A 238,200-nucleotide genomic window follows, 5' to 3' on the forward strand; every position below is an offset into this window, starting at 1 on the left:
CAGACTTCAAAGCTATTACCACAAACAGGAAAAGCCTTCCTCGCAACTTTCCTCTACCCACCACAAAACAAGAACTCCTCTCCTTTTTTGGATTAGCCGGACACCTCAGAGCATTGATTCCTCTTTTCAACTTTTCTCTCCTAGCTGCTCCTTTATATAATACTACTTGAAGTGACCCTCCTAAGCCTCTCCTAACCTCCATTTCCACTTATTTTAAATCTCTACAGCATGCTTTATTAGAAACCCAGCCCTCCACCTTCCTGATCTTTCTCACCACTTCCTCTTATATGTTATAGAAAACCATGGGTTTACTCTCGTTGTACTTGGACGTCAGCTAGGCCCCACAATTGCTCCAGTTTCCTATCTCTCAAAACAATTAGATCACACTGTTCAAGGTTGGGCCCCAGATACAGCTCCCAACATAGAACAAAAGAAACTGTTCTTCGTGAATGGTCTACACTCTACTCCAGGCCACAAGACTTTCCTGAACACCACTTCTACATGTAAATACATGAATACATCTTTCAGCCACAGCTACTCTAATACAAGAATTGAAGAAACTCACTTTCAGTTACCCTACTACTCTCCTGTCCTCTCATTCTCTATCTAATCTTTTAACATACAAAAATCTTCAAACCCTGCCACCATTCTTAACCTTCAAAGCTCTCTCTTGTCTGACCCATCATTATCTTTTAACACATGTCCCACACCAAATCCTGCATCCCTCTTGCCTACTCCCTCTGACTTGTCACCCACTCACAATTGCCTTCAAACACTAAACACTCTTCTCCCTTGCCTCTCCAACATACAAGAAGGACCTTTTCCTGAAACTAATCTCCTCTGATTTTCAAATGGCAGTTCCTTTATATATAAGAAACCTTGTAGAGCAGGCTATGTAATTATGTCCTCCAATGAAGTCATCAAGGCACACTCTCTTCCCTCTTCTACCACTAACCAACAAGCAGAACTAATAGCACTAACCAGAGCCTTCACCCTAGCACAAGTTAAGTCTCTCACTATCTATACTGATTCTAAGTACGCATTCCATATATTATTATCCCATACAGCTATATGGAAAAAATGAGACATATGTAACAACAAAAGTAACCCTATTCTTAACTCTCACTTTATTATCAAACTACTAGAAGCTTCTAATTACCTAAGGCTATAGGCATTGTCCATTGCTGTTCACATCAATCTAACCACTCGCCTATATCAAAGGGTAACAACCCAGCCGACAGTGCAGCATGTACAACACTCATCTCCTGACACCTCCTCTCACCTCCTGCTTGTTAGTAAAGGAAAAAAATCACCCTCCCACTCGCGATCTCCTCATCTATCTCCACAAGTTGTTTCACCCCAACTTTCAGTCTTTACTACAATTTCTCAAAGCTTTCTCTTCTCTCTCACAGATAGATTCAGAATTTCTAAACCAATTTACATCATCCTGTGAAATCTGCCAGTGCTCCAACCCACAAACAAAGTCTCGCCTCCCACACTTTCCAACTCACCAGGCTAGGGGACTTCTTCCTGGAACAGACTAGCAACTTAATTTGACACACACGCCTAAGATCAAACGTTATAAATACCTCTTATATTTCTCAGGTTGGATTATAACCTTTCCTACTACAAATAAGAGGACTACCACTGTTGCCTCTATCATACTCAAAAACATTATTCCCCACTTTGGAATCCCCTATTCTTTACAGTCCAACAATAGATCCGAATTCACCTCCACCATTTCTCAAACCTTAACCAAAGCCTTAGGTATCCCATGGCACTTCCATATTCCTTTCCATCCTCAATCTTCAGGAAAAATTAAAAGGTCTCTTACATACTAAACTTCAGGCCACCCCAATCATAATTCCTAACATTTTATCTTTCAACCTTTCAGACCCTACATTTAACAACTTGCACGCGTGAAACTAAACCTTTTTTGCCCTCAATCAAGTCATCCAGTCATACCCTCTTTACTTCAACTTTACCGACACCACTCCCCTATCAGATCTAAACCCATCAAAGTGCCCAAAATAGTCACTTTCCCTTCCAAACCAAAAAATAAATTACACATAAAACACTATCCTTCCTTCCAGTTTCTCTGTGAAAGAAAATTATACGGAATTCCCCCATCCACATTCAGAGTCTCTGTTCCATAGTTGTGTTTCTACCTAATTTTAAAATTATTGCAGGAAATGAACCTGTTCCAGTACCTCCTCTTTCTATCCAACAACCCGTATGAAACAGACCGCCCAAGCTGCCATACTTCCCTTACTGTCAGCGGTGAGAATTGTGGCTGGCATAGGTGAAGGAACAGCTGGCATTTCTTACTCAGTAACTCATTTTATTCAAACTCAACTCTCAAAGTTATCTCAACAGGTAACTACTCACTTGGTGGTCCAAACCTACACCCCAGATACAGCTCCCAAAATACAACATAAGAAAATGTTCTTCGTGAATGGACCATACTCTACTCCAAGCCACAAGACTTTCCTGAACACCACTTCTAAACAGCAACCGCTAAAAGGGCAGTCTGAAAGCAAAAACTTATATCCTCCCAGAGAAAAAGATCATAATCATCCTCTAGTTGGCAAATTGAAACTATACGCCCCTCTCAACAGGAAGAAGCTACAGAAGAGAGAACTGGATGTCTCCTATCCCAAGGCCAACCCCTATTTTTAACATATCAAGAAGGGAGGAATGTTAGGTAATTGCCCCAGAAAAGCCCCTTCCCCAGAAATCCCCTTCCTGTTTTCAACAGACCAAGACTAGCTGTCTTACTCTTAAAGTTACAGCTACCCGCTAAAAATTTCAAACTTATGGCCTGCCCCTAACGGCTCTTCCCACCAGAGCAGTAACTCCTTATTGGCTATTCTACCATCCCGTCACCATTTTAAGACTTCCCCTAACTGAACTTATATAAGAGTGCACTTTTCTTTTGGGCTCTCTCTTGCTCTCTCTCTTTCCCCCCTCTCTCTTTCTTCCCTCTCTCTCACTCTCTTTTCTCTCCTCATTGGTGCTGCTCTGCAGCATCCCTCACCAATAAAGACCTTTTGTGCAAGCCTTGGTGGTCTGTGAAATCTCTGCCAGTTGAGTACTGCCCTTTCACCAAGGACCTACTGAAGGAAAAAATTCTGGTATCACTGACCCTCCTATTTTTAATTACACGCAGCCTTGTCTCCTAAGTGCTTTACTCAATTTATTTTTCTTCTTGGAACTTACCACCATCTGACACACACACACACACACACACCTCTTTATTTATTCTAGTCCATCACCTCTCCCTACAAGAAAGTCTACATAAGAGCAGCCACTCTGTCTTTCTTTGCCACTGCTTTGTCTATTTTGTCCACTGCTGGATCTTCAATGCCCAAAATAGCACATTGAATAAATGAATACACGTTCATCATTCATATAGAGTTCATGGAATTTTGCCAGGCAGCTAAAGGTCAAGCCCAGTCTCTCTTTTATTTTGCCTCCCTTAGCAACACAAAGGCCCAGTTTCTGTGTCCTCATTCCTCAGGGGGAGCTGAGCAGACAGGGTGTGTCCTGTCCTACCCTAGACAACTCATCAGAGCATTTCTTCTAACCCCAAGTCTACTATCCCTTATAGCTGTTCTAGCAAGTACAGTATTCTACATCTTGTTACTTTTTCAGTGATATCTGATGTCCTTACAACATGTGCTCAAGGAAAATGGCAGGGTGCCCAGCCCCTCCCCCATTCTCCAACGGCCCGAAGCCCCAGGAGGTGGAGGGCAGGAGGGCCAGCAAGCACAGGCAACTTCTAATTTTACACTTTGAAAAAAAATTTACACAAATTGCAGGAAGTTGAAATGAGCAAAACAATCTTCTAGATGGAGAAGAAACACAGAAACAGGAGGGAGTTTACATTTGTTGAAAAGTAACAGAAACATAATTTGCATACCAATAAATAGTGAACTCCTGCAAAGTTCCACATTACCCCATTAAGGAGGGAACCAGTAGGGTGGCAAAGCTGTTTCTAGGAAGAATGCAGGCAAGTGACATATATATGGCCAGTGGAAAAGGGGGAGAGGTGAGGACAACTGGTTATGCTTCTAAACCTAGCGGCTCATTGGCATTTTTACAGGACATCACTTACATTGTCGTTGGAAAAAAATTTTGCTCTTGTTAGGCCTAGGCTAAAGTAGAAAAATACCAGTTAACTCCTGGCAAATTTCTGGGCTGTAAGCTCTCAACAAAATGAGTAAGTCTGGTTCACTCCCAAGATAGATGGGAAAGTACTCACTAACTTCTTGCTTGACTAACTCCCCTGAGAAACGGACTGGGAAGTACCAACTATCCCCGGACTGACCTTAAACAAAGAGCTATGATGCATGACTAACCGCAACATTCTGCTTCTGTACAATGCTTGCTTGCTACCCTACCCGGATGCACCTGGACAGCCTGTGTGCCAAGCAGGATGCAGACTAAGGCTTAAAAACCCAACTCCTTAAGCACTCAGGGATGCTCTCAGAAACCCCATGTTGGGACACAGAGGCAGTTGCCAGCTGGCTCTTCAATAAAAGGAGTCTGCTGTAAATTTGGCTTATTTGGCAGTGTGGTCTTTGTGGAACTTCTGGGCACAACACTCTCTCTCTAGGTGTCTCAAGCTTTCAACTTAGTTGTTCTAAAAGTTAACTTTTTAAAAAAAAGATTTGTAAAATACTTTCCTTCTTTTATTTTTTTTGAGACAGAGCCTCAAGCTGTTGCCCTTGTAGAGTGCTGTAGCATCACAGCTCACAGCAACTTCCAACCCCTGGGCTCAAGCAATTCTCTTGCCTCAGCCTCCCAAGTAGCTGGGACTACAGGCACCCGCCAAAACACCCGACTATTTTTGGTTGCAGTTGTCATTATTGTTTGGCAGGCCGGAGTTCCATTAGAACCACCAGCTCTGGTGTATGTGGCTGGTGCCTTAGCCGCTTGAGATATAGGTGCCGAGCCTGTACAATCCTTAGGTTTGTCAGGCGTGTCAGCGGGTTCCCTAGCATGACACTGAAGGTCACTGGCATCCTTTCTGGCTTGCCTGGCAAGCTCTAGTTCTAACAGGTATGGTCTGGTGGTGCATGTTCTTTAGTCACCAAATGAGTATGTGCTTTGAAGGCTGGGAAAGTGACCTTGCCTCAGGAGACATCTATTTCCCTGATCCACTTCCGGTTAAGGTAGTCAATATCCTTTATGCTCATCCATTATCCTCACACACCCTGGTCTCCATACTCCATCCTCTGCAGTATAATTATTTAAATGACTCTCTCTCCCCTAGGCTCTGGGCTCAGTTTTCCCCTCCACCTATACATACTTGGCCCCCAGCTTGGGGTCCACCCCATCTTATAAGTTCAACAAATGCTTGTTGAAAACCCTTATGAATGGGGTGGGATCTGAACAGTGTTGTGAAAAATTAGCGACTTAAAGGAAGTGGGTGGTCAGCAGAGGTGAAGGACACAGTACACTGAACAAGCAGTTCTCTGCCTGGCAGGAGGGTGAATTTCAAGGGGCAGGGCAATTGCAGTGAAGTCCAAGTAGTGCAGGGCAGGAAATGCTGGCATAAAAATACAGACACTTAAGTGGGAGGTTAAGGTGTAGGAAGCCTTCTAGCATACTTAGGTATGCCTTCCTGCCCTCTGGCTGTCCTCCTGTTACCAGTCCAAGAGGGTCAGGCCGCCTGCCTGTTACTGTCAGCCAATATACAGAGATAGGGATAGGTCCACCAAACTTTGTCAGAAGGCTAGCGGTTCTGGACAACGGTGAGAATATCCTAAGACTGTTCTGTTCTTCCATCAAACAAATTAGTTTCAAACATAATAGTTCACAATAAAGACTACAATAACCCTTCTCTTAAATAATTATCAGCACAACACAGTGACAATCTATTACAACATTTCTAATCAAAAGTTAATTCCTAAACTATTCAACATGGGCATCTATAGGGGCGGGAGTTAAATTTACAAAACAGTAAGAATGAGACACTGGGGGTGGCGCCTGTGGCTCAGTGGGTAGGGCGACAGCCCCATATACCGAGGGTGGCGGGTTCGAACCCGGCCCCGACCAAACTGCAACAAAAAATAGCCCGGCGTCGTGGCGGGCGCCTGTGGTCCCAGCTACTCGGGAGGCTGAGGGAAGAAAATTGCCTAAGCCCAGGAGTTGGAGGTTGCTGTGAGCTGAGTGACGCCACGGCACTCTACCGAGGGCGATAAAGTGAGACGCTGTTTCTACGAAAAAAAAAAAAAAAAGGAATGGGACTCCGAAGGTGGAGACCAGCTGTGTCAAGTCCGCCCCAGCCTGGCAGACTCTTTCTTATTCTTACTACCTGTGCTTTCAGTTCTCATCGCACACCTGGGCAGGCTGCGCAGCCCCGGAGGTGAGCGGGAACCCAAGTGCCGGCCACCAGAGTCAGAACAAGCCTCAGCACCGGGGACCGCGCGCTTTTGAAACCCGGTCTCCCTCAGAGGCGGGGGCGCCTGACAGCTGCTCCCAGCCTCGCGCCCCGCCCTCGGAGCGCGCCCCCAGCGCCCGTCCCTGGCGCGCGAACCCGGCCCCATAGCTGCGCAGCCGCGCAGCCGCGCCTCGGGCGCTCCCGGAGCCCCTGGCGCGCGCCGGGCGGGGCGTGTCGGATGCGCGCCCGGCGGGGGCGGAGCGTGGCCACTGTGCGCGGTGCGTCCCTGATCTCTGCTCTCTCGCCTCCGCCCCCAGAGCTCGTCTGCCTCAGACGGAGGTAGTCTGCGACCCGCGCCCAGCGCGACCTGGAGACGACGCGGACGAGCCATGAGTGGCCAGCCTGGGAGGGCGGCGGCGCTGCTGCTCGGGCTGCTCCTGGAGGTAGGGGCTGGGCCGCGCCGCTCGAGGCGCCCCTGGGGGGGCGCGGTTCCGAAGCGTCCCCGAGGCTCTTCTGGGAGAGCCCGCCTTGTAGAGTGGTCGGGACCGCAGGCCGGCGGATCTGCGCGCGTCCTGGGCTGGGCGGTGTGGGAACACCAGTGCGGGAGGCCCCCGCGGTCCCTCCTGGTTCTAGTCCGTGTTGCCTTCTGTCCTCGCAGCTCTCCCCCAGAGGGCTCGTTTCTCGCTCCTACTCCTGCTTGAAGCATCGGGGAGTGACCTTTGCGCGCGGTGCACCGCCCGCAGGCTGGGGCTCGGTGCGGGGGGAGGGCCCCGGGGCGCGGCGCAGGCGCGGAGGGTCCCTGGCGTCCGAGGTCAGGGTCGCCACGCGCGATTTGGGGAAGCTTTGGGAAATACCGTGGGAATGCCCGCGGGACAGCGGCAGGAGGAAATAACCTAGCTTGTTAAAATGACTGCCACTCTGATGAGTACCGCCGCCGCCCTGGCCGGAAAGGGACTTCTTGTGATAGGGGCCGCCCGCGTCTGCCTCAGGCAGCTTCTCCAAAATGGGGGTAGTAGAATTCTGGGGTGTAGGGTCTGAATTAGGGTTTGGGCAACTGCCTTCTCAAGAGTTTCTTTATTTTGAAGGAGGTTTGCATTAAATTAATAGAGTCAAAGCCAGTGGGTGAGGACTAACTTAGGTCTCCTGGGCCCACTCGTTTTAGAAAGTTATAAACTCTTTCTCTTAATAGTTGAAGATGAAGGCTGGCAATGATGACCTGGACGTCATTTTCTCATTTATTGTAAAGTAATTGTTGCAAAATGTTGGAGGAAAAGGTTCAGTTTTCCTGAGAAGGTTGATGGAAAATTTCTTCTTGCTCCCGACTCCGTCACAGTCAAGACTTCCTGTTTTTCTCACTATCCCCCCTCCGTTGGTATTTAATGTTTTTGTGACTGCCTCTCCTCCACTGCATTCTTTCCATTTATTTAGAATCTTAAGACCTTAGGAATCACATCCTCTCAGTGACTCACCTTAGAGAACAAAGGAGATGGAAATCAGAGACTACTATTTACATGACAAGTGTGTGTGTACCTGAGTCTGTCTTCTAATCCTTTCTTTAAAAAATAAAAATAAAAAGAAATCCCCACAATGCTTGATGAAATTACCAAGCCCTGGTCCCTTTCGTTCTAGTCTGTGCCACCCATGTCTCTGTGTGGAGACTCTACTCTGTGTAGAACTGTGCCCTGTGTGTAGCCTAAAAGGCCTCCAGACTAATTTCTTTCCAAAATAGCTAATTTGTTGCATAGTAACTTATCATCTTAACAGGAGTTCAGATTACGTCTGACAAGTTGGAATGACCTTACAGGCAGGAGTTTGATAAACTAAAACCTCAGGGACTAAGATGATGCTTTCACAAAGTGGGATATCTGGATAATTGGTAATTTTGGTTTTCAAGGGGATAGTGTGGTGTTAGTCACTTTTACAGTGTGACTCGTTAAGCTCTTACTTTTATCTGTGGATGAGCAATGTCTCTCCGAAGAATTAAGGAGTTTTTCTTTCTTTCTTTTTTTTTTAGACAGAGCCTCAAGCTGTCACCCTGGGTAGAGTCCTGTGACATCACAGCTCACAGCAACCTCCAACTCCTGGGGTCAAGCAATTCTCTTGCCTCCACCTCCCAAGTAGCTGGGACTACAGGTGCCCGCAATAACGCCCGGCTATTTTTTGGTTGTAGCCATCATTGTGGAATTTTATTTTATTTTTTAAATTTTTAAATTTTTATTTATTTATTTTGAGACAGAGTCTCAAGTTGTCTCCCTAGGTAGAGTGTGTGGCGTCATAGCTCACAGCAACCTTCAACTCTTGGGCTCAAGCGATCCTCTTGCCTCAGTTTTTCTATTTTTAGTAGAGACAGGGTCTCACTTTTGCTCAAGGCAGGTCTCGAACTGGTGAGCTCAAGCAGTCCACCCACCTTAACGTCCCAAAGTGCTAGAATTACAGGTGTGAGCCACCAAGCCAGGCCTAACATGTGGAATTTCATACATGAGATTTATATCTGACATTTTACATCTTGAATTGGTTGCCCTGATATAGTTTATCAGAATATCTCTGATGCTTTTGAAGTCCTGAATGGCACACACAGCCTGTGAGGAGGCCCAAGGTGTCTGTAAGTTGAGTGCATAAAAACAATGTGGGGGCTGTTGGGTGACTCTAGCTTCTGCCTGCTGGCTGCAACCTGGGACATTTTCTTTTGTGTCTTTGTTGTGCATCAGCTGGTTTCAAAGTATAAATTTGCTGTGTAGTTCATCATTAAAGCACCTGTGGCAGTGGCTATCCATCCCTCCCATAGCACACTGTCCCTAGCCTCCCCACCACCACCACCACCACCAGGATCATGCCTGGAGGTTTGCATGTTCGGTGAGAGATTTGGTCAGGAGGGAGTCTAAGCCCTGCTGTGAGACAGACTTTCCTTCCCTGCCTCTCCATCCCTTTCTAGAATTAACTTTTCTGTCAGACACGAAACTGCATGTTTAGTTTTGCATAGCAGATATTCACAGAGAGCTTACCCTGTGGCAGGCAGTGGCACACTTTATAAATATTAATTGATTGGGCAGCGCCTGGGGCTCAGTGAGTAGGGCTCCGGCCCCATATACTGAGGGTGGTGGGTTTGAACTTGGCCCCGGACAAACTGCAAGAAAAAATAGCCAGGCGTCAGTCCCACCTACTTGAGAGGCTGAGGCAAGAGAATCGCCTAAGCCCAAGAGCTGGAGATTGCTGTGAGCTGTGACACCACAGCATTCTACTGAGGGTGACAGAGTGAGACTCTGTCTCAAAAATAAATAAATATTAATTGATTAGTCTTCCTTTAGCAACTACTTTGATCTTCATTTTTTATTTCAAATGGGAGCTGTTTAATAAGGTGTCCCAAGTTTAACACCTGACTTGTGAGGGCTGAGGTGTAAGCCCAGGCAGTCTGGCTCCAGCATGAACACGGGCATGTAGGGAGTGTGTACGTTTTGTGTGTCCCCAGGGGCAATGGTGTCCTTGGAGAAAAGTGTCTAGTTACATAGATAATCCAGCAAACACTCTCCAGAAGCTCAGTCACCTTTTCTAGAGGGACTATGTTAGTCAGCACACACGCAGTTGACAGTTTGGAGAGTGAAGCTGCTCCTTACCACAGGATTCAGCAGGGCTGCAGCAAACCTGGTTGTTTGCTCAGCCTCAGGCAGGGCTTAAGGAGGAACAGCCGCCCACAGTGCCATCCTGCCCCAGCTCACCTCAGTACACTTTATTTTCTGTTAACTTCAGTGAGGGCCTTGCATTTATTCCCTGCCCCCAGTCACTTTGTGGCTGTTGGTGAAGTCCCAGGGACAGGGTCATGAGTGTGGCAGATCCTCAGAGGGGGCCAGAGGCCTAGATTCCCAAGGTTGGTAGAACCTCGAAGCCCTTTTTGGTTCACAAAATCCTAAGGTTCTATGCTCTGTTTTGCCATCTTGTCCTAAAAACAGCCCTGCTAGGAAAAGGGAAGGTTCTTGGCTCGGTGCAGCTGGGGTGCCGGGCACATACACTGGAGCTGGCAGATTCAAATCCAGTCCAGGCCTGCTCAACAACAATGACAACTACAACCAAAAAATAGCCGGGCTTTGTGGTGGGCGCCTGTGGTTCCAGCTGCTTGGGAGGCTGAGGCAAGAGAATCGCTTAAGCCCAGGAGTTTGAGGTTGCTGTAAGCTATGATAGCACAGCACTCTACTGAGGGCAACATGGTGGGACTCTGTCTCAAAAAAGAAAAAAGGGAAGGTCCTGAGCTGCCTCACTTGGCTGTTGCCACACTTTAGAAGCCAAAAAAGGTTTTAAAATCTGATTGCACTTTAGCTGGGGGCCGGGGTGTAATTAGGCCCTGGGCATATGCCCCTCCCCGGGGCTTTTCATCAGAGTGTATTGTTTTCCAGATGTTGTTACTGCAGTCTCTTCAGAGCTTTGGGCCTTGGCACCTTTGAAATACAATCTTTGTTGGAAGAGCTCTGCCCTTTCTGATATGGGCCCATGAGTTTGCAGCGTCTGATTTAGTCTAAAATTCACAGTGCCAGTGCTGTAGGTCCCTGAGGATAGTTACTTTGTTGAGGGGACCAGCCCCATTGTCTTTCTGAGCCTTCTGAGGAACTGAAAACTGGGACCTCTTAAGACAGGTTGTCTTTTGCTTTAGTGTTTGACAACAGAATAGTCCTTCATAGACTAGAAAAAGGAGAGATTATCCCTGAGAGAGATGGTTGGAAAGTGAATATTATCTTTGAAACAGAGGAAAATAAGAAGATTGCTGAATGTTTTTCTGAAGTCCTGTATGTTTTGACACCCAAGAGTCTTGAAAGTAGAACCAAGTTATCTTTGAGTGTTCTTTGTCTTTTTAAAAATTTTTATTTATTTATTTATTATTTATTGTTTGGAATTCACTGAGGGCACAAAGAATTAGGTTACACTGAATGCATTTGTTAGATAAAATCCCTCTTATAATCGTGTCCCACCCCCAAGGGGGAGGCCATACACTGGGACCTCCCCCCTTCCCCTCTCCCCACTTGTTCATTCCCCTGTCCTCCTTGTATTAGCTCATCTGCTGCCTTCACATTGAATAGCATACATTGGATTCTTGCTTCTCCATTCTTGTGATGCTTTACTAAGAAGAATGTGTTCCACTTCCATCCAGGTTAATACAAAAGATGTAAACTCTCCATCTTTTTTAGTGGCTGAATAGTATTCCATGGTATACACATACCCCAGCTTATTAATCCATTCCTGGGTTGGTGGGCACTTAAGCTGTTTGTACATTTTGGCAATTGTAAATTGAGCTGCGATAAACAGTCCAGTGCAAATGTCCTTATGATAAAAGGATTTTTTTTTTTAACTTCTGGATAGATGCCTAGTTATAGTATTGCAGGATCAAATGGGAGGTCTAGTTTGAGTTCTTTCAGGATTCTCCATACTTCCTTCCAAAAAGGTTGTATTAGTTTGCAGTCCCACCAGCAGTGTAAAAATGTTCTCTCCACATTCATGCCAGCCAGCATCTAGTTTTGGGATTTTCTTTTGTGATTTTGTGATTTTGGGCTAATCTTACTGGAATTAGATGATACCTCAAGGTGGTTTTGATCTGGATTTCTCTGATGATTAGGGACAATGAGCATTTTTTCATATGTTTGTTAGCCATTCGTCAGTCTTCCTTAGATAAGTTTTTATTCATGTCTATTGCCCAGTGATATATGGGATTGTTGGGCCTTTTTTTTGTTGATTAATTTTTAGATCCTAGTTATAAAGTTATTGTCCAATTCATAGTATGCAAATAGTTTTTCCTATTCTGAAGGTTGTCTGTTTTGGTTGTCGTTTCCTTAGCCTTTCAGTTTAATTAAGTCTCATTTGTTTATTTTGTTGTTGTAATTGCCACGGAAGTCTTCTTCATAAAATCTTTCCCAAGGCCAATGGCTTCAAGTGTTTTCTCAACACATTCTTCAAGGATTTTTATTGTTCCATGCCTTAGGTTTAAATCTTTTATCCATGTTTACTCAATTTCTGTAAGTGGTGAGAGGTGTGGGTCCAGTTTCAGTCTTTTACATGTGGTTATCCAGTTCTTCCAGCAACATTTATTGAATAGGGATTCTTTCCCCCAGTGTATGTTCTTGTTTGGTTTATCAAAGATCAGGTGGCTGTAATATGTTAGTTTCATTTCATGTTTCCAGATGTCAATTTCTCTGTTTTTGTGCCAATACCATGCTGTTTTGATCACTATGGCCTTATAGCTGAAAGCCTGGAAGGATGATATGCCTGGCATTGTTTTTATTACTAAGAATTGCCTTGGCTATGTGGGCTTTTTTCTGGTTCCATACAAAATGAAGAATTATTGTTTCCAAATCTTGAACATATGATGATGGTATTTTAATGGGGGTTGCATTGAATGTACGTTTTCACAATGTTGATTCTTCCCAGTCATAAGCATAGTATGTTCTTCCATTTGTTAATATCTTCTGTTATTTCTTTTCTTAGGGTTTCTGTGAATTTCTTTGTAGAAGTCCTTCACATCTTTTGTTATGTATATTCCTATGTATTTCATTTTGTGAAACTACTGTGAAGGGAATTGTGTCCTTGATTAGCTTCTCATCTTGGCTGTTATTGGCATATACAAAGGCTACTGACTTGTAGCCATTGATTTTATATCTTGAGACATTACTATTTTTTGATCACTTCCAGGAGTCTTGTGGTTGAGTCCTTGGGGTTCTGTAAGTATAAGATCATATTGTTAGCAAGGAGTCAGAGGTTGACCTCCTGTGGCCCCATTTGGATGCCCTTTATTTTCTTCTCTTGCCTGATTGTATCGGCTAGAACTTCCAGCACTATGTTGAATAGTAGTGGTGATAGAGGACAACCTTGTCTGGTTCCAGTTCTAAGTGGAAAAGTTTTCAGTTTTACTCAGAATGGTATATTGGCTATGGGTTTGTCTTAGATGATGGCTTTGATCAGGTTAAGAAATGTGCCACCTATGCCTAAATTCTTAAGTGTTCTCATTAGAAAAGGATGCTGAATTTTATCAAATGCTTTTTCTGCATCTATTGAGAGGATCATATGGTCTTTGTTTTTGCTTCTGTTAATATGGTGAATTACATTTATGGACTTGCCTATGTTAAAGCAGCCTTGCATCCCTGGGATGAAACTTACTTCATTGTGATGAATGATTTTTTTTTTTTATGTGTAGCTGTAATCTATTGCCTGGAATTTTATTAAGGATTTTTGCGTTTATATTCATTAGTGAAATTGATCTGAAATTCTTCTTTTTAGTTGGGTCTTTTCCTGGTTTTGGTATCAGGGTGATGTTTGCTTTATAGAATGTGTTGGGGAAGATTCCTTCCTTCTCAAATTTTGGCATAATTTCTGCAGCATGGATATAAGCTCTTCTTTGAAGGTTCGATTGAATTCTGGTGTAAAGCCATCTGGACCAGGGGATTTTTTTTGCTGGAAGTTTTTTTTTGTTTGTTTGTTTTTTGTTTTTGTAGACACAGAGTCTCATTTTACTGCCCTCGGTAGAGTGCCATGGCGTCACATAGCTCACAGCAACCTCCAACTCCTTTGCTTAGGTAATTTTCTTCCCTCAGCCTCCAGAGTAGCTGGGACCACAGGCACTCACCACAATGCCCAGCTGTTTTTTTGTTGCAGTTTGGCCACTGCTGGGTTTGAACCTGCCACTCTCGGTATATGGGGCTGGCGCCCTACCCACTGAGCCACAGGCATCGTGTGAGGGAGATTTTTTTTTTTTATTGTTTCTTTGATCTTAGTTCCTGAAATAGGTCTGTTGAAGAGATCTATTTCTTCTTGATTAAGTCTAGGGAGAGGGTGTGATTTCAGGTATTGATCCATTTCCTCCACATTGTCAAACCTCTAGGTATAGAGTTTCTCGTAGTACTCAGAGATGATCTCTTGTATCTCTGTGGCATCTGTTGTTATTTCCCCTTTTCATTTCTGATTGAGGTTATTAGAGATTTTACTTTTGTTTCTAGTTAATCTGACCAAATGTTTATTGATTTAATTTATTTTTTCAAGAAACTAACTTTTCATTTTGTTAATTTTCTGAATGATTCTTTTGTTTTCAATTTCATTAATCTCCGATTTAATTTTGGTTATTTCTTTTCTTCTGTTGGGTTTAGATTAGATTGTTCTTCTTTTTCCAATTCTATAATATGATTCATGAGTTTGTTGATGCTCTCTCTTTCTGTGTTTCAAATGTAGGCATCTAATGTGATGAATTTCCCTCTTAGAACTACTTTTGCTGTATCCCACAGGTTTTGGTAACTCATATCTTTATTGTTGCTATGTTTGAGAAATTTAACAATTTCCTCTTTTATCTCTTCCTGGACCCAACTATCATTTCAACATAAGGTTATTTAATTTCCAAGTCTTTGTGTGGGGATGAACGTTTTTGTTGGAGTTGAGTTCCACCTTTATTGCCTTGTGATCTGAGAAGATAAAAGGTATAATTTAAAATTTCTTTTAATTGGTCTATTTTGGAGTATGTGCCATGGGTTGATGAGAAAAATGGTATGGTGTGTTCTGCATATGTGTATTAATCTCATTTGTCCTAGGATCACAGTTAAGTCCTTTGTTTAGTTTCTGTTTAGAGGATCTGTCCAGTTTTTTCAGAGGGCTGTTAAAGTCCTCACCTATTATGGTGTTAAGGGATATCATATTACTCAGACCCATCAAGGTGTTTTCTATAAATCTGGGAGCATTTAAGTTGGATGCATCCATATTTAAAATTGAAATGTCTTTGTGTTGTGTTGTTCCTTTTACCAGTATAAAGTGTCCATCTTTGTCTGTCTTTCTTTTTTTTTTTTTGAGATAGAGCGTCAAGCTGTCGCCCTAGGTAGAGCGCTGTGGCATCACAGCTCACAGCAACCTCCAACTCCTGGGCTCAAGCGATTCTCCTGCCTCCGCCTCCCAAGTAGGTGGGACTATTGGTGCCCGCCACAACACCCGGCTATTTTTTGGTTGCAGCCATCATTGTTGTTTGGCGAGCCTGGGCTGGATTTGAACCCGCCAGCTCAGATGTATGTGCCTGGCGCCTTAGCCACTTGAGCCACAGGCACCAAGCCATCTTTGTCTTTCTTAACTTTATTTGCTTTAAGTCTGCTTGTATCTGAAAATAAGATTGTAATCCTTCCTGTCTCCTGATTTCCATTTGCTTGAAATACTGTTTTCCATCCCGTAACCCTGAGTCTTGATTTGTCCTTCAAGGCTAGGTGTGTCTCCTGGAGATAGCATATGGATGGTTTGTGCTTTTTTAATCTAATCAACCAGCTTGTGCCTCTTCTTCTTTTTGGAGACAGAGTCTCACTATATTGCTCTTGGTAGAGTGCTGTGACATCACAGCTCACGGCAATCTCAAACTCTTGGGCGTAAGCGATTCTCTTGCCTTAGCCTCCCAAGTAGCTGGGACTACTGGTGTCTGCCATAACCCCAGGCTGTTTTTTTCTTGTTGTTGTTGTTTTTGTTTAGTTGTGCTGGGCCAGGTTCGAGCCCAACAGCCCCTGTGCATGTGGCCAGCACCCTAACCACTGAGCTATGAGTGCCAAGCCTTTTCTTTTTGAGACAGAGTCTCACTATGTGACTATTGGTAGAGGTGTTTGTCATCATAGCTTGCAGCAGCCTCAAACTCTTGGGCTTAAGTGATTCTCTTGCCTCAGCATTCCATGTAGCTGAGAGTACAGGCACCTGTCACAATGCCTGGCTATTTTTTTGTTGTAGTTGTCACTGTTGTTTGGCAGGCCCAGGCCCGGTTCAAACCTGCCAGCCCTAGGGTATATGGCTGACACCCTAGCCGCTGAGCTACAGGTGCCAAGCAAGCCTAGCCTGTGCCTCTTGAGTGGTGAATTCAGTCCATTGATATTTATTGAGGTATGTGTGGTGGAGTTCTGTTCATCTTATTTTCTTTCTTTTTTTTTTTTTGAGACAAAGCCTCAAGCTGTCACCCTGGGTAGTAGAGTGCCATGGTGTCACAGTTCACAGCAACCTTTAACTCCTGGGCTCAAGTGATTCTTCTCCTCCGCCTCCCAAGTAGCTGGGACTACAGGCGCCTGCCACAGTGCCCGGCTATTTTTTGGTTGCAGCCATCATTGTTGTTTGGCGAGCCCGAGCTGGATTTGAACCTGCCAGCTCAGGTGTATGTGGCTGGCACCTTAGCCGCTTGAGCCACAGGCGCTGAGCCCATCTTATTTTCTGAAAGTCTGTTGTATAGTTTTATCCTTTGCACCGTTGTTGGAAGCTAAGTTTTGACCATTAGCTTCTGTGTGTTTACTTTGCTTGTGGTCCATTGAGATGGTCAGTGTTGGGAATAGGTCTAAGTATTTCCTATAAAGCTGGTTTTGTTGTGGCAAATTTCCTCAGTGCTTGTATATCTGCAGAAGATTTGATTTCTCCATCAATTTTGAAGCTTAGTTTAACAGGGTACAGAATTCTGGGCTCAAAATTATTTTGTTTAGGAATGTTGAAGGTGGATGACCATGCTCTTCTGGCTTGGGAGGTTTCAGTTTAAGAGTCTGCTGTCATCCTAATGGCTCTGCGTCTTTATGTCAGTTAGTGCTTACTCCTGGGTGATTGCAGAATTTTTTCTTTAATTTTGACTTTGGACAGGGTTATTACAATGTGTCTTGGAGAGGTTCTGTGTTGAAATGATCTGGGGTTTGATATCCATCTGAAAGGAGTGTGTCAGGGTCTTTAGTAAAACTTGGAACGTTTTCATTTATGATAAGTCTCCAGTAGGGCTTCCTTTCCTTTGTCACAATGCCTGGCTATTTTGAGACAATCTTCCTACCCTTCAGGAATCCCTAGTATGTTTGAATGCTTCATGGACTTGCATAGTTCTCTGAACATCTGTTCTGCTTTCTCTCTCTTCTTTTCTGCCTCTTTAACTGCATGGATTAACTCAAAAACTTTATCCTCTAGCTCTGAGGTTCTTTCTTCTCCATGGTTCATTCTTCTTCATTTCCTTGAGCTCTGCCATATTTTTTTATAGTCTACATATCTCTCATCCAACTTTTGGTTCTGTCTTTCCATTTTCTTGTCTATTCCTTTTATTATCTTTTTCATCCACATTTTAAATTTCTTTCCTGTCAAATCCATTAATTCTTTATATGTGGCATCTTCTGCAGTAGTATGGTCCCTTAGGGGAGTTCCTCTGTTTTGATTTTTCATGTTGCCTGAATTTTTCTGCTGGTTTCTCCTCGTGTGTTCTTTCTTCTTGTTCACTTCCTTGTCCTCCTTTTTCTTTCTCCTACTTCCTTTGTTTTAAACAGAAGTCCTTGCTCTTGGCTGTGTGCTCATAGCTCAGTGGTTAGGGCGCCGATCACATACACTGACACAGGCTGGTTTGAATCCAGCCCAGGCCTGCTAAACAACAAGGACAACTGCAACAACAACAACAACAACAAAAAATAGCCAAGCGTTGTCATGGGCACCTGTAGTCCCAGCTACTTGGGGGTCTTAGGCAAGAGAATCACTTAAGCCCAAGAGTTTGAGGTTGCTGTGAGCTGCGACACCATGGCACTCTACCAGGGACAACATAGTCAGACTCTGTCTCAAAAAAAAGAAGTCCTTGCTCTTGATGACAATATGTTGCCCCAACACCAGGTGGTGTGTGGTATTTTTAGGAGACAGAGAGCACAGCCAGCAACCTCTATGGTCCTTACTCCAAACTTAGTTGCCTTCAGTGATCGCTTGATTGTTTACTCAGCATTCTGACCCTGCCGGGTTGGGATTTTAAAGCTCACAATAATCCTTCTGGGGCAGGTTTCACAGTGGCCTCTGTCCAGTTCCTGTGGGGTGTGGGAGTCCCTTAGCATGTCCCAAGAGTGGAGTTCTGATCCCTTCAGGCAGAATTAAGACAGCCATGCTTTAGGCCCCTGCTAAGACCCTTTCATGACCTTCCCACAGCGATAGCCCCCTGGCCCACCAGACCTTCTCAGGATGGCTGCCTTGCCAGCCACTACACCTATGGCAAATCCACTCCAACTGGCATTCAAATCTGGTTGCTGTGTACTGTTCAAGTCCTCCCACTCTTCCAGGCTTTCCACTCCATGCACAGCTTATCTCAACAACTGAAACTCCAGAAAGACTTCTTCCTATCCTGGACCTCTATGGGGTGGCCAGCCAGTTTCAGCCAGTTACAATCACTTGTCTAATTCATCAGATTTCCACCATTCTGGATCATATTCTGTATCCAGCTCACCACCTCCTCACTGTGCTTCCTGAGCTACGACTGTGGGTAAGGTCCCTGCATCAGGTGTGGCTGGGTTCTCTCATTTTCCCAGATCTTTCTAGGAGAGCTCTGCTGAACGATCCTCTGGTCTCACATCTTGCTCCGCCCCCATGTTGTTTTTTTTTTGTTTGTTTGTTTGTTTTGAGAGAGAGTCTCTCTTTGTTGCCCCCAGTAGAGTGCTATTGCGTCACAGCTCACAGCAACATCCAACTCTTGGGCTTTGGTGATCCTCTTGCCTCAGCCTCAAGAGTAACTGGAACTACAGACACCCGCCACAATCCCCAGCTATTTTTGTTGCAGTTTGGCCGAGGCTGTGTGTGAACCCACCACCCTCGATATATGTGGCCGGCGCTCTACCCACTGAGCCACAGGCGCCGCCATGTTTTTTGTTTTTACCAAATATTTTTTCTTACTCTGGAATTCCAACAAATCTGGCAGTTCTGTCTGCTCATTTTCTGAAATAAATCTTCTGCAACCATCCCACTCTTTAGAGTTTTTAGAATCTGAGCAACATGCAGTTTAAATGAACTAGAGGCCTGTCAGGAGTCTGCCTCTGGAAGCTCCATGGGAGGCTGGGATCCCTGGGTGAGAAGTGGCATTGGTTATGCGTGTAGCTGGTGGCCTTTGTTTTCTTTCTGTTCTTGCACAGCTGTAAAGTCTGACTGCTGGGGAAGTGACTTTTTTTTTTTTTTTTTTTGGCCGGGGCTGGGTTTGAACCTGCCACCTCCAGCACATGGGACCGGCGCCCTACTCCTTGAGCCACAGGCGCCACCCGGAAGTGACTTCTAAAACACTGCAGGGGTAGGGTCAGACTAGTGGCCACTTGGTTAGGCCCCCAATGCAAATCATTTTCCTAGAACTCACTTAATCCTGCCCTTTTGATGAAGCACCTTAAATGTCGCCCTCTCAGTGAGGCCTGTCTTGACCACCCTGTTTAAAATTCCATCCCAATTCCCTTTCTAGTCTACCTTACTTCGACCAGTGCCCTCCTTTCCCTCTGTGGATTACCTTCAGAAGATGATGGAATTTACTATCCACCTTGCAGGGACTTTAGGGGCAATGATTCTGGTCTACTTTCTTAACTAAAAGATTCTCAGCTCCTAGAACAGTGCCTGGCCTTGAGTGGAAAGTAGACCAGTGAGTGATGGCCAGGGAAGGGGCTGAGCAGGCTTGCAGTAAGAGAGGGTATAAGGCAAGTGATTAGCTGGGGGCTCTGAAGGGAGGGTACCTGTGCTAGGTATTCCTGGACTTAGAGCTAATCAGTATTTGAACACCTGTGTGTCAAGACAAAGCATCAATGTTTAGGGCAACTTTAGGTGTTAGTTTTTTAAATTAAAATTGAATATTAAGGCTCTCCCCCAGTGGCTAACTAGAATCCCTCTTGGTCTGGGGGTTTGGCCTAGTCATGAGAAGGGAGCTCAGTCAGGCCTCATCGTGTCCCTTTCCCTTCTTGGAGAGGTCATTTGTGACTCATTTATAGGCCTAAAGTTATGCAGGACCTACCTACAGGTTAATATATACAACAAACCGCTTGGGTCTGAGTTTACATCCTATAGTGTATCTCTGATTAACAGACCCTTATCTCAACTCAGCATTCCTTCTTTTCTCTTTTTTCTTCAGACAAGAGTCTCACTCTGTAGGTCTGGGTAGAGTGCCATGGTGTCATTGAAGCTCACAGTAACCTCAGACTCTTGGTCTCTAGCAATCCCCCTGCCTCGGTCTCCCAAGTAGCTGGGAGCCTAGCTGGGACTACAGCTAGGTTTTTTCACCACACCCAGCTGATTTTTCTATTCTTACTAGAGACAGGATCTCGTTCTTGCTTGGGCTGGTCTCCTGAGGTCAAACGATCCACCTGTCTTGCAGAGCAAACTTCTGGGGGTGGGGCTAGATGGATGCTTTGTCTTTGTTTTAGGAGAAGGTGGAGGAGGCTTCTGTTCATGTCTTTTGCCCACTTTTTGATGGAGTTGTTGGATCTTTTTGTTGCTGATTTGCTTGAGTTCTTTGTAGATTCTGGTTATTACTACATAGCCCTTTGTTAGATAAATACTTTCTCTTATTCTGTAGGTTATCTGTTTGCTCTTTGTAGATTCTGGTTATTACTACATAGCCCTTTATTAGACAGTTTGCAAATACTTTCTCTTATTCTCTAGGTTATCTGTTTGCTCTGTTGATATGTATACCGTGAAATGCCTTTTACAACAATCTGGATGGAACTGGAGACCATTATCCTAAGTGAAGTATCTAAAAAATGGAAAAACAAATACCGCATGTACTAACTTTTAAATTAGAATTAACTGATGAGTGCACATGTGCACAGAAGGAAGTAAAACTCAACAGAAATCAAGCAGAGTAGGGGGTGGAGGGAAACCTACCTAATGGGTGCAGTGAACACCATCTGGGTGATGGGCACACTTAGATCCCTGTCTCAACCATTGTAAAAGCGATTCATGTAACCAAAATTATTTGTATCCCACAATACTTTGAAATAAAGAAAAAACACACAGTAACAGTATGTGGTGGTTTTATTATTAGTTGGTCACTCTGCCGGAAGCTGAGTTTCTTGTCTGACTGAATTCATCTCCGTGGTACTGGTGGGCAAATTGCAGTTAAGGAAGAGGCTTCCTTGCCTAGGGCCTTGAGCAGGTTGAAACCAAGTAACCTGATGCTTTTATCATTTCCTGGTAGAAAAGAAATTTGTCTTCAAAATCATGGCTTCTCAGCTCTGGTCAGCTGAGCCAGCTATGGGAGTCCACCGATGGTGTCAGGTCATCAGTCTCCCAAGGGCATGGCCAACACTGGGGGCAGCGGCTGCTGGTGGGCATGCTCATGGGCAGACACCATGCCAATCCCTGAGACAGGCAGGGGAAGCTCATTAGTTAGGAGTCAGGATGGCCAGGTGATGGTTGTCACCACTAGAACCAGCACCCTTTCTGCTCCCTCCTTTGATCAGAATTCGCTTGTGTGTACAGTTCTTCTGGCACATGGCTTGGGGGGCTCATTGAAACCGTTGTCCCAGAATATGAGGGGCCCAGATTAAAAGAAACCTTTGCTGTCCATGGGGCAATTGTTGTGCTGGCTAAGTTGTTTACAAAGTTTGAGCACAAATAAAATTAATACAGTGTGTCTTAGTAAGGAAACCCGAGGTAGAATTAAACTTCCCAGTGAGCGTGGCTTGTTTCTAGCCTTGAACATGGAACTGTGCCTTTGTTTTTTCCTTTGGTTTTTTAGCAAGTCTGCATTAGCTGAAAAGATCTCACAACACTAATACAGCTCTTCCTTTGTCAACCAGCTTTACTGACAGTGCCACAGTTTGGTGTTGCCCTATAGGCATGGGCTGTCATCTGAAGTCCTTACTCTGGCTCATGGGAGGCCATGGAGCTGGTTGGAATCGGTGTTAGCGGAACCTTTCTCGGCTAGCAGGGTTCTCGCTGGTAAAGTGGTATGTAGGTACATATAAGCAAGTTACCAGGTCTGAAATATACATTATTTGTATACATTTCCATTTGGTTGTCTGGAAGAAGTTTAAAGTAAACATCAAACTATTGAAGGTATTTTTTTTTTTCAAAATCAGCATTCTAATTTAATTTTTTGACATATAATAAGCCGTACATAATTACTGTATACAATTTGATGAGTTTGGAGATAACTGTGTATCCGTGAAGCCTTCTCCACTGTCTATGCCATAAATCTAATCTATTGTTCCCAAAGGTTTTCCCTGCCCTCTTACTGTTATTATACATGTGATAAGAGCTCTGTAACCCGTGATCTGCTCTCTCAGCAGAGCTGTCAGTACACACTGCCGTTCTGTCAGTTACGGGTACTGTGCTGCACAATGGGTCTCTAGGACTTGCTCACCTTGCACAGCTGAAACTGCGTGTTTTCACTGACACCTCCCTGTTTTCCCCTCCACTGACCCCTGGCAGTCATCACTGCACTCTCCTAAGGTCCTGCTTATAATACTTGACAGGGGACTTGTCAGGCTGTGTGCTGATCAGAATGCTGTGTGGCCTTTTAGTAACAGGAAGCCAGGTGGAAAGGTGCAGACTTTGTCATTGCCTGGCACAGCGCGGAGTCCCAGCACTGGAGTTGCCTGGGCCTGGTTCATGTGCAGGCTTGCTGCCATCCTCAGGATCCTTCCACCTCTATCCTGCTGTTGTCTGGAGCTGGTCCTGTCTTTGCAGTGTGCTGTATCAGCTTCTCATGAAATGTAAACAGCACTACTCAGAGCATCTGGTAGGGCCTGTGTGCATGCTGCATTTTGGGCATCTCCACAGTTTGGGTGGAGATGGTGTTAGATGGATCCTTAAAAATCTGTATTTTTTATTTATTTATTTATTTATTTTTTTGAGACAGAGCCTCAAGCTGTCGCCCTGGGTAGAGTGCCGTGGCATCACAGCTCATAGCAACCTCCAATTCCTGGGCTCAAGCGATTCTCCTGCCTCTGCTTCCCAGGTAGCTGGGACTACAGGCACCCTCTACAATGCCTGGCTAGTTTTCGGTTGTACTTGTAATTGTTTGGTGGGCCCAGGCTGGATTCGAACCCGCCAGCTCAGGTGTATGTGGCTGGCACCTTAGCAACTTGAGCCATAGGCGCCTAGCCTAAAAATCGGTATATTTAAACTCAGGCTAAAGCCAGTGAGTGATTCAAGATATAAGAAGATATAGACGCCTTCTTGCTAGCATATGTAGTATTTTTCATACAGTTGAGTATTTTTTAAGACTCTCCAACATTATTTTGTTTCTCCAAATGATGATGGCAACATACTGGGGCTTCCTGTGTGGCAAGTGTTTTAAACACTTGGCATTTCCTCCCTGCAGCCCCTTCCTACCTAAGCTTGGTACTACCCGAGGTCCATTTTGCAGACCTGCACTGCGAGGTGTGGGGATGGGGAGCTTGCTCATTTTGAGTGCAGAGTGTGAGGATAGCCTACCTGGAACACCAGCTTCCAAGAAACAGAATCCCTGGTCCAAGTATGGAAGTTAGGGCTTCTTCCATATGGGCAGAGGCAGAGGAGCTTTTAGCAGGACTACAACGTCATTCATACCAGGTCTGCACATAGTTACAGCAATGTTTCTCTTGGGGAAGGGTGTATTTAACATTTTTTTTACAGAGGGAGTAGTAAACAGGTTTTTTGTCCTGGGGTCTAAACAAAGCAGGACAACCAAGGGGGAGTTAATCTACAACAAGGGCCACTAGTTAAGAGGTTCAGTCTCTGACTTCATTTAATTCTCTGTAGTCATTATACAGAACAGAAAACTATAAGAAAGGGACCGAGTCTATAATCTGAGAACAGAAGTTGTAGCCATATATGACTGGATCACAGTTACATCTCTCAAAGCTTAAAGTGTTTTGGGAAGTTCCAACAGCTTTTAAATTGTATTCATTTTCACAGACTTCACAGTTGTTCCTCAGCATGTGCAGTGTATGTGATCACAGCGCTTGGTCTGTGAGGTCCCATGGCAGCTGTCCTGGCAGGATCCTTGGGGGCGATTCACACTTTAGGTGTTTTGGTAGTTTACGAGATGTTCAGTCTTGTTATATAAGTGAGGTGTCTTTACTGTAAATAGGATATGGAGATGGAAGATGGGAGTTTTGGCTCATGGATGCAGAGGTGGATGGGCAGATATGTGGACTGGAGGGAGCTGAGCAGCCAGGGAGGCGCACTGCAGCTTTGTAGCCATAGTGCACGTCACCTTAGCTACCCAGTGCTTTGTCTTGGGCTGGGGGCGGGGTGGGGGGACGGGTGTGTGCAGGGGACTAGGCAGGACGCCTGGGCCAAGAGTACTCCAGAACCACTCTGCAGAGGCTCTGGGCAAGGGCAGCACTTTCCATGTCATAGTGTTGAGTTGAGTGCTGGGTCCCCGGCATTGGTGGGTGAGCCAGAGGGGCTCCCAGGACATAAACCCGAGTTCCCATTACCATGTATACATAGGAAATACTGGGGAGGAGACTTCTACTGGGAAATATCTCAGAATGTATAGAAAACACACACGTGAGTTTTGGTGTGTGGGCTGTTAGGGTTACTCATTATTTATATTTATCTTTTCTGTTTTATGTCCATTAGCAGAGCATGTTGAAGGGAATCCGGTTCAAGCAGTCTTTGTAATACTGATATTATAGTCTGTGAAAGGCCTTTGTAAGTAGAAATTATGTGTGTGAAATTTGGTTTACTGTTTCTAACTTATCACAAAGAGTTAGGTTCCAGCAAAGAGCATGCTGCTTATATAAAAAGTAACTATGACTCTGTTTAATAATAAGGAAGTGCAGAGAGCCCAGACCTGAGGAGCTTTGTGTGCCCAAGTTTAGGAAAAGGGCCATTGGGAGCCACACTAGGACCAGCGTGGCACCACAACTGTATGTGCTGGATCCCACCCAGCACTTGAGACATTTTGGGCACTGTCCTCATGGTGACAGGAAAGATTGTCACTCATTTTTTAGATGTGCAAACTGCTGATGAGAAGTGATTTAACATAGGTTATCGGTGCAGTAAAGTGGTGGGAGTTGTTCTTACCAGTGTTTGTGTACAGAAACAGAGTCAGTGTCCTACAGTATGCAGCACCTCCGTGGATTCGAGTGGGGAGTGGGGCAGGGAGGGAAGGTGCTGGTGCTGGCCTGGGGGTTCCACATGGAGCTCTTCCTTGCCCATACCTGTCCCCACCTCTGCCTTTCCCCCCACCCCCGCCTTCATTCCCAGCTCTGGTTTGCTTCTCCAAGTCTGCAGGCAGATTGATAATTTATTTTAAGGCTGGTTCTTTTTTAAATGTATATTTATCTGTGCAACTTAAGTTTCAGATGGATTTTATTTTGACCCAGAGACATGTTTCAGGGTCATGGTTTTTATTTGGAAACAGCCTCTTTTTGAGAGAACCCTTTGCCTGACTGTCTCCTTCATGAGAGGCTCTTCCTTCTCCCTTCCCTCTCCCCCGTTTGAGCCTCAGTTGCTGACTGATGTCTCCTAGGCCTGCTTGAGAGTTCCTTCCTCTCCTCATTCTATGAGAGAAACCAAGTCTTTAATGACAGTAAATTTTGAGCAGGTAGCAGCTAAGCGTGAGAAGATGAATGGATCTGGGTCATACTATCACAAGGTAGGCTTTGTAAATGGCATTCCCTGACTTATGCAGTGCACAACCTGTGAGGCAGAATAGGACAGATCTGAGTAGCCCTGCTGTGAGGCTTCAGGGTCTGGAAGGAAACAAAGCCTGGTCATTGGGCCTAGAAAAAGTGTGGTGAGGAGGGAAAGAGAGGGAGAGAATAAGAATGGAGGGGAGGAACAAGAGCTGTGAGATTGAGGACAGGGAATGGAGGTTTACAGAGAGGTGGGGAGAGGGTCTACTTTTGACCCCAGTTTCTTTAAGGGGAATATTTAAACCAAAGCCAAAATCTTTAGGTCTACATTTATAATCTAAATATTATTTGTTTTGTAGTAAATGACTTGGAGTTTACAGAAAACCTTATAGCCCTTGGGTCTGTGTCACAGAAAAACACCCCACAGTGCCCCAGTCTGCTCTTTATCTTCCTCACTTGGGGACCAGACCCCTAGCACTGCACATGTAGGAATGAAAATGCATCCCTGATGAAAGTCGCCGATTAGGTACTGCATTGAAAATTTCCCCGCCAAACTCCTCCTTTTTAAAAAAAATTTAGGAATCCAATGTTGAAAAATAGCCTGTAGAGCAGATGTAAACTGCACTCCTTTCTCCTGCTGGGGTAACACATGTATTGAGAATGAGATTATAAGATATAATTAACTCACCAGCCTATACTGTTATTCTCTCAATGTTTCCAGGTTTGATATATTTTAGGAAGATGGACAGCTGCAGTTGCGTTGTCAAGCATTTGTCATTTTGCTGTAGCAGTAACACTGAAACCCAGACAAAAGCTCCAACCTGACTTTGATTACAACAGTGCATATATTTTCCTGAAGTGCTTGAGTATTTTTAGCAATGTGCAGCCAGCAGCGTTCATGAGTTTTCTTTGGTTTCAAGGGTAGTCTAGGAGATACTGTCTTGTTTCCATAGTGCTGTCACCTCTGGGCTTGGAATGGCTGAGCTTGACTCAGCCCTGGGAGTCTGGGGAGCACAGGGCTCCCCTTGCCTCTGCCTGCCCCCTCTTCAGGGAAGTTGCCTGGCAGCATGGATGTTCAGTGCCTCTGACTTTGACCGTGTGGCAGCGCCCTGGCCCCTCACTCTGGGAGCAGCCAGGCTATTGGTGTGGGTGGCCAGCAAGTGTTCTGGCAAGTGTTCCGGTGGTTGAGGCAGGCAATCTCCCCTCAGGAGCGAGTCTTTCACCAAACAAAGTTTGGGGACACCATTCTTTTCTTCAGGAGGGAAGAGAGTGCAGGGGCTTTCTTAAAAGGGGGATTTTCTCTCTCTCTCTCTCTCTCTTTTTTTTTTTTTTTTGTCAGAGCAGCTTAGATCTATAAAAGAGGGATTTCTTACAGAATATTCCTGTCCTCTCTCTCCTTTCTGGTGGTCATGGTTATGGACTCTGTTTCCCAGGTTCTGTGTGTGGTCTCGTCTGAGAGGAGTGTGGTAAGCTGCAGCATGCTAATTGGGTAAAAATGACGAAAGCCTGCCAGAGAGTGTGAAAGAGTGTCAGTAAAAGAGTGTCACCGTCACAAGAGCTGGTGTATCACCCACATGCTGTGCGTCCTTGGCCAGCCTTGTGGGAGGAGTGACTGTCAGACTTGCTCCCGTGGAGCTTATGCAGACCCTGTGAGGGATGACAGGTGCACACCTTAGCTGTGATGTGTGAAGAAGATGCCCTGAAGACAAGTTGGCAAGCTGCCGATCTTCTCACACTGGGGTCACTGTGGTGTGTGGGAAGGATGGAAACTGGGTAAAAATTTGGCATCTCTTCTTGGAGCTTCCATTTACCTTGAAAGTTTTAATGGGGCCGGCAGTACATGGTCTTTTAATTGATAAGTAATTGAAAACATATATAAAATTTATTGCACATATATCATGGAGTAGAATATAACCAGTGTGAATAGAATGCAATAGATGTGAACTTTTAAGATAAAGCTTGAGATGTCGAGGAAGTTTGTGTTCCACTGACCTCATCGCCATGCTCCCTGCTCCTGTTCTCAGAATCTACTTGGGCTGTCAGGGGCATTCTGGTGGAAAAGTCTGAGAAGCCTTGATGAGGGACTATAGCAGGTGACCACGGTTCTGGGTATGCTTTTCAGAGAAGTTGAAAGAAGAGAGACCCATATGCAGAAGGGCAGTGCTCCTGCCCAGAGGGCTGGTTGTGTGTGTAGAAACACAGCTCCCCTGCGGGGCCTATTGGGGAGTGATGGGCATGACACGAGAAGTCCTCACTGAGGAAGTGGGATGGGGAAGTGCCAGGCACCTTTCAGGTCTAAAGGATTGTTTGTTAATCTTGATTTTTCAGGAAAAATTGGACATCTAGATTTTTGTGTAAAGTTTCCTTATCTTAAAACAAAACCTACCTGTGCTGGGCTGGTGGCGGGTGCTCATTTCTGACTCAGTTTCTAGGAAGGCCTGTTGGTCCCCTGAGGGGATAGAAGATTAGCATACTTAGTTCCCAGGGCACAGAGCTCTGGATAAAGGTAGTTTGGGGCTGTTTGTTGAGTTTCTGTTAACAAGATTCTGTTAACAAGAAGTTGGCAAGATTTCTTGGAACCAAAAGGCTTAGGTTTAAATTATAGACTGCTATCTATCCCTGAATGTCTGGGAAGGACAGGATTTCCCTATGTATTAGCCCCCTGCCCCTGCTAGCCTCAGAATCTGTGTAATTATGCATCCTGCCCCGTAGGAGGGAAGCACCTTAGGGTCACTCTCTCCTCCCTCCCGCAGGAGCCAGTGCCGGTCTGGACCTCCTTGGGCATGAGGTGAGAACCCTGCACCGGCAGGCTGCTGGCCACTGCTTCCAGGAGCTGTAGGGGCTGCTCACTAGTCCTTGCACCACTGGAGCTGCTGAAATCTGGGTTAGAGGGATTACACGTTGCCTGGCCTTGTGCCAAACGGGGCAGTTGGCAAAATGTAGGTCAGCTAGTGTGTGCTGAGTAATCTCTGCTCCTGCTGGCTCATTCTGCGAAAGGTGCTGTCTTTCCTTGCACCTCAGGGAAAATGCCTGGAGCTTCCATTTATGGAGGCACTTGACCCCAGTTTTAGGATAAAGACTTAATCTTCACAGAGTGGGCTCCTAGGCCCTGTGTGACCTGAATCTGGATGCTTCCTCTTCTCCATCACGCCCACATTTGCCCTCTGTGTTTCCAAACCAGGTGTTCTTAATTCAGGTGTTTTGTTGCTGTTACTGTTTGGGTTTTGGTGGTGGTGGTGGTGGTGGGGGCATAGTATCTTGCTGGGTTTTTTTAAATCAACTTTTCATTTTGGAATAATTTTAGATTTATGGAAAAGTTACAGAGGTGTTCTGTGCATTGCTTACCGAGTTTCCACTAATTAACATCTTACATTGCTGTGCTACATTTGTCCAAAAAGGAAACTAACATGGGTGTGTAGCTATAAATTACACTCCACGCCTTACTTGGATTCCACCAGTTTTCCCATTAATGTCCATTCTTACCAAAGTCCAGTCCAGAATGCCGTATTGAATTAGGTTTAATTCCAATTCTGACAGAATTTCTTACTTCCTACCACCTTATGATCTATAGGATCATACAATTTTACCTTTCCCTTTTCTTAAGAATCTTTTTTGTACGGCTATTCCAAACTTGGTGACTCGAATTAGACCTTTGCTTGTGTGCCAGATTTCCCCTGTGTGTCTGTCCTCAATGCTCTTCTCACGTGTCTCAGCTTCTGCTGCAGCCAGAGCTGTGCACACACAGTGCACGTCCGAGCCGAGTGAGCAGCCAGCTCAGAAAAACCTCCCTTCATCAAGGTAGGAACCTCACCTCCCTGGCATGGTAGCTCTGTTAGTTTACATGGGGCTTGTCAGGCCAGGAGCCCTGGACACCAAGCAGGTGCAGGACTGAGCCCTGCTGATCCCCAAGCTCTGCCAGATGAGGATGAGACGTGTGCCAGAGTGACCCTGGAGCTGCGACTTCAGCTGCAGTCAGCTGGTTCCAGAGTCCTGGTGGGGTGAGACCACACCTGTGTTTACCTTAAGGTGAATTCAGCTTTGCCTTTTGGGCCAGCAATGGGGAGCAGAGAGGTGTGTGTGTGTATTTTGGGGTGCTAGAATGTTGATGTTACTAGAGGCCTCCCAGCACAGGGACTGGCCAAATTGGGAACAGCATACTTAACTACTTTTGAAGCACAGTGTCCAGCTGGATGACAGTCCGGATGAAAGAGTATTTTTTCTCCTAGTCTGGTTTCACCTGTTTCTGTCAAAGAAATGGGGTCACAGGTAACCCTGATCATAAATGACTTACCTTTGCTGAATGCAACAAATCAATTTCTTTTTCCTCCCCTTCTCTCCCTTCCTTTTCCCTCCTCAACAGAGTTTCATTCTGTTGCTCTGGGTAGAGTATTGTGGCATCATAGTTCAGAGCAATGTCAAACTCGTGGGCTCACGTGATCCTCTTGCCTCAGCCTCCTGAGTAGCTGGCTCTGCAGGTGCCTAACACAATGGTCAGCTAGTTTTTCTGTTTTTAGTAGAGATAGGGTCACGCTCTTTCTCAGGCTGGTCTTGAATTCCTGAGCTCAAGCAGTCCACCTGCCTTGGCCTCCCAGAGTGCTAGGATTATAGGCATGAGCCACTGCACCCAACCTTAATTTCATTTTTTAAAAATTATTTTAATTTAATTAACTTATTTATTTATTTTAGAGGCAGAGTCTCACTTTGTTGCCCTCGGTAGAGTGCCGTTGCATCACAGCTCACAGCAACCTCTAACTCCTGGGCTTAGGTGATTCTTTTGCCTCAGCCTCCCGAGTAGCTGGGACTACAGGTGCCTGCCACAATGCCTGGCTATTTTTTGTTGCAGTTTGGCCTGGGCCAGGTTCGAACCCGCCACCCTCAATATATGGGGCCGGTGTCCTACCCATTAAGCCACAGGTGCTGCCCAGTTTTTTTTTTTTTTTTTTTAAAGACAGAGTTTCACTCCGTTAGCCTCTGTAGAGTGCTGTTGTATCACAGCTCACAGCAACCTCTAGCTCTTGGGCTTAGGCGATTCTCTTGCCTCAACCTCCCAGTAGCTGGGACTACAGGCCCCTGCAACAACACCTGGCTATTTTTTGTTGTAGTTTGGCCGGGGCCAGCGCCCTACTCACTGAGCCACAGGCACCGCCCAACTGCCCAGTTATTTTTATTTTTAAATATTAGATTATTAAATATGAAAGTTCAGTTTCCTTAAGTACTAAGTTTGACAGTTGATATCGTTGACATTTCACTTTGACACTGCTCATTTTTATTGAGAAGATACATCCTCAGTCTTTCAAACCCACATTTTGGCTTGTGACTATCTTTCATTTTTTTCTCTCTTTTTATTTATTTTTTTCAGAATATTGAGGTAAACTTTTTTTTACATAATTTGTTTTTGTACACCTTGAGTTAAAGTTACACGTGTATCAAAATTTTTAGAGCAATTTTTGTGAAACCAAAGGATACCTACTTAGCAAAGGAAACAAAGTAAAGACACAGCCTACAAAATGGGAGATAATGTTTGTACACTATCTGATAATATTTAATAACCAGAGTATATAAGGAACTCAACTGTGCAGCAAAATAAAAATCTGTCTAAAATTTGACAAATGATCTGAATAGGTGATTTTTAAAATAAGACATACACATGTCCACCAGATACCTGGATGATATGCTCTATGTAACTAATCAGAGAAATGCCAGTCAAAACAATCTCACACCTATTAAGATTATCAGAAATACCTGAAAGTGAAAACAATGTAACCTAAAAATTTGTACCCTCACATTAATTTGAAATTTAAAAAAAAAGATATTCAAAAGAACAAAAAGTAAATGCTGGGGAGGATGTGGAGAAAGGGGAACCCTTGCTATTGCACTGTTGGTGGGAATGTGAAGTTAGTGTACCAGCATGGAAAGCAGTGTAGCTTCCTCAGAGAAGTAAAAGCAGAACTACCCGTGTTGATCACAGCACTATTGACAGGTGCCCATCAAAGGATGATGGGTAGTGAATTTGTGGCGTGTACATAGTTCTATAGCCATAAAAAGAATGAAATTCTGCCATTTGCAGCAATATGGATCAACATGGAGGATGTTAAGTGAAATAAGCTAGAGGCATAAAGCCAAATGTCACATGTTGGGGCTTAAAAAGATTGATTTCATGGAGACAGTGAAAAGAGTAATGGTTACTGGAGGCCGGAAAGGATGGTAGGAAGAGGGGGATTGAGAATGGTTGGTGGATGGATGCAAAAATACAGTCAGATAGACAGAGTAAGATCTAGTGTTCTACGTCACAGTAGAGCAACTATAGTATTTCAAAATAGCTAGAAGAGATTTGTAATGTTCCAACACAAGGAAATGATGTTTGAAAACGGCAATCAATATCCCTAGTACCCCAATTTGATCATTACACAATGTAAGTTTGTGTCAAAACTATTGACATAGTAAAACTATTATGTATCCATAAAAATTTAAAAGAAGAGTGCATGCTGGTTTTTCTTATATTTTTAAGAACAGTTTTATTGAGATATAATTCATATACCATTTCTTTATCCATATTCACAGGGTTATGTATCCTTCACTCAATCTAATTTTAGAATATTTGGTTCTTCCTAGAAGAAACTTTGTACCCGTTTGCAGTCACTCCATGTTCTTCTCTTCCCATGCCTAGTCCTAAGCAGTCACTCATAACTCTTCATTGTGGACATGTCATATGAACGGCATCATACAGTATTGTGGCTTGCTTTTGCTCTGTTGTAGCATGTAGTAGTACTTCATTTCTTGTTGTCAAATAATACACCTTTGTGTAGCTACACTGCATTTTGTTTTATCCTTTCATCGGTCAATGGTCATTTGGATTGTTTCGACTTTCTAGCTATTATGGCTAATGCTGCTATGAACATTTGTATACATATTTTTGTGTGTGGGCATAACGTTTTCATTTCACTTGAGTATATACTTAAAGAGGAGCTGCTCGACCTTCTGACAACTGTCTAGCCTTTGGAGGAACGGCCAGAAGACTGTCTCTCAGAGCAGCTGCCCATCCTGTAAGAGCTCCACATGCTCACAGCACCTATTGCTGTCTGTCTCGGTTTTTTTATGTTTGTTTGTTTTTGTAGAGATAGAGTCTCACTTAACTGCCCTTGGTAGAGTGCCGTGGTGTAATGCAGCTCACAGCAACCTCCAACTCCTGGACTTAGGCAATTCTCTTGCCTCAGCCTCCCAAGTAGCTGGGACTACAGCCCCCCCCCCCCCCAACACACACACAACACCTGGCTATTTTTTTTTGTTGTTATTGCAGTTTGGCTGGGGCCGGGTTTGAACCTGCCACCTCGGTATATGGGCCTGGCACCCTACCCACTGAGCCACAGGTGCTGCCTCTGTCTGTCTGTTTTTATGAGAGCCATCCAGTTGTGTGTAGTGGTATTTCATCGTGGCTTTTACTTTCAATTCCCTAATGATTAATATTGTTGAGCATCTTTTTGTTTCTTGACGGTATAGCCTCCTATGTATCTTCTGTCTATTTTTAAGATAACAAGTTTATTGAGATGTAACAAGTTTATTGAGATATAATTTACATACCTATCATGTAGTTTGCTTATTTAAAATGTACAACTCAAAAAAATAAAATAAATAAAATGTACATTTCGGTTTTTAATGTTTAGAGTTAAGCAAGTAAAGCATTACCACAGTCAAGAATATTTGCATCACCTAAAAAGGAAGCCTAAATATTTGCATCACCTAAAAAGTAACACTATCAGTGTTACTCCTCTGCCTGTTTTTTTTTTTGTAGAGACAGAGTCTTCACTGTACCGCCCTCGGGTAGAGTGCCGTGGCGTCACACGGCTCACAGAACCTCTAACTCTTGGGCTTACGCGATTGTCCTGCCTTAGCCTCCCGAGCAGCTGGGACTACAGGCGCCCGCCACAACGCCCGGCTATTTTTCTGTTGCAGTTTGACCAGGGCTGGGTTTGAACCCGCCACCCTTGGCACATGGGGCCGGCGCCCTACTCACTGAGCCACAGGCACCGCCCCTCTGCCTGTTTTTAATGACTTGTCTTTTTAATATTGAGTATAAGATTTCTTGGGCAGCGCCTGTGGCAAGGCGCCAGCCCCATATACCAAGGGTGTGGCGGGTTCAAACCCGGCCCCGGCTGAACTGCAACCAAAAAATAGCCGGGTGTTGTGGCGGGCACCTGTACTCCCAGCTACTTGGGAGGCTGAGGCGAGAGAATCGCTTAAGCCCAGGAGTTGGAGATTGCTGTGAGCTGTGTGATGCCATGGCACTCTACTGAGGGCCATAAAGTGAGACTCTGTCTCTACAAAAAAAAAAAAAAAAAAAATTTCTTTGACAAGTCCTTGTCCACTAGATGATTGGCAACTATTTTTTTTTAGAGACAGAGTCTCACTTTATCACCCTTGGTAGAGTGCTGTGGCGTCACACAGCTCACGGCAACCTCCAACTCCTGGGCTTAAGTGATTCTCTTGCCTCAGCCTCCCGAGTAGCTGGGACTACAGGCGCCCACCACAACGCCTGGCTATTTTTTTGTTGCAGTTTGGCCGGGGCTGGGTTCGAACCCGCCATCCTCGGTATATGGGGCTGGCACCCTACCCACTGAGCCACAGGCGGCGCTGGAATGTCTTAATTTCTTAATGGCATTTTTTTGTAGCCCAAATGTTTTACATTGCTATATAGTCCACTTTATGTATTTTTTCTTTTGTTATTTTTGCTTTTGGTATTATGCCTTTTCCCTTTGTATTTTAAAATGGTATTTATTCCCAAGCTTCCTCAAGACTCTTTTAGAGATGGAAATCAGATGTTAAAGTGAAACAAAGCCAATTAATGGCAGTGTGGACTCTCCCTGTGCCATCTTGGCGGTGAATTCAGTAGTGACTTGCATGGATGTCGGGTGGATGCCCCTATCGCTGAGTGGCAATGTCTGTGGTGTCCAGAGGGTTAAGTTCAGCCAGTCTGCCCTGAATATGCACATAGCCAGCCTCGGCTTTAGGCAGGGATTTGGCTTGGCAGGAGGCAGAGCCTAGAGATGGGGGGGGGCTGCCTCCCTCAGGGCAGGGTGGTCTCCCTCCCTTGCAGAGATGGGCTGAGGGAACATCACAGTCACAGGACCTCCTTAGCAAATATCCCAGGCCAAACGCAAGGACACAATGAGGGATAGTTTATTTTGTGAGCTAAACAGAAATTTATCAGCTAGCCAGGGAATTTAGCCAACATTTATACCAGGGGTCCTCAAACTTTTTAAGTAGGGGGCCAGTTCACTGTCCCTCAGACCGTTGGAGGGCCGGACTATAGTTTTTATAAAACTATAGTTTTATAGATAAAAAAAAAAAAACTATGAACAAATTCCTATGCACACTGCACATATCTTATTTTGAAGTAAAAAAACAAAACAAAACGGGAACAAATACAATATTTTAAAATGAAGAACAGGTAAAGTTAAATCGACAAACTTACCAGTATTTCAGTGGGAACTATGGGCCTGCTTTCGGCTAATGAGATGGTCAATGTCTGGTTCCATATTTGTCACTGCTAGTTGTAACAAGTGATGCAAGTGTGCATCCGTTAGTCTAGATCTGGTTGGAGATTTCAGATGTTTCATTCTGGAAAAGGTCTGTTCACAGACATAAGTGCTGCCAAAGATGGTTGCCATTTTGAGTGTATGGTTCCTGAGATTAGGATACCTCTCAGAGAGGAGAGATGCGTAGAAATTAGGAAGGCTGCTTGACTTGAATGCGTATTTCAGAGAGTCACAATTCTGTAGTTCAGCCAGTTCCATTTGGTAAATTATATCCACATTTTCAATGTCAATAGAAAATGGGTTATGGAAAAGCTGTATGTCCTGTTCATGGAGATGAAGCTCTTTAAATCTAAATTGAAACTCCTTTTGCAACTTTTCCAGTGAATCCACACATTTTATTTTGGAATGCAACCAATGGACTTTCCGCTAACAGATTTTGAGTTGTGGGGAGATGGCAGAAATTTTCCTCCTTCACTTGTTTGATGAGGAGGCCTAATTTTACTTCAAATGCTTTCACATGTGACTGCATAGCACAGATGAGCTTCCCCTTTCCTTGAAGTTGCACATTGAAACTGTTGAGTACCTCTGTCAGAAAGGCAAGGTACCATTTCCATTCTGCATCATTGAGCTCTGGCACTTCTTTGTTTTTTGAAAGCAGAAAAACTGTAATCACTGTGGAAGTGAGTCATAGAAATGTTTCAAAACTCTCCCTCAACTCAGCCAACAGACTTCTGTGTGGTACGGGACATCTTCACGGGCAACATTTAGTTCAGACAGAAATTCCTGAAGTTGTCTGTGGTTTAGTGTATTACCTCTAATGAAGTTAACACAAGATACCACAGTTTTCATAACAGAGTCCACTTCAGTGATTTACTACACAGCGCTTGTTGGTGGATGAGGCAGTGTATGGCTATTGGATGAGAACGGTTATGTTTGCCCATCTCTTGGTTAATGTGAGCAATTACTCCTTTCTTAGACCCCACCATGCTAGGAGCACCATCAGTTGTCACACTGCCTAGTTTTGCCCAGTCCAGCTCCAAACTGTTCATAGTTTGGCAAACCTTCTCATAAATACCCTCTCCTGTAGTTCTTCCTTTGATGCTTTGCAGTGCAGCAAGCTCTTCTGTGACTTTGAAATAGTCATTCGTCCCACGAATAAAAATTAGATGTTATGCAGAATCACAGACATCATTACTTTCATCGAGTGCCAAGGAAAAATAGGAAAGTTTTTTTGCGGAGTTTTGCAAATGCTGATGCAAATTGTCTCCCATTTCTTCAATCCTTCGTGTAATTGAGGGTCCTGAAAGACTCACTGTACTAAATACATCAACCTTCTCTGGACACATCTCTTTGGCAACAGAAATTAACAAATTCTTTAACAAATTCTCCCTCCACGAATGGTCTGCCAGTACACGCTATTAGCTTGGCAACTTGAAAACTTGCTTGCAGTGATGAAGTATTTTGCTGAGTTGTCGATGTATATTTCAGTTTTAATATTTTATCTTTTCTCACTTCTCTGACCAAACAATCACATTTATCTTTATGTTGAGTTTGATAGTGTCGACGCAAATTGTATTCTTTGAACACAGACACTATATTCTGGCATATCAAACACACAGCTCTTTCCTTGTACTGCATGAAAAAGTAATCATAAGTGCACTGTTCTTTGAATATCCTATACTCCGAGTCAGTTTTTCTCTTTCTTGATATCATTGTTTCCTAGGGATTCCAAATTGCTATTAGTAAAATACCTATATATATATATATATATATATAGCTCCAAAAACAATATACCAGCAATAACTTTGCCCACACAGAGACATATAGACTGTACTGCCCATCAATGCAGTCTGATCAGTGCCCATCAATGCAGTCTGATCAGTGCCCATCAATGTGGCCTTGCCAGTCCACATCATTTCAGCCTTGCCAGTGCCCATATGGTGGAACTCCGCTTTTCCCTCAGGCTCACACTGGTGCAGTACGGGAACAGGCACAATTACAGAGCCGGTTCTAACACCACCTTTCCAGTTCACACTACTCTGTGCGAACCGCACTACAATCTGTGAACTCTCACAGGAATCTGATCACATGGGTGAGAAGACTTCCTTTTTTTGGAAGAAAAAAGGCGTATGTGCCTTCCCTTTTCCTGCAGTGGAATCTGATTGCATGGGTCTTCTCACCCATCTCTGATCAGTGCAAGTATGGCCATAGCTGAACTCGCACTGCTCAGAGATCACAACAGTGTGAACTGGGGCTTACACAGCACACAACATACAACATCATACACAACTGAATAGCAATCAGAATATAAATGCACTTACTGTCAATTAAATTGGGTTTCCTACTCCTCAGCTGTCTGCAGAGCCGGATTAAGTTCCCATGGGGCCCTAGGCAGATTACCAGTTTGGGGCTCCCATGCAGTAACACTGAGCACTGACCATTTGCATTAACACTGACCGCTGACCATTTGTGATAACACTGAACACGGACCATTTGCATTAACACTGACCACTGACCATTTGTGATAACACTGACTGCTGACAATTTGCATTAATACTGAGCACTAACAATTTGCATTAACACTGAACGCTTACAATTATTACCTCTGAGCTCTGACCATTTGCATTACCTCTGAGCACTGACAATTTGCATTAGCACTGAGCATTATTTGTGTTATCACTGTGATGCAACTCCCCTAGAAACCACCCCCAACCAACTAACCAACTTAAAAAAAAAGGCTCTCCTAACTTCAAAAAAAGGCTCTTCTAACTTCAAGAAAAGGGCACCCCCTATCTGCAAAAAAAAAGACCTCCTAACTTCAGAAAAAAATGGCCCCCCTTAAAAGCAAAAAAAAAAGACCCTACTAACTGCAAAATAAAAAAACATAAATAAACCTCCTAACTTCAAAAAAAAAAAAAAAATCCTAACTTGTTCTTAGGCAGCAGCAGGCTTTGCACAGGCAACCTGGTGACTTCTCCCATTACCCCAGAGACTGAGAGGAGGAGTCAAGAGACAGAGAGTAGGAGGGGAGTCGAAGAGTGTGGGGCACATTCCACACATGTGCACTGCAGCCAAGGATGAGTGGGCTGTTAAGCAGGATGGCAAAAACACCCCATAGGGACAGACAGAGAGAAGGAGCAGAGTTGGAGAGTGTGCACATTCCACACATGTGCACTGTGGCCTGGACAAGTCGCCTGCTAAGCAGGACAGGCAGCCATGGCAAAAACACCCGGCAGGCCGATACATGTCCTCGGCGGGTCGCATGTGGCCTGCGGGCCGTAGTTTGAGGACCCCTCATCATTTCTGTGAGAAAACGAGCCCCACATTCTAAGTCATCCCTAAGTTGGGGAGTGTTCATTATTTATTGATTCGTTAGTGCCCTTTTTAGCAGTTATTCCATTACTTGGGGCTATATGCAATTTTATGTTGTGCGTGTAACAAATGCATACATACATACGTACAAGTAAGTAACACACCTGTCCATTGGGTCCATTTATGGACCATGTAGCTGGCTCGGCCACTTCCTGAGCCTGCCAGTGGCTATTGCTGACCAGTTCCATGGCTCCAGGGCCTGAGTCCTCCCTGAAGACCTCACATCTGTCAGATCAGAGCATGAAATCCATTGAATCAGGATCTGTGTCAGGCTGTCTGCAAAGCTGATTATCCAGTTCTGAATTATTCACATCCTTTGTTTCCCTTCCTCTTAGCTTCATGCTTGGCACTTCCATAACTGATTAGTTTTAAGGAGAGGCTGACAGGAATTGGGAGAAACCAAATTCAGTTTGTTTGAAGCTTTGTGGGAGAGGAACAAAGACCAGCTGAAATGCTGTTTGTGAATCATCTGAGGGGCTTTATCTATGTTTTTTTTTTCCTTTCATAAATTGATTTGATGGTTTTAATTTTTTAAACACAATAAATGCATGTACATGGCTTTAAAAAAGGCAAGACAACCTGTGGGGCACCTTATGCCCTAGTTCCCCTCAGCCCTAGACCTTCTGCAGGGTAGCTACAGTTAAGTTTTTTGCTCGGCTCTCTGAATTTTTTGTTTTATTTGTATATTTGAATATTTTCTTAAAAGCACACAGACGGGATCCTGCCATACACAGTGATTCTGCATCTTGTGGCTTATGTTCTCTGAGACGTTGCTCAGAGATGCTTCCCCCACAGCAGCGCAGACCCACCGTGTCCTCCTTGAGGTATAGAGTGCTCCTTTATAGGCAAGATCCAAAGTGCTCTCCATGGACAGTTCCTAGCTATTTTTTTTTTTTTTTTGTAGAGACAGAGTCTCACTTTATGGCCCTCGGTAGAGTGCCGTGGCCTCACACAGCTCACAGTAACCTCCAACTCATGGGCTTAAGCTATTCTCTTGCCTCAGCCTCCCAAGTAGCTGGGACTACAGGCGCCCGCCACAACGCCCGGCTATTTTCTGGTTGTTTTGCATTTTGGCCGGGGCCGGGTTTGAACCTGCCACCCTCGGTATATGGGGCCGGCGCCTTACCGACTGAGCCACAGGCGCCGCCCAGTTCCTAGCTATTTTTGCCATTACATACAATGCTTGGTGAAACTCTTGGGTAAGCATCTTTCTTATGCACTTTTGCAAGTTCCAGTGGATGGATGATTTTGTTTGTTGCTAAACTTCAAAGGGTTTCAGTGATTTCTCCAAAAACTTGAGTCTTTGGAATGTAGAGAGGTTGATTTGGGTGTAGCCTGGCAGGAAAGGCTTGCGTTCAGATTTTGAGAAGGTATTTGAGCATCAAGTTAGAAAAGGACCTACAAATGCTGTCTGTTTCCGCATTGAGTCTGAATAAGGCAACCTTTTGCAACTCTAATGCTTTGGAGGCTGGAAGGACCTCAGAGCAGGAAAGGAGGGGTAGCTCGTTTGGAGAAGAGAGTCAAGTGGAGATTGCTAGGGAGAGCAGTATTTGCAAACCCATTCTGGCTTATAGCAGAAATAGACTTTGCAATATTTCATGTGCAGAAACACTGTAGAAGTAAAAGTTCTGCACCCCTTGGGCAGGTGAAGAGAGGTGTCTAAAAGCCAGGTGGCAGCTCAGTGAGGCTTTGAGGCTTTAGAAAATCACCTATCCATTAATGAGTGGCTGCAGGGTGGGGTCAGTGGCTCCCTCCTATAATCCCAACCCTCTGGGAGGCTGAAGTGAGTGGATTCCTTTGAGCTCAGGAATTTAAGACCAGCCTGAGCAAAAGCGAGAACCTGTCTCTACTAAAAATAGAAAAATTAGCCAGGTGTTGTGGCGGGCCCCTGTAGTTCCAACTATTTGGGAGGCTGAGGCAAGAGGATCACTTGAACCCAGGAGTTTGAGGTTGCTGTGAGCAATGATGTCATAGCACTTTACCCAGGGCACAGAGTGAGACTCTGTCTCCAAAAATAAACAAACAAATAAATAAAATATAGGTGGCTGCAGTCTCAGGTGTTTGGGTTGATTTGCATGTGCAACACACTCCACAATGACTTTATTCCTGGGTGAGGGCTAAGGTCAGACCAGGTGGAGATTCAGGGTTAAACGCCCTCTTTCTAATCTCCTTGTGAGGAGTTTCCTTTGGTGGGTAGTGTGAGGTTCTTTGTGTCAGCAGCAGAGTCCTGACCTTCTGCAGAAAGCGAAACTTGGGAATTTTCAGGTGGCCTGAGATGAGGGTCAGAAAGTTCCCCGAGGTGGTATCTCCTTCTGTCTTCTGTGTGACTACAGGCAGAAGACAGCACACAGTCAGTAATCCTCTTCCCTAAGGCCGGCTCAGGATGGGGAGTCATTCCTTCTTGGTACAGGGAAATCTAAGAGAAGAGGGATCATCAGTGATGGCTCTGGAAGTCCCTAGAAGGGAGTGTCCCTAGGTGGAAGCTGCTGTGGGCAGCGTAGTAGCTGCCTCTCTTACCCACTCATGCATGGACAACCCTGGAGTGGCCAGCCTCCATCCTTCTGTGTCCCTTCACATCCGTCGTCTGGCCTGGAGACAGCTGAGTGAACGGGCTTTAGGAAGCATTTCTGTGAATGTTCAACAGAAATGATCCAGCTGATTTGGTTAAGGGCAGAGACAGAAGAGGAGTGGAAATCACCTTCCTGGCTTTTTTGCCCTCAGTCCTTGCAGTTCAGCTTGTGTTCACACGGCGCTTTCTAACACAGGGGCTGTTCTCCCCAGAGTCTGTGAGAGGGGAGGCCCTGACCATTCAAAGTAAAGTCAGTTCGTGGTAGGATATAGAAAATCTAGGCCAGGAGTCCTCAAACTACGGCCCATGAGCCACATGAGGCGGTGTGATTGTATTTGTTCCCATTTTGTTTTTTTACTTCAAAATAAGATATGTGTAGTATGCATAGGAATTTGTTCATAGTTTGTTTTTTTTTTTAAACTATAGTCTGGCCCTCCAACGGTCTGAGGGACAGTGAACTGGCCCCCTGTTTAAAAAGTTTGAGGACCCCTGGGACTCTAGGCTCAAGGAAATAGCTTTTTGACTCTAGTTTAGATAACATACGAGGCCTGACAATTAAGTTTGTGAACTCATCCTAGAAAAAGTGCTGTTTACTGAATATCACTATGGTCACCTTCAAAGTGCTCCCCTTGGGAAGCTGTGCACCCTTCAGAGCAATTTTGTAACTCTTTTTCTGGAATGGACATCGAAGCTGTTGTCGTTTACCCTTGATGTCTTGAATGTCATCAAAATGTCTCCCTTTTTTGGCAGCGCCTGTGGCTCAGTGAGTAGGGCGCCGGCCCCATATGCCGAGGGTGGCGGGTTCAAACCCAGCCCCGGCCAAACTGCAACCAAAAAATAGCCAGGCGTTGTGGCGGGCGCCTGTAGTCCCAGCTGCTCTGGAGGCTGAAGCAAGAGAATCGCGTAAGCCCAAGAGTTAACAGGTTGCTGTGAGCTGTGTGACGCCACGGCACTCTACCCGAGGGTGGTACAGTGAGACTCTGTCTCTACAAAAAAAAAAAGTCTCCCTTTCAATATTTCCTTTCTCTTTGGGTAAAGAAAAATGTCACTGGGGGCCAGATCAGGTGAGTAGGGAGGGTGTTCCAATACAGTTGTTTGTTCACTAGCTGAAAACTCCTTCCTTAGATAGTGCTGTGTAAATTGGTGCATTGTTGTGATTCAAGCCATGTTGTTGGTCAAGGTTTTCAGTTGAGATTATCTTATTTCTCTATCGATGTTTACTTGGTCTGCTACACTTCTCATTGTCTGCCAACAATTTTGATGCATAATTCAACGAACTTTTGCGATGTTTTCATCAGTTCTGCTCCTTACTGGCTGCCCTGCCTTCTGTCTTCATCAGTGGTGCTTTCTTCTCCCCTCAGAAAAACATTTAATTCATTTGTACACTGCTGTTTTCTTCACGGCGTTATCTCCACAAACTTGTACTAACATGTCACTGATTTCACTTCTACTCTTGCCAAAGTTAACAAGAAATTTACAAATGACTTGTTCTAAATCAAGCTACAACATTCTTGAGATGGCACACCAAAACACACAAGAATAATGAACAACACTGAGCAAGAAACTGCTACACATTGACACAAACACAACTGTGAGACACTGATACACGAGGGTTATGAAACCTTACTGAGTTGTTTGTGTAGTGCTGCCAGCTAAGTGCCTGGTGGCAGTTCATGAATTAATTGTCAGACCTTCTATCAGATTTAATGAGAATGTGTATTATCAAAATGGAGGTGATATGAAATTTGGTAGTGGTGAAAAAGAACGAGACACATATACCCTGGTGGTGTTCCCCAGTACCTTCCTAGGGAGAAAATGGCAGCAGGAGGTCACCAGCCCCAGGAGGTCTCATTGAGAGAGAGATGGGCTCCCTCATGGCTTTGAATCACACATTTGCTGCTTCAGGGTCTCGTCACCGGGCTGGTCCTTGTTCTGGCCTTGGGTAACTCGTGCAGTTCCTAAGCTTCTAGTTCTCTTTCACTGTGGGTCACAGGGTCCGTGTTCCACTATCCAAAGAGCATGAGAGTGGGTTATAGCAAATTTTAACTGGATCTTCAAGTTGGGTTTTGCTTAAGCATGAGTCTCAGGAATAAACCTTGTAGCAGCCTGTATGGCTAGGCTAGGAGTGAGAGTTATAAGAAATACCTGTATAGTTCAATAATGGAACACCTTGGTGAAAAGGGCATGGAGAGGGATTTAGCTCTCCTAACAAGCATGAGAGCTCGCGTGATGAGAGCATTGGTGAATTGGCAGTCTCTACACCTGTGGTGTTGAGAGGCACGAGCTCGGCCTTATATTAGGCTGGAGGAGAAGGTAGTCGTGAACGTGAGTATTCTATCGCGGATCTGCTTACTCTGACTCTGTGTCCTCTCCTGCCTGCAGAATGCCAGCATGGTGTCTGTCTGCTGAAGATTACCAAGCTCTACTTACCAAGACTAAGGTCTATCTATTATAAGACTGCTTTACTCTCTCTAAGACTCTCTCTCGCTCTTTCTCCTGCTAAAGTAGATAGCCCTCAGACACCTAAGAGAAATTGTTCCTGAGCAAGGTAGCTTGGGGGTCCACATCTGGAACCTAGTTAAGCTGGGCCCGAGACCTGGCCGTTCCCAGGCCCTGACAAGCGGTGGCAGCGGTGGGCTATGACAAAACCCACACAACACAGAATAGTTGTTGTGAGCTAGACATTTTGTGAACATTATTTCATTTCAACCTCAAGGCGGTACAGAAATACTTCTCTCCCTTCTGTAGATGAAGAACTCAAAGCTGAGAGGCGTTCAGTAACCTGGCTAAGGTCATTTCACTGCTCAGAACAGAAGCAGACATGGGCAGGTGGATGATGGGACTGTTCTTATAAAGTCACGTTATCTTTAAATGTGGGTGACACCACCATTATTCAGCCTTTTGTTATATTTTAGTCAAATCTCAGCTCTTCAGTATCTTGTGCTCTTTATGCTTAGAATCCAGACATCCAGAAATTTATGTTATCAGAAATACTTCCTTCTAAAATATAAGTCAGGCCAGGCACAATGGCTCAGACCTGTAATCCCAATGCATTGGGAGGCCAAGACTGAAGGATCACTTGAGCCCAGGAGTTGGAGGTTGCAGAGAACTGTGATCAAACCACTGCACACCAGCCTGGGTGACAGAGACCTTGTCTCTAAATAAATAAATAAATGAGAACAATGCACAGCCTAAGTAAGGAGGAAATCCTCATCCAGTTTTTGGCATTTTGCTCTTGGAGCTGCTGTACTTATTAATCTTCTTGGTAAGAAGTTGATATTTCCTGTTTCCTGGTAGTTAAGTTTTGGGTCTGCTGGCAGATGTAAGCCCAGTTGGAGAGAGTGGCTGTTAAGTGTATACTCTGTTGCCCCTTCTTGGGGGACACTGTAGTTGGAAACAACCAGCCTCTCACCATTCTGTCATTTCTCAGGATATCAAAGCAGGGTGCCCATGTTGTAGATTAGGTGGCTGCAGAGCTCATCTGTTAACTTTTTTCAATGTAGCTTTGTGCTGTATGAAGTTAAGTCAAAAAGAATGATTCTTCTAGATTAGGCCTTGAGGGGGTGTCTGAAGGTTTGGTCTCAGTTCAGTGCTGCTGCTGGAGTCAGTCCCATGACAAAGGCTGATTGTTCTCATTTGTTGCTAGCAAGTAGCAATAGCATGGTTACTTCGATCTGTTATTACTGCTTCCAGACCATTGTAATTAGATCTCTCAGTCATCAGTTTTTGAATGAATGTTTTGTGGCATTGGAAAACATTTGTGCATAAACTTTTTGGATGCAGCCCGTGTGTTCATTTTGAATTCTTCTGTCCCCTAAAGTTGCACCTCTCAGTGTTTTTAGCAGCTTAAAAACTCATTTCTGAGAGTGAAAGGAGATGGTTTTGTGGTTTTTCCCTGAATGAGATTTGGGCCCTTCCCTTGGCGTTCACTAGACTAGCTGTCCAGGTACAGAGATCACCTACTTCACAGAGCTGTTGGCTGCCTTCATGCTTTATTTTTGCTCCTGATGATTTAATAAATGATAGTTTTGAGAGTTGGGGGATGCCGAGAATGTAATTCCTAATTAAGTCATCAAACGTTGTTTTTGAGCTGGGCGCCGTAGGTAGGTGGCTTGCACCTGTAATCCTAGCACTTTGGGAAGCCCAGCTGGAAGGAATTAGAGACCAGGAGTTAGAGACCAGCCTGAGCAAGAGCAAGACCCTGTCTCTCCAAAAAATAGAAAAGATTAACTAGAAATGATGACTCATGCCTCTAGTCCCAGCCACTTGAGAGGTTGAGACAGGAGGGTCACTTGAACCCAGGAGTTTGAGGTTGCTGTGAGCTATGATGATGCCCTTGCACTCTAGCCCAGGTGAAAGAGCAAGACCCTGTATCGCCCAGAAGTTTTTTTGGGGAGACAGAGATGGGGTCTTTCATGTGGACTTATTATTATAGTTTTCTTCTATATAGTGAAATAAAACTTGTAATAAATCTCATTTCAGTTCCTGTGTGAGGCATGACAGACATTTCAAAGGATGAGATGATGGTGTTGCAGGAAATCACAGTATTTATGCCCAGCCTGAGCAAATACATGAGTGTTGGATACCAGCAGACCTTATGTCACGTTCCAGTGTTAGGCTTGCTTCCTGTGTTACCTTTGCAAGTTATTAATAATGCCCCTGTCTGAAACCTTGCTGTGCTCTTTTGTAATAATGACATCTAACTCCCAGGGTTGTTATGATGTCAAATTAGATGTCAGGGGACCACACCTGGTGGACAATAGGCATTCTACAAATGGCAGCTGCTATTTTTACCTTCTAATAGAGCTAGATTGAAAAGGTGTTCTATATCATTATTCATTAGAGAAATGCCAACTAAAACCATGGTGTGATCCCAGTGCAATGCCAGATGGCTGATGTCGAAAAGACAGGTACTGAGTTTTGGTGAGGATACAGAGCCTGGATGGAGCCTTGCACGTTGTGGGTGTGAATGTGCAGTGGTGCAGCTGCTGTAGAAAACACCTGACAGCTTCTCAGAAAATGGCAGTGGAGTCACCGTATAGCTGAGCAGTCTACCAAAGAGATGAAGGCACCTGTGCACCTGTTCGGCATTGTTCTTTATAGCCCTGTGCGGAAACGGCCCACATGTTCCCTGTGAGTGGACAGACAGGACGAGGCATATCCACACAGCGGAGGGCTACTCAGCACTGAAACTAGAGTGAACTGCTGATGCTGCAGCACTGCGCATGGATGGACTCTGGATATACGAAACTGTCAGCTTTATGGGTCATTTAATTTAACCTGTAGAGAAGAAAGAAAGTAGGTGAGTGTTAACTGGGGCTGGAGTAGGAGCTGGACTGCAGAAGTTATGAGGGAAATTCTGGGGTGATGGAAATGTTCTAAAGCTGGGTTGGGGTGATTCAAATGTAGCTGTATATATTTCCTAAAACTCACCAAACTGTTCAGTGAAGTTGAGTGATTTTAGGGTATATAAATCAGTTCTTGAGCTAGAGCTTGAAACACTTGATTGTCATGCTTTGTATTGATAACTCTGTTTTAGAAGATGGCGTGTTTTTTGGGAATGCTTGTGTATTTTGAGTCCCCTGGTGCAGCCTGTCCTTGGCACTGATGCAAGATTCTTCCGTGCCCCTCCCTTGGCACTGCAGACTCTGACTGGTGTTAAAAGAATTTAAGGCTTAAGTAGGAAGACAGTTTTAAGGTCTAAAATCACAACATCCAAAAACAGGCTTATGCTGTTATAGTCTTTCTCCTGTGAATTTGTTTTAACATTGTTGAAATGTATTGTTTCAGATTTAACTATGAAATACACCTTTTCCATGATGTTCAACTTTTTATGTGTGCAGCTTTAATTGCTGAGTGTATTAGTGTTTATTTTCACCAACTTTGTTCATCTGTTAGTTTTTATTTAATTCCCAGTTGGAGAATGTTTTCTTCTGTTCCTTGTTTTAACTATCTCTTCATTTCCGGTTTCCATTTCTTTATTGGGTACTAAGTGGTCTGCTTTTTACAGTAAAAACGAATTGAGATTTAAAAACAAATGTTAAAAGTTCCATACAGAAAACACGGAGACTGATTACCAAAATTTATAATAGAAAATAATAACCTCTAGTACCACCTAAAACAACAGTCCCCCAACCTTTTTGGCACCAAGGACCAGTTTCATGAAAGACAATTTTTCCATGTACTGTGGGAGGGCGGATGATTTTGGGATGATTTAAACGCATTCTTTCTCCAATTCTCACAAGGAGGTGCAACCTAGACCCTCACTTGTACAGCTGCAGGAGGGTTCATGCTTCTGTGAGAATCTGAGCTGGCAGGAGGTGATCTGAGTGAAGAGGAGCAGCTGTAAATACAGAAACTTCACTCCCTTGCCCACCTCCTGCTATGCAGTCTGGCTCCTCACAGGTCATGGATGGGTAGAGGTCCAGGGCCTGGGGGTTGGGAACTACGGACCTAAAAGATAATTTATTGTCAGCATTTTGGTACATATCTACTTCAATATTATTTTCTTTTTCTTATAATGTATAACAAAAACGTACAGTTGTAGATATTTTATTGGCTTTTTTCCTTAGCAAAATATCCCTATACTACCATGCATTTTTCTGCACTCTGGTAGGAAATGCCTACTAATATGCCTTTGAGAGGTCTTATAATTTTTTTACCTAAACCCTAATTTTAAATTTTTGGTTATTTCCAGTTTTTCTTTAATAATAGTTGTTCACAATTACTTATATTATTTCCTTGGGATAAGTATAATAATCCTGCTACAGTTACATACATTTTAAAGATTCTTGAATGTCTTGAGAAATTATCCTACTGAGATACTTCATTTATCTTCCTAGTAGCATTAGGACTTTTGCTCATGCCCTTATCAGCAGTGCATACTTGGGGATTTTTTATTTTTATTTTTGTCTCACTTTGTCACCCTAGTGGAGTGCCATGGCGTCACAGCTCACAGCAACTTCCACCTCCTGGGCTTAGGCGATTCTCTTGCCTCAGCCTCCTGAGTAGCTGGGACTACAGATGGCCACCATAACACCCAGCTATGTTTTTGTTGCAGTTTGGCCAGGGCTGGGTTTATTAAACCCACCCCCCTTGGCATATGCGGCTGGCGCCCTACAAGCCACAGGCGCTGCCCACTTGGGGATTTTTTTATTATCAATTTGATAAAAACCATTATAATTGACATTTATATGGTTATTAATGAATATTATCTCTTAAAATAGGTTTATTCGTCTTCTGTGTTTCCTCTTTGAAAAATTTTCATATCTATTTTATTTCTGTATTTATTTTGAGACAGAGTCTTACTATGTTGCCCTCGGTAGAGTGCTGTGGCGTCACAACTCATAGCAATCTCAAACTCTTGGGCTGAAGTGATTCTTTTGCCTTGGCCTCCGGGTAGCTGGGACTACAGGCACCTGCCACAATGTCCGGCTATTTTTAGAGAAGAGGCTCTCTCTTGCTCAGGGTGGTCTGGAACCTGTGAGCTCTGAGGCAATCTGCTGCCCACCTTGGCCTCCCAGAATGCTGGGATTACAGGTGTGAGCCATTGTGCCCAGCCTATTTTATTTCTATTGGAACTTTGTATTTTTTTCTTATTGAATTATGCAAAAAGTGTTTAAGGATAGTAACCTTTCTAAATTTGGATATTTATCTGTTCTTTGTCTTCTAATTTTGGTTATTAATTTTTATTTGCTGGAGATGAAGTTTTTACATCCTTCTATTAGGGACATTAAGGACATTTGCTCCCCTACCTTTGTTTACTTAGAAACTAATGCAGATAAAGCAAAGAAAGTTAATGCAGAGTAGTTAAGATAGTTCATAGAATTTTCTGAGGGATTTGTGGCTAGGATCAATTTATGTTTTATAGGCTGTATTTCCTCAGAATCTTCAAGGTATTATTAGTGCTACAACCCTGATCCTTGTTTGCTGGCAGTATATGAATTGCTAATGTGGTTTCTACCATAAGCTAGTGGAGGACCTTTTATTTCTATTAAGAGTTTTTCTAATTTCTTCCCTTTAATAAACGATGCTTGTGGGAAGCTTTGTACTTTTATTTTAAATCCAGGTTCTTTGGAGATGAGGTGTCCTGAGAACAGAATGTCTACAGACCCAGGGACTAAATAATTAGCCCGTAGAGAAATTCTAGCACAGGAATGGAAGGCCTGATGATTTCTCCTTAGTTGAAATGCAAAGAGAGACCTTGGGATGATTTTACCTGTCGTCCCTGCACACATTCTTGTCCTGGCTTACCAGGCTTCTCTCAGCCCTTGGGCTCTGTCCCTGGTCCTGAGCATCAAACCTGCCAGCGTCCAGAGACTCCCTTTGTCTGAATCTGTGGAGTGTAAACTGGGCCAGGCCTGGAAGCAGCTGGGATCCCACTGCCTAGTGTCAAGTTCAGCTTTTGATGAATGTGAAAGCTGCTCCCCACACTGCAGACCGTCCTTGGCCCATCCTCCCTGGGGCTATCCTGCCTTTTTGAAGCAAATCCTGGTCTTGCTGGCCCAGGACAGGCTGGTTAAAAACAATTGGTATGATAAGTAAAATGAAGATTCTCCCTTTACAGGGCTTGGTGGGACTAGTTCTAGCCCATTTGCTGATTTGTCTGCTGTTGATCTAAAGATCCTCTCTCACACTTAACAAAAGGAGAAAAGGCAAAATGTTGACAAAGTCCACCTTGGTTTCAGTCTCTTAGACCCTGCAATTCACTCCCATGAGGGCACAGAGCCAAGCGTGTGCTGCAGCTGTTCCTTTAACTTCAGGCAGAAAAGGGATGTGCCATTTTATTATTCAGGGGCACCTGGGTCCCCCGTTCACTGCACACAGATATGGAGTGATTTATGTTTGCATGAGGAATGCTGTGGGGATTAGCAGAGGTTTGTTCTTTGGGGCTTAGTTAGATCCTGACTATATTTAGGATGGCTTATCCACTTGTACGTGTACAGATACCGCTGTCCTTGAGCAGTAGACTGCTTGACTCTCCCCCGAGAGTCCCCACTCGAAATCATAGACTGGCTCCTGTGAAGGAATCATAAATTCCTCCAGCCAAGCTGCTCTGACATTGGACATTTCCTCACAACCCACACACTCTTTGTTAATACTTACAGATCATATGTCACCACTCTATGATCTGTGAACTAAAATAATCCTAAACTCACCTTCCTCCATCCCATGCTGACTGATCGGAAACCCTCTCGGCCCAGGGAACCCCCAGGGAACCCCACTCGGACTTAGGTCCGAGTTCTCAGCTGTGATGGGATAGGGGTCAAACACGCCTCATTAAACCCCACCCTTTGTCAAGCCAGCAGGCTGTTCTCCTTAAGGACTGAGTGGAAACTAACCTAATGACCTGTTCCTCCCTGTTTGTAGTTTTGGCACTACAGCTACCCAGCACTCTTCCTGGTAAGAGACTCGCTCCATGGCTTTGCCAGTCTGCTGCATATGCACAGAGAGGGCTTTCCTGCCTTTCTCCTCTGATGCTACAGACCTGCCATTGTCTGCACACAGACCCCCACAGGGGCATAAAGCTCGGTGGTGCTGTGTGTGTCCTTCCTTTCTTGCGTGCTCTTGATTCCTTAAACAGACATGCTCACCCACCCTCAGCTCATACCCTATTCCCATTGTCTCTCCCAGAAGCATGGGTTCTGTCTTCTGGCTGGGACCCTGCTTCCCAACCCGCAGGAGTGGCCACCCCTTGAAGAACTGAATCCTGTGTTATGAGCATTTCTCTGTGTAGATGACAGTTGATCACAATAAGCTAAACTGGGGAAGTCATGTGCTCCAGAGGATTAAGAAATCTTTCAGACACATAGCTAGGGACAGAGATGCTGCTATGGGACACAGGGGCCTGAGCCCTAGTCTGTTGGGGATTTTGATACATTCAGTCTCAGTTTCTTCAAATAGCAATCTTATAAATTAAGCAGGGAAAAGCATCTGTCTTACTTTAGAAATAAGGAAGCTGAGATCACAGTAACTGTGGCATGGCAGGTGAGTGGCCGCAGGATCAGAGCCTAGTTCTTGGGTCTTGGGCTTGTCCTTTTTCTGTGGGGTCCTCTTTGCCCCTTGGTCTGGTGCTGCTTCATTCTCAGTACACACTGTCTTTGCACCATCCACCTGGGAGAGCTACGAGTGCTTGAGTACCCTCTGGTGCTCTCATCCTCTCTCTCATCCCTGCACGCTCCCCAGTGCTTATAGTAGGGGAGTTTGGACTGGGGGATTGCAGTTTGTCAGAACCTGGCTTGCAACTAACACTGTGTCCAGCAGGCATCTCCTGCTACCTCCGGCCCTGTGGAACCTGACCTCCATTTCCACCATGAGGCCGTGTCCTTTGACACCCAGTATTTAGTTACCAAGCATTTACTGGAGGAAGGGCTTGGGAACAGATATTATCAGAACTTCTGATTCCTTGTTTGGTATTTTTCAGTTGATTAAAGAGGCTGTGACTTTGCGTTTTTCCTATTATCTGGCTGTCACCTGAAATAACGCTGAGTTATATGTGCTGAGTTTAGTGAGATATTATCTGTGTGTGTTAACTGTACTACTGACATTCCATAAAAGGAAGCTGGTGTGGGAGTCAGCTACCAAAAATAGTGACAAGTTTCCCAGATATTAGCAAATTTCCGGAAACTTATACTGATTTCAGTGGGGGCTTCAGGCTTGAGTTCTGGTGTTCCCTGAGCTTCTGGCTGTTTCTTGATTATGTGGAATGTGAGGGTCATATCCTGGAGAAGTTTGCCATCTGGCAGTGATGAAGAATAAAGAAGACCTGCTTAAAGTGCCATGTGGAAGACAAAATCCCAGCTTCTCAGTTTATCACAGAGGACCCCAGTGACATGAATTGTAATTTGGGGCAGAGACCTGAAATTGCTCTTCTATACAAAAATAAATGGATTTTTTCCAGCTGTCTGAACTTCATTTCTAAAACTGGAAAAGAGCTAACCTAGCCTAAATTAAACTCATCTTCCATTAATAAGATTGGATCACTGTGGGCTACCTGAGTGTGCTCTGAGTATCTTAAAGCACATTCCCAAAAGTCTGATCTTTTGTACCATTTCCACAATCCAACTCTTTTGGTTGATGTGATGTTGGAGCACGCCTCTCCCTTGGCCTGCTGGTGCAGATTTGGGTCTATTTCTAATTTATAGTTTTCAGGCAGATCGTGACAGAAAGGCATCACTGTGCACCTGCTGGGGCTGGGGAGGGGCTGGGGGCATGGGTAGGACAGTTAGCCGCTGCCTTCCCCTAAGACAGCTTTGCTTTCATTGTGACTTTGCCAGAGTTCCTGCTCCTGGTAGTTTTACAGCAATGTTTTAAAGGTGTTTTTTATATACTGGGCCAATAAACTAGATTGTGGAGGTAGGAAGCTGTGAATTAAAAAGATGATGGCACAAATGGGATAGTTTTTGAAAAGCCTTTTTCAAATGGATCAGAGGAATCTCTAAGTGACATTGGCTTACTCTCACGTTTGGTGGGTGGGAGAGCCACTAGGGTGGCGCCCAGCCCCTGATCTAGGTCTTGTGGACTCACCTGCCCTGCCCTGCTGGAGTCAGGCTTGCTTGGAAAGCCCAAGGGAGGCTCCTTTTGTCTTTCCTTGCCCCGCCCTCCTGTGTGTGAGAAGGGGAGGTAGGAGGGGGCAGCAAGTGTGTCCTGACTGACAGTTCTCCAGCTGAGTTGTGGATTGTGACTTGGAATAGTCTAGCAAAGACTTAGCAATGTTAAAACTATGGGAGATTTTTTTTTTTTTTTTTTGAGAAAGTCTTATTTTGTTGCCCTCCATAGAGTGCTGTGATGTCACAGCTCACAGCAACCTCAAACTCTTGGGCTTAAGCAATTCCCTTGCTTCAGCCTCCGAAGTAGCTGGGACTACAGGCGCCTACTACAATGTCCGGCTATTTTTTGGTTGTAGGTATAATTGTTTGGCAGGCCTGGGCTGGGTTTGAACCTGCCAGCTCTGGTGTATGTGGCTGGCGCCCTAGCCACCGAGCTACAGGCACTGAGCCAAGGGGAGATGTCTTTTTAAAACAAAAATTGGGGAAGGGACATCTTTGTAGTAAGACTTTATTTCTAGCATTCTTTTTTATTTTTATTTTTATTTTTTTTGTAGAGACAGAGTTTCACTTTATTGCCCTCGGTAGAGTGCTGTGGCGTCACACAGCTCACAGCAACCTCCAACTCCTGGGCCTAGGCGATTCTCCTGCCTCAGCCTCCCGAGTAGCTGGGATTACAGGTGCCCGCCGCAACGCCCGGCTATTTTTTGGTTGCAGTTTGGCCAGGGCCGGGTTTGAACCTGCCACCCTCGGTATATGGGACCGGCGCCCTACCAACTGAGCCACAGGCGCCGCCCTATTTCTAGCATTCTTTAGTAATCTGAAGTATCATAAATTATAAAAAATTTACCCATTTAATGAAATGGTCACACTCCATGTGTTTAAGAGATAATGAAAAGATGATGTTTTCTTAGCTTTTAGGAAATTTTAAAGAAACAGAAGGGTGTGGGGTGGCTCTCCCTCCAGCACGTCGTCTGCCCCATCTCCCAGGCTCTCACCTGCTACTTTGTGAGATTTTCGCAACGCTGCACAGATCTGTCACTGACAGACTTTCTCTTGCTTCTCTTCCCAGTGCACGGAAGCTAAAAAGCATTGCTGGTATTTTGAAGGACTCTATCCAACATATTACATGTAAGTATTTGCATTTTTCTGTTGGTTTGTCTCCAGGACTTTCTCTTTATGCTGTAGGTCTGGGCTGTGAGCGTGGCCTTGCTTCCACCCTTGGTGGCCAAAAACGGGCCACCTCAACCAGCCGCCTCGCTGACAGCATCCCATCAGCTCAGACTGTGTTCTCTGGGGATAGCATGAAATCGGTCAAAGGGGGCAAAATGTCTGAAGGAAGAAGTTTGTACGAATTTTCCTAGTCAAAGGGAGCAAGGATCATAGGACCCTGAGCAGGACAAGAAAAAGTCCTCAGGTGAGCTGCTGTGTGTGTGTGTGTCACAACTGCATGCCCCCGCCCCCTCCCACAAAGGTGCTGGCCTGGACCCTGTTCTGGGTCCTGCTCTAGGGCAGGTGCTGCTGCATTTTTTTCCCTATTGATTTTATATGTTTTAATATTTGCTGTGGTGACCATGAGCTATGTGGAGCCACCTGCCTAGGTGGCTGAATCAATCTTCAGGTTTTTTTTTTTTTTTTTTTTTTTTTCCAGTTTCTGGCCAGGGCTGGGTTTGAACCTACCACCTCTGGCATATGGGGCCGGTGCCCTACTCCTTTGAGCCACGGGCACCACCCAACTCTTCGGTTTTTTTTTTTTATATATATATATTTGTATTTTATTTTATTTTTTGCAGTTTTGGCTGGGGCCAGGCTTGAACCCGCCACTCCTGGCATATGGGGCCGGCGCCCTACTCCTTGAGCCACAGGTGCCACCCCCTCTTCGGGTTTTTAATTATTGTTTTTGTTTGTGTTTTGAAGTAACATGGATTTTAAGTGGAATGCACCAACCAAATTTTCCCAAAAGCTCTATGATTTTTACTACAAATTTTGTAAAAACGGAGGTTTTTTTTTATATTGTGTTATAGCAGAATACTATATATCTAGAACATAGGGTAATTAGACAAGAGCTATTTTATTACTTTCATTGGCCAGGATGTTCCTTTTTCTTACCTGCCGTTTTCGAGACCCATGTAGGAGGAGAAAGCCTGTCTGCCTGTGCAGGGGACCAAGCTGGGAAGCTGGCAGTGTTCCTCATCTCAGCTCTGTGCTGACTAGCCCACGCCAGGAATCCTGACAGAAGCCCTCCCACTCAGAAACGAGGCACCAGCATAGGGCATAGACTATAATTACACACTTGTCAGGTTGAAGAAAAATGGCTGTGGGGTAACAGGGAGATAAAATAGTTTGGTTCTTCTCAGTATAGTGAATTTTTGTCACTAAACTTTATTTCCTCAAATCAGCCTCTGACACAAATGTGGATAACCACCTCCTCCTGTGTGTCTTTTGTTGAAAACACGTTTCTCTAGTTGTTTAGTAGGTCAGTTTTATCAGAGATCATTGCTATTCTTATATCTGCTTGTTTGTTTGTTCCTTTGTGTTCCATTTGTCTGTCACATACTTTGGAAGTGTCTGCAGCGAGCCAGAGGTGGGGAATGCAGAGTCAAGCCCTGCCCTGTCACTCAGGCCCTTCAGGCTGCCTTCCTCATGGCCCTCTTTAGTGGAGAAGGATCCAGAGATCCTGGGTACACTCCCCTAAAAAAATGAAAGTACAGTTTCTCTATTAGAACTCTGGAACTCCACATGAAGTGAATAGGTAATCTAGGCCAGACATCTGTCCTCGGCCTCTCTCATAAATTAGCACCTGCTGAGAGCTGAGCCACACCCACTGGTCTCCAATATGCTACTGTTTTTCCTTCTGTCCCCAGTTCCCTTGCCTGAATCCAAGGCTCTTGACTCCACAGTCTGAACCACTACAGAGCCTTTCTGTGTCTCCCCCCATGTATCTCTCTTCTTTCTAAATGTTCTTGTCACTTTTCTGCTTAAAATCATCAGGAACAAAGTTCAGGTTCGGAGCCACCTTTAAACAGTAGGCTTTCAAGGTGAGTGTCCAGCTTCACCCATGACCCCGTGCCTGGGACAGGGTATGGCGTTCAACAGTGGCCTCCCCTCGTGGTTCCTGCCACAGAGTGTGCTGACCTGTGTGGGCAACTCTTCGTTTTCCTCAGCCCTGCCTAGCAGAGCCCCTTACCACCCACTGGGGATCTATTTCCCTTCCCCTCAGGCTCTGACAGGGGTCACTAGCAGCCTGTGCACTGTGGCCACATGTCCCCTGGGCACGTCCAGAACACGTCATACTACATGGGCTTACGTAGCCCAGTGCCGGCCATAGCACACACTGTACTTCCATCTTCGCAGTTTTTTTGCCGCATGCTCTGCCCTGTTTTTATTCCCACATTCTGACACCTTCTCCTTAAACACAGACTTTTAAGCGTGTAGTTTCCAGAGTTCTAAAGATTGGGGTTCAAACATTTGCTGTATTTATCTTTAATCAATATGAAATTCACAGAGCTGGCAGAACCATTTATAGTGAAGAGTGTAGTAGCCTGGAGTATCCCCCATGCCATGCACCGGTAGCTGCGCCTCAAGCTGCTGTGCTTCACTTGTCACAAACCACATTTACAAAAGCCAGCTGCTTTTGTAAGGCGTGAACTTGGATTCTGATCCTCTGGGCACACAGCTGAGGTCCTGCATGTGTCAGCACTGACATCCTGTATGACATGCATAGACCATGCTTCCTTGCCCTTCTGTTGCATATTCAGGCTGTATATTCTACCACCCTGAGCATGCAGAACAGCAGACATGGGAAGAGCACAGTCAGGCAGCCAGGACATGTGGGGTTTCTGGTCCACATCCCGTATGTTTTGGGGTGTCACAAGCTCCCTTTTTTTGAGACAGAGTCTTTATTGCCCTCGGTAAAGTGCCGTGGTGTCACAGCTCGCAACAACCTCCAGCTCTTGGGCTTAGGCAGTTCTCTTGCCTCAGCCTCCTGACTAGCTGGGACTACAGGCACCCTCCACAACACCCAACTTTTTTTGTTGCAGTTTGGCCAGGGCCGGGTTCAAACCCGCCACCCTTGGTATATGGGACTGGCACCCTACTCACTGAGCCACAGGTGCCTCCTCCTGGGTGATGAAGTTTCGTTACCCACACGGACTTGGCTCTGTTCTACTTCTGCAGGCTGGATGGCAGTCATGGAAAGTTCACAGCCCACCTGCACTGGGGTTAGCTTTGAGGGGAACATGCCTGTTGCTTATTGAAGCCGGCTACATAGTTTCTGCCGAGATGACACAGATAGCGGTATAGGAAAAGGAGACTTAGGTTCAGGCCAAGATCATCCTGCTGCTCGGGGCCAGTGGCCCTGCTGTTGGCGCTCTGCACCTGACCTGGCCTCTGGATACATGGTTAGTGTGCACATGTGGGTCTCGGGTGGAGACAGCTGCCCTGCACTCACTCAGCCGTCAGGGTCTGCTGTGTGTCTGCCCTGCACAGGGGGTGTGGAAGGAAAGCCAGGCCCTTTGCCATAGGGGAGGTGCTCATGCCTTGGCAGCTACGCTAAAAGGCTGTGGGGTTATCTGGTTATTTCTGAAGCCTTGATGATAATACATTAAGTTACTACAGCTCTCATTTGAGAAATAGATTTTAAATGTATCTTTTATTTCTCCTGGGTAAACTGCTTTATATAAGATTCTCCAAAATAGGGTAATTTCTTAAAATATGTTGACTCAAGATGACATCTTCCATTTTGTTGTAGGTCGTTTTACTTTTCCTCTGCAGAAAATGTATTTCAAACAGTGTCTCTGTTTTGTGTCTGTAATTCATTACATGCCCTTCTTTGGGGAGAGAACATCTAGGTTGCAAGGTTGTTTGTTTGTTCTATAGATTTCACTCTTACATTTCAAAATCTAATTTCATTCTGTCTCAGCAGGAATCCCGTGTGGCACCCCTTCTTCCCATGGCTCTGCGTGTCCCTGAACTTCATCCCAGTTAGGGCTTTTTAGTCATACTGAGCTACCCTCACATAAAATTGCTGTCAGTGTTCAGATTTCTTTATGCTAAATTGTCTCTTTCAACCCTATCTCTGAATCAAAGTTTTTCTTGTCATTTCTTGAATTTACTTATTTTACCACTGTTGTGCTGGGAAGCTGCATGTGTCTACACACAAACAAAATATTCTCTGTTTTTGAAGAACAAGATTTTCAGGGATCCTAACAGAAAAGCAGTGTGTACTTCAGCCTCCCCTTCTTTCCCTCCTTCCCCCAGCCCTCACTTTGCTGTCTCCCTTGATTGCAGTTCCTTCCCAGAGCTCCTAGCTAACATGTGTGTTTTATGCTGGGTTCAGGGCTTGCCAGCTGTCTCCTCTTAGCCACAGTGCAGTTTAAAAGCAGCAATGAGGCACGTGGTCTCACCAGGCCCAGCCCCTTTGCTTGTACTGTGCTTCCTCTGAGCACTGCTCTCTGAGCCCTTCCTGTCTGTGGTGGGAACTCTTGGGAGGTGGTAGCTGAGGCTGCAGGGACCCCCAGGAGCACTCTGTCCTCCCAGCCCAGAAGGTGCTGCACAAGAGGTGGCATCTACCAGATGTGGCTTCACACCCAGGAGTCTTATTTCAACATGCAGCTGCTGGACCTTCTACGCCTCACAGACTGGGCCTCTTGACCCTCAAAGACTTTGGGTGCACCTGCAAGTGCTGAGGGGAAGGCTAATGACTGCCGTCAGCAGTGAGCACCTCAGAAGGTTATGGACCCTTAGGCTTTAGTGCTCTGTATAGGGTAAATGTCATGGTGCCTGCCATACGTGCTGTGAGGTTTGACTGCTGCATGTATGCCAGAGGCAGGACAATGGGGTGGGAGAACACCTCTGACTGCCCTGCAGCTGCTCCACCCCCAGTCAGGCCTGCCTCCCCATGGGTAGACGCCCCACCCCCAGTTAGGCCTGCTTCCCCATGGGCAGACCCTCCCCCAGTCAGGTCTGCTTCCCCATGGGCAGACCCTTCTCCTCCAGTCAGGCTTGCTTCCCCATGGGCAGATCCCCCCACCCCCAGTCAGGCCTTTTCCCAGCCTATCTATAGCAGCTGCCAGAGGGCACCTGGGCTCCCTCAGTGCCTCAGTGGACATTGCCATAGGTATCGTGACCCCTTTGTGGGCATCCTCTCAAATCAGGAGCAGTGTCTCTCTTATCTAAGGAATGTCACCTGTCCTGGAAATCTGAGATTTCCAGCTTAAGTGCCACTCAGGCCTAGAAGCTCTTCTCTATCCACAAAGGACATGGGGTCTGCAAGAGCAGCATGGAAGGGGCCCAGGATTCAGGAGCAGGTGGGAAGGGGTTGTGTACCTATGTGCCAGCTTGTAGGCAGGGACTCAGGAATCTCCCACAGAGTTGACAGAGGTGGGAGAGTGTCACAAAGAGGAGCAGCAGCACTGCATGACCCAGCTGCCCCCAAGTCTGCCTTCACACATGAGAGGGCAGGGGAGGGTGCCTCAAAGGGATTCTGTGTACCTCAGTAACTGAGACGAGTGGTGCCCATAGGAGCGCTGGGGATTCCTTGGGGATGGAAAATGTTTTAGGTTCTGAAAGTCAAGAGACTCTCCAGTCCAGCTCTGCCAACAGGTTGCTGTGTGATTTTGATCAAGTCTCCTGGCCTCTCTGGACCCCAGATTCTTGAGCTAGACAAGTCTTTAAGGTCTTATCCTGCCCATTCCATAATACTGGCTGGCTGCTGCAAATACTGTATAGCCTAGAGAATAGAAGATCAATGGCAGAGCAGGTCTCTTTGTGGTAGCCAGGACGAGCAACAAATCTGAGTGAATTTTAGCTCATTAAGAGTCCAACCTGCTGTGGGGGGAAGGGGCAAGATGGCCAACTGGAGCCAGCATTTAGCAGAAGCTCCTGTCCAGAGAGAGAAATAATGGCCCAGAACCAACCCAATAAAGCTGAAGATAAGGAGCTGAGCTGAGAGAGAGGATTGATGGGTTCATGTGATTCCCTGCTGAGGCAAGTTGGGACTCCAAGGAAGCAAATTTCAGGTACAAAACCCATCCCAAAGAGGATGAGAATCTTTCCCCACCCCCACCCCCCAAGAGAGTGGCTTGCTGTGTTATCATTACAAGTGAGTAGTGAACAGAAGACCTCTTGTTTCACCACATGGGAGAGAGCAGCTGAAAGCCAGGACTCCTTCTCCAGAGAGATCCCATTGCAAGCACGGGAAGTCTCTTGCCCAGAATAAAAGTTAAACAAATATTTTCCCTGCCTTCCTGAACTCCCAGTCCACCCTTCCCTCCTTTCCTGGTGGTCTGGAAGCCTACCCCCTGCAGAATCTGGAATGTCTGGTGGATTTTTGCTAGGGCAGGGCATCTCATGGGCTGCTGCAGGACAGCTGTGGTGAAACTATAACTGTAGTAGAAAGAGAGAGTCACAAGGGGAGGGGGATTTGTCTGGTGCTGTGAAAGTGCGTAGCAGCGCAGGACCTATGCACCAAGTGGGGACAGTGGTGACACCACCCACCAGCACCTGCTGGCTCCTCCAACCCCCGGGTGCAGGGGCAGCACCGACCCTTGGCAGCCACCCACTCCTCCAACCCATAGCAGTGGCACCACCCATTGGCAGCCGTCTGCTCTTCTGACCCATCCCACAGGGGCGCACCCAACCCACAGCTCCACCCCTGACTGTGGTGGCAGCTCCACGGATCCTCCTCCTGGGGTCAAATTTGGGACAGACACCTCCCCAATTCTGTGGAACATGGAAGGAGCCTGACCTCACCCTGCAGGGTTCCAGAGGAGGAGTGTGGCCAAGGACAGAGATGTGGTCTCTGAGGGAGAGAACCACATTTTGTGACGGTAACCCCTGGCTGGGTATAGACGCAGGTGGAACACTCCCCAGTTTCCAGTGAACACCAGAGGGAATCAGGCCTGAACTACTCCTGCCTGCAGGTCACACAGTGAGATGGCCCAGTCATGGACTCATTGGACTCCCCTTTGACTCAGGCACAAATTCCTGGTGTTCTTGAGTATTGGAGAGAACTGGGCCACAGCCCTTCAGGGTTACCAGTGACTGGGTATGATGGAGGTGCAAGGTGGTTAAGGAGGCACTGGCCTCCCTGGACTAACTCTTGCTGGGTGGGCCTTTCTAATTCCATGGAGCATCGAGGCGACTCACACTTGAGCTGCCAGTGGACCTCTGCAGTCCAGTCGCTGGAGACTTTTTGAACTCTCTCACTTGGTCTGTGTTTGTGCTGACCAGGACAATTGGTTTGGAACTCTTGATCTGTGCCAATCACCCAGGACCCTCCAAGGTTGTACCCTGGTTGTGTTGTAGTGGGAGGGTTTGATTCCTCTCTTCCATCTGTTGTCTGTGGGGAGTGGGGTGTCTTAGTTGCTTCTATTTCTCCACAGCTGAGATTTCAACCCAAAGTCACTGATTCGCTAGGATTGGACAGAGTCTAGCTGAATACAAGACAGAGCCACCTAGCCCCATCACAACAAGTGAGTCCCCAGAATCTCAGACTGTAGTACTGAATGGGACCTTTGTAAAGCTGTAGGGGAAGTATTGCAGTCACCAGTCCCAGCACTTTGGTAAGGGGTGGTTAATTACAACCCAGGAGTGCTCAATTTAATTTCACCTTACCAGCTTCTCTAGCCAAATGGTGAAAAATAATCATGGAGCAGAATCAGCAGAAAATTCAGGCAACATGAATAATTAGAGTAGATCAACTCCCCCAAGGCACAACAAAGGAGATGCAAGAGACAATCCCATTCCTAAACAAATGGCTGAGATGTCAGAAACCAAGTTCAGAATGTGGATGGAAAATAAGATTAGCAGAAGTGTAGTTGGAATTAGAAGTTCAAGGAGTAGTTCAAAAGTTGTCTCAAGAATTCAAGACAAAATCACCAAAGATTTTGACAAATTGAGGCAAGAATTTGCATCCCTCAAAGATGTGGGAAATGCAGTAGAATTCCTTAGTAATAGAATGGAGCAGGCAGAAGAAAGGATCTCTTAACGTTGAAGGCAAAGCCTCTGAATGCTCCCAAATGCTCAAAGAGGAAAAGAAATGGAGAGCAAAAACAGATCATTCCCTGAGAGAGTTGTGGGACCACTCTAAAAGAGCAAATATTTGCCTTATAGGAATTCCTAAAAGAGAAGAGGATGTTCCGAAAGCACAGGTGCTCTACTCCAAGAGATAACTGAGGAGAACTTCCCAAGCATGGCAAGAAATACTGAAATTCAGATAGCAGACAGATTCAGAACTCCAGCACAACTCAATCCAAATAAAGCATCTCCTAGACATATTGTAATTAACTTTGCCAAAGTTAATATAAAGGAGAAAATCCTGCAAGTAGCCAGACATAAGAAAATCATAACCTACAAGGGGAAGAATATTAGATGGCTGCAGATCTCTCTGCTGAACCTTTTCAAGCCAGAAGAGGATGATCATCAACCTTCAATCTCCTAAAACAAAACAACTTTCAGCCCAAGATCCTGTATCCAGCTAAACTGAGTTTCATTTATGATGGAGAAGTCAAATGCACTAATGACATGTTGAAGAAATTTGCCATATCTAAACCAGCTTTTCAAGATATTCTCAGACATATCCTCCATAATGACGAGCACAATGCTCTACCACGAAAGTAAACGCACTAAGAAATTTTTTTTAATTTTTTCTTTTTTTTTTTTTTTTTTTTTTTATTTTTTATTTTTAAATCATAGCTGTGTATGTTAGTGCAATTAAGGGGTACAATGTGCTGGTTTCATATGCAATCTGAAATATTCTCATCAAACTGTTCAAGGTAGCCTTCATGGCATTTTCTTAGTTATCGTATGTACACATTTGTATTCTGCCTTTAGTAAGTTTCGTCTGTACCCATTCTAAGATGCACTGTAGGTGTGACCCCACCCATTACCCTCCCTCCACCCTAACCTCCCCCCTCCCTTCCCCTTCCTTGCCCCTTTCCTCATAGACTTGTGCGATAGTTGGGTTATCAAAACCCAACTTTGACAGTGGCGAAAGGATTAAAAACGTCCACGGGTCTTTTGAAAAACTTGACACCCAAAATGCTACCAGGCTTATCAATACTCTCGATTAATGTGAATGGCTTAAATTGTCCTCTAAAGAGGCACAGGTTGGCTGACTGGATATAAAAACTCAGACCAGATAATCTGCTGCATACAAGAATCTCATCTTACCTTAAAGGATAAATATAGACTCAGGGTGAAGAGATGGACATCTATAATCCAGGCAATGGAAATCGGGAAAAAGCAGGGGTTGCAATTTTATTTGCAGGTACATGAGGCTTTAAACCAAAAAAAGTAAGGAAAGACGGTCACTTCATATTTGTTAGGGGAAAACCTCAACATGATGATGCATCAATTATTAACATTCATGCACCCAACAAAAACGCTCCTCAGTTTATAAGGGAGATCCTAACAGACATGAACAATTTTAGATCTTCCAGCACCACAGTAGTAGGAGATTTTAACACCCCTTTGCAGTGTTGGATAGATCCTCCAATAAGAAACTAAGCAAAGAAATTTTGGGCTTAAACTTCACCATACAATAATTGAATTTAACAGACATCTACAGAACATTTCATCCTAACAAAACTGAATACACATTCTTCTCCTCAACCCATGGAACATCTTCCAAAATTGATCACATCTTAGGTCACAAGGCTAACCTCAGCAAATTTTAAAAAATAGAGTTCATTCCTTATATTTTCTTGGATCATCACAGAATAAAAGTTGAACTCACCGATAACAGGTATCTGCATACTCATATGAAGACATGGAAACTAACCTTATGCTGAATGATAGCTGGGTCATAGATGACATTAAGAAGGAAATTACCAAATTTTTGGAACAAAATGATGATGACACAAATTATCAGAACCTATGGGATACTACAAAGGCAGTCATAAGAGGGAAATTTATAGCATTGCAAGCCTTCCTCAAGAGAATGGAAAGAGAGGAAGTCAACAACTTGATGGGACATCTCAAGCAACTGGAAAAGGAAGAACACTCCAACCCCAAACCTAGGAGAAGAAAAGAACCAAAATTAGAGCAGAAGTAAATGAAATTGAAAACAAAACAATTATTCTAAAGATCAATGGATCAAAAAGTTGGTTTTTTAAAAAGTTTAACAAAATTGATAAACTTTTGGCTAACCTAACCAGAAATAGAAAATCAAAATTCCTAGTATCAATCAGAAATGACAAAGGTGAAATAAGACACTTAAGAAATTTGAAAAAATCTTTAGTACTACAAAAAACTCGAAACTCAGAAATATGAAAATCTGAAGGAAATTGACCGATACTTAGAAGCACACCACATTCCTAGACTTAAGCTAGAAAGAATTGGAAATGTTGAACAGACCTACATCAAGTACTAAAATAGCATCAACTATATAAAATCTCCTAAAAAAGAAGAGCCTGGGACCAGAAAGCTTCACATCAGAATTCTACCAAACCTTTAAATAGGAACTAGTGTCCATATTACTTAACCTTTTCCAAAACATAGAAAAAGAAGGAATACTTCCCAACACATTCTATGAAGCAAATGTCACCCTGATCCCCAAACCAGGAAAAGACTAACAAGAAAAGAACATTATAGACCAATATCTTTAATGAATATAGATGCAAAAAAATATTCAGTAAGATCCTAGCAAACAGAATTCAGCAACACATCAAGCAAATTATAAACCATGACCAAGTTGGTTTTATCCCAGGGTTCAATATATGTAAATCTATAATACATCACATAAAAAAATAAAAAACAAAGACCATATGATTCTCTAATCGATCCAGAAAAAGCTTTTGATAATATCCAGCATCCTTTTATGATCAGAACAGTTAAGAAAACAGGTATAGAAGGGACATTTCTTAAACTGATAGAGGCCATCTACAGCAAACCCACAGCCAATATTGTATTGAATGGAGTAAAATTGAAAACATTTCCACTCAGATCAGGAACCAGGCAAGGTTGCCCATTGTCTCCATGCTTTTTAACATTGTGTTGGAAGTCTTAGCCATCTCAATCAGGCAAGAGAAGGTGATCAAGGGTATCCAAATAGGATCAGAGAGGATCAAACTCTCACTCTTCACTGAGGATAATGATTCTGTACCTGAAAAACTCCAGAGACTCAACTACAAAACTCTTAGAAGTGATCAAGGAATACAGTAGTGTCTCAGGATACAAAATCAATACTCACAAATCAGTAGCTTTTATGTATACCAATAACTGTCAAGCTGAAAAAAACAGTCAAGGACTCTATTCCTTTTACAGTAGTGCCAAAGAAGATGAAATATTTGGGAGTTTATGTAACAAAGGATGTGAAAGATCTCTATAAAGAGAACTATGAAACTGAGAAAAGAAATAGCTAAAGATGTTAACAAATGGAAAAACATACTGTGCTCATGGCTGGGAAGAATCAACATTGTTAAAATATCCATACTACCCAAAGCAATCTACAGATTTAATGCAATCTCTATTAAAGCACCAATGTCATACTTTAAGGAACTTGAAATAATAGTACTTTGTTTTATATGGAATCAGGAAAAACCTCAAATAGCAAATACATTACTCAGAAATAAGAACAAGTCAGGAGGTATCACATTATCAGACTTCATCAAGACAGTATGGCACTGACGCAAAAAATAGGTAGATGTATGGAACAGAATAGAGAACCAAGAGATGAACCTAGACACTTACCAGCATTTGATCTTTGACAAGCCTATCAAAAATATAAATTGGAGGAAAGATTCGCTATTTAACAAATGGTGCTGGGTGAATTGGCTGGCAACTTGTAGAAGACTGAAACTGGATCCACACCTTTCACCATTAACAAAAATTGACTCTCACTGGATAAAAGATTTAAACTTAAGACATGAAACTATAAAGATTTTTGGAGAGAGTGCAGGGGAAACTCTTGAAGAAATTGGCCTGGGAGAATACTTTATGAGGAGGACTCCCCCAGGCAATTGAAGCAACACCAAAAATACATTACTGGGATCTGATCAAACTAAAAACTTCTGCATAGCTGAGAACATAGTAAGTAAAGCCAGCAGACAGCCCTCAGAATGGGAGAGGATATTTGCAGGTTATGTTTCTGACAAAGTTCTGATAGCCAGAATCCACAGAGAACTCAAACTTATCAATAATAAAAAAACAAGTGATTTCATTTCATTGTGGGCAAGAGACTTGAACAGAAGCTTTTCTGAAGAAGATAGGCGCATGGCCTACAGACATATGAAAAAATGCTCATCATCTTTAATCATCAGAGAAATGCAAATCAAAACCACTTTGAGATATCATTTAACTCCAGTAAGAGTAGCTCACATAACAAATTCCCAAAACTACAGGTGTTGGTGTGGATATGGAGAAAAGGGAACACTTCTGCACTGCTGGTGAGAATGCAGGTTAGTACGTTCCTTTTGGAAAGTAGTTTGTAGAACACTCAGGGGTCTAAAAGTAGACCTGCCATTTGACCTGGCAATTCGTCTCCTAAGCGTATAAAATCACATTACAGCAAAGGTATTTGCAGATTGTTCGTTGCAGCTCAACTCCTAATTGCCAAGTCACAGAAGAAGCCCAAGTGCCCATCAATACATGAATGGATTAATAAATGGTCATATATGTATACTACAGATATTATGCAACCTTAACAAAGATGGAGAGTTGGGTGGCGCCTGTGGCTCAAAGGAGTAGGGCGCTGGCCCCATATACGGGAGGTGGCAAGTTCAAACCCGGTTACGGCCAAAAACTGCAAAAAAAAAAAAGACTTCTTTTATGTTTACGTGGATGGAGCTAGAACATAATCTTCTTAGTAAAGTATCTCAAAAATGGAAGAAAAAGTATCCATTGTACTCAGTACTATTATGAAACTAATTTATAATCACTCACACTTCATAAGAAAGATAAATCACAACTATAGCCCAAGATGAAGGAGGGAGATGGGAGGGGAGGGGGGAGATTCAATGGAAGCAGGATAAACAGTGGGACCATTCCTATGGTTCATATTGCAGGGGTACATGTTAAATCTATTAAGTACGGATTTAAGTAAATGAGGTGAAGGCTGTATTAACTAGTTTGATGTAAGCATTCTTAATTGTGTATAAAATCGGCACGTTGTACCCCATAAAGACATCAATGTATATACGATCTATGTGTTTATGACTTGATAAAAAAGATTGCAACCTGCTTATGAAGGACAGAAAACCACCTAGTATTTCCTTCCAAAGCCATGTATCTTTTCTTTGGCAGCTCTCAGTACGGACATGACAGTGGGAGGTGCTGCCCACAGTCGGGCCGTGGGGGTGTCTGGGGCTAGGGCCCACTTTGTCTAGATCCCTAGGCTCCTTTACTCATCCTGGAAAGTGCTCTCTGACAGTGAAGTACAGTGGCTTTTCTTGAAATTAATTTCTTCATGTGTTTCAAAATAAGCCAGAGAAAACTGATGATTTAGATGTACAAGTTTTGGGGGGAGTTGGGGGGGGTGGTTTGGAAACAGAGGCTCCTTTTGTAGCCCTGAGTAGAGTGCTGTGATATCACAGCAACTCAAACTCCTGGGCTCAAGCAATTCTCTTGCCTTGACTTCCAGAGTAGCTGGGACTACAGGCACCTGCCATTTGCCCAGCTATTTTTAGAGACAAGGTCTCGCTCTTGCTCAGGCTGGTGTTGAACCCATGAGCTCAGTCAATCCACCCGCCTTTGCCTTCCAGAGTGCTAGGATTACAGGTGTAAGCCACTGCACCTGGGCTGATACACAGGTTTCTTGTTCTTTATTGAATTAAAATGAATCGCAGATTACCGAGGGAGGTTATAAGTGTCCAAGCCTTCTGAGTGGGTGCCAGTGACTTAAAAAGTGAGAATAACTCTGTGGTCCTCTGAAGCACTGAAGGAGGAAAGGTATGGCCCCAATGGCGGCCATGACTTAACCTCTGATCTCTTAGAGCACTGGGGACCTTGAGGCCATCCCTCCTTGGCTGCACAGAGTAACAGCTGATACCAAAGATGCCAGCCGTCCATGCTTTGCCACAGTGTGCTCAGAAGTATCTTCCTGATTGGCTGAGGCACAGCTGCAGGGCGCTTGGGTTCTGGTTGTTGTGTTTGTGCCATGTTTTTTAATTTTAGTCTTTCAGTTTTAAGTACTGTTGAGGGTAAGAATGTGTGGGAACTGCTCCAAAGTCAGCCCCACTGAGACTCAAAGGGCTCCTTGTCCTGTGAGCTCAGGGATAATGACAGCCTGTGGAAGTGACAGCGTTCTGGCGAGAACACTTGCACAAGGAGGGCAGAGCCAGTTGGGTGCACCATCAGTGCCTTTACTTGTTCCTTCTATACCAGTGCTCCAGAGAGGGGCTGTGCGCTCCCATCCCCCAGGGCTGTGTTTTCCCATCCCCCAGGGCTGTGTTTTCCCATCCCCCAGAGCTGCTCTCAAGTCCCCTGTGGAGATGCTTCCTTTCAGAGCACTCACATTCCCCTGTGTCTCTGGTTCATTTCGCTCCATGACTAACTAATGCTGAGTGTATGTGAAGTGCTGTTCACAGGTGTCACATTGAGATCTTGGAAGCTAGTTTGGGAGAGATAGCCTCATGTGGCCACTTCTCCTGCCTGCCAAAGCTGAAGGTGCCAGGATCAGTCCTGGGTCCTTGGACAGGAGGCCACCTCTGACCAGGAATAGATGTTGGTCAGCTGGATTCGCTGAGCTCTCCCTTTAGAATGTGTGGAGAGAGGTAGGGATGGTTCCTCCTTAGCTGTGCTGCTTCCACACACCCTTCCCAGACCAAGCACAGCTGGGGAGGGGCAGGGGTCTGTCATCCTGCGTTCAGAGATTCAACAACAGAATCTCCTCCCTTCAGTTCTTGTTGGGTTTACCAGTGAAGACATGTGGTGTAAGTTGGAGACATTTTCTTCTCCACAGCGGGAGAAACATTTCTACTTAAAAGCTTTAGTTTAGACCCCTAAATGTGCTCTTTCTATATATATTTTGTAACTTGTTTTTTTAATTACTATATATATAGTGAATATTCTACTAAATCAGCATTCAAAGCAACCTCAGCTTTTCAACAGTGACAGAGTGCTCCCTGGGAATGCACCATGACTCTTTCACATCTTTTATTACCTGGGACTCATCATGACTTTCACATCTTTCCTTACCTGGGACACACCGTGATTCTTTCACGTGTTTCCTTACCTGGGATGCATCATGACTCTTTCAAGTCTTTCCTTACCTGGGATGCATCATGACTCTTTCACATGTTTCCCTACCTGAGACACATCATGACTCTTTCACGCATTTCCTTACTTGGGACACATCATGACTTTTTCATGCGTTTCCTTACCTGGGACATACCATGGCTCTTTCACTTGTTTTCTTATAATTGTTGTTTCTTGAAATGCCAGTTGGGTGGGTGGAGAGGGTTGTTTTTTGCTACTGTAGCTCCACAGTTCCTTACCTAGAATTCCAAAACTTAAAGCCATGCTCATAAATATTTGATAATTTTCTTTGTAGCGAACACAGATTTGAATAGATAGGAGGCTGTTTCTATTCTCTTTAATCCCCACGTGGTGTGCTGTTCTGTGGCTTCAGTGCGGACTCTGGTGGTGTGTGGTGACGTGTATAGTATTACCTTTCTTCTCTTTCCTACCTCTGAACAGCTCTGAGCCCCAGGAGTCTAGAAGGGATGACGGTATGCCCCATTCTATGTTTTTGTGCTTTGGAACTTACTTTTGCAGTGGTATGAATCTTCAGAAACAGAGTTGCTGAATTGAAGGCTATGCTTATTTTACATGTTAGTAAATATTGCCAGATTGCTCTCTTTGAAGGTCTCATGGTGCAAATGGCTGTCACTGGGTACAAACACCTGTTTCAGGCCATCCTTGCCAGCACTGTGTGCTGCTGTTTAATGCAAGTGCCCTGAGTTCATGCTAATGTATTGCCCCACCTATGCTGAGTCACAAGACTGCAACATCCCTCCTTTTTAAGGTACTGGGAACCATGGTACTGGGTTCCATGGTAGGTACTGGGAACAAGGTACTGGGAACCATGGTAGACTCCTGGGCCATGCTTAGTGAAACAAGACAGAATTGCTCTTAAGCTCATGTCTACTGTGGAAGACAGAAGCCTTCACCAGCTAACAATAGTGCTTTCCACAGTGAGGCCTATGTAAAGGGATCACACCACAGTGCAGGTGGCGTAGGGAGAGGTCTTACAGGTCTAGTCTCTGCAGAAGGAGGCTCAGTACTCCCCAAGTGGGAATGGTGCAGGCGCACAAGTGTGGAGGTATGCTGGGAAGCCCCGAGGCTGCTGTGGAGGGCACTTGGCAGGCAGCAGGGGGCGACATGGAAGGAGGGAAGAGAAGCTTTGTGAGAAGGGTTGCATGTGGCCATCAGAGGAGCTGAGTCTCCTGCACAAGGCCAGGCAGCCTGCTGGCCTTTCTTATGGGTGTCTGGCTTCAGGGTGGTGTGTGGGAGGCAGGTCCACAGGGAGAGGAGATAATGGTCAAGGATGAGATGGGAGGGTCTGATTCAGTGGAACTGGGGTGAGGTCCAGGACAGTGGGCATGAGGAGTGCTTTACAGAGGAAGGTGGGGAGTCAGCTAACTCAGGTTTCTGGCTGTGAAGATGATAGGAAAATGACCTTTAAGAGAGCATGTTCTGGGAACAGCTTGGAAGAACAAAGGAGAATGGGGGGCGGGGTGCGTTGGGACCCTGAGGGAGTAGAACCAGGGGGAAGTCATTCTTGCAGGTCAGGAGGGAGTCTAGAAGTAACATGTAGGTTGAAGAGTTCTGGACATGTAAATAGTAGCTAACTGGCTGCCGTGGCCTGGATATGCATTTCTCCAGAGTTCTCGTGTAGAAACATGACACCCAGTGTGCTAATATTAAGAGATAGGGTTTTGGGGGGTGTGATTAATGGGATGAATATCCTTGAAAGGAGGCCCCTGCCCTCTCTGCCCTGTGAGGATGCAGCAACAAGGCCTGTGAAACAAGAGGCCCTTGCCAGGACCGGCTCTGCTAGCGCCCTGATCCTGGGTTTCCTAACCTCCAGAGCCGTGAGCAGATGTTTTTGTCATTTGCAAATTATCCAATCTGTGGTATTAGTTATAATTGCCTGAAGGACTGAGACACCAACTCAAGTAAAAAATAGAGCTGGGAAAGCAAGCGTGCTGTCAGCCTGAATGTGAGTTTCCAGGTTGTGGAGTGCTCAACCCAACCTGCCCCCAGGGTCTCGTCACCACACTCTTTGGTACTTACCATGCCTCTGTGATTTCAGTGGTGAGAAATTATCAGCAGGTTAAAATATTGTAAAATCCTAGATGGACTTCTGTTTTTTATTTTTTATATTACCTTGTTATTCTTGTTAGGATTCAGTTTTTTACTTTTTATTTTTTTATTTTATTTTTATTTTTATTTCCAACCCAAATTGGATTCAGTTTTTTAATCTCATAGTTGATCAACCAGAAACTGAAAGAATTGTTTTCCAGGTTAGAGTTGAATAGAACTGAATTTAAATGATCAGCAGTTTACGAAAGGAGAAAGGCCTCTGTCCTGGAAACATAAGGATTTCAAAACCTCTAGACTTAGCTGAGTTCTGCAGCAGTCCATCTTACTTCATTTCACTTTCCTTAACTCTTAGCACAGCTGAGCTCCCAACTCAGAAGCCAGACAGCAGCTTCTCCGGGTTAAAGCAGCAAGGAAATGAGACTTCCTCTCCATTTGTTCTGCTAGGATTGGAATAAACATTTATAATCCTTTCCGTCATGGTAGAAGTAATTGTAAACGTGCCCCAGGTAAATCTCATATGCCACCCTGAATACAAACAGTTAGAGCTTGCAGAGTTCAGAGGCATTTTTTGGTAACTAGTGTGTCTCTGGAGGATAACTGGCAGGGTTAGGGTTAGGGTTAGGGTCAGGTCTCTTCAAGCCGCTGTAGTCCCTCCTTAGAGCCTCGACATTTTCAGCTTTGCTGTGGGACGTGTTGACCAAAGCAGAATTAAAGGACCCTCAGATGTGACCATATGTCTTAATGGACAGCCACACGCCTGCCCATCAGGGAAGCCACATCAGACCAGGACGAACGATTGTGACATAAGAGTTGTCAGCTGAGGCTGACTGATGAGAAAGAGCTGCCAACTCGTCAGGTCTGTGAAGTTTTTGACATGGTAGCAAGACAAGTAAAAGGCCTAAAAGCTTATGTTTGGAGAGATAAAAGTTGTTTTTTATGTCCATTGGTTTATGCAACTTTATTGAAGAAAAATAAATCAATTACTAGCAGAGCTATTAGTTGATCACTCATCCATTGACAACTTGAATCATTTATTCAGTGCTATATTAAACAGTATATTGGAAGATAGATTTTTTTTTTTAACAAAAAGCTGTTTTCTCACAGGTATACAATATTACAACCAATAAGAATATGTCTGTTCCTTGACTGTGGTGCTAGTATCCTAGATGTTTGCGTATGTCCAAACTCTTCAACTTATATACTAAATATGTGTAGCTCTTTGTATATCACTTAAACCTCAGTAAAGCTAGGCAAACACAACTGACTGGAAAACCTAAACAGCATTCCCTGTCTACCCCACCTCACTCTGTAGACAGTCCTGGCTGTCCCCAGAAAGCAGAAATGGACACGAGGGCTCCAAAGCTAGGGCATTATTCCTCTGTCCTGGCTGTGTCAGGGTTCTTAGGGTCATCTGAGGAGTGACATCTGGCTAGCAACTCTCCTGTGAGCCAGAGCTGAGAACTACTGCTTTCCTGAGTGCTCACCCATGGGTGACTGCTTGTAGCTGCTGAGGGGCTACCTGGGGATGGAGTGGAAGATGGAAGATTTCACTGGGCTTCCCCCACCCTCTGTGAGTCTTGTCCACTTGCAAGGAGCTCTGCAAGACGGCCTGACTGCTGCCTCCTTTGATGGAGAAGACAGGACTTCCCACATCAGGCCAGGGTCCTAAAACAAACCCAGGGATGTGCCAAACTGGGTCATATCATAGTAAGGCTAGAAATAAATAACTTTGTTAAATAATGTAATAAAAATATTACTAAAGCCAGATGGAGTGACTTACACTTGTAAATCCAGCAACTTGGCAGGCTGAGGCAGAGGATCTCTTGAGCTCAGGAGTTTGAGGCTCCAGTGAGCTAGGATGTGCCACTGGTGGAAATACAAGGACCTGTAGCTGCTGTGACAACCGTACCCTGAAACTGAGTAGTGAGATTGCAACATGGAAGGGAGGTCAGTAACGGAATTTGTTGTTGGCTCCATCAACATTTCATCATTGATTTGAATGAAAATAGGAAGGTGTGCCACAGTAGTCATATTTGCAAGTTGTACAGAGAGGAGGTCTTGATCCGTCTCACTGTCTTTCCTTCCTTCCTTCCTTTCTTCACTTTGTCACCCTCGGTAGGATGCCGTGCATCACAACTCACAGCAACCTCCAGCTCTTGGGCTTAGGCGATTCTCTTGCCTCAGCTTCCTGAGTAGCTGGGACTACAGGCTCCTGCCACAACGCCCTGCTATTTTGTTGTTGTTGTTTTTGCAGTTTGGCCGGGGCTGGGTTCGAACCTGCCACCCTCGGTATAGGAGGCCGGTGCCCTACTCACTGAGCCACAGGCACTGCCCCCTTCCTTTCTTTTTTTAGATCAAGCTATAATTTACTTCCCATTCTTTTTCTAGGCAGTGAAGCCAATCTTCTGAATAGAGGATGCCAGCTGTGGGTTGCCCCTTGGGCAGGGGCCGCCACTGGCAGGGCACAAACCCTCCTTTCTGTCGAGCTTGCAGCCTCAGCGCTCGGCTGCTGGTCTACCATTTCTCTCCATACTGTTAGGCCAGCGCTGAGCTCACTATGCAGCTTTCCCTCTCTTCTTTTGGTTTTCTTATTCAGGCAGCCTGCTGGACTTTGGAAAGATCTCAGGGCTTGTAAGATCTACTTTATCTCAGGCCCCAGTCTCCTGTCTCTCTGTCTGGCTGTGGGGGCCACTGGAAGGGTCACACCCAGGTGCCTGCATTGGGGTCCTTGCAGAGAGGAGCTGAGTCAGTGGTCCAGGGTCCCAGCACAACTGACTGATTCTTATTTTTTGTTTTTGTATTTTTGAGACAGAGTCTCACTTTGTCACCCGTGGTAGAGTGTTGTGACATCATAGCTCACAGCAACCTCGGACTCTTGGGCTCAAGCGATTCTCTTGCCTCAGCCTCCCAAGTAGCTAGGACTACAGATGCCCACCACAATGCCTGGCTATTTTTATAGACAGAGTTTTGCTGTAGCTCAGGCTGATCTTGAATGTGAGCTCAGGTGAGCTCAGGTGAGCTCCCAGCACCCACCTGGGCCTCTCAGAGTGCTGGGATTACAGGTGGGAGCCACTGAGCCCAGACATAACTGATTCATTCTTTAGTGAAGGAAATCTTGAGTGAATACTGAGTGCCTCAAGAAACACAAAATAAGAGTCTGAAAGCTCTTGATGGGATAAAATACTGGGCCAGGTTTTCGTAAGTTCCAATTTTCTTACTGGATATGTTTAAGGTCCTATATTTAAGCCATACTGTTGGGGTACTTGATGGGGAGATAAAAGTTACTAAGAAGCTTGGAAGTTTCAGCTGATGCAAGTCCTGTTGGGATCCATTTGTGTCTTGGCTGCTAGAAGGTTGATGCTGGCAGAGTTCTGAGAGGGTGTGGAAGTGCAGTTCAGCTGCCCAAGATCCTACCCAAATGGGCATGGTTTCCTGTGGATAAGGGAAGGTTCAAGTGTGAGGAGAGTAAGACAGTGGGGTTGTCCCGGATTCTGCCTAAGGAGGAATGCCCATTGCCACAGAGTGTGTGGCCCAGGACACAGCAGGGAAGGGACAGCCAGTAGCTGTGTGGCTGGGGCTGGGTTTGTTGCTGCAAGGAAGGCACACAGCTCTCCAGAGTCCTGCAAGGAGGCTTTGCCAGGAGTCAGTGCATGGAGGTCAAGCCCTCCTCTCTGTTCCAGAGCATCACTTCTAGCCTGGAGGACTTTGTGCTTAGAGACCCCAGTGTCTCAAGGGTGGTTAAGTGGAGGCCTCCGTTGAGCCTGGATGGCTACCTGATTCTAATTCTGGATGCTGTGTTCTGTCATGTACCACATGCTCAGCTCATGGGAAGTGTGGGTGATGGTAGGAGGCACAGAGGGCAGGACTAGGCAGGTCCTTAGAAGTAAACATATGTTGTTGAGGCTTGCTTCTGCAAGTAGGAAAAAGGATTGGTATGTAAATGGAATGGCACTGAAAGAGTCCATTTAAAGTTCTATAAAGTTTTCTACTTACACATATTTAACAACAAAAAATTTACAACCCTCAAGAACTCTTGTCTCCAGCCCTGTACTTTCAGTTGCTCTACCAGATACTAAAGTGATTGCCTACAAATTTGTTTAAATGTGATTAATTCCCACTTAGCACCTGTTCTAAGTGGTGCTTGAGTTCAGGCTACTGTAATAGCAGTGCCAGAGCCTGGTGTCGTAAGCACAGAATGTTTACTTCTCACAGTTCTGAATGCTGGAAGTCCAAGACCAAGGTGCTGTAGAACTGGGGTGGGTGTGGGGGGGCCTGCCTCCTTGTTTGCAGAGGGCTATGCTGTTCTGTCCTCATGGGGGATCAGGGGATGCAGGCTCTCTCATGCTCCTTCTTATAAAGCCCATGTCCCATTCAGGAGTGCTATACTCTCAGGGCCTATTCACCTCCTAATGCCAGCCCATAAAAATTGGGGGAGGGTGGAGAGAGACAGGGACACAGATGTTCAGTTCATAATACTGCCTCATGAAAATGTTTACATAGAGAGCTGGACTCACACCTGTAATCCTAGCACTCTGGTAGGCTGAGACAGATGGATTGCTTGAGCTCAGGAGTTTGAGACCAGCCTGAACAAGATCGAGACCCCATCTCTACTAAGAACAGAAAAAGTAGCCAGGCCTTGTGGGGAGCACCTGTAGTCCTAGCTACTCAGGAGAATCAGGCAAGAGGATCACTCAAGCCTAGGAGTTTGAGGTTGCTGTGAGTTATGATGATACCGTGGCACTCTACCCAGGGCAGCAGAGTGAGACTCTGTCTAAAAAAAAAAAAAAAAAAAAATATTTACATAGAAAAAAACAAATTTTTTTTTTAAATAGAAACATTTCGGAACTTCATTAACATTGGGCACTCCTTGACCTATAGGTTGTCCTTTTCTACTCTTGAGATTTTTGTGACCCAAAGGCTAAGAATGAATGTGTCCAGTGGCCAGATCTGCTGTCCTGGACAGTGCCCAGCATGGCCTGTGCTGCTTGCTGCTCAGGCTCCGACAACTCCCAGAGGGCCCACCCCACTGTTCATGGTGTTTGCACTGAACTACTGCCATGGCACATTTCCAGTGGCCCATCTACTTTCAGATACACTGAGGAGTGCATCACTCATCCTTCACTGGGTAGAGAGGCCAGGTGCCCTGATATCATCTCTGTAATGCACTTAATTACAGATCAGCACCTGTAACTGTCCCGTTCTCTGACACTATCAGAACTCTATGTTTGGACTCGGATGTAATGAAGAATACTTGGCTAATAGGAAGCAATTCCAAGGACCCTTTCTGATGATTTACATGTTCTTTTTACTCTTGAAGGATCGCGTGTATTTCAGAATCTCAGGCCTATAATTAGATGTGCCAAAGAGTGGGTTTGGTTAAAAGTGATGTTTGTTCCTTTCTACTGCACGTCTGGGTTCTAAATATCTGGCGCACAGTAGGACAAGAAGAAGAGTCCTTTTCTGTGTTCTCTACCCTGATCTATTCTGCCCAGTCTTGCAGATGTCCTTTGGAAGCCCACTGCCACTTCCAGGCTCAGGGCCCTTTGAGCGTTGAGCTCGGTGTGTATGAAAAAGGGTGTGTTTGGTGTGTAGCCTACCTGGTAATGTTCACCACTCTTAGTGAACTCAGTGCTGCAGTGAACATTCTTTTTATAACAGCAGTTCTTTGGATGTCAGCAGATATGTGCCAGGGCCATGTATTAGCAGCTTCATTGGGAAAAAGTAGCATAGCAGTGTCACCCTATGAGAAATCGTGTGTCCTTTGAGTGGCTAGGACTTATTAGTGTCCACTGGGATCAGGCCTGAGCCACAGGGATGCAGAGAGTGCAGGGTCTTCAGCTGAGGGAATGATAGGGCCCCTGGGTGACCAGTTGACGTTGAGTATTTGCTGCTGTTGGATTCTGAGAAGTGAGCTGGAGAACTTAGATGTTGAATGTTACCCACAAAGAGGAATGTGAATTAGAAACTTGTTTTACTCCTAACATTCTAGGATAGATAAGTTTTCAGCCTGAGGAGTGTGGGTATAAACGTATATATCTATAAACATAATCTCCCAGAATTCCAGACAAAGGACTGTAAATATATCCAGAGCTGATAGGTCCTTCTCTGCTTCCAGCACAGGAGCAAGAACACTGCAGGGGTGGCTTTCAACACAGTGAATGCCTCCTTCTGGGCATGAGCTTTTTAGTAAACTTAGCTCGTGAAAGGTGATTTGGTTGCTAACTTTATTGCCCTGTACCTGTACCTTTCCTCTTTTATGCCAACTTCGTGGTTTCCAGCATTGGATGGGCTCTAGGACTTCAGCCTGGGGCTGCTTTTGTAAGGGTGTGATAAACCCAGAGGGAGACTCACGAGAGTGTCTGGGTAGAGCAACAGGAGGACAGTGCCCTGAGCTCAGAGAACCTTGCCTGGCTTCTCTTCAGTACCCGCAGCAAGGCTGCTCTTGACTGCCAGGCAAGCAGGTGTGTCCCATTTGAAGGGTCTTCATGAGAACTGTGTGCTTTCTAAAGTTTGGTCGTTGCAGGCCATCATATCACAGAATTAGGAACAAAAATGGCAGTAGCCATTTCACCAAAATCAGTGTCACCTGTATGACATGAACTGAGAGACCTCGGCTTAGCACTGGTGCCAGTAGGAAGTGACCTCACAGTTGGGACTTGGGCCCGACACTCCAGGAACCTGATTCTGGACACAAAAGAAACATGGGCCTGTCAGATTTTGACATTTAAAGAAATATGCTTTGTGTTGCAGCCTGGCACACACATACCTTATGTAAGTGTAACCAAATAAGTTGGGGTTTTTCCTTTCAATTACATGGTCTGATTTAATGCATTATCAAGGAGAATTAGGACAAGCGATAGGAAGTGCAGCAAACACAGGCAGGAGCCTAGGGCGGTCCCCAGGCAGCGCTGCTCCTGCTGCAGGTGGTGTTCAGAGAGGAGAGGGGCCTGTGGGCGGTTGGGTGGGCTGTACTCTGCCCAGCCAGTACCACCCAGGCACTGGAGCTTCTCTGAGAAGCATCCTCTGCCTCACTATGTGGCTTTGCATGCCAGCTTTTGTGATGCCAAGTCTGTAAGGACCTTAAGTCTCTTCCCCAGACTTCACCTATTATGGTGCATTGCCAAGGACAGAGCTGGGAGACAAACATGGCCTGGGCCTGCCTCTCCTGACCCTGCATGAATCTGAGCCCTGTCTCTGATTACTTCAGAGAAGCAGCTTGGTTGTCAGGGTTGAAGCTGTCCAGTAAGCCACACTTGATTGCACTAGCATTTTCAGAGGAGGCTTCCATGTTGATCTCTAAAGAAAAATGAGACCGTGAAAACTGTCCAACATCAGCACTGTTGGGAGACAGAGTCTTTGGGGGTCTTCCCAGACATTAGAATGAGGATGCTGTATCCAGCCAAGTCTGCCCAGGTCTGTCATTAGGCTTCAGGGGACAGCTTGGGAAGAGCAGAGGCAGCCCAGGGACATGAGGAAGGGTCAGGCTGAAGGGACAGTGGGTGGGACTGCTCCTCCACTCTGCCAGTAGGGCGGGGAGAGCATGCACATGCTCAGCCATGTCACAGTTGATGCCTTAATCTGTGGGTGACCCTGGCACCCAGCCAGGGTTGCTGCTGGTCAACAGGGATACCAGTGGTCAGCTGGGGGGGCCTCCACTGTGCTGAAGGCCCTCCTGCTCTGTGTCCTGGGGACCCTCTCCCCTTCTTTCAGGTGAAACCTTTTACCTCCTGATGGTCACAGCACGTAAGTGTATGCACAGTTCTTGTGCATTATGTCCTCTGAGGCTTTTTCAGATGATTTTCATCTTTATAAAATGCAGCCAAATAACTTGATTTCATAGTCTACCAGGGGATCTCAGCAACTGGAGCACCGTTTGGGTGAATGGTACTGTGGGAATGTCAGCCGCTCACGCCATCCGCTCACACCACACCACACCAGCACCATGCTAGCAAGTTATTAGTGTAGGATAATGCAGGCTTTTCTGGCCATCTTTCTGTTCAGTTGAAGTTGCAAGTTAAATGAACGAGGGAGCCAGGTGCTGCTGAGGAGGGGCTGCTGAGTTCTGCCTGGCTTCCATGTCAGGGGCCTTCTGCTCCTTATGCTGTCTCTGTTACCTTGTCTTTCTAATTTCCACGGCATTTTATACAAGCAGGGCCAAGGAAGAATGGGAACATCAAGTAGAGATGACAAGGTGGCCCTTGGTCATGAGAGACTCCGGGATCATAGAAGGCAGCATCTGTGTAAATGCTTTCTTTCCCGAAATGCTGGCCATGTCCATCCGTGGCTTCCACAGACAGTGTCCTGGTCAGAGAGGATGAATGGCATCCCTAATGTCTTGTTTTCTAAGTTTATTTCAAATGTGGCACTAAAAATACTTCATATATGGATGCTTTAAATATTGACCAGACATTTGCCAAGTACTCGGCTTGGCCTGCAGTGTGAGATGTGTTGGTTCTGACTCATTGTGCTGCTGTGTGATTGGAGACTGTAAATGTAGCACAGTGAAACAACACACATTTATCATGTCACAGGGCCTTAGGTGGCTGTGGGGCTATGTTCTCTCCTGTCCTCAGTGTGCTAAGGTTGCTGGTGGGACTCAGGTCCGTGTGGCTGTGAGACTGAGGCCGGCTATGAGTCCCGAACTCCTGCTGACCACACCAAGTCCTGGCCACAGGCCACCCCTGAGCATAGCAGCCACTTCTTCAAAGCCAGCAGGGGCACCTTATGGCAGAGTCTGGTGTGATGTCAGGGGTGTGACCCCGCACCCTATAGGAGGAATCATGTCAGGGCAAGGCTCTCGGCCATACTAGATTGTCACTCTCACCATGCACTCAATTCAGTTGCTGAGGACGTGTCTTTGCACATTTGTGATGGGAAATAGTCTCACCTCTCTTAGTTTAGTTGTCTGACATCCACTTAGCCTTTATTTCCCTGACTGCTGCCTTCCCTCCCCACACATGTACATACCCAGGGCTCGACCAGACAGCGGAGACCCCTGGGGAGGTGAGTGGGAGGCCCTGTAGCCACACTGTGTGCAGTGCCAGGCCCTTGATGGCCACCTTTGCCCAAGATCTAGCAGCCCCATGGGGGTGTTTCATTACCCCTCATGCCCTGTGCTCAGCAGTCTTCTCCAGTATGAGGCCGAAGGGACCAGCACTCCCCACCCCAAACATGGTGGCCCTGTCCTTGTCGAACTGGACTTCTGCCTGGTCACCTCTACAAGTCACCTAAGCACCCTGTCTGAAACTGTCTCATCTGCCACCTTCCTCCCCCTGTTGCCCACATTGGCTCCATTTTCTACTGTAGAACTTAGTATCATCTGACATCCTTCATGTTTTTCTTGTCTACTGTTTATCTTCCTCTTCTAAAAAAGAAAGCTCCTCCCCGTAGGGGTGTCCCCCCAGGACCAGCACAGGGCCGCTGGCAGCCATCCTGAGCTCATTGTTTGGATAAAGCAAGTTAAGAGGAACTTAGGCCACTAGCTGCTGGAGCACCTCCCAGAAACTCTGACAGTTCATGTGTCAGGTAGAAGTTCAGGGCATGGGCCGTGGGCCATGGACAAACAGGATGTGAGGACGTCTTACTGTCTGAGTTGTATGTGTATGCATGTGTGGTAGGTGAGTAGGGGAGGCAAGGGGTGTTTCTCAGCTCAGTTTGTCCTGGAAACAACAAAGGATTTACGACCAGTGGGTTCTGTGTGTTTCCAGAGAGGCAGAACTGGGCCCAGGAGCTTCAGCATCCTGCCAGGTTGAAGAGGGGAAAGTAGCCTCCAAAGCCTGGGCTGCCAGGTCTTGGCTGCTGCTACACCACTCTGCATCTTAGTTAATATTTTCTAGGGAGTGATCTTCTATACATATTTTTACATGAAACAAGCCTATTTGTAACTGCAGTAATAGATAAATTTGGTGCCCAAGATTGAATATGGGCAATGTGTATTTCTCCTCACTACTTTTTTTTTTTTTTTTTTTTTTAAAGGAAACCCAATTATCTGGAAGCCATAACACACAGATAGGTGATCACCTAGTGTTCTGAGAGGCAGCCCACCCACCCCAGTGCCTGGCTGTGTGGGCTCTCACTGCTCGGTGGAAGCACCTCTGAACCCCAAGCACAGAGCAGAAAGGTCATATTTTTCACAATGTCTGCCCTTTTCCAGGGAAGGCAAGGGCTACTAGGCAGAAACATCCAGGGAGCGGAGGTGCTTGTCTGAGGTTGTGTGAGGTCTAAGTGAGGAGCAGCCCTCTAAAGGTGTCGACATGTACCTATGCCCTGCCACGGACCCTGAGCCCCAGGCATGTCGGGGAAGCAAAGTGAGCACTAATCATCCCAGAGGTTGGATAATTTGCCAGAAGCTCTACAGCTAGTGAGTGGCAGGACCAAGATCAACCCCTGATTCATCTGACCCCATACCCTCTGCTCCACAGAGCTACAGGCCACTGCTGAGCTTTCTCCAGTGGCAGAGCTGGTAGGTTAAGTTCCCAGCTATGGTGGTGATGCCTCCCCAGTGGAATCGTTTAGGATTTGTCACATGGGATGTTTAGTGACTGGGGGGACTGAGTTACTGTGACCAACCCCTCATGGCACCTTGCATTTTTGGGCCACAGCTGAGCAGTCAACTCTGTTCATGGGTAAAGCACAGTGTAGGTGGTTCTGACCCTTGTGCTGTACTTTTTCCTCCTAAGAAAGGTTGTATTTGAACTTGGCCTGGACTGCATGACTGTGGAGTGACCAGCCTGTGCCCTCTCTCCACAGATGCCGCTCCTATGAAGACTGCTGCGGTTCCCGCTGCTGTGTGCGGGCCCTGTCCATACAGAGGCTATGGTACTTCTGGTAGGTCACTCTCCTCTTTGCTCCCAGATGCCTTTCCCCACTCCCCAACCCTGGAGCTCTGCCCCCACCAGCATGTCACACCCTCAGTTGTGTCACCTTTACTTTGGCTTATGGCCTTGGGGAAGCAAACAGGTGCTCAGAGGGCATTGAGTCGACCTCATGACAGGCAGTGGTGCTTACAGAGTTTGCACAGAGCTCACTTCATTTCCAGTCTACCCATGGGGGGAGAAGGCATTTAGGCTTTTGTGAAAGTGGCTGGACAGCAGCACAGCTCCTCAGCCAGCATTTGAAAAGCAGCCAAGGCTGTTGGTCTTCAAGAATTGGAGAGACTCAGCCATTCAAGACTAGGAATAGAGTTTCTGCTGCCTGAAAACCTTTCCTGCTCATCTGTGCCAGCCACAGAACCTTAAGACTTCACTCTCTTTATGACTTAAGCTTCCATAAGACTTTAAGATTCTGTCTGTATTGGCTGTTTAAGACTTTAAGACACCATTGAGCCTGATATAGCAGCCACTTGAGTATTTTGGTGAAGTTTTATCTGTCCTGTCAACAATAGGGTCTGATTATGGAAACCAGCAGGGAGGAGGGACTCTCTGCCAACCTGTTCTCTTTACAGGAGTGTCTTCTCTCATCGTCTCCTCACCTGCTGGCCAGGTCTGCCTCAAGACCAGCTCCAGCAGCCCTGCCTGGTGCAGCCCCTGAACAAGGGGGTGTTGGTCCCCAGTTTCCCCCACCTCATAGTTGCTGGTGCCTAAAACTGTATAATAGCATATTTTCTTAGTGTATGATTTTCCAAATGTAAATGCCTCTGTATCCAGCAAAGTGGAAGGAACTAGCCTCCAAGCAGGGGAGAGGAGCCTGGGGGAGGCAGCATGTGGGGTGCTGCCCAGTGTCAGGACAGGCTGTCTACACATGCCTGCCAGAGGCCAGGGGAAAGGAGGCAGAGCTGTCTGGGGCACGAAACCTGGAATCCCAAAAGGTTTGCAGGACTGTGGGTTGGTCTGAGGTGCCAGATGAGCGATGATGAATTTGTGGGAATACTCCTAAGAAATGGAAGTTGTCAAAGTTCAGGTGTCACATGACTAGAAAGAAAAAAAAAATACTTGAAAGAGTCCAGAAAAGCTATTAGGCCCGCAGCTTTTGGTTGGTTTCCCAAGACCAGCAGCCAGGGGTTCTGTGGTGTTGTCAGCCAGAGGCACCTCTGTGAGGTACACACTTGACACACAACCTTGGCAGGAGCCCACACAAATACCCATGAATCCTCTCCTTGGGGTCAGGCTCTCACACATCAGCGTGCTGGAAGATTTCATCAAATTATGAGAGCTGAGATTCTGACAGGAGGCTCCAAACGAGCTACAGCAAAGGGCCCCTTGTGCTGGAGCTGCTGCTTGCCCTGAGTGTTCCCATTCAGTGGGTCTCCTGCCTGGGCCCTGGAGAAGCCTCATGGCACTTAAGACTCCTGCAGGAGATAGGTGTCCATGCAGGTAGCTATGTATAGATAGTTTCAAGCCAGAGCAGAGAACATCTGATACCAGCAAAGATGGGGAAAACAACAAACTTTTGCATGGATCTTTTTTTTTTGTAGAGACAGAGTCTCACTGTACAGCCCTCAGGTAGAGTGCCGTGGTGTCACACGGCTCACAGCAACCTCTAACTCTTGGGCTTACGCAATTCTCTTGCCTCAGCCTCCCGAGCAGCTGGGACTACAGGCGCGCGCCACAACACCCAGCTATTTTTCTGTTGCAGTTTGGCCGGGGCTGGGTCCGAACCCGCCACCCTCGGCACATGGGGCCGGTGCCCTACTCACTGAGCCATAGGCGCCGCCCTGCGTGGATCTTAAGAGAGGGCATTCAGGATGAAGGAACAGCCTGCAAGGGCAGGAACACAGGAAGAGTGGCCTGAGAGAGTGGCAGGGGCTCATGTGATGGAGAGGGTGATGGACTGCTCTGCAGCGGGGACCGTCCCTTCCTTTTGAAGACTTCTGTCCACTGATGGGTGAAACAAAGGTTTGGGAAGAAAATGCTTTCACAGGTCCTTGCCAGCTCTAAAGTCTTACTGGACCAGTTGGTCCACCAGGTTTGAGTGGACCTCCAGGATTACGTGATGCCAGCACCCCTGTGGATAAGCTGCCGTGGTCTGCTGGGGGTGTTCTGGGCACTGGGGTCTGCACAGCAACTTCAAAGTTGACAACTGCTGCTGTCAGGCCTAGGGGAATGGGGAGGAGGAATCAAAACCAATTTGAATTAAAGAAACCAGGTTACTTCTGATGATAGAAGATGCCTAGACTTGTTCCTTTAATCCCTGGAAAGTGTCCAAAACCTGTGAGCAACCAGAGGAACATAAGGGATATCTGATGTGCTAGCAGTTCACCTGAGGTTTGCAGTGCTGGCTTCTCCAGCTGACCTGCAGCCCTTCTCCCCCTCTCCTTGTTCTCACAAGTGCATCCTCTTGCTACTATGCAGTCCCTCTCTTTCAAGGATAACACAAACCTCAGACTGACCTTCCAGGAAGGAACAAGCCAAGGGGTTCTCCATTAACCTGAGGGGCAAGAGGTCCTGCCACCTCTCTGTGTCCAGGAGAGACTGCTGTTCCCTTGAGCAGTGAAACCAACATTTTGGTTTATCTCATAGAAAAGCCAAGATTTCAGTTGGCTTCTGCAATTTTGAATCTAGGGAGCATGGCCTCCATGCTGAGCATGTGTTACTTGTGTCCTGTTCAGGCATGTGTCATGGGGCTCAGTGTTCAACATGAGCAGATTGCCAAGTCCCCCAAAGCAAACTGTCTTTGTGGTCCCAGCGTCCCTAATGCTGCAGTCACCTCACATTGCTGAGGCCTGCGTGGATCAGATCCTTCTGGCTCCCCCAGCCACATAGCCACCTGATGGGGCCATTCTCTCCCGGTGTCTCTGGCCTGTGCTGTGCACGTACAGGTGACTAGAGTGGCACACATTGTGTCACTTGTGTTTTATTCCCACCACACACTTACTCCTACATCCATCAGCTTTCTCTCCTCACACTCACGGGAGTTGTGAAGAAATGGTCACGTGTAGTCCCAGCCTGCTGCACCCCCCACTCCCACGTGAATTCAGGAACCCTCCTCACCCACCATAGTGGTCAGCTGGTGATAGGGCCGCGTGGCCTCTGCACGCCACATATAGAGATAATGGTGAATCAGAAGACACCTGAAAAGGCTTAGTGAGCCCTTGTCTTGCACCTCTGACATTTCTCCCCTACTCAGCACTCCAAGGTTGTCCAGTAACTATTTCCTGCCTGACGCTGGCCTTAGACTTCCCCTCATGTCAATACTCTCAGGGCTTTCTCACTTCCCTTTTCTTAAGGCTCCCCGAGCGTGCCTCTAACCACAAGCAGCCCCACTGTGCTCATCGGCAGTGCCTGTGTGCCCAGCAACTGTGTCCAATGGGCTTTTGGATTGGCTTCATGGGTCCCCTTGCAGTTTCAGTTCAGAGATGGGCAGAAGTCTGTTGTTTTGGGACCTTCTTAGAGTGATATCCTATTTTTCTAGTGCAAATGGGAAATCAGGAAGTCACTCATGCATTTATCCTGCACTCATGCATCAGAAGCTGGTGGAGTGACAGAGCTCCTGGAGGGACTGGTGGAAAGTCCAGTCCTTAGTGCACTCAGCTGCACCATAGGGTCAGGCCAGGGAGAACATTGAGCTGTGCAGAGCCTGGAGTTTTCTAAATCTTCAGCTTTTTTGTTGACTGTTCTCTATCCCTGTAGTACTTTGTAAGTAAGGTACCCTCTAGGAAGGAGTGCTCCTAGATAGTGGCAGGACAACTGTGACAGACGACAGACATGTACACCCTTGGTATAGAACTGGGAGAAACAGTGAGCTCAGAGTAGGGTTGGCCTCAGTGTCCAGACAGAATTTAGCCATTATCTCATGTTGACTGAAACATTGAGTTGAGGTCACAGCTGGGAAGGGGAGTGACTGCAGCACCCCTTTGAGACCACACAGGGGACATCCCAGGAGGCTGTGGCCTGGCATACCACTGGAGGAACATCTCTGGGCGAGAGGTCTGAGGAGGGCTGAGTCTGGGCACCTGGCTCTTGTGGCCTGGCCCCACCCTGCCCCCTAGTTATCTAGTTGCACATTCTGGGTCCCCAGTCCCCGGGGAGCCCCAGGGCTACATCCTTGGGGCCTCTGCCAATGCCACCCTGAGGTCTGTGCTCTCTGCAGGTTCCTCCTGATGATGGGTGTGCTCTTCTGCTGCGGAGCAGGCTTCTTCATCCGGAGGCGCATGCACCCCCCGCCGCTGATTGAGGAGCCCACCTTCAACGTGTCCTACACCCGGCAGCCCCCCACACCTGCCCCAGGTCAGCCAACCCTGTCCTACCTCTCCTCCCTTCTGTCTCTCTGTCCTCTGCAAACATTCATAGGTGCTACCTCAGAATATAGATTAATACCGCTAGAAGTGAGAACATTCAGCCCATTTTATTCATTCACATTCTGATGATCAACTTCATTGTGCATCTGTGCAGATGAAAATGTGTTTTGTACTGAAGGACATACTCATCGTCTCATATTCTCACATAATTATTGGTGCACTTTAATGCATGTTATGCAGTTTGTTTATGCTATTATATGACTTCTGCCTTTTTCCTTAAAAATCATTCCATGTGTAAATATCTATGTAGGCACAGTAATGTCCCTGCCATTTTTAATGCCACTGTACTAAATATTAATTATGTTACTGAGTGGTAATTTGCTTAGATTTATTGCTGATAATTTTTGGCCATTAATTTATTGGTTCATTCAACATGTGTATTGTGCATTTACTAGCATTCTGAGTACTTATAAATAGCTATAGATAACTTTTGTACAAGTTACATTTGACCCTATAGGGCGTATCATCCAAAGTGATGTCACAGGGTAAAAGAATTAGCTGTTCCTTAATTTTTTTTTTTTTTTCTGACAGAGTCTCGCTTTGTCACCCTTGGTAGAGTGCTTGGCATCACAGCTCACAGCAACCTCAAACTCTTGGGCTCAGCAATCTTCTTGCCTCAGCCTCCTGAATAGCTGGGACTGCAGGCGTCCACCACAATGCCCAGCTATTTTTTAGATACGCAGTATGTCTCTTGCTTAGGCTGCTCTTAAACTTGTGAACTCAAGCTATCCACCTGCCTTGGCCTCCCAGAGTATTTCTTAATTCTTATAAAATATTGCCTTCACTAAGTAGTTAAGGCACACTGTCCAGACCGTGGTGGGGAGTGTGGGCTGTTTTAGGACACAGGCTGGTGCTTTGGTTTTGACATTGTATGCGAGATGTCCTCTTGCTGGGAAGGAACCCAGGGCCACGAAGGGCTGGGCAGGCACTACTCACAAGAGCTCTGGTCTGGGCACAGGTGTCATTGGTGTCTGCACTGCTTTGTTCCTGCTGCAGTTCCCACCTGAGGGCCTGTGGCAGAAGGAACTCTGATTTCACATTGCACGTGCACAGTGCATTCCAGGAACAGTTCCTACACGGGCTTTTACAAAGTTGCAGTTGTAAGAAGTACATAAGTCCTGGAGATCCACTGCACAACATAGGACCTCGAGTTAGTGAACTGTAATATATAATTTACGATTTGCTAAGAGGGTCGGCCTTATGTTAAGTGTTCTTACCACACACACAAATAATAATAAGAGGGGCAGGCATTCTTTCTTTCTCTGGGATGAATGCCACTTGTTCCTTTTCTCTCTCCACATTTTCCCTTCTTTCACTCTCTGCTGTGTGCTCTCTTCTCTCTTTTCATCTCTTTTTCCCACTCTTTTTCCTCTCTCTAATATCAAATAAACTTGTACTTTCATAGTCTTAAAGAAAAAAAAAAAGACAGCTAGGCATGATGGCTCATGCCTGTAATCCCAGCACTCTAGGAGTCTGAGATGGGTGGATTGCTTGAGTGTAGGAGTTCAAGACCAGCCTAAGCAAGAGTGATACCCTATCTCTACTAAAAAAATAGAAAATAAAAATATTAATAAATAAGAGGGCAGAGAAAACTTTTGGAGGTGATAAGATATCTTTATGGGGCCAGGTATGGTGTCTCACTCCTGTAAATCCTAGCACTCTGGAAGGCTGAGGCAGGTGGATTGCCTGAGCTCACGAGTTCCATACTAACCTGAGCAAAAGCAAGACCCTGTCTCTACTAAAAGTAGAAAAAAAACAACTGAGGCAAGAGCATTGCTTGAGCCCCATTTGGAGGTTGGAGGTTGCTGTGAGCTATGACACCACAGCACTCTACCCAGGGCGAAAGCTTGAGACTGCCTCTAAAAAATAAAAAAAGGATGTGTTTATGCTGTAGGTTGTGTTAACATTTCATGGATATATTCTGTCTCCAAAGTCATCAAGTTGCATACGTTAAATATGCACAGCTTTTTGCATGATAGTCATGTTTCAATTACATTGTTGAAAATAAAAAAGAAGTAGATTTTTAAAAGGGAGAAAATATTCTCTCTTCTGTTTTCTTGAGGATAGGCTGTTCTCAAGATGCAAAGTGAGAACTTTTATAGTTTTCCTCCACCAGTTACCCGCAGGATTTTCCTATAAAAATATTGTATGATTACTTGCTTGGGGGGGGATTCATTGAGTGTACAAAGAATTATGTTACACTGATTGGATTTGTAGGTTTTTTTGGCCAGGGCCGGGTTGATACCCGCCACCTCCGGTATATGGGGCCAGCGCCCTACTCACTTAGCCACAGGTGCCGCCCCTTACTGATTGGATTTGTTAGATAAAGTCCCCACCCCAAAGAAGTGTGCCATACACCAGGACTCCCGTCGTCCCCCTTCCTCCTCCCCTCTCCCCACTAGCTCATTCTCCAACCCTCCCCTTGTATTAGATCATCTACTGCCTTCGTATTAGAATAGAGTACATTGGATTCTTGCTTCTCCATTCTTGTGGTGCTTTACTCAGAATAATGTGTTCCACCTCCATGCAGGTTAATGTAAAAGCTGTAAAGTCTCCATCTTTTTTAGTGGCTGAAGAGTATTCCATGGTATACATATAGCACAGCTTGTTAATCCATTCATGGGTTGATAGGCATTTAGTGTGTTTCCACATTTTGGTGATTATAACTTGAGCTGTGATAAACAGTCTAGTGCAAATGTCCTTATAATAAAAGGAATTTTTTTCTTCTGGGTAGATGCTGAATAATGGTATTGCAGGATCTAATGGGAGGTCTACTTTGAGTTCTTGGAGGATTCTCCATACTTCCTTCCGAAAAGGTTGTATTAATTTGCAGTCCCACCAGCAGTGTAAAAGTGTTCCCTTCTCTCCATATGGCATGTCAGCATCTGCAGCTTTGAGACATTCTGATGTGGGACATTCTCACTGAGGTCAGATGATATCTCAGGGTGGTTTTGATTTGCATTTCTCTGACCATTAGGGATGATGAGCATTTCTTCACATTTGTCTGTCTTCATTAGAGGAGGTTCTATTCATCTCTCTTGCCCAGTGATATATGGGATTGTTGGATCTTTTTTTGTTGATTGACTGTAGATCCTAATTACCAAGTTTTTGTCCAATTCATAATATGCAAATATCTTTTCCCATTCTGAAGCTTGTCTATTTGCTTTGGTTGTTGTTTTTCTTAGCTGTACAGAAGCTTTTCAGTTTAATTAAGTCTCATTTGTTTAATTTTCGTTGTTGTTGCAATTGCCATGGAAGTCTTCATAAAATCTTTCCCCAGGCTAATATAGTCGATTGTTTTCCCCACACTCTCTGAGGATTTTTATAGTTTCAGGCCTTAGATTTAGATCTTTCATCCATCTTGAATCAATTTCTCTAAGTGGTGAGAGGTGCGGGTCCAATTTCAGTCTTCTACATGTGATTATCCAGTTCTCCCAACACCATTTATTGAATAGGAGTTCTTTTCCCCAGTGTATGTTCTTGTTGGTTTATCAAAGATCAGGTGGCTATAAGAGGTTAGTTTCATCTCATGGGTTTTCTGTTTGGTTCCAAATGTCAGCGTCTCTTGTTTTTGTGCCAGTACCATGCTGGTTTGATCACTATGACCTTGTAGTATAGCCAAAAGTCTGGTAGGGTAATACCCCTGACTTAGTTTTTATTACTAAAATTGCCTTGGTTATACAGGCTTTTTTCTGGTTCCATACAAAGAGAAGAATTATTTTTTCTAAATCTTAAAAGTATGACGATAGGGGCGGTGCCTGTGGCTCAGTGGGTAGGGCACCAGTCCCATATGCCAGAGGTGGCGGGTTCAAACCCAGCCCTGGCACAAAAAAAACAAACAAACAAAAAAAAAAGTATGACGATGGTATTTTAATTGGGAGTGCATTGAATCTATAGATTGTTTTGGGTAGTATAGACATATTCATAATGTTGATTCTTCCCAGCCATGAGCATGGTGTGTTCTTCCATTTGTTAATATATTCTGTTATTTCTTTTCTTAGGGTTTTATAATTTTCTTTGTAGAGGTCCTTCACATCTTTTGTTATGTATGTTCCTAGGTGGTTCTTTTTTTTTTTTTTTTTGAAGCTACTATGAAGGGAATTATGTCCTTGATTAGATTCTTATCTTGGCTATTGGCATATAAAAGGCTACTGATTTGTGGGCATTGATTTTTATATCCTCAACATTGCTGTATTTTTGGATCACTTCTAAGAGTCTTGTGGTTGAGTCTTTGTGATTCTCTAAGTATAAGATCATGTTGTTGGCAAAGAGGGAGAGTTTGACTTCCTCTGCTCCCATTTGGATACCCTTTATTTCCTTCTCTTGCCTGATTGTATTGGCTGGAACTTACAGCCTTATGTTGAATATTAGTGGCAATAGAGGATAACCTTGTCTGGTTCCAGTTCTAAGTGGAAAAACTTTCAGTTTTATTCCATTCAGTATAATATTAGTTGTGGGTTTGTCCTAGATGGCTTTGATGAGATTAAGAAATGTGCCACCTATGTCTAAATTCTTAAATGTTCTCATTAGAAAAGGATGCTAAATTTTATCAAATACTTTATTCTGCATCTATTGAAAGGATCATATGGTCTTTGTTTTTGTTTCTATCGATACAGTGAATTACGTTTATGGACTTCCATATGTTAAAATAGCCTTGCATCCCTGGGATGAAACCTACTTGATCGTGATGAATGATTTTTTTAATCTGTGGCTGTAATCTATTGGCTAGGATTTTATTGAGGATTTCTGTATCTCAATTGGTTAGAAATTCTCCTTTTTAGTTGAGTCTTCTCCTGGTTTTGGTATCAGGGTGATGTTTGGTTTGTAGAATGTGTTGGGGAAGATTCCTTCCTTCTCAATTTTTTGGAATAATTTCTGCAGTATGGGTATAAGAAGTTCTTTGAAGGTTTGATGGAATTTTCATGTGAAGCCATCTGGACCAAGGCATTTTTTATTTTACTTTTTTTTTTTTTTTATTTGGGCTTGGGGCTAGGTTTGAACCTGCCACCTCTGGCATATGGGACTGGCACCCTACTCCTTGAGCCACAGGTGCCGCCCCGGGACCAAGGCATTTTTTTGTTAGGAATTTTTTTGTTTCTTTGATCTCAGTTCTTGAAGTCAGTCTGTTCAAGAGATCTATTTCTTCTGATTAAGTCTAGGGAGAGGGTGTGATTCTAGGTATTGATCCATTTCCTCCACACTGTCAAATTTCTGGGCATAGAGTTTCTTGTAGTACTCAGAGATGATCTCTTGTATCTCTGTGGCATCTGTTGTTATTTCCCCTTATTGTTTCTGATTGAGGTTATTACAGATTTTACTTTTCTGTTTCTAGTTAATCTGGTCAAAGGTTTATCGATTTCATTTATTGTTTTGAAAAACCAACTTTTTGTTAATTTTCTGAATGATTCTTTTGTTTTCAATTTCATTAATCTCTAATTTAATTTTGTTTATTTCTTTTCTTCTGTCGGGTTTAGGATTATTCTTTTTCCAATTCCATAAGATGATGAGTTTGTTGATGCTCTCTCTTTCTGTTTTTCAAATGTAGGCATCTAATGTGATAAATTTCCCTCTTAAGACTACTTTTGCTATATCCTACAGGTTTGGTAACTTGTGTCTTCATTGCTATGTTTGAGGAATTTAAGATTTCCTCTTTTATCTCTTCATGGACCCAACTATCATTCAGCATAAGGTTGTTTAATTTCCAAGTCTTTCTGTGGGGATGAACATTTTTGTTGGAGCTGAGTTCTACCTTTATCGCCTTGTGGTCTGAGAAGATAAAAGGTATAATTTCTATTCTTTTAATTTTGCTGAGCTTTCATTTGTATCCTAAGATGTGGTCTACCTTGGAGTATGTACCATGAAAAGTACTGATGTGAAAAGTGTATATTCCTTAGCTTTGTTCTGTATTTGTGTATTAATCCCATTTGTTCTAGGGTCATATTTAAGTCCTTTGTATCTTTGTTTAGCTTCTGTTTAGAGGATCTGTTCAGTTCTGTCAGGGGGTTGTTAAAGTCCCCGACTATTATGGTGATATGGGATATCATATTACTCAGAACCTTCAAGGTCTGCTTTGTAAATCTGGGACTGTTGAAGTTGGGTGTATAAATATTTAAAATTGAGATGTCTTTGTGTTGTATTGTTCCTTTTACCAGTATAAAGTGACCTTATTTGTCTTTCTTAACCTTATTTGCTTTAAATCCACTTTTATCTGTAAATAAGATTGCAACTCTTCCTTTCTCCTGATTTCCATTTTCTTGAAATACTGTTTTCCATCCCTTAACCCTGATCTTGATTTGTTATTCAATGCTAGGTGTCTCTCCTGGAGACAGTATATGGATGGCTTGTGCCTTTTTATCCAATCAGCCAGCCTGTGCCTCTTCAATGGTGAATTCAGTCCATTGACATTTATTGAGAGAGTCTATATGTGTGGAGGAGTTCTATTCAACTTATTTTCTGAAAGTCTGTTGTGTAGTTTTATCCTTTGCCCCAATTTGGAAGCTAAGTTTTGACCTCTAGCTTCTGTGTGCTTACTTTACTGGTCCATTGTGATGGTCCCTGTTAAGAATAGGTCGAAGTATTTCCTGTAGAGCTGGTCTTGTTGTAGCAAATTTCCTCAGTGCTTGTATATCTGCAAAAGATTTGATTATCTTTATCAGTTTTGAAGCTTAGTTTAAGCAGGGTACAGAATCCCAAGCTCAAAATTGTTTTGTTTTAAGAATGTTGAAGGTGATGACTATGTTCCTCTGTCTTGGAAGGTTTCGGATGAAAGGTCTGCTGTTATACTAGTGGCTCTGTCTCTGTAGGTCAGTTGGTGCTTACTCCTGGCTGCTTGCAGAATTTTTTCTTTCATCTTGACTTTGGACAAGGTCATTACGATGTGTCTTGGAGAGGCTCTGTTTGAGTTGAGATGATCCAGAGTTCGATATTCAACTGTGAAAGGAGTGTGTTGGGGGTCTTTAGTAAAACTTGGGAAGTTTTTGTTTGTGATAGTCTCCAGTAGGGTTTCTATTCCTTTGGGACAATCTTCATCTCCTTTAGGAATCCCTATTATTCGTATGTTTGAATGCTTCATGGAGTTGCATAGCTCTCTAAATACCTGTTCTTCTTTCTCTCTTCTTTTCTGCCTCTTGAACTACATGGGTTAACTCAAACTTTATCCTGTACCTCTGAGGTTCTTCTCCATGGTCTAACCTATATTTGATATACATTCTAGTGCCTCTTTACATTCCCTGATTATCTGCTTCATTTCCTAAAGCTCTGCCATGTTCTTTTTATATTGTACATACCTCTCATCCAATTTTTGATTCTGTCTTTCCATTTTCTTGTCCATTGCTTTTATTGTATTTATCATCCATGTTTTAAATTTCCATTCTGTCAAGTCCATTAATTCTTCATATGCGGAATCTTCTGCAATAGCTGCCTCATTATCTCTTGGGCGAGTTCCTCTGTTTTGGTTTTCATGTTGCCTGAATTTTTCCGTTGGTTCCTCCTGGTGTTCTTTCTTCTTGTTCACTTCCTTGTCCTCGTTTTTCCTTCTCACTGCCTCCTTTGTTTCAAACAGAAGTCATCGCTCTTGATGACAGTATATTGCAACATGTTGCTAGGACACCAGGTGGCACTGTGGCTTTTTAGGAGACAGAGAACACAGCCAACAACCTCTATGGTCCTTATTCCAAACTTAGTTGCCTTTTGTGATTGCCTGATTGTTTCCTCAGCATTCAGACCCTGCCAGGTTAGGATCTTAACACTCACAAGAATCTCTCAGTGCTCCCTGAGTCCAGTTCCTGTGGGATGTGGAAGTCTTTCAGCCAGTCCCAAGAGTGGATTTCTGATCCCAGCAAGTGGAATTAAGACAGCTGTGCTTTACGCCCCTGCTAAGACCTTATTATGGCTGCCTCCCAGCCACCAAACCTGTGGCAAGTCCACTCCAAGTGGCATTCAAATCTGGTTACTGTATACTGTTTGAGTCCGCCCACTCAATGTGCAACTTACCCCAACAACTGAAAACTCTAGAAAGGCTTCCTCCTGTCCTGGCCCTCTGTGGGGTGGCAGCCAATCCCAGCCAGTCACACTCACTTGCCTGTTTCACCAGATTTCCACTGCTATGGATCATACTCTGTATACAGCTCCCTACTTACTTGCTGTCTCTCTGGGTAAGGTCCCTGAGCCAGGTATGGCTGGGTTTTCTCTTTTTCCCCAGTCATTCTAGGAGAGCTCAGCTGAATGATTGTTCTTGTCCACCATCTTGTTCTGTCCATTCCCAAAATTGTATTTTTTAGGATGTTATTGAGAAAGCTATGAATATATATTTTCTACAGCAGTTCTGTGGGAGCCGCACCTTCAACTTCTGGGTCAGTACCATTATGTATCTTTAAATGGATTTTAGTCTTTCGTATTTGGGAACATTTTAACAGTTTTATATTTGTGCTCTGTCCTGGGATAAAGTGCAAATTTTCCATTAACAGGGACACAGAGATGAACAGATGGTGTGATGAGACCTGTGTTTCCTACCTGCACAGTTGCCCTGACTGTCCGGTAGCATCTTAGGGTTTGCAGAAGGAACTATGTTCCCATGAGCTCTGCACATAGCACACTCATGTCTGGTCGATCTCCAGCAGCCAGGTCATGAGATCCCCTAACTCCTACCCCAGCACCTTGCCTTGCACAGAGCAATGCCTGCTCAAAGTCTTCCAGCACTGGCCAACCACTCCCTCCTCCCATATTCCCTGTAGCCACCAGAGAGTTCCCAAGAACAAAGAGAAAAGCACATGGCCTGTGTTATTCTTCTGCCAGCTCTGTTATTCTTCTGCGTGTTGTTCTCACTTAAATCACTCTGTTTCTGGCCTGCTGGCCCCTCTCCAGTCCTGCTATAGCACTGGGCCTGACACTCTCTCTTGGGGAAATTGCACTTCCTGTAAGATGCTGCTCTGTGTTGCCCCCACAGTGAAATTGTCCCTGGCCATTGCCTTTCCTCCACTCTCAGCCCACGGGTGCCCTGCCAAGTGCTGTGACAGCTCTCACTGTGGTGGGCTTTGGTTCTTTCTGTCCATTATGTTCCTCCTGGGCTGTGTCCATAGGTTTGTAGCCTGGTGAGCCTGGGGCCGGGGTACTTTGCAGCCACTCCTGAAGCCTGGAGCCTGGGCCCACCTATATGGTCCTCTAAGCCAACGTTACTGCCCACCTGCTCAGGGGCCTGCAGGAGCTGGGGACTCCAGTGCATACCTGGATTCAGCCCTCACCTGCCCATTTTACACAGCTTGCACACCCTGCAGTTGGCTGAGCTTTCCACAGATGACTATTGATATATAGTTAGCATCACAAGTGATGGAGGAGGGCTCTGGGATTCTGAGAAACCGTGCAAATAGGCAACCCCAACTGTGCACAAATCCAGTAAGCACTGAAGAGAGTGTGGTGGGAGGCAGCCATGCTCTTGCCACCCTGTCAGCCCAGAAAGGCCCACAGATACGCATAAAATCTGCATGGCTGCTCTTGGCCCCACAGCCCAAACAACTAGGGTTAGGGTCTTGGATGGGGGGAGTAGTTTAAGAGCTGAGGGCAGAAGGGAACACCAAATAAAAATTACTAAGTACCTCTGAAAATGGCAGAGAAGGACCAGTGGTGTCTGCCAGTGAGAAGCCGACGAGGGTGGCACAGCCTCTTATGTGTCTTATGTCAGGGTGGGTGGAGAGTGTCACCCTGTCTCATTGTCAGTGCCAGGGAAAGGGGTGGCCAACTCCACACCGAGGTGTCCATGGAAGCATTCATCTCTGGGGCTGCCTCCTGAGACTATTCTCCTAAGCTTTTTCCCCTCTACAGACTTGACACAGCTGTTCCTGGTCCTCATGGGGCTCCTGGTACAGGAGGCCCAGGGCCCTGTAGGCGCCTGCCTCTGCAGCACCAGGTGCTTAGCCCTCTCTCTACTGCAGCTGCATCGGAAACAGGCATTTCCCTCTTCATCTGCCATTGACCTCCTCAGTTACCCCAAGTAAACTTCGTTTCCTCTAATATGTTTTCTTTTTTGAAAGACTTCCTATGACTTGGGAAAATACTTAAAGGCTGTGAAATAGTGTTGTCAGCCTGCTATTTGCTGTGTCAACATTTTAAGCCTTGATTAGCTATAAACATCCTAGCAAGTGGGAGGTGGCATCGTTGTTGTAAATAAAGATGGAAGACTTTGTACTGAGCATGTAGCCACAGAGCTGTTTTGTTAATTCTCTGTGGATTGAGGGATCATAGGCAAAAGGAAGGAGAGAGAAAAATTATAAGGTCAGAGAATCTCAGGGCTGGTCCTAAAACAAATAAACAGTTAAAAAAACTTTGTAGGGCGGCGCCTGTGGCTCAGTGAGTAGGGCGCCAGCCCCATATGCCGAGGGTGGCGAGTTCAAACCCAGCCCCGGCCAAACTGCAACAAAAAAATAGCCAGGCATTGTCGTGGGCACCTGTAGTCCCAGCTGCTCAGGAGGCTGAGGCAAGAGAATCACGTAAGCCCAAGTGTTAGAGGTTGCTGTAAGCCATGTGACATTATGTCACTCTACCTGAGGGCAGTACAGTGAGACTCTGTCTCTACCAAAAAAAAAAAAAAACACACACACAACTTTGTAACATTTTAAACTACTGTATTTCTAGTGATTATGTTTTGGTAGTAGCAGTGTTGGTTTTATTTTGGGACTACCCTAAGTTTTGTAGGCCAGTGTGAGTCTTCGTTACTGATAGTGGGAAAAAGGTGGGCTCATGTTGTATTAGTGTCTTGGGATTGACCTGACATGTCACAATAAACTCAAAAACTCAAGGGTTTAAAACAACAGAAATTTATTTTCCCATACTTCTAGAGGCCAGTGTCTCAAATCGGCAGGTTGGTTCTCTCTGGAGACTCTGGGGGAGAATTAATAATTTCTTCTCCCTTTTATTCTATTTTTGGGGGGGTGACTTCTTCTTTTCTTTCTTTACCATTTAATTTTAAGATGTCCTGTTTGAATAATATGCAGTCAAATACATGTAATCAAGTTTCTACATTAACATTTTTTCTGTATATAATATTCTAGGGAAATGTATATAGGTAACTTATGCTAATATGTTATTTTTATAAGTGTAATTTTTTTCTTTTCTTTTTTTATTATTAAATCATAGCTGTGTACATTAATGCAATCATGGGGTACCATACACTGGTTTTATAGACCGTTTGACACATTTTCATCACACTGGTTAACATAGCTTTCCTGGCATTTTCTTAGTTATTGTGTTAAGACATTTATATTCTACATTTACTAAGTTTCACATGTAGCCTTGTAAGATGCACTGTAGGTGTAATCCCACCAATCACCCTCCCTCTGCCCATCCTCCTCCCTCACTCCCCTCCCTCCCCTCTGTCTCCCCCTTCCCCAAATTCTTAGGTTATAACTGGGTTATAGCTTTCATGTGAAAGCCATAAATTAGTTTCATAGTAGGGCTGAGTACATTGGATACTTTTTCTTCCATTCTTGAGATACTTTACTAAGAATAATATGTTCCAGCTCCATCCATGTAAACATGAAAGAGGTAAAGTCTCCATCTTTCTCTAGCTGCATAATATTCCATAGTATACGTATACCACAATTTATTAATCCATTTGTGGATTGAAGGGCAGTTGGCCTTTTTCCATGACTTAGCAATTATGAATTGGGCTGCAGTAAACATTCTGGTACAGATATCTTTGTTATAATGTGATTTTTGATCTTCTGGGTATATACCTAGTAGAGGAATCATAGGATTGAATGGCAGATCTATTTTTAGCTCTCTTAAGTGTTCTCCAAACATTTTCCAAAAGGAATGTATTAATTTGCATTCCCACCAGCAGTATAGAAGTGTTCCCTTTTCTCCACATCCACACCAACATCTCTGGTCTTGGGATTTTGTGATGTGGGCTAATCTTACTGGAGTTAGATGATATCTCAAAGTAGTTTGATTTGCATTTCTCTGATGATTAAAGATAATGAGCATTTTTTTCATATGTCTGTAGACCTTGCGCCTGTCTTCTTCAGAGAAGTTTCTCTTCAAGTCCCTTGCCCAGACTGCGATGGGATCACTTGTTCTTTTCTTGCTTATACGTTTGAGTTCTCTGTGGATTCTGGTTATTAAACCTTTGTCAAAGACATAGCCTGCAAATATTTTCTCCCATTCTGAGGGCTGTCTGCTTGCTTTACTTACTGTGTTCTTGGCTGTGCAGAAGCTTTTTAGTTTGATCAGGTCCCAGTAGTTTATTTTTGAAGCTACTTCAATTTCCCTGGGGATCCTCCTCATAAAATACTTGCCCAGACCAATTTCTTCAGGGGTTTTCCCTGCACTCTCTTCTAGTACTTTTATAGTTTCATGTCTTGAGTTTAAATCTTTAACTCAGTGAGTCTATCTTAGTTAATAGTAAAAGGCGTGGGTCCAGTTTCAGTCTTCCACAGGTTGCCAGCTAGTTCACCCAGCACCATTTGTTAAATAGGGAATCTTTCCCCCACTGAATGTTTTTAATTGGCTTGTCAAAGATCAAATAACGGTAAGTAGCTAGATTCATCTCTTGGTTCTCTATTCTGTTCCAGACATCTACTTCTCTGTTTTTGTGCCAGTACCATGCTGTTTTGATCACTATTGATTTGTAGTATAGTCTGAGGTCTGGTAGCATGATTCCTCCTGCTTTGTTTTTATTTCTGAGTAATGTCTTGGCTATTCGAGGTTTTTTCTGATTCCATATAAAACGAAGTATTATTTTTTTCAAGATCTTTAGAGTATGACAGTGGAGCTTTAATAGGGATTGCATTAAAATTGTATATTGCTTTGGGTAGTGTGGACATTTTAACAATGTTGATTCTTCCCAGCCATGAGCATGGTATGTTTTTCCATTTGTTAATATTTTCAGCTATTTCTTTTCTTAGAGTTTCATAGTTCTCTTTATAGAGATCTTTCACGTCCTTTGTTAGATAAACTCCCAAATATTTCATCTTCTTTGGCACTACTGTGAATGGAATAGAGTCCTTAACTGTTTTTTCAGCTTGACTATTGTTGGTATATATAGGGGCTACCAATTTATGAATGTTGATTTTGTAACCTGAGACGCTGCTGTATTCCCTGATCACTTCTAAGAGTTTTGTAGTAGAATCCCTGGTGTTTTCCAGATATACAATCATATCATCGGTGAAGAGCAAAAGTTTGATCTCTTCTGACCCTATATGGATACCCTTGATCGCCTTTCTTCCCTAATTGCGATGGCTAAAACTTCCATTACAATGTTAAAAAGCAATGGAGACAATGGGCAGCCTTGTCTGGTTCCTCATTGAGTGGAAATGATTTCAATTTAACTCCATTCAATACGATATTGGCTGTGGGTTTGCTGTAGATGGCCTCTATTAGTTTAAGAAATGTCCCTTCTATACCAATTTTCTTAAGTGTTCTGATCATGAAGGGATGCTGGATATTATCAAAAGCTTTTTCTGCATCAATTGAGAGAATCATATGGTCTTTGTTTTTGAATTTGTTTATGTGCTGAATTATAGATTTATGTATATTGAACCAGCCTTGAGACCCTGGGATAAAACCTACTTGGTCATGATGTATAATTTGTTTGATGTGTTGCTGGATTCTGTTTGTTAGGATCTTGTTGAATATTTTTGCATCTATATTCATTAGTGGTATTGGTCTATAATTTACTTTTTTTGTTGGGTCTTTTCCTGGTTTGGGGATCAGGGTGATGTTTGCTTCATAGAACATGTTGGGTAGTCTTCCTTTTTCTTCTACATTTTGGAAGAGGTTGAGTAATATGAGTACTAGTTCCTCTTTAAAGCTTTGGTAGAATTCTGACATGAAGCCATCTGGTCCCAGACTTTTCTTTTTAGGGAGATTTTGTATGGTTGATGCTATTTCAGCACTTGATATTGGCCTGTTGAACATTTCCACTTGATTCTGGCTAAGTCTTGGAAGGTGACGTGCTTCCAAGTATAGGTCAATTTCCTTCAGATTTTCATATTTCTGAGAATAAAGTTTCTTGTAATATTCATTCAGGATTTTTTTAATTTGTTCGTCTTTGTTGTTTCTGTTTGATGAGATAAGAGATTTTACTCTTTTTTTCCTGGTTAGGTTAGCCAAAGGTTTATCTATTTTACTGACCTTTTCAAAACACCAACTTTTTGATTTATTGATCTGGTATATACTCCTTTTGTTTTCAATTTGATTTAATTCTGCTCTAATTTTGGTTATTTCTTTTCTTCTAGTGGGTTTGGGGTTGGAATGTTCTTCCTTTTCCAGTTGCTTGAGATGTCCCATTAAGTTGTTAACTGCCTCTCTTTCCGTTCTCTTAAGGAAGTCTTGCAGTGCTATAAATTTCCTTGTTAGGACTGCCTTTGCAGTATCCCAGAGGTTCTGATAACTCATGTGTTCATTGTCGTTTTGTTTCAAAAATTTGGAAATTTCCTTCTTAATCTCATCTCTGACCCACCTGTCATTCAGCATAAGCTTATTTAACTGTCATGTTTTTGTATCAGTATGCAGATTCCTGTTGTTACTGAGTTCAACTTTTATTCCACGGTGGTCCGAGAAGATGCAAAGAATAATTTCTATTCCTTTAAATTACTGAGGTTAGACTTGTGACCTAAGATGTGATCAATTTTGGAATATGTTCTGTGGGCTGATGAAAAGTGTGTGTATTCAGTTTTGTAGAGATGAAATGTTCTGTAGATGTCTGCTAAATCCAAATGTTGGATGGTTAGGTTTAAATCTAAAATTTCTTTGCTCAGCTTCTTATTGGAGGATCCATCCAACACTGCCAAAGGAGTGTTGAAATCTCCAGCTATTATGGAGCTGGAGGAAATCGAGCTGCTCATGTCTGTTAGAGTTTCTCTTATAAATTGAGGCGCATTCTGGTTGGGTGCATAAATATTAATAATTGAAATCTCATCATATTGAGTATTACCCTTAACAAATATAAATTGACCATTCTTATCCTTCCGTACTTTTGTTGGTTTAAAGCCTATTGTGTCTGCAAATAGAATTGCAACACCTGCTTTTTTCTGATTACCATTTGCCTGAAATATGGACGACCATCCTTTCACCCTGAGTCTATATTTATCTTTTAAGGTAAGATGTGACTCTTATATGCAGCAAATATCTGGCCTGAGTTTTTGTATCCAGTCAGCTAACCTGTGCCTCTTTAGAGGACAGTTTAAGCCATTCACATTAATGGAGACTATTGATAAGTCTGGTAAAATTTTGGGTATCAAGTTTTTCGAAAGTCCAGTGGACACTTAATCCTTTCGCCACTGTGGAAGTTGGAGTTTGATCTTCTGAGTGAGTTTACTTTTTTGGTTGAGGATCAGGCTGGTCGTTATGGAAAATATGTCTGAGAATATCCTTAAGAACTGGTTTGGTTATGGCAGATTTCTTCAACATGTGAATGTCATTAAAGTATTTAATTTATCCGTCATAAATGAAACTCAGTTTAGCTGGATACAGGATCCAGGGTTGAAAGTTATTTTGCTTTAGGAGATTAAAAGTTGATGACCACCCTTTTCTGGCTTGAAAAGTTTCAGCAGAGAGATGGATTTCTTACTTCTGGCTGCTTTTAGAATTTTCTCCTTCATATTAACTTTAGTGAAGTTAATTATGATATGCCTGGGGGATGTCTTATTTGGACTGAGTCGTGCTGGGGTTCTGAAACTGTCTGCTATCTGAATTTCAGAATCTCTTGTCATGTCTGAAAAATTCTCTTTTATAATTTCATGGAGAGGGGCCTCTGTGCCTTGCGAGGCCACTTCATCACTTTCAGGGATTCCAGTGAGGCAGATATTAGCCTCCTTCGAATTATCCCAGAGCTCTCTGAAAGAATGATCCATTTTTGCTCTTCATTTCTCTTCCTCTTTGAGAGTTTGGGAGCATTCGAAAGCTTTATCTTCAATGTTAGAAATCCTTTCTTCTGCTTGTTTCACTCTGTTACTGAGGGATTCTACTGTATTTTTCAGACCTTTGAGGGCTGCAAATTCTTGCTTCAGTGCATCAAAATCTTTGGTGATTTTGTCTTTAAATTCGTTAAATTCTTGAGACAACTTTTGAATTTCTCCTTGAATTTCTATTTCCGACTTTTGAGTTGCTCCTCGAATTTCTAATTCCAAATTTTCCTCCATTCTATTAATCTTGTTTGCAATCCAAATTCTGAATTCGATTTCTGACATCTCAGCCAGCTGTTTATGAATGGGATCTTCAGTTACATCTGCCATATCTTTCCTTGGGGAGGTTGATATATTCTGGTTATTCATGTTACCAGTTTTTCTGCTGATTCCGCCCCATGATTATTTTACACCGTTTGATTTTTCCCCTGGAGCTTTGTCGAGGACCCGTACAGTGCTATGGCCTGAGAAACTGGGGACCTGTTTCATGTGGTGGGGCTAAGTGGTTCTGTCTTGTTTTCTGCGGTCTCTGTCTGACCCTAGTGAAACAGTTACTCTGGGTTGAAGTCTCAGCTGTGGAGAAATACCAGCAATCAAGTCACCCCGCCCCCCACAGGCAACAAGTGGAAAAGGAAAATCAAACTTTCCTACAACCACACACCCAGGGCACCACTTGAATAGTCCTCGGGCTTTTGGCTCAGTTCAAAAGGTCAAAATCAATTATCTCAGTCAGAACCTGTCTCAGGTGGGAGAGTTTAAAAGGTCCCTGGCATCTGGATCGCAGTGGTCTGGTGACAACTCCGGTATGACTTTCTCCGGTGCTCCCTGAAGTCAGGAAGACCCACCCAGCAAATAGATTAGTCTGGGAAGGTTGATGCCTCCTTCCCCACCTTGCACCTCTGTCACACCCAGTCACTGATAGCCTCGCAGGGCTGTGACCCTGTTGCCTCCAGTGAGCAGATACTCCAGGGGTTTGCACCTCCCTGAATCACAAGGAAATCTATATCTGCTCATCCAGGCCGCTATCCAGCCTCTATGCCTCTATCCAGCAGGGGGAGGTGAGGTCTGACAACCTCGGGCACTTGATGGTGGTGGGGGGTGTTCACTCAGTTCCAACCCCACCCCTGATTGATGTTACTGACAGAACAGAACAACTTTGCGGGAATTTGTTTCTGTCCCTGCTAAATTCCCCTGCAGAAGAAAAACTGTTTTGAGTTCCCAGAATCTGCACCTCAGGCCCTGTCTTTGCTCCTGCAGGTTTGTATTCGCATCCTGGTTAGCTGTCAGTTCTAGCCTCCTGCCTTCCTTTGTCTATAGGCTGATGATCCCCTGAGGGCCTGGTGCGTCTTAGGCTCAGTGAAGTGGTCCTGTGGGTCAGCCCCGCCCTGGGAATTTCCTGGCTCTGTGCATGTATTTTCTAGTCCCCACGCCCCACCCAGGCCAGTACCACCTCAGGCATACCCTACGGTGCCTGCATTTCCGTCTCAGATCTGTTCTGGAGTGGTTGCCACCTGAGAAGATGCCCGGCCTCCTCTGGTTGCCCAGGGAGACAGGGGATGTGGCTTCAGAATATCTGGGAGTGAGCCCTATTGTTGCCAAAAACGGCTGCTGCTCTGCGCCTCGGGGCACCACCGCTCCGGTGGCGTAGTTCCTTCTCAGCCTACCGTCCTCTCCTCACTCCCATGCCTCAGAAGCAGCACTGACCAGCTGCAGTCTAGGCCCTGTCCACAGAGGGGTGACTTTTTACTCCTTTTTTTCGTAATTTTGCTACATGTTTATCTTACTAAATATCTTAAGAAAAAATATTGAGAGATAACCCCCCCCCCCCAATGCTTCTGCAATTGAAAAAGTGGGGTAGGGTGGCCTCTTAGGCTGAATTTCTACAGAAGGAAGTCTGGGACTACAGTCTGGTAGTTTCTTGGCTGTCTTTATAGTATCAACTCTTGGAATCAATACCAACATGTCCTCACTCTAAATCACTGTCAAAGATAACAATAAAAGTTTTAAAAAGGAGGGGGGAGAGGAGAAGACATAAGATGAGAAACAGCCAGAAAACATAAAAGCAAAACATGGTGGCAGAGAAGGGTGCCCTGCAGTGCACGTGGTAGTGAGGGCGCTTGTCTAGGTCTTTCCTTGAGAAGGAAGAGGCTAGCAGTCAGTAGTCCTGTGCTGCTGGGAAGGTAATGCCAAGAAGCCAGCCAAGATGCATGAGAAGGTGTTTAGCTAAGAAGTGGCATGATTAAAGGTGATTTGACATGCAAAGAGTCAGATTCTCTAAGAAAAGGAACCATGCTTTGGCCAGGGCAGGGGCAGGGAAGTGGGGCCTGGGAGTTCCATCCTGGGCTCAGTGCTCTTGGGACTTGCTGAAGGGTTAGGTGAAGGGAAGGACCCAAATCTCTTTGTGACTCAGCCTCCCGTTCCATAAAGAGGACTATGACATTGCTGTATTACAAGGAACAGACACTTGCACAGTGTCTCTTTTTACTCAAGTGTGGGCTGAGGATACACGTCACTGGGAGCATGTTAGGCATTCAGGCTTTGCCCCCACCCATCCTGCTAAATCAGACCTGTGTCTTAACACGATCCCCAGGTGTTGGTAGCAGCTGCACAGAGACAGCTCGTGCTGGGCTGCTGTGGCAGTAAGTGCAATAATGTCATCAGGGTGACCATTAAAAACTGCAAGAACCTTTGAAATCCATGGGACTGGAGTGAAAGTCAGTCATTGTCTCTGTGGGAGTAGAGTGATTGCTTTTGCCACAATCTCTGCTTTATACTCCAAGGGTGTGCTTGTTGGGACACCATGGAATTCTCTTTATTTGCACAGTTCTTTCTGCTGCTGTTTTAAAAGATCATTGGTAGTGGGCAAAACAGTTCTCTTCCCTCAATCCTGGTTATGCAACCAGGCAAGAAAAGGTGTGAATGCTTGCTGGAGAGGTTCTGTCCTTTACCCAGCTGCTGTCCCTCAGAGTCTGCCTCTGCTCTCCTTGTGCAGAGTGCCATGCACAGGCGTCACAACAGCGGTCACCATGCACTCTGCAGACTCTGATGCCAGCTTGCATGGCTGGGGACCTGACACCAACATGCCCTTTAACTCCCCTCCTCCCCAGAAAGCAGGAGAAGGTCCTTTATGGTAATGGATAACATGGGGATCTCACAAGGAAATATCCAGTGTCATCTTCCTGTGTCATTCCCGCTTACCCCCAGTTGGCAGGTTTTTCTATATATCTTTTAATAAATATTACATGGATTTATTAACGTATGTATATAAAAAGGAAATCTTATTTAATACTGATAAAAAATACCCTTGGTAAAAACATCCCATGTATTAAATAAATCTTCAAAGTATATAAAAGTAAAACTTAGGAAGAAAGAATAATGGAAACTGTAGAAATATGAATGCATTGATTAAAATATAAAAATGAATGAAATAATTAAAAGATTTTATTAAATTTTGCACTACAGAGCAAGTCTGAATATGTTTATAAAAGCAGAAATTGTATGTACTTCAGGATGTGGGCCTGCTGCTCTGGGTTCTACCTGTGTGCCTCTCTGCTTATCTTAAGAGGGTTACTCAGCCTTTTTAAGCTATGAGGCCTTGAGGCCTGTGAGGCTGAGCCCTGAGCATGCAGGAGGCCCTTTCTTACGTCAGGGCTGGGGTCACCCTGTCTTTCCTTTTCCTAAATGAGTCTTTCTGCCCTTGCCAGTCTGTCTTCTCACCATCTCTCTTCTCAGTGGGAGCCTGAGTGGTCACCATGGTCAGTGTCTTGTCAGGAGCTTGACTTTTGGCCAAATAAGCAGAAATCCAGCAGGTGTCTGGAGGGGGCATGTCCCTTGAGAGCCACATCCTCTAGTTGAGCTTGTTTGGTTCTTGCCTCACCTCAGTCTGGCTGCATAGCTGCAGCCTCTGTTCCTGTTGTCCTTTAGCCTCAACCACAGGCTTTCCAGGCATGTTCCATCCCATGGTTGCTGATTTTTTCTACCTAAGAGTTCACATCCCTGACAAGTACCACCTCTGCTCTGTTGTTTCTTTTATAGTCACAGCCTCTCCATCTCCATGTTCAAATATTTCGGTCCCAGCCTACTAATTCCTGGCAGTATCTATAAGCTTTGACTATTAACATGAAAAATCCAGTTCTGTTGGATGCAGATGTCAGTCACCAAAGTGAGGGGCCTCATAGAGGGATGTCACAAACACAGCTGAGCACCTCTCTGCTGCAAGGACCACATTCTCGCCCACCCCACCCAAGATGGGGAGCAAGGGGTTGGGTGCAGACAGCTGAATCAGCACAGCGAGCTCCTTCTGTCAGTTTAGAAGCAGGTGTGTTGCAGGAAACGGCCAAGTGTACCCAGCACAGTATAGTAGAGACAAAGTCTGGATCATTTGTAACCATGCACCATCTCATATGTATACTGACGGTCTGCCACATGCCACACATAGGCACCAAGATGAATGATGCTCTGTTCTCATGAGCAGGAAGCTCAGAAAGTCATTGTTCTGTTAGTGCAGAAGCCTGGTCTCCTGGACTTCCATTGTGTTCCGGTGGTGTGTGCTGGTTCCCGTGGGATCAGCATTCCGTGAGGGCAGAGACTGCATCACCAGGCAGTACCTGCCTAGTGCCCTGCTCTGGCTGGAACCTTTGGTCTTTAACACCTTGGTTTGAATGCTGATGGGGGCATGTCTGCCGCCCCCTCCAGCCCAGGCCTGTGCAGGGGTGATGGCAACAGGCTGTCTCATCTGTGCTCATACATGATTGTTTGTCTTTCAGGATCCCAGCAGCCAGGGCCACCATTTTACACTGACCCAGGAGGACCGGGGCTGAATCCTGTTGGGAGCACCATGGCAATGGCTTTCCAGGTCCAGCCCAGCCCAGCCCCAGGGAGTGCAGCCTACCCACCGCCACCTTCCTACTGCAGCACACCCCCGCCCCCCTATGAGCAAGTGGTGAAGGCCAAGTAAGGGGCACTGCTGTGTGGGGAGTCGGAGAGGCTGCTGTCTACCTCTCTGGTCTATCACTGCCTCCCAGGGTGACTGATGGCTACTGAGGCATATTCTTCTTCACTGTCTTCGAAGCAAACACAGCCTCTTTCAAGTTTTCTGTGGAGCACACACTGTGAAGCCACACTGTCTCCGTTCCTTCTGCTTCTGATGAATCTGTGCTCTCTGGTGGAGTGTGGTGACAGTCCCCAAGGGCTGATGTTCTTAGGGTGGCGTGACCAGACCCTCTGGAGAGAGACTCTCAGAGGAGGAGCCCAGAACTGGAAGGTTCAGGGGACATGGGAAGGAGCTGGGCCTGGGCAGTCTGGACAGGCAGGTCACCCACCATTGCAGCCAGTCCTCACATCTGTTGTTCTGTCCAGGAGCAGTCAAACATTGAGGGGAGAGCCAGCCTCCTGCTGTGTGTCCATATTCTGGAGGTGGGCTTCCCTCTCACTGCCAGGGAAGAGGGTGCCAGTCCATAGTCAGGCCTGACCTGAGCATCTGCAGTTATCACTAAGGAAAGACATTTAGATACATGGGAAATCACTTTCTGGTCCAAACTAGGACATGGTATTTTATGAGAGATTTTGGTCTGACTTGGGAAAAATGCTGCCCCCTTTTGTGGTGTGTTTGTGGATGTGTGTGGTGTCCTATCCTTTGAGACCAGTCTAGGAGTATGTTTTCTTGGTGGCCCACAGGGTGTTTGTACCCTTCCCAAGGCAGCCTCATGGCAGAGGGCCATATCTGGCTGTGAAGTCATAGCAACCCTCAGAGGGAGACACTACCACAGTGTCCCAGCAGGGCATGGCCAGCCATCCTGGGCCTGGCTTGGCATGTTTCTCGTAGGTGGGTGTGCGTTGGGCTCTGATGAGGAGGAGCTTGCTAAGGAAAAGTCAGAAAAAGCACTGACTTGCTTGCACTGACCATGTCATCAAAATTAGAATAAAGAAGCTGCAGTTGGGAATTCAAGTCCCAGGTTAAGAATCTTGTGTCAATCCAGGACCTTGAGCATGTGTAACAGGAACTCTGTCCAGCACACGGTGGTCAGGTCTGGTGTATGCGACACCTGGTGAGACCTGCTGTGTCATGTGCACTGAGCTCTGGGCTGCTCAGCCCAGTTGCCTAGAAGGCTGTGGGGGCCTTCTAGGGTGGGGTAGGGGCACTTAGGTTTCAAAGGAGCTGATCAGTGCCTATTGAATTTGTTATTCAATGAACTAGAGCACCAAGACATCGCCTCTGAGTGGATATGGGTGTTTTTATTCCCCAGATCAAGAGGCTGGACATCCATACTTTGCCTGGGTGTGAGGGGTGAGGGAGGGGCCCAAGTAGCTACTTGGATGACTTTACTGTAAGGACCTGGACTCTGAGAACCTCCCAGGGAGTCCACAGGAACAGCCCTGGAAATGCCATCTGCACACACATGCTGTTGCAGGTGGCTCTGAACATTTCATGTGACCTCTGACATCCCAGCCTGCTGCAAGACCTCCCTGAGCCTCGATTTAAACGAGACAACAAAGCACAACTTTTGCTGTTTACAACCAAGACAACTACATGGATCCCAGCGTTCCTCTTCCTCCAGGTCAATTGTTCTGTATTTTTAATCTTAGTTTCTCAAAGAAGCTCACTAAAAGCTGCTCCTGGATCCCAGCCAAGCACCTGAATATCCAGGACTAAATTTTATTTATCTTTTTGATAACTGATGAGTTCACGTGGCTGATGATGAGTAGGAATCACCAGTTTTATGTTCTCGTGTTTGTGTAAGGTCAATCGTTTCGTCCCTTGAGCCCACTTAGAATCCTGCTACAGTGAACATTACTGTGTGTGGAAGTCCTGCTTCTGGTGCCGTCTCCTTTGGTGCATCCCACCTCCCTCCCCCGTGTCCCCGCGTCCTGTGCCACGCTGGACACATTCTTCTTTACTCTCTTTTGATAGGGTCCTGTTTTCCTTCGTATGCAAAATAAAAATAAATTTGGGCCCATGTTTTGATTGTTGTGCTGGGGAAGGAGGAAGAGGGGAGAGAGAGTTTCTGGTCTGGAGGGGTGCACAGAGGTCGCTGGTTCAGCCTTGAGAGGAGGGTGACGTGCCCCATTCAGGAGAACCAGGAACTGGATGTTATCCAAGGAAATCAGGTGCTTTTGGCTCAGCGACATGTTTTAAAGGAGAAAACTGCCAAAGGTGAGGAGGAAGATGGACACCTTACCAAGGTAAGTGGATGGCTGGTGCTGATGCTGCTTAACCTGGGACCGCATCTGTCCCCTGTGGATAGAGGAGCCTTTGTGTTAAAATCTAGCTGTGCTCAGTGAGAAAAGGTACCTACCTCTCTCCAGATACTACCAAGGGTTGTGGCTGCTATAGGTAAGCTGTGTTTTAGATGAGTCACTAATTGAGATAATGTTTGTAAAGAAGTATTTTGTATTGGGCAGCGCCTGTGGCTCAAAGGAGTAGGGCACTGGTCCCATACACTGGAGGTGGCAGGTTCAAACCCAGCCCCGCAAAAAACTGCAAAAAGAAAAATATTTTATATTTTGCCTTCCTAAAACTAGGCCTACATCATAGACTCTGCCTAGAAAGTCTTCTGTGGACCCAAGTTTGAGGTATTTTAGTGTATCCATCTCAGGGAGAGGTACGTGCATACTGGTATGTTGAATAGTCTGAGAAACATCTCCACACTGTGTGATTCAGCCCTCCTCAAATTAGCAGCCTGTGAAATTCTTTTCCTTGTAGTGGTAGGCAGGGTTGGAGGTAAACACACCACTTCGGCTCAGCCTGCATTTGAGGACAGTTGCCCTGAAAGGCAGAATAAAGAGGATAGTGACCTCCCTCCTGCCCCCAGCTCTCATTCTGCACTCTGGCTGGGCCTTTAAAAAGTGCCTTTCTCAGTCTGTTGATCCATCTGAGAGACTTGTAAAACTTTCCCATTTAGTTGGGAAGGAGCTGACCTTGATCTCCTTGGTTGCTCTGCAGATTGTCTGGGCAGCCAGCTCTGCCACCCTGGGCCACTTGGAGGGAGTGTCATCTTCCTCAGGCCTGTCCCATAGGCTCCAAAGGCCCTGTACTATGTAATACCTTTCCCCAGGGCCTTTCCTTTATTTCAGAAGTGTTTTAGGAGGGCTGGGCATCCCAGCACTCTGGGCAATTGAGGCAAGAAGATCCCTTGAGCTCAGGAGTTTGAGACAAGTCTGGGCAAGAGTGAGACCCCATCTCTACTAAAAATAGAAAAACTAGCTGGACATTGTGGCAGGTACCTGTAGTCCCAGCTACTTGAGAGGCCAAGGCAGGAGGGTTGCCATAAGGTAGACTGACACCACTGCACTCTAGCCTGGGAGACAAGATACAGTGAGACATTGTCTCTAAAAAGAAAATTTTAGTCTTCAGCCTCTTCAGCAGCACTTCATTACATACTCTGAAAAAGAAAATAGCAATGTAGTTTGTCTTATGCATTAGAATACTGCCCTCAGTTTTACTCGATAGGTTATGTTATCAGGACAGGCTTGATAGATTCTAATCCCACCCAAGGCCCTGTCATGTAGACAGGAAGTCAGCCAGAAGAGGCTGAACAACTCTCCTGGCATCACAGCTATCTTAAAGGGAAAGATACCCTGCCTGGACAACTTACGCCGGTAGGACGGAAGCAGGCAGGTGTCTCAGACAAGTCAAAAGGTCATGACTTGAGATGGCAAACTGCTCACTTTCATCTGTCCTTCCCAAGTATCACTGAGCCTCAAAAAATCTATACCAGCAGTTTGTGTAAGAACAAAAATGTTGATAATTGGCTTGGAAGGCAGCAGGAGGGGACTGTTAACAGATGTCTGAACCAGCCAGTGGTCATTCTGGCTTACAGACAACTGGGCCAGAGGTCGCCAGCCTGATTCCCTTATCTGCCATCCAGTGTACAAAGAGCAGCTGGCTTCAGGAACTAATGGCCTGAACCTTACTGTCTCACAGAGGGACACTGGCAAGACTGTAGGCATGGGGTAGGTGGTCTGTATCAAATAAAATGTTCACAATTTAGAGGTCCCGTGGCCTACCCACAACCCTTGGGTGTTGGTCCATGATTGTTAAGGAGGTCTTGTGCAAAGAAACAGAGAGACTGGAGGAGGTAATGACCCAGTCCCCATCACCACAATCCCACTTCTGTCGAGATGGCTCTGCATCCTGTTCCACAGAGGGTCACAGCATGCTTTCTGAAACACTTGTTCATAAAGCCAGAGTCTTTCATCCCTCTCACTGTCACCTAGCGGGGAGCAGGGCGGGTCTTCCATTTGATTCTGACGTTTTCTTCTTTCACTACACAAGCCTTTCTACTCAGTCACCCACACATTTCTCAACCAAAATGATCTTAAATAGTTTGAATTCTTGTCTTAATTCTTTTAGATTGCTGTAACAAAATATCAGAGGCTGAGTAGCTTATGAACAACAAATTTATTTCTGTGTTAGTACATAACTAACTTACTACAGTCTTGGAGGCCCAAGATCATGGTGTCAGTAGATGCAATGTCTGGTGAAGGTCCACATCCTGATTCAAAGAGGGCTGCCTTTTTTTGTAACTTCACTTGGCAAAACCTAACCGCTGACCTAGCCTGCCTGCAACCAGTGCCTTAGTGCGTATGCCATTTGGGGACCTGATGATGGGTCCATCCAGCCTGTTGGCACCTGCATGCATCATCTGAGGGCCTGGGGATCAACCTGGCCTTTCCACCACTGCCATTATTCACGCACTCCTTTCAGGAGCCTAAGGACAAGGGGTCACTCTAGGGCGACTAACACCATTTGTGAGGGCTTCCTCTCATGACCTAACTACTTCCCAAAGGCTTCACCTTCAAACATCACATTAGGTTTAAATATACAAATTTCAGGTCAATGCAAATATGCAGTCCATAGCAGTTCTCGACTTTGCAGTTATCAACACTGCATCTACTGACACCATGATCTTGGGCTTCCCAGCCTCCAAAGTAGGACAAAGTAGATGTGAGGGCAGTCCATGTGCTCATAACTATCCATTGCTGGTGTTACGGAAAAACAATGGGTTTTGAGAGTGGACAGCCCTGCTCAAATCCTGAATCTACTCATTAGCTGTGTCTTCAGGCAAATGATTTAACCACAAGTCTCACTTTCCTCAACTATAAAATGAAGATTGTACTACCTATTTCTTATACAAAGCTTACATATAGTAGGTAATCAACAAATGTTAAAAATCTCCTTTCTCATTCTATAATTCCCTAAGCAAGAGAAATTCAAGCATAGTGAGAGAGAAAATGAACTCCTGCCCACCCCTCAACTCACTGTGAGGAGTCTAAGTCTGTGATGTAGTCAGAGGGGTGTGAGGAGGGATTTTTTTGACGTATTCATCTTTCATACTATGGTCATACAAAAAAGGAAGACAAGAGGTTTTAGGTACACCACCAACACCCACATTCCCTTCCTGTTCTCCTCTTGAAAGGTTGATGTGTGTTGCTCAGTAGTAGATGTTGATCCAATCAGAGCCAGAAAGAAAAGCCTTGCACAACTATCTTTTTATCCCCACCATTTAAATAGGATGAGATCTGTGAGCATCCTCAAACAAGCCATGAACCATAAACAATATTTTTTACATTCAAAGATAAGCTTCACAGTGGTTGATTAGAGGCACACAACACTTGTCTCCTCCACAAGGAAGGACGAAAACAGTGAGGAGATAAACACAGCAAATAGAGCTGGAATTAAGTAGGGAAGTGATGGGACTCTGAAGAATGTAAGAAGAGGGAACCAAAGCTGCCTGCCCAACTTCGGTCAGCTCAGAACCAGAGGAAACTCCATATGGGGAAAAGTAAGTGACAGATTCCTAGTAGTCCACATTCCCATCACAGACTCCTATAGCATTCTAGGGCCCTGAGACTAGAATAGGAAGTTGCCTGGAGTCCACATGACAGCACTGTTCCAAGGAGAGAGCTCACATTGGGTCCTTCTCACCCCTTGAGACCTAAGCAGCTGCAACACTATTTGGAGAGCCAAATCTCCAGACTGTGCCCTGTCCTGGGTCTCAACTGCCCCTGGACACCCTCCCCCACCCCATGTCTACCCTCAGGATGCTGACTAAACCCAGAGGTATGGCTAGGTCCCCAGTACGCTAGCCATACACTGTTCTACAACCTGGTAACCACTGGATAGCCTGATCCTGGGACAAAGAGCCACCCACCTGGGGTCACTGCTGCTGGCAGAAACCGTGCCCTGGTGCTGTCCTGGGGCCTGCAAGGGTTATTGCAATGCACACCATCCAGGCATACTTGAGGGTCACTTGGCCCCACCATCACAACTGGCATTCATTTGTATCATTTGGGAGAGCAGGCCCACTTACCCACCACCACCATCAGCTTCCAGGTGTGTTGTCCAGGAAGTCTGTGGGATTGGCCCACCACTGGTAACCACACACACACCATCTGGAGACCTGAGGACTGGTCCAGTATGCCCACCACTGCCATTGGCACCCAAGCTCATCATCTGAGAGCCTGGGGATTCATCTGTTCTGCCCACCACACCCTGCATCCCCATGCACAGAGGGCCTGAAACCAAGTGCACCTACCCAGTGCTACCCCCTGCAAGTGCCTATGCATGTTTTCTAGGGTCCTAGGGATCTGCTCTGTTTACTACTACTGGCAGGAAGCTAACAGCAGACTTAGCCTGCCTGCACCCTTGTGTGGGTGCCATTTGGGGATCTGACGATGGGTCCATCTAGCCTGCTGGTACCTAGATACATCATCTAAGGGTTTGGGGATCAACCTGGCCTGCCTACCACTGCCAGTGTTCATGCACTCCTCTCAGGAATCTGAGGACAGGCCTACTCCAGCCTATTGTCACTACTTCCACCAGCACCACCTGCATGTGCCACCTGAGGGCCTGGGATTGGCCCATCCAACCCACTGATACCATTATTGGCACCCACACATGCCACCTGGGGACCCAAAGATTGGGCCATCACCATTACTGCTATGGGTGATGACATATATGCTGCCCACCCACCTAGACCACTACTACCATTTATGGCACCTGTTCAAGCCACTTGGAGGCCCAAAGATTGGCCTACCAAGACTCACTACCACCAATGCCTGTGTGTGCCACTCAAGCCCAAGGACAGGTACATGTGGCCCACCACTGGCATCTCCATCCCCAGCAAAGCCTCACTAAAAACTGCAGCCTAAGCTGCAGCTGATTGAAAAAGTCACAGACACTACTTTATCCTGATTATAGCTGAGGAAATCCTATGGAGACTACACTACTGTACCCACTCAGAACCAAAGTAAAAGCACCATACTGTAGATAAATTAACTAACACTGTAGATAAAGCTGTAGGAAAAATGTCTTTCATATGAGAACCCATTCATACAATGGAAGAAGCAGCTGTTATGCCAGTTGCCCAGATAACAGCATAAAGAAACAAGAAACATGAAAAAGCAAAGAAACATGACACCTTCAAAGGAACACAATAATTCTGCAGCAATGGATTTTCATGAAAATCATGTAAAAGGAAAATGATATTAGAAAAGCTCAATTATATACAAAAGAACACAGGTAAACAAAGAAATCAGAAAAATAATGATTTGAATGAGAAATTCAACCAAGAGGTGAATTTTATTCTTTTATTCCTATAATATAGTCAAAGTGTATAAAAAAACTAAAACAAAATCCTGACAGCCAAGAGAACTATGCTCAAGAAACTATCCTTTGAAAATAAAGGAGAAATAAATTCTTTCCCAGACAAGTAAAAACTGAGGGAATTTATCACCACTAGACAAACACTACAGAAATGCTTAAGGGAGCTCCTACATCTGCAAGTGAAAGGATCATATGCCATAATGAAAACACAGAAGCATAAACTCACTGGTTGAGCAGCACATAAATGAGAAAGGACTCAAATGCCACCACTATAAAAAACCACAGAACAACAATGATAAATAATGAGAGAACAAAAGATACACAGACCAACCAGAAAACAATTTTTAAAATGACAGGAATAAGTCCTCACTTATCAATTATAACCCTGAATGTAAATGGATTAAATTTCCCACTTAACAGACTGGTTGAATGAATTTTTAAAATGACCTAATTGGGCTGCCAACCACAAACTAACTTCATCTTTCAAGGTACATACAGATGAGGCCAGGTGCAGTGAATCATGCCTGTAATCCTAGCACTCTGGGAGGCCAAGGCAGGTAGATTACTTGAGCTCAGGAGTTCGAGACCAGTCTGAGCAAGAGCAAGACCCTGTCTCTTAAAAAAAAAAAAAAAAAAAAAAAGCCAGGTATTGTGACAGGTGCCTGTGGTCCCAGCTATTCAGGAGGCTGAGGCAAGAGGATCACTTGAGCCCCAAAATTTGAGGTTGCTGTGAGCTATGATGCCACAGTACTCTACCAAGGGCAACAGAGAGACTCTGTCTCAAAAAAAAAAAAAAAATTGCCCACTAAAAGTGAAAGCATGAAAAAAGATATTTCATGCAAAGAGAAACAAAATATAAGCAAAATTACCTAGAACCCACATATATATATCAGATAAAACAATTTAACTCGAAAACAATAGCAATAGACAAATGAAAAAGAGGTCAATACATCAAAAGGATATAACTATTCTAAATATTTGTATGCCCAACAATGAAGCAGCCCAATATATAAAACAAATATTATTTGATCTAAAGGGAGAGAGAATTATAGCTGTGGATTTCAGTTCTTTACCTTCAGCATTGAGCAGATCATGTAAACAGAAAATCAACAAAGAAACATTGGACTTAAATTGCATTTTAGATCAAATGAGTCAAACATATTTACAGAACATTTTATCCAACAACTGTAGAATACACATTCTTTTCATTAGCACATGGAACACTCTCCAGGATAGACTATATGTTAGGCCATAAAACAAATCACAACAAATTTTAAAAAGAAAAAATCAGCTGGTCACAGAAGCTCAGGCCTATAATCCTAGCACTCTGGGAAGCCAAGGAGAGTGGTTCGCCTGAGCTCACAGGAGTTTGAGACCAGGCTAAGCAAGAGCAAGACCCCTTGTCTATACTAAAAAAAAAAAAAACAAAAAAAACTAGCCAGGCATTGTGGTAGGTGCCTGTAGTCTCAGCACTCAGGAGGCTGAGGCAGGAGGATCACTTGAGCCACGGAGTTTGTGGTTACCATGAGCTATGATGCAACAGCACTCAACCCAGGGTGGAGTGAGACTCTGTCTCAAAAGGAGACAAGAAGAGAAGAGAAAACCAATAATAAGTATCTTTTCAGATCACAATGAAATAAAAGTAGAAATCAGTAACAAAGAAACTTTTTGAAACTAAAATACATAAAAATTAAACAACATGCTTCTGAATGACTGTTGAGTCAATGAAATCAAAACACTTTCTACTTAAGCCCCAAAAGAGTTAGAGGTTGCTGTGAGCTGAGACACCATAGCACTCTACTTAGGGCGACATAGTGAGACTTTGTCTAAAAAAAAAAAAAAAAAAATCAAACAACAAAAAACCCAAAAACAAACAAATAAAACTCCACATTCTGAAGCAAATGAATATTGAAATACAACATAACAAAAGCTATGGGGTACAGCAAAAGGAGTACTAAGAGGAAAATTTAGAGGAGAAAAGTAGAAAGATTTCAAATAACCTACTGATGCACCATAAATAACTAGAAAAGCAAAAACAAACCTGGACATACACAATCTACAAATATTGAACCAGAGAGAAACAGAAAACCTGTTCAGACCAAAGTATTGTGATTGAATCAGTAATAAAGCATCTCTCAAAAAAGAAAAGCAAAGGACTGGATGGCTTTACTGCTGAATTCCACCAAATTTATAAAGGAAAAAAAACACTAATTATTCTCAAATGATTTTTAAAAATTGAAGACAAAGGAATTCTTTCCACCTCATTCTGTAAGACTAGCATTACCTTCATACCAACAGCAGACAAGGGCACAACAACAACAGAAAGTACAGGCCAATACCCCTACTGAACAGAGATGTAATGATCTTCAACAAATTTCCAGCAAACTGAATCCCACAACCCATCAAAAAGATAATACACCGTGATCAAGTGGGATTTATCTTAGGGATAAAAGAATGGTTCAATAAATGTAAATCAAGAAATGTGATACAGAAATATAGAAGGCACCTGTGAGAAATACTTTGGCAGTAAGGGATTAGGGAAGGGATTTAACATCATTGGCTCTCATTAGTGAGACACAGGAGAGCACAAAAGTATGTACATCATTGGTTAGTAGTCTGTCTCTACACCTGTGGTGTAGGCGGCCACGGGATTACTTCTATCTATAAATAACATCAGAGGGGCTCCTCCTTTGGCTCTGCTTCTTGCTTGTAGGACGCCTGATCCGCGCTCACCTACTAAGACTGCTGCTGAGCGATTGCTGCTGAGATGCTCACTCCTACTAATATTGACTCTGACTTCTAAGGTGTTTCGGCACCTGAGACCTGAATGAGACCTAACCCGAGAAAGTTGGCGCAGCTTTCTAGACAGTTGAGTGGGCGGGGACCTGAGTGAGACCTAGCATTCCGGCTCCAACAAGGCCCTGGATCTGGGTCAGAGACAGGGCGCCACGGACCCTGACACACTAAACCAACAGAATGAAGGACAAAACCCATATGATTATCTTAATAGATGCAGAAAAATCATTTGGTAAAATTGAACATTTCTTCTTGATGAAAACGCTAAGAAAATTAGGTATCAAAGGAACACACCTCCTCTAAGACCTGGAACAAGAGAAGGATGCCTTCTTTCATTCTTCTTACTCAACACAGTACTACAAATCCTGCCCAAAATAATCAACAAAAGAAAGAAATAAAAAGCATTCTAATTAGAAAAGAGAATGTCAAATTACCACTCTTTGTGGAAGACATAATCTTATATGTAGAAAAACCTAAAGACTTCACAAAAAAACTCTTAAAAGTGGCCAAGAAATTCAATAAAGTTTCAGGATGTAAAATCAGCATACAAAAACCAGCATTTCTATTCACCAATGATAAACTAGCTGAAAAAAGGAGTCAAGAAAGAAATCTCATTTACAAATAGCAACAAATAAGATACATAGGAATAAATTTTACCAAAAAGGTGAAAGACCTCTACATGGAAAACTACAAAACACTGATGAAAGAAATTGAAGAGGATACAAACAAATGATAAGACATTCAATGCTGTGGATCAGAAGAATTAACGTTGTTAAAATGATCATACTACCCAAAGCAATCTACACACTTAATGCAATTTCTATCAATATACAAATGACATTCTTCACAGAAATATAAAAAAAATCCTAAAATTTTTATTAAATCCCAATAACCAAAGCAATACTGAGCAAAAAGAACAAAGCTGGAGCCACTACACTACTTGACATCAAAAGCTGTAGTAATCAAAATCACATGGTATAAAAATGAATACATTGACCATGAAACAGAATAGAGAACCCAGCCATAAATCTACATATTTACAGCCAACTGGTTATTGACAAAAGGTTCAGGAATGTACATTGGGTAAAAGACACTCTCTTCAATCATTGGTGCCAGGAAAACCAGATATAGACACGCAGAACAATGACATGAGACCCTGTCATTCACCATACACAAAATTTTAAAAGTGAGTTAAAGACTTAAGAGTAAGACCTGAAACTATGAAACTACCAGAAAAAAAAAAAAAAAAACAGTAGAAACACTTCAGAACAAAGATTTTCTGGAGAAAACCTCAAAAGCATGGACAGTAAAAGAAAAAAAATACACAAATGGAACTATGTCAGACTTCTGCACTGCAAAAGAGATGACAGGGTAAAGAGACAGTATGCAAAATGGGAGAAAGTATCTTCTAACTAGTCATCTGACAAGGGGCTAATATCTAGAATATATAAGAAACTAAACAGCAAAATAAAAATAATCCTGTTAAAAAATGGGCAAAGGATGTCAATAGATATTTCTCAAAAGACATACAAGTGACCAATAGATAAATAAAAAGTGCTCAACGTCACAATCATTAGAGAAAAACAAAACCACAATGAGAGACCACCTCACTCCAGTTAACATGGCTATTATGAAAAAGACAAATAAATGCTGGCAAGGATATAGAGAAAAGAGAAATCTTATTGCACTCTTGGTGTGAATGTAAATCAGTACAGCCATTACGGAGATTTCTCAAAAACTAAAAATAGAACTACCGGCGGCGCCTGTGGCTCAGAGGAGTAGGGCGCTGGCCCCATATGCCAAAGGTGGCAGGTTCATACCCAGCCCTGGCCAAAAAAAACCAAAAAAACAAACAAACAAAAAAAATAGAACTACCAGCACTTTTTACAAATAGAATGTTGGTGCCAACCTTGTGTCAAGTCAGGCAGCATTTTCCCCACAGCACGTACTCACTGTGCGTCTCTGTGTCACACTGGGTCATCCTCACAATGTTTTAAACTTCTTCATTATCATTATATGATAGTGATATTTTATGTCACAATTACAATTTTGTTGGGGGAAAATAACCTATATTCATTTAAAACCAAACTTAATACATGCATGTTGTGTGCCTTCTGACTACCAGTCCCCCATTTCTATCCCTGTCCCTGGGAGCTCTCTATTTCCCAAGACCCAACGGTATTGAAATTAGGCCAATTAATAACCCTACAACTACTGCTGAAATGAAAGGAACAATTGTATATTTCTCTCTTTAAATCAATAGCTAGCAATGGTTAGCCTCAGTGAGGAAGGCGTGTCAAAAGCCATGCTAGGCTGAATGCTGGGCCCCTGTTCCAGACAGCCAAGGCATGGATGAAAGAGAATGTTTTTTAAAGAAAGTGCTACTCCAACAAGCACACAAATGATAAAAAGGCAAAACAGCCTTGGTGCTGGTATGGAGAAAGTTTTAGTGGTCTGGATAGATCAAACCAGCCACAATTTTCCCTTAAACTGAAGCCTAGTTCAGAGCAGAAACCAATTCTTCAAGTCTTCAAAGTCTGAGAAAGGTGAGGAAGCAGCAGACAAAAGGCTGGAAGCTGGGTCCATAAAAAACAAGTGCAAGTAAAGTAGCAAGTGCTGATGGAGAAGCTGAAGCAAGTTCTCTAGAAGATGAAAGTGACTACACTAAACAGATTTTCAGTATAGGAAAAACAGCCTTCTATTGAGAGAAGAAGCCATCTAGGCTTCCACAGCCAGACAGAAGAAGGTGATGTCTGGCTTCAAAGGACAGGCTGACTCTCTCGTTAGGGGCCAATGCAGCTGGTGGCTTTAAGTTGAAGCCAGTGCTCATTTGCCATTCCGAAAATCCCAGGGCCCTTAAGAATTAGGCTAAATTACCCTGCCTATGCTCTGTAAACGCACCAACAAAGCCTGGATGGTTTACAGCATGGTTTACTGGATGTTTTAAGCTCGCTGTTGAGATTTACTGCTCAGAAAAAAATTCTTTTCAAAATATTACTGCTCATTGACAATGCACCTGGTCATCCAAGATGGAGATGCACAAGGAGATTTGTGGGGTTTTATGCTCACTAACCCAACATTCATTCTGCAGCCCATGGATCAGGGAGTCATTTTGACTTCCAGCTCTTATGAACACATTTCATATGGATATAGCCACCGCAGAGAGTGATTCTTCTGATGGATCTAAGCAAAGTAAGATGAAAACTTTGTGGGAAGGATGTGCCGCTCTAGGTGCCATCATGAACATTCACAATTTGGGGAAGGAAGTCACAATATCATCATTAACAGGAGTTTTGAAGAGGCCGATTCCAATCCTCATAGATGACTGTGAGGGGTTCAAAATTTCAGGGAAGTCACTGCAGATGTAGTAAAAATAGCAAGAGCATTGTAATTAGAGTGGAGCCTGAAGATAGGGCCGAATTGTTGCAAATGCATGATAAAACTTGAATGGATGAGTTATTTCTAAGGGATGAGCAAAGAAAGTGGAGCAAAGAACCAATCCTGCTGAAAATGTTATAAACATTGTTGAAATGACTGCAAAGGATTTATAATATCACATAACCTAGTTGAAAGCAGCACTGGCTTTGAGAGGATTGACTCTAATTTTGAAAAACGTTCCACGGATAAAATGCTATTAAATAATATAACATTCTATAGAGAAATCTTTTATGAAAGGAATAGTCAGTTGATGCAGCAAACTTCATTGTTTTGTCTTATTTTAAGAAAGTGCTATATCTACCTCAACCTATAGCAGTTAACATCCTGATGAGCCAGCAGCCATCAACATCAAGACATTACCCCCTCCCCAGCAAGAAGATTACAACTCACTGGAGGCTCAGATGATCATTAGCATTTTTAGCAATAGTTTAATGTTGAGATTTGTACATTTTTTAGATGTATTGCTATTGCTTACTTAATAGACTACAGTAGAGTACAGTGTAAATGTAACTTTCATATGCACTTGGAAAGCATAAAAGCTGTGTGAATGGCTTTATCATGTTCTCTTTATTGCAGTGGTCTGGAACCAGAACTGGCCCTGCAGTATCTCTGAGGTATGCCTGTACTTCACGTGTTTCTTTTTATTACAGCGCTCCTGTCTTGAATTGGCTGGGCTGGAGCATCCCAGAAGAAACTGTTCCACTCCTGTGCTATGTGGGAGGGGCACAAAGCCTCAAGACAATACAACCCCCACGACAGGGGGTAGCATTGAGTCCTGGGGTGTCTCCTCACTAGAAGGTCTCCCCCGATGCTAGTGATGAAGATCTGGACTTTACTGTTATAGCAGGAGACTTAGGTTTTGTGCAGTTCCCAAGAGTGTGATGAAGAGCCAGGTGACTGTTTTCAGCAGTAGCAGGAATGCTGGCAGTGGCTTCCTTTGTCTTCCTCTGGGCTCTAGAAGTCATAAGTACTCCTGATGTCCTTTGCCACAATTTAGTACATAAGTAGGAGCAGAGAGGTGAGAACAAGTGTGCACTTGTGAAGATCTCCAGGACACAGTCCTTAACAAACAACAGTCACTCGTGTTTTTGTGAATGAAACACATTTTGCATCCTGCCTTGAAGTTTACAAGGAGAAATACTTTTAGATTATGTTCTAGGCAAGGGCTATCCATTAAAGACATAATATGTACCAGTACATTATTTTAAATTTAGCTACATTAAAATAGCAAAAAAAAAAGAAAATTTATTTTAATAATATTAAACCCAATATATCAAAATATTATTTCAACATGTAACAATATAAAATATATTAACAAGGAAAGCTATATTCTCTTTTTTCCATATTGTCTTCAAAATCTCATGTGTACTTCATGCTCCAAGGCACATATGCACTTGGAGCAGCCATAGTTCACATACTCAGTGGCCATATGGGCTTGTGACTGCCTTGTCGGACAGTGAGTTCTGGGGCTCGTGGGAGAGCACTCAGCTCTCTCGTTCTGACTGGTTACTTATAACAAGGTTCAGTGGGGGTAAAAACCAGGCTAATTATAAAAGGATTGAGGAAAGAACACAAGCTCCTTGGTGATAGTTTACAACTTTCAGTGAACCAACACCATTCTTTAAATTAGACACTGTGACCAATGCAGATTTTTGTAAGAAATACTCAGTCTTGGGCAGCACCTATGGCTCAGTGAATAGGGCATCGGCCCCATATACCAAGGGTGGAGGGTTCAAACCCGGCCCTGGCAAAACCACAACAAAAAAAATAGCTGGGTGTTGTGGTGGGCGCCTGTAGTCCGAGCTACTTGGGAGGCTGAGGCAAGAGAATCGCCTAACCCCAAGAGCTGGAGGTTGCTGTGAGCTGTGATGCCACGGCACTCTACCCAGGGCAACAGAGTGAGACTGTCTCAGAAGAAAAAAAAAAAAAGAAAGAAATACTCAGTCTTTAGGTTGCAAGTGACCAGTGAGGAGGTGTGGGGGGTGACTTTCCTGGTGCTCCATTGCCCTCTGCCTTTCATACCCATTTCTAAAGGTGGTGAGTGATCAGTGATGATTAAAATGGCACATAGGGGTCACTGGGGGACACTGAAGGGAGGAAACTGCCTCAAAGTGTTCCTGTTCTAGTGTGCCGGGTCTGGAAGATAGCCCTGAGGTGTCCAGCCCCAAATGTGCCCCAGAGCTCAGGGTGTCCCAGGAGGAAGTGAGTTGCTCTCAGCAAATGGAAGTAGGGGTGTGTCGGTGTCGCTCGGCCCCCGACCAGCAGGGAGGAACACACCAACGCAGTCAGCTTTCAGCAGGTTTATTATCAGGTACAAGCAGCTTGTCCGGGAAAGCAGGATGGAAAAGCCCTCTCTAACCTTGTTTACAGCACTCTGTATATATACTCTAGGACACTTCCTGTTGTCAGTTTCTTGACTTAGATATCTCTCCAATGAGCGCAAAGGGCACGGGGCGGCAAGGTTGTTGCCAGGGCGCAGCCTGCAAGCAGGTTTCCTAAAGTACGCCTCCGCCATCCTGTTTTTGTGCCTGATCGATACATTGTATAAGGGCCCTCCACAGGGTGGCAATGCATTACCCCCTTGTCTTTTTCCTTATCATGGTCACTGTCAGGAAAAACTTCCCCAGCCTGACTTGGTGTGGGTGCCCAGAGAATCATGCCACCCATCTGAACCCCATTTCCAAAGGTCTGTCTGCAGACTACCCTAGTCCTTCCCACAATTGCAAGTTTTTCCCCTCAATTGCAACAGGCCAGGTTTGCGCTCCGAGGTCTCTGGGAGCCCTGTCCCCCTTTGACAGCCCTGACTAGGCATTCAGTGTAGCACAGACGTGCATGAGGTCACTGAGAGAGACTGGAGGGCAGGCTGTGTGGGCACAGTCTGCCTCAGTGGTCAGCAGTGCCTCTGAGGGAATGCTCCTTCCCTTTGGCCAAGACAGGCTCAGGGGCCAGAAAGCACCCTTGACCCTTGCCTGTTGGGAGCCAACCTCCTGGGAGGCAAGGCTGCCCAGTTTGAGGAAATGTATTCAAGTCAAGGACCAAGTGCAAACCTGGCCTCAGTGATTTTCCTGTTATGGCTGGTTCCTGAACCAGATTAGAATGGAGCCATGCTCCTTTGGTCAGCACACTGCTGAGAATGCTATTTTTCCCCTAGGCTGTTTTTAATCAAGTTATACAATTATGACAAGATCATGCCTTTAAGCTACTGTATATACAGCTGAGATGGCTGTTCCTATTGAGGAAAGCCCTCCTGATCCTGCTGTTTTCCGTCTCTCTTTTCCATCCCGCGGCCATCTACTCCCAGGGTCTCTAATAACCTTTCCCAGGCAGGTTCCCCACAGGTGGTACCCCAAATAGGGACCTGAGGAATACTGACCCCACAGGACACCCCAAAAGAGTTGTTTTGCAGCACTGCAATTGACTCATAGGTGAGTCCCCTTAATGTGAAGTAGGTCATACACTTCTGTAAATTTAGGTGTATTAAGGGGGTGCCTTGTTTGTCAGGAGTAAAGCATGGGACAGTCTGGGTCAAAGGACCATTATTTGTATTTGCAAGTGTTAAAGTCTATGCTCACAGCTCATGGAGCCAGGTGCAGACTCATCAATAGGAGCGTTTTTTGCATCTTGTGCAGGAGGTATGGCCTTGGTTCCCTGAGGAGGGCACTGTAAATCAGGATACTTGGGCTAAAGTTGGATCCTGCTTAAGAGTTTATTATACTGCTCGAGGGGCTGATGGGGTCCTCATTGAAACTTTCACCATCTATAATTTAGTGAAGGATTGCCTCAACCCAAGACCTGAGGTTGAGTGCATGAGTCCCCTCCAGCGCACTCCCTCTGCACCCACTCTTGATGATCCGGACACCTCTGATTTTCTTTCTAAAGATGCTCTGTCTCCAGAGGAAGTGCAATGGCTTGAGGAGGAAGCCACTCTATATCATGAGGAGGAAGAGCTGCCTCCTGGGGATGAAAATTATAGTGATGATTTTGAGGGAGTGCCTATTAAAGACTTGACTAAAGCTCTCACAGCCTTACAGGCTGCCTTTAAGAAAAAGGAGTGGGATCGCTCCAAGTTCCCTTCTACAGCTCCTGTTGTTCCGTCCGCTTCCCTGGCTCCTGCAGTGCCTGTTCCCCAGCTCTTACAGTTTCTGCTCCCCTAAAACTCCCCCTGGTTTTGAGCTTTCTCCTTCAGGGCCCTGATTGTGGCTTCTCACCTGACTGAGGATCCTATTACATGGAAAATATCTGACCCAGTCTGGGTAGATCAGTGGCCTTTGACTCAAGAAAAACTCAGGCAGCAGAGACTTTGGTATAAGAACAACTGGACCTTGGTCATATTGAGCCTTCTAATAGCCCTTGGAATACTCCATTTTTGTTATTAAGAAAAAATCAGGAGGCTCGGCACCTGTGGCTCAAGTGGCTAAGGCGCCAGCCACATACACCTGAGCTGGTGGGTTCAAATCCAGCCTGGGCCCGCCAAACAACAGTGACGGCTACAACCAAAAAATAGCTGGGTGTTGTGGTGGGTGCCTGTAGTCCCAGCTACTTGGGAGGCTGAGGCAGGAGAATTGCTTGAGCCCAAGAGTTGGAGGTTGCTGTGAGCTGTGAAGCCACAGCACTCTACCCAGGGCAACAGCTTGAGGCTCTGTCTCAACAAAAAAAAAAAAAAAGAAAAGAAAAAATCAGGAAAATGGTAGTTATTACAGCACCTCCACACAATTAATGCTACTATGAAAGTTATGGAGCTTTGCAGCCTGGATTACCATCCTCTGTTGCCATCACCAATTCCTGGCCTGCTTATGTTATTGATCTTAAGGATTGTTTTTTCGCTATTCCTCTTGCGCCCAAGGATTGCCAGTGTTTTGCTATTAGCCTCCCATTTGTTAATTTTCAACAGCCTATGCATCATTTTCAGTGGTGTGTTCTGCCTCAGGAAATGGCTAACAGTCCCACTCTCTGTCAAAAATTTGTAGCTCAAATTCTCTCCCCTCTCTGGCAGCAATATCCACAGGTCTTATTGTATTCACTACATGGATGACATTCTTTTGTCTCATCCTTCCTGAGACATTTTAGATAAAAGGCTGAGTCATTTCACTCAGCATAATTTGACCGTAGCCCCTAAAAAAATTCAACAATCTTATTCCCTGGATTACTTGGGCATGAAAGTTTTCCAAAGTACTGTGCACCCTCAACGCCTTGTGTTGGATACTTCCCGTCCGCAGATGTTGAATGATTTACAAAAACACTAGGTGACATTAATTGGCTACACCCGTTGCTTCATATCACGACTCATGAGTTACTTCCCCTTTTTGACATTTTACAGGGAGATCCTTACCCCACTTCTCCCCAGTCTTTCACTCCCTTAGCTCCGTGCTGCTTTAACACTAGTGGAGCAGGCTTTAAAACAGGCTCAGGTTACTCGAATAGATTATGCTTCCCCTTTAATGTTCATAGTTTTGGATACTTCTTCATTTCCTACCGTTGTTTTTTTGCAAGTTGGTCCTATCAAATGGCTGCATTTGCTGTCTCTTGGCACCGCACACTGCCCCCTATTATGTTGGTCACCTTTGTGGTCATACTGCTCTGCCTGGGTCTTTAGCTGAAGGCAATGCCATTGCTGATTCTCTCTGTCCTGTGGGCTTGGTTATGTTGTGTATGACTGATGAGGGCCAGGCTTCTCATGCCATTCACCATTAAAATGCACATACCCTGCATCTGCAGTTTGGTATTTCACAAGAAGCAGCCCAACACATTGTGAAGCAATGGTCTTATTGCTTACCTCATGTTCCAATACCCCATTATGGGGTTAATCCTTGGGCCCTCTTGCCTGGGCAGTTGTGGCAAATGGATGTTACACATTTTTTTTCTTTTGGTAAACTTGGTTATGTGCATGTTTGTACAGATACCTATTCTGGGTTTCTTATGGCTTCTGCCCATTCTGGAGAAACTATCAAGGATATTAAAGCACACCTTTGCATTGTTTTTCTGTTCTTGGAGTTCACAAGGTTATCAAAACAGAGAATACCCCTGCCTACATGTCCAAAGCCCTTGCTTCTTTTATGGCCCAGTTTTCTATCTACCATTCTTTTGGCATTCCTTACAATCCTCAGGGCCAAGGCATTGTGGAATGGGCTCATGCACACTTGAAGCTCAGATTGGAAAAATTATAAAGGGGGAGCTGTATCCCCTGACATCTCAGAACTATCTCTCTCATGCCCTTTTTGTCTTTAATTTTCTTTCATTAGATCAGGAAGGCTAGTCAGCCGTGAACTGCTTTTGGCATTCCATCTTGGCTCTTTCCCCATGGTTAAGTGGAAGGACCCCATCACAGGACAGTGGTTTAGCCCTGACCTGGTACTCATTTTGGGACGAGGGCATGTTTGTGTTTTTCCAGAGATCACAGATGGACCCTGCTGGCTTCCAGAGAGGCTCATCAAGGCGGTGGGGGTTCCCTTACAGTGACCCCAGTCAGGTGATTCCCTCTCTCAAGAAAATGAAGCTTGAGGATCCTGCTTCCCCTCGCTGAGACCATGCAGCACAGGGGCCCTCTGGACAATCTCAGAGACTCTGTTCAACCCAGCTCCCAACTCAGGAACAAGTGAAGCAGCTGACCTCTCAGGTGGAGGCCCTACTTCGTAGGCAGGGAACAGGGCCCACACCTGATCACCTTTTTGTGGCTATGTTAGCACTGCTAACATTGCAGTTTGGCCTGGTGGGAGGGGAACCCTATTGGGCTTATTTCCCTGATCCCTCTCTACTTCACTCTGTTGCTTGGGGTGATCCTAATGTGTCAGTCTTTGTCAATAACACCCCTTTGTTTCAACCCCCTTACGGGGAGCCCACTGTCACTCAATGGACCCTCTATAATTATACCGGGTCCTCTGTGTGCATTCCTCTGTGTATGATTCATTGGGTGAATCACACAGGCTGTTTACAGCTAGTCATGGAACTGCACAAGATTTTGGGCCACCGCAATGGGCACACTCCCTGCAGCTCCAATTCAATACTTCCTTTTTCTAAGTGGAACATGATATTTTATGGGTTCCCACCGCTTCCAGCCATCACAGTGGAGGTATCTCCCCCCACCTCTTTATCTCCCTGCCCGTTACTAGGCCATGAACGTTCCTCTGATGACTTCCCCCATGGAGAGCTTGTTCTTATACCCTGGAGCTATCCACAAGATTTTTGACACCTCCTTTTCTGTGTACAACTGGTACACAGAAAAGGAGGTGTACCTCCTTTTTGGCTGTTGTGAATAAAGCTAGGTCCCCTTCTTTGTTGCTCTCAGTGGTGGGGCAACTCCTTCAATCAGGAGGGCCACCAGGGACTGGACTATGACAATTTCATCTACCCTTGGAGGTCAGTTGCAAACAAGCCTTTGGTGAGCTGCTGCTGCCACTGGCCCAATAACTTTCATACATCCTACTATGGAGGAAAAGGCTAATAAGCAAACCTTGTATCTCAAGGTGTGTGTAAAACACCCCTGTGTTTTTTATAACAGGTCCTCTAAACATTGCAATGAAGCCTCATAGTTTTCCAGAGGAAGGCTCTGTGGTACTATGAGCATGTTGTCACTTGCACTAATTGTAACTTAACTAATTGTCTTTCTAGCATCCAGCAGTACCAGGATATTGTTTTGCTGCAGCAGCCCCCTTTTGTTATGATTCCACTACATGTGAATGGCACTTGGTATGCTGATCCTGGGTATCAAGTTTTGCAGCTATTAGTTGAGCAGCTTAAACACCTCAAGCATTTTTTTTGTATATTAATTGCTGGAATTATTGCCCTTGTAACTATTGTAGCCCCAGCCACTACTGCCGCTGTAGCCCTTACTCAATCCATACAGACTGCTCATTATGTAAATACTGTTTCTAAAAATGTCTCAACTACTTTGGGCATTCAGGAAAAGATCAATCATAAAATTGAGGAAAAACTTAATGCTCTTAAGGAGACGCTCCTACTTCCAGGACAAGAAGTTGAAGCCCTTAAGGCCCATCTTCCTCTATGCTGTCACACAGAGTTTGAGTGCATCTGTGTACTGCCTATAAATATAATGCCATTGAGTGGAGGTGGGATCATGTCCAGTGCCACTTGCAGGGATTTGGACTTCTAATAATTTTTCAGTAGATATTGCTGCCTTGCATTCACATATCCAGTCCATCTTGTTGTCACCATAAGAGGTGATCACAATCATAACGCAGTTCTTTACTAACTTTATACCATCAACATCTTTCACTTATGTGATATATGCCCTTTTTGGATTGGGGATAATGGTTTTGATCTTGTTGTGTGTATTTCCTGCAGCCCTCCGGAGAGCCTTCACAGCAGTCCAAGGATTAAAGGCTACTCTTCACCACATGCGCTTAGAAAGAAAAGAGGGGGAGCTGTTGGGAGCTGACCTCCTGGGAGGCAAGGCTGTCAAGTTTGAGGAAAGGTACTGAGTCAAGAAATGAGTACAAACCTGGCCTCAGCATTTTTACTGTTATGGCTGGTTTCTGAACCAGATTAGATTGGAGCCATGCCCCTTTGGTCAGCACAGACTGCTGAGAATGCTATTTTGCCCCTAGGCTGATTTTAATCAAGTTATGCAATTTTGAAAAGACCATGCCTTTAAGCTACTGTATATAAAGCTGTGCAATAAAGCTGAGATGGCTGTTCCTATTGAGGACAGCCCTCCTGATCCCGCTGTTTTCCTTCTCTCTTTTCACATCCTGTGGCCGTCTACTCCCAGGATCTCTAATAACCTTTGCCAGGCAGGTACCTGGCAAGTGCCAGGAACCTGCCTACTCACCAGGTCCCTCCTCTGGCTGCTTGGGGAGACCAAGCCAAAACCCTTCCTGTGGGTGGCCCCTGTCCAGCCAGGGGGATGTGGGGCAGGAGTGGCTGTCTCTCTGTCTCACTGAGACAGGTACAGCTCCTGTCTGCAGTCTTAGGGTGGGGGCAGATCTGGCTGGGGGTCCAGGCAGGCCCTTCCCTTACAGGCCCCTGTGTCCTGCCCAGGGTAGCCCAGAGGCAGAGGAGGGAAGCCCTTGGAGGCCCGCTGCTGTCTGCCTGCTCTCCCCACTCTCCTCTGAGGCTGCCTGGTTGCCCTCCGGCACTAGGCACCGGTGGACATGCTCCTGACCCGACACAGTGAGGCTGTAGGCAGTCCATCAGGGCAGGGACCCAATCATCACCCCACGGATGGGGTCACAGGACTTCCTGGAGCCACTGTTTCCCCATCCAGAGAGTGGTACACAGAGGGGTGGTGAGGAGAACAGGCCAGGATGTTCCAGCAGGTGGACTTGGGAGCATGTCCCAGTCCATAAGTGGTCCACATGGTGCTCCCTCTTCCATACCTGCTGAGGGGGCACTACACTGTCTGGCAACACTGGGCAGGGCACCCACAAGTATGGGGAGGAGAACTACCTACTAAGTGCTTCAAGGGCTTTATCCAAAACCAAGCCAAACCCATCTCTTTTATTTCTTAAATCTAATTATGAAAACAATTCCTCAGAGAAAATGTAGATTACACAAAAGCACAAAGAAACAGGAGCGTGAATGTTACCTGCAGTTCCCGACCGTGACAGCTGCTGTGTCTCAGTTACTGTCTTGTTCTCTTTTGCTCTGACCACACACCCAAGATCACAGTAGGAATCTCCCATAGTGCCCTTTCCTCCAAGATTTTTCACAGCATTTAAACACCTCCTACCTCTTTGCTGCTAGTGATTAAACAGTACCGCCACCATAGGCTGCTCCCCAATATTTAATCCCCTCTTTGATCCGATTTTTAGGTTGTTCAATTTTGTTTTTCACTTTTAAGTACTAAATATTTTATATATTTAGAAGAATAAGTGTAACCTATGTGTAAGATGTGGCAGATATGGCCATATGCTCAGAATGCCAGCACCTCCTCTCTGAGTCTACCTTCCCCAGCCCCCAAAGGTGACTTGAGATTTCCAGGCCAGGCCTGGCCCTTCCCATTGCTGGGACCTAAAGGCTATACATCCCTTTCTGGAGCCTGGATACAGAAGGCCCTGAGGAGGATACCAGGCTGTGGAAGATGGCGGAGCTTAGCCTAGATGACTGTGTGGATGAGATCTGCCAACCCCCAGGATTGTGGTTCCAGTGAAACATCAGCCTTTACTATATGGGGCCCCATAGTTGTTGGCATAAGTGTGGAGGATACAGACCAAATACAGCAACATAAAACACACTGTATCCCTAAGAACTACAGCTGGGGTCCCTGTGACTCTCTTTCATTGCAACCACCATTATTTTTTTGCTTATAATTTCCTTGTTTTTCTTTATAATTTTACTATATATGTGTTTTGTTTTGTTTTGTTTTGTTATCCAAAGCAGCGGGAGGCTCACAAATTTGGAAAGGAGACAATTATTTCTCAAAAGGACTGCAGCCTGTAGGTTGGCTGTGTCTCGGGCTGGGAAGCATAGCTTCTGGTGGAAGCCAAGAGCAAGCACATCAAAGGAGGAAGGAAGGGACAGGAGACAATGCCCACTGGGTCCAACAGGTCATAGGATGAACTACAAACACCCCTGAACACCCACGAAAGACGTGCGCGATAGCAGGCCAGTGTGTGCAGGCATCACAGGTTCATTCTGGGCACTGGGCATCGACATGCATTACAGTCAGGCTCTGAGTGTCAGGCTCTGTGTGACACTCAGTACGAGCAGAAGCCAAGAAGCCTCCTGCACTGCCCAGAACCACCTCATGGTTGGTGGTCTTTTGCTCAGAGGTTGTCTCAAAACAAAAGGAAGGGCAGCATTAGGCAGCTGGTTGAAATCAGCAGTGGAGCAAGACTTTGGAAAGGGCTGGTTTCTTTCTAACCCTTGGGAGAGAAAGTCTAACAGCTGTCATGGGCCAGGGGCAGGAGCAGGTGTCTGGCCTCTTGTTCCATCATGGTCAGGAACTCATTTTTTAAGTTTTCTCTGAGGCTCCCTTGGCCAAGAGATTGGGGAGACTAGCATTTTTTTCTCAGTTTCTTTTTGAACTTCATAATATTATTAATAATATATTTTCTCCTATTTGCTTTTTTGCTCAAGTTTTTAATTTTTCTCTTATAATAAATAAGGCTGAGCTGAGCATGTGTGTCACTATTTTTAATGTACATTCACATTTCTTCAGAATAAAACATTAGATTTAAATTGCTGGGTCCAAGCATATGTACATATTTTAGAGCTTTTGACATTACCTTCAGGAGAATTATACTGATTTATTCTATCAGTCTTTGGCAACACTGTATTATGAAAATTACATGTGGAAAATATTTATAATCATTATAATCATCATAATCATAATTATGGTGACTTAAATAAATTATAAGGAATGATTTTTGAATGAATTATAATGATTTGTTATAATTATGAGTTAAATTATTTTTTCCATATTTAATGCTAATTTGAAGGAATAAAAAGCCTGTGGGAACTACCTTCTTGAGAAGGTAGGAGGTTCACAGTTGGCAAAACCAAGGCTGAAAAGATTAAACTCTTATAGAAAAGACAGGGTTAAGGAGAAAATATGATATATAGCGTGAAATACATACATATTTATGAAATATAATACTGAATATATATAGCATACATATCACATTAAATATATTTCACACAAAGGCAAAAGAAGTTCTCTAAGATACCCACTTTCATAACACACCACCAGGCAGCCATCTTCTGAACAGCCCTTAGTTTGTCACTCAGATGGCAGTGTCACTCTGGGACCAGCCTCTCCCCTGTTCTTTGAGGACATACAGATCCCACCTGTTCTGAAACTGAACCAGCTCCAGAACCCCAGCAACCCTCGAGTCCTTATCGTAGGCTTCTGTGAGTAAGTCTCACTTGCCCTGAGCTCTGTAGTCCAAGCAGTTCTGCTGCTCACTAGCCGGCTGGCCTTGGCCACTCTGTCAGTCTCCTCCTCTGATCATGAGGCTAGGAGCCACCCCAGTGCTGCGGGGTTTATCCAGTTTAGGACCAGTTCCTAGCCATGTTCTTGCCTCTCTCTTCTACAGTAGCTGGAAAAGCCCCTTTCAGTGCAGGCCACAGGACACAGTACTGCCAAGTGAACATGCAGCTGTACTCTGGGGCCTCAGGGAGACGGTGCTTTCCTTAGGAATGGGACCAGGGTTGCTGGCATTGCCATAGGCCTGTGCACCCTGCTCTGACCATTGATGTGGTATCTGAGGCTGAAGTAGCTTGGGAAAGGCCAAGGTAACTGCAGAGACACAAGATTTCACACTGCTGAGTTGACCCAGTGTGCTAGCACTAGGGTTCTTACTGCCTGAAAAAAAATTCCTGTTAACCTGATGTTTTGTTGCTAACTTACCTTGTGGTATGGTTATGAAAATTTTGTGAAGTAATTTTTCTAAAGGCTACATACAGTGCACAGTACTGTTAAATACTCAATAAAAGATATTTGATTATTGTTACAAACAGTAGCAGTATCAACTAACTTCAGTTGCCACAAGCTACCTCAACTCTGATGTGTAAGTCTGCCCAGGGTAAGACGTCTGCTGAAGGTCCTCATCTGTTACCAAACAGCAGTGACGTTGGTCGAGGCTAGAGCCTCCAGGGGCCTCAATTTCTCAGCTGTTATAAATAATATCAAAGTCCCCTTTTCAGCTTTAGAGTTTTTATTCTAAAAGTTTCTTTTCCCTAGAAACTTTTCGGCATCATAGACTCTACACTGGAAGGACCAGAGAAGGATGTCTAAAGTGTGGAAGACAGTGATATTTCTTAGTTACATGTGCACCATTACAGAAGCCCCTCAGGGGTCGCTGGGCCCAGAGCCCATCCATGATGTAATATGAAGTAGCAAGTATCACCCAAGAAGTGGTCGTGCCAGAATGTGAACCTGGATCCCTCTAGAGCACTGCTATGCAGAGGAGCTTCCAAGGACAGTGGCTATGTTCTATGTCTCACTGGCTAGTACAGCAGCTACTGACTAGGTGTGACCACCAGGCCCTTACAGTAAGGCTACTGAGACTGAGGAACTTTAAGTTAATCTTTATGAAATTAAGTTTAGACACTCATATGTGGCTAGCAGACAGAGTCCCACAGGGGACAGTGCACCTGTTGAGTGCAGACCTACCTGCAGGTCACAGGGTGTGGGAGGTGGCATAGCAAGTTGGGCGGCAGCACAGGGAGAGGGTCAGAAGGACCCACAGGAGGATGATCTGTGAAACCACAGGGCGTGAACACCATTCAACTGAATCAGATCTACAAAACACAGGCTGAGGGTGCAGCCTGCTGTTGGAAGAGATGAAATAGTAGACCTGCAGCAAAACTGTGTCCTGATGGAAAACACAACACAGACCTGCAAGAGAAGGCTGTGTCACCAGGGTCTGCACAGGGTGTGAGCGCAGCCTGACATTACCAAGTTGTTGTTAGTTTTCTCCACACAATGTTGGCATGGCAGGTCCTTATTTGTAGAAGATGCATACAGTGCTGGGGAATGAAGGGTCACACACTCTGCAGCTCACTTTCAGGTGGTGTAGCGTGTGTGTGTGTGTGTGTGTGTGTGTGTGGACAGAGGCCTCAGGCAGATGTGACAAAATGTTGCTTTTCTCCTATTCTGTTCTGTCATGCATGTTACCTCTTCCAAGAGAAAGTATAAAATGTACCTAATAAAATAAGTGACTCTGCAGATTTCCAGGCAGTTGCTCTAGGGCAGTGGTTCTCAACCTTCCTAATTCTGTGACCCTTTAATACAGTTAAAAGGGGTCACAACCCAGATTGAGAACCACTGCTAGGCTATCTAGCTCCTTCTGCTCTTCCCAGTGAAAGGTGTGAAGAGAGAACACTGAGGAGAGGACAGCTGAACACAAAGGCATAGGGACTTGGAAAACTCCCAGACCGTCCAGACAGGGAATAGTGCCAAAATTAAGAAATGACTTCAAGGCAAAGGTGAAACTGGGTACTGCTGAGAAAAGGTGACAGAAAAATAAAGCCAAAGACCCAGCTGCAAAATCTATTGTTAGGAGTCTTGCTAAAATTCTAGGGCCTGTTCAGGCCCTCAGAAAACTGTTCAGATAAACAAAAGAGCATCTGAGAAGCTCAAGGTTTGTGCCTGGTGGCCTGGCAGAGGCTGGTTGTGCTTTCTGGATGGAGTGACAAGCCTGGCCTCCAGTGCGGCCCACATGAGTCCTGCCCACTGTGTGTGCCCACATGCAGCCCTTACACACAGTGCCGTGGTGATGCTTTGTGACTTCTGATAAAAGAGTACAGTTTCTGCCTTGAGTTCTCATAGGTCCTTGCTCTGGCAAAACCAATTGCATGGCTGTAGCCTCCCAGGCAGCTGTGTGAAGAGGCCACAGGAAGAGGGGACTGGTGGGGCAGTGGCCCAAATTCATGTTCTTCCTGGACTCTTAGAAGTGAACTTATTTGGAAATAGGGCCATACTGATGTAGCCAATCAGGATGAGGTCACACTGGAGTGAGGAGGGGCCATGGTCCAGTATGACCCGTGTCCTTGCAAGAAGGGGTAAGGACAGACACACAGGGAACGCCCGTGAGGTGAGGCAGGGTGACTGCGACACGTGCAGCACACAGCTGCGGAGAGAGGGCCTGGCCCTGCCAACACCCTGATGCTGATTTCTAGAATAAATGTGTTATTTAAGCCCCCCAGACAGTAGTGCTTTGTTTTGGCGGCCTTGGAAACGGAGGCAGAGAGGGATGAGACCTGCCACAGCGGCATCCCAGTGCCAGCCAAGGTGACATGCTACCTTGTAAGTGGCCCTCCAGCTTCAGGTGACACTGAGACCACTGTGCCAAGTGGCCCCACAAGGGCCCAGAACTATCCAGCTAAGTTCCTCTCAAATTCCTGAAACAGGAAACAGAGATAATGTTTATTTTAACCCACTAGATGTTGGAGTAATAGATTACTGACACTATAGGCTCTTAGGGAAGGCCACACCTTGGAATGAATGGATAAATTAACTTCTTTATGTTTAGTTTATCTAGTATAGTCTAGCACTTTGATGACGACTTGCAGGCTTGTCCTGAGTCATCAGCTTAGAGATGTACCAGGCTGAAATGGTAGGCTGGGGAAGCGGGCATGGCGTTAGATGTGGCTGGAGGATAGCCCAGCACCTCAGCTCAGCCTCCCTGCTGTCCTTCCTGCCTTGCCCACCCGACCATCAGCCTGAGTGTCTCAGCATCAGCCTCACAGGTGCTTCCAGACCAGTGGATTCCCATGGTCTCAATCTCAAATACAGCCTAATTAGAGAAATTTTAAAAAATACAGAGATAATCACTTCTATGAGCCGTTACTAATCTGATGTCATCTATATTCCTCTGGCCTTTCTCTAGATTATTTTTTTTAGCAAGTCCCAGACATTTCATCCAGGAGTATTTCAGCTTGTAGTACATCAAACTTAATTAAAATCATCAATAATTTCTTAAGATCTTTAAAGATCCAATCAGTTGTTTATATTTCTCTTATCTCAGTTTTTAAAAATTAGTATCAAAATAAGGTCCACACCATGAAATTGATTTCTATACCTGTTTATTTTTCTGAATCTACAGGTTCCCCCTCCATCTCTTTTCATCTTTATGCTTTTTTATTTTACTTTTTTTTGATGAAAGGAACCAGGTCACTGGCCTGGCAGATTCACCACAGTCTGGGATTTGTCTGTGGTACCCATCCTCACGGCAGATATTTCGCCACAAGCTTTTCTGCCCTGGGTTCCTTGTAAATTGGTAGAGGACCTGGGAGGTGTACTTCTGAGCAGTGATGTCATTTCCATCATGTCCATCAGAGGCATACGCATCTGCCGGTCTCCAAGGGGCACTGCTGATCCTGCCTGGACTCATGAGCTGATTGGGGGCAAAGCAGGGCCTGCTACATCCTATATCCCTCAAGTGTGTCATGGGCTGGGACACTGAGAACCCCATGTCAGGGCAGGACACAGAACATGAATGTGAAGCCAGGCGCTCTGGTGCTAAGCAGAGTCCAGAACATCTCCGGCTGCTGTTCTCTGCCCACGGAGCTCCAGGAGCTATGGTGTCCCTCCTGTCCATGCTCACGGCTCATCTCCACTGCCTTCACCTGCAGTGGCAATGCAGGTTAGTTCCATTTTCACCTTTGACCTTAAAATGCCTGGATGCTGCTGTAGTAAATTCAGGCCACACAACTCACTAGTTACATGATCTTGGCAGTTCTCCCAACCCTGAGCAGCCTCACACGTCCGCGATGGTGCCTGGGAAGCCTATGCACAGACTTTGTGGGGCCCACAGGATGGGGGGCGTGACGATACTTATGAGGTGCTTCTGTGGTGCTTGGCTCAGGAATGTCGTTCTTCCTGGACTCTTAGATGCGACTTTATTTGGAAATGAGACCATACAGATGTCATTGTCATACCTCAGAAATGCAATGTGCCCAGTGCACACGCCCACTCAGTGAAAGGGTGCCCAGAAGAAAGAGCACGAAGAGTTGCTATTGCCACCTTGAGTAGGCCCTGGAATGTTACTGATGACTAGCCATGTGCCGATTTTAAAATAAGTATCACATCTCCTCAGAGGAGCTCACTGTATGTGGGTGTGCTGGAGCCTCGGGTTCAGATGGGAAGGGCACCCCCTCCAGGATGGGATGCTTGGGGCACAGAGCCCCAGGAACAGAGGCAGCTGGTCCCATTGTTAAAACCTTTTCTCTTAGAAAAATCATCTGATGTCAGTTATTTAATCCTTTATTTATTTTTTATTCATTTAGAGACAGAGTTTCACTGTCACCCTCGGTAGTGTGTTGTGGCATCACAGCTCACAGCAACCTCAAACTTTTGGGCTTAAGCAATTCTCTTGTCTTGGACTCCTCTGAGTAGCTGGTAGCTGGAACTACAGGCACCTGCCACAGTATCCGGCTATTTTTTTGTTGCAGTTGTCATTGTTGTCTAGCAGGCCGGGGCTGGGTTCAAACCCACCTGCCTTGGTGTATGTGGCTGGTACCCTAACCACTGAGCTACAGGCACCGAGCCTTAGTCCCTAATTTAATAAAGTGACATTTATTGAATGTTTGCACTATGTCAGATGCATTGCTGGGATGACTTATTCAATCCTCCAGACAAACCTGCAGGCGGCACTGCAAGGTGGCAGAACAAGACTGGACCCAGAGAGTCCACAGATGCTAGGTGCCAGGCCACCAAGGAAGCTGCACCTTCACCTCCCCATGGCACTTAAGAAAGGAGCCCCAGCTGGGCACACTGTCACTGCGAGTGACCATGTCCCATGCTGAGGGAGGAGACAGGGAGGGGAGGTGGTCTTTCTGCTGCTGCAGCCCTGGTACCTTCTTCCCTCCTCCCCAGACCTCCTGACCTTGGTGACTTCAACGTCTCTCCTTCAGAGATGGCCCAGAGAGACGCAAGGCCACCTGCAGCATAGGCAAGAGGTATGCGGAAGTAAAACCACCAGGGACTATGGCAGCCTGTAAACACTAAACACTGTTAATTTGCAAATTTTTCCATTTGACAAAAATAAATATGCTTTCCATTCAGGACAAACATCACAAAATTAAGATGTGAGCGAAATAATTCCATGTGAGAAAACCTCTGCTGGGGATAATGGTACAGCAGATGGCACCTCTCCCTACCCTGCACATGGTCTCCAGGTGGACAGCTATGACCAGGAGGACAAGGATGGGGAGCTGAAATCTGCTGGGATGTTACGATGACTGCGTGTTCTCAGCACAACTCAAGACAGAGGAAAATTGTCGTGGACTTAAAAGACATCCAGCTATTCCCTGGCCCTGCCAGCCCAGCCCAGTGCCCAGGATGGTGGGTGTAGGGGCTGGACATGGCCTGTGGGTGATGACATATGGGCTCCCAGGAGCCAGGCACACAGAACCCGGAGCAGGGACGGCCACATACCCAGGGAGGTGGAGAAGCAGATGGAGGGGTTTGCAGGAACTAAGCAGAGAGGATGATGGGGTGAAGTGAGCCCTGAGTCCACAAAGGTCAGTGAGAGTCCCAGCCTACCCATCTGTCGGGCACCCAGGGCCTGGTGCAAGCACCTTTGGGCAGCACTGAGGGGCTGGAAGCATAGTTGGTTTGGACCTCAGTCAGCTCTCCAGATGCCCTCCTCACCCAGCAATCGTGGAGTAAAACAGCATCCCTAGCACAGAGTGCAGGTCAGAGTGCTATCCTGGGATGGAGGGACCCACAGCTCTTCTCTCACTCCCTCTGACCACCTTCCAGGTGGGGGCTGGGAATTAGTCCAGCAGGGACTGGCAAGCCCCAGACACTGACTCCAGTGGCTTCCCAACCTGAAGGTCCAGCCAGAAGGACCTGGCCCACCTATACCAGAGTAGGTACTCTTGCCTTAGTCCCCACTTGTGGCTCTGTGTGACCTCCATCGTGAAAGGCAGCTAAAGCAACCTGGATGAACTACATGGCAAGCTGAACCCGGCTGGAGAGCACCACCCCTCTGCTGACTGGTCTTGTCAGCTCTCTGGAGCTGCCTTCCAAGCAGCCTGCCCCATTCCAGCTGCCCTGAGCACCCGCAGGGCAGCCTGTGTCCTCCTCTGGCCCCTGGACTTGCTAAAGATGCAGTCTCCCAGGCTCCATCTCAACCTCCACCACCCACACCACTCCTATGTTCCATTCCAACCTCCACCACCTACCCCACTCCCAGGCTTCCATCCCAACCTCCACCACCCACACCACTCCCACGTAGGCAGAAGCTGTGAATGCACATGTCCATCCTATTGTCCCCCAAGTCCTTCTTTTGCTTCCTGAGGACACTAAAGCCCTCAGCAGTGAACTTGCCCCCCCCATCTCCAGTGTCCATCTCCGAGTTAGACATCATCTGTGTTCCCATCTGAAGCCATGGCATCATGGCATCACCCCCCTCCCTGTCTTACAGGGTCACCCTCATTTACTGTCCACTGTATCACTCTCACCAGTTCACATGCTGCTGTTAGTTTTCTGAAGTTTTTTCTTAACACTTTCTGTCTTCAGTTATGCTTTCTTGTCTTTTGCAATAAAACTCCTTTAAAGTATTGTCTATGCTGCTGACAATTCATCAGTAACTGCCACGCTGCTGATTAATGGTCAGTTCTCAGTCCTTACCTGACTGACCAGGAACATGTGGTGTGGGTGACCACCTCTCCCTTCTGAATACCTTGGGTTCCTCATGGCTTCCAAGCAGACACTCTTGTCCTCCCCCCACCCCCACTGGCAGCTTCTCCTGCACCCGTTGGCTGCACCCCTTTTCTCCCACCTCCTCTGTGTTGGTATGGCCTGGGCAGTCTTCACTCTGACTTGTGATCATTTTATCAGGCCTCATGTTTTTTAAATTACATTATAAACAAACAACTCCAAGTGGCAGCTCCATCCCAGATTTCTCTTCAAAAGAGAAATCCATACTTGTTACCTCAAACTCAATACATATAAAACCAGAACCTCTAGCCTCTCCTGACCCTTCTACCTACAGCCCTGCACCCCAGCTTCTGGGAAGCCCTGTCCATGTGTCGGGTCCCACCATGGCCGCAGCTTTCTCACCAGTTCTTCCTCACTCTGCACCTGCCAGGAAACCTGGCTGGTTGGCTCCACCTTCCAGATCTACCTGGCATCCATCTTCCTATTACATGGCCAGCACAATACCTGGCACATGATCCCAGGAAAGCCACAAGTCTCTCTTATGCAGTGACAGTTGGAGCTAGGAGGGAGTACTGGCCCAGAAAAATCTCCCTGGGGGTCTAACAGAGGGAAGAGGTTCTCAGGGCTATTCAGAAAGGTGACCACACGAGAAGGGTGACTTGGGCCTGACTGCCTCCCACCAGCAGTGTGCGAGTCCAGGCTTTGGAAGGTCTCACTAGAATGAAAAAAGGATGCATATACAGGAACCTTTGACTAGAACATCATTACCCAAGCAGATGCCACATTTCAAGAGAAGAATCGGATCTTCAGAAGAACAGTCACCATTGCTCCTAACCAATGTCACCTCCAGGCAAAGAGCACCAAAAACAAAAGAAGATCCCATAAGTCATCATCACAAAACTGTCTTTTACTAACAAAACCAAAAAACTCCAAACAATTTTTGTGGACATCAACTTTTTTCCTTTAAATTTAAAATGGCATAGTTCATGTGCAGATTTTCAAAATTTGTACATATTTCACAAAACACAATTGTAGACACAAAACACAAACAAATCCATGAACTGACTGAGGTGTTCTGAGATCTGATCTCAGACACTCATTAACTAACCTGACTTTTGTGAGCCCTATCCTCTCAAGGACAGGTCATTTCTCCTTCACCTTCAGGATGGAGGGTTGAAGCTGTGTCCATGCAGCAGCCCACGGGGCAGATGTGAGAGAGGAGGTGGACATGGGGTACAGAATTACAGAGCCACACATCTGACCAGACCCAGCAGGCAAGGAGGAAGGTGTCAGCCCAGTTGACTTTAAAAAAACCTATAAATAAAGCCTCCTCCATTTATTCTGCAGGCATTTCATCTTCTCCTCAGCCTTCCTTCCAGGAAGACTAGCAAGCAGTCAGTGTGCACAGCGTAGAGTGCACTGGATGGAGATGCACAGGAATGAAGTGCCCCTGGGCCACTCCTGGTCTGGAGACACGGCCAGAGCGGGCCAGGGTCACCACTGTTTCTTGCTTGAGAAGTGCTATCTCAGGGCAGCTAGGTGGCCCTGTGCAGCCCTGCTGATCTCCCCTGAGAATGAGACAGGCAGACCCTCATCAGTGAGTCTGTAGTGTGTGATTTCTGGTGAGGTGGGGAGGGCACAGTGCTGCCTGATGAGATCTGGCATCAGACCAGGTGTCTGCATAATTGCCCTTGGCCAACTGGGGACAGCACATCCTGCCTTCACATCACAGGGCATGGGGCTGCCCTAAGAAGCCCATCATAGGCCCAGGAAGTCAATTAAAGTACAAGCATGAGGATTTATGCCCATGGAAGTTGTCAATCTACGTGGGCGAAAATAACCATGCCTCAAAGCAAGCACGTGTGCAGAGCAGAGATGGAGGCATGGCGGTCAGAAACCCCATGAGCTGCACAGGTGCACAGAGCCGTGTCCTCCTTCACCTAGCTGTCCTCTCTCTCCTTCATGAAGGGAGTGGGAACTAGGGGTGGGACGTGCTCAGGCAGGCCCTGGAGACAAAGCCCGAGACCACTGGAGCATCTTGTGTTGTCCTTGATGACACATGCCTCAGCTGGTAAGAGGAGCACTCAGGAAGCCCTGGAGCACTGTCCCACGACAACAGAGCCTTCCTAGGATTGACACCTAATGACAGAACCCCTGAAACCAAGCCAACTACTGCCCATGTTTTTTAAACAAAAAAAATGTTAAATAATACCCTAATTTTCTTGCTTAGATTATGTTTCCCATATCTAAAAATGCAGACTAGTATTTTGATTTTATCACCCAAAAGTAGGCCAAAAAATATGAAATGTATTTATCCCAAATTGTACTTGGATACTTACCAAAAGTGTTACTGTAAGAACAGTGAGCACATAGGACTGTCCCCACTGTTCCTACAATACTTACAAACCTGATAAAATTGAGGCGGAGTCTGTTTTAATAACACACACCTGGGTAAAGGCTCTAGAACTGCCAGCTCAGTCACTGCTACTCAAAATGTGGTCATCATAAGTCTTCCCTGAGTACCCCGCTTGGCGCCTATTCCCCAAGGCAGGAGTGGCCTGGGGCTGCAACAAGCCTTCACACTTTACACAAAGTACCTGAAACTCTCTGAGGACGGGGACCACAATGGAGCTGCAATGCCCCCCTTCCTCACACAAAACCAGAAAAGGAAGCACACAGCTGTGGCCTCTCCACCCCACCCCACACACCCTCGGATCTGCTGTCTCACCTCAGCCTCGGAAGTTTCTCCCTCATGTTCGTCTGAAAGGCGCCCACAGAAAACACTGATAGTGTGTCCTCACCAGGCCAGTATGGGACATCCCCTTTACACACTACTAAGAAGGTGGCCATGCTGTTACACATCCATGCCTGGTCAGCTCAGGGCTCCCGTTCATACAGGGCTCTCCCTCCTGGCAGCTGCGACATCAAGACAGCACACACAGAGAAACATGCAAACACCACAGAGAACCTGGACTGCACAAAGTGGCCTTTTACAGGGGTGAGGGATACTGTCACAAAGTGATGATGGGACGATGCTCTAACTCCCGTCTCTGTAATAAGAGGGGCCTGTGGAGGGGTCTTTTATTTCTCTCCTCCAGTGTTTGTAGCTGTTCCTGTGTCAGACACTGGGCAGACCACTGGGCTTTTGGTCCAACGGGTTTTTAGTTGTTTTTTCGCACCTCAGAATCCCTCTCGGAACAGCCAAGTTCGAATGCTGGAAACCGGGATGCCTGTGGTTCCAGGACGTCAGAGAGGAAGTGAATAGCGCCAGCCATGCCTGCAATGGAACACACACCGGTCTGGGTAGAGGGTCTCCTAGTCACTCCCTTCACCAGGGCTGTGAGGATAGGGGACTGAGGACTCTAAAAATGACTTCGTAAAAAAGCAAAGAAATCCTTACACTGACATCAGCACCTAGCAGGTAGTAATACTGGTTTTCTTCACTACTTTATTATTTATTTATTTATTTATTTATTTATTTTTTGCAGTTTTTGGCTGGGGCTGGGTTGGAACCCGCCACTCCAGCATATGGGGCCAGCGTCCTACTCCTTGAGCCACAGGCGCCGCCCCACTACTTTATTTTTTAAAACTTGGCTCATGGGCTTTGATCTTGGAACTGTAACATTATATACTATTAGGGCCACGAAGTTTCAGATACTGCTAATCATGCAGAGACCTCAACAGAAGACCTCCTTTCTCAGAGCTTTCCCAACAAAGAGCTGCATTTTACGTCTTCTTTACATTCAATGTTATTTTTAACAAACCTGAATTTATTTAGTCAAGATCCCTCCCCCACATCACTGCAATAATTAAGCAAGGGACTTCTGGAGGGTGGGCTGGGAGGCTGCCAGCCCCCAGGGCCTCCTGTCTCCCAGACAAGGGAGTAATTCCTCCTTTGCACGGTTTTGGTTTCTTTATAGTTTCTCTTTTGAGGTAAAACTCACAATGAAACACAAATCCTAATACACTGCTGACCCATCACGATTACCTGGTAACATGGACAGTTTCTGTGTAAAACTGCCAGTCAACAAGGTGTTCTGTGTCCCCATCTGAGTTCTGTCAGCTGTCTGCACCGTGTAAACAGACCCCTGTGCAGACCTAGGGCATTTCCACTGCCAAGTAAGCTCCATGCATCCCTCTTTGGTTCACCCTTACCACGCTGGTCCCCCCAGGGGCAGCGACAGTGTGAGTCTGAGTCCACACTGGCAGGACTTCATGCAAATAGCAAATGGTCACAGCACGCGGCCTCAGCGCCCGCTGGTGCTGGCTCCTTCTCATTGCTGGTAGTACATCGCAGACAGTCACCCCATTTTCCTGCTGAAGGACATCTAGGTTTTTCTCAGCTTTCTCTATACCTCTGATTTTTTAAGAGATTTGTCCATTTTATCTATATGGTGTTTAGTTCATACGTGTGAAGCTTATCAGCAGTGCTCCTTTCATGTCTGAATTATTTGTGATCTTTTGCAGAATATGATCTTTTTAATATTCAAACAAATCAACAGAAAAAATTTCTCAGAATAAACATTTTAGTTTTCTATATTATAAAAATGCAGTGTATTTGCACAGATACAACATAGTTAAGTCCATACTCTAAATGGAGTTCATTCAAGTTTAGTGGGTCCAAATCTTTGATTTTTTTTTTTTTTTTTTTTTTTTTTTGTAGAGACAGAGTCTCACTGTACCGCCCTCGGGTAGAGTGCCGTGGCGTCACACGGCTCACAGCAACCTCCAACTCCTGGGCTTAAAAGCGATTCTCTTGCCTCAGCCTCCCGAGTAGCTGGGACTACAGGCGCCCGCCACAACGCCCGGCTATTTTTTGGTTGCAGTTTGGCCGGGGCTGGGTTTGAACCCGCCACCCTCGGCATATGGGGCCGGCGCCCTACTCACTGAGCCACAGGCGCCGCCCGGGTCCAAATCTTTGAATGGACAACTCCCTGAAGGCCAAGAAGCTCACAGGTCACCTCTTTCTCCTGTGCCCTGCAGTGCCCACAGACAGAGTTAGTAGGAGGTGTTAACCAGGTTCCTGTCAGATGGTGGAGGAGCTACTATGTGCATGCCCATCGGTGTCCTCCCTGTGACAGGCCACCTGGCCCAGGGGTCGCAGGGACCTTCCTGGAGGAGCTCAGTCCTGCTGAAGTGTCCCAAGCAGTGTCCACTGCCTGACACCAAACATGAACACGGTCACAGCAGCATGGCCCCCTTCTGCTCTCCTGTAGGTCACTGCTTGTTTCTGGTAGGCTCTGATAGGTTAGTATTTTTCAGATTTTTAAAATACGTTTCTGGATTTCTTTCTTCAAATAAAAACAATGCCCGGATTTTTCTTTTTAGAGGCAAGGTCTCACTCTGGCTCAGGCTGGTCTCGAACCTGTGAGCTCCTGCAATCCACCAGCCTTGGCCTCCCACAGTGCTGGGATTACAGGCATGAGCCACCGTACCCAGCCTTATTTTTTCTTATTACTAACACTTCTAATTTTTAGTATCATTCATATTTCTTTATATAATTAATTAATTAATTTTTTGAAGCAGAGTCTCCGTAGAGTGCTGTGATGTCTCAGCTCACAGCAGCCTCCAACTCTTGTGCTTATGTAATTCTCTTGCCTCAGCCTTCCAAGTAGCTGGGACTACAGGCACCTGCCACAATGCCCAGCTATTTTTCTTGTTGTTGCAGTTGTCATTGTTGTCTTAGCTGGCCCAGGCTGGGTTCGAACCCTCCAGCCTCGGTGTATGTGGCTGGCATCCTACCTTCTGAGCTATGGGTGCTGTCTTCTTTATATAATTTAAATGATTGACATCTATTTAAATATATTTTAACCATTTGAACTTCCTGTGACTGCACTGATAATATATTCAGTGCTGCAGATGGAAGGTGGAGGAGTGAGTGGGCCTATTTCTTCCCTGAGCAGCAGCTTTCCATGTTTCTTCTGCATGTATTTCACAGAAGACCCAAGGACCCTCGGAAGACACTCACAGGAGCAAAAAAATAGGTGAGGTAAAGAGACTTGATACAATTTCAATAAATAATTTGTTCACTGCTATTTTATAGTGTTTTTTTTTTTTTTAACTAACATACATTTATTTATTTATTTTATTTTATTCCTTTCAGACAGAGTCTCACTCTGTCACCCTGGGTAGAGTACCCTAGTGTCACAGCTCACAGCAACCTCACACTCCTAGGTTCAAGCATTCCTCCTGCCTCAGCCTCCTGTGTAACTGGGACTACAGGTGCCTATCACAATGCCCAGCTAGTTTTCCTATTTTTAGTAGAGATGGATCTCACTCTTGCTTAGGCTGGTCTCAAACTCCTAAGCTCAAGGGTCCCACCAACCTCAGCCTCCCAGAGTGCTGAGATTATAGGCAGGAGAGACACCTCGCCCTAGAGGCAGGGACTTACTTCACTTGCCCAAATGTTTAAAGCTACAGTTTTCTTCTCACTCTTACCTTCAAAGAGGGAATAGGGTCTGTCTGGAATGCGGCATCCATGTGCTCCATAGTCTAGACACCACTCTGCGAACTGAAAAGAAAGGCATTCCCTGATAAGGGCAGAGTTTTCACTTGAAGCAGTGAGTCCTCTAGGACTGTCTGGGAGAGCCCAGGTCGCCCCTACCCTGAGTCCTACCCAGCATGGTGGGCTCCACCCCACAGGCTGTCAGGAAGGTGAAGCAGACAACTGTTAGCAACACAACCACACACTGTCCCTCTATCACCTGCCTCCCCTCTATGGAGGATGATTCCAGAAGCAACTCGAAGCACACGCTCTATCACAAATAAAAAATCCTGGCCCTGGAACTGCCATCAGGTGCTGGCCCCACGGCCATCTTCTCTCGCCTCAGCTGGGAAAACAGGTGCTCCTGCCCTGGCCAGGGCCAGCTCAACCCATGTCTGCAGCACAGTCTGCACCACACTGGCCCCGCTGCTCAGCCCCACCTCATATTGACTGTGCCCTACCCTCAGCTCTCCTGGACCTTTCCTTTGAGCCCTATGCCCTGTTCTTCTCAGACACCCCCTTCCAGTATCGTTATGATAAACAGCCCTTTGTTGCTTAAGCTAACACAATTTCTTTTGGTCACTTATATACTGAGAATCCTAAGTAATAAATGCGATGAATATCAAATTCAGCATGTCTAAGACAAAAGTTATTCTGCTTTTAATCTCCAAATCTCACTCTTAGCATGTTTGATGTGCTACCTACCTGATTTTCTGAGTCAGACAACAGACATTCAGATATTTCCATATTCTCCCTCTTAAAAAAATGCCCTCAATTCTGTGGGTTCTACATCCTAAGTGTTTTCAAGTCCCCCCTTGGGTTATCCCAGCCAATGCCTTGGTTTAGGACCCAAGATCTCCTGCATTAATTATTATACCACAGTCTGGGGAAATCCCAGCCCCTCATCCTTCCCACCACACTATAGCAATCTTTCTCAAGGAGTAGTCTGAACATGGGTTACAAATCCCTGTGTGAACCCCATCTTCCATAATAGTGTGCGATGTTGCTGGGGACTGAAATCCCATAGGGGCTCCTGGGCTCTCTCTGTGGGTCTAGAATGGGTTCCATGCACAATTTGGAAACTCCCCAGAGATTTAGAGGTTAACCAAGGTGGACCTCTCCCGACTGCAGGGGAAGGGCTCACTTCCTTTGGTCTCTGCCCCCGACTTCACCTTTTCCCACACACTTCCTTCCCTCCATGTTCTCAATACTGAGATGCTCAGAGTTACAGGAAGATACTGGGCTTTCTGAGGCTCTACATGAGCCATTCTCCCAATCAGGAATGGATGCTACCTCTCTGGGCCACCCCTTCCTGGCCCACCTAAAAAGCTCTTCATCTTTAAAACACTGGCTGTGTCTCAACCCTCATAAAGTCTTCTCACATGTTCCATATGGATTTACTCACCATGATCAATCCTTGTCAGACTGCCTGCAGAGCCCAGCACCTCCCTCAGCTCTCCTGTCGCCTGTGCGGCCCCCTCCCCCACACTCCAGCTGCAGGGATCTGGTGGTGCTATACCACCATTCTAGGTACCGGCACAGAGTAGGGGCCTAGACAAACAGGGTCACAGCACTCATATTCTACTGGACTGGCATACTCCAGAAACATGCAAAAACAGAAGCACCTGGGGATCTCAAAGGCCAAGAATGTTACAGTGAAGCTAAGATTGGAAGGGCAAGGAACTACCATGCAAACTTCAGGGAAAGGGCTTTCTTGATGAAGGAGACAGTTAATAATAGGTTCAGTGGGAGCAAGCGTGGCACCCTCCATTCTGTAGCAAGTGGGTCCGTGGAGGTGCAGGGTGGTAGGAAAGAAAGTGCAGTGACAGGGCGACGGTGGTAGAGAGGCGAGTGTGGGCTTGGCAGCCTCGGAGTCAGTGAGGGCCTGGCCTGCAGCGCATGGGCGGCTGCTGGGAAGATGACAACAGATGATCTGCACAAGAGCTCAATTAATTCTACAGCAAACATCCTTAGGAGGTGGGTGGTATTTTGTTTTCCATTTTCACAGGTGAGGACACTGAGACCTGAAGAAGAAACACGCCTGAGTCCTAACACTAACAATTTAGTGGCACAAGTGGCGATGCTAATCAGGGTGTGTGTTCTTGCACAGGCATTTACACGTGTGATCCCTAATTCATAGGTACACAGAGGCCAGAGCCAGGCTGTGCCAGAGGAGACGGAGAGGCCAGAGCTGAGAGAAACAGGTTAAAAGGAAGAAAGGTTGTAGTTGTTACTGTGCGTGTCCTGAAGAAGCAGCTGGGATGGAGACACCCTCACCTTGCAGGCTCGGTAGAGGTACTTCTTGTCCTGTGTAAGGTGATAAAGGGACAGGAAGGAGTAGCCGTTGCCCGCGGTGCCGTGGCAGACCCCGTAGCCCTTGCGCAGCAAGCCACGCTGCCAAATCACATCGCTGCACTCCATGGCCTCTTTCAGGTATTTCTCCTCCTTAAACACCTGGGCGATGAAAAATAAAGCAGTGTTAAAAAGACGCTGTCAATGAAGAGTCAGCAAAATATCTTCACTTTCTGGTTAGGATGTTTAATGATATCAGACAAAGTGAAATGGCATGGGGGCCAACATGAGGCAAGGAAACACAGGAGTGCGTCTATCAGTCTGCTCCCCATCCTCCTTCCACTTCAACAGTTTTGCAAAAGTAGTTCTAAAGTTTAGTTTACAAAATTAAAATGAAAGCCACCCATCTCTTTGGAAGGGTGTTTTGTCAGTTTTTGGCAGGGGCTGGGTTTGAACCCGCCACCTCTGGCATATGGGGCCAGCGCCCTACTCCTTTGAGCCACAGGCACCGCCCCCGGGGGTTTTGTCACAAAAGTCTCTGTAGCTCTGAGACTTCTGGCCTTGTAGAAGGAGACCCGGGGACTGAAGGCACACGGTGCCCATGCTAGGTCCACAACACCCAGCGCGTGGCATGGCCAGCCATACCAACCAGCTGCCGGGGGACCCACTACAAGGAAGCCTGCATGAGCTTTCCAGGGAGAACCTAGCGGCACCTACTCCCTGGTGCATTACAGGCGCGTCCCGACTAGCCTGGGGAAGCTTTCATGTCCCCAGACTCCCTTTTAAGTTTTCTTCTCTTTCTCCACATATTTCATTATTGTTTCCCTTTCCTCAGAATTTGTGATTAGTAAATTCTACCTGCAAAACGCACCCCATTCTAGTGCAAATGAACCGTCACCAGTTAGACACGACACAGAAAGTAACGTGTCATAGAAGAAAACGCGGGAAAAACAGAATTTACCACAATTAAAAACTCTATGAAGAAGAGTTCTTAGAATAATATGAAAAATTCTTACAGGGCGGTGCCTGTGGCTAGAAGGACTAGAGCACCGACCCCATATGCCGGAGGTGGCGGGTTCAAACCCAGCCGTGGCCAAAGATAAAAAATAAATAAATTCTTACAATAACAATAGACAAAAAAAGAATGAAACAATATGGATAAAAGATCTGAAGAAACACTCAACAAAGGAAAACACAGAAATGACTCATGAGCTCAAGCAACATGCTCAACAGTGGTGACCATCAGGGAGACAGAAACCACAACAGAGTCCCACATTCAAAAAGACCTTCCATAGCAAGGGAGGCTGACATGTGCAGTAACTACAGGTCTCTTCCCTTGCTGGTGGAATGTAAAATGGTACGGCCGCTTTGGGAAAAGGTCTGACAGTTTCTCATAAAACTAAACATACACCTGCCCTATGCTCCTGCAATTCTCCTCCTCACCCAAAAGACACGACAATGTAAGGTTACAGAAAGACCCACACAAGAATGTCCACAGCGACTTGTCCATAACAGTCAAAAACTGGAAATAAGTGAAAAAAAAAAACATATTTATTAAAATGATGCCTAATATTAGGAAGGTATCAAAAGCTTGAAGCAGGAAAAAATGTACAGTTTGAAAAAAATCTCTTCATGGGATACTCTCCCCTAGAAAAGACATTCTATATTTCAAATAACCACTTGCAGATGAGTTTCCGGAATGTAATTTCCATACAGGCATTTTCTGCAGCATTTCTGAGGTTGTTCTGTGCTGGGATCTCCAGCACAGGCATAAAGGTGCGGGAGTGGGATGGTGTGGCTGCTTCCCACAGTAGAACAAAATCTGCAAATTACAGTGATGATGCTTTGGTATGACTTTTTTCTATGGTTTTCTTAGACACTATTCAATGAGTAATTTCATTTACCCAGTGTTAGTATTTGTTTATAATGGCTGAACCAACTCAAACTGCTAATGGCCTAGGGCTCAAAATACGTAGTTAAAAGGTAGAATCTTCTACTTTTACCCATAATTTGCTGTCAGATAATCAAAAGCTGACTGTAACTACTCATCAAAATAGCTTCCAGTTACCAGGTCCACAAATGTAATTTGTTAGAAATCATATGCAACTAATAAAATTCCTAATATACCATAGAATAGCAATAAAAACTTGACTTCCCGCACCCAAGACCATCTAAAATACCAAATAATTTTAAATTAGCAAATGATACATGTTTACATACAGAAGGGTATACCCTAACTAAATACTAAAACATGGTTAGCATCTATAAAAAGGGAAAATGTAAATCTGGACTCGACTTACAGTTTTATTTATGAAGGGTATTAGTACTTTTTGCCTTTATAAGCACATTTGAAGAACTTACACACTAGGATGGGAAACTGTTAAATCTTGTTATTATATAAAAGGTAGATATTCCCTACCTAATTTTAAGAGCTTTAATGAATGTATGCCCTCTTAATTTAACTATAACTTAAGAGAAAATATAGTCTAGGACAGCGGTTCTCAACTTTCCTAATGCCACAACCCTTTAATACAGTTCCTCATGTTGTGGTGACCCCCAAACATAAAATTATTTTTGATGCTACTTCATAACTGTAATTACGCTACTGTTATGAATCATTATGTAAATATCTGATATGCAGGATATATTTTCATTGGTCGCGACCTACAGGTTGAGAACTGCTGGTCTAGGAATGTGTGTCTACAGCAGCTGCTCCCACCCCTCACCTCGATTAACCCACAGCCATGGTCTGAGTGTCCCCAAAAGGCAGGCAGGGTTAGCCTATTTTCTGCAGATCATGCTATGAAGAAAACAACCCTCCACTGCAAAACTATATTATATATGCTTTCTTTTAAAATTTTTATTGATATTTTATTTTATCATAATATTTTTTAATTAATTAAAAAATAATTATTTTATTTTATTGTAATAATTGTACACATTTATGGGGAACATTTGCTATTTCTACACATGCATACAATGTATAATGATCAAATCGAGGTATTTGGAATATCCATTACCTTGAACTTTTACCTCTTCTTTGTTCTGGGAATGTTTCAATCTCCTAGCTATTTTGAAGTATGTAATATATATGCTTTCTCAAGTTATCAGTGATAGCTTTCTGCCTCCAGAAGATTCTGCTGTTCCTTTCCCTTCCTTAATCTAGAACACAGAACTAAGTTTAATGACTAAGAAACCTGTGGCGCTATGGAGAAAACTTCGTTTTGGAATCAGGAAGGCAGAGAAAGGGACGCCGTGCAGAAGCCCTGCAGGGAGTAGCCGGTCAGCAGCTGGAAGGGCTGGGCTTGCTCCCTGGGTGGCCAACAGGGGTGGGAACAGTGGTGGCCACTTTCCAGGGATGATGGAAATGGACAGGGTCCAGGGAGTACTGGCCCCGACACTTCTTGCTGTCCATGGGTCAGGTGAAGCCAATTGGGACAGCAGCCCACCAAGAGGCGCCCACAGCCTTTGCTGATGCTCTTTAGAGTGCTTTCAGAGTTTACCAGTTAGAGATCTGTTTTCCAAATCAAAGGGTCCCTGTTTTTATTGCCATTATTAGGTTCATACCTTATTGTAGGACATTTATAACACTGAAGTTACAATTGCTCCAAAACACTAAAAATGGGGAGGCAGTGATTTGCCGGAGATTATGTTTTAATTTAAAAGCTGGGGTATTGTTAAGAAGATGAATCATTAAGGTCTTCTGACTTTCAAAGAGTATATTTCATTGTGTTTCATTCTCACCAAACATCACGACTTTCTGAGTTATTTTCTTAAATGTTGATTTTTATATTATTTGAATATCCTTGGTGTTGCTGTAGGAGAACTAAAAAATTCTAAGAAATTAGCCTATGAGAGATAATTCCTCAAAATTTTTCTAAATAATTTAGTCATAAAGAAAAAATAAAATTGACTCAGGAGTCAATTCTTTTGTTATTTTCGGGTAGAAATAATGAGTTTTCCTCCATTAATCTCTTTTACCTATCCACAACTAGGAGACCTCGATAAAATGCTGAGTTAAATAGAGTAATCATTGTGTTACAGTGGCATACCTTCATCAATACATGAGCAACAGTCCTCAACAAACTATTACAAATAGAGATATATTAAATTAAAAATAAAATTATAAAAGAACCATCATCTGCTTTCAACTTAGATGATAAATCTTAGTCTAGGACAGAGATCAACAGCATCTTAATAGTACCCGAAGATATTTAGAGCCTACGAGAGTTAATCAGTGAAGGTGCTGCCCATTCTCCTATAGTGCCCAGATACATAAAAATTTGAGCACCATACCTATCTCTTAAGAATAGTAATTTTAAACTCAAATTTAAAAACTCCTGGATGGTTCAATGATGATTTTTGTTTGTTTGCCTGATTTCCTTTTGAATAATGAAGGCATCTTTAGTCACTACCTCTTCTGAGACACTTGTGGGGAAAAGAAAAATAAAACCCTTGGATGATAATAATAATAATCTAGCAACAAAGGCTTATTTAAGCAAGAAAATAAAATTATGTGAATGCAAAGAAAAAACCACTTTGGTCATAATACTGTGCCCACCTTGCTGGACACATACCCTCATTAGAATGAAGAACATCACTATCCTGTCATCCCGGTTTTCCCTGTTAAAACACACTCACACCTGTAGCACTAACTGGAGTGGTGATGAACAGTGAAACAGACTTCCTATGTATTTTGTAAAAACATGAATTCGAGAAGGTTTTTAGTGTGCAGTCAAATGGGTTGACAAAAATTAAAGTGAAAGCTTGGTGGTAGAACCTGGGTCTGTCTGGTGGGCACCTAGGATGTGAAGGGAAGCACTAACCTTATAGGCCTGCATGAGCATGTGGATGACGCCTGGGGCACCGTGGCACCAGTGGACCAGACGGTCAGTTTCATTGCTTAATGACGATGGAAAATTCCCAGATCGGAATTTCTTGTGGCGCACGTAATCAATACTAGGTTTCACCATTTCTGTCAAGGTTTCGTGGTCCACTTTTGCTGCTGGCTTTAAACAGACAAAAATATATATTTCATTTATTTTTTTCTAAAGTCTATTGTTTCTTAGTTAATATAATAAAGTATCATTTACAAAGAATCCAGAGTATATAAAATTACAATCAACCTAATTATCCGGTTATTTAAGACTTAAGGAGACCTTTTTGTTATATTTCCTTTTGAGATCTTTCTAAAATGTGTGTTAAAATGTGTTGAACACATTTCATCTTCTCTTTGCTGAATGGAACCATTACAGAGTAGTACAGGAGGCCACACTGAATCTCAAGGGAGCCTGGGACTCTGAGGATTTGGGGCTTTGTTTAAATACTCATCCCCGATTTGCCACCACATAGGTCTCGCCTCCTAGAAAGCCAACTACCTCTCTTCTTCCCAATCTATTTACTGGCTTTGTTACCTCAGACAAATTATTTAATCTCAGATTCTTCACCTCTGAAGTAGGGTAATCATAGTCTTTACTTCCTAAGGGGTTTGTGAGGAGTAAAGAAGAAGAAAATTCTGGCTTCCTTGCTTTACCTGGTGATTTGTGTACTAACTCAGGCGCTCATTAAGTGTTACCTATTATTCATTATTGAATTTCTGTTAAAAGTTTTACCATAGGGATTCAGACTAAAAATACACTTGGAAAATGTTTATTAATTTTGAGGAATGTCTTTAAAAAGACTTCAACAAACAAAAACATTCAAGGAATCTCAAGTTACTGTACGGACTCCCATGAACGAGCTGAAGGTTGCAGGCTGGCGTGTCAGTGGGCCCAGCCCAGTCAGCAGCCCCGGCACAGCTGAAGTAGAAAAGCTCTCTGGCCATGGATTTAATTTTCACTGGTTTTAGTGACAGATGTTATAACTGTGAAATGAAATGTAGTATTGCTCAAAATTCATATTATTCCATTAAAGTTAAAGAAAAACCACAACTCAAATTTCTCCTATGAAATAAATCTACAACATAGATATTTGCTATAAAATTAAAATCTCATTTGTCTTTCTTTTTTTTTTTTTTTTTTTGAGACAGAGTCTCACTATGTTGCCCTCAGTAGAGTGATGTGGCATCACTGCTCACAACAACCTCAAATTCCTGGGCATAAGTGATTCTCCTGCCTCAGCCTCCCAAGTAGCTGAGACTACAGGCACCCGCCACAACGCCCGGCTATTTTTTATTTTTATTTATTTATTTTTATTGTTGGGGATTCATTGAGGGTACAAGAAACCAGGTTACACTGATTGCATTTGTTAGGTAAAGTCCCTCTTACAATCGTGTCTTGCCCCCAAAAGGTGTGGCACACACCAAGGCCCCACCCCCTCCTTCCTTCCCTCTCTCTGCTCTTCCTTTCCCCACTCCTCCCTCCTTCTTTCTCTCTCTGCTCTCCCCTTCCCTGACCCCCACTGTGACCTTAATTGTCATTAATTGTCCTCATATCAAAATTGAGTACATAGGATTCATGCTTCTCCACTCTTGCGATGCTTTACTAAGAATAATGTCTTCCACTTCCATCCAGGTTAATACGAAGGATGTAAAGTCTCCATTTTTTTTAATGGCTGAGTAGTATTCCATGGTATACATATACCACAGCTTGTTAATCCATTCCTGGGTTGGTGAACATTTAGGCTGTTTCCACATTTTGGCGATTGTAAATTGAGCTGCAATAAACAGCCTAGTACAAGTGTCCTTATGATAAAAGCATTTTTTTCCTTCTGGGTAGATGCCCAGTAATGGGATTGCAGGATCAAATGGAAGGTCTAGCTTGAGTGCTTTGAGGTTTCTCCAGACTTCCTTCCAGAAAGGTTGTATTAGTTTGCAGTCCCACCGGCAGTATAGAAGTGTTCCTTTCTCTCCATATCCACGCCAGCATCTGCAGTTTTGAGATTTTGTGATGTGGGCCATTCTCACTGGGGTTAGATGGTTATCTCAGGGTGGTTTTGATTTGCATTTCTCTAATAAATAGGGATGATGAGCTTTTTTCATATGTTTGTAAGCTATTCGACTGTCTTATCAATACTTCTAAATGTTACTGAAGTAAATCTATTTTAACATTAAAAAAATACTTATTAGATAATCTTCATTTGTTTTTCCTGACACATACTTAGACAATATATTAGCTTTTTAAAAAAAGTATAGGTCATGAATTACATTTCCAAAAGGCTAGATGTAACTTTAAAAAATATTTTTATACAGATAATGCATTTATAGTTTTAAAAAATCAAAAAAGTATTAAAAAAGCTTTTTTCAATCACCAATAGCCAGTGTTCATTCCTTAGACACAACTCAGTCCTGTCCCTTATTAACTGTTTCTTCATCTTACCTCTGTGTTTCTAAACATTCCATGTACAGCTATGTCCTGACTTACTAATTTTAGACTTCACTTCTGACTCCTGTCAGCTTCCCAAGAGAATATCATTCTGATCACCATTTTTAGTAACATCCACACCTGCTCTACTCTTTATAGACTAGACTACCTAAATATTAATATTGTTTGAAGCTGAGACAAGAAATATACAAAATTACATATACTATTTTATTCGTCTTAGTTCTCTTTCATGGAGTCAGTAAACTTTCTCACATTTTCACTTGCTTAGTTTTCTCTGACCACTACCTAAGCTTTCTCACGCCTAACAGCTCCGTAAAAAGTCTCTTGATATAAAAGGCTTACTTTAGTCAATCTAAAGTAAGCCTTTTCCTCATGGAGGTGTCTCTCCATTTTTTGGCTCCTACTTAACTGCCAGCTCCCTGGGGCTGCAGCCATCTCCTCGGCACAGCCCCTCCCTCCTGACCTTCAGGCCCTCTTGTCTTGGTGGGTACCACACAGAAGTAGCTTCCTGAGATGAAGTGCCAGGGAATTAAACTTTTGAGAGTAAATATTTAAAATAGTCTTTGTTCTGCCCTACACTTAATCTAATTTTCTGGGAAGAACTCGATGCTGGAAATCATTTTTACATGTGAAATTTACTAAGTGTAGAATATAAATGTCTTAACACAAAAACTAAGAAAATGCCGTGAAGACTATGTTAACCAGTTTGATGACAAGATTTCAAATTATATACAAAACCAACACATTGTACCCTATTGCATTAATGTACACAGATATGATTTAATAATAAAAAAAAATCTTGGAAGACACTTCCACAGATCTTTTATCTTAAATAAAACCGTTGCAAGGTCCACTGCCATTCTGATTTCCAGCCTTTGTTATGTCTGTTTCCTACCTGCTGAAGGTTTACAAAATGTCTCCTCATCCCCTTCTCTTCAGCTTTCCCAGGGATGGGGACTGCGTGGAGTTGGCTTTACCCCATTCCCTGTGTAGGAAGTGGGGCAAACGTGCCCCTCAGTTCTGGAACATATCACCTTACTGCTGCTGCTTCCTCCCCACCACATGTGTTCTTTCTTACCAGGTCTCCCATTACTCAGATTAATCCTCTTATTTTCTTACATTTTCCTCTCCCACTTTCTATTTCGGTCTGCCTTCTAAAATATTTGACTTTTATTTCCAAAGATGTTCATAATTAAAAAAAAAATACATCAATCGTATTTTTAATTTTCAAGAGCTCTTTCTTGTTCTCTCAAATGTTTCTTGTTTCTTGGATGTAACAGCTGCTATTAGTTTCCTGAGCATATTAATTATCAACTCTGTAAAGTTTCCTTTCATTTCCCAGATAATCTGTTTTCTCTTTTGTTGATTTTTTTCCTACTTTCAAGTTGGAGGCTTTTCTCAAATGTCTGGTAATTTCTGGCTACAAATCTCTACTTTTGCATAAGATAGTGTAAACTAAAAACAAAGTCCTAGGCCCCCTACTGACTGAAGAGATCCCCTCATGGCGGAGGGGACCCCAAAAGAACCTTAGAACTGAGTTTCTGGCCATGAAGGGAAAAGAGGGAGGTCTCAGACATGTCTCCTTTTACCCCCTCCCTTTTGGAGTTTGATACACCTGAGCAGCATTAAGGTTAAAACAGGGATCATCAGACTAACAAAACAGATTCTTTACAACAATAACATGTTAAATTATTAAGACCTATGGCCGTGCAAGGCAAAAATTAAGTAACACCCTCAGGCCATCAATTTATTTAATAGATCACTTGAGTTTATATTTTGTCTGTCTCTGGCTAACAGACATTAAAGCTTCAGACATTAAAGACAATAAAGCTTCAGACAAAACATTATTACAAATCTAAGACTCTGTGAACCCACCCATAACCTGTAAGACCCCACTACTCTTGCTTCAAGATCTCCCCCCTTTGGGGGCCATTCAATGTATGCCTTCCATTTCTTTATTTTTTTTTAATTAAATCATAGCTGTATACATTAATGTGATCATGGGGCACCATACACTAGTTTCATAGACCCTTCCATTTATTCATTTATGATTTTACCTACAATTTCTGCCTCCCCCAAAATGTATAAAACCAAATTGCAACTTGAACGCCTGAAGACCACTTACTCAAATCTTGGGTATTACTCCCTGGGCCAACAGTCACTCACGCTTGACTCAGGATAATGTAACAGGGTGTGGAGTTTGGAGTTTTCTCCTTTTGCAGTAGGACAACACTCACTGTGCACAGGGGGAGACTGTCAAATAGTGGGAGTCACTCAGGGCTATGTACTAGTTGGGGTTCTCTAAACAAGCAGAAGAGGATGTGTGTGTGTGTACAGAAAGGGAGTGATTTTAAAGACTGGGCTGCAGAGGTTTGAGGAGTCCCCACATGACTGGGGACTGGCAGACAAAGGCTCAGGAGAGCTGCAGCTCCAGTGCCAGGACAGCTGCTCAAGGCCCAAAGTGAATGACTGGAGGAGGAGCACACGTTCCAGGAGCACATCCTTCTTCAAAGCCCACCCACTAAAACATGAGTCTCATTCAAAACACACTTGCAGAAATATACAGAACATAGCCGGGCGCTGTGGCGGGCGCCTGTAGTCCCAGCTACTCGGGAGGCTGAGGCAAGAGAATCACTTAAGCCCAGGAGTTGGAGGTTGCTGTGAGCTGTGTGATGCCACGGCACTCTACCAAGGGCCATAAAGTGAGACTCTGTCTCTAAAAAAAAAAAAAAAAGAAAAAGAAATATACAGAACAATGTCTGACCAAGTGTCTAGGAACCAAAGCTCTGCCAAGTTGACATGAAAATTGACCCTCAGATGGCATGCTGATGTTTTAAATGGGGACTTTCAAATGCCTATGTCTGTAAAACTTCTGTCTGAGCAAGCTGCTTCTCCAAACCAGCGGGGTGAGAGGGAGTGGTGGTGCACAAGGCTGGCCAGCAGCAGGGTGGCTGTACTGCTCACTACAGGGACATTTAACCAAGCCCCACTGTCAGTTCTAGACCTGACTTCAATTCTAACTCCTCACTTGGCTTGAATCAAAAGAGCCAGTTCAATCCATCCAGATCTAGTTCCTTTTACTTCCAGCCCTCATGGTGCAGGGTGGGCACGCTAACTGAGGTCCCAACTGCTCCTTATTTCTACGAAATAACAATAAAATCCTAAGGCCCTCAATCAACTGCACAGATCTCCTCTTGGCCAAAGAGACCCCAGAGAAACCTTAAAAGTTGAAATCCCAGCCAAGACAGGAAGGGAGGTCAGACACACCTTCCTGTACCTCCCTCAGTAAGCGCTTCCGGGGTCTCTTCCCCAAGGAGAGACAGAAGCTGGCTTGCAAGGACCTGCTCCACCTTGGGGGGTCCCCTCCCTCTGTGGGCAGGACAGTTAAGGGGCAGTCCTTCCCGATGAGACCACTGACAGGGCCTGGTTCTGGCCAGGCTCCCAAGGGGCCTCACAGAGGGCCTTCATGTCCTTTGCTTCACCTTTTGGTGTGTCAGAGGACTGAAAACCCTCAGATCCTGCTAATACGGCCCATTTTTCAACATGGGACACATGGAGTGGCATGACACTTGGTTGTGCATGAGTGTTTCTCTTTTCGTAAATATCTACCTTGTAGCTTATTAAATACACCACCCAAGGGACTGCAACAAGCTGGTCAACATACGGAGGTGGTCACCAAAGGAACAAGGCCTGTTGTGTTGACATGTGCACCTGGTACATATCTGGTCTATGAGAATCAGGTCAACTTGAAGAGGTAGTCGACTATGGAGGTTCTTCTACTGTACCTCCTTTCCAAATTTATCAATCTCATCATTCTTTAGCTGATGGTTCAAAGGCAGCCTCCTGTTGTCTAGACCTCAGCCCCTAAACACACATCTGGTACCGACTTCCGTGGGACCTTCCACTTTAAATCCTGAGTTCTGGGGTCTGTGGGCACAATTTTCTCCCACACTGGCAGGCTACTTGCCACTTCTTCACCTACTTTCAGTTAACAAATGTGCCCTGAATGTCTTCTGCTCTCAGCAAAGAATGTGGGTTTCTGTTTTTGTTCTGGTTGTTCATCTTGAAAATCTGAGATTATTTTCAAGAGAACTGTCTTTATTCTGCCAGGATGAAAAGTGGAGTTCTGTTTAAGTCTTTTTTTTGGAGACAGAGTCTCAAGCTGTTACCCTAGCGTCACAGCTCACAGCAACCTCCAACTCTTAGGTTTAAGCGATTCTCTTGCCTCAGCCTCCCAACTAGCTGGGACTACAGGTGCCCACCACAATGCTCATATGTTTTTTTTTGTTGTTGTTGCAGCTGTTATTGTTGTTTTACCTGGGCCAGGTTTGAACCTGCCAGCCTCAGTGTATATGGCTAGTGTGCTATGTGCTGGGCTACAGGCACCACTCTGTTTAATTTTTCTAAGTTTTTGCATATAGTGCTCTGATAGCCTTCTGAGAGATACCAAGCAGTGGAAACCAGCACTCTGCCAACTCTATATACCTGCAGCATGGATGGCGTGGGGGGCATTGATTAATAATCTCCTGTAAAAACTGACTTTAATTTCTAAATCAAATAGTTACTAAACAGTGTTTCCACGTTTTTTTTCTGAGCCAGTCTCACTTTGTTACCCTTGGTAGAGTACCGTGGCGGAACAGCTCCCAGCAACCTCAAACTCTTGGGCTTAAGAGATCCCCCTGCCTCAGGTTTCAAAGTAGCTGGGACTACAGGTGCCCGCCACAATGCCTGGCTAGTTTTAGAGATGGGTTTTTGCTCTGGCTCAGGCTGGTCTGCAATTCCTAGGCTCAGGCGATCCTCCCACCTTGGCCTCCCAAGTGCTGGGATTACAGGCATGAGCCACCTTGCACAGCCTATTTCCATGTTCTTCACTTTAAAGCACCCGGACTGTTTCCATGTTCCTCACTTTAAAAGCAGATGAGTAGAATGCTTCAAGATTCTGTATTTCTTTGAAGGAAAGTACTGATATGTAACAAAACAAATGTGAACACCAGAATCTAAATCACACCGATGTGGTTCTCACATTATCATGTTTCTCCCAAGGGTGTTATCATGAAAAAACAAAAGGGTTCCTGAACCACCATTAAAACATTTTCCTAGGAAATCAGAGAATATAGAAAATACTCTGTGATGGTTACTTTTTTATGTCAACTTAACTGGGCTGGAGTGTCCAAATCATTCTTATTTCTGGCTGTGTCTACAAATGAGACTAGCATTTGAGAGTGGGTGCAGGGAAGCAGACGCCCTCCCCAAGCAAGTGGGTGCCACCCAACCCCCTGGCCCAAGCAGAGGAAATATGCCCCTGCCTGCCTGCCTGGGGGATCAAGGGTACCAGTCATCTCCACCCTTGGACTGGGACGCCACCATCAGCTCTCCTAGTTCTCCAGCTTCTGACTTGGACTGGTGCTAGGGCCCCAGTTTTCCTGGTCTTGGGCCTGCAAACGGCTGCTCTTGGGGCCTCCTGCCACTGTGTGCATGGGAGTCAATATAGCTATTGGTTCTGTCTCTCTGGAGCACCCTGACCAGTACATACACAGAATCTGTTCAGAATGAGGTATAGAATTCTGGTAATTTTGGAACAGTACACCTGTACTACAAACAGGACTTACAAATTGGAGTATGTGTGCATTTAACTTTCTACGATAGTTAACAAAGACAACTAACTAGTAGGATAGGAATTTTAGTTTTGTGTGTATATGAATTTTCCATTTTGCTTTAGTGAGTACAAACAAGATGTAGGTTAGATTAAAAAAAAAAGTAAAGTTAAAAAAAAAAAAACGGGCTTTCAATCAAAGCTATCTAAATTCTAATCTATGCTCCTTGACCTAATAGCTTTGTGATTCAGTAGACTAAGAAAGGCTCAATTAGAAATAAATAAAAAGAAGGCTGTGTCTTTGGCCTGTGTCTAAGGCCAGCAGGCAAAGTTGACATCTCAGGCTGAGGCTATTTCTGGGGTGGGGTCTCTGCCTGCCTGACACAAGAGTTGGTGCTCAAGTCAGTAGGTGTCAGGGAGGCTCAAGAGACAAGATCATAACCTCAGCAATGAACTTCATAAAAATTTAGAATATAATTTACAGCAAGTTGTGGGTACCTGAAAAAGACAAAGTCTCGGCCTCCATCTGAAATCCCTGAAAATTTACTCCCATTACAAGATTTCTATTTCAATCAGCAGGAGGACAGATGAGAAGTGTGGGCACAAGAACACGTGCAGAATGCACTTCAGGAACTCCCTCTGTATGGGGCATGAAGCAGACTTAAAGCACCCAAAGTCGCCCACTCAAAATAGGACAACTGCTGTAATACAGCTGTTCTGTTTGTGCTAAGAGTTTCATTTTCCACTTCACACTTGTAATCAATGTGGTCGCCATGTTAGCATCTCCTAGCATTCTCACTCACCTGCAGGAGCGTGTAGTAGATCCCAGCCATGCCGTGGGCTGCTCCAACATACTGCTTCCTGTGCCACTGGTACAGCAGGGGGCAGCGCTCAGCCTTCCTCTCTTCTCTTGATAAAGTCTTACCTGATTCAATGATAGCATCGACTACCTACAAGACAGTGAGACTGCAGATCTGAGGCTTGCCTGCACCCTGCTCCAGGCTAGTCAACACAATCAACACATCCATCCATCTATCGACCTATCTATCTATCTATCTATCTATCCGTTTATGTATATGCATACTTACAAAAAGAGGGACACTGATCTAAAAGTCTTAAAGAGTTAGCGGCTAACATAGTTATCTTCACTTAATAAATTAATAAATGTAGGCAGAGAGAAATCAAAAGACAATGTCAGACCACAAGAGGACACTAAGAAGTCTAAAAAACCAAAAGTTCCAGCTCGGTGCCTGTAGCTCAGTGGTTAGGGTGCCGGCCACATGCACCAGGGCTGGTGGGTTTGAACCCAGCCCAGGCTTGCTAAACAAACAAACAAACAAACAACTCCCCCAACCCCCCCCAACCAAAAAACAAATAGCCAGGCATTGTTGGGGGGGGGGGGCGGGCGCCTGTAGTCCCAGCTACTTAGGACACTGAGACAAGAGAATCGTTTGAGCCCAAGTGTTGAGGTTGCTGTGAGCTATGACACCATGCACTCTACAGAGGGAGACAAAGAAAAATGTTGTCTCAATTAAAAAAAAAGAAAGAAAGAAAGAAAGAAACGAAAAGGCAATTAATATCTAGAAATGTTTCCTTTAAAAACTATTCTGAACTGGCTTGGCACCTGTAGCTCAGTGGCTAGGGCACCAGCCACATACACAGGAGCTGGCGGGTTCAAATCCAGCCCAGGCCTGCCAAACAACAATGACAACTACAACCAAAAAATAGCTGGGCATTATGGTGGGCGCCTGTAATCCTAGCTACTTGGGAGGCTGAGGCAAGATAATTGCTTAAGCCCAAGAGTTTGAGGTTGCTATAAGCTGTGACGCCATGGCATGCTACCCAGGTGGACAGCTTGAGACTGCTTCAAAACAAACAAAAAAAACTATTCTGAACTTTTAGTTGCTCTGTACCTACAAAGTTTTCCCCAGTGCCTGGCCAGGGCATCTCCGTGGAAAGGCTGGAGGGACTGCCTCTAAGGAGAGGCTAAGGAAATGACTTCTGTGGCAGTACAAGAATTCTGATCAAATGACTATCGTGTCCAGAATGACTATGTGGCAAAGACACTAACTGCTTCCTTGTGTCCATTCTCTCTTCCTTCCTTTAAAGCACTCTGCATCCTAGCTGGGCACCTGGCCTCCTCATAAAAACAGCTGAGCAGTCATCTAAGTTCTGGCCTTGGGATGTAAGCAGAAGCGAGAGGCGATGTGCAGATGGCATCCTTGACAAGGAGCTGTCTGCCCACCACTCCTCTCTGCCCCTCCGTCTGGGGCTGCTGGGTTAGCTCTGCCCGTGCTGACTGGGCCATGCCCCTGGGAAATGGCAGGCTGAGACAGAAGCAGCTGGACCCCAGTCAGACCAGCCAGGGCTGCCCACCAGTTCAGACAGCTCCTGAAGAAGCACACATTCCCACTTCCTGCAGTGCTGGTGTTTGGTTCCAGTAGAAACACCTGAATTAATAAAGGATGAAAACAAGTATAGATTTTTTGTTAAGTATTTCCTAGAAAGGAAAACAAGGGCTGTTGCTCACTTTTTATGAACTGCTTTAAAAATTATTGCTAACTGGAAGCAGAGCCCAGCTGCTAAAAGCCCTCTATGCCAGCAGGTGTGAGTGGCAGAGAGGAGAGTGTGCCCACAGCTGCCAGCACCCGACCGTACCTCTTTAATAGCTGACTCGCACACGGTTCCTGGCCCGATCTCCGTGTTCAGGTAGAGCAAGGCGTACAGGTACCCTGCCCGCCCGTACAGCAGCTCATCAGGGAGGTCTGACTCTGGGCAGATGACGGCCTTCTGTAGCTGCAAAAGTCTAACCAACAAGAAAAACTTGTTTCTCAGAGAATGTCTGAAATATTTCTTCCTGAAACACTAAGCAACCCTATCACTTTAGGAATTATCCATCATTTATTTTTAAATTTAAAACTATGATTTAAAAAAAAAATTGAAAACCCAGAACACAACAAAAACTTCTCAGCTTAACTAGCTCTTCTCTTGTCAAAATTAAAAACATTTTTCTGTTCAAAATTCCTACTTTATCTATTCCAAACCAGAGATAGAAGATATTTTTCTTTAAAACCCAGAATTAAAAGAAAGCAATTTACAATCTAAATAAGAATGGTACTGAAATGTAGCAAATGTTTGGGACTTAGCTTGCCGTTCTCTCTTTCAACAAACATGAACTTACTAGCATGTGCCAGGTACTGTACCAGACCCTAGGAGTAAGCCCGGATTGCTACTTCTTCAAGGAAGAATATAAGACATTAGCGTGTTATTAAAGATTGAACCTAAGATTAATTTTAGTTATAACAGTGGATCTAAGGCATTATCTAAGCAAGTTTTCATGCACTGAAGACAACCAAAAATTGCTTAGAAAAAAATGATTAAAATAACTCAAAAAGACATGTTTATTCCCCCTAAAATGAAGAAACATACGTGCTTGGATAGAAAGAAAGCATACTATCCCACCACTGTGATACTTCTTTACCTTTTGGAGAGAGCTGTTTGCAACTGTGGATGAATTAAAAAATAATCTCCTTTTTAAATATTTTTCTACAGCAAGAGCTTCAACTGAGAATTGGGAGAAAATATTTTCAGTTTTAAAAACTCACTTTGTAATACATTCCTGGGACTCGAAATTACTTTTGAGTTTATGATATATCACAGCTCCTACAGCAAGGGGCCCAGCATCTCCACAGAGGAAGGTCACCCTGCGGCCATTCAGATTCCGAAGGGTCCTCTTTACATAATCCAGAGACCGGAGCAGGTAGGTCTGGTCACATGTGACCCGGTATAACTGCAGGTACAAAAGGGCTATGCCTGGAATAATTCCCCACCCCAAAAGAGAAGCATTATTACCTTTTTACCTTCAGGACATTATTTTGTTATGAAAGGGCAATGTCAAAAATCTTATACATCGTATATTTCTTGAAAATGAAAGAAAAAATTCAAGATGGAGAAATCATAGTGAAAAAAACCATAAAACATATTTAAACACATTATTTTGCTAATTGTCCTGCCACTGTGATTTAATACCTCTTAGTCTTAGACAAGGGAAGATGTCCCACTTTGACTCATTCCCTACTGATTTTCTTTCATTCCCAGGTTCTATTCATTTTACTTTTAAATATTAGGCTACCTTCAGTCTTTTTTTTTTTTTTTTTTTTACTTCTCACATAACCACATCCACATACACCCCAAATTAAATCATTACTTTTCTGGACTTTATAGCTTTCCCAGTTTTTTGTTTGTTTTTCATCATAAGGGCATCCTCTTCTTGCTAAGTGGTGGGTAACTTGACTTAATGCATGGTAACTTAGGGTGGCCAGATTTCCTTTGACTCTCATATCTTTTCTTGTTTCAGGTGAGTGCCCATCAATGCTACTTCATTCCCTCTTCACACCATCAGGCAGCACTATCAAAATGCAACTTCTACCTTGCAAGTTAGTCCCTCCCTCTTTAGAAGCAGTGCCTTTCTACAAGGTCTATAACCCAGTATGGTCCTGTTCCCTCTGCCTCTCCCGGCACCACCTGCCCCACTTGTGCTCAGATATGCCTAACGTTCCCACTGAGGGTGCAGCCCACTCCTGGGAACGACTACTTGCTGACTATGAGAGGGTGGTTTAGGTTTCTAAACTTTAGGTTAACCACAATTATCTAATTTTATATTTGGGATAAATTTCTTTGGTCCTATAAGTGAACTAGCTCTATGTCTTTCTTTTTTTGTCAAGACAGAGTTCTACCCAATGGCCTGAGCAGAGTGCAATGGCATCATAGCTCATGCAACCTCAGACTCTAGCTATGGGCATCCTGCTGCCTTAGCCTCCGAAACCACTGGGATTACAGGCACTCATGTCGCCCTGCTGGGCTTTTCCATGTCACCCTGCTGGGCTTTTCCATTTTTTTCATGAGTTGGGGTCTCACTTTCTCAGTCAAGCCTCGAACTCCTGAGCTCAAGCAATCCTCCCGCCTCAGCGTCCCACAGTGTTGGGATTACAGGTGTGAGCCATCGTGCCCAATTCTACATCTTTCCAGGTTTATAAGTTTGAAGTAAGTTTGTAAGTTTGGAATATTTAATGCTACTAAGTAAATGTTACATGCATAATGGGCAAGTAATAAATGGAGCATCACTAAAATGATTATAAATACAGACATAACATTGTAAAGGCCATCGAGTTGGGATCATGGTGATATGTGTGCTTGTGTCTATGCTGCTTATTAATTAAGCTACAAAAATTTAACAAGAAATAGTCCTAAATTTAATTGTCATTAGGACTTTAACAGGGTAGACCCTGAGAACAAGGGCTGCTCTTCATATTCTTTCTATTCCCCAAATAGCTACTTCAGCGTTCTGGCTACCTGGTAAACAATAAGAATATACAAATTAGTTAAGGCAAGTTAATTTTGAAATTATGTTTTTTGATGTGAAGTGTACTTTTGGTTAAGAATAAAAGCCTTTATGTGCACACATGAGTCAGAGGAGCACAACCAGCAGGGTGCACTGTAGTAACGCAGGGAGCCCAGCTCCTCACACGGACCAAGGCTTCAGTAACAAAGTAACAACATTTTTTTTTAAAAAAATTGATCCTGGGTGGTACCTGGCCCTGGCCAAATTGCAACAAAAAATATCCCGGCGTTGTGGCAGGTGCCTGTAGTTCCAGCTACTCAGGAGGCTGAGGCAAGAGAATCACGTAAGCCCAAGAGTTGGAGGTTGCTGTGAGCTGTGACGCCACAGCACTCTACCAAGGACGATAAAGTGAGACTCTGTCTCTGTAAAAAAAAAAAAATTGATCCTAGGGCCAGTTTATTCTTATTACATGTTTTCATAGGGAGTTATATATTAGCTTATATAAACAATGTTATAAAAATATGATATAGTATATATTAAAGTACACATCTTCAGGCAGAAACAATTTCCTTAGAAATAAAATTCCAAAGCACCTCATCACTGGAGACATAGTCTGAGATTTCATTTAAAGGGTCTAGGATTTTTACATTTTAAAAGAAAAGAAAATTTCAAAGTAACTCTTAGCCCTCGTAAGCCAGGAATGAACACACTGGCCAGCTGCGCTGTGTCCTCACCTGTCCAGCCAGTGTAGGCAGAACAGTCATGAGGGTCCGCAGTCTTCAGCCCTTCTTCCATCTGCTGCAGAAGGTCTTTGATTTTGGTTTGGATCCGCCTTGCGAAATCATGAACGATCTGAGACCAAAAGAAAAATAATTTTAACTGCACAATTAATAGGCCAATTTGTAGTGAAGAGTTTAACTAACAGTCTAAGTTATGTGAACATAATACCTGGTCTATCTCATTGCTTCCTTAGCTGGATCTCTCTTGGCTTTTTTTTTTTTTAATTAGAAAGATTTTTATTACTTTTGTAGAGGCAAGGTCCCTCTATATTGTCCAAGCTGAAATCCTGGCCTCAAGAGAGCCACCTGCCTCAGCTTCCTAAATGCTGGGATTTCAGGTATGATCCACTGCACCCATCCTACCTTTGCTTTCACAAGGTTAGTTTTGTTTTTTTTTTTACCTTAAGAAAAATCAATAGCTTTATTTTTTCCTCAACATACATTTAGAAAAATGGTCTGAGAAGAGGTTTCATGAAATAGACCATAGGACTATGTACAAAGTCAAGAGTTCCAATATGAAAAAATGCATGAGAGAAGCACTCAGCCCTGAGGGCCATGCAGCCCAGGACTCTCCCATCAGAGGGGAGGCAAGGTCTTTGATGACTTTTGAAGGCAGCTGAGGGACAGCGCTGGTCTTCAGGAGCTTGCTGCTTGTATACTTGCTATTGACACAATGAAAGTTAAGTTTTCATTTACTTTCGCCACATTCTTGGCCATGTGTTTCCAGTACTTTGTGTAACGCGTGTAACACTGCTGCTGTAAGTCCCATTATCCCTGGCCTAGAACCTTCTGAGACAAGCAGGAAGCAGCTGCTGCTACCTTAGAAGGGTGGTAACATACCATGTGGGAGTCAATGAGAGCCTGCTCCATCAAATTCTTGACCAAATTACACTGTTCCACACCAACCTCCTTCCCTTTGATGCTTACTTCCTTAAGAAGGGCAGCGCCTGTGGCTCAGTGAGTAGGGCGCCGGCCCCATATGCCGAGGGCGGAGGGTTCAAACCCAGCCCCGGCCAAACTGCAACAAAAAAATAGCCGGGCGCTGTGGCGGGCGCCTGTAGTCCCAGCTGCTCGGGAGGCTGAGGCAAGAGAATCGCTTAAGCCCATGAGTTGGAGGTTGCTGTGAGCTGTGTGAGGCCACAGCACTCTACCGAGGGCCATAAAGTGAGACTCTGTCTCTACAAAAAAAAAAAAAAAAGAAGTGCAGTGGCAAAGGTGATGCAACTCAAATTTCAGTTCTTTCAGAATTAGAGTTTCCATTTCTGGGATTTGGGAACTGGTATAAGTATTGCCTGTGATGTTAATGAAGTCTTCAATATTTGGAGAAAACATCTTCTCATACTTGGAAGCCAAGAGCAGAGCAGTAATCCCAACTAGTTGAAGCTTTTCGGTGAGACTGGCTGAACCTGTAAAAATCAATCCACATGGCAACACACATGCACGGAGTCTCCTGCAGAAACCTAAACTTGGAGTAGGCTTGTACTAGCCAGTCCACCAGGATGGCACACAGATGTCCGTTTATATCTCTTCCATCTAAGAAATGTGGGTTTATGGACTGCAAAACCTCAAGCTGCCTGAGATACTGGTAAATATCCTTAACGTTCTCCCACTCCTCACTGTCAATACCCTCGATTTTGCAGAGCAAGTCATCAGAAAAAGCTTGGCAGAGGTCTTTTCTTCATGGAGGCATCCTCAGGTGTGGAAGGACACTCTGGGCTGACATTTCCCTCTGCACTGGTTTTGCAAAGCCAGTAGGCTTCAGCTGTTGATGTTCGTTGTTTTGTTGTGCTGAACTGGCACTTAGGTGTTCTGCGTTTTCTTAGCTACTTGGGCTGTTCTGGTGCTAACTTTATTTCCAATTTCTTCTAAAACTACACACCTAATAGTCACATGACTCTTAGCTTTAGAATTAACTTGTGTGTCAATATTCTCCAAATCACTGGACGCCGTCAGGCGACAAAGCAGTGCCATGAGGGACAGGGAAGGATGCGGACCAGAGAGGGAGGCACTAGCCTCCGCTGTGCTGTTAGGGCTACGCTCCAAGCCCGCACCACTAGGACTCTTGGGTGATGTTGCTTTGTTCCAGGATTTCATGAGGTTAGTTTTTTTTAACGAAATAATGCCTTCCTATGTGGACTGTAACTCATAAGTAGAATTATAAAAAATAACTTGCAGAAATCAAAGAAAAAAAGCCATAATAAAAAGGAATGGATTTGACTACAAAGACATGTTAGGCCAGGCGCAGTGGCTCATGCCTATAATCCCAGCACTCTCGGAGGCTGAGGCGGGTAGACTGCCTGAGCTCACAGGTTTGAAACCAGCCTGAGCAAAAGCGAGACCCTGTCTCTAAAAATAGCCAGGTGTTGTGGCAGGCACCTGCAGTCCCAGCTACTTGGGAGGCTGAAGCAAGAGAAATTACGTAAGCCCAAAAGTTTGAGTTTGCTGTGAGCTGTGACGCTACAGCACTCTACCCAGTGCGACAGCTTGAGACTCTGTCTCAAAAAAAACAAAACAAAACAAAAAAAATGGTCAGCACTTGTGGCTCAAAGGAGTAGGGCACCGGCCCCATATGCTGGAGGTGGCGGCTTTAAACCCAGCCCCGGCCAAAAACTGCAAAAAAAGAAAACAAAAACAAAAAAACAAAGAAAATATTTTAAAAGTATTCAGTCCCAAGGCTACTAAGAGCAAAGTAAATAGGTATTGTTCATTGCTACTAATTCCAAGAAAAATATGAAATAACTGTATACATGTAGTTGATAGTGCTAATATCTTTTTAGCCCTTGCTGATTTTTTAAAAATATAGTTGCTGTATCAATTGCTCAGGGGGTATTAAAATCTCTGATTATGACTGTAGAAATGTTTATTTCTCCCATTAATTCTGTCCTGTTTTGTTTATTTTGCTACTTGGGAAACTGCAGGAAGATCCCCTGAGCTCAAGAGTTTGAGGTTGCTGTGGACAGCACTGCACTCTACCCAGGGTAACAGAGTCAAACTCTTGTTTCAAAAAAATAAAATAAAATAAAATAAAATAAATAAATAAAAGGTATCAGTCTGGAAAAGGCACCAGAGAAATCCACATAACAAACGATTTATTTGCCTTCCTGTGATGTGCACCTACAGAAACGCAAAGTCCCTGTCTAGTCACTTCTCTAAGAGTGTACTATTCTTGTTGAACATGCAATGCAAGTAGAATTTCTAAACCATTTTAAGATTTACTCATTCCCTACATATCCCTAATATATTTATGAAACATGCATGTTAATAAATTTGTATTCTCTTGTTAATTTGCTTTTTGTTACAGGGGTCTGTCCTAGCTAAGAACACCAACAGGCAGACAGAAAATTATTTTTCTTCCCTATCTCAAGTTCTTGGTTCTTCACATACCAGGTAATTTTGTGTTGCGTCTGGAATGCTAATTTGTAGACGACCATTTTGCTTGTATAGAATTGCAAATTCTGTTTCCTAGGCAGCACCTCTGGTCTCTCTTTATATCTTTTGTCTTTAACTTAGCTTCTCTGAGTTTGTTCCAGAAATGCATCTTTCAAAATTTGGTTAGGAACACATTTAGTCTAAATTTTGGGATCCCACTGTCGTTAGCAGCCATGGTTACCCATGGTTTCTAGTTTTCCTGAAAAGTGTTTTTCCCCACAGGTATTCCCTGCCACAACTGCGTGCACTGTGTAAATGGCACCAAGCTCCACTGAGGCAGACAGGAGCTCACGCCCGGGCTCCTCTCCTCCAGTCATAAGCTGCTCATATTCTACAGAACTTGGACAAAAGGCAAAACTATTTACAACCATGTACTGTAGAATTTGGACAAAATACAAAAAAGCAGTTACTCTCCAATTGCCTTTTATATCATGTGAAAGTTTTACACAGGGAATCCTCCTATAGGCCTTAGCCCAATAGCACTGTAAATACAAGTTCCTTAAAACTGCTTGTAAATTAAGAAACAATTCCAGTATCTGCCCCTTCTTGTGAACCAGGATACATATAATACCAATAAAACCCCCACCCTGCCCACATTTTTTAAATTGTGCACTATTGTAAATAATAGCAGAACACTCAGAGATGGGTATATCCATTTTAAGACCAACTAATTATGCCAAAGAGGATTTAAAAGTGGATATTTACAAGTGGATACGTTTCTACCAAAATATGGTTGTTGAGGGTGACTTTCACCCTTAACATTATACAGTAGAACCTTCCCAGCTGACCACCTCCCTACACTGACCACCTCCTTAAGTCGATCTATGTTTCACCGACTGGACATGCACCACAGGCCTCGTTCCTTGTGGTGACCATCTCCGTATGGTGACCAGTTGATTACAGAGTTTCTATTGTATTTATTAGTTGCCTAAGATTATAATGGGCAGCTAATTATCACTTCATTAAGTGATTAAAACATAGCATTAGCTTTCAAACTGTATCTTTTAATTAAATGTTATTCAACATAAAAAGTAAAACTACTTAATCGTCGTGGTAAAATACCTTCTTCCCTTATGAGAAAAGCTGAACTAGAAATCTAAGGCCAGAAACAACTTTGTGAACATCTTTATGCTTACTTAAATAAAATGGTAAAGATAGCACATCAATGAATACGGTGTCGATAACTCACTCACCGCAGAGGTAGTGTAATAACTAGTACTCACAGAGATTTCATTTTACCAATCTTTGCTTAGTAGCAATCCTTTTTGAATTTGTCACTCCCTACTTTCCTGCTGTTAGTGCAACAAAAACAGTAACTAATTCTCTAACTTCTTAGTAACTTTTGACCCTGACTAAGGTAATCTAAGTCTCTTGAGTCTTGATATTCAGTTTCTACTATAATCAAAGAGATGCAGAATAATTTCTACAAAGAGATGTAGGAAAATTGGGGTAAGATCTCATTAACACCTGATGTGGCAGAGCCTGTAAGGTGGCACCTAGCCCAGGTCTACTCCCCACACCCTCCTCCTTTTTAAGAAGAATTCTGACTACACTCTGGACAGCAAGAGCTACTTGCTTTCCCATCTGATAGTTCTGACCAATGACATAATCTTCTAGATCTTGAAAGATTCTTATTTTTTCTTAATAAAAAAGAGAGAAATACATATTTGGCACTCCCTTCTCCCTTCTGAAATTCTGGATATGATTTCTGGAGCCACAGCAGCCATCTTGTACCACCACAGAACAAACATGAGAGAAAGACCAAAGGACTGCAGAACCCTGGCCCCGACCCTGAAGTTAATCAACACCCACAGTTGCCTACCCTAGACTTCTCCTGATGTGGAGACATAATCTCATAAAGGTGCTTCTAAACTGAGCTGTTTCTTCCAGCTGAAGGCAGAGCTGCTCACTCTCATGCGTATCGTAATTAATTCCAAGGCATACACTATTAACTCTTTATTCCTTGTATAAGCTACTGGAGCATATTTTTAAGACTTAAGATTACTTATTCTCTGTTTAATACTTTCCATACTTTCATTAGAAAAATTGCTTCTCTGCCCTTTGCTTTAAGGTACTTTTTCTAATTCCTCTTTTTAATTTATTTCTCATAAAAAAGACTTCTAATTTGTTTACAGTGAAACCAAATCGTTCAAAGAAAGAAAATTTGTTATACTTTAATTCTATTTGGATTTGATATAGATTACTTTACCAGGAGGAATTTTTTTTTTAGATAGTCTCATTAAATTGCCCTTGGTAGATTGCTGTAGTCTCAGCCTAGCTGACAGCAACCCAAACTCCTGGGCTCAAGTGATCCTCCTGTCTCAGTCTCCTGAGTGTCTGGGACAATAGGCAAATGCTATGATGCCTGGATCATTTTTCTACTTTATATATATATATATCTATATATATAATTTTTTTTTTTTTTTTGTACAGACGGAGTCTCACTTTATTGCCCTTGGTAGAATGCTGTGGCGTCACACTGCTCACAGCAACCTCCAACTCCTGGGCTTAGGGTGATTCTCTTGCCATCAGCCTCCTGAGTAGCTGGGACTACAGGTGCCTGCCACAACACCCTGCTATTTTTTTGTTGCAGTTTGGTCAGGGCCGGGTTTGAACCCGTTACCCTCAGTATATTAGGGCCAGCACCCTACCCACTGAGCCCCAGGCACCGCCCTCTACTTTATATTTTTATTATTTTTTCTGAGACAGAGTCTCACTTTGTCACCCTTGATAGAATGCCGTGGCATCATAGCTCATAGCAACCTCAAACTCTTGAGCTCAAGCAATCCTCTTGCCTCAGTTTTTCATTTTTAGTAGAGATGGGATCTCTCTCTTGCTCAGGCTGGTCTCCAACTCCTGAGCTCAATAAATCCACCCACTTCAGCCTCCTAGAGTGCTGGGATTACAAGTGTGAGCCACTGTGCCCAGCCAATTTTTCTTTTATTATTTATTTATTTATTTGAGACAGTCTTACCAGTCACCCTCGGTAGAGTGCTGCAGCGTCACAGCTCACAGACACCTCAAACTCCTTGACTTAAGCAATTCTCTTGTCTCAGCCTCCTTAGTAGCTGGGACTATAGGCACCGGCACATGCCGGCTATTTTTTGTTGTTGTCGCCATTGTTGTCTGGCAGGCCCAGTCCAGGTTCAAACCCACCAGTCCCAACATATGTGGCTGGTGCCCTAACCACTGAGCTATGGGTGCAAAGCCTACTTTCTTTTTTTTTCTTTCTACTTTTTTTTTTTCCGAGACAGAGTCTCACTTTGTTGCCCCCGGTAGAGTGCCGTAGCATCACAGCTCACAGCAACCTCCAGATCTTGGGCTTAGGCGATTCTCTTGCCTCAGCCTCCTGAGTAGCTGGGACTACAGGTACCTGTCACAATGCCCGGCTATTTTTTGTTGCAGTTTGAACCTGTCGAGGCCTGGTTTGAACCCACCATTCTCAATATATGGGGTCAGTGCCCTACTCACTGAGCCACAGGCACTGCCCTATTTTTCTTTTAGTAGAGACAGGGTCCCACTCTTGCTCAGGCTGGTCTAGAATTCCTGTGCTCAAACAATATAGCTCATCACATTCAATCACGGCATTATTATAAAGGTAAGAATAAGCACTTATGATGTGCCTGGCACTAATGCTCTACGTGATATTTCAATTAATCTTCAATCACCCAGTGATTCTCAGCTTTTTAGGTGAGAGTACTGAGGCTTACACATGATAATAAGAAACAAAGCTTATGGAACTCTGACTTAGCTGTCTACTTCTAAAGTTCCTAGACTGCACACATGATCTTGTGAAATTTTGTACTTTATTCATATTTACATTTTACCTACACAGACATTGAGGACTTACAGCCTTCACTCAGTCAGACCTCATGAATACAAACACACACTTGCCACAGCACAGAGACAGCGGGTGCAGTTATAGAACCTTGGAGATTTTATTTCTGAGACTGATTTTTTAGTAATTATGTTGCAACCAGAAGGAAAGAAAATGTTCTTCTACACGGTACGCAATTTTCCCAAACCAGGATGCCCAAGGGTGTTTATAAAGCAAAATGTATTGAAGTTGATATTAATCACTGTTTGCAAAGCTCCTTGTGTGGCGTCACTGTACCTATCATTATTCCAAATGACATACAATGTGTGTTTACAGCAAGATTTATTTCTCTTCCTCACATAATTTTTCCTAGTAATAGATCTTAGAGTTCAGATGTGAAAGCTTTCGGGAGGGGGATATGGGAGGTGGCGAAGGGAGGAAGAGGGAGAGACAGAGGAAGCAAGATAAAGAGACAGGCAGACAGACAGCAGGTGAATGAAGCACACAGATCACTCCAGTTATAATCTGGAAAAAATGTCAGGAAAGTGAATTCCTCTTTACACACATATTTTCTATGTACTTCACAAGAATAATTTGTGAGGGAATTATTTATTTCCTAATTTGTCATTTCCTAGAACATATATACATATTCTGTACCTCTGCTTCAACTCTAAGAGTTTAGATAAGGTGTGGATTCAGACCAGCATATTTACAAGCACATGGAAAAGATAAATTTTTTTTTTTTACATAAAAACTTTTGTGTAAAACGAAAGTTTTGTAAAACAAAAAATTAGATTTTGTGTAAAACAAAGTTTTACAATTTTATAAATATTACAGGCAATTAGAACAGACCAACACTCTAAAAACTTAATGATGACAAAGGCTCAAATTTTTTTTATTTTGGAGTAAAGCTTTGTAAATATGATATAATTGGTATATTAACAACATAATATATATAAAATACCCAGCATTGTATATTTCTGTAACTTTCAGATATCTACAAAATAGGTAAGAAAAAAAAGAAAGAAAATATCGATTTTCAGTAAATTTTGAGTCTCAGATTTTATTCACTTACTGTTTTGAAAAACAAATTATCAATGATTTCCACGTGCCAGCCACTGTCACTGAGACAAAAAGCTAAGGTTGGTTACTCCCTAAAGTTCCTGCATGAAGAAACTCTGGCTGCCTGTCACTGTCAGCCAATATGCAAAGACGGATGCGTCATCAAACCTGATCTGTCAGAAGGCCGGGATACTGGAGAACAGTGCCAGTAGCCTCTCCAAGACTGTTCTGCTCTTCCATTTCTAACATTACAGTTTTATACATGTAAGTTCAAAGTGAAAACCATGTTAGCTCTTATCTTCAACAACAATCAGCAGACCCCTTGACTCCTAAACAATTAACAACATTCTAATTTAAAAGTTAACCCCCTAAATCAATCCACCTAAACTACTCAAGATGGGCATCTTTAGGATGAGAGCTAAATCTACAAAACAGTAAGAATGGGAGGCTTGGCGCCCATAACACAGTGGTTAGGGTGCCGGCCACATGCACTGGGGCTGGTGGGTTTGAACCTGGCCCAGGGCTGCTAAACAACAACAACAACAACAACAACAACAACAACAACAACAAAAATAACCAGACCCTGTGGCAACCACCTGTAGTCCCAGCTACTTGGGAAGCTGAGGCAAGAGAATCGTTGAAGCCCAAAAGTTAAGAGGTTGCTGTGAGCTGTGACACCACGGCAGTCTACAGAGGGTGACATAGTAAGACTCTGTCTCAATAAATAAATAAATAAATAAGAATGGGAGACTAGAGGTAAAGGTTACTTAGGACCTAACCGGCCCAGACAGCTGTGTCATGTCAGCCCTAGCACGCCTGACTTCATCTTACTCTCATTGCATATGCTTTCAGTCTAATGAGATAAACATAACAATAAAAAAATAAATGCCTAACTAGCAACATATTAGGGTCAGATAGAGTACCTTCAGAAGATATGTATGTGGACTAACATATGAAGACTCAGAAATGTCTAAAGCTTGGAGCTGCTAGGAAAATGGCAGACCCTCCAATTCACTCTTGCAGCAGTGCTCAGAACTGTACTACATCTGTCATCAGATCCTTGCTCCCAGGGGCGAACAAGTGTGTACTTGGAAGGATGTGCTTCTGGGCAGGAGCTTCTTGGAGGACCTGAGAGATTGTTTCTTTGATTAGGGCAAATCATCAGTGGGGCACTTCATGGACCAGAGGCCATGAAAGCTTGTGTGTCCACACTGGGACAAATGCTGCCAAGCTTGCTTTGCGGGGCTGTCTGTGCCTTGTGTGACTGTGGATTGCTGAATTCACCATCATCACCATGAAAGGCCAGACTAGCTCGGTGCCCGTAGCACAGTGGTTATGGTGCCAGCCACATACACTGAGGCTGGAGAGTTCGAACCCAGCCTGGGCCAGCTGGGCAACAATGACAACTGCAACAGAAAAATGGCCAGGTGTTGTACCGAGCGCCTGTGGTCCCAGTTACTTGGGAGGCTGACTTAAGCCCAGAGTTTGAGGTTGGTTGTGAGCTGTGATGCCACAGCACTCTACTGGGGGTGACATAGTGACACTTTATCTCAAAATAAAAAAAAAGAAAGAAAGAAAAGAAAAAGGCCAGACTAACCTCATCTTGCACCCTGCCTCCTTATCATGACCTGTCTCAGAGCATGCAGGTCTTGCAAAAACGGGTTATTAAACAAAGGTTATTAAACAAATATACCCTGTGGAGACAAGGCTGATTAGCCCAGGGTTGCAGATCCTTGTAAAACCACACCTGGCTTCCCTTGTAATCGCTCAACCCCCTGCCCCATAGATCTAACCTTGCCTCTCGCTTCTGTAAATTGCTTTGCTTTAGGAATTCCACCCAGCCTCCCCACCCCCAAAAGAAAGATATGAAAAAAAAAGCTTCCTCTGTTATGCTTTACCAAGAAATTTGAAGTGTGAACCCTTCTTGGGTTTTGAGAACTCATTGTGCTGATGTTTTCTCTGTAATTCCACTCACACTAGGTACAACAACCACAGCTCTTGGTGAAGGTACAATCACTATTACCACTTAACAAATGAGAAACACGAGGGGCAAGGCGAGAGGCAGAGTGGCTTCCCAGGGTCTAATCATGGGTGGCAGAACTGGCTCCAGAACACAAATATTAACCCATGTGTGAGAACACTACAGCAGACGGGATGGCCCCTGAAGATGTGCTGACGCCTCAAACAGCCTCCAGACCCTAAAATAGAAAGAGTATACTGGATTACCCAAGTGGGGCTCATCCCATCCTAAGAGCCCTTAATAGCAGCACATTCTCTGACAGTAGTCAGGGCAAGAGGGTTAGAGGGCTGTGACGTAGGCCTGGAGGGGCTGCATGGACGCCAAGGGAAGCAGGCAGAGTGTTGCCTGGCTGACAGCCAGTAATGGTGGGGCCATGGTCCCACAGCCACACAGAACCAAAATGAGACCAGAAGCACATTCACCCGAGCCTCAGGTAAGAAAGTAGCCTGCCGACACTTAGATTTTGGCCTCACAACATTCTAAGCCTCACTGTACCTCACTAACTTCCCCTAACTGAGAAGAAACAAATAGGTGCTGTTTTAAGCTGATAAACTTAGGATAATTATTTATGGCAGCAAGAGAAAACGAATACAACTTTCTTATCCAACCTTTTGAGAAGCTTGGGAAGGGTCAAGTAACACAGCCCCCAGAGAGTCCTGTGGGAAGAGGCCACCTCTCATAAGTCTTACAGAAAGACCAAAGGTCTGCCAGGGGTAAGCAGAGGGGAGGCGCTCTGTGCTAAGGGACAAAGAGGGTATGAGAAAGGCATTTAAATGGCAGACCTGGTAATCCAGGAGAAACCAGTCATTCTATCTGAAAAGTAAGGAATATACAATCATTCTCTTTCTAAAATACTTAATCGTGTTCTGTACTTTAATGAAAAGTTTAGTGGGAGTTTAAGGAAATGCAACTGCCATATTTAAAAATATGGAAATCTTTTACAAAATTGACAATTTAAAGAGTCATGATTTTAACTGCAAACAGAGGAGGACAGAAAGTCTCCAGATAGGTGTTCAACGTGCATAAGTAAATTATTCCTAAAAAGGAAAAGGTAAGCTTTGAACAGTCACATTTGAATCAAACTTGGGGTTTGAATGGTACTTTAAATGCACTCCGGGAGCTTAGGAATACAATCATTTACTGCACATGTATGCTGTGCTTAAAGTACATCTCTAACTTAATCTTTCTGATGATCCCAAAACAGCAGTATGACTCCCATGGCAAAGATGAGGAAGCTGAAGCTAAGAGAGAATGATGTGCCTACATTTTTTTGGATGGTAAAAATAGCTTTTGGACTGATATTTTGTATATGTAATGATGGATAAAAAGTTGCAACAAAACTTTTTATTAGGGGACGTGGGCTGGGAAAACTGCATTTCATTGAGAGAGGATACTCTGGAAAAGTGAGGTCTGCGAGAACAACAGTCTTCTCACAGAAGCACCTACAAAGTACTTCCCCCCGTGGTTACTCAGCTCTTAGGAATTTATAGAGACTTAACTTCCTGGGACCCGGAAACAAACACTTGCTTCGGCTTCCATAAAAGCCCAAGCCCATTTCTCCAGCTCGTTTCAAACTGACCAACGGGAAGGTTGGATGAAGAGCCCTTGACTGGAGATAGAAGGGAAAGGACAGAGTCAGCAGGGCAGTACAGCCACTTTGGACTCCAGTCCACCGTCACTGAAGTGAAGCCCTTCCTCCATACTCTGCTGTTCAGGTGACTCCCCTGCGTGGGGCCATGGTCTCCCTGCAGCATCATAGTCTCAGCTTTCCCAGGCCAATCACTTGTAAATTATGTGCTCTATGAGGTCACACAGGAGGAGTGTGGGTTTGGCTTTCTAACATTCCATTCTGTGAACAAAAATTAATATAACCAGGGGTGTCCAACCTTTAGATTCTCTGGGACACACTGGAAGAAGAGTTGCCTTGGGCCACACATTAAATACACAAACACTAACAAAACCGATGAGCAAGAAAAAATTTCTGTAATTTTCAAGATATCTGCCACCACAGATAAACAAAAAAGTCCTGATATAATAATAATCCTAATCATGCAGCAGCCCAGAGAGTCTTTTAAAATTATCAAGTATGTCTCAAGTTTGTGACCACTAATTTGGAAAATGTACACAAAATGTCTTTTTTTTTTTGGATTTTTTAAAAAAATTATAAAAGCAGAGCTAAATTCTGTCCTAGTAACTCTGTACGAAAGCCACTAATTACTACCTCTACTGCAGCAGATGTCTGTTATCTGTCTGTCCTTCGCATGGTACGTGCTGGACCTATGTAGTAACCTTGTAACTTCCCCTAACCTTCTGTTGCCTTTGAGGACAGGTAGCCCAGTACCAAGGGCACGGGCCAACCTGACCTTCCCCGGAATCACAAGACTGTCTTGTCTCTCACGTCTTTCACGACTTTCATGTGCACCCAAACCCTAAAGATGTATAAAAGAAAGGTAAGAGATTGAGTCAGTGGGCTCAGTTTTTAGGACACTAGTCCACTGAGTCTCCCGGATGGTGAATAAAGCCGCTTCCTCTTCCAACTGGTGCCTTTGTCACAGTCTTTTTGTCTGTGACCGTTCCTGCCTTCAATAAAAGTAAAATATGAGTGGGCAACATAAAACCTGTGGGATATTTGACTTTGGAGCTGATAAACTATGAAGGAGTTTCTGAAAAGCAAAAAGCAGCCCCTGTCAATTACTCAATAAAGCAGACATCAATCCTAAGGAAAATAGTTAAAATTAATAAAATAAAGCATAGGGCCAGAGAAGATTAACATAGGAATGAACTTATTCAAAGGCAGACCAAACAACATGGCAGGGGGCTTCTGGGTAGACTTCAGGGGGGTGTGAGAAGGTGAGGGAAGTCATTTTTCCTGCAGGGTGAATAATGCTGTGTCTGAGACTGATTCCACAACAGATGTTGATCCTGCACCAGAGTGAAAGCACATCTAGTGAGAATAAGATGGAGTCTATCAGGCTAAGGTGGACATGACACAGCTGGTCTGGTCCGTTTAGGTCCCACCTGACCTTCACCGTCTCCCATTCTTACTGTTTTGTAAATTTAGCTCCCAACCTGAAGATGTCTGTGTTGAGTAGTTTAGGTGGATTGAGTTAGGAGATTAAATTAGAATGCTGAAATAGATCATTGAGTTATGCTAAAGGTTAATGTGGTCTTTGCTTTGAACTATGCAAATTAAGAAAGAATATGATATTGGACAATGGTAGTTTCAGGTATTTAAGAAGGATCTGAGTAGGCGTTAGTGAGCCATTTCAGCCACCCCTCTACTGTTAAGCCTCGTCTTAACTCTTGTAGAGCTTCTTGTATGTCCATCAGTAAACTCTGAATACTCTAACATGGCGTGTGCTCTTTATTTCATCCTGGTGGTCCTGTCTACTCAGAAAGGGTATATCAACTGAAGGCCTCTGGCCAGGGTCCTCCCTGGATGGCCTGAAGTGCCTCCCTTGAAGGAACATGGACCAAATGCCCATGAGGGTGCCAAGCAGGTTTTCTTTTTCTGCCTCTCTTTTCACAAGAGACAGTTGCTCATCCTCGTCTGTTTTTGTGGCCGTGTTCATTAGTGGTGTTGACAGAGGACACACAGAAAAGGTAAGGTCTAAGAGAACAGAGGTCTTCTCAAGGACCCAAGGATACACCTGCAAGGTCCTTCCCTGCTGACTCAGCTCTTAGGAATTTACAGACTTAACTTCCTGGGACCTGGACACTTCCGCTTCTGTAAGAGCCAACGGTTCCGTAGAAGCGGAGCGGACTTCCCCAGCTTCATTCAAACTGACTAATGAGAAAGGTACCTGTGAGCCACAACTTTTTGCTCACCTGACTGCTAACATTAAATGCCTGCTATTGTAATGGAAAGTGAAATACTGTTGACAATTACTGCCTTACCAAGTCGCCACTAGCACAGGTGTCATCTGATGGTGTCAACTCTGTGCTAAGAACGCTGCAGTGGGAAGCCACACGTGCACACACACAGCGAGAGAACACGTGTTTATTTTTCAGGACACTGTGACACAATGCTATCATCCACACAGTTCACACTCAAGAACTGAGCAATCGAGTTCCACCAAAAATAATCACCAAAAAAGTCTCATAATGTTCTAAGTAAGCCTACAATTTAGTGTCGAGTCAAAGAGGCCCTACAGGCTGTGGGCAAATGAAGCTAAAGTGCCTTGAACCTTACTGCAAAGTCCACTGTTGACAGCAGAGTCAGGTGGTAGCCAAGACGCCCCCGTCCCTAGTGGGACCTGATCTCAGCCCAGTCCACACCACCACAACTCCCGCAGTCCTCCTCCCACACTGACCCTGGCCTGCCCAGCTTGCCTTGGCTGGGACCCTGCTGGCCAGCATGGTCTGCAGAAGCGCTGACCACCGACACGGCCTGAGCCTCTGTGCCTCCACAGCCTGGCCCTGGGTGTCATAGCTCACAGCAACCTCTAACTCAGGCTCAAGCAATCCTCTTGTCTCAGTTCTTCTATTTTTAGAGACAAGGTCTCGCTTTTGCTCAGGCTAGTCTCGAACTCGTGAGCTCAGATAGTCCCGCCTACAGACATGAGCCCCCTTGCCCGGCCTTATTACCTTCCCAAACCCTGACCTAGCCACTGTCCCAAGGCTGCCTGTGGAGACACAGGAAAGGCAACAGGAAAGATGTCAGGGCGACAGCTTGGTAAATGGCAGATATTTTTTTCTGTTTTCCACTGAAAATATAAATTTTAAAGAAAATTTTATATTATATTTTATACTATAATAAGAAATAAGATGTATATATATATATATATATATATATAATATCAATAGCTATCATTAAACTGAACTCTTATTACTTACCTATGCATCTGTACTACTAATTGTATTAGGCACTGTTCTGAATATTCTAAATGTATTAACTAAATTTGCCATTATAATGACCCAATAAGGAAGGGCTTGTTATATTGCAACTATATTACTACGTTTTAACAATATGCTATAATAACTGTATTATAATAAAAACTTTAATTAGCATTTCAAAGGTTTGATGTATTAAATAATTTGCCCAGAGTTTATGCCAAGAAGTGATAGGAAAGTAAGAGGCAAACAAAGGCTATTAAAATCCTTGACTGGAGGAATTCTGGGAAGATGGCCGACTGTTAGCAACTCTCAGCAGAGGCTCCTGAGCAGAGGAAGAAAAACTGGAAACGAATCAGACTCTATGAAGCCAAAGTTGGGGAGCTGAGCCAAGAAAGAAGTTCGGCAAGCTGTAACTCCAAGGAAGAGCATTCAAGAAAACAAATTACAGGTACAAGCCTATCAACTAGAGTACAGGAGACCCCTCCCCCAAGCAGGGGGCCTGCTGCAGACTATCTGTAAATGAGCGGGGAACAAAAGACCTCTCATTTTACCTTGCTGGAGAGAGCTACTAAACTCCAGGTCCTTTCTCCAGGGAGGTCTCACTTATGAACATAGACACCACGCCAACAGGCATAAAATTGAACAGATATTTTCCCCCACAAGTCCAAACTCCCAGTCCACCCTTTCCCCCTAACACGGTGGTCTGAAGTTCTGCCCCCTGCAGAGCACAGAGTGTTTGGTCTTGTCCTGAGAGATCTGGGCATAGTGTGGACCGCCAACCATCAGCACAGAATCTGTGACTAAAGAGGGTGGGAAGAAAGGGACACTCGGGGGGAGGAGGAGCAGTCCCCTGGTTATGACTATGCCCAGCCAGTGGTGATGTTCACCCTCGGTTCGAGCTGTGTCTGGCAGGACGGGGTGAAGAACCCCTGGCTCTGACAGCACCCACAGTGGGAGAGGGGTTGCCCCGTGTGGACTGAGTTCAGCAGACAGGGCTGGTCCCCAGACCCTGCTGGGCCTGTGAGCAGAAGCTTGCTAGGCGTGGACTGAGACCTGAGAGCAAGGGCATGGTCCCGATTCCAACAGAACCCTCGAGCAGTGGCTTGCTGGGTGTGAACCAAGACCTGAGGTCTAGGGCGTGATCCCCTGTTTCCAGCAGGGCTGGTGAGCAGAGGCTTACTGGGTGAGGACTGAGACATGCAGGTGGGGTGTGGTCCCCTGATTCCAACTGGTCTCGCAAGCAGAGGCTAGCTGGGGGTGGACTGAGACAAGTGGGTGGGGGTATGGCCCCTGGCTCCAACTAAGCCTGTGAGCAGAGAAGTGGACAACAATGTGGACTGAGTCTGGTGGGCAGGAGTGTGGATCCCTGGCTCCAATTGTGCTGTTGGAGACCCTTGAATCCCTCTCTGTTGGACAGGGTTTGCACTGCCTGAGACAATTTAATTGGAATCCATGTCTGGGGCTGTCCACTCGGGGACATTCTGAGGTTGACCTTCAAAGTTCTGTAGCAGAAAAGAACTGAAGAACAGGGGCTGGGCACTGCAACTGTTTGTATCTCTTCACAGTAGCAATTTAAACCTAATACTGTGGTTTCTTAGGATAGGGTAGAGGTTGGCTGATATCACAACAGAGCTAGCTTGTGCTATCTCACCAAGTAGGTCCTCAGAGTCTCTGGCAAAAACTCTGAAAGGGGCCTTTGTAAGGTTGTAGGAGATAAGTCATAATTACAAAGTGTAGAGCTTTGGTAAGGGGCTATCTCTACTACCTGGGAACCCCAATTCAAACTCACCCTACCAGTTCTAATAACCAAACGGGAGAAAATAAACATGGTGTGGACCCAACAGAAGAACTCTGGCAACATGAATAACCAGAGTAGATCAACCCCCTCCCCCCAAGAAATAACAAAAACAGAAGACGCCATGCACAGACACATGGCAGCAATGTCAGAAGTCAAATTCAGAATGTGGACTGCAAATAAAATAAATAGCATGGAAAAAAAGATAGAAATTGAAATCCAAAGAGTAGTTCTAAAGTTGTCTCAAGAAATTAATGAATTCAAAGCCCAAGTCACCAAAGATATGGACATAATGAGAAAAGAGATAGCAGAGCTCAAGGAAACGAAAAAGTTAGTTGAGGAGCTCCAAAATACAGTAGAATTCCTCAGTGACAGAGTTGACCAGGCAGAAGAAAGGATGTCTGAAACTGAAGACAAAGCTTTTGAACATTCCCAAACACACAAACAGGCAGACAAATGGAAAGCAAAAACTGCTCATTCCCTGAGAGAGTTGTGGGATCACTCCAAAAGATCAAACATTCATCTTATAGGAATTTCCAGAGGAGAAGAGGATGGTCCTAAAGGTACAGATGCTCTACTCCAAGAGATTTTAGAGGAGAATTTCCCAAGCATTGCAAGAGATACAGAACTTCAGATAGCAGACAGTTTCAGAACTCCAGCAAGACTCAATCCAAATGAAGCATTTCCTAGACACATTGTGATTAACTTTCCCAAAGTTAAGACAAAGGAGAAAATTCTGCAAGCAGCCAGATATAAGAAAAGCATCACCTACAAATAGAGAAGTATCAGAATGACTGCAGAACGCTCAGCTGAAACGTTTCAAGCCAGAAGATGGTCATTTAACTTCAATCTTCTAAAACGGGGGTCCTCAAACTTTTTAAACAGGGGGCCAGTTCACTGTTCCTCAGACCGTTGGAGGGCTGGACTATAGTTTGAAAAAAAAAAACTATGAACAAATTCCTATGCACACTGCACATATCTTATTTTTAAGTAAAAAAAAAAAAAAATGGGAACAAATACAATCACACCACCCCATGTGGCCTGCGGGCTGTAGTTTGAGGACCCCTGTCCTAAAACAAAACAACTTCCAGCCCAGGATCCTGTTTGCAGCTAAAATGAGTTTCATTTGTGATGGAGAAATCAACTACTTTAATGACATAGACATGTTGAAGAAATTTGCCATAACTAAACCAGCTCTCCAGGATAGTTTCAGATCCATCCTCCACAACAAACGGCACAATGCTCTACCACCAAAGTAAACTCACCCAGAAATTTTTGAACAAAACCCAATTTCCACAGTGGTGAAAGGATTAAAAATGTCCACTGGACATCCAAAAATCATGACACCCAAAACACAGCCAGGCTTATCAATTCTCTCAATTAATGTGAATGGTTTAAATTGTCCTCTAAAGAGGCATAGGCTGGCTGACTGGATACATAAACTTAGACCAGATATCTACTGTATACAAGAATCTCTCCTTACCTTAAAGGATAAAAATAGACTCAAGGTGAAGGGATGGACTTGTATAACACAGGCAAATGAAACCCAGAAAAAGGGGGTGCAATTCTAGTAGCAGATACAACTGGCTTTAAACCAACAAAGATAAAGAAAAATAATGAAGGTCACTACATATTTGTCAAGGGAAACACCTGAAGAGATTTCAATAATTAACATTTATGCACCCTACCAGAATGCTCCTCAATTCATAAAGCAGACCCTAATAGATATAAACAACTTGATATCTTCCTGCACTTATAATAGTTGGAGATTTTAACACCCCTTTGACAGCTTTGGATAGAGCCTCCAAGAAGAAACTAAACAAAGAAATATTAGACTTAAACCTAACCCTAGAACAAATGGACTTTACAGACCTCCACAGAACATTTCACCCTAATAAAACCAAATATACATTCTTCTCATCAGCCCGAGTCATCCTCCAAAATAGATCATATTCTAGGACACAAGTCTAACCTCAGCAAATTTAAAAGTATAGAAATTATTCCTTGTATCTTCTCGAACCAGGATGGAATAAAAGTTGAACTCAACAGTAACAGGAATCTTCATACTCAAACAAAGTCATGGAAACTAAATAATCTTAGGCTGAATGATAGCTGGGTCAAAGACAAGATTAAGAAGGAAATCACCAAATTTTTAGAACAAAATAATAACAAAGACACAAATTATCGAAACCTATGGGATACTGCAAAGGCAGTCCTAAGAGAGAAATTTATAGCATTGGAAGCCTTCATCAAGAAAACAGAAAGAGAGGAAGCCAACAACTTAATGCATCATCTCAAGCAACTGGAAAAGGAAGAACATTGCAACCCCAAACCCAGCAGAAGAAAATAAAAAACAAAAATTAGGGCAGAATTAAATGAAATTGAAAACAAAAGAATCATTCAGAAGATCAACGAAACAAAAAGTTGGTTTCTTGAAAAGATCAACAAAATTGATAAACCACTGGCCAACCTAACCAGAAATAGAAAAGTAAAATCTCTAATATCATCTATCAGAAACAATAAAGGAGAAATAGCAACAGACATTTCAGAAATTCAAAAAATCTTCAATGATTACTACAAAAATCTCTAATCCCAGAAATATGAAAATCTGAAGGAAATGGACCAATACCTGGAAGCATGGCACCTTCCTAGACTCAAGAATTAGAAATCTTGAATAGACCTATATCAATCACTGAAATAGCATCAAAAATACAAAATCTCCCAAAAGAGAAAAGTCCGGAACCAGATGGCTTCACATCCCAATTCTATCAAACCTTTCAAGAGGAACTAGTACCTATATTATACAACCTTTTCCAAAGCATAGAAAAAGAAGGAATACTTCCCTACACATTCTCTGAAGCAAATATCACCCTGATACCCAAACCAGGAAAGGATCCAACAAAGAAAGAAAATTATAGACCAATATCATTAATGAATATCAATGCAAAAATATTCAATAAGATCTTAGCAAACAGAATTCAACAACACATCAAAAAAATTATACACCATGATAAGCTGGTTTTATTTCAGGGTTACAAGGTTGGTTCAACATACGCAAATCTATAAATATAATACATCACATCGATAAAATAAAAAACAAAGACCATATGATCCTCTCAATTGATGCAGATAAAGCCTTTGATAGTATCCAGCATGCTTTCATCATCAGAACACTTAATAGACATAGAAGGGACATTTCTTAGACTAATAGACATAGAAGGGACATTCTTAGACTGATAAAGGCCATCTACAGCAAACCCACAGCCAATATCATATTGAATGGTATAAAATTGAAAGCATTTCCACTCAGATCAGGAATGAGGCAAGGATGCCCACTGTCTCCACTGCTATTCAACATAGTAATGGAAGTCTTAGCCATGGCAATCAGGCAAGAGAAGGCAATAAAGGGTACCCAAATAGGGTCAGAGGAGATCAAACTCTCACTCTTTGCTGACGATATGATCCTATACCTGGAAAATCCCAGGGACTCAACTTCAAATTTCTTAGACGTGATCAAGGAATACAGCAGCATCTCACGGTACAAAATCAATACTACAAGTCAATAGCTTTTATATATGCCAACAATAGTCAAGCTGAAAATACAGTAAAGGACTCTAGTCCTTTTACAATAGTACCAAAGAAGATGAAATATCTGGCAGTGCCTGTGGCTTAGTGAGTAGGGCACCCGGCCCCATATACTGAGGGTGGCAGGTTCAAACTCAGCCCTAGCCAATCTGCACAACAACAACAAAAATAGCCGGGCATTGTGGTAAGCACCTGTAGTCCCAGCTACTCGGGAGGCTGAGGCAAGAGAATCACCTAAACCCAAGAGCTGGAGGTTGCTGTGAGCTGTGATGCCATACCTCTCTACTGAGGATGACAAAGTGAGACTCTGTCTCTAAAAAAAAAAAAAAAAAAAGATGAAATATCTTGGAATTTAACAAAGGATGTGAAAGATCTCTATAAAGAGAACTGTAAAACTCTGAGAAAAGAAATAGGTTAAGATGTGAAAAAATGGAAAAACATACCATGCTCATGGCTGGGAAGAATCAACATTGTTAAAATGTCCATACTACCCAAGGCAATCTATAGATTTAATGCAATCCTATTAAAGCACCACTGTCACACTTTAAATAATTTGAAAAAAATAGTACTTCATTTTATATGGAATCAGAAAAAAACCTCAAATAGCAAATACATTACTCAGAAATAAGAACAAGTCAGGAGGTATCACATTACCAGACTTCAGGCTATACTATAAATCTACAGTGATCAAAACAGCATGGTACTGGCACAAAAACAGAGCGGTAGATTTATGGAACAGAATAGAGACAAGAGATGAACCCAGCTACTTACCACCATTTGATCTTCAACAAGCCTATCAGAAATATTCAGTGGGGGAAAGACTTCCTATTCAACAAATGGTGCTGGGTAAACTGGCTGGCGACCTATAGAAAACTGAAACTGGACCCCCACCTTTCACCATTAACACAAATTGATTCTCACTGGATAAAAGATTTAAACTTAAGACACGAAACTATAAAAATACTAGAAGAGCATGCAAGGAAAACACTTGAAGAAATCAGCCTGGGAGAATATTTTATGAGGAGAACCTGCTGGGCAATTGAAGCAGCATCAAAAATACACTACTGGGACCTGATCAAACTAAAAAGCTTTTGCACAGCCAAGAGCACAGTAAGTAAAGCAAACAGACAACCTTCAGAATGGGAGATTTTTGCAGATTATGCTTCTGACAAAGGTCTGATAACTAGAATCCTCAGAGAACTCAAACTAATCAATAAGAAAAGAATAAATAACCCCATTTCCATGTGGGAAAGAGACTTGAACAGAAACTTCTCTGATGAAGACAGGTACATGGCCTACAAACACATGAAAAAATGCTCATCATTCTTAATCATCAGAGAAATGCAAATCAAAACCACTTTGACATATCATCTAACTCTAGTAATATTAGCCCACATCACAAAAGCCCACAACTACAGATGATGGCGTGGATGCAGAAAAAAGGGAACACTTCTACACTGCTGGTGGGAATGCAAGCCATTATGACCTTTTTGGAAAGAAGTTTGGAGAATACTCAAGGAACTAAAAGTAGACCTACCGTTCGATCCTGCAATTCCTCTACTAGGTATATACCCAGATGATCAAAAATTATTTTACAACAAAGACATTTGCACCAGAATGTTTATTCCAGCCCAATTGCCCATCAACCAACATGGAAGCAGCCCAAGTGCCCATCAACCCATAAATGGATTAACAAATTGTGGTATATGTACACCATGGAATACTATGCAGCCATAAAAAAGATGGAGACTTCACATCTTTTATGTTTACCTGGATGGAGCTGGAACACATTCTTCTTAGTAAAGTATCTCAAGAATGGAAAAAAAAAGTATCCAATGTACTCAATACTACTATGAAATCAATATATAATCACCTACACACTCATATGAACAGTAAAATATAACTATAGTCCAGAAAGTAGAAGAGAAGAAGAGAGAGAGGAGAGGGGGGACATGGGAGGAGGGAGGATATATGGGGGGACCTCACCTAATGTGCATGATGCAATGTTACATTTCAAAACTATTAAGAAATGAGTATAATTGTGATGGATGTGTTATTTAGTTTAATGTAAGCATTTTACATTGTATATCGAAGCAGCACCCTGAACTCCATAAATGCATCAATGTACAGAGTTATGATTTAGTAAAAATAAATAAATATAAAACAAATAAAAAATAAAATCCTTGACTGCTCTACATTACATTTTATTTCCAAATGACAGGAAATGCTAACTTACAATATTTCATTTGTTTCCTCTCCATAATCTTACCACTACCCTTTTTTGTTAGTATCTTTCCATATAGGAACTGAAAATCAGCTGCAGATGAAGTTCATACATATTACAAGAAAATTCAACAAAGCTATATGTACAGCCATATTCCTCAAATTTAATGCTCCTCATATTTATGGGTTCCCTGGCCTGGGGATCTTGTTAAGATGCACATGTGATTCCTGAGGTCTGGAGTGGAGACAGGCTCTCTGGGGATGCTGATGCTTTTGGTGCACAAACCTCACTTTGAGGAGAAAGGTTTGGAGTACCCCCAACCTCCCACAACACACAGGCTACTTTATACTTTAGTCCACTTGAAGGAAGAAAAAAGAATTCCATTTCTCTGGATAATTGAGAAGTAGTGATTTCATTATGCTTCCATATCAAGATTTAAATAAACTTTGAAGCAAACGAGCATCCATTTTTGAAGAAAAATATGTGAAATTAAATAGTGACTCATAAAATAAAGCATTTCCAGTAACTAAAGATTATGCAAAATTATAGATACTAAGAAAGAGTTTTCCTAATTTCATTCATCTATGGAAAGATTTTAAAATCCTTCAGATGGACAAGAAATGATAAAAATCCTAGAAAAGAACATAGGAGGAAACACCCTAAACGTGGGCATAACAATGATTTTCTGGACATCACATTAAAAGCTCAGGCCACAAAAGCAAAAATAAAAATAAGACTATGTCAAACTAAAAAGCTTCAGCACAGCAAAAAAAAAAAACAAAAACAAAAAAAAACCAATCAACAAAATGAAAGGACAGCCTGCACTAACTGTGAAAAAATATTTGCGAACCATATATCTGAGAAGGGGTTAATATCCCAAATTTATAAAGAACTCAATCATCTTAACAGTGGAAACATAAATACCACATAACCCAATTTAAAAATGGGCAAAAGACCTGAATAGACAGTTCTCCAAAAACAACATAAAATTATTCAACGCGTGTATAAAAAAGTGCTCAGCCATGATTCATCAGGGAAATGCAAATCAAAACCATGATGAGGTATCACTTTACATCCATTAGCACAGCTATTATCAAAAAATCAAAAGAATACAGATGTTGGCAAGGGTATGAAGGAAAAGGAACTCTTGTTTACTGTTGGTGGCAATGTAGATTGGTGAAGCCATTATGGGAAACAGCACTGAGGTTTCTAAAGAAATTAAATATATAACTGTCATATGACCCAGCCATCCCTCTTCTGGGCATATACCCAAAGGAAATGAAATCACCAGCTCATAAAGATATGCACATATCCACACTTCCATGTTCACTGCAATGTTATTTGTAATAGCCAAGATACAAAAACAATCTAAGTGTCCATCAGTAGACAAATGGTTAAAAAAAAACCAAATCTGTGGTACATACAATGAAATATATTATTCAGCTCTAATAGTACTATTAAGTTTAACATCTGCCATGAATAAATGGGCTGAAGAACATTATGCTAACTGAAATAAGCCAGAGACAGAAACTACTGTATGATCTCTCTCACACGTACAATCTAAAATTTAAAAAAATTCAAATATACAGAAATAGAGAACAAAACAGCAGTTAGGCAGGAATGAGTAGGAGAGGAGTGAGGAAAGGAAATGGGGAGGTGTAGGTCAGAGGACACAAAGTAGCAAGTGTGCAGGAGAAATGAGTCCGGAAAGCTGAGGACAGGACTACAGATAACAAAACTGTTCTGTATGTGGGATTCATGCCAAATGAGTAGATTTTAGCTAGCTCTTGCCAAATACACACACACACACACACACACAAAGAAGTGGGCAATTATGTGAGATTACTGATACGTTAATTTGCCTCACTCTAGAAACCCATAAACCACCTTCACATATTCCATAACAACATGTTGTATACCTTAAATATCACAATAAAATTTATTTTTAAATAAATCTACCTTCTGAGCCTCATTACCCCACGGCATTCATGCTCCCTCTTGTCCAGTCACCCTCTACCCTTGACTTTCCAGAATGCAGTATCTCTTAAGTCCATTCTCATACGGTCCTTGGTCTTCCATCTCAGCCTGGAAGTTTTAATCTTTCAAGAACCACATCATCATCTTAACCTGAAAAGCTTTCTCTGATGCTCATGGGCACAATTAATCCCTCTCCTTCCTTCTCTCACACCAAGATTTTTTTTTTTTTTTTTTTTTTGAGACAGAGCCTCAAGCTGTCGCCCTGGGCAGAGTGCTGTGGCATCACAGCTCACAGCAACCTCCAACTCCTGGGCTCAAGCAATTCTCCTGACTCCGCCTCCCAAGTAACTGGGACTACAGGTTCCCCACAATGCCCAGCTATTTTTTTTTGGTTGCAGCCATCATTGTTGTTTGGCAAGCCTGGGCTGGATTCGAACCCCCCAGCTCAGGCATATGTGGCTGGTGTCTTAGCCACTTGAGCCACAGGCGCAGAGCCCACACCAAGATATCTTTATATAATTTCATGGCAGTGTTCTGGAGGGCACATTTCCACAAAGTTGTACTTTGTGTTATCAGCAATTTCTCTGCTAGCCAGACAGCAGCTATAGTCAGGCCTCTCTTACAAGTTCAAGATCTCCACCCTGGCTGCAGGACCCTACTCCTCAGGCAATTTATGCTTTCCTGTAATCCCCTACTTGAGGATAGGCTGGACTTTCTGTGTAGCTTCTAATGGGTAGAATATGGCAGGAGTGACAGTAAGTCACACCTGTAAGATGACTGTTGCTTTGGCACACTCTTTCTTTTTGCTCACCCACTCTGGGGAAGTCAGGTGCTATGTTCTGATGCAGCCCTATGGGAGGGCCCACTTAGGGAGAAACCAAACCCTCCAGGCAACAGCTAGTGAAGCCACTCACCCTGAAAGAATGGGCTTGGAGGCTGATTCTTCTGCCCCTAGTTTAGCTTTAAAATTATTGCAGTCTGGCTAAGAGCTTGATGACAGCTTTGGGAGAGAAAGTGAGCCAGAACCTAGCTAGTAACCTGCAATGGGATTCCTGACCCTCAGACACTGTAGTAAGAAACAATTGAGGGACTGGGCTATTCCTTACTCTTCTCCCCCTGTATTCTTCAGTTCTCTTTACTTCTCAGAAAGTATCTGTTAGTGAGTGAAGATTACATAAATCTGCCAACCCCATAACAGTTTGTTACTAAGAATTTTTTTAATTAATTACCTGAGCTCATTTTAAATTAGCTGCACATATGTGTGAGATATATGTGTAATCTCTCACTGTATCAGTCTCCTTATGGTTAATAATCATTTTTCTTTCTTTTCTTTTTTCAGCTTCGGCCTGGGTCGGGCTTGAACCCGCCACCCCTGTTATATGGGGCCAGTGCCCTGCTCTGTGAGCCACACGCGCCACCCAATAATCATTCTTTATAGTAAACTTTCCCTATCAAATTGTCAGGCTTCTGACTAGACCTGATGACATGTACATCAATCAGATAAAGCTGATGCTGCTCATCTTTCACTAAACATTGCAGCACCCTACTTAATACTGAGATAGCCACCTGTAATAAGTACTAATGGGGGATTTTTGCTTGTCAGAGATGTTATTAAAAAAATTGAATACGTCAATTAAAGATTTGTTATTAAAAATTGAATACGTCAATTAAAGATTTGTTATTAAAAATTGAATACGTCAATTAAAGATTTGTTATTAAAAAATTGAATACGTCAAAATTGTTATTTTGCTTGTCAGAGATTTGTTATTAAAAAAATTGAATACGTCACAAATATAACAGGTATATGTACATATAAATAGAAGAAATCTAGAGAAAAATAATAATACGTGAATGCTAAATCATATGACTGAAATTGCTCAGGATAAGAAAGAAGCTAACATTTACTGAGGCCCCACTTAACCTACAAAATCCAGCAGTTTGCTAGGTACTTTTTATACCTTGCCTAATTCAGTCAGTAACATCCCTGTGACTTAGGAATTGTTATCTATAGTTTCAGAAAAGTCATGTTCACAGAAGTCATTTGCCTTCAGACCAATGGCCTTCTCAAAATTAGGTTCTTAGTTTTGGCCTTTATCTCTTTATAGATATGAAATACACGAGGAGTAAGGGAGGTGACATGGGCCTTGGAAAACTAGTGGAAAATACAGCGTGGTAAATACACAGCCTTACCGAGCATGAAAACAGTTGTGCTGAGGCTCACGTCTTTGATTTCCACTTTTTTTGCCCCAAGTTAATGTTTGTTTGGATACCCTAGGAAAAGTGGCATAATGTCACCCCAAAATATGTCACTTTGAGATCAGAATTACTTTGAACTAAAAGCTCTTGAAAAACAGAAGGATCCTCTCGACTTGCCCCTTTCTTCCTGAAAGCAGGAGATAAAACTTGTAAAAGATGGCCTACCTATACCAGGAGGGAGGAAACGCATCCCTGGACACAGGTTGTCAAAGCCGAGGGATTTCTACGCAGACCCTCTAAAAATAATTCTAACCTCTGTTAGCCTCCCCGTATGTTTACTTTTCCGTATTTGTCGCTCTTGATTCGGTCTGTAAAAGCATGTAGGTTCTGTCACTTCTGTGTGTCATTTCCTGATGAGGATTCCCATGTCACAGAACATTAAATATGTGTGCGTTTTTCTCCTGTTAATTTATATCAGGACCCTGAGTGTAAAGGGTCGCCTCCCTCACGCGTTTCCGATTCCCAGGCACACGGACAGCGCTTTTCTGCGGCTGTTGCTATGCAGTATAGTCCAAAGGCTGGGCCTGGGGACAGGAGTGACAAAGGGAAAGGGCCCGAGGCCGCGAGGTCCGCCAGGAAGTCCGCGGCTCGGGGTCTGGGAGTGCCCGCAAACCTCCAGGTGCGCACTCTGACCAACTAACCGCCACCCAACCCGGCCCCGCCCCAGCGCCAGCAGGTAAAGAGCCTGCAAAGTGCACTTGGTCGGGGCCCAGAGAAGTCCGTCCGCTGGAACGCGGCTAACGCCACATTAGTCACGGTTCCCGGGCTCCAGCCAGCGCAACCGGGGTTAGGCGGCGTGCGCCTCTGACGTCACGCTACCGGGGCGGGGCAGGTGGAAGGTACCACCTCCGGCGCCCCCCGTCCGGCCCGGCTGCCCTGGCTGCCAAGTACCTTTCCGTCGTTGTGAAAGGGAAGACCGAGCTCGTCCGCAGTGGGCTGGTGGCGAGCACAACCCGTCTCCTCGGTCGCTCCGGGGGCAAGCACCGCGGAGGCGGCGGCCTCGTAGTCCGGGAAGGGGTTGGCGAACGCCCGCTCCTCCATTTCTGCCTCCCCTCCCAGATGCAGCTTCAGTTTCTTAGACATGGTCTCGCCCATCTCCGCCGCGCGCGTCTCCAGCACGGGGCCGCGGGACGGCGCGCGCGCAGGGACAAACCGCGCGCCTAAGCGTTGCGGCTCGTACGATGAGCCGGGTGTCTCTGCGGGACACTCCCCTTAGCAAGGCCGCGGCCTCAGACTGGGAGGACGAGAGGCGCCTCGCAGCGGGCAGCAGCCTCTCGGCCGGGCCTGCCTCGCGGCGGGAGGCTCGCGCATCTGGCTGCAGCCGCGGCCGCAACCGACGGGGCGGAGCAGGCTCCGCGGGGCGCCGGCCTGGAGCCCGCTCACGGCCTCCCGCTCTTCCCCTCGCCCGGCCTGCCGGGACGGGGACCGCGGCGGCGCGCACGGCGGGGCCAGAGCTGGCCAGAACCTGCGCCCCCTCCGATGCCTTCTGCGGGCCGCTGAGCCGGGCGGGGCGTCTTCCCCGGTTTGCGTCCTCCCGAGCCGGCGCGCCGCGGAGGGGGCAACAGCTGCTCCTTGTCGGAGATTGAAAAAAAAATCTCTTCTAAACCGGATTTCAGAACAGCGTAAAGCACCACAAGGATGGTCTCCGGGGACGAGCGGGAGGGAGACGGCCGCCTGTTCCTCACGGGTGGGAGGGGGCGTCTCGGAGGAGGAGCCTCAGGCTTTTTTTTTGTAAGTCTCTTTGTTTTAATAAATGCACATCTTTGGTAGTAGGCAATAATATGAAAGCAGACTTAATCATCTGACTGTTTTATTGACCGGAGAGATTACGCTAACGTTAATTGGCCAGGAGCGTAATGTGTACCATCAAGGCCACCAGCAAATAGATATTCTCGTTTATGTAACTGTGATATTTACTTCTTAATCTTTATTGATTCTATTCATTCTTGTTATTTATGTAGAACCAAGTAGATGTAATGGTTTCTTCTCCTTGAGGCAAATGTCTTATTTCAGTTTTTTTTTTCTCTTTATTAAAAATTGAGCACCATATGGTCCTAGGTGATAAAGTAAGAGGTTAAAATAATGGTTTCTGTCCTTTTGGAGATCCCCAGATAGTTGATGAGAAAGGCAAGGATTACAGTATAACCATTGTGGACACTGTGGGACCACGCAAGATACACATTAATACAATGTAAAAGGTTACATGGTGGAGAAAAGTTCAGTCACCCCTGCCTCTGTGGCCTCAGTGGGGTGATATGGGAAGGTTTGGCTCCCCACTGCCACCCTAGCCTAGTGTCTTCCCCAATCCATTAAGACTGGACATAGGAAACATACCCTACTGAGACCGTGACTATGGGAAATTACAGGGTAGGAGAAAATAATTTTAAAGGGGCTACTCAGTATAACTGTCCTCAGGACACAAGATTACAGCAGCGTCACTTCCACCACTTTTCTGCTACTTCCCCACCTCCCGGGGTCCATCTTTCTCCCCCCCCTCAGTGGAGGGCATGCTCCCAGATTTTCATACCAAAGCTGTGAAGGAAATCCTGTCTACAAACGAATGCCTGTGTGCCTGAGGAGCCACCCTCTGCCACTTCCCAGACTTCACCAAAGTATCCACAGCAGATGTCCTCAAGCCGGCTTATTCAGGGCCCAGCGTCATAGGCAGGTGCATTTGCTCAGCTATACCTGGTGTACTCAGCTCTCCTACCCCTGTTGTGAGGCAAGGTAGTCTCTGGTTCTTTGTGCAGTGTGTGGGTAGATGACGGGGGACAGCTGTTGGCAAGTGTGCAAGCTTGTCCTGAGGAAACCCAGTATTTCCAAAAACTAAAACATCTAAACCCAATTTAAGGAATTGGCATATTTTCCTAAATGCTGCCCAATATACAGACTCCCTGCCTTCAGTGGAGAGTTCACTTACACTATTTGACAGAGAACTGGCACTTTCTCTTTATTCATCCTCTTGTTTCCTGGAGGCTTTTTAATGCAGAGGGCCTGGGGATCCATCTTGCACCCCTTCCAAGCCCAGGGCCATCTTGCTGTGGTGGCCACTCTTGAGAAGTGCAAAGACCGGGTCCAAGCCTCGAAATTACAACTTTTCATTTACCTTAGGACAGGATAAGTTCTTACACTGGGCCTCCTTCCTCACTCTTCTATGTAAAGGAGCACGCAGGATGGGGTGAAATACATCCCCAGTGAAAAGTAGCCCCCGAGGAGCAGAGAAGACTTTTGGAAGTGGCCTCTTCTTCCTCTCAAAGGAGACCAAGCTGAAGGATGTGAACCGGAGAGAGGAGCATCCATGCTAGGATGTTGCTGGGCCTCTCTCCTGGGAATGAGTGCAGGTGCTCACATGCACACACACACACACACACACACAGAAAAATTGTTTTCATTGTCACTCATCATGGCCCTTCAAATATTTGATGACAATTAACAAACACTCTTTGTTCTTTTTCCTGGTTTGAATATCATCAATCTTTTCATTTTACCATAAAGGAACATTCTTGTTACTCTTTCCTGAGCGTGTTTTTTTTAACCTTTTGAAATATGTCATCCAGAATTAAGTATCAGATTCAACTGTGGGTTCTATCATTGGGTTCATTTACCTTCCTTGTTGCACATACGGTTCCACTTATCTATTCCTTCTTACTCAACCACTTCAACAACTTAAGAGTGGAAAACAAAAAACAACTTTTATTTTGCTTGTGGGTTCTTTGGGTCAATAATGTTACAATCCACTGTTAACATGGATGGCCACTTGATGGAAGACACTGCTGATGAGGCCCTAACAATACTGGATGAGTCTATGTGCTGACATCTGAAAATTGTTCATCTACTTCCAAGGCCTGCTGTCATAGATAAATTGGAGAATTAGACTTCCTGGTACCAGTCAAGAACCCAGGACACTTTATCCACCCAATAAAGTCTTGACTAACTATAAATTAAGTATAAAATAAAAATTCTTTAAAGGTATAACCATTTTAAGATAGGAAGATATTGTGTGACTTTATAACCTGTGAAGAAACATCTATTTAATGTATACTATGATAATAATATTGCTAACATTTACTTTTACTGTGAAAATAAAAATAACGAAGTGAAACAAAAGGACAATGCAGTATTTTAGGAAGATATTCCTGCTGCTCTTCCAAAGTGCTGATTTTTCTATAAATAAAACTATTGATCTCTCAAAAAAAATAATGTTTAATAAAAGCTACATTGTCAATCTCTTAAGGTACAAAGAGAAGTGATCCTGCTGAGGGGCCAGAGTGTGCCCCATCACGCATAGACCTTACCCACTGCCCCAGAGGGTCCTTCCATCTTGGCAACAGGAGACACTGCAGCAGATTAAATATGACTTAGAGAAAGAAAACAAATGTACTATTCAAAATAATTCGTCCCAAAGAATATAATTTCAGTGAAATAAAATGAAAACAAACAGATGGAAATATGTAATGTGTTAAATAAATGATCGATTAATATAACTGCACGGATTTTGCTTGGACAAATAGTTTCTGAACTAAAGTTTATCAATAGTTACAGAGTTTTCAATAAAATGTGTTCATATGTAGAGTAAAAAAATCCATCAGACTGGAAAATGGCAGGGTCAAAACATCTGAAATCTGTGCAAAAGCTAACAGAAGTTCCCACTTTCCTCAGCTCTTGCTATTCTGCCATTTCTACCATTAAAAGTGTGAGTAAAGCCAGGAACGGCACATACAGAGATGCTATGCCCTTATCTCTCTCTTGGGGCAGGTGGACAGTAGATGGTGCAGGGTGTGGGGGAAAAGGTGAGTCATGTGCTGAGTTGAACTCTGCTTGATACAGGCAAAGAATGTGGCAAGGAGTTGGATAAGATTGTGCTAAGAACGTGAGTTAAATTTTATTTACATTTTTTCCCCAGAGTGTTAATATTGCTAACGCTAGATGGAAAACTTGGGTAGAAAATACTAGAAATAAAATTGCATCTGTTTCATGGTGACAAAGGAAGGGTACCACTGGTGCATTAAGAAAAAGTGCCAGCTTCTGGTGGTCTGGCGTCTGTATGCCAGTGACCGACGTCCACGGCCCTGTGAAGGGGAAGTTGCCCTTTGAGAAAAGGCAGGACTAGCTGACAGATCAGGGTGCATTTGGGACTCAAGGACAGTCCTTCCAAAGCCCAGCTGGCAAGTTCTTGGCCTGCCAGTCAAAGGTGAGCTGTGCCAATTCATTGACACTCCAGTGATATGAAAATTGAGACTGAGAAATTCAGCTTCTTTGGGGAAATAGGACTAAGATTCATTTATCTTTGGGAGTTGAAATGGCCACATTGAGGAATCTGCAAGAGGAGAAAGCAGAAAATACTGGTGGAAGGTGAGGGGTGTCAGGGAGAGGGGTGCTGTGGCTTCCCTTCTAGTCCCTGCACCTTTCACCTGTCTCCCTGTCTTTCCACCTCTGTCTCCCTGTCTTTCCACCTCTGTCTCCCTGTCTTTCCACCTCTGTCTCCCTCTCTTTCCACCTCTGTCTCCCTGTCTTTCCACCTCTGTCTCCCTCTCTTTCCACCTCTGTCTCCCTGTCTTTCCACCTCTGTCTCCCTGTCTTTCCACCTCTGTCTCCCTCTCTTTCCACCTCTGTCTCCCTGTCTTTCCACCTCTGTCTCCCTGTCTTTCCACCTCTGTCTCCCTGTCTTTCCACCTCTGTCTCCCTCTCTTTCCACCTCTGTCTCCCTCTCTTTCCACCTCTGTCTCCCTGTCTTCCTCTGTCTCCCTCTCTTTCCACCTCTGTCTCCCTGTCTTTCCACCTCTGTCTCCCTGTCTTTCCACCTCTGTCTCCCTGTCTTTCCACCTCTGTCTCCCTCTCTTTCCACCTCTGTCTCCCTGTCTTTCCACCTCTGTCTCCCTGTCTTTCCACCTCTGTCTCCCTGTCTTTCCACCTCTGTCTCCCTCTCTTTCCACCTCTGTCTCCCTGTCTTTCCACCTCTGTCTCCCTCTCTTTCCACCTCTGTCTCCCTGTCTTTCCACCTCTGTCTCCCTCTCTTTCCACCTCTGTCTCCCTGTCTTTCCACCTCTGTCTCCCTGTCTTTCCACCTCTGTCTCCCTCTCTTTCCACCTCTGTCTCCCTCTCTTTCCACCTCTGTCTCCCTCTCTTTCCACCTCTGTCTCCCTCTCTTTCCACCTCTGTCTCCCTCTCTTTCCACCTCTGTCTCCCTGTCTTTCCACCTCTGTCTCCCTGTCTTTCCACCTCTGTCTCCCTGTCTTTCCACCTCTGTCTCCCTCTCTTTCCACCTCTGTCTCCCTGTCTTTCCACCTCTGTCTCCCTCTCTTTCCACCTCTGTCTCCCTCTCTTTCCACCTCTGTCTCCCTCTCTTTCCACCTCTGTCTCCCTGTCTTTCCACCTCTGTCTCCCTGTCTTTCCACCTCTGTCTCCCTGTCTTTCCACCTCTGTCTCCCTGTCTTTCCACCTCTGTCTCCCTGTCTTTCCACCTCTGTCTCCCTGTCTTTCCACCTCTGTCTCCCTCTCTTTCCACTTCTGTTTCCCTGTCTTTCCACCTGTGAGGAGATTGCCCTGTGTTAACCCTCCCACACTCTTTACAGTGCTCAGCGTGAATGGTTCTCTGTTACCATCAGCAGGGATTGGATCTGCTGTGTTTGTACGCTGTCTGTGACTCCCAGAGGCCTGGGCAAGCGTGAGACTCAGCAAGACTGTGCATTGGCTTAGTGATACTCTCCCACACACCACATGAAAGGTGCAAATTGAGTTACCGAGGAAGAGATGAAATTACAAATGTTTATACCACAAGTGCCAAAATTTCAACAAGTGTGTGAATTTACGTGTATACATATTATATGCAGTGTTATAATATGGTAGTCATCACTGTAGGATCATGGCTGATTTGAATTCTTTATTTCTTAAACTTTTGACATGACCATGTATTATTATATTTTTAAAAACAACTGCTACATTATTCAAAAAGAAGTAAATGGGCCTCAGTTGGAAAATTTATACCATGAATGTTTAGACACTGACTTGATTAAGAAAAGATGTATTGGAATTTATATAGACTGTGTCAGCGACTTTGCCCTGAAGTCTGCATTTACATCACACAATGACTCTGCTTTTGTCTGCCTGTCACCCTGGTGAGACATGGTGGGGAGAGCAGAAACGGAGCCAGTGGTGACAGCAGGGAGCCTCCTTCTTGGAGGAGCCTCTCCCCCCACTGTGGCAAAGCTCATGGCCACAAAGCTGGGCATGGGGGACACCTACTTGCCTGCCCAGTGTGCTCTGGCGAGCACCTTATTTCAAGCTTATCTTGAAATGTATCTGAGTTAACATAAAATATTGGAAGTTGTCATCAAGGGAAATTTTCCCTGATCTTGACAACCGGGAATTCTCCTGTATGACGTGGTTAAAACAGCACGACCTTACCTCAACCCAGCTTCTATGATGCTTTGTAAATCAGATCCAGAGGAAAATAATATTTGGCAATATTGTATTCTCAGGTCTGACTCTTGGCTCAAACTCTGCGGTCAACCCAGAGCAGATGTCCTGTTGGCCCTGAGCCTGTGGCTCTGTGGTGTACATCTGTGAGCCCAGATGGCGTGGCTTAGGGGATGACTACCTGGTGTGTGTTTTAGCAGTACAGTTTTGAGTGAAGGAAAACTCACTAACTGCTGTTTTACATAAAATTTTCGAACAGCTTGGATTTTCATACATAACTATTTTTTTCTTGGCCACCAGTAGAAGAAAAGATGATAGAGAAAAGAGGAATGAACCTTTCTCTTCTTGGTAGCAAAACCAGTAAGTATCGGAGTCCCAGCCTCCCTCTTCCAGTCATTTGTTTCCTGGTAAATTGAAGGAAAAGGGAGCCAGATTTAGAGGTGTAGGACCCACAAACTGTTCTCGCCACCTGAAGAGTGTCGGCATTCCTGGATGTCTGCTGTCTGGAAGTCGCTGCTTCTAGCTGTGGGTGCTGGGTCACTGTTGCCCAGCAGGGACTGGGAGGGCACCCTGTCTGACAAGACCCCTGGCCTTAGCAAAACAGCAGCACCAGATACCCCTGCAATTTCCCTGCCATATGACCCAACAGGAGCTCTGTGCAGCTGCTGCTCACAGGTGCATCACGCTGGCACCAGGTCCCTCAGAGATCTCTCATGTTGCAGCTTTCTGAAAAGCACAGTTGCCACATTAACTTACAGCATGGAGTCAGATATATCCCAGGGGCCAGCAGGAGCCAAGTGTGGCTTCCTGGCTCAGCCAAGTGCCGGCCAATCTGTTCATTCCATGACCGTAGTGTTTTCTGCTAATAATGGCAGAAAATGCTATGTTCTACTTAGCGGTTTTGATCCATTTTTTTGGCTGACAAAGTGCATCCAAGCAATGGTGCTGTGGGTGCCCAGGTGCAAATGTTGGGGCTGCTTGAAAAGCAGACTGAAGTGCAAGTGCCATGGCATCACTGAGGAATCTCTGCAGTAAAAAGGTGACATAAAATCAGGAGTTCAGGAAGTCATTCATACATCATTCACCTTGTGAAGACATGAGTGGCAATGCATGGGTGTCATGGGAAGCAGCTGTAGGTGGGTGTCACCCTGCAGGGTTTGCAGCAGGCAGGTAATGGGGCCCCCTGTGTTCCTACTACCCGCATGACAGATCTTGGCCCCAGAGGACAGTTATTTACCCAACATTGGGTATTTATATACTGTTTAGTAATTTGATGCTACTGAGAAAATTAATGCCTTAAGTATGAAATTGCAAGAAAATCTCTATCTTTCAGAGCACATTTCATCCAGAAATGGTGTAAAGTTAGGAGTATGATTTAAAATAATATAGGAGACAGGAAAGTGGGTGATGAAATAAAACTGGACATGAGCTGACAATACTTGGAGTTGGGTAGTGTTAGGGTTTGCTATACTATTCTTTCCACTTTGTGTGTGTTTAAACTTTTTAACAATACTTATTTGAAAACAAAAATGAAAAGCACTTGTTAGTCACCACACTGCTACTCTTTGGCTTAATCTTTAAGTATCCTCAGTCCCTCTGCTTTACTCTAAAAATAAAAGCCAATGTTTATACCCACCAACTGCCCTTACTGCTGCAAGTCAACTGTTACCTTGTGATAGCGGCCTCAGGAGAGCCCTGAGCCTCAGAGGCCAGGCATGGGGCTCCTGCACATGTTCAGACTTTTTTAGGAGTGAGCACAGGTGGTGACCTGTGAAGCCCACTTGTCCATGGTCCACAGCAGGTGAGATTGGGGGGGGGGGGGGCATCTCTGCTTTTCTAGTCCCTGCCTTTTCCTTTCCCAGCAAGAATTGGTGGAATTGAGACCCTAAAAAGATACCTTTTGGTTGCAGTGGCTCTTCTCAAACTGGGTCATACAGTTTCCAGATACTGAAGGCAAGGTTGGGGCGGCCACATAGGTGTTTTCAGGGTCTGTCTTTCTCTCTGCCTTACACTTCTCCAGAATCTCCATGACAGTTGACATTGCCGTCATGCATGACATACAGATTTTTAAAAGATGCCACTGTCCCTGGCTCGGCTTCTGGCTCACATGTGCCAGCTCTCAGGCCTGGCTGGAATCCTGGGCTGTGGGGTCAGGCCGGGTGGCTGTATCTCAGTGGTTAGAGCACGGCTCTGTGCACCAGGGGTGGCAGAATCGAACCCAGCCTAGGGCTGCTTAACAAAAACAAACAAACAAACAAATAAACAACAACCACCAAGCAGTGTGGAGGCGATAAGGGATCCGGCTTTTTCCTGGGGATTCAAGAATAGAGGGTAGAAGGGCTGCAGGGAAGCAGACCTCCCCAGCCGCCTGTGTGCTGTGTTCACTTCCAGCTACCCCAGAGGAGAGTGGTTACCTGAGGACTGAGCCCCCAAGGGCAGAGGGAAGGGGGGAATTCACCATACCTGAGGACCATCTTTTATTCAGTAATAAAGAGTAAACGAGCCAAGCTTGGATTCAACTTCATCCAGCCACTTTAAATCCTTTATGGAATGAGGAATGACCTGTTAAATAAAGGAATGAGTACATTTACAACAGTCCTTTTGGGAAGCTGAAGGGCAAATTCAGATTGTGCCATACAAGGGTTGCCAGATCTAGTAAATAAAAATACAGGGTAACCTAATTAAATTTGAATTTCTGATAAACAATGGATAATTTTTTAGTGTAAGTATTTGGGGCATATTTATACCGCAACTGGCTCGCTGTTTATCTGATAGGTAATTTAACTGAGTGTCCTGGAATCCTCCTCCATATAACTTTTCAACTTTTCACACCTTCCGGCTATTTAGTAACCCATGACCAAGAGACAAGGTGGAGAGGTGGGGGTGGAGGGAGGGGCGGGGCACAGTCTCAGGATTGATGGACAGGAGTAGGGTATACTGTATACTTTTGGCCTGATTTTCACACAAGTTTTATCTTAAACATGTGCAATTTTTGTATATTTGATTGTATCTCAATAAAGCTAAAAGAGCCTTTACAAATGTCCCCAAATAAACGAAAGATATCTGAATAATCTTCAAGTATTTGGAAGCTAAATTGTACATTTTCAAAATAACCCCCAGGGCTAAAGGAGAAATCAAAAGGGAAATTAGAAATAATTCTGAACTGAATAAAAAGTAATAATAAAACACATAAAAATAGTGGGATATAGCTAAAGTAGAGCTTAGAGGGAAATTTATAACATTGAACAATTAGGTTAGAGAGAAGACTATGCACAATTCACTTTAAGAACTTAGAAAAAGGCTGGGCACAGCGGCTCATGCCTGTAAACCCCATTCTCTGGGAGGCCGAGGAGGGTGGGTTGCTTGAGTTCAGGAGTTGGAGACCAGCCTGAATAAGAGCATGACCCCATCTCTACCAAAAATAGAAAAACTATCTGGGCATTGTGGCAGGATCCTGTAGTCCCAGCTACTTGGGAGGCTGAGGCAGGAGGATCACATGAGCCCAGAAGTTTGAGGTTGCTGTGAGCTGTGATGATGCCACAGCACTCTAGCTCAGAGAAAATTAAACTCAAACTAAGGGAAGAAAGGAAACTAGTAAAGATTAGAGTGAAAATCAATGGAATAGACAAAAAGTATATAATCAATGAAATCAAAAGCTTTTAAAAAAAATCAACAGAATTGTTAAACACCTAGCCAGACTTAACAGGGGAAAAAAGACACGAAATTCCAATGTTAGGAGTAAGAAACGTGGTGTCCCTACAAATTCAGTTACTAAAAGCAAGTATCACAAACACTGTCATAACAATAAATTTGATAGTCTTATGAAATGGACAAAGCACTTGAAAAATACAAACTACCAGAGCTCATTCAGTCAAGAAAGAGCCTGAACAGCCCCTACGGGGGGGAATTCTCCATGACTGTCTCCTGCTTTTTCTGCCTGACTGCGAGCAGAGGCCTCAGGCTTTGTTCTCTGAACCATCTTCTCTGATACGAGACGTTTGTTGGGGAACAGCTGTGCAAGATAAGGAGCCAGTTTCTGCCCAGCAGAGCAAGTTGGTTTGTGGTACAGAATGTTTGTGCTACTGATGTCTCTTCCAAGGCTGAAGTCAGATAGGTTTGCTGTCAGCCTTTTTGAGAGATCAAAGAGAAAGAGGGACCAGGGTGTGGGGAGAAAAGAAAGAAGAAACAAAAAGAAAATAAAAGAAAAGGAAAGAAAAGATTAATAAAAAGTGTTAGCTTCCTAGAGGAGGGGTCCCTTTGGGTTTTTGACCCCTGCTGTGATTTTTAGCTTGGGCTTTCTCATTGTAGGGCCTGCTTGTAGGCACCCGAGAGGCTTTCCAGGCTTTGTGAAGACGTTCTTCCTCTTCCTTCCCTTCTCTGGTCTCTTTCTCTCTCTCTTAGTTTTTAAACAGCTTTATTGAAATATCTCCATACCATAAACTTCCTCCCTTTAAAGGGATTTAAATTTTAAATCTAGTGGTTTTTAGTACCTTCAGAGTCATGCAACCACCACCATGATCTGAGTTTAGAGCATCTTCATTGCCCCCAAGAGAAACTCTGTACACATCAGTGGTCATTGCTCATTTTCACCCCCTCCGTTCTAGGAAACCGCTATTTCTGTGCCTATTCTGGAAATTGAGTGTCACTGCATCAGTCCTTTTTTTTTTTTCTTTTTTGAGACAGAATCTTGCTATGGGTAGAGTGCCATGGTGTTACAGCTCACAGTAAGCTCAAACTCTTGGGCTCAAGTGATCCTCTTGCCTTAGCCTCTTGAGTAGCTGGAACTACAGGCTCCCACCACAACGCCCAGCTAGTTTTACAGACTTGGTCTTGCTGTTGCTCAGGCTGGTCTCCAACTCTTGAGGTCAGACAATCCACCCGCCTCCAGCTCCCAGAATGCTGGGATTACAGGTTTCTGTTCTCTTTAACATAGCATGATGTTCTCAAGGTTCCTCTCTGTTATCCCATGTATCAGTTTTCATGTTACATTGTATGGATGTTCAACATTATTTATCTATTTATTGGCTGACAGACACATGGGCTAATTGTACTTCTCATGACTGTGAGTAATGCTGCTGTGAATATATGCATGCAGGCCTTTGTGTGGACACAGGCTGCCCCTGGCCTTTGAGAGTGTGCCTAGGAGCAGACCTGTCCCTTGTATGGTAACTCCATAGGGGCTGCCAGAATGTCTTCCAAACTGGCCACCCCATCTCACCTTCTCATCAGCAGAGGATGAGGGCTCTGATCCTCCCCAACATTTGTTATCTTGTTGAGGGGCAAGAAAAGACCACATGGCCAAATTAAAGTGTCTGAATGGAGTCTTTTATTAGCCAGCTGGTGGCTGACTTTACAGCTTCTGAAAAGGACCAAGAGAACAGCCTCGACCTAAACATTTTCAAGGTATATTTAGGGTGGGCTACGTGAGCTGATGCAAGCAAGCAGGCAACTGGTTCCAGCCGGTCAGTTAACAGAAACTGATATGGCGGCTAGCAATTAGGCAGCTGCAAGATTTAAAAAAAAATTTATCAGGAGGTCACAGCCTCCTGAGTGATATAAGCGACCTTCATAAAAGTAGACTTTGTATTTGTGGTTAGCAGATAAGTAACAACTTTTTCATAATACAGGCTCAGTAAGTTCTTATCCGTTTCTCCACTCTTTCCTCTGTCCCCTGCCCTTGGTCTAAGGGGGTGGTGCAGGGCCATGGCAGCCATTTCATTCCCCACTTCTTGTTTTGGGGAAACAAATCATTGTTTAGAACAGTAGATTAAACCTCCAAGGACTACCTCCTCTAAAGAGTTTAGAGAGGTCTGTAATTATGAAACTGAATTTTCTAGCTTCTTCAGATCCTGGTCAATTTATTTGCTTAGTAGTTTGAAATTTTTCTCCCCTACCACAAGGGCAGATGTTTCAACTGTTGCTGACTCTGCTATACCTAATTCGTTAGCATTAGAATGAAGATGGGGGCCCTCTTCGTTCTGGAGGGTAAATAGTTTGAATCTAGGTCTAGGTACTCGCAGCCCCCTCCCCCTGAATAGGCTAAGGTGGAGATCACTGTTGCCCTAAGTAGCTGTGGTTTCACAACCCCATTCTGCACAGTGGTATTCAGCTCCCCTGGTACAGTTGTCTTTTCCTATACTGAGACAAGCATAATATTGCTGGTCCTGCAGTCTTTTCTCACATTCAAGGGAGTCACACCCTTAGTAAGAAATTCCCCAGGCATCTGCTGAAGCCGTTCCAATTAATGGGAATAAATCACACAAATCAAAAGTAAAGGTGAGCTGACTGGCTGAATGAACTCTGCTTATCAGGCCCCCATCCACTGTTCTGGTTAATTCCCAGGTATAGTTCATAGGCTTATGGGGGGGTCACTAGTGACCTTCCTTTCCCAAGTGGACAATAGGATTAAGAAACATAGTCTCAGGAGAGTCTTATTTTTAAGGGATTGTTCATCTGCTGCACCTTCCATTTTCTCTGCAGGGGTGGTCTGCAGTTTAAACCTGGGAGTGATAAATCCAAGAGGTCCTCCAGGCCATCTTCACTGCAGTCAGAGTGGTGAGGATCACAGGCAAGAGTTCAATCTACAGGGCTTCCAGGGTTCTGGGCTGCTGTTTCTTAATCCACACCAGGTCCAGGGTAGGGTGCCTATCTGTTTAGCTGTTGGAGCTTCCTTTGCAAGGTTCTGGGGCATCGCTCATACTGTTTTATGAGCCTGTTGGAAGGAAATCTGCAAAGCCTGTAAGGACTTGAGGAGAGAGTGAGTATTTAGTTCAGCCAGTCTTTCGTTACCCAACGAGGAACCAGGGGAGGAGTTTTTCAAATGTTATAAAACAGTTATGTTTCATTTTATGAGCTGACATTGCAGATAAGACTGGGATTTAATATAGGTGGGCCACAGTCTTTTTTCTTTGAACAATTTTTCTTTTTTCAATTTCTCTCTTTACTAAAGACAAATTATAGAAATAGAATTAATTTAGTTGCCAAAATAAACTGTACTTTCAGTATACTGGGTCTGATTATTTGCATAAAGTGCAGCAAGAATAATTATTAGTTATCTAGGGATATCAGTATACCACATAGCAAATTCAGTCTGTTCTGGGGGTTCCAAAGGATTGGAGCAATCAGCAGGCCCCTGAGGGCACACATACCTGATATTGGATGTCATTATGTATGCAAGTTCCTTCAGGCTTTTCTATACATGCATAATAAGAGTAAACCAATAACACAGTTTGACAGTTTGTCTAGTTTGGGTTACCTCATGGATGCATTTTTTACATACTTTACTATGTCTTACACCTAAGACTGAAGAAGAAAGGTGGAAGAGTCCAAAGTAAAGAATCAGTCCTACGCCGCTGCTGCTTGTCCTCAAGCTTCTGCTGTGTGTAGACCAGTCAGCTCCCAGTATGTGACTGGGGCAAGGCTGTCGTCTGTTTCCTCAGGGTAAGGCGGTGGGGATGCTCTGGGTGTCATTGGATCATCCACTCCTTGCCGCTGCTGTTGGTGTGGACAGGATTACTAAGTAGGGGCCTTTCCACTGTGGTTTCAGTGGGCTCAGGCTCCAATCTTTTATCCATACCTGATCACTTAGAGAATTGGGATGGCTTAAGTCTGGATGTGCACTCTTCCTGTATGTTCATTCCTCTGTTGGTGAGCTGTCCCCCGCAGAGGACTGCCATGGGACCTCCCCACCACTCTGCAGAGGCCCCTCTCTGTATAATCAGCATGGGAGCACTCTTAGGGAACTTCATCAGTCAGGGCACTGGGGAGTACTCCAGGGGGTGCTACATTGGCATAGGTAAGCCCCCAGCCTCTTGGTTCCAATTAGCCTGCTCATTTTCCTGGTCAGGGAACCAGAAATGGTGCAGGAAAACAGTGAATTAAAACTGACAGACTCCAACAATATAGAGGAAGGAAACTTTAATTGCCACAGAGAACTCAGGTGCCTCAAGGAGTAAAATGCGGAGTTCTCAGGAACATTTTTCCAAACTTTTTTATACTTTTTTTTCTTCAGTTCAGTGTCAGAAACATAGTTATGGCTACAAATGTTAGAAACCAGGGTGTTGTTATTAGTTACAGAGGTTTTTTTTATTTTTTTTAAGTTATTTTAGCCGAATGTGAAGTTTGTTCTTATCTTTGGAGGAGGACCTCTTCTGCAACTGCGTGCTGCTTTCTCGGGATTATTAAGAATTAAGATATATTTCTCCTTCCTTATCTCCCCTTTGGGACCCCATGGATCAGGAACAGGGTCTCATCTCATTTATTATGGGTGTCCATAATTACTTGACAATATCTTCGAGCCATGAACACTTTGCATTCTTTTAATCACAATTGCAGAGACTATGCCTTTGAAAAATTGAACAAAGATAGGTAATACAAGGCACCAGCAAACATCTTCCAATTATAAAAAGAAATAATCATAGTTTTAAATACTCCTAGTTTAGAAAACTGTTCACTGAATAAAGAATCTGGGTTAAATCCACTCCATGCTTGTATAGGTACATGAGCTATTTTAGTTATCCTTCTAATTATAAACAGAAGGGAAGAAATTAAGTTTTGAATACAATATAAATTAAAAGAAGTTATTTGTTAAGAATATGCTCAGTTACCATAAGAACCAGACAGAGCAGTACCAATTAAGAAAGAAAAGTCACTGCTGTTTCAAAAAGTAAAGAGGACTCTTTTTTTTTTCTTTAGTTTCAAAGGAGTAATTGACCTTGGGTCTTCTGCTGAGTGCTGGCCCCTTATCTCAAGGCTATTCGTAACATAGCAACCACAGTTTTTATGTTTTCTTTTCTTTTTTAATTAAATCATATCTGTGTACAATAATGCATTTATGGGGTACAAGGTGATGGTTTTGTATACAATTTGAAATACAACAAACTGATTAACATAGCCTTCACCGCACTTTCTTAATTATTGTGTTAAGACGTTTATACTTTACACTTAGTAGATTTGGCATGTACCCTTGTAAAATGCACCATAGGTGTGGTCCAACCAATTACTCTACCTCCCCCCATGCCCCCCCTCCACTTTCCCCTTCATCTTGGGCTGTAGTTGGGTTATAGCTTTCAGATGGAAGTGTGGGTGATTATATATTGGTTTCATAGTAGAGCTGAGTACATTGGATACTTTTTCTTCCATTCTTGAGATACTTTACTAAGAAGAATATGTTCCAGCCCCATCCATGTAAACATGAAAGAGGTAAAGTCTCCATTTTTTAAGGCTGCATAATATTCCATGGTGTACATATACCACAATTTATTAATCCATTCATGGGTTGATGGGCACCTGGGCTTCTTCCATGACTTAGCAATTATGAATTGGGCTGCAATAAACATTCTGGGACAAATATCTTTGTTATAAAGTGATTTTTGGTCTTCTGGATATATACCTAGTAGAGGAATCGCAGGATCGAACGGCAGGTCTATTTTTATATCCCTAAGTGATCTCCAAACTTCTTTCCAAAAGGAATGTGTTAGTTTGCATTCCCACAAGCAGTGCAGAAGTGTTCCTTTTTCTCCACATCCACGCTGACATCTATATTTTTGGGATTTTGTGATGTGAGCTAATGTTACTGGAGTTAGATGATATTTCAAGATGGTTTTGATTTGCATTTCTCTGATGATTAAGGATGATGAGCATTTTTCATGTGTCTGTAGGCCGTGCACCTGTCTTCTTCAGAGAAGTTTCTATTCAGATCTCTTGCCCACAATGAGATGGAATCACTTGTTCTTTTCTTGTTAATACGTATGAGTTGGTGGGAGACAAGATGGCGGACTGAAGCCAGCTTTCAACAAAGGCTCCCGTCCAGAAGGAGAGTTAAGAGACAGGAATTTAGTAAGTATCCTGGTGGACTTGAGCCTCACCAAGAGAGAAGGCTGAAGAACGCACATCAACACCGCTGAGGCAAGTTGTGATCACAAGGATGCAAACAAAAGGTACAAAATCCACCACCAAGCGGAAGGGAGTCCCCCTCCCCCATGAGACCGGCTCTAGAGCCCCACAATTGAACAAGCGGGCAGAAATTAAAGGCCCTCCCACTACACTGCACGGGAGAGACCTTCTAAAAACTGGACCTACCTCCCCTACTGGGGTGCCGTGGCGTTCTCCTGCCGGACATAGGGCTGAATAAAACTTTGGGAATCCTTTGCCGGCAACCCTGAATCCCCGGCGCTCCCCTCCCGCCCACTGAGGTCTGGAGGCCTGTCCCCCAGGACTTCGGATCCTTGGGTGATTTCTCAAGGGGAGTGGACAGTCCCCGAGTTGCGACTGGTCAGCATTGACTCTGAGGCGCGCCGAGTGAGGAGAGGGCACCGGGCTGAGGGGGAGTCACGCCTCGCGGCACTTCCCTGCGGTGCAGTGCAGCAACCCTCCCCAGGCATACGGGGCCCAAGACTGAATCAGACTCTGGCCTCCCCGCTGAGAGCTGAGAACCCCTACTCTCACTTGGGGTCTGAGGGCCTATCCCCCAGGAGTTCGGCTCCTTGGGTGATTTCTTGAGGGGAGTGCACAGTGCCTGAGCTGCGTCAGGTCAGCGCTGACTCTGGGACACGTGAGCGAGGAGAGGGCACTCTGCTGAGGGGAAATCAAGCCTTGGCGGCACTTCCCTGCGGTGCAGTGCAGGAGCCCTCCCCGGACCGTAGTATTGCGTGAAACTGAATGAAACTCTAGCTTCCCCCCGCCCCACTCCCAATTGGGGTCTGGGGGCCCATCCCCCAAGAGTTCTGATTCTTGGGGGATCTCTTAAGGGGTGTGGACCCAGCACAAACTGCGGCCGCTCAGTGCTGACTCTGGGGCGTAGGACAGAGGAGAAAAGGGTCGCCTGAGTGCCCACACCAGAGCAGCAGTTCCCTGGAGGTAGATCAACAGCCGTTTTTTCTTTAACGGCAGAACGCTCACTTCTGGATATTCTGAGGCCACACCCCCTGTCTTCCTGGGCAACCAGAGGAGGCCACCGGCGACACGGCTCACAAACCCGGAAGCCTCCAGGGCGGTGCGACCCAGAGAGGTGTTCAGACGCAATTCTCCAGCAGCAAAGACGTTTGAACTCAAAACAGCCCGTCTCCTGTAGGTGACGACAGGAACAGAGACAGAACCTCACAAAGTTGTCTGTTCTGTTCTGTTCTGTTAGCAGCATCCATCAGGGACGGGGCTAAGCCTGAGTGAACACCTCCTTCCCATCACCTGCATCAAACACTCAAAGATGTCAGGCCCCATCTCCTCCTGCTAGATAGCGGCAGTCTGCGGGGGCCTGGCAGACTTCCTTGTGATTCAGGCAGGTGCAAACCCCTGGAGTGTCTGTTCACTGCAGGCAACTGGGTTAGCCATCTGCAGAGATACCAGTGACTGGGTCCGACGGAGGGGCAAAGTGGGGAAGGAGACGTCAACCTTCCCAGACTGCTCTGTTTGCTGGGTGGCTCCTCCTGACTCCACGCTGCACTGGGGTGAGCTGTGTCAGAGGAGTCACCAGGCCCCTGTGATCCAGTTCCCAGAGACCTCTTGAACCCTTCCACCCGAGACAAGTGCCGATTGAGACAGTTGATTCGGACCTTTTGAACTGGGCTAATTGAGGACTCTTCAGGCGGTGCCCTGGGTGTGCAATTGTAGGAAGGTTTGATTCTCCTTTTCCAACTGGGGCCAGAGGTGGGCAGGCGGGGTGACTTAATTGCTGATTTTTCCACACAGCTGAGACTTCAAGCCAGAGTAGAAGTTGCAATAGGATCGAACAGAAACCAGCTGAAAACAAGACAGAACCACTTTGCTCCACCACACCAGACAGGGCCCCAGTTTCTCAGGCCACAACACTGTACGGGCCCTCGATAAAACCCCAGGGGAAAAACCAAAGGGAATAAACCATGGGGTGGAATCAGCGGAAAAACTCTGGTAACATGAATAACCAGAATAGATCAACCCCCCCAAGAAAAGATACAGCAGATGTGATTGAAGATCCCATTCATAAACAACTGGCTGAGATGTCAGAAGTCGAATTCAGAATTTGGTTTGCAGACAAGATTAATAAAATGGAATTAGGAATTCGAGGAGAAATTCAAAAATTGTCTCAAGAATTTAACGAATTTAAAGACAAAACCACCAAAGACTTAGACACACTGAAACAAGAACTTACAGCCCTCAAAGATATGAAAAATACAGTAGAATCCCTCAGTAACAGAATGGAGCAAGCAGAAGAAAGGATTTCTGACATTGAAGATAAAGTCTTCGAACGCTCCCAGTCTCTCAAAGAGGAAGAGAAATGGAGAGCAAAAATGGATCACTCACTCAGAGAGCTCTCAGATAATTCGAAAAAAAACAACATAAGGGTTATAGGAATTTTGGAGAATGATGAAGTGGCTGCCAAGGACACAGAGGCCCTTGTACATGAAATTATGAAAGAAAATTTTCCAGACATGCCTAGAGAATCTGAAATTCAGATAGCAGACAGCTTCAGAACCCTAGCACGATTCAACCCCAATAAGCCATCTCCCAGACATATCATAATTAGCTTCACTAAAGTTAACATGAAAGAGAAGATTCTCAAAGCAGCCCGGCGAAAGAAAACTATAACGTACAAAGGTAAGAATATTAGAATAACTGCAGATCTCTCTGCTGAAACTTTTCAAGCAAGAAGAGGCTGGTCATCAACTTTTAATCTCCTAAAGCAAAAAAACTTTCAACCCAGGATCTTGTATCCAGCTAAACTGAGTTTCATCTATGATGGAGAAATTAAATACTTCAATGACATTCATATGTTGAAAAAATTTGCCATAAGTAAACCAGCTCTTCAGGATGTTCTCAGACCTATCCTCCACAATGACCAACCCAATCCTATACCACAAAAGTAAACTCACTCAGAAACTTTGGATCAAACTCCAACCTCCACACTGGCGAAAGGATTAAAAATGTCCACTGGACCTTTGAAAAACTCGATACCCAAAATTCCACCAGACTTATCAATACTCTCCATCAATGTGAATGGCTTAAACTGTCCTCTAAAGAGGCATAGGTTAGCTGACTGGATACAAAAACTCAAGCCAGATATTTGTTGCATACAAGAGTCACATCTCAACTTAAAAGACAAATACAGACTCAGGGTGAAAGGATGGTCATCCATATTTCAGGCAAATGGTAATCAGAAAAAAGCAGGTGTTGCAATTTTATTTGCAGATACAGTAGGCTTTAAACCATCAAAAGTAAGGAAGGACAAGAATGGTCACTTCATATTTGTTAAGGGTAATACTCAATATGACGAGATCTCAATTATTAATATCTATGCACCCAACCAGAATGCACCTCAATTTATAAGAGAAACTCTAACAGACATGAGTAACTTGATTTCCTCCAGCTCCATAATCGTTGGAGATTTCAACACTCCCTTGGCAGTGTTGGATCGATCCTCCAGAAAGAAACTGAGCAAAGAAATCTTAGATTTAAACCTAACCATCCAATATTTAGATTTAGCAGACATCTACAGAACATTTCATCCCAACAAAACTGAATACACATTCATCTCATCAGCCCACGGAACTTACTCCAAAATTGATCACATTTTAGGTCACAAGTCTAACCTCAGTAAATTTAAAGGAATAGAAATTATTCCATGCATCTTCTCGGACCATCATGGAATAAAACTTGAATTGAGTAACAACAGGAATCTGCATACCCATACAAAAACATGGAAGTTAAATAACCTTATGCTGAATGATAGCTGGGTCAGAGATGAGATTAAGAAAGAAATCACCAATTTTTTGGAACAAAATGACAATGAAGACACAAGCTATCAGAACCTCTGGGACACTGCAAAGGCAGTTCTAAGAGGGAAATTTATAGCACTGCAAGCCTTCCTCAAGAGAATGGAAAGAGAGGAAGTTAACAACTTAATGGGACATCTCACGCAACTGGAAAAGGAAGAACATTCCAACCCCAAACCCAGTAGAAGAAAAGAAATAACCAAAATTAGAGCAGAATTAAATGAAATTGAAAACAAAAGAATAATACAACAGATCAATAAATCAAAAAGCTGGTTTTTTGAAAAGGTCAATAAAATAGATAAACCTCTGGCCAACCTAATCAGGAAAAAAAGAGTAAAATCTCTAATATCATCAATCAGAAACAACAAAGACGAAATAACCACAGACTCATCAGAAATCCAAAAAATCCTTAATGAATATTACAAGAAACTTTATTCTCAGAAATATGAAAATCTGAAGGAAATAGACCGATACTTGGAAGCACGCCACCTTCCAAGACTTAACCAGAATCAAGTGGAAATGTTGAACAGACCCATATCAAGTTCAGAAATAGCATCAACTATACAAAACCTCCCTAAAAAGAAAAGCCCGGGACCAGATGGTTTCACGTCAGAATTCTACCAAACCTTTAAAGAGGAATTAGTACCTATATTACTCAACCTGTTCCAAAATGTAGAAAAAGAAGGAAGACTACCCAACACGTTCTATGAAGCAAATATCACCCTGATCCCCAAACCAGGAAAAGACCCAACAAGAAAAGAAAATTATAGACCAATATCACTAATGAATATAGATGCAAAAATATTCAACAAGATCCTAACAAACAGAATCCAACAACACATCAAACAAATTATACATCATGACCAAGTTGGTTTTATCCCAGGGTCTCAAGGCTGGTTCAATATACGTAAATCTATAAATGTAATTCAGCACATAAACAAATTAAAAAACAAAGACCATATGATTCTCTCAATTGATGCAGAAAAAGCTTTTGATAATATCCAGCATCCCTTCATGATCAGAACACTCAAGAAAATTGGTCTAGAAGGGACTTTTCTTAAACTGATAGAGGCTATCTACAGCAAACCCACAGCCAATATCATATTGAATGGAGTTAAATTGGAATCATTTCCACTCAGATCAGGAACCAGACAAGGCTGCCCATTGTCTCCATTGCTTTTCAACATTGTAATGGAAGTTTTAGCCACCTCAATTAGGGAAGAAAAGGCGATCAAGGGTATCCATATAGGGTCAGAAGAGATCAAACTCTCGCTCTTCGCAGATGATATGATTGTGTATCTGGAAAACACTAGGGACTCTACTACAAAACTCCTAGAAGTGATCAAGGAATACAGCAGCGTCTCAGGTTACAAAATCAACATTCATAAATCAGTAGCCTTTATATACACCAACAACAGTCAAATTGAAAAAGCAGTTAAGGACTCTATCCCATTCACAGTAGTGCCAAAGAAGATGAAATATTTGGGAATTTACCTAACAAAAGACGTGAAAGATCTCTATAAAGAGAACTATGAAACTCTAAGAAAAGAAATAGCTGAAAATGTTAACAAATGGAAAAACATACCATGCTCATGGCTAGGAAGAATCAACATTATCAAAATGTCCATACTACCCAAAGCAATATATAATTTCAACGCACTCCCTATTAAAGCTCCACTGTCATATTTTAAAGATCTTGAAAAAACATTACTTCGTTTTATATGGAATCAGAAAAAACCTCGAATAGCCAAGACATTACTCAGAAATAAAAACAAAACAGGAGGAATCACACTACCAGACCTCAGACTTTACTACAAATCGATAGTGATCAAAACAGCATGGTATTGGCACAAAAACAGAGAAGTAGATATCTGGAATAGAATAGAGAACCAAGAGATGAATCCAGCTACTTACCGCTATTTGATTTTTGACAAGCCAATTAAAAGCATTCAGTGGGGAAAAGATTCCCTATTTAACAAATGGTGCTGGGTGAACTGGCTGGCAACCTGCAGAAGACTGAAATTGGACCCACACCTTTCACCATTAACTAAGATAGACTCTCATTGGATTAAAGATTTAAACTTAAGACATGAAACTATAAAAATACTAGAGGAGAATGCAGGGAAAACCCTTGAAGAAATTGGTCTGGGTGAGTATTTCATGAGGAGAACCCCCCGGGCAATTGAAGCAGCTTCAAAAATACACTACTGGGACTTGATCAAACTAAAAAGCTTCTGCACAGCTAAGAACACAGTAAGCAGAGCAAGCAGACAGCTCTCAGAATGGGAGAAGATATTTGCAGGGTATAACTCTGACAAAGGTTTAATAACCAGAATCCACAGAGAGCTCAAACGCATCAGCAAGAAAAAAACAAGGGATCCCATCGCAGGCTGGGCAAGGGATTTGAAGAGAAACTTCTCTGAAGAAGACAGGTGCACGGCCTTCAGACATATGAAAAAATGCTCATCATCTTTAATCATCAGAGAAATGCAAATCAAAACTACTTTGAGATATCATCTAACTCCAATGAGACTAGCCTATATCACAAAATCTCAAGACCAGAGATGTTGGCGTGGATGCGGAGAAAAGGGAACACTTCTGCACTGCTGGTGGGAATGCAAATTAATACATTCCTTTTGGAAAGATATATGGAGAACACTCAGAGATCTAAAAATAGATCTGCCATTCAATCCTGTAATTCCTCTGCTGGGCATATACCCAGAAGACCAAAAATCACAACATAACAAAGATATTTGTACCAGAATGTTTATTGCAGCCCAATTCATAATAGCTAAGTCATGGAAAAAGCCCAAGTGCCCATCGATCCACGAATGGATTAATAAATTGTGGTATATGTATACCATGGAATACTATGCAGCCTTAAAGAAAGATGGAGACTTTACCTCTTTCATGTTTACATGGATGGAGCTGGAACATATTCTTCTTAGTAAAGTATCCCAAGAATGGAAGAAAAAATACCCAATGTACACAGCCCTACTATGAAACTAATTTGGGACTCTCACATGAAAGCTATAACCCAGCTACAACTTAACAATAGGGGGAAGTGGGAAAGGGGGGAGGGTGGGTAGAGGGAGAGGAATCGGTGGGATCACACCTGTGGTGCATATTACAGGGGTATTTGCGAAACTTGGTAAATGTAGAATGTAAATGTTTTGGCACAGTAACTGAGATAACGCTGGAAAGGCTATGTTAACCACTGTGATAAAAATGTGTCAAATGGTTTATGAAGTGAGTGCATGATGCCCCATAATCATATCATTGTATACAGTTATGATTTAATAAAAAAATTAAAAAAAAATACGTATGAGTTCTCTGTGGCTTATGCTTATCAAACCTTTATCAGAGACATAACCTGCAAATATCTTCTCCCATTCTGCAGGCTGTCTGCCTCCTTTACGTACTATGTTATTGGCTGTGCAGAATATTTTAGATTGATCTGATTCCAGGAATGTATTTTTGGTGTTGCTTCAATTGCCGAGGGGGTCTGCCTCATAAAATATTCTTCCATGCCAATTTCTTCAAGTGTTCTCCCTGCACTTTCTTCTAGTATTTTTATAGTTTCATGTATTAAGTTTAAATCTTTTATCCAGTGAGAATCAATTCTTGTTAAAGGTGAAAGGTGTGGTTCTAGTTTCAGTCTTCTACAGGTCACCAGCCAGTCACCCACCACCATTTTTTGAATAGGGAATCTTTCCCCCACTGAATATTTTTGATAGGGTTATTAAAGGTCAAATGATGAAAGGTAGCTGGGTTCATCTCTTGGTTCTCTATTCTGTTCCATACATCTATCTCTCTGTTTTTGTTCCAGTACCATGCTGTTTTGATCATTATCGATTTAGAGTATAGTCTAAAGTCTGGTAGCGTGATTCCTCCTGATTTGCTTTTATTTCTGAGTAATGTCTTGGCTAATTGAGGTTTTTCTGATTCCACATAAAATGAAATATTATTTTTTCCAGATCTTTAAAGTATGACAATGGTGCTTTAATAGGGATTGCATTAAATCTATAGATTGCTTTGGGTAGTATGGACATTTTAACAATGTTGATTCTTCCCAGCCATAAGCATGGTATGTTTTTCCATTTGTTCACATATTCAGCTATTTATTTTCTCAGAGTTTCATAGTTTTCTTTATAGAGATCTTTCACATCCTTTGTTAGGTAAACTCCCAAATATTTCATCTTCTTTGGCATTACTGTACAAGGAATAGAGTCCTTGACTGTTTTTTCATCTTGGCTATTGTTGGCATATATAAAGCCTACTGATTTGTGAGTGTTGATTTTGTAACCTGAGATGCTGCTATATTCCTTGATCACTTCTAAGAGTTTTGTAGTTGAGTCCCCGGGGTTTTCCAGATATACACTCATATCATCTGCAAAGAGTGAAAGTTTGATCTCCTCTGATCCTATTTGGATACACTTGATCACCTTCTCTTGCCTGGTTGCGATGGCTAAGACTTCCATTACAATGTTAAAAAGCAGTAGAGACAATGGGCAACCTTGTCTGGTTCCTGATCTAAGTGGAAATATTTTCAATTTTACTCCATTTAATACGATATTGGCTGTGGGTTTGCTGTAGAAAGCCTCTATCAGTTTAAGAAATGTTACCTCTATACTTATTTTCTTAAGTGTTCTGATCATAAAAGGATGCTGGATATTATCAAAAGCTTTTTCTGCATCGATTGAGAATCATATGGTCTTGTTTTTTTATTTTGTTTAAGTGATGTATTATATTTATAGATTTACATATATTGAACCATCCTTGAGACCCTGGGATAAAACTAATTTGGTCATGGTGTATAATTTGCTTGATGTGTTGCTGAATTCTGTTTGCTAGGATCTTATTAAATATTTTTGCATCTATATTCATTAAAGATATTGGTCTATAATTTTCTTTTCTTGTTGGGTATTTTCCTAGTTTGGGGATCAGGGTGATATTTGCTTCATAGAATGTGTTGCAAAGTATTCCTTTTTTTTCTATCCTTTGGAAAAGGTTAAGTAATATAGGTACTAGTTCCTCCTTAAAGGTTTTGTAGAATTCTGATGTGAAGCCATCTGGTCCTGGGCTCTTCTTTTTTGGGAGATTTTGTATAGCTGATACTATTTCAGTACTTGATACAGGTCTGTTCAACATTTCCAAGTCTTTCTGGCTAAGTCTAGGAAGGTGGTGTGCTTCCAAGTATTGGTCAATTTTTTTAGATTTTCATATTTCTGAGAATAGAGTTTTTTGTAGTATTCATTAAGAATTTGAATTTGTGAGGTGTCTGTTGTTATTTTGCCTTTGTCATTTCTGCTTGATGATATTAGGGATTTTAATTTTCTATTTTTGGTTAGCCTAGCAAAGGTTTATCAATTTTGTTAAATTTTTCAAAAAACCAACTTTTTGATTCATTGGTCTTTTGAATAATTCTTTTGTTTTCGATTTAATTTAATTCTGCTCTAATCTTGGTTATTTCTTTTCTTCTGCTGGGTTTGGGGTTGGAGTGTTCTTCCATTTCCAGTTGTTTAACATGCCCTCTGGAAGTTGTTGTTGACTTCCTTTCTTTCCATTCTCTTGAGGAAGGCTTGCAATGCAATAAATTTCCCTCTTAGGACTACTGCCTTTGCAGTATCTCACAGGTTCAGATAATTCATGTTTTCATTATCATTTTTTTCCAAAAATTTGGTAATTTCCTTCTTAATCTCATCTATGACCCAGTTATCATTCAGCATAAGGTTATTTAGTTTCCATGTCTTTGTATGAGTATGTAGATTCCACTTATTGGTGAGTTCAACCTTTATTCCATGATGATCTGAGAAAATACAAGGTATAATTTCTATTCTTTTAAATTTGCTGAGGTTAGACTTGTGACCTAAGATGTGATCAATGTTGGAAGATGTTCCACGGGCTGATGAGAAAAAAGTATATTCAGTTTTGTTAGGATGAAATTTTCTATAGATGTCTATTAAATTCAATTGTTGTATAGTGAAGTTTAAGTCCAAAATTTCTTTGCTTAGTTTCTTTCGGGAGGATCTATCCAACACTGCCAAAAGGGTATTAAAATCTCTGACTATTATGGTGTTGGAAGATATCAAATTGTTCATGTCTATTAGGATCTCCCTTATAAATTGAGGAGCATTCTGGTTAGGCACATAAATGTTAATAATTGAAACCTCATCATGTTCAGTGTTTCTCCTAACAAATATGAAGTGACCATCCTTGTCTTTCCTTACTTTTGTTGGTTTAAAGCCTAATGTATCTGCAAATGAAATTGCAACCCCTGCTTTTTCCCAATTTCTGTTGCCTGGATTATAGATGTCCATCTCTTCACCCCAAGTCTGTATTTATCCCTTAGCCTGGATTATAGATGTCCATCTCTTCACCCTGAGTCTATATTTATCCTTTAAGGTAAGATGAGATTCTTGTACATAGCAGATATCTGGCCTGAGTTTTGTGTCCAGTCAGCCAACCTGTGTCTCTTTAGAGGACAATTTAAGCCATTTACATTAATTGAGAGTATTGATAAGCCTGGTAGCATTTGAGTGTCAAGTTTTTTGAAAGACCAGTGGACATTTTTAATCTTTTCACCACTGTGGAAGTTGGGTTTTAATCAAAAACTTCTGAGTGAGTTTACTTTGGTGGTAGAGCATTATTCTGGTCATTGTGGAGGCTAGGTCTGAGAATATCCTGAAAAGTTGGTTTAGTTATGGCAAATTTCTTCAATGTGTGTATGTCATTAAAGTATTTGACTTCTCCATCATACATGAAGTTCAGTTTAGCTGGGTACAGGATCCTGGGCTGAAAGTTGTTTTGTTTTAGGAGATTAAAGGTTTGTGACCATCCTCTTCTGGACTGAAAAGTTTCAGCAGAGAGATCTATAGTCATTCTAATATACTTTCCCTTATAGGGTATGATTTTCTTACATCTGGCTGCTTGAAGGATTTTTCTCCCTCATGTTAACTTTGGTGAAGTTAATTACAACGTGTCTTGAAGATGGTTTATTTGGATTGAGTGTTGCTGGGGTTCTGAAACTGCTACCTGAATTTCAGCATCTCTTGCCATGTTTGGGAAGTTTTCCTCAATTATCTATTGGAGTTGAGCATCTGTGCCTTTGGAATCATTCTCATCTCCTTCAGGAATTCCTATAAGGCAAATGTTTGCTTTTTTGGAGTGGTCCCACAGCTCTCTCAGAGAATGATGTGTTTTTGATCTCCATTTCTCTTCCTCTTTGAGTATTCAAAGCATTCAAAAGTTTTGTCTTCAATGACAGAGATCCTTTCTTCTGCTTGCTCCATTCTGTTACTGAAGGTTTCTACTGTATTTCTCAGATTTTTGAGGGTTGCAAGTTCTTGCCTCAATTTGTCAAAAATCTTTGGTGATTTTGTCTTTGAATTCATTGAATTCTTGAGACATCTTTTGAATTGCTCCTTGAATTTCTACTTCCAACTTTACCTCCATTCTGTTAATCTTATTTGCCATCCAAATTCTGAACTCAATTTCTGACATCTCATCCATTTGTTTATGAAAGGGATCTTCTGTTGTGTCTTCTTTGTTGTACCTTGGGGGAGTTGATCTACTCTGATTATTCAACTGGAGTTGCCAGTTTTTCCGCTGATTCTGCCCCATGATTATTTTTTACTGTTTGGCTAGAGAAGATGGTAAGGTGAAACTGAATTGAGGGCTTCTGGAGTTGTAATTAACCATCCCTTTACCAAAGAATTGGGACTGGTGATTGCAGCTTTCCCCCTAACACCTTACAAAGGTCCCATTCAGTACTACAGTCTGAGACTTTGGGGACCTGCTTGGTGTGATGGGGCTAGGTGGCTCTGTCTTGTATTCAGCTAGACTCTGTTCAATCCTAATAAATCAGTGGCTTTGAGCTGAAATCTCAGCTGTGGAGAAATACAAGCAACTAAGACACCCCATCCCCCACAGGCAACAAGAGGAGAATCCAGTCCTCCCACAACTCCCACAACAACACAACCAGGGTACAATCTTGGAGGGTTCCTGGGTGATCATCCCAGGTTAAGAGTTCCAAACCAATTGTACCAGTCAGCACAAACACAGATCAGGTGGGAGAGTACAAAAGGTCTCCAGCAACTAGACAGCAGGGATCCACTGGCAGCAAAGTGTAACTCACTCCAGTGCTCCATGGAGTCAGAAAGGCCTACCCAGCAAAAGAGTTAGCCCAGGGGGGCTGGTGCCTCCTTCCCCACCTTGCACCTACATCACACCCAGGCACTGGTAACCCTCCAATGAGCAAATGTGCCAGGGATGTGAGCCTGCCAGAGTCAGAGGGAAGTCAATGCCTCATCAACCAGGCTGCCACACAATACCAGTCAGCTGGGGGAGCTGAAGCCTGACTACCTTGGGTGCTCAATGGAAACTGGGGAGTCTTCCACCTGAGCTCATTCCAAACCAGAGGTTAACAAAGCAGCAAATGTTTTTCTTTCTCAGAGGCTGGACCTCTGCCCCAGCTGCTCTGCTCCTCTGGTATCCCTGCAGTGCAAGGTCTGGCTCGCTCTGGCAGTCTACAGAATTGGGGAGGTGTCTGTCTGAAACTTGACCCCAGCAGGATGGCTCTATTAATGCTGGTGCTGCGTGGGAGGTGTCTCCATGTGGGTTCCCATGCCTTGGTGGTTCCTGAGCCTCCACCAGTTGGTTGGGCAGAGACCCAAGCCTCTGTCTGCCACTGATTTGCACTTTCCCAAAGCCAGGCCAGACACCTTCCCCCGCTGCCTTTCTGATTCACTGTTACAGTATAGCTGCCTGCCTCAGTCCATGAAATGCCCAGACCTAGCAAAGAACTGCAGACATTCTGGTCTCTGCAGGGGTTGGGCTTCTAGATCACCAGGTGAGGGGGGAAGGGTGGACTGGGAGTTCAAAATGGCGGGGAAAATATTTGTCCAATTTTCAAGCTGGGCAAGAGAATGCCCAGGCTCACAGCAGGATCTCTCTGGAAAAGCCTCCAGCAACTCTCTCCTGTGGGGTGAGACAAGAGGTCCTCAGTTCACTGCTCGCTTGTAGAGATCCCACAGCAAGCAAGCAACTCTCTTGGGGGAGGGAGAGGACACTCTTCCTCTTTGGGATGGGTTCTGTGCCTGAAATTTGCTTCCTTGGAGTCATAGCTTGCCTCAGCAGAGATGGAGTACAGTTTTAATCTTCTCTCTCCACTTGGCTCCCACCCTTTAGCTTTGTTGGACTCTTTCTGACCCTTATCTCTCCCTTTGGATGGGAACTTCTGTTGAAAGCTTGCTCCCATTAGCCCTCTTCCCCCTCCTCACTTTGCTCTTGTTGAATGTAAAAATTGGAGTTACAGAAAATAGCCAGTCGGAGGACTTAGCAAAACACAAGACACACCGAAACAAAACAAACAAACAAACAGACACAAACAAAACAAAACAAAACAAACAAACAAACAAAAAAGCTCAAATAGCCTCATGTAACCACCCTCAGCAACCATAAGAGGAAGGCAAGAAGAGAAAAAAAAAATTAAAAGAATTTAAAAATATTTAATAATAACTCCTACAAGAAAGAAAAAAGGAAAAAAATGCAAATAACCAGCAAAGAAATAAAGGGCAGAAAAAGGCAATAACAACAAAAATTATTTACATATATATATGTGCTCTAGGATATAGTGGGTGAGCCATACTTCTCTATTTCTCTGTATACCATTTGATTTTTTTTTTTTTTTTTGAGACAGAGTCTCAAACTGTCATACTGGGTAGAGTGCTGCAGCTCACAGCAACCCCCAACTCTTGGGCTCAAGCGATCCTCTTGCCTCAGTTTTTCTATTTTTTAGTAGCAATAGGGTAGGAGGTGTGTGTCTTGCTTTTGCACAGGCTGGTCTCGAACTGGTGAGCTCAAGCAATCCACCCTCCTCGGCCTCCCAGTAGGATTACAGATGTGAGCCACAGAGCCCATTTCAGTTTTTTGGTTGAAAACCGGACATTTGGATCGAATAATGTGGTTAACTATTCAAACCAGATTATTTGCCATTCCCAGGGTCTGCTGTTTTTGTTTTTCTCTTAGTGCTGATTGTTGTAGGCTATCTCTGTGCCAAAGATCAGCCTGAGATGTAAAAGTTAAGGTCTTCTCATGTCTTTTCTGAGCCTGCATCTTTTCCTGCAATTTTTCCTGTATATGTAAATGCTTTCAAATGTCCTAGTCTTTAATATGTGGCTCCAAAAAGTGGGAAAAGAGAAAAATGGAATGGGGGGTTGTTGAAGGACACCAATTCTGTTAATCCCTTGGAAGTGATTTCAGTGGAGGAGGGCGGAACTTGCAACAATGGGGGTTGTGGGAATGAGACAGTGGCCACCCACTTCCATGCTGAACCTCTACAACCAGAAGCAGCAATGAGTGAGTAGAACATAAATCCCTAACATTTTTTGGGGGGGGTTTTCTTGAGACAGAGTCTCACTATGTCACCCTCAGTAGAGTGCTGTGATGTCACAGCTTACACCAACTTCAAACTATTGGGCTTAAGCGATTCTCTTGCCTCAGCCTCCCAAGCAGCTGAGACTACAGGCACCTGCCATAACGCCTGGCTATTTTTTGGTTGCAGTTGTCATTGATGTTTAGTTGGCCCAGGCCAGGTTTGAACTTGCCACCCTTGGCGTATGGAACTGGTGCCGTAACCACTGTGCTAGGGCGCTGAGCCAATACCTACTATTTGGAGGAAAGTCCTTATTGTCTACCCTAGTTCCTGCTGGCTGCATACAACCTGCTGTATAAATGCTGTCCACAGCCCCTGCCATAGGGCGGGGATGGGAGATGGGTATCCAGTACTAAACCAAGAGCTGCTGTTGACTGAAATTAACTGCAATTTACTGTCCAGTCTTTCCCCTGGAATTTTCAAGACTTCAATAGACTCCAGAGTTCCACTGCCTTCCAGAATCTTTTGCCTTGGAACTGTCTTTCAATTCTAATTTCTCTACTCACACATTTATAATTTTACATAACTAAGAACATACGATACCTTTTATTTTTAGGAAAGCCTTTTTTTCTATGAATCTTTCTCATTCCTTGAATAGCCTGTTATTTTTCTCCATGTTCATGTAATCATTTATGTAAGTATTATTAATATGTATAAAAATAAGCATTTACATACAAATGTATAAAATATGTTCATATTAATAGTTTCATACTTTCTAATTTTATTTAATATTTCTACTGTCCTATTCCTTTTTTTTTTTTTGAGACAGAGTCTCACTATGTTGCCCTCCGTAGAGTGCCATGGCGTCACACCTCACAGCAACCTCAAACTCTTGGGCTTAAGCGATTCTCTTGCTTCAGCCTTCCCAGTAGCTGGGACTACAGGCACTCACCACAATGCCTGGATATTTTTTGGTTGTAGTTGTCATTGTTTGGCAGGCTCAGGCTGGTTCAAACCTGCCAGCTCTGGTGTATGTGGCTGGCGCCCTAGCCGCTGAGCTACAGGTGCCAAGTCTCTACTCTGTCCTATTCCAAAAATACACTTAATTTAGCCCTTTTGCTCATTTAATAAATCAAAACTCCATGTAGTGTACAGACATTAAAAAATGTTTTTGGGAAATATATGAAGCTATTCTAAATACAGTGTTTTTAAAGTAGAAATAGTGAGGATAGTTTGATTAAGCACAAATCAGATATTATCTGAGGTATTTTGGGAAAGAGTCTTTTTTGTATAAAACATAAGGCTTTGATTGCCAAGATATACCATTTTCACCCTATAGGCAGCAAATGGAAATATTAGGTTCAAAAATATGCATTAATTTTTCTGTGCAATGTCTGAATTTTATGCTCCTCTTTCCTTTTTTTTTTTTTTGGTGGTTGTTGTGACAATCTCACTCTGTGTCCTGAGTAGAGTATAGTGCCATTGATACCAGAATTTCTTCAGTAGGTCCTTGGACTGGGGGATTCAAAGAATGAATCCACCAATGACAGATCAGTGGTAAGACAAAATTTTACAGAAAGAATACAAAGAAAGCACCAGAGCTTCTTCTGGCACAGGGAAAAACTCAGGTCAGAAAAAATCTCTCCCTAGGTTTTTTTGTCTAGGGGTAAATATACAGCCTAACAAGTGAATGGATGCAATCCCGTCCATTCCCAGGCCTAAGTAACGTACATGAAATTGACCAGGCCTGGAAAATGGGGTGGGGGTGGGCGGTGCCCCTTCAGCCACCAGTGCAAGAGGAGGGAGAAAAAGGCCTGGGCAAAGACACTGCTGTGCTCCGTGAGCTGGCAACCTGGAGGTGTCCCCCCAGCAATTGTCTGGCTCCTCCCACCACTGGAGCCTTCTGCGCCACCACCACCCCTACCCGGTTGGTTACTCTGCGGGCTGCTACCTCACCAACACCCACAGGGCGAGATGGCAGGTTCTTCCCTCAGCTCGGGCTGAGCTGGGTGGGGCGCCACCCGACCTGGATCAGCACCATCATAGCTCACTACAACCTCAGAAGCCTGGGCTCCAGCAATCCTGCTGCCTCAGCCTCCTGGTTAAGTGGGCCTGCAGGCACCTACCCAAATGCCCTGCTGTTTTTTTTATTTTTGTGGAGGAAGGGTCTCACTCTCATTCAGACAAGTCTCCGACTTCTGCACTCAAGCGATCCTCTTGCCTCAGCTTCCCATAGTGCTAGGAATACAGGCGGGAGCCACTTTCTAATGGATAAAGCTTTATTATTAAATCATTACTGTTATTGCTTGTAACATGTTATAGGCCAGTGGTTCTCAACTTTCCTAATGCCGCGACCCTTAAATACAGTTACTCATGTTGTGTTGATCCCCAACTATAAAAATTATTTTCATTGCTACTTCATAACTGTAATTTTGCTATTGTTATGAAGTAATGTTATTATAAAGACACTTGTACTAGACTGTTTATCGCAGCTCAATTTACAATCGCTAAAATGTGGAAACAGCCTAAATGCCCCTCAACCCAGAAATGGATTGGCAAGCTGTGGTATATATATACCATAGAATACTATTCAGTCATTAAAAAAATGGAGATTTTGCAGTATTTATATTAACCTGGATGGAGGTGGAACACATTATTCTTAGTGAAGCATCACAGGAATGCAGAAGGATGAATCCTATGTATTCAACTTTGATATGAGGACAATTAATGACATGGTGGGAGGTGGGGGAAGGGGAGAGCAGACAGAAAGAGGAGGGAGGGGTGAGGGAAAGGGGAAAAAAAAGAAAAAAAATAGGGACTAATTCTTATATATATTGGATTTAATTTTGACCAAAGTACATTATTTGAACAATAATTTTTAATTCAACTTGTTAATATGTTGTTTAGGATATTGCATCCTCATTTATAAGTGAAATATGTTTGTAATTTCCCTTTATAATAATATATTTTTTCCAATTTTAATATCAGGTATATCCAGATGAAGTAGAATGATTTTGGAGTATTTCTTCTTTTTCTATTGTCTATAAGATTTGGCATGATCTGTTTTTTGAAATTATCTTCTATTTTTATTTATAAAAATAAATATTCTCTATTTTTTGAGACTTTGGGAAAAAAAAGAAGTTAACTGATAACTCCATACTGAACCTCAGAGTCAAAGCATTCTATGATAGACATATTTTTATCTGAAAATGTGAATGCTACTTTTTTGCATTGTTATTATTATTATTGTTCAATATTTCATTGCAGCAATCATCTGATTTCTTTTCTTTTTTTTTTTTTGCAGTTTTTGTCCAGGGCTGGGTTTGAACCCACCACCTCTGGCATATGGGGCTGATTTCTTTTCTGATTGTATTTATCTTCATTTGTTCTGTATGAGGTTTTTGCTTCTAGTCCTTATCTTAAACATTGTTATTAAATTTTAGCCTTCTTTAATTTTGTGAAGGCAAAAAGTGGAAAGCAAATAAACACATCTACATTAAAAATTAAAATGAAAATTTTAAAAAATCAAAGGAAATAATCAAATGGCAGAAACTTTGATAATCCGGTTCACTTCTGCATTATTGTACTCATCTGTTTGACATATAAACCTAAAACTTTAGTAAATTCATGAAGCATATTAAGATTTCCCCCCTTATTTCTTTTCTTTTTTTCTTTTTTTTTTGAGACCAAGTCTCACTTCGAAGCCCTTGGTTGAAGGGCCATGGCATCATAGCTCACAGCAACTTCTAACTCTTAGGCTCAAGTGATCCTCTTGCCTCAGCTTCCTGAGTAGCTGGGACTACAGGTGCCTGCCACAATATCTGGTTATATTTTAGAGGTGGGGTCTCACTCTTGCTCAGGCTGATCTTGAACCCCTGAGCTCAAGCAATCTACTCTCCTTGGCCTACCAGAGTGCTGAGATTACAGGTATAAGCCACCATTCATCCCACTTATATCTTCATGGTCTGTACATTCTAGAAAGAGGCCTGATTTTCTGGGTATAATTTGTCTTGGTTTTTGGTCATTTGTCTTCATGATTTGTTATTACTTACGTAGAGAAATCCTAAGGAGTCTATAAAACAACTACAATTAAAAGTCTGGAAACTATATGAGTGATATATGAAAATCAATGTATGCTTAGAATTTAGCATACTAGCATCCCAGAATTAGAAAATAAAATTAAAATTTAATTTATTATAACAGAAGCATACAATATTTTGCAATAGATCAACAAAACTCCATAAGACCTCTATACTAAAAGCTACAAAATGGTGCTGAGAAAATTAAAGAAGACTTACTTTTTTAAAATGTTTGGATTAGGGTTAGGGTTAGGATTGAAAAACCAAAGAGAAAAATTTGGAAGACTTGTATTGCCTGCTTTAAAGACTTGTATAAAGGTAACTGAGCTACAATAATCAAGCCAGTATTATGGTATAGGCATAAGGATTAACAAATAGATTAAAGGAGCAGCAGAGAAAGCCCAGAACTAGACCTATTATCATGTGATTATGCTTAACTTGCAAACAGTGGCTATACTTACGGTTATGGTTATACTTAAGAATATGATTATATTCAACTTGGGAACAATGGTTCTTTTGATCCTTTATTAAGAGTTATCAGGACAAGAAGGTGAGTACTGGTTAAACAAAGGGCCCTAATTTGTACATAAGACAAGACACAGCACATGGTGATATTTTAGAGTTTAAAATTTAGAGCCATTCACTACATTCATTGGATAGAATCATCATCCCCCACTCTTTAAGCCTACGTAATCAGTAAGAATGACATGACTCGTAAAAACCTGACTTTCAAGGATAGACTAACTGTGAGACACGTGAGCACATGTTCTCATGCCGTCTCTCTACACTCTCACGTCACCTGACATCTTGTGTCTTCTCCATCAGTCCTGAGTTGGGATCGTCTGCCCCGTGATTTTCACTATTACTTAAACTTCTGAGATCACTAATTTGGAGTGAGGTGGTGGCCTGGGTCCCCTTCCTTGGGCAGTTCTGGGTGGCATCCCATCTGCGTGACAAGGAAGCCCTTCCATCACAGGTGGTGGTAATAGCCACATTCGTTAAACCCTCTGTGCCTCATCACGAGATAAACATTTTATGTGCATGAGACATTTTATCCAAATCAGCTCTAGAAGGTAGGATTATCTTCTCTACTCAGTCTCCAGCAACTACTTAGACTAGAGGCAGAATGAAAGAACAATTATTTTGGAGAGACGAGACATACAGGAGCAACCCAGAGGGGAAACAGTCTATGGATTTTAATACAGGATTTACAACTTTGTATCTGCAATTCTGAAATTCAAAACAGCTCTGAAAATTGACTATTTTTGGTAACAAATTTGGTTGCAAAATCTGCACTTTGTGGCCTGGTGCACTGACAGTCCCTGTGGGACCCCTGGAGGAGAATGAAGCACTGGCCTATGACCCTTTCCTTTCCTGGAGCTTCTCGGTGGAGTTGTGTTTTGGGAAATGATGCCTGAAATAATGTTGCTATTGTTATTTAAGACCTTCTAGTTTCTTTTTCCAATGAACTTGGATTTTCCTCCTCATTTTATTTTGGCTTAATCTTTCCTGCCAAGTGGTGATCTGATGGCTTGCCATCTTCACGACCACACCTACATGTAGATTCTTCAGAGCTCAGGGAAGGCTCTGTGGTTATTGCCTTGTTTGACCCCCAGTAAACACCTTCTCTTTTTGGCGTTAGGGGAATGGAGAATCTGAGGTGGCATGGCTGGCACATAGCAGGGCCAGAACTGGGCCCTCCCAGCCACACCCCTCTGAGGCATGTGCCCCTCCGGGACTAACCAAAGTGGCTTGTAACGACCCCAACCGCGAGACTATCACGTGGCGTGTCATACAAAATGCAGCACACCCCCAAGTGAAAAGTTACAGGGGTGCAGGAGCTAGCCCCAGTGCAGGGTTCAGGACCGGTGATGCTCTCCCTGCTCGAATTCCAGCCGGTCTGTCCCCTTCCTGTCCCGCTTCTCTGCAGTGTCTCCTGAGGTTGAAAATTCGAGACGATCGTGAGATATTATTTTATTTTATGTTTTATTATTTTGCATTTTTTGGCGGGGCCGGGTTTGAACCCACCACCTCCAGTACATGAGGCCGGTGCCCCACTCCTTTGAGCCACAGGCGCCGCCCAAGGGATATTTTATTGAGCAGACTGGAATGGTGGTTTGGGGGTTTTAATGCATCTACACCAGGTCACTGAAGTGCCTGCTGAGCAGTGTCACCTGTGTTCCAGGAGTGCAGGGCCCCGAAGTGCCTCAGTCCAGTTGGCTGAAGGGGCCGGAGGCCTTGGGCTGGGGAGTCACTTACAGACAGAAGGATCAGCAGGAAAGTCCGGCTGGCGCGTGGCTGCCCGCGTCCTCAAGGGCTCGTTACATGTCTGCTCTCACGTTGGTCACTGAGCAGCGCGTGCCAGGTCCCGGTGCTGCAGCCTCTGGGTTGCAGGAAGGATGTGACAGTGCACGCTAACTTGGCCACGGACGTGTCTGTGACATTTGAGAGCCTCGTCCAGGGAAGCACCGGCCTCAGCCCCGGTTCTCCGACGCTGCCAGCGAGAGCGCCCTGCCAGTTAGAACAGCGTTGAGCTCAACGCGCAGCGCGAGGGGCAGACTGCAGGACCGTGGTGGGACCCAAACCCGACCAGCCACCGCGGCCCTGCAGATGGGCCTCGGCCGGCGGAGTCGTGTCCGCGGCTGTTTGACAGCTCACTGCCACGGGGACCCTGTCGCGCGCGCCCGTGGGCGCCATGGCCGGCTGGCACCCGAGTCTCTGGGAGGTGGAGGCTAACCTAAATCCTGAGCGCTTTCTGGTCGCGCTGGGTCTCGGAACTGGAAGCGCTGAGCCTGCAGGTGGCATTGTCGACCAAACTAGGATTTCCTGTTGACGAGGGGACACCGGGAATGGGTTCTCACTGAAGTTAATTTAACGTGCCTTCTTCTCTCCTCCACCTCCCTTCTTTCAATCCCACAGCTTGGGGAGGGTGCGTGAGGTGACATCCAGTAGGGACAGAGGTCGAAGCAGCGGACGGAGCTAGACAGCGGTGGCCAGATGGGGAGAGGTGCCCCGCTGGGAGCCAGGCCTAGGCAGTGTGCTCGTGTAGGACTGTGCTTTTTATTCCTTTCTTTGGGGGAAGGAGGCTGGGGTAGGAGAGAGTTCTCTTGTCTGGTTTATACCTGCAGGAGATGCATCTGGGTCTCAGAAGGGATTAGCAATTTTCCGTGAGGGGGTTGGGTGGAGCCATGCAGTGCCGCAGCAGAGGAGGGCAGGATGATGTGGGACGGGCGCCTGGCCCCGGGCTAGCCGGATGTGCCTTTCTTTGGACTCAAGGCACTGAGAGCTGACCAATTTCACCCTGGGCAGGTGCAGGGGTCTGTGCCTGAGATGGCCTCACTTTGTGGGCTATACCTGAGGCAAAGGTCACCATAGGGCAACACTGTGAAGGAGGGAGGCTAAAGGAACAGGGCAGAGGAATGGGGGCAGACACCAACCCTCACCAGGGCTATTTTGTTTCATTCTCACAATTACTCTGCAATGAGGTGTCCTACTGTCCATTTTATAGAGGAAAAATGAGGCCCAGAGAAGCTGCTGTTTGTCCAAGGTTACAGAGCTGGTGAATGATAGCAGCAGCCTGTAGCAGAGCGTGAGTCATTCTAAAGCAGTTGTCCCACTACGTCCAGCCTACACTCCTAGAAGGCTCTCCGGTGGTTGTGCTCAGCTGCGCTCCCTAGTGAAATTATTCGGGAGGCGCCTTCCTGTGCTTGTCCTCCATGTGATTGATCCCCGGGGTGTTAGGCCCAGGCCCCCATCCCGTTGTGCTACCCATGACAGCTTCTCCTTGATCATAGCGAGAAAGACAAGCTAAAATGACTTCGGAGGCTGGGCACCGGAGGCCTGTCAGGTGGCAGTGACAAGCCAGGTGCTGCTCAGGTAAGAAAGACGATCCTGGTGTGTGACCTATATGAGGGTACGGTGAGGCAGCTCGTGGGCTTGAGAGAAATGACTAGGCAGCATCTGAAAGGGGGCTGTGCAGGAAGAGGTCTATGCAGTCCCCCCGGAACACAGCTTTTTAGGAAATTGTAGAATGTTTGGGAATAAAGGAACTCAAAAACATATGACCTAATTAGACAACCTGATGCCATTAGACCAGGAGATCACTTCTTTCATTTGTGCCCTCAGGAAGGAGGTTTGAGCTTTATTATAATAAGCAAGTAAATAAATCAGCCAGCCAGCTGACTGACTATCCTGACCCGGCAGCGAGGCCAGGAGTCTATCCCTATGGAGAGGAGTGACAAGAACAAGGAATCTCAGTGGTCCTAGAGGGACTGGCATAGGAGAAATGGTTTCCACTAAAAATACAAGAATTTTGTTTGTGTTTTCAATTAAACAGTTTACTTCTGAGACCTCTTCACTGTCCTTACGAGGAACTTTGCTAATGTCAGGGGATTGGATTTTTGAAGCCTCCATTGTATGTTTTAACACTGTTTTGGATGGATGGGGCATTTGAAGTGAGGAGGCTTAAAACTGTTACATGTCTAAAGTCATGCTGTTTGATTCAGGAGGTATTTGAAGAGACACTTCAAGGTGCCAGGGACGTCATGGTGGCTCTCAGGAGCACGCTGCCCTTGGAGTTCTGAGCTCTCTGAGAGGTGTGAAGACCTGCAGTTGGGACTTACAGAGTCTTGGATAAGATGTGTGGACCAGAGTGGGCAGTAAACGTTGCCTCACCCTTGTGGCCTGAGGGGATTGCTAGGAATTCGCCAAGAGCATTTAGGGAATGGCAGTTGGTGGCACTGACATGCCAGTGGCCCAAAGCCCCTTTCAGATGTGGGAGGTTCCCAGAGGGGTTGGAGCTGGGCTGGAAACTGGAGGGGGCAGTGGACACTGCCACTGCCATTCCTCATCTACGTCTCCTCCTGCACTCGCGCCAGGTCTGCGGGCAGGCTCGGCTCCTTGGCATTCTCCAGGGGAGCAGCTGGAAGGCCTGTCCCCAGACTGTGGTCCCCATGGGCACTCCCTGCCCTTGATCTGCGTTGCCATTCCTGAGGCAAACCCAGCCCCACAAACCATAGTCTACACACTGCCTGCTCTGGCTGCCCAGGGAAAGGGCAGCCCCCCAGACCCTGAAGTCATAGACTGTACTTGGCATGGACCACACAACAGGCCCTTGTAGACAGACCTCAGACCTCCTGGTGGGGAGCGCAGGCCCAGGACACCTGGTTTCTGTGCAGCCACTGCTCCTCCCAGGAAACTAAATGACTTTTCAATGTCTCTCTTCCACAGTGCACGAGGCCCCAGAAGGCAGCCTGCTGTTGTTCCTGCCTAGAGCACTGTCCTCACCACCCTGCACATCTCCTCAGACTTCAGGCTCTGTGATGCCAGACAGAGCAGGCCAAGCTTGTGCGTCCCTGTGTTCCCATAGAAAAACTTTGAGGGTCTGTGATAGGACCACAGGGTGACAGCAAGACAGCCACACTCTGAATCCCAGGAAAACTTTGGCATCACTGTGAATAGCAGCCAACTGCCAGGTGTGAGCTCTGAGCTGTGCATCCTTCCTCCTTACCCAGGAGGACAGGAGGCGGAGCGGAAGGTAGGACCCAGGACAACACGCCCTCTGCTGCAGCTGGGTCTCCAGCCATGTCCTGGGGGGTGCCGTGTTTGGGGGGCAGGGCAGGGATGCCATGTCCCTGGGGAGGTGCCATGTCTTGGGGGCCTGTGGAAGACCCCTCACACCTGTGGGCTGTGTGGGCTGGAGACCCTCCTCACACCCTGTTTTCATGCACTGTGACCAGCCCAGAGAGATCCTTCCACAATGGGATGAGCGAGCAATCTTTCCCTGCACACACCAGTGGTTCCCGCAGTAAAGGCACTGCCACTGTGTCTCTGCAGACATGCTTCAGTTCACCCTGCTGTGGTCTCCCCAGAGCAGGCAGAGGCCTCAGCTCATCCCCTGACAGGTCCAACCCAAATCACATGAACAAGCCACCAGTACTTTACTAAGGATTTTGTAGGTGTTAGGTTTGCCCTACCAACCTTTGTGGTGAAACTCATTTAAAAACCTTCTAAATCTTCTTTGTCCCTGAATTCTCCTGTGGAGTCAGCTGCCCACTGGCCCTGTGGGCAACTAGCTGTGTCTAGGCCTGTGGGGCTAGTCCACTTCACCCCTGACTGCCCAGCCAGCTTCTCAATCTCTCCTGCTCATGTGTCTATGCTCATTCTTTGCTGCTCTAATAAGGATTATCCCCAGAATTTAATCCCTGTGCCAGTTTCCAATGTTTGACCCCCATTCTTTCTGCAATAAATGCACGGGGGCTTTTAGGTGGGCACACGGCCACCTGAATAGACTGCTTCTCAGCAAGGCATGGCCATGTGAGGTGCCCCAGTGGGACATGAGTGATGGCTGGGCACAACTTCTTAGAAGTGCTCCCTTTTCCCTTCCCATCTCACTTTCACTCTGGGTAGAGTGCAGTGGTGTCATCACAGGTCATAGCAGCCTCAAACTCCTGGGCTCAGCCACTGGAGTAGCTAGAACTGCAGGTGTATGCTACCACACCCAGCTAAAGAAATGCTTTTAACAGCAGGAAACATGCTCCTCCCAGCCCCAAAGTCCTCCCCTCCTGGAATACTGTGGCTGGAATTAGCACAGCCAACTCAGAGACTTGTGGTGAGGCTGTGTGCCCTGAGCCTTAAAGAGAAACCAGAGAGAAAAATTGTGAGCCCCTGATGGATGATGAAATATTTGATTCAAACCTTTAAAGAATTTTTCAAGTTTTCTCTATTCTGTTTTTCCTACATGCATTATTTTTATAAACAGAAAAAAAACCCCACCATTTGAGGCCTATTTTAAATTTTACTTTATTAAGACTTCCATGATTTTCTCATATCAAAGAAAAAAATAAAATAATTGATAATATGAGTCTTAAAATATTCTATTGTAGTGGTAAAAAAGGAGGTTGAGATGCTGGCAGCACAGGCCAATCTGGGCCCCTGATCTGGACCCTCTAGGCCCTCAAGACTGCCCCAGCTATCCTGGAAATATTCAATCCTGGGACCTCCTCTGCAGCCCAGGAGTTCCCCAGCAGAACTACCATCCCCAAAACTGAGCCCACTGACTCAATTTCTGGCCTTCCTTTTATACAATTTTAGGACTTGGGCACAACATGAAAGCCTTGTGATTCAGGGAGGGTCAGGCCAGCACCTGCCCTTGGTGCATGGCCACCCTGTCCTCAAAGACAACAGAAGGTCAAGGAAATTACAAGGTTAATAGATAGGCTCAACATGCATCCCCGGAAGGGCATGTAGATAATAGGAACATCTGCTGCAGTGGGGGCTATAGTTAGTAGCTTTGTACTTATTGCAGACTGCCTGGCTAATGCCTGTGCAGAGTGACTGGGGCGGAGTCTAGTTCTGCTTCACTCCCCTGCCTCAGTCATGCATACATGGCCCTGGGGGTGGGGGTGGCTCAGGGAGACGCTCTGGCTTGGAGCAGGAGGGTGCTTGGACATGGGGGTATCACACAGAAGGTAGGGTGTGGGTGAGGTCCTGGACCAGAGCATGAGAGGCGTGAGAGTAGATGTGCTGGTGGTGGCTGTGGTCACATAAAAGTAGAAACCACACCGGGGCTGCTTTCTGGAGGCCTTCAGACACTGCAGACAGTGCTCTGTGTGCAGAGCAGATTTCTGTATAATTTCAGAAAACGAAAGTGACACGTTAGCACCAGAAGGACTTCTTCAGGGACGGAACAGGCTGAGCCCCGCCTGCTAGTGCTCATCCCCGCGACCAAACCCAGGACCCCGTGTTTTCCTCCGATGCCCTGTGATTGCTT

General features: G+C 44.3%; 2 protein-coding genes and 1 non-coding gene across 3 annotated transcripts; 2 read left to right on the forward strand and 1 right to left on the reverse strand.

The window, feature by feature from the left end:
* Positions 1-6,635: 6,635 nt before the first annotated feature.
* On the forward strand, positions 6,636-109,040 carry VOPP1 (VOPP1 WW domain binding protein). Its single transcript, XM_053609598.1, has 5 exons — positions 6,636-6,831; positions 53,767-53,825; positions 81,711-81,788; positions 85,989-86,125; positions 106,859-109,040. The coding sequence occupies exons 1-5, from the start codon at positions 6,778-6,780 to the stop codon at positions 107,047-107,049; spliced, it is 519 nt and encodes a 172-aa protein (XP_053465573.1). The 5' UTR covers positions 6,636-6,777; the 3' UTR covers positions 107,050-109,040.
* Positions 109,041-140,888: 31,848 nt separating this feature from the next.
* Positions 140,889-195,918, reverse strand: LANCL2 (LanC like glutathione S-transferase 2). The gene is made up of 9 exons (XM_053609616.1): positions 195,706-195,918; positions 167,769-167,886; positions 165,299-165,506; positions 164,352-164,499; positions 162,497-162,643; positions 153,605-153,787; positions 148,764-148,940; positions 146,441-146,513; positions 140,889-143,279 (listed from the first exon to the last, which is right to left on the reverse strand). The coding sequence occupies exons 1-9, from the start codon at positions 195,907-195,909 to the stop codon at positions 143,164-143,166; spliced, it is 1,374 nt and encodes a 457-aa protein (XP_053465591.1). The 5' UTR covers positions 195,910-195,918; the 3' UTR covers positions 140,889-143,163.
* Positions 153,124-153,207, forward strand: LOC128560651 (small nucleolar RNA SNORD11). Its single transcript, XR_008373120.1, has one exon. It is a non-coding gene; the product is annotated as a small nucleolar RNA SNORD11 (small nucleolar RNA).
* Positions 195,919-238,200: the final 42,282 nt, after the last annotated feature.

Source organism: Nycticebus coucang, chromosome 11, assembly GCF_027406575.1.
Source record: "Nycticebus coucang isolate mNycCou1 chromosome 11, mNycCou1.pri, whole genome shotgun sequence".
NCBI classification, from domain to species: domain Eukaryota; kingdom Metazoa; phylum Chordata; class Mammalia; order Primates; family Lorisidae; genus Nycticebus; species Nycticebus coucang.

Coding starts and splice junctions, on each gene's coding strand:
- VOPP1 (XM_053609598.1), top strand. CDS start 6,778: ATGAGTGGCCAGCCTGGGAGGGCGGCGGCGCTGCTGCTCGGGCTGCTC. Junction 53,826..81,710: donor CTCTATCCAACATATTACAT/GTAAGTATTTGC, acceptor CTCTCTCCACAG/ATGCCGCTCCTATGAAGACT. Junction 86,126..106,858: donor GCCCCCCACACCTGCCCCAG/GTCAGCCAACCC, acceptor TTTGTCTTTCAG/GATCCCAGCAGCCAGGGCCA.
- LANCL2 (XM_053609616.1), bottom strand. CDS start 195,909: ATGGGCGAGACCATGTCTAAGAAACTGAAGCTGCATCTGGGAGGGGAG. Junction 153,788..162,496: donor TCTACTACACGCTCCTGCAG/GTGAGTGAGAAT, acceptor GTCTGTTTAAAG/CCAGCAGCAAAAGTGGACCA. Junction 148,941..153,604: donor TGCTCATGCAGGCCTATAAG/GTTAGTGCTTCC, acceptor TTCATCGCCCAG/GTGTTTAAGGAGGAGAAATA.